The sequence below is a fragment of the Eretmochelys imbricata genome, chromosome 1, assembly GCF_965152235.1.
Source record: "Eretmochelys imbricata isolate rEreImb1 chromosome 1, rEreImb1.hap1, whole genome shotgun sequence".
NCBI classification, from domain to species: domain Eukaryota; kingdom Metazoa; phylum Chordata; order Testudines; family Cheloniidae; genus Eretmochelys; species Eretmochelys imbricata.
The window spans coordinates 320,972,886-321,261,243 of record NC_135572.1 but is presented as its reverse complement, the minus strand read 5'-3'; the positions used below and the strand labels follow the sequence as shown (position 1 = coordinate 321,261,243).

The 288,358-nt window shown below is 41.6% G+C and overlaps 1 protein-coding gene across 1 annotated transcript; it reads right to left on the bottom strand.

Moving 5' to 3' along the window:
* Window positions 1-50,054: 50,054 nt before the first annotated feature.
* Window positions 50,055-287,461, bottom strand: PLXNB2 (plexin B2). The gene is made up of 37 exons (XM_077834580.1): window positions 287,281-287,461; window positions 191,346-191,427; window positions 143,195-144,308; window positions 141,537-141,719; window positions 140,165-140,287; window positions 135,749-135,849; window positions 127,623-127,749; window positions 125,769-125,919; window positions 116,357-116,471; window positions 115,733-115,835; window positions 115,166-115,267; window positions 111,692-111,784; window positions 109,254-109,335; window positions 104,584-104,756; window positions 101,456-101,604; window positions 98,718-98,826; window positions 91,388-91,524; window positions 90,144-90,314; window positions 87,361-87,493; window positions 85,309-85,539; window positions 84,811-84,987; window positions 84,030-84,169; window positions 82,566-82,666; window positions 79,491-79,720; window positions 77,866-78,047; window positions 77,061-77,127; window positions 76,808-76,954; window positions 74,179-74,335; window positions 72,175-72,275; window positions 70,235-70,319; window positions 62,427-62,581; window positions 60,886-61,046; window positions 60,066-60,213; window positions 58,615-58,679; window positions 57,129-57,204; window positions 55,164-55,238; window positions 50,055-51,936 (listed from the first exon to the last, which is right to left on the bottom strand). Coding segments are annotated over exons 2-37 (5,571 nt in total). The 5' UTR covers window positions 191,348-191,427; window positions 287,281-287,461; the 3' UTR covers window positions 50,055-51,831.
* Between the last annotated feature and the right edge of the window lie 897 nt (window positions 287,462-288,358).

Genomic DNA, 288,358 nt, shown 5'->3' with positions numbered 1-288,358 from the left:
AAATTGGTAGAGCCAGCCCATTCCCAGGTATCCACAAGAATTGGCTTGAATCTGAATTATAATCTGGATCCACTAAAATAATTTCAGCTTCTCTAGGAGAAGTAACTGGCTTCTTGAATCTCTGCCTATGTCCTCTATATCTTATATCCTAGCAGCACATGCCAGGATGATGGCTTAATATAGATTGGAAATCAAAGTAGGTACGTCTGGGGTTTTCACTCACTGAACATCCAAGTGCAGATTTGTTCTGTTATAGTGGGCTAACTTCACGAGTGGTGTAATGCCACTTAGAACCAAAGGTATAACACAAGAGATGAATTTGTCCCAGTATATTTACTGTATTATGCTAATAATTACACCACATATTTGTCATACTTTAGCAAATATATTCTGCTATTCACTACAGACGGCTATTCAGAATTTTGCAACACTGAAAAAAAAAGATTTTAGCAAAGACTGGTGTAGGGCATAGGTATTGATGTAAAGGCTGTATTATCTCATTAAGGAAATCAACAAACACTAATCCCTTTAAGAGCTCAGTTCTGGAGGGGGATATCATTAGACATGGTATATAATCAGAAATACAGCATAAAGAATGCACCATAGGGATTAGTCCTGCACTATTAGGGAGATGGACTGGGTGAACTGATGAATCATTCTAATTTCTATGATTCCATATGAAATATGGTCTTTTCTTCTCTTCTAAGTTAAATTAATTTTGGAAAGGCAATGTAATGATATTTGTTATAGAAGTATTGTGATTATTTCAATACTAATATTTCTGTGACCTAATCATCATTTTTGAGTCAGCGTTAGGGAACCCTGACACTTCCCTGAGTTAGACAAGAAATACAGTTCTTGTATAGTTGTTTGCCATAAATGTTCAGTTCTGTTGAACAATACCCAAGGTGACAGCTTTTGAGGACATAAAAACATGTGTCTGGAAACAGTGCGACAGAGATGGTAATTTCCTGAAAAATTTTGGGGAGATCTGAGTGTGTTAAGTTTATTTATCATTGTGGGCCAGGGATTGTTTCTATTTCCAAGAGGGAAGGTAACCACAGCATCTTCAGGAACTAAGAATAGTGGGGGGTGATTAGGCAAATTCACTCAGATTACAATCTCCAGAGAGGCATCACCTCCTGGGGAAGCTTAACTGTACTAATTCAAACTGGATTCTCCAGAGGCCAGCAGACAAAGAAAGGACTTTTGGATAAACAACCTGAGTGTAAACTGACTTAGGGCCTCCTTTCTGATCCAACAAATGGACAAGACCTTCTGTCTAAGGGGGCCCCAATCCACCGTGAAAAGGGGTGGAAGGATTTGGCCCAGTCCATGTGCTTGTTCTGAGCAAAAGCTGTTTTCAACTTGTGACCACAGCAAAACCCTTAAGGGGTCTGTTCCCTGGCCAGAGCCCCTTTTGGAGTTAGGGTGGTCTCTGGTAAGGTTATTAGCATTCATGAATGTGTTGTTTTAATATGTTTTCTCTGTCATGCTTTTACCTTATGGATAAATGTGCTTGCCTAGAAAAAGCTGTGTGGTAACTTAAAACCATGGGCAGTTACAACTGCTCATAGCTTCTGCAAAGAAAGCAAAGCATGGACTGCCTTTGCTGAGGGATTCAGAGTGTAGTCAGGGAACCATACAGTCTGGAAAATCTCTGTCAGGAGAGTGAGACATGCAAGTCTCCACCCAAGAGAAGTGAGGGCTGAGGAGCTGAGATCCTAGAGTTGGTGCCCTTGCTGCACCCACGGAAGGGGAATACAGGTGCAGTTACCCTGAACTGTGACTGTTAGTACACCAGCATTGGTATAAAATGTGGTAGGCTGCCCTTCTCACAGCTGCCTAGACACAGAGATCTCAAGCAGGCAAGCCCAGCCTGTTTTAGTGAATTATTGTGTAGATTGGGAATAACAAACACACAAAACGTTTGGGAGCTTGTATTTAAAAGTTGGAGAACTTGAAAGCTCACACCTTCCAATTCACTCATCAGCGGTGATCTTTAACCTCAGAACATTTTTCCATTTCCCCTGATTGTAGTGCCCAAAGAAAAATGTTTGTCAATCCACCAAACCACAGACTTTGCATTAAAAACCTCTACATGGTCTCAGGAATTTTAAAAGCACTAACCAGAGTGCACACAATGTGTGGTGTACTTCAAGTAGTTGATGAATTGGTTTTATTTTGTTTAAAATCAGATGAAAAGAGCCCCTGAGCACACCATTTCCTGGTGCAGGACTAGTCTGCAGAGAAATGAATGTGGAGTTTTCATTGTAACACAGTTAGTCCCTGTCCAAACAATGTTAGGTAATCTGTTTCAGTACAACTTTCCAAACACCAGTACAGCCAACTATGGTTGTAATTTGGTTTTAAGCCACATTGCAGAGTTACAAACCATCTATATTACAAATAGGCCAAGAAGTTGTGCTCTAACTAATCTAGGCCAGTTCCTTAACAGAGTTGTAACATAGTTTACAGTTGTGTGTGGCTGTAAACCAGATTACAGCACTAGGTGACTGCATTCTTACAGAGCATTCTTACAGAGCCTTGGTCAGAATGGGGAATTGATCAATACTTGATCAAGTAGGATATATCATCCAGAAGAAGACAATAGTACATTTATACATTTCAGTACTTTACCCTGAAAACTCTTTCCATTTGAAATTTACATTAAAAATCAATAAGGATTATGGAATTAACCTGAAACACATAGAGTGCATTTTAAAATGGACAACCTGGCATCAAAATCTAAACGTTATAGCAACTAAGATACACTTCTGAGAAGAGTGGTTGCTAGAGTATGCCATCATTATCGACACTGAGGGCTATATGAGCTGGTTTTATGAAAAACTCAGAATAAAATCCAACAATATGCCAAATTCACCTGACTTTGGGTTCAGCACTAACTCAAAATTCAAACTAGGTTTGTCAAAGTGTTCATTAAGGTTCACAGATATTTTAACCAACTCAGGCCCAATGTTCAGTACATCAGTAGAGTTTGGGACTTTTCATGGTCTGTGTGTATATAAATCTCCTCACTGTATTTTCCGCTTTATGCATCCGATGAAGTGAGCTGTAGCTCATGAAAGCTTATGCTCAGATAAATTGGTTAGTCTCTAAGGTGCCACAAGTACTCCTTTTCTTTTTATGAATACAGACTAACACGGCTCTTACTCTGAAACCTGCTCTAGGATAGTGGCTCTCAACCTTTCCAGACTACTGTACCCCTTTGAGAAGTTTGATTTGTCTTGAGTACCTCCGAGTTTCACCTCACTTAAAAACTACTTGCTTACAAAATCAGACATAAAAATACAAACGTGTCACAGCCACACTATTACTGAAAAATTGCGTACTTTCTCACTTTTACCATATAATTATAAATCAGTTGGAATATAAATATAAATATTTCAGTGCATAGTATATAGGGCAGTATAAACAAGTCATTGTCTGTATGAAATTTTAGTTTGTACTGACTGCACTAGTGCTTTTTATGTAGCCTGTTGTAAGAGTAGGCAAATTATCTAGATGAATTGATGTACCCCCTGGAAGACCACTGTGTACGCCCAGGGGTATGCCCCTGGTTGAGAACCACTGCTCTAGGACACCCTGGTACTTTCTTTTGTGAGAGAAAACAGACATAAGATTTTTAACATGAGGTCGTGGAATATGTAAACAAATGGATTTTTTTTGTAATCTTGGTTTTTGTGAGTTATGTACTCTGCATTTCCTGATGAACTGATTAATGTTCTGCTGAATGTACAGCTATATTTTAGGCAATTCCTTTATAAGAATAGAAGAAATGAGGAACAAAAAGTCAAAGCAGCCTACTCTGTGGGCACCCAACCAATTAGAGGAACAAGATTAGCTGATCTTTAAAGTACTTCTAAAAATAAATCTTCATTGTTGTTCCCTTATCAACTGATTTAGGGCCACATAGTGCCGGTGAGGCCCAAGCTCATGTGTGGGACTGTGCTGCCCTAGGAAGAGTGCCAGGAAAAATTGTGCCTCCGGAAGCACAATCTCTACCCAAGCTCCCTGGTATGCAGAGGGAGTGTCGCTGCTTCACCATCCCTTGAGATGATACAGCCTGCTCTCTCATGTGCCTGGTGAACTCCAAGGGACAATGTGGATAGGAGGCCAGGGTCATGACACTGCCTCCTCCCTGTCTGCTGTGGAATGTCTTGTTGGCCCTTTCCCTGAGTGCAGGGACTGCTATGCTGATTGGGACGTCATGGTTAGGTGTGAGGGGGAAAGCTCCTTGCCTCCAGCATCTGCACTAGGGACAGATACAATCAGGCCCATAAGACGCAACAATGAAAGGCTCAGAAGGGATTCACATCCAACTCTCCAAAAAGACAGAGTGGGATCTTAAAAGGCGGTGGTATAATCATATGGATCTCCTGTCTCCGTCTGGGTGCGGAGCACATCACAGAAGAAAAGAAACTTTCAGCTTTATTGATTACTTTTTTCCAGACATGAGGGAACGAATGGTTGCCACTAGGTGGCCCTCAGAGCTAACACAAATCTCTGCTCCGTTCTAGTGCAGTTCAAAATGATTTGCTGCAAGTATTTACTTAAAAAGAAAATATTTCCAACCACTGGAGGCTAAGTTAATATAATTGTACTTGGGGGACCTGATGACTCAGTACAGGGGTAATAGGACATGGAGCCTTTTTCCTAGGTCACCAGTTCAAAACTGGCCCATGAGTATATATTGATTTTATTTATACAGAATCAGATTTTTAAAGATATTTAGATACCTAAAGATGCAGAGAGGCTCCTAGTGGCATTTTCAAAAGCACCTAATCCTCGGCATCTGGGCACTTTTAAAAATCTCAGTAGGCTTCTTTCTGTATCTTTGGGCACCTAAGTATCTTTACAAATCTGGCCCATAGTTACCAAAGCTGGGCAAACTGCAAACATTTTTCTGAAGATTTGTCTGCATTTTTAAACAAACTCGTTTGATCCATGGTTAGACCCTTTTTGTGCATGCTTTCTGGGAGTACTTCAGTGAAGGAGTTACTGGTGTGAATATTTACTGAAACAGTGAACATACTAATGAAACCCTTCTGCCAGCAACCAGGTTCCTTTCCATTGATACACCACAGAACTGGCTTGAGCCTCCACCCAATAACCTGGGGAAATTACACACCACCCCTGGGTGCCTCTGAGAGGCAATACTTCCCCACTCACAAGCACAGAGTCTGAGTGTAGAAAAGAAACTTTTAATAAAAGGAGGGATGGAACTCAGTGTTAATTTGGGAAAACACCCCAAACAGGGTTCATAAACCATAAACCATGAGCAAAAGACCCACCCCCAAGTAAGTTGGGTAGTGTCCTCTTCCACTCAGGTTCTTAAGTCCAGCAACCCAAACTTTAACGTGCCCGACTCTTTTCTGCACCACACTCACAGTTGCTGTCCTTGGTCAGTGCAGATTCAGAGATGCATCTGCAGAGTTTGCCTCCCACCCTTGGTGGAGGGGGGGAAGCTAAGGAGGCACCTTACTCGCTCCTCTGCTCAGGCACTCGCTCGCCGCCCCCTCTGCCAGCACCCTGCCGGCTGATCACCACGCCTCTCTGCGGGACGCTGCTCTGCCCTCTCTGCCAGCCTCCCTGCTGGCCGGTCACTGCACCACTTGGCCACCCTACCAGCCACTGCTCCTCACCACCTGGCTGCCCCACCAGCCACAGTTCCTCTCCGCCAGCCGTCCTGCCAGCCGCGGTTCCTTGCTGCCTCACCTGCACTCGTTCTGCTCACCACCTCACTAGCCACTCATTCGCCAGCTGACTGTCAGTCACCTTCTGCTGCCACCTGAGTCTCTTAGTAATTTTCAGCTCTTTGCAGGCTGGGCAAAAACATTGCCCCATCTTAAGTGATTTCAGCTGTCAGTGATTTTTAGCTCTTAGCAGGCTAGGCAGAAACACGGTCCCACCACAACTGATTTCACCTCTGATTGAGCATTTAAAATAACAAAGATGCTCCTAATGAAGCCTATTTAGCTCTTTCTTTGAACACTAGGGAGGGGGTGAGAGAGGGGAGACAGATTAAACCAGTCTGGAGAGGACCCTTAGGGAAGGTCCACATCTCCTGGCTGGGACACCTGTCCCCACTCCTCTTACTTTCACAGGTCCCTGGCATTTGAGCCCCTGGCTTAACAAGGTCCTTTCAGCTGAGGGTGACCCCCTCGTCTGGGACAGGTTAAGCACGGTTCTGCTCCCCTTTATTCATACAATAGTGACAACATTGGTAACAGCATTTCACTACCCCTGCATTCAGTACTAAAGTGATTTGTAACCCAACACCAGCCAAAGTTGATTACTGGATATCTAAGTGGAGCAGGAACAAACTGTATTTACATGAACACACCTAAAGTCTCTCCCACTCCCAGCTAGCTGTCAGGGAATAATTCATTCAGACCTTGCTTACATCAAGACACTCATCCAGTCAGGGAACAGAAATATCCCTATGATCTGTGTGCCCAGTGTCAACAACTCCCATTTTGGATGTTACAATGAGCTGCTTGTGAACAAGTTACAGACCAGGAAATATTCTAATAACTATTCAATAACAAATATTCAAATAACAAATCAGAGAAAACCAGATTTATTCACATGCAGTTCATGAATTGGAAAAGAGGCAAAGTTTGCCAAGTATATTATTTGTTACAAATTACTCACCCTCCTCTAATACTGAGCAAAAGTCCCTATCAGAGAGCCATTCAAAGGAGTATGTGAATGGAGCTGATGATTTCAGTTCCTAGTTGATGGGTGTCAACATCAATTAAAAAAAAATCTAAAAGCAAAGAACTGTAATTGATTCCTTGCCAGCAGGCTCAGCAGAATGCAAGAGTTGGATGGGCATATATACTGAACTATCCTAGCTAACCTCAAGAGAGAGTTCCTTCCAGATCAGGGCTGAGATCTATTGGTGAAGAAGTCTGTCCTGATACTGCCTGTTCTGTGAATAAACACAGGGCCCTGTTAATGTCAATTTGGCATCTTTCATAACACAAAATTTACATTTTTAATAAAGGATCCCAACAGCAGAAAGGCACTCTCCTTCTTACTCTAGATTCTATGGCACTAGTATCTTGGATAACAATATGTTTTAAAAGAATTAAACACTTTTCACATAAACATAAACAGGGTTTAAAAGAGAACTGGATAAATTAATGGAGGTTAAGTCCATTAATGGCTATTAGCCAGGATGGGTAAGGAATGGTGTTCCCTAGCCTCTGTTTGTCAGAGGGTGGAGATGGATGGCAGGAGGTCGATCACTTGATCATTACCTGTTAGGTTCACTGCCTCTGGGGCACTTGGCATTGGCCACTGTTGGTCGACAGGATACTTGGCTGGATAGACCTTTGGTCTAACCCAGTATGGCCATTCTTATGTTCTTATGTTCTAATATAACTTGTAGTTGTAACTGCATTTTATTTTGCCGAGAGAGAGACATTTCTTAGAGGTTTACAGGCTGTGCATCACAGTTACATTTTGGAGAAAATAGAAGAAAAAAAAGCAAAGCTGCTGTTAGGATGGATAGACTCAGAATGAGAGAGAAGAGTTCTGAATCTCTTTATATAACAAGGTAAAAAAAAGGGACACAAGAAAACTAATTGTGCAGGAATGTTTAAAACAATTCAGGTTTTATTTTAGGGGGTTTTGGGTTTTTTTTGTTTTTTTAAAACAGTTAAGGCCTCTGTCTTATCCAGCCTCTCTCATATAAGTGATTTAAAGTTAGAAATATGAAATAACACTGCGTTTGGGTGGGAGAGAAGTATGTTGAGGCCTAATTAAGGAACATGCTTTGTAATCTGGGACAACTGACAGAATGGAAGCAAAGACTTAGTTACCATTTTGCAGAACCATCCAGGTTCTTTTGTATGGGGAAAGCCAAACATTCTAATTAATTGGATTTATTTACAGTAACTGGTTTTGGGGAAAAATAACTGCCTTGGCATTGAAGCAAAGAAATATAATTGTCCACAGCTGAGACAGACATTCCAGATGCGACGTGGAACACACTATTAAAGGCCAGCAGGCCTTTGTTCTGATTTAAACTCACAGCTGGGCTAGATTAGACTGGCACAGGAACTGCCTTCTACAGTCAGAGGTAATATGATACAAAGATGCAGGCCAGGCTCCCCAGATGAAGACAAAATGTCGTTTTGGGGCAAATAGAGAGAGAGTTTCATTCCAGCACCCTGTTCACTGAGGTAGGAAACTGATAGCCTCATGGGGCTCCCTGCTCACAATATCTCTCTTTCATGAATTGTGCAGCTTGAAACCTTAGTATAATCTACCTAGCAATAAATTGCCACCTAGCTCCTCTGAGTGGATTAGTATGGTGAACAATTGCCAAATTAACACACAGTCATAAATGCATCAACATTTGTGAAAAACAAATAGATCAAGTATCAGCAACTTTTAGCACAATGCTTTTCATATGAGACTGCAGATATTTCCAATTATTTTTGTAATATACTTGTGGCCAGATGGAGGTGTCCAAATTGGTTTGAACTATCTGCATATCAGGCTGTTGAGAGACAAGAAGACCACTTCATCTTTAAATCCCAGTAAAAGTGCCATCTGAAGAAAAGGAGAAGGAATTTGCAGGAAAACTCAGAGTTCAGTTTTCCCATACATTGTCAGTGAGAGATTAGTGGTCCCATGAGCACTCACAAGCTTTACCAAGACTCCCCGGCTTTTCAGCAGACAGTGCTATAAATGTGGCTGTCTATACATCTAACTCCTTTTAAGGGAAAATCGCACTTACTAATGGATATATTGTCCCAGGCTTTTAAACTAACATTAAAAGGGACGTTAATTCAATTAATCAAACTAAGAAAGCATTACCTTTATATTTCTTTGTTTTTGCAGCATATCTGTTCAGAACTACAACACTTAACCTGAAACAGATCATGACAATTCCCAGCCCGTCTATCCGTCAGGAACTGGATTCTTTAAAAAGCTTGTGGCCTAAATTTGCAGATGTGTCTACTGACTTTGGGTGCCTCCATTTTTGGGTGCCCACTTGAACACATTAAAGGAGCTTGATTTTCAGAGGCTAAGGGCCCAGTGATTCAAAAAAAACCCACACCCCTTTAAGATGTCTGAAGTTGGGTGTCCAAAATTACGATTCACTTTTGACATAGGTATTGGGACTCTGTATGCTGTGCATACTGCACAACCTCTCCTACAAAAGTAAAGCTGACAGGATTAAAAGGATCTCCTGAGAAACTACATTATTAACTCAGATCCATATAATTTTATCTTTACTTGTGCTGTCAGCCATCAAACTTCCCTAGAAGAGGTAAGGGGCTGTCTGTCAGCTTATGCCTCTGTGCCACTGTGACAGAATGTACCCGTGTCCATGCTCCACACACTATTGTAATAATCTTTGTACAAAGTATGTCTTGTAAGGTATCATTTAAAAACTCATAATTTGCTGGTCAATATTGTCCTGATAAAATATGCGTGGCAACATTATACATGAAGTTATAAGATTCTGCTGTGTGGGGTTATTAAACACATGTTCTAAACTGAGGTTGGCGAACAGATCTGTCTTAAACAAAGGAATGTGTGCTCTGCAGAAGTTGCATTTAAGCAGTAAACAGAGTCATCAAGCAGGAAGGAAAACAAAGGACGGTCAAACAGGTGAGAAAAGGGGCAGTGAACGTCCTTCCACATAGACTCTTTGTCTCTGGAATCTCAGCTGGAAATATTTTTCTAAAGGAGGACTGAAACTATACAAAGGAGGGACAAACACCCCAAGACACCAACCCCGACCCAGCACATTCACAGCACCACAGCGACAAAGGAAGCATTTGTTGAATTCTGAGAGAAGGGGTCCTGACCTAAGAAGTTTGGTCAGTAAGACTGCTGAAAGCATGAGGTAGGAAAATTTTGCTTTTAATTTAACATAGTTTGTTAAATTAGGCACCGGTTGCATTTTATCTTTATTTTTCTTGTACCCATTTCTGACTTCTATGCTTTATTACTTGTCCTCACTGAAAATCTCTCTCTTTGTAGTTAATAAACTTGTTTATTGTGTTAGCTAATCCAGTGGTTTAAACTGAACTGCTTGGGAAATGCCATTTGGGGTAACAAAATATGTGCATATTATTTCTATTAAAGAAATAACAGACTTCATATAAACTTGTATTATGCAGGAGAGGGCTGGGCAGTACAGGACGTACATTTCTGGGGGAAACTCTAAGACTGGGAGTGTGTTGGGGTCACCCTGCATATAACCAAAGCTGGTAAGAGCCACAGTGTGGCTGGCTGGCTGCAGCACACACACAGACATATCTGGGAGTGACTTGCACTCTGGAGGCTGTTTGTGACCACTGTTCCCTCTAAGCTGTGCAAGTGTACATGTGCACACAGATCTTAAACTCCACGCACACGGCAAAACACTGTGCGCACTCTGGCTTTGGCGGTGGCTTTCTGGCTTTTTTTTTTTCTTCAGCGGCGGCACAGAAGAAATTTTTTGTGTACACGGCCTGTTAAAAATTAGAGGGAACATTGTTTGTGACCAGTCCAGACTGAAGGCTACAGCAGCAAAGCATTGTAAAGGGCATCCCAGGTTAGAGAGCAGGGGTGTCACAGCTACTCATTAGTCTGGATTATGCCCTGGTATGTCACAACCAGCTCTTCCTCCTGTGAAATATTCAGTGCTGCTTCCCCATCTCTGAATGGTAAGTGCTAACAGAGGCTGCTTCATTAGAGAACTCACAAGCACTGGTAAATTAGTTTTACATAGTAAAGGAAGGCATAATGAGTCCTTATGTCACTTACTAACAGGAGATCTCATGAAAAAGAAAGAATTCCTACAGGAAATAACCAAGGTCCCCACATTAGCCACCCTAACTGATGATTTCTCCATTAATGGAAATATCAAACAAGTTGGAGATTTTCCCTTAGGTATTTTTAAACATTAACTCTCTGGCAGCCCAAGTCAAAATTTAAGGTATGGCACAGCAAATTTCAGATAGACAGAGACATTATGGAAAGGGATGGCAGGGTTTATTCTTGAGTAAAACAGCCTTACCTAGTTTTCTCCCTAATGTGTCAGAAACAGCTGTTTTAGTTTATTATCCATTTATAGTGATATTAGGATTAATAAATATGTTACATCATATATATTCATTGTATGTTAATTAGAATGAATTTGTACGATTACAAAAGTATAAGATTGATCAGTATTGAGAGAAACCAAGTATTAGACATGAGTAAGACAAGCTGGAATGCAAGGCTTGTAGGCTGAGGTCTGCAAGATTCTGCTTAAGCTATTTTAGGCCTTGGAGACAAGAAATGATGACATAAGTGATTAGAAAATAACCTGATGCCCTAAGATTATGGGAAAAGAGGTACTGAGTGGTAATATTGCACAAAATTACCCAGAAGATTAATATAGAGCATAAAAATACTGTAAAGGCACATCTGTCTCCAACATGTGTCTTAGCCACAGGATATAGGCTGTGCATCAGTGCTAATGAGAATAAAGGGAACTTAAACAGCCTATAGAAAATTGGGATCCCTTAAGTTTCCAGAGGACACAGACCAATAAGAGAGAAGAGGGTTAACGCTCTGAAGAACATACGCAGAATGTAGGTATAGACAGAATCGCATTATAAATATGGGATGCCCAGAAGGGGAAAATTGAGCTCCCTATGAGAGACTCCAGCAGGAACCATCCCTCTTGTGATGATCAAGCCACGAGAGACCCCCATCAGACCTGAACACTGTTGTTAAGGATGTGAGTATAACTATGTTTGTAACTTGTGCCTAGGTCTGTATAGAATTTCTGTATGCTTGGGTAATCATAACTTTAATTGTAACTTTAATAAAACTTGCAAAGCAGACTAGATCTTGTACTTGTGAATGGATGTGTGGTCACTACCTTTGGTCTTTATGTGTTCCTAGAGACTCTAAATTTGAAGCAAGTAGTGGAAGTGACTTTCACTCTGTTAAAAGCCTGAACCTGTAGCTGCCAGAGCCGAACCCATGGTGGTGTAATATCATATTATAGACTTCACTTTAAAGCAAATAAAAGGCTACAAACTTTGTAGAATTTGCTTCCCTTGCTGATCTCCTAAAGCCCAGATTTGCTAGCCTTTGTATTTCATCACTTTTTATTCCCAGCATGTGGGGAAGGGGTGAAGGATGTGGATTTGGTTAGTGCTAGTGATGGTAAGCCAGTGATTGTTAATATTAGTAGGTGGATGAATATATATCTATGTGGTAGAAGTAATCCTTTATATAGTTTGATGGTTTCAATATTAAATTGTACACAGCATAGCATTGTTTAAAATTTGCAAAAGTACCCAGAGCAATGTGAAATTTAAAAATAACAAAAGAAACTAAATAATAAACTGGTTTAAATTGCTAATTGTGTCTAACTATCATCCAAATATTGGTAACTACCAAAGAAAAACAATAAAATATTGTGGGGGAGGAAGGGCAGGGAGGACTGGTTCCTGAGGTGGTGGGTTATCCCCAAAGACTTGGGAGTGGAAAGAAGCCATTTTGGAACAAAACAACATCATGAAAATACATAAACACTCTCGTAAATTAGAAATGCTTCTTCCCAACACACCACACACGGCATACTAGCAGAAATTCTATTTCTGTCTCTCTACATATAGGATACAACCAAAAGATGGTTTATCGTCCAGCATAACAAATTATTTGTCTACTCTATTCTCTTATACAGGAAGATCACTAGTTAGCTTAGACTGGGATTTTCTAATAAAGACTATGGTAGTTAGGTGCCTGAATAACAATTCAATGGGATTGATAACTCCCTTTATCTCCTTTAAAATTCCCTTCTGTGAGTTCTTTTTTTTTAAAAAAAAAAAAAGGATTTATGCAGTCCTGGGCTGCTAAACTAGTTGATGGTCTCTTCCTGAATCCTCTCCTATATTTCGTTACTGGAGCTCATTGCGATGCTGGCAGACCAGGTGCCAGCTCCTGCCAAGGCTGCCGGTGTCAGCTGAGCACTGACAAATTCATAACTGGAAACCAGACCAGCTCACCTGTATGTTCGTATTGTTCAAGATAGGTGTTATGTCTAGTATTTAGACTCTGTGGAATGCTTGTAAGTTGTTACATGCATTAATTTCTCTTGTGGTGCCTGAATCCCATGCTATAAGGTGACATGTAAGTTTTGGTTTATAAGTGTAAAAATGCTTGCTCTGATCCTATGAACCCAGTCAGGAGGAATGGTCCAATGCACATCAAGAAGGACTATCAAAACTAAATGGGCCATTGCGGACATCACAGTACAAAGACTTGGTTAATGGGCCTCTCATATCTGTGAAGGTGCTAACGTGCAAGAGAGTGCTCACATTAGCTTGAATGCTGGAAGAAGGGGATAAAACAGGGACACGAAAAAAATTCTCTCTCTCTCTCTCTGACGTTTGGGCTCTCATATGGCTGGCGCTAGGAATCAGAGGCAGAGATTCCCAGGCCAACCTGCGGTAGCCCTAAAGACATTCAGAGCTGACAGATTACAACTCCTCTCACCTTTTGGAACCACAGACTGAACCCATTTGTGTATATATGTTGCCTGCTTTAGCCTTTAAATAACTTTTTCATTTCTTTTTCCTGGTTAAGAAATCCTTAGTTAGTTTACTGTAGGACTGGCTACAAACTGTTGTCTTTGATGTGAGATCTGAGATACAAAATGACCTGGGGTAAATGACTGGTCTCTTGGGACTGGGAGCAACCTGAATATTTTGTGATATTTGGGATATGGCAACCAACTATCATTAAGTCCAGCTTGCCTGGGTAGCAAGATAGACTGGAGTGACCAACGGGACTGTCTGTGGCTCCATGGTAGGACTTCATGGTGATTCAGGATCTTACTTTTGTTACTGGGTTGATGAAATCTAATTATAGAACATATACCCAGTTTGGGGTTTCTGCCCTGCTCTTAGACAGTCTGCTCCAAGACTGGCACTCCTCGTAATGAACCATTCCAGACAGCACGACACTTACGATGAACACCGCCATGAGATTTCTGTCAAAGAAACAGCAGTAACAATGAAGCAGTTTCTATTGGTCCAGAGGTGGAACTATGCAAGACATTTAGAAGTGCAGTTGAGAAAGTTAAAAACCTCCACTGAGAGTAATTCGTTTTCCATTTTGTTTTGTCTGGGCAGCTACGATGACTCTTTATCTCACATTTGTTCTCAGTTTTGTCTGTCAAAAATAAAGTGCATCAGTTTTTGCAAAACCTCAGGAGATGGCAATGCATGGATAAAAGTACATCAGTGCAAGAAAAGCTCAGATTCTGTTCCTATACTCCTTTCTGTTAGTTGCTTCATGTTGTTTTATTCTTAGTAAAGGTATTTTTCCACAGCTATGATCCTAAAGATCCTGAGTGATAGACATCAACTAACTTGGACACAATATCAGAAGCAGGAGATAGACAACATTTTTCTGTCTGATGGTATTGCACCTGAGACTGAAAATCATACAGTTGAGAAATGGAGCTGGATATTACTTATATCTTGTTCCTTTCTCTACTGACACAGAAATGATACACATGGTTGGTAAAGCCCCACAGGATACTACTGTTGCAATGCTAGGTTATCAGATTAAATGTAGTTGATGCATTTCTGAAATGCCTAACAAATAAAAGCGGGTCAGTGGATATAACAAATACATAGGAAAAAAATGTATCTAAAAAGAGAAAGTAATAAGCATATTAAGCAATAACATCTGTTTTCATATATATGCCCTCTTTTTATCCCATTTCTTTGAAGATAAGACACTATCAGCCACACGTATAGGTGCTTCCTTACAACAGTAATGCATACACTGCCTTGTGGTATTAGAATAACTCCGTAGAGTTGTTTCTTTGAGATCCTGGAGTGGACTGAACTCAATTAAATTCTTGTGAAACCTAATTTTTTGGTAATAAAATCCTACTCCCATCTTCTAGTAGGTTTGGAAAACCCTGGCTAGATGCAGACTCGATATTTTTTCTTCACATTTTGTTGTATGAATTTAATGCTCATGAAAAGTGCCAGATAGACAGCCCTGGAATCTGGAGTCCTGTCTTTATCCACAGAATAGGTCCAACATAGGCAGTGGTAGGTACAATGTGGCGCCAACGTGTCTTAGTCATGACATTGGGAACGCACCCCTGACAGTTAGAAGAACCATTCAATCCCCATGACTGGGGATCTACCAAATTCTTGATCCATGAGAGCTTTCTGCAGTCGGAGGAGGTTCCTGGAGGTGGGTCTGACCCGGCCCCGGGAGCAGCCTGTGCCGGGGAAGAGAAAGTTCCGTCCCTCCCCAGCTGCACCAGGACTAGCAGCTGAAGCCTGGTGCAAGGTAGGAGCCCCTAGCTGGGACACCCGCAGCCCTATCTCTCCCTGGCTCTAGTCCCAGCTGTTGGGGGTTAAAAGGGCCTTGGGCTGGCTGTGTGTGTTTGTGGGGGTGACCATGGTGACTTGGGTGGTCATCCACATCACCCATCCATAAGACTGTCCCTGCCCCCCGTGCAAAAAGTGACAACCAAGCCCCATTCCATGCTACCCTCTCTTCTGTGCTGCTGCTGCCTTCAGAGCTGGCTGCCCAGCCAGCAGCCACTGCTCTCCACTCTCCAGCTGCCCAATTCCCAAGGCAATGCAGAAGTACAGGTGGCAATCCTGCAACTCCCCTAGAATAGCTGGATTTCACAGGGGAGACCAGATTTCACAGTCTGTGATGCATTTTTCACAGCCATAAATTTGGTAGGGTCCTACCCAGGATCACTGATTGCTGTGCTTGTCTGCTAGAAGTACCAAAGGTGCCTGTTATGGTATTGGTAAATGGACACAGGGAAGTTGATTGTGATAATCAACTCATTTCCGAGAGGGCACCTAACAGTCAGCTGGTGCCAAACTATTATCATGGACATAGGTTGGCGATAAAAATCTCTGCATTTCATAACCAACTCACTGAGTCTCCGAGACCCCCAGCTATCAGGTGTCTTAAAGAACTAAGCTAGAGGAATATATTCAGGAACATGTCTGTCTTAGCAAGAAAGTCTCCAGTGTGCAGCAACATTGAATAATAGACAATCTGGTCAGTGCCCCGCATAGAAATACAGTACTAAGACAAAGTACCCACCTGCTGATCAGCAGGCCTTTCCACATCCAGAGGTAAAGAAGTAGGATTACAATAATAATAAGAGGTATACTTCATAGGGAACTGTGTGAATGATTTGCACATGTGAAGGAGAAGAGACTGCCTCATTTGTAAGGGAGATGGGCTCTGTGTGGTGAAAAGTCCCTGTCAGTCTTGTTAACAGGACAGTTGGGGGTAGTTCATACACAGAAAGCAAACAAAAACATGGGACTAACGACAGAGAGCAGATACATATATATATTATGCCAGCCATCATCCTGTCCACTCTGCTTGTAAGTTTTCCTTTTCCCCATTCTCTGCCTGTTTTATGTCTTTCCAAACGCTTTGGGTAGAGGCAGGGTTTTTCTTGTATGTATGTATGTTTGGTGCCTAGGCCAGATTGTGTACTAGTGCAATATAATAAATACTTCACTGTTAATAATTTGGATGGCTTTCACTGACGAAGGCCAAACCGGCTTTACTTCCTTCAAGTTTTCCCCGAAAAAGGGATGGATTAATGCTATTCTTACACCATTATTTCACACCATATTTGGACTAGTTGTGAGGCCATCCCCTCCCCCCACCCCCCGACTGATTATTCCTGCTGGAGCAGGAGTAATCCAAGCAGGGGAAGTTGGCTAGTTGCTGCAGGAGAATCAGTTGTTTCCACATTTACACATGGGCTCATCTTGACCACTTAGTCTTCCCTGAACACCAGCCCCTTACTCATGCACAGGGCTCATGCATGGATGGGTTAGCTCTGCGCATTTGGGGAGGGATCAAGGCACAACAGCTATGTCCACTAATTCTCCTGACTGTCTTTTCCCACACACACAGAAGGACCAGCAGAATTTGTCATGCACATTTTTCTTTCTCTGTATGAGTAGAGCTGAAGGACCTGTAGTGTCTCATTGGGGTGGTGCTAATTCAGGTAGGCGTCCTCTCCTAGTCTCAGGAATCCCACAGCCCTCCTTGCTGGGGCTATACTGATTCAGGGAAGCTTCTCTCCTTGTTACTTAGTCCTTGACTTCCCTAGGCTGGAAGGGATCAGCAGACAGCGCCACTTCCCTGTCGCAACCAAGGAGGGAGCATATATACTGCCCCCTTCCCAGAGCTCGTTCCAGCTGACCGGGAGAGAAGGAAGCCTTGCCCCACCCTACCCTGCAAGGTTTATGGTCCTGAGCCTTTAAAGAAATGGTAGCCTGGGTCACCCCCACATCCAGCCCCCAAGCATTAACTATTTCCTCGGCACCATCTTCCTGTCTCGCAGCACCTGCCTCTGCCCTTCTCTAGGCCTTCATCCAGGAACCTTAAAGGGACACACCATGGAAAAGGGGTTGACACATCTCTAATCCCTACTTTCCTTAAAGGGGACAGTCCCTTTTACACTCACCATTTGTGCCTGCCCAGAAAATCTTGAAAATGTGGACCCTAAAAACTCAAACACTAAAAGGCAAATAAAAAGGAACCTGCATTTATTATTTTAGTAAAGACTTGTGATTTTTAAGCCAATCTCATGATTTTGGGATCCTGAGTCAAAAGAACATAAACATATGAACATAAACATAAACATATGAACATAAAACTGGCCATACTGGGTCAGACCAGAAGCCCATCTAGCCCAGTATCCTGTTTTCCAGTAGTACTGGAGTTCTCAGGTTAAAGTAAGCGAGACAAAATGATGTGTAACTAGCCTGGTCATTTAAATGTAAACTTCATAGAAAAAAAAATCTAATCTTGTTTTTCCATTTTTCTGAAAATGGTGTGTTTGTTTTTGAAATGGTCAATGGTGACAAGTCATTCATGTATCAAGTTAAAGACTGTTGCTTTATCTTCTAACTAAACATTAATCTATCATCATTTTACTGGATGAGAATGAATTCATGTACTTTTAGTTTATGATTTCAAATGTTGACTTGCTGTGTCTTGGATCCCGGTAAAAGGCCAGTTGTGCCTGTTTCAAGAGACTCTCCTAGAGTGGATACAATTTTAAAGAAACATGTAAATAAGCAAACTGTAAGCAAACAAAAGAGAGCTCTCAACAAATGAGAGCTAACATTTATCACTGCTACTACTATGCCAGCAGCCCAGAAATTTCTAAAGCTAGGTTTCCTAAATTTGACTCGGTTGCAAACAAACCAAAAATTCCTTCCCATTTTTTTAAAGTGAGCACATTCAAGTTTGTTCTTAACCTTTGATATTTTTCTTCAGTCTGAGCAGATTACTGTGGTATCAGTGGAATGCAGCAGATTGTAAAGGAGTCAAGGAGATATTTGAAAATAGATTTATTCAGTCTTGCCAGACAAACAGCACTTCTGTTATTGACAGAGTGAAAATACAGAGCCTGAAAGGATTTTGTACTAAATATAACTCAGTTTCAGTATCCTAAGGCTTGCCTAGAGTTTGTTTATTTACATATTTTGCTTATTTAAAGTTGTACTCTCTGCAGGAGAACCTCCTTAAGAAGACATAGATGGCCTGTTTTATAGGACCTAAGACACTGAAGGTAATTCTTTCCATTACTCTATCATAGCTTGTAGCCCCATAGTAATTCTTCCCGCTATGTGGCGTTTACACCCTTCAGAACACTTGTAGTAAAGCTGGCCATAATCAGTATTCTCTTTAGAGCATTTTGATCTGGAATCCAGACTATATATCTATTGGAGCATCATCAAACCTGCATTTCTATAACAAACAGTAACAAAAACCTACCTCCTGTACTGTAAAGGTAAGAGTTCAATGCTGCATTGTCTGACAATAGTGAGTGGCACCATGGTACATGGCAAACCCACTGCCTACTACCCACTCCCCCCCCATTTAAATTCTTTATTATATTAGAGATTTTATGAGGCTACAGTTTTCGCACTTAAAAACAAAATGTTGGGACAAACTCCACACCCATGAATACACTATAGGTAATGGGCTGAAATCAGAAGCCATGGGCTGGGGCTGTAAGTTGAAACTTGTTACACTAATTTAAATGCTCTTGTGCTCAGTTTAGACTCCCTTTGACTCACACCAATTCTACTGATGTGTAAGTGAGTCTAAAAGTGCAATAACTTACATGCCTAGAAGGCAAATGAAAGTGTAACGTAAAATAGGCTCTTTTACATAGGTGGAGTGAGTGTAAATAAATCTAAGGGAGTCAAAGCATAAGGGATTATAAATTATTGGAAGAGAACGTAACTAACAGAATTTAGCACATCACTTCTGATTTTGGCCCATTATCTAGAGCCTGTTCTTGTGTGTGTGGGGGAGTGGGGGGGGAGGAGGGAAGGGCGGGAAGGAGGGGTGGGTCTGTATAATTTGATACAAGAACTATGTAACTCCAATGAGGGCAGTCCCATATGTTGAATTATCTTCTTTAAAGTCAAAAATAGGCAACAGCATTTGCAAGACAAATCTGTTCATATTTCATCCTCCAAAATTGAAGATCAGTTCTGTGACAGATTGGGATCTTTCTGTCAGTTTATATGTGATAGAAAAGAAATTGGGAAATATGGGATTAATAAAATGTGATCACTGAAATTTTAAGCCTGTGACTGAAAGAAATTGACCTGTTGCCTAATCAGTGAAGCAAGGGTGTGTCAGAACACTGTGGAAGTACAGGACAATTACTGTGTACATGAGTCTTACTCTGATGAGGGAAAAACTAACTAAGGCTATTAGCAGACACCTCCATGAATTCAGATAAGTTTCTGAAATTAACCTGGGAAGGGGCACATGGTTGGTGACACCTGGTCTTCCCAGGGAATGAAGTTGCCCTGCAATAATCGATGAAACCAGGACAATAGATTTTGTACATCACAATGTCCTTTTGATGCATTTATGCAGATATTTTTGCAAGGATGTAAAAAGGATGCACATTCATACCTGGCATGATAATGAGCTAGGTGCCATTTAGATTTCAGGAGGCTTGAAGCTATGTTACAAGGGAGGAAAAATTCATGGGTTGGGTCTCTGATGCCAGAATGACAGGTACTGGGCAGTAAGGCTAACAGTTGGAGAAGTCCAACAGGGTGACTGTTAAAACAGAGAAACCAGAAACGTGAGCACTTTCCTTTGCCATATTCTTTATTATTTAATTACAATCATTGTCTGTATTCTAGATTAACTGTTTTTCCAGCTATATCTGAATACCATTAATTTTAACTTGATAAGTTAATCTTTAAGACATGGGGTTTAAACCATTGTGGGGAAACCCACAAAGTCAAATACCTCCCTCTTACACAATGCTTTTCATCAGATCTCAAAGCCCTTTTCAAGGAGGCCAGTATCAATGGCCCCATTTTACAGATTGGGAAACTGAGGCCCAGAGAGATGAAGTGGCTTGTGTAAGATCACCCAGAAGGCCATTGGCAGATCCAGGAAGAGAACCCAGGTGTCCTGAGCCCCAGGCTAGTGCTCTGTCCAATAGGTAACATTGTATCCCATGACCCTGCAGCTTCTGTGGACAGGTAATGAAGGGTGTCTAGAATCTGCCTCCTTGGGTTCTTGGTTAAGGGATTGGACCAAAGTGACCTCGTCTGTAGGGTGTGGTCGATGCCCTGAAGGCTGCAGACAAGAGCAGAGTTTGAGGCACAGGTAATCAGTAATTTTTGGAATTACAACCCTCTTCCTGCATGTTAGCACCACATCTGAATATCAAAAAGTAATGCAAAGCGTACCAGGAATGATATTGCAGTTAATAAACTGGCCCTACATTTAAATAATTAGACTGTACATTCATTACAGCTGATCTGAATTACATGTTATTTGCAGAGAAGAGATCTTAATCATCGGCATTTCAATAAAATTTGTTGAGAAATCCGCTTTAGTCATCATGTTAATTTTAAAGAACAACATGTTTAGTCTTGGATTATTCTTCTGCAGCTGAAAATAAACCAAAGCTTTGGGGAAATTATACTGAAAAAGCTCAAAATTATAAACAACATGGAGTCAATGACTTAATGCAGTCCATTTCCAAACAAACAGAGGAGGACAATTTCAACACAGGGAATTAAGGAAGCAAGTCCCACTAACAATAACAGGAACTGTAGACCAATTTCTACATATACAGCCCTAAACGTTGACTTTCTGTGACAATTAAAGACTAAGAGAAGACTTTAAAGTCTTCCAGATGGTCTATACCCAAAGAAACACTTTATATAGAATAGTAAAACCTCCTCTCAAAACTCTATAATCATATGGCTGAAACATGAGACATTGTTGACACTGCTGACAAGAGATGGCAGATATTTTTAAACTGCCTCTGTGGTATTCTGTACAATTGTAAATAATGCACCTAATCATAAAAGGGAAAAAATCTTGGATAATATTACTGCATTTTTTTTTTACCATTTCTGATGTGATATAATGTAAAATATTTTTAACTAACATATATAGATTCACAGAGCTGAAGGCCACAAGAGACCATTAGATCTAGTCCAATCACAGGCCATGGTATTTCACCCTGTTATATGACACTGAGCCCAATAACTGTTTAACTAAAGCATTTCTTCCAGAAAGGCATCCAGTCTCGATCTGAAGACATTGAAGCTGGAGAATCCATCACTTCCCTCGACAGTTTGTTCCAATGGTTAATCACTCACCCAGTAAAAAATATGTGCCATATTTCTAATTTGAATTTGTCTGGCTTTAATTTACAGCCATTTGTTCTGGATATGACTTTCTCTGCTAGATTAAAGAACCCATTAGTCCCCGGTATATTCTCCCTATGAAGGACATCACAATCAAGTCACTGCTCACTCTTCTTTTTGATAAGCTAAACAGATTGAGATCCTTAAAATTCCATATTTTTCCAGCTCTCAGATAATTTTTTGTGGCTCTATTCTGCACACTCTCAATTTTTTCAATGTCTTATTTAAAATGTGGAGACCCAAACTTGCACAGTATTCTATACTGGTGTCATCAATGCCATATACAGAGGTAAAATCCCTATACCTCCATATACCTACTTATTACTCCCCAGTTTATACATCCAAGTAATAGCCCTTATAGTATTGCCATGTATGCTCATGTTCAGTTATTTGTCCACTATGACCCTAGAGCCTTTTCAGTATCACTGAGTTGAAAGAATATCATGTCCCCAATACTGGCTGGTTCATAGTGATAAGAGCCTACTACTGCTACCAGGTAACAAAGTTTTAGCTCAATTATTTGAGGCCTGTGTCTTTTGTAGCTGAAATTCCCAGGTTCTGTGTTCGCTGATGACAAAGTGATCATGATCATCTTAAGTCCACAGGATTTCAAATTGTATAGGTCACTCTCTTGCAGTGACACCACCTTCTCCACTGAGTCATGAGGTATAGAAGCTAAAGTCTTCAACAGAGATTTTCACAAGCACACATCAGAGTTGAAAGTCAATAGGTCATGGAAGTCTAGCTCCCTTAGACCACTTGGGCTAGAGTATGGTGACAATCCCGGGGGCACACACCTTAATGGCTGAATTTAGTCTCCAATTTCACAAACTCTCTCTTCATAGGGCAATTGAATTTTCCATGGGATTTTTTTTTTTTTTGTCTAAGATTTACTCGGCTTATTTAACTATAATTCTTTTTGAAATTCCCTGGGAAAATATTTTTTCCAGACCCCCTGTGACACTTTGTGAAGTTACTTAGGTGTCTGGGGTGAGTCACTACCACCTGCTTATAGCATGAGAGAGCCTTGTCCATGCCCACCAGGGGAAAGCCTACCAAGTTGGCCGGCTGCTGGCAACACAAGCGCTCCATTCCGGTTCCACAAGCACTGCTGTTTCCCAATGCAAGCTAGCAAAGTATACACCCACTTTGTTACACTTGAATACCCAGTCTCTTATCTTCCGGACACCCACCAGGAACACCGATCTGCTGCCTCCGTGGAAACAGTGAGCCCTAGTTGACTGGTTTTACCCTAGTTCAACGCTCTCCTTAGCACAAGGCACTTAGATGTGTCTATTGTAAAACCAAATTGATGTCTATTTAACAGAGCTTAAGATAGAGATTCAAATAAAACCGAGTATAAGGGTTTGGAAACATGAGGTTACAGGTTAAAAGAACACCACAAAATGCAATAGATAGCCTATATTTATTACCAAGTTACTTTCCTGTCTGAGTATTTCTCACCCAGTGGTCAATCCTTACCGTGCTTGTCCAGGCCTGAAAGCTGGGATGCATTTTTCATGAAACATCCCCACTGAGAGTGTCTCCTTCCCCTGTAGTTAAAAAAGTACAGTCATTAAAGTGTACACTACACATGTGACGTTATTGACATGAATTGTGACCGTATAGATCATTGTTACAAGCAAGGTCCTATAGTGGCACTAAATCTTGTACAAAGGACGTCAAGTAAGGTGTCCATGGAAAGGCTGTAATTTGCTGGTTATGATTATGTGTGTGTCATTTTTGTATTTGAAGTTATGAATATGGGCTATGTACTTGTATCTCAATGTGTTTGATTCTAAGTAGCATCAGTAAAGCATTTGGTCAGCTTCTTGAGAAAGGACTATTCTGAGTAAGTGCCCAGTCAAGAAACACTTAACTAACAATGGACTCTGGGAGATGCCAATCCACATCTGAGCTTTCCTGGGAACGTTCAAACTAACATGTAAACAATGGTGTCAGCCTGCAAAAAAGCTGAATCATTCATGGACATGTGACTTGCCCAGGTGGCTACAGACTCCATCTTGTTGCTGTGATTTTGCACAGAAGAACAAAGGGGTTTCCACCCACAAGAGGGAGAATATAAAAGGCCCTAAAAGCCTCTCCATTTTGTCTTCAGCTGGCTGAAGAGATGGCCTCTCCATTCCAAAGAGGTGCCTGAAAGAAAGTGGAACAAAGGTCTGTAACTATGGGGGTGTGAGTGATTGCTGGTCCCAGGCCATAAACCACAATGCTGGGTAGAAAAGGATTGGGCCCAGACTAGGAAGGAATCTAGTCTGTGAAAGAAGCTTATTGGAACATCTCTGAGAGTGAGATTTACCTGTATTCAGTTTCCTACTGTATTAGGCTTAGACTTGCATGTTTTGTTTTATTTTGCTTGGTAACTTACTTTGTTCTGTCTGTTATTACTTGGAACCACTTAAATCCTACTTTTTATACTTAATAACATCACTTGTGCTTATTAACTAACCCAGAGTAAGCAATTAATACCTGGGGGAGCAAACAGCTGTGGATATCTCTCTATAAGTGTTATAGAGAGCAGAAAATATGAGTTTACCCTGTATAAGCTTGATACAGAGTAAAACAGATTTATTTGGGGTTTAGGCTCCCAGAAAGACTGAATACTGGGTGCTGGGAAAGTCCACGTTAACTGAGAAACCCCTGGGCTAAGTGAATCTTAGTTTCTGTGCACTGCAGGGTGGCGTGACCCAACCTCTTGATCTGTGCTGTAGCTGACTGGAGTGTCTAACTCAGCAAGATGGGAGTGGAGGGAAACCTTCTCTGGCAGAGCGGTTTACTCCCAGTGGTATCTCAGCACATCTAGTGACAGTCTTGAGGGAGTTTCTGTGACCCAACCCATCACAACACACACAGCCTTTACATCTCAGGGAAGTGTTAACACTTTAAACCTACACAGAAAAAGCGCTGTTCCACTTACTCACCATAACTTAATTTAGCTATATAAAGGCAAGTCAATGGGACTGTCAAATTCTGCTTCCACATTCTCCAGTGCTGCCCAGAAAGCCTACCCTGCTCCCAATCTCTCTCCTCACATACACCCCAGCCACCACCCCTGACCCTGGAGAGCCAGGCTGGCATCAGCAGGCATGGCAGTATGTGTTGGAGTGTGTGGAGGGATAGACAATGAAGCAGGAGTGTTTGGGACAAAGGCAGGCAGAAGATGAAGCAGGGGGGAGTGGGATATTATGAGGTCCTGGAGTGGGGTGGAGCCACCATGGACCTTATGGTAATGGTGATGGGGATCAGGGCTGTTCGGAAGGCTAGGGTGGGAAAAAGCATAGATTCTATCTTTGAAGGCATTGGTGCTTGGAAAGTTCCTCACAGCACTGATGTCTGGTGTGCAGGGCAATTAGCAGCAGAAGCTCCCATGTATTGGTGTTTCCAGTACTGCTGCCTAAGTTCCCCCAGCATACCAAGCAGTGCTGCGGAGAACGGAGGAGAGGGTGAAGGGCAACCAGGGCAGCACTGATTGCGGATAGGGGAATGGTGGTGTGAGTGGGACTAAAAAGGAGTGAATGGGGCTTTGGAGAGCCCTGGAAGGATAGAGCTACAAAGGGGATATGGGTAAATAGACTTTGTGGGAGAGGTGCCTGGGCTGCAGAGGGAGGGGGATACAAAGGGCTGGGGGCATGGGGAGAAGCAGTTGCTTCATCAATGGAGGAACTACAACAAACCTCCTGTGGGATGCCAGAAGAGCTGTGCTATAATGCACTTCCTATGGCTCAGCAGAAATAGGAGAAATTGCGGGTCTGAAGCCAGAAACCTAGGTTTTGTTGGAGTTGATTCATCACAGTCTGCTCCATAAAGAGAAGATTGGTGAAATTATAAACACCAGGAGCAGAGTTCTTGAAAAGGAGCTGAGCCACTTTGTGTTCTAGGGCAGCAGGAAATTTCTGCTCACTAAGGTGATTCATTAACAATTCCCATCAATAATGGGCTCCATGTTTCCTCACTGTTTTTATTAGCCGTGAGGTGTTTGGATTGTGGTGGTTGAGTGAAGGGAGCAGGCAGTTCTGCCCAAGGTGCATGTACCCACAGGTCAGGTGTCCTGCTGTCCAAGCACGCTTACATGTCCCACCCAAGAAGGCAGCCTATTACATTTGAAGGTGCAATCCAGACTAGTGAGGGATTATGTCAGCACTTGCCCTGCAACCTTGGGTGTCTCACAATGTTTTGCTGCTGTAGCTGCCAACCTGGGCCCCCTCACAAAGATGCAGACAGCATACAGGTAACACCCTGTGTGTCTGTGTATAGCTGCAGCCCTGGTCCAGCAACACTTCAGCCATACTGTGGCTTCCACCAGCCTTGGTTACCACTTGCAGGGTGACTCCAGTGCTGCCCAGAAAGCCTACCCTGCTCCCAATCCCTCTCCTCACGTACACCCCAGCCCCAGCCCCAAATCTTCCCCCAGAACATGTGTTCTGCACTCTCCAGGACAATTCAGATATTATAGTATCAGAGGGGTAGCCATATTAGTCTGTATCCACAAAAACAACGAGGCACCTTAAAGACTAACAGATTTATTTGGGCATAAGCTTTCGTGGGTGAAAAACTCACTTCTTCAGATGCTTATGCCCAAATAAATCTGTTAGTCTTTAACGTGCCACCAGACTCTCAGATATTATAGGTCTTTTGTCCTTATGAAGGGTCTATATTCAACAGCTTGCTTTTTAACTGGAGTTACCCAAACAGTTCAGTTTAAACACAATACTGTATTAGTTTTGATTAAAAAATAAAGCAAATTTTTTTAACTACAAAGAGGCAGATTTTAAGGGAGTACAAGTACAAGACATTAACGTCAGAAATGGTTACAAGACAAATAAAGATAAAATGCTAAAACTTAAACTAGACTTGGTTCAAGGTAAAATCCTTACCATGTGTTCCTGGCAACATTGCTAAACAAATTTTCAGGTCAGGATCCCTCCCAAAGCCAAAAGGCTGGTTCCTTTGTCTTTCTGGGTGGAAAAAAAAAAAGGAATGAATAACATTATGATGGTTATACCCCAACCATAATATCAAAATAGTGTGGTACCACTTATATTTTTAAAAAGGCATAACATTAATTTTTATTGCAACAAAATAAAAATAATAAAAAGTAACTAGGAGAGTGGGAGCATTCCAGGGCTCTGTAGCTTCTTCGACATGTGGAGCATGTCAAAAGAACGTCTTGGCAAACAAAGATTTGGATGGCATTGCACACAGGTAAAATGGATCACCATGGCAACATGGGTGGAAAAATGTGGCGGATGAACAAGTTCCTGTATTCTTCAAGGGCCCAATGGCGAGACCTTATTTGTGCCTATACCAGTATGAGGTCACTGCACAATCAACCGTGTCTGTAATCAGAACAATCTTCCCTACATGGAATTGTGAGTGTGCACTATTGACAGAGATCATAATAATGAACAAAATGAGGAAAATGATGTTGCCTACAAATGTCACCAGCACTATTACATTTCAATGATACCTGTACAAATTTATTATCAGATTTTGCTGTTTTGATGCTTTGAGGTCACAGAGAAACCCAATTTTATGTCTTGAAATAACACATAGATTCATTAAGCTAACAGATATGAATGCAAATATTTCAAAGTGGTCATTTTAACGTGTTGATCCCTGTTTCTATCGTAACAGAACCATTTGACAGCTCCGCATCATACCTCATCATAAATTAGATTAATAAGCTTTCAAATGAAGTACGATGTGCACAAGAGAAGAGAGGATACATTCAGCTGACCAAATTGGTGGGCGATATCCTCACAGAAGATATTTTGTGTACTGTTTCAATCTGCTGGCAGGGAGGAACTATATTGAAGCCTCAAAAATGGCACAGTTGATCAAAGAGAGAAATGCACAATTGTGTTTCTAAGCAGAGACAGTCAGGTTCCACCAGGATGCATCTATTCATTTTGTCATCACAGAATCGATCACGGAGGAGAACAATGAACATTCTAGTCTCCACCATAACCATGGCCATAGCCACCAGAGCCATATAAGTGATGTCCATGCCCCCAAATGACAGGATTCGGTGCATGCCTTCCACCACAGGATCTCTTACTTCTTTCCCTCTCATTTCTTTGGTCATAGGCCATCTGCATAACATGGTGACCTACAAGGAGGTGCTTAAGGGACAGCGCATTGACAGAAATAAACAAGATAGTAGTAATGCTCTACAAGGACATCAACTCAGTAGTCATGTGGCTGAACAAAGTTATCCATCGACATTCATTTGTCTCTGAGGACAGAACATTGAAAAACATACACCCAGTAGGTAGGAATGATCATCAGGAGCGCAACATGCTCTTCATGCAGATTCTTGTAATAAACACGGTGGAGTTTTGTGCTACAAAATCAGTTTTAAACATTAATTTTTACTTTTTCCTGCTACTTCCTGGTAGCTTTAGTTCTCTATTTACAAATCTTTCTTGTCCCAGGCCCTCCTGCTGTCCCCTGGAGAGCTCTTTAAATCAAAATGGTTAAATTACTCTTTCTTATCTGATGCTGTATTAAAAAACTCTCCCTGCTTTGCCAGCTGGTTTGTTTTAATGGCTTTTCTGCCTTGTCCTGCAAATTTATTTATACTGCGTCCCATCAAAGAGTGCAAATGGAATGTTCTGAAATCAAATGGTTCTTGTCAAAGCAATTAAGACAAACTTTGGTGTCAAACATGCAAGTCACAACAGGAAACCCAAGTCTAGGCATATTGAAACCATGCACTGACCTGCTCTGGGCATGTCTGAACAGGCACTTCTGAATCTTAACACTTTGGGGCAAAGCAGAGTAAATCCATAGGGCTGCACAAAGGTTTTTTCACTAGACACATGCTATGCAACTTCAGGCACTAAAGGGTGTGAATAGCATTTCTGCTGTCTCAGAGGACATAGTTATGTCTTGTAAACAATTGTTTCATTTTAGGAAATATATATACATAAAATAAACATAATGGTTCCGAACGTTGTTAGCTTTTTTGACTGCCACTGCACATTGAGCAGATATTTTCAGAGAACTATCCACAATGACTCCAAGATCTCTTTCTTGAGTGGTAACAGCTACCATCATTTTAGACCCCGTCATTTTATATATATACTTGGGATTATGTTTTCCAATGTGCATTACTTTGCATTTTCAACACTGAATTTCATCTGCCATTTTGTTGCCCAGTCACCCAGGTTTCTGAGATCCCTTTGTAACTCTTCGCAGTCTGCCTGGGACTTAACTATCTTGAGTAGTTTTGTATCATCTGCACAGGTCCCAGTACAGACCCCTGGGGAACCCTGTTATTTACTTGTCTCTATTCTGAAAACCGATCATTTATTTCCACCCTTTGTTTCCTACCCCAGTCACTGATCCCTAAGAGGACCCTCCCTCTTACCCCATGACTGCTTCTTTTGCTTAAAAGCCTTTGGTGAGGTGCCTTCTCAAAGGCTTTCTGAAAGTTTAAGTACACTTTATCTACTGGATCACCCTTTTCCACATGTTTGTTGACCCCCTCAAAGAATTCTAATAGATTGGCCATGTTGACTCTTACCCAACAAATCGTGTTCATCTATGTGTCTGATAATTCTGTTCTTTACTATAGTTTCAACCAATTTGCCTGATGCTGAAGTTAGGCTTACCGGCCTGTAATTGCCAGGATTGCCTTTGGAGCCTTTTTAAAAATTGGTGTCACATTAGCTATCCTCCAGTCCTCTCGTACAGAAGCTGATTTAAATGATAGGTTATATAAGCAGAGTCAGGATCAGCTCCACCCTGACATCTGGTAGAAGCTGTCCTGGGCACCTTGGACCCTCCAGTGTTAGAACTAGAAGTGCAGGGGCCTATACCAGTAGCCGAGGGACTCTCGAAGGAAACCTCTCCATCCGTCACTCAAGAGGATGTTCCCCCTACCACGGCAACAGAGATTCTCAATAGACGAGACAGGGTGATAAGACCAGTAAAATGTTTACCTTATGATGCACCTGGGGTGACTAGTAAGGAGCCAATACATTTGGCACACAGGCTTGTGGATGCTAAAGTGGGCTTCCTGAGGCCCTTTGGAGGAAACCAATGAGTTGGTATAAAGGGAGTATGATTTGTCGGGATGACAAATTCTCAGCTGGGGGGAGGATGTAAGCAGAGTCAGGATGAGCTTCACCCTGACATCTGGTGGTGAGGTGTGGCAAGTTGTGGAAAAGAACTTCAGGGGCTGATCTCATTTGCATAGGCACACCCACCATGCCTAGAATGAGCCCATAGCTGCCCAAATGGTCACTTTGGCTTCTGTGGGATCCCCAGTGTCTCTGTTATTGGGGCAGGAAGAATAAATTGTTATTATCCTGATTATGGGAATCAAGGACAGTGAAACTGTACTTGGCCTTTGGTTATGATGGAGGGACTCGCCATCAACTAAGTAACACTCGCTAGGCAAGGGTCATAGGTTCCAAAACTCTGTGAATTGAGAGAAGCTGGAGACAGGTATTAGTACCTGGTGGTGTGGGCCCCTTTGTGAGGGCCTGAAACATCAATTGCACCTCCATCTGTCTCCACTGTAAAACATCAGAGCTAATTTTGGGTCTACTAGGAGTCTGGCTACAGGTGCTGAGCTGAATTCACTTTGGCCTTATGGTGCACCAGCACTGAAGCTTCAGGTCATGTAAGGTGCCCCTTACCTCTTCTGTGCTGCCCCCTCCCCCCCACACACACATTTTCACCCAGACTGGGAAGTAACACTCTGCAGATGAACTTTTGAACTCTGGGGCTGGACTTTTGGGTTGTTGGACTTTGAGTGATTTTTGGGTTGCTGGACTCAAGAGACCCGAGGGGAAGGATATGGCCCAATTTGCTGGGGTGGGTCTTTGCTCATGGTTTGGTTGATGAACCCTAGTTGTGGTGTTTTCCCAATTTAATGCTGATGTCGTTTACCTCATATTATTAAAGATTCTCTGCTACACCGAGACTCTGTGCTTGCAAGAGGGGAAGTATTGCCTCTTTGAGGCACCCAGGGGTGTGTATAAGATTTTCCCAGGTCACTGGGTGGGGGCTCGAGCCAGTTTTGCATTTGCTTTGATGAGAGGGAACCCTTGTGTACTGAACCCTACCCTTGCTGCTATCAACTCGGCCTGGCAGAAGGGTTACAGTTATATACCTCATCCGATGAAGTGAGCTGTAGCTCACGAAAGCTTATGCTCAAATAAATTGGTTAGTCTCTAAGGTGCCACAAGTACTCTTTTCTTTTTGCGAATACAGACTAACACAGCTGTTATTCTGAAACCTGTCTAATACCTCATTTAGTAGTTCTGGAATTTCATATTTGAGTTCCTTCAGAACTCCTGGGTGATGCCATCTGGTCCTAGTGACTTATTACTGTTTCATTGATCAGTTTGTTCCCAAACTCCTCTAATGACACCTCAATCTGGGACAGTTTCTCAGGTTTGTCACCTAAAAAGAACAACTTAGTTTGGGAATCTCCCTCACATCCTCTACAGTGAAGACTGATGCAAAGAATTCATTTAGTTTCTCCGCAGTGAGTTCTGGAGATGTAAAATGCAGCATATTAATGTCTGCAACATTTTATGTACAGAAGTTACAACTGCATTAAGAAAAAATTATACTGTGTCAGACTCAAAAGCAATCAGGAGTGGACAGGGTTTATGTTGATCACAAATGTTCATAGATTTTTATTGTCTCTCTTGAAATAACATTAATTCTAAATTTATGTCTGAAAATTATTCTAGACAGAGGACATGAAGTTTAATTTTTAACTAAGCTCTTTAGTGATATAGCCAAAACAGACATTCCCTCTCTTGTTCATGTCTTAAAGACACATTAGTAATGGTCAAACTTGCAGTAAAATCCACAGGCGAAGTAGGTTTTATCTTGGCCTTTCAATGACCAGTTTGCATCAGGGAATATTAATATTGACAATCACTGAGTTGTTTCAAGAAACAGATTGAAACACAAAGATGTTAAAGCTTTGGGACTTACAATTTACTATTAAGGGATAAACTTTAAGGGATAGGTTAGCTGCTTGAACTAGCCATCCCTGAGAATTTTCAACAAAATTTTATTAAAGAGACACAATCAGGTTAAATATATGTAGATAATACCCATATTTATGTATCTATAAAAATCAAATTTCCTTGCTTGGGTTATCTGTTAGATAAAATTTTAGATTATTTAAATTACAAGAACTATTTAAAATCTTTTTTTTTCTTTTTTTCTTTTTTTTATCATTTATAGTGGGTGTTTACTTGTTACATTTCATTCAACTGGATCCAAAAAAAAAAAAAAAAGCAACCACTGGACTAGTCAATTTCATTAGTAAGTTACATTTTTCTGGTTCTCATGTATTAGTACATTGGTGCCATGTATGGGTTGCAAACACTGCAGGGAAACAACTACATGCAAAGGCTCCGTTTTCACTTAAATGAAAAATTTGTATTAAGAACACATTTCTAGTTCTCGAAGACCACTCTGTGCCATGTCAACAGCACAGGGCTTTGCCTGTGGCATAAGGGTCCTGGGGAACATTACAATGCTAGAATAAGCTAGGGATGCTTTGTGTAGCTATAAGTTGTGCCACGACCATGTGTTTCTGGATCAAGGACCAACAATTTCCCAGCAGCCTCTCCCTCTCCACTCAGTCCACGTATAAAATGCTTAAACAGTGCTCAGACAGAGGGGAGAATTGACTTCATTGCCTCAATTTTGGGCTACCGCTGCCTATGTGTTTCTTCAGCCTCTTGCCTGTAGCTGGATCACTGGTGGGATCAATAAACAAATGAATGAAACATACAATGCTGGGTACTATAGGAGTAAGTTTCCATCTCAGACACACACAGTTATTCTGCAGAAAGGGGTTGTTTTAAGCACTTGCACTCTATTGATGGTGCCCAACTTTGGTGTATTTTTTTTTCCATTTTGAAAAAAGTGTTCACAAATCCGTCTCAAAGATCTTACCCAACTAACTGAGTGCCATCTCCTAGCTGCAGGACAGACTGCTATCCATGTTGCTACATACTTCTGGTCCCATTGTTTACAGTTTTTGGCCAGTAGTGCCTCAGCTTGGAGCAGGTAAACTCCTTCACAAGAAATTGGTGTCCTTTTTATGTAAGCGCACACAGAATTTTTGCTTTGAATCAAGGAGCTTGAGCAGTTTAAACACAGATCATATTTGCCAAAGCAGAGTTGGGTTTTCCATCCCATTCCTGTCTCTGGATTTTTTTTTCTTTTGAAGCAAGGGAAAGAATCAACTCAGAGATAGCAATTTATCTGCTTAATTTTCATTTCTCTCTCTGTAATGTTAATGGGCTAGTGCAGGGGGCTGAGAATCTAGAATCTTCAGTTTATTCCCAGCTGTGTCAGTAATTCAGTCTGTAACTTCAAGAAAGTCATTATTGCTCAGATTCCCCATCATCAAAAACAGGATACTGCCTCACAGGCATATTCAGAAGCTTAATTACTGTTTGTAAAGCACTTTGAGCTCCTTGGATGAAGGCACTGCATTAGAATACATGATTAAACACAAAGCTCAATAACTAATGGCCAGTTCCTTAGCATACCACACTTCAGTCTGTAGAACAGTCACCAGCCAATACAACACAATGTTTCCTGACCTGGGCTATGATATATCTGGTTTTGTTGGTCTCTTCTGACCCCAGCAATCATCTCTCCTTTGGATCCTGGCATCCAGTTCAGCCAACAGCATTTATTATCACATTGATAATTCTAACAGTGCAGTTTATAGTAATTTTAGAGTAAATCATGTATGGAATGGGAGTGATCCAAAGGGCACTGAAGTCCATGGAACTTATGAATTGTGGTAGCATTTAGAGGCCAACAAGGTTGAAGTTCCATAGTGCTAAGCACCATACAATCATACAGTAATGGCAAAGAAATGCAGGAGATGTGTCTGATTTGACTCCTTCATCTCCTCCTCCACTTCTTAATAGTTCACTTACCTCATCTTCCCATTGCTACAGACATGTGTGACATGGTTCAGACAGACAGACACAGGCCAGAACACCCTTAAACTTCATATCTGTATCCAAACTCTGCAGCTTGGATTTCTCTGTGATTATGATATACTTAGAATAACAAATGTGATTAAGAATATCTGTATTGATATTCATATAAAGTACAGTGTGGGCAGTTTAACTTTACATTAAATATTCTGTTTTTCCACCTAATATGATAACCTTCCCATCCTTAATAATTTTGGTTGTCTTCTCCATTTCAAAATCTCTTTAAAACACTCATTAAATTTATGGGAAGTTTGCTGTATTGTTAATTTGATCCTTTTTCCACTTGGGGGGAGAAAAAAAAATACACACAGGCTCATGATGTGAAACCTCCTTAATTTCTTAAAACTCACCAGTCTTCAAAGTATAAAGAATTGTGACTGTGAATTTACAGTACAGTCACCTAGCTCTGTTATCAGGGAGCTGTGTGTGTAATTCTCCCTGTGACTAGATAAGAAACCATGTCAGTTACCTTCCTCTGGCATAATAGAAATGTTAGCTCCAAGTATCAGACTTTTGAGCAGGGAGACAGAACGACTCTGGTGGCTGACCCATAACCATGAAACTCACCACTTGCAGAGATTAGAATGACCATGAGCCTTGTGTATTCTCTGACACAGCCTTAAGTCAACAAAACAAAAAACATTCCAATCTATAAGTGCAGAGGGAGGGAGACCCATAAATTTCCTTGGAATGTTTAATTCTGTTGGCACACAGACACCAGGATGATGCGAGTTATAGAAGTGCAGATACACTTGTTGACTAATTTTTGGTACCACTTCTTTTTTATTCCAATTATTTTTGTGCAAACTGATGTTTACCAGCATCGGCCTATAATAGCTACACTAAGTAAGTCTGAATTGTATTATATTTCTTTCAGAGTAACAGCCGTGTTAGTCTGTATTCGCAAAAAGGAGTATTTGTGGCACCTTAGAGACTAACCAATTTATTTGAGCATAAGCTTTGTTTCTTCACTGTTTCTTCACTTCAGCAGTATGCATCTGATGAAGTGAGTTGTAGCTCACGAAAGCTTATGCTCAAATAAATTGGTTAGTCTCTAAAGTGCCACAAGTACTCCTTTTCTTTTTATTATATTTGTGTGATTCTATGATTTTTTTAAAGTTCTCTTTAGTACCTTCTGATCCCTGAATGTAGGGTACATGGTGATCTGCCTGGCCTTTGTTCCTCTTAACATTGTTCTCACTTTCTATTTTTTTAACTCCGAATTAGGATTTTACACATCCATCATCCTTACACTCTCCATTACAGTTAGGCTCCTAGGGTGTGTCTACACCGCAATTAAAAACCCACAGCTGGCCCCTTCCAGCTGACTCAGGCTGTGGGGCTGTTTCATTGCTGTGTAAACTTTTGGGCTCAGGTTGCAGCCCAGGCTCTAGGGCCCTGCGAGGTGGGAAGTCTACACTGCTATGAAACAGCCCTGCAGCCTGAGTCCCGCAGGCCCGAGTCAGTACCTTTCTAGTTATTAGGCACCTTTCTTGTCCCACCTCAAGGATTTGTGAGAGATTTGTTTCACAGACTTGGGACCAGATCATACAGATCTTGGCCCCTTGCAGGAGGTAGAGAGCTGACCTAAGAGGGCAAACTAGGAATTGCCAGTTTGTAGTTTAAAGCCAGGTATTCCAGCTTTATGTCACCTGCTCCCTCCACTTGCCTCCTTCAGGAATGGGTGGTAGGGAGGAGGCATGGTGGGGCACGGCCAGAGCATGAGGCACTAACATCAGTCCCCAGCCAGCAGAGTAGTCCCTAGGGGACCTCTCTAGCAGGCATAATTTTGAGCAGCCCTTAGACTGTCTGGCTCCATGATCACGGAATATCAGAGCACTCTCTGGGGTTTGCACTGAATGCACCATGGCCACCTCCTGGAATCCAGTCTCAGATTTTTACTTATGACTCAGACCTTGCAATAAACAGATTTGTCCTACGCTTCTCTACTTCCTGTAGATGGGCTGTAAATACAAAATTCCTTCCAAACAGGTGGCTCACAGAGATATTCCAGCCCACTAATGTGCATATTGGTGAGTGGTTCATGAGTGGCAAGACCAGTCACTTTGATGAATGTTGCAATCACTGCATGCTCACAGCAAGTTGTAGATCAAGCAGCTACGCAGACTGACAATGTGTACATAATTCAGCAAAATGAGTTTGGTGGTGCCAGTCCATTTCCCAGTGGACAGATGCTCAAATTACAAACTGACACAGACAACCAATCAACGTCAGCTGGCAAATAGAGCCAAGACTGGACTATGTTCTCACCTTTATCCATCCCCCAGGTAGCAGATGGGGCATGCGCCCAGCAGTGTTGGGAAGCTTGCATGGCTCCTGATGAGGTATATCCATTCTGGGGACAAGCACAATACATCTCGGGCTGTCAGTCCCATGCCTTCCACAAGCACTAAATTCACAGACAGACACACACAGAGTTAAATCCCTTAAAAGCTTAAAATGAATAATTCAGCATTCTTTTTATTTGTAATTTTTAACTAGTATAGAATGTGAGTCCTGAGGCATTACTTCAAAGTTGAAACAAAATCCAAGCGCATGTGATATGTAGTCTAAATATTTAAAGCCAGATTCTAATCTTAGATTCATTGTGTGTTCTGTCATCTCCAAAACCTGATAAAAAGAGACAGTGAAATTGGATTCTGGCTCTGTATTAAGTATCTGCTCAGCTATTCATATGACTGGCTAACCACATAGAAACAGAAGCTATAAACTAAAGTGATGGGATGGCTGAAATGTTCGCTATCACCACAACTTGGTTTAAGTTTATAAAGGAATAGCCTGAACAGACCTTCACCCCAAACGTAGTAAATTATATTTCCTCTCTTCTTTTTACAGAGATGCATCTGAATTATTAACATTTTCCAGATAGACAACAAATGAAACATGTCTTCCAAAGCCCTCCTTTCACCAGAGAGCTATGAATTCCCAACCATAACCCAAAACAAAGGCTATCGGAGCACTTACACAATCATAACATTATAGTACTGATAGTCCAGTCAAAGAAGGCAATGCATGAATCTTCCCAGACCTCAGAAAGAATGATTTCAGAGGCTAACCTACTTCTCTAAAATGCCATTTTAAATAAGGCAAGTATACAGACAAAGGTGTGTCACCATTAAGCACCAAAACTGTAATGAAAAGATAGATTTAAAAAGAGTGAAGGCATCAGCTACAGTTCTTAACTTGCCAAAGCCCGCATGTAGACTTTCTAGCCTCTAAAATGCAGAAAAGAGCCAAAATGAAGGACATATAAAAAAGAAAAAAAGACAACAAGGTAAACAAGCCACCACCTTCATGAAGGTAAAATAATGGAGTTTGACTTACTAAGCAATACCTGGGGGGTATATAGCTTAGAATCATAGAATATCAGGGTTGGACGGGACCTCAGGAGGTCATCTAGTCCAACGCCCTGCTCAAAGCAGGACCAATCCCCAACTAAACCACCCCAGCCAGGGCTTTGTCAACCCTGACTTTAAAAACCTCTAAGGAAGGAGATTCCACCACCTCCCTAGGTAACCCATTTCAGTACTTCACCACCCTCCTAGTGAAAAAGTTTTTTCCTGATATCCAAAACTGGACATAGTACTCCAGATGAGGCCTAACCAATGCCAAATAGAGGGGAATGATCACGTCCCTCGATCTGCTAACAATGCCCCTATTTATACAGCCCAAATGCCGTTAGCCTTCTTGGCAACAAGGGGACACTGTCATATCCAGCTTCTCATCCACCGTAACCCCTAAGTCCTTTTCTGCAGAACTGCTGCCTAGCCATTCGGTCTCTAGTCTGTAGCAGTGCATGGGATTCTTCCATCCTAAGTGCAGGACTCTGCACTTGTCCTTGTTGAACCTCATCAGATTACTTTTGGCCGAATCCTCTAATTAGTCTAGGTCCCTCTGTGTTCTATCCCTACCCTCCAGCGTATCTACCGCTCCTCCCAGTTTAGTGTGATCTCCAAACTTGCTGAGGGTGCAATCCATGCCATTCTCCAGATCATTAATGAAGATATTGAACAAAACTGGCCTCCCTGGTCATTTGTCCAATATTCCACTTCTTGTAAGCTTCTTTTTTGTGTTTAAGATCAGCAAGGATTTCACGGTTAAGCCAAGCTGGTTGCCTGCCATATTTACTATTATTTCTACACATCGGAATGGTTTGTTCCTGCAACCTCAATAAGGATTCTTTAAAATGCAGCCAGCTCTCCTTTCTTCCTTGTGTCAGGATCCTGAACTCAACCATCTCATGGTCACTGTCTCCCAGGTTCCCATCCACTTTTGCTTCCCCTACTAATTTTTCCCTGTTTGTGAGCAACAGGTCAAGAAGAGCTCTGCCCCAGTTGGTTCCTTCAGCACTTGCACCAGGAAATTGTCCCCTACACTTTCCAAAAACTTCCTGGATTGTCTGTGCACGGCTGTATTGTTCTCCCAGCAGATATCGGGGTACTTGAAGTCCCACATGAGAACCAGGGCCTGCGATCTAGTAACTTCTGTTAGTTGCCTGAAGAAAGGCTCGTCCACCTCATCCCCCTGGTCCGGTGGTCTATAGCAGACTCCCACCATGACACTACCCTTGTTGCTCACACTTCTAAACTTAATCCAGAGACTCTCAGGTTTTTCTGCAGTTTCATACTGGAGCTCTGAGCAGTCATACTGCTCTCTTACATACAATGCAACTCCCCCACCTTTTCTGCCCTGCTTGCTTCAGAGTCTACTACAGAAGTCTTTCCATGGACTTCAGTGATCTTTGGGTCAGACCCTAATGATATATTATAGTATAACCATTAGGTGTCCCTATGAGACCAATTTCAGTCCCTTCAAAGGAGAGATGAGACCACATCTAAACCTCATATCAAACAACCCTGAACTTTGGAGAAGTTCAGATCTGGATCCCAATGTTGCAGCTGAGGCCTCTCTCTACTTAAAGGCAGATTTTACAGCAGCAAGAATTTTAATTTTTTTTTTTTAAACTCAGAGTTGGAGTACTATACTAGGGCTACACAGTCAAACCAACCAGAAACTACAGCTAAGAGCCAAAAGAGACAGCCCATTTAGCAGGCAGTGTTTCACTCAACAACACATGATACCTGTGCTCCATGACTTGCACTGGCTGCTAGTTGGGTTAAGCCTGTATGCAGTGTTGTTGTAGTCATTTTGGTCCCAGGATATTAAAGAGACAAAGTGGGTGAGGTAAATCTCTTTTGGACCAACTTTTGATGGTGAGAGAGACAAGCTGTCCAGCTACACAGAGCTCGAAAGCTTGTCTCTCTCACAAACAGAACCTGGTCCAATAAAAGACTTTACCTCACCCACCTTGTCTCTCGGTTGGGTTAAGTGTTGGTTTTAGCCTCTAAAGTCATAACTGGTTTAGCTCTCATCTCCTTTACAGATTGGCTCTCTCTCAATGTGATGGCTGTGATCATCCAAGTTGTCTAAATTCAGCTAAATGTAATTGGGTGTGGGCTGGCATCAGAACATGCTCACAGAGGGGTTCTGGAACTTGCTTCAATCAGTGCCTCAGTTCACTGGAGCGTGCCATAGATGGCTTGCCAGCTTTCCCAGGCAATACGGTGGAGGGGGTAGATTATGGAGGAAGCCGTGAGGGGCACTATCCTGGATGTCAAGGGCGTTACAGAGGGTTACTAGAAGGATGTTTTTTTGTTTTTAGATATAGTTTGACTTAGACATATAAAATACCTCCCCTATTTTACAAAGGACTGTGCTCTAGTGTAATGAACTCCACATCCAGAATCCTGCAATGAACTCTGCACTGGAGGATCCTTATGCCCATATGGAGCTCATTACAGGATTAGGGCCTACATGAATAATCTGGGCACCACCCATTGTTTGCTCCTCTGGATTTTTGGAGGAATGTATTGTGTTTTAGCAAATATCAGAGAAACGTAAGGTGCAAATCAAATTTAAAAAATCACTGGAAAGACAAAGAAACCAGCCAGACCCATAACAATGAAGTTCCGAGAAACAACCTCAAGGCAGTCTTACAACTGCCAGCATCACCACAGATTCAGATGCAGCTGCAGGAAACATGCGGCTTTTTTATATCCCATGGATTGGCATCCAGGCCCTATAACTAGTGAATACAATCTTTAGCTGAATAGGACATAGCCACAGGAGAAGAAAGATTACGCGTATCAAAGGATACATTTTTCATTGTGCTCCTTTCTTGTAACAGATTAAAGAAAAATAAAATTTTGTTCAGCTTTCAATTTTGAGGAGAATTAAATAAGCCAAAAACATTGGTCAGAATTAGAGCACTAAAAAAGGGATTTCAAAAACACAGTGTGTGGTTTGTGGTGTTTTTTTTATTTCTTCTTAAGACAAACAATTGAAAACTATTGTCCTCTGCGGCACTGAAGAATTGGATTTTCTCTCTGAAGTGTTCAATGTATTAAGAGATGCAGGCGCGTTGAGATCTTAAAAAAAACCTTCTCCTCTGACAGGTTTCAGAGTAGCAGCCGTGTTAGTCTGTATTCGCAAAAAGAAAAGGAGTACTTGTGGCACCTTAGAGACAAACCAATTTATTTGAGCATAAGCTTTCGTGAGCTACAGCTCACTTAAATTGGTTAGTCTCTAAGGTGCCACAAGTACTCCTTTTCTTCTCCTCTGACTGGTTCAATGGTAAATTATTTGAAAGGCAGTAAGGATATAAGAATACATGAGCAAATTAAACGGTCCTTAGCCAGTTAGTTATGGTTGGTGCTTTGTTTTTCCCCCCTCAAGAACTACACATTAATTGTAACCAACATTGTTTACACTTTGGACATAAGATGATCCTAAATGAGTGGAATTGATGCAATGCTACAACACAGAGCAGCAGGTTGCGACAAGGCTATGCATCGAAACCCTGCATTGTCCGTGGTATGTGGAGCAGAACTCCATGTCACCAACATGGGACAAGGATGGGAAAATTACTCCGAGGTAATTCTGTTTCTTGGAGTCCTCCTCTTTTTTCTCTCCCATCCTGCAGGAAATTCCAGACTTCAAGCATTATAGCAGTATATACCAGGAACCATGGAAACAAAGAATAGCAAAAGGCAGAGGATATAAGGCAGACGCTGTCCACCAGATCCTTAGTAAATTTTAAATCTATCAACTCCCAATTGCAATAGGATCTCCCATAACATAAAGGGAGGAAGGAAGGAGGGCTATAATAGAAGGGACTCTGACAAACTGAATTACTCAGAGTAATTTTTCCTTATAATTTGCTCCCTCTGCTCCCATCCTGCGGGAAATTCCAGACTACAAGCAGAGCTAGCAAGCTGTCATGTATTTTTTCTACACGGTAAGTTGCAGGGCTGCTATTAGCCTGTCAGGCTTCTGTGCCAGATATGGACTGGCTCCAGAGCTTCCTTCCCAAAGAGATACACACCAGATGTGTTCACTCTAAGACCCGTTAATGTTCTGCCAGGAATGGCTGAGGTTAACTTAAATAAGACTCTGGCATGCTAATTGAATAAGGTGTTACACACATTGCCACCTAGTGGCTGAATGGTATAATACAGCTTAGCATTCAATTACATCTTCCTCTTTAAGTTCTACATTCCTACTATTTACAAAATGTACACTATCACGCTGTCTTTGAAGCTCACTAGGGATCAGTCTGTTAAGCATCTTTGAATCATTCTGGTTTTCCAATTACATGACCCGAACACATAGCAATTTGGTCATCTGGCTGTCCATTAGTTGCAATGACTGGCTATGGTCAGTTGGGAATCCTTGAGTCTTCTTCTTGTACTGCATCTGCCCTCTGTAGAGTTTGCTTTGTTGTTTGTTCTTTCTGAGGAACAAACTGTAGATGTTGACAGTTTCTGTTGAACTCTCTGCTATTGGTTTCCATCGCATATGATCTGGGCACTGAATTCTTTCAGTTTACAACAGCTGGAATTGTCCATCCCTTTATCCAATTTGTGACAAACAGGGTCACCTTCTTCTAGATCTGGCAGTTCTCTGAGTTACCTCAGTTGTAGGCTTTTTTTGCCTTTTTATCCAATTTGGCTACTCTCTTCATGCCTGGCCACTTTGGAGCTAGATTCTTTTCCAAAGTTGGAACAGTACGTCTGAGTTGTCTTCAGGAGCTGTGCTAGACTATATCGAATAGCTGCTACTGATGTTGATCTATAACTCAGAAGAACAAGGAATGTATCTTCCTGCTGTAGGATTTTCTTGGCTGTCTGTACAGCTCTCAGCCTCTCCATTCACTTATGGGTAATGAGGGCTACTAGTAATATGATCAAAATCATATTTTGTTCAGAATGACAAATTTTGCCACAGTGAATTGTGGTCCGTTGTCCTTCACTAGTCATTCTTGAATACCGATGTGAGCAAAAGTGCACTTCAATATCTCAATAACACTGTGATATGTTATGTCTTTCAAATACTTTTGTTTCTATACAGCTGGAAAAATATTCCAATATGATCAGGTAATGATGTCCTCTGAATTTGCATAAATCTGAAGGTAGTCTTTTCCAGGGTCTCTCTGCTGGGGGTGTTTGTACACAGTATGGTTCAGCATTGTCTCTTAAGTTGATTTGCACTGGATCGCCTTTCAAAAGTCCAATATCATCAAATCCTCCATCAAGTTCTTCCACATTTCGCACCAGGCCCGTCATGGCTGACACACTGTGGCTGAGAAGGTTGTTGGTCTTTGATCACATGCACTCTGAATGCACAGATTTTGTCTTCATAAGTTGTTTCTGTGCTGAAGTGGCCCAGGTAGTTCAGAATACCTCCAGGGCTAGTCAAAGCTATAGCAGTTCTGGGAGGAGTAGAAAGTGATTGTAAATCCCTTCTGAGGTGACTAAATCTGCTCCTGAGTCAATTTTAAAGTCAATAGTCTCTAGGCAGGCTGTGTCATCACATGTATGCATCAGACATTGCAAGAACCCTTTCATAAGCATCTTTGTGACTATCTTCAGGATTTAAATATATGCTTTGCCTGCTTCCCCATAGCATAAATTAAAGAACATACCTGTACATATTCAGTTTCCTTCTGAAGTTTTGCAGCAATTCCCAATCTTGCAAAATATGGCTTCCAATCTGTCCATTGTGAAGGTTTGTCAAAACTGAAATTCTCTGGTGCATTGAAGGGTGGCACACTTATGAGATTCTGCAACCTTTGTTGCTCCCTGTCTATTGCCCCATTCCCCCATCTGCAACCTTTCTTCTGTTTTTCTTCTGTGTCTGTTCTCCTCTGGCACTAGTTTACTTCTGACCCCATGTCATGTACACCTTGTACATGGTAGGCTGCAGGGCTGCTACTAGCAGGTCAGGTTTCCATATCAGATATGAACTGGCTACAGAGCTTCCTTCCCAGATACACTAGATGTGTTCACTTTACGATCCTTTAATGTTCTGCCAGGAATGGCTGAGGTTAGTCTAAATGAGGTATGTTTCAGTTCCATCTAGTGACTGAACAGTATAATACCATTTAGCATGCCACTACACAAGCAGTCCCATAAGAGGAGGTTGGCTTACATAAGAGGCAGCTTGGAGAACTTTAGGAGCTAAGTTTGCCTCTGCTAAGTTTGCCTGGTATATCCAGCTGGGGAAGTGAGATGAAATGGAGAGGTAAGAACTATGACTGACCCTGCAGATATCTAGTGTGGTGACCTGAGTGCAGGAAATATCCTGGCTAGATTGGCCCTTCGCTAGCAGTGTCATACCCATCTGTTCACAAATCAGATTAACACAAGACTTTGCCAATGACTGATAGGAACATGGAAGCCAGAAATCCTGAGCTTTGGAAAAAGACATTCCTGTTCTTCTAAAGGGCTATATACAAAGTACATAACACTTCTCTCTTCATACATACATACAGCGAGAGAGAACAGTTCTTTTCAAGGGTGTATAGATTTGGACGGGTGGTCACAAATCACATTGAATGCCAAAATCCTTCAAGGGCAGAACTCCTGAGACAGCTGGTATATCAGTTTGTCAGATGGAAAAAAAAAAAAAGAAAAAGAATGGGGGAGTTAAATTAGAAACCTCCAAAATGGCAAATGGAAGTGAAGTGAGCTACTTTCACAGTCAATATGTGCAGGAAACACTTCAATATCTGTCCCCAGGGATTCTGGGGCACAGCAGGTCTGACCAGTTGAGGACTAATGTGTCTGAAAATGGCCTCCTTAAGGAGGGGGCTTGTAAAACTTGGAGCTATAAGGGAGTGGTAGCAAAAGCTCATTGGCACTGTGAAGTCCAAGATAGCTGAAACCCAGACTCAGAGAGCTTTCACCCCCTATTCAGCCTGACTAAAACACACACACAGATGCTTGACAGTTTGGAAATCTGCCTATGTGAATTTATGAATTCCAGTTTAAGTTTATGAACACTGTTCATCCCCTTACTGATGCTTTCACTGTATTCTTGTATCATTCCTCCTGTGTTAAGGGGAGGGAGAAGTCTGGCACTAGAGGGCCCATCCCTGAAGGGAACAGACATTAAAGACCATCAACAATTGAATAAGCTTGCCTTGTCAGGACAATGGAGACAGTTCATAGAGGGTTGGAGAACGGGAAAAAAATCTAAAGGAAGGACAAGAAGAGTCAAGGTGTTAAAGCTGCTGTTAAAACTAAAGGGAGACACTCTCTAGCAAGAGACCCCCCAGAACAGAACACTGGACAGGAGGATCCTGGATTCCCTTAAGAACACTAAGACCCATGGAGTTCTCCAGAGGGGTGAGAAAACTGAGGCAGAATCTTGCATGCAGATATTTGTTGTTTTTACCTAGGTATGTCTCTCTCTTGTGCTTTGTCTAGGAGTATATAATACTTTCACAAGGAGAATATATTAAATGGCTCTTTAATCTATCTGAGAAAGGCATAACAAAAAACAATGGCTAGAAGGTGAGACCCGACCAATTCAGATCAGAAATTAGGCTCAAATTGTTAACAGTGAAGGGAATTAACCATGGGAACAAACTGAAAGAGAAGTGGTGGATTCTCCATCTCTTGATATCTTCAGACCTTTCTGGAAGAAATGCTTCAATCAGACTAGCTATTGGGTTCACAACAAGGGTAACTGGGTGAAATGTAATGGCCTGTGATACACAGAAGATGTTGTAATGGTTCCTTCTGGCCTTAAACTCTACAAATTTATGAAAAGTGTGTATGGTTTAAAAATTCCTTTGCAAAGCCTCTGTCACAAAGTCCTTGAAGAGTTAAACTGTAAACTGGAGTACCCACAAGGGTGGAGGGGGCATGCTTACACATATAACACCATCCTATAACTTTAAAATTAAAAAAGGTCCCACATTCAGTCAAGAATTAGCAATAGCTAAATTGTATTGCTAATTACCGTTTTGCAAACATAAAACTTTTTTTCAGTCAGGACTTTCCACAGAAGTACAAGGTGCTGGTTTCCGTTAGGTGAAAGATCTTTGCCTAAGCAGGTTTTTCCACTTACATTGAGTTCCCAGACACTTTCTCAGGTTGCAAGAGCTCTGACCCTTTGTGTCTGTCCAGGTTTCAGAGTAACAGCCGTGTTAGTCTGTATTCGCAAAAAGAAAAGGAGTACTTGTGGCACCTTAGAGACTAACCAATTTATTTGAGCATAAGCTTTTGTGAGCTACAGCTCACTTCATCGGATGCATACTGTGGAAAGTTTAGAAGATCTTATTATATATACACAAAGCATGAAAAAATACCTCTCCCACCCCACTCTCCTGCTGGTAATAGCTTATCTAAAGTGACCACTCTCCTTACAGTGTGTATGATAATCAAGGTGGGCCATTTCCATCACAAATCCAGGTTTTCTCACCCCCCCCCCCCCAAACTCTCTCTCCTGCTGGTAATAGCTTATCCTTAAGGAGAGTGGTCACTTTAGATAAGCTATTACCAGCAGGAGAGTGAGTTTGTGTGTGTGTGTGGGGGGGGGGGGGGTGAGAAAACCTGGATTTGTGCTGTAAATGGCCCACCTTGATTATCATACACACTGTAAGGAGAGTGGTCACTTTAGATAAGCTATTACCAGCAGGAGAGTGAGTTTGTGTGTGGGGGGGGGAGGGGTGAGAAAACCTGGATTTGTGCTGTAAATGGCCCAACTTGATTATCATACTTGATTATCATACACATTGATTACCCAACTTGATTATCATACACATTGTAAGGAGAGTGACCACTTTAGATAAGCTATTACCAGCAGGAGAGTGGGGTGGGAGGAGGTATGTTTTCATGCTTTGTGTGTATATAATAAGATCTTCTAAACTTTCCACAGTATGCATCCAATGAAGTGAGCTGTAGCTCATGAAAGCTTATGCTCAAATAAATTGGTTAGTCTCTAAGATGCCACAAGTACTCCTTTTCTTTTTGTGTCTGTCCAGTGATGGATGCCAAGATGGCTTCTTCTCTCCCCTTGTATCTTCCCAAACTTGCAATTTTTAAATCAAGGTTGGCTGTTTTACTAAAAGATCTGCTGTAGGAGTTATTCTGGGGAAGTTCTTTAGCCTGTGTTATACAGGAGGTCACAATAGATGGTCGCAGTGGTCCCTTCTGTCCTGGAAATCTATGAATTCTTCCAGAGAGAGCCTTCTCAATGGGGCATAGAGTTCTGTTGTATTACGTTAGATGGAATATATGGGTTAATCAAAGGTGTTATCATGACCCTGTCACTGTCCAACATTCAATGGTGCTAAACAAAGTTCAGGGTTTGGTATACAGAAACCACTGTCTGCTTAGTACCAGGGCAAACATTATTAAAAATCCTTTTAACCTTTTATTAAAGATGCAGGAAAAGAAGGAAAACCAGTTAAAGCATTTGAAATGTAAGGTATTAAATAAGGCTCATTTAAACCCTTTGTTCCCTTTCATTGGAGAAAGCTTTTAGAAGGAAGCTGCCTCCTCCAAACCCACATTTGACAGTCTTTTAGATGGTATGAAAGATGGTAATTACTGTCCTTTTTGTGGAAAAAATAAGTTTGTTGAGATGGGCTGGAGCTGTTATTACAGTCCAATCATGTTTCCTAGAAGACAAAACAAGACAAACACAAGCGGGGAGAGAAAAAACCAGCAGAGAAAATGCAGCTACTGTTTCTGGTATTGACTCTCACTTGCAACCTCACTACTGGAAAACACAGGCCTGGCATTTAGTCTTATTAGCCACTCTGAGACCTGGCAAATTCATACCAGCATCAGGTTATTTAGGGCATTGCTTTTAGCTGTCTGTTTTAGTCACAGGCTTACAGCAATGTTGTAAAAGCCAGACTGTTATTAGATAAAAGGCAAAAGAAGAGGGGTAGGAAAAAGAATAAGGTGGGGAAGGAAAGGACACACAAGAGAGGGCGAGAGACAAAGTGTCATATCCCAGATGGTGTTCAGGAGTTAGCCAAAGCTGGTGGAGGTGGTGATGTCACCTGGGTCTCTCTCCCTGGCCGAGTCTGGTCAGGACACCTCTCAGCATCAGGATGTAGAAGGTCTGATGGTAGTATGGGAAATCCCAGGGTCCCAGGAGGCAGCAGGGGTGGTAGTCCTGATAGTAAAACTCACTCCTTCCCTCTCCTTCTCTAACCAGCTAGCATCTACTAATTGTCCCCACACCCCAAAGTCTTGTTGAGAACCCCAGAAGAGAGTAATGGGCAGAATAGCCCATCCCTTCATTATTTTGTTCACCAGTTAGGCCTAGTTTCCAAATATACCTGGTCCCACATTTTTCTTGTTTCCCAGGCATGATCTTAATACAGCCCTTGAATTGTATCAGTTGGCCTTTTTGTTTGGACTAATTCAGTCTATTTCCCTTTTGCACCTTTTCTCATCAACATTTAATGTTATAGCTTACTGTGACACTTGATAAATGTTTACTCACTTTTCAGTTGTACCCACACATAGGGTACATTCGTAGGCCCAATTATCACAACAATTCCCTGAAGGTCTCCCTCCAAAAATCTTCCTGTTGGCAGGTGGCACAGCTGGTGCAGGAACCCTGGGAGGATGCTCTCAGAGATTCTTTAGGCACTGAAACCTGAACCACCAGTGGAAGGTCACCAGATGGTGCTTAGTCATGGCCTTTTCTGACAGTCTTTCCTGTTCTTTGTACCTCTTCTTGATCTTATTTCATAACCCTTTTTGGAAGTTACCAGAAGCAAAAAAGAGATCTGGATTCAAAGAGCTAGGAGAAGAGAAGAGACAAAAATAAAAGAATTAAGAGCTCGTGGGTGGAGTTTGTTTTGTACCCTGCATTGACTCACTGTTCTTTGTCTCCACATTTCTGGTAAATGGTGCTGGAATGCTTGGAAACCGGAAAATCCCTATAGGGAGGGAGGAAGAGCTGCCTGAGGAGCTCACTGAACCATTAATAGGGATTTTCAATAAGTCTTGGAACAATGGGGAAGTTTCAGAAGACTGGAAGAAAGCTAATGTTGAGACAATATTTAAAAAAGGTAAATGGGATGACCCAGGTAATTATATGCCTGTCTGTCTGACATCAATCTCAGTCAAGATAATGGAGCAGCTTATACCAGACTCAATTAATAAAGAATTAAAGGAAGGTAATAAAATTAATGTCAATCAACATGGGTTTATGAAAAATAGATCCCATCAAACGGATTCTTTTTTAAATGAGATTACAAGTTTGGTTGATAAAGGGAATAGAGTTGATATAATAGACTTCTGTAAGATGTTTGACTCAGTATGGCATGACAATTTGATTAAAAATTAGAATGATCTAAAATTAACATGGCACACATTAAGTGGATTACAAGCTGGCTAACAGATACATCTCAAAATGTAATTGTAAACAGGGAGTCATCATTGAATGAGTGAGCTTTCCAGAGGGATTCTTCAAGGATTGGGTCTTGATACTATGTTATTTAACATTTTTATCAATGACTTGAAAGAAAACAAAATCATCACTGATACAGTTTGCAGATGACAAAAATTGGGGGAGTGGTAAATAATGAAGAGGGCAGGTCACTGATGCAGTCATCTAGATCTCTTGGTAAGCTATGGGCAAACAATATGCATTTTAATATAGCTAAATGTAAACGTAGACATCTAGGAACACAAGACGTAGCCATGTTTACAGGATGGGGGTCTCTATCCTGGGAAGCAGTGACTCTGAAAAAGATTTGCTGGTTGTGCAAAGAATCAGCTGAACATCAGCTCTCAGTGCAATGCTGTGGCCAAAAGGCTAATGTGGTCCTTGGATGCATAAACAGGGGAATCTTGAGTAGGAGTAGGAAGGTTTTAACTCTTTTTTCTGATACTGGTGCAACCACTGCTGGAATACTGTGTCCAGAATTCAAAATGGATAAATTGATAAATTGGAAAGGGTTCAGAAAAAAGCCACAAAAATGATACAGTGATAGACTCATGGAGTTAAATCTATTGGTTTACCAAAGAGAAGGTTAAGGAGTGACTTGATTACAGTCTGTAAGTACATAAATGGGGAATGAATATTTGATAATATCTTCAGTCTAGCAGACAAAGGTATAACAAGATCCCGGCTGGAAGTTGAAGCTAGACAAATTCAGACTGTAAATAAGGTATAAATTTTTAACAGTGAGGGTAATCGATCAGTGGAACAATTTACCAAGGGTCATGGTAGATTCTCCATCACTTGCAATTTTTAAATCAAGGTTGGATGTTTTTCTAAAAGATCTGCTTTAAAAATTATTTTGGGGAAATTCTATGGCCTGTGATATACAGGAGGTCAGATTAGATGGTCACAGTGGTCCCCTCTGGCCTTGGAATCTATAATCTGTGAATGACAAAGATGATTTGCGGAAGTGGCCAATGGATCCACTACTATACAGATCTACATATCTAAATCCCACATGGAAGGGAGGTCATGCAACCTTGGTTACTACTACAGCCCACCATAGCTGATGGACAGCTGCTCTGCATCGTCACCTAATTGGAGGGTAAGGAGAGAGAACACTTTCAGATTCCTTGAGCACAGCCAAGTTACTTAGCAGCACTTGCCAATTTATATAAACTGGCTCAACACCGTTTTCAAGTTTACTTTCAAATCCCTAAAAATGTGTGCATCTTGTGGGATTTCACTGTGGGATTCTGCACTACACTTTTTTCAAGAGTGCTCATTTTCTGAGCAAATGACCGCCAACTGCAGAATACATTGTACCCTTCATTACCAACCATAAGAGATTGTGCTGTATGTACTATCACCCTTTAGAGGAAGCATCTACATTACTTTAAATTCCTTCCCTTCTTCCCCCAAATCCCAACCTTGATTCAGTAAAGATCCTGTGACACTTAATGGAAAAAAAACACATTGTATTTGATTTACAATGAACAGGATTTACAAATAATGACAAAAGAAACATATTAGCAATGAAAATATGATGGATGCCTTTGCTGATCAGGGAGTAGCAGGCACAATGTCTTTGATGCAGCATTCTTATGTACCTCAGTCCTAAAAAAATGGAAAATAAATTATGTCCCAGCCATGCTGAGTAATGCCTATACATGGATGCAAAGAAGTTTTTTTTTCTTTTTTTTTTAAAGAACTGGATTGGGATGGGAGAGTGACCCTGTGATGAGACCTTTGACTTTTAGAAATTTAGGGGAAGGCCATTCAATTCACACGTTGGAGGCTATTTTCAAAAAGGATAAAAATCAGCAAAAGTTAAACTCACTGTAGGACAGAAAACAGGGAAGGGAGAGATGGCAGCAGAAACTGCAGCATCTTGCCAAGAATCAGCAGAGTTCAAGTGCTCAGCAGGCAAAAAAGCAATAATGAAAGGGAATTAGTGCACATGGCAGCACTACATTCAAATGCTACTTGAACTGCCAAAAACCTGTGAGAAAAGAATGAAACAAAGTTCTCCGATGTGCAATACAGCAATTGAAAAAAACGTACCTGGCTTTTCAAATTTGTACAGAACTTATATTGTAAATACACTTTTTGACAAGTAATTTTAATTTTCACTGCTATTGGTTATGATGTATATTCGATCAAATGCAGCATTCCAAGGCTTGATTGAGTGGTATTTAGCTATATGGATATAAGATTTTTCTAGTATCACTACTAGTATTTTACATCACAAGTACAATAAAAAAAAAAACAAGTGGTAGTTTTTCTAGGACAGTTCCAAGATTCAAATAAAAAAACCCAGAACCATTCTGATACAAGATATTATACATAACAATCATGTTAAACAGCACAGTCTTGGCAAGCAATTAATTACAGGCATTCTGCTGGTCATGTTTTTCACAAAAAAAAGTCATTCAATAGCACATAAATATTTTTTCTGATCTGCTTCTCTTTACAAAACTGTTCATCAGATTCACAGAATTAATACAAGTAAGGCACATTAGCATACATTGTAAAACTCACAATAAAAATAAAAGGTTGTAAAGTTTTAAAGGCGAATTTCCTTTGTAGTGATTTCTGAATCAAATTAGAAGTTATCATCAGAACCTTTCCACAGGGGTGACATAACTAAATTACTCCCATCACAATCAAGTGTGGTGGGTATAATATCACGCATTGTCATGGCCAGGAGTAGTTAATTTACTGAGAAATAGTGTACGGTACCAAAGCCCATCCCAAGATCTTAAAGCAAAATCACAGCAGACATGTCATTTACTATGTTCATTATGAGAATAATATAGCCAGTGATTTCAGGGCTATTAGGAAATTAATTTCCAGTTATCAACATAAGAGGGGATATTGCATCTGTTTCTTCAAATATGCTACCATTTTTCCGAGTACAAATATTGCTTAAAATATAAAGGATGCTATAGTATTGAATTTACTTGCATAATGATTCTAAAAATGCTGATGTTTCAGATTGTACTATTTGATTAAATGAACTATAATTCTCCCCCCAACAATTCTCTTCCCCACAGATGATTCATTTACACACAACACAGATTTTAATTAGAAGCATAATTTACAGTAAAAATTCTTTACATTACAGCTCTGCTATCAAAAACATGGAAATCTTTCATTTAAAGTTGTAATTATACATTAAAAAATAGAACACTATTTCCTTAACAGGAAGAATGAATTTAAACATCTTCAGATCAGATTTCTTTATTGTGGCTTTCTAATCAAAGGTCAGTCACTTTATTCTCTAATGCAGCTGCTATCTGCTGTAAACGGAAGGCAAGCTGCATTTTTTGTGCAGCTGGGTCCTCTTCAAGTGCATTTATGATCTGGAAGAAACAGAAACAGAATGCTCAGAACGAGACAGTTGGCATCAAGGTTGCTACATCAAGTGTTTAACACTACTTTGGTTTTCAGAGTGTATGCACGTACTAAATAATTTTCCTTCATTGTGCCCCTCTGCTCCATTCTTCCAGTGAAGATTCTGTCTCCAGCCTTTTATCTATATAGGTTTTTATAATATCTCCCATCACTGTGGTATCGGAATGACTTTAAGAAGTAAAATTTTAGATTTTTAATATACTACCTATAAACAACGGAGCATTTGTTTAATAATTATTATTTATTCCAATAACAACTTTTACTTCTGTTGCACCTTTCATCCTAGGCTTGCAAAGTCCTTTACAAATATTAATCAACCTCCACCCCTGAGAGTTGTGCACTGCACTCCAGCTATTACTGACTACAGGATGGCTCATGGTGGCCACAGCCAGCCAGCACAGATTAGAGAAACTCCAAGGCTGTTCTGAATTTAAAAAAGAACCACTACAGAACTGGTCACCAAGTCCGGGAGCTGTATGCAGCTCTTTTATGGCTTTTTCTGGATATAGCTGAGAATCTTGTTCAATGTCTTATAGTCTAAATAGCATGGAGATGGCCAAAGAGTGGCATTCTACAACGTGGTCTATGATATGCAGAATACATGCCAAGGTACAACCCAAAGAGACTAATTATAAAAGCTTAAGATGGCAGAGGCAAATAGGTCATTTAATCTATTCCACTTGCTGTAAAAGGGCTGTTCCTAAAATACATTTCCTAGGGCTTTTAATGTCAAATTTAAAATTTTTCACCACATTCTTTTGGAAACTACCCCGCAATCTAATAGTTTAGGAGGGGTAATGACATATAGTAAAAATGTTTCTTTTCAAAAAATTACCTTCTGAACACAAGTTATAAGCTATAAACAGACAAAAACAGAAAGGACTTTACTTATGTTTAAATGCCAATTTATTAGAAGTGCAAGAACTTTAAAAATAAAGTGTCCTTGTCACTATTTATGCTTTTTATTTACATTTTGTCCTTCTTTCAGCTTAGATAATAAAAAATCAGCGAGTCAGTATCACTCTTGTTAATAGTTTCTCTTTCAGGGACTTCAGTGTTCCTTGCAATGTTTAGGTTCCAAACACTACAGCAGACTTGTTTAAAAACAATTGTTTTTTAAACATCTTAAACATTTTGTTTTAATGTGGAAACATTTCTGAGATTTAGATTTTAGAGACACTTATTACAAAATTTAAATTCAGCCAAATTTAAGTGGACATCTTTCCTTTAAATTAATAAATTTCCATCGAGTTTTAGCTCCTTTCTCCTGGCTAAATCTCCTTGGTGAACACACTCTTCATATATTTATCAACAATTATAATGTGCCCACTTAGTCAATGTCACACACCGCACAAATCAACACAGTGCACTGCATACTGGCAATGGTAGTTTCAGTGTAAAGGATGAGGGCAGCTACAAAATACTGCAATTTAAATTTTTCACACAAATTAAATTTGCTTTGTTTTATGCAAATTTGCTGTGGGCAGGTTGTCAACATGGTTCTCTGATAGGATACCCATGGTACCATAGAAGTGCTGCTTCTGTGCAGTTCTACCCAAAAGGAAATTCTCAGAGCTGCTGTTCTACAGCAAAACTGTTTAAGATGTTTAGCATTTTTGCTGGCCTTCAATTGAGGAAAGCCAGTAACACCATTAAAAACACCCTGGGCCTAATCTTCAGCTGCAGCCCATGCATAAGTGGAGACTGCAATTTAGGAGTGGAGATATGGGGCAAGAAAAAGGTTGCTTTAAGCTTCTTTTGTACTTCTTAATCCTGGGCTTTCTGTATACCAGGCCACTCAACTGGTGTAACATCAAAGGCTGCTCTAAATTACAAGGGTTACCAGTGGCGGGGCATTGCCACGAGCTGAGCCATCTTGTCCTTGACCATTCTACATACCCCAGTCACACCCCTGGGGCTGGCACAGGAAGTGCTACATTGGTTCTATACCACTGGGGGATCCCTGTATACTGAATTAACCCTTCCATGTCTGGCTATGCCAATTTTAAAGCTGCTTTAGGCTGGTTCTGCTGTGTAAAGCAGCCACAGCGCAGCTGAGGATGAGGCCTGTTGCCTTTAATGCTAAGCGTTAGTGAACCCCAAAACTGCACTTTGGTGTGGGGCAAATGGACTAGAGAGATCACATGTGCAGAGTTCCTTTCAGATTCAGCATCTGTTCTTATTGGCTTTAATTTAATTCCAAGACTTTTCAGAGACATTCATCCCCATGGAAACACTTGAATGGAAATTTCTTTCTCCTTTTTTGTTCTCACAGTAAAACTTAGAGCCCGTGGGGCCATCTACATCCTAGTGTGTTTTTTTTTCTCCTCCATAAGGCTTCTAGGATCCAAGTCAAATTTTGGATAGAATTCATGAGCCTGCTTTTTAATCAGCCCACAGTCAAGAGCTATTCTACCGAAGTTTACCTTGGTAAGGCACTTTGTTTGCAATGACATAACACAGATTGTAGCATGCATGTAAGTTGCAAGTAGAATTTAACTAATAAAAAAGGCACTCTTCCCTCTCTACAGGCAATTTAATGAACCATTCCTAATATAAATTACTGGGGTTTGACACACAGTGTATCTCCTACAATTGCTCTTTTCCTGTTGGCATTGTTAGGGTGCAAATAGGATGGGAAGAGCATTGAAGGGTAAATGATACTGTTCGTTAAAAATACATCATTGGGAAAAAATAGTATTTGATAATCCAAGAGTTCACTTACAACAATGCACTTTTGACCATTGAAACTGCCAGGTCATTAGTGCAACTGAAAAGAGAAGTAAGTTGTGGGTTCATTGTTTAGCACTGCCCTTACTTGGTTATCTGAGAGTATGTCTGCACTGCAACTAAAAACCTGCACTTGGCATGCCAGCTGATTCAGGCCTGGGCTAAGAGGCTGTCTAATTGCAGTGGAGACATTTGGGCTTGGGCTGGTGCCTGGGCTCTAGGACTCTGCGAGGTGGGAGGGTCCCACAGTTCAGGCTGCAGTCCAAGCCCAAATGTCTACACCATAGCGGAAAAGCCCCTTAGCCTGAGTCAGCTGGCACGGGCCACCTGTGAGTATCTAACTGCAGCGTAGACACACCCTGAGGGTTCTCAAATCAATTATTTGGCTTACACGACTAGTCTCTCAGCATATTAAATATTTATATTATTCAAATAAGGAACTTACCTCATCGTAGTATTTGTTAGTATACTGGTAGAGCTGGTGTAGAGCCACAAGTGTATTTAAAGAATCTGTGTGTGCCTAGTAATTTAAAAGAAAAAAAATGTCAAAATACGGTCTTGGCTGTTTAACAATCATAACCAAACACACACAAATACCAGGGACAGTATAATTCTTTTTGCGGACTCTAGCTTTGGATCTTAAAACATTAGATAGGTGACTGGATGGGGTTGGAAGAGGTAGGGAGGATTAGAAATCTTGTTTGATGACTTTCAGCATTCACATGTCAAGATTTTCCTGCTGCAGCCTTTCCAGCCAGCACACAACTCTCCCAAATAAAGGAAGTGGAAAAATATTTTGAGTTACAGTATTAGTCAAACGACAGATTTAGGCTCAGACACATCTACCAACTATATGGACACGCATTGGTGAAACACAGTTAAAATCTGCATAGTGTTCAAGGTACTTCAGATTGGTTCTGTCAGTGCCACATACATATGAAATCCTTTTCTTTCAAGCTTTTTAACTGTTTGAAACAATTCACACTTAAGCTATAGCAAAGGTGAAAGTCATCAAATCATAACAGTGGTAGGAGGGCTTCTAAATCATCATTAAGGCTAAGATTTTGTCACGGGTATTTTTATTAAAGTCAGGGACAGACTGCAGGCAATAAACAATAAATCATGGAAGCCCAGAGTCCCGCTGGCCAGGGCTGAAGTCACGGAGGTCACCTGAAGTCACGGAATCCGTGACCTCTGTGACAGACTCGTAGCCGTATTATCAGGGAGAATTTTACAGTATGTCTTTTCTTAAAAATATAAAACCTTGAACTCCATTAAAGAACAGGTCATAACCAAAAGAAACTCTGTCACCTAGACACACTGGGCTTGATTCTCCATTGCCATTGTACCCCACTATAGTCATATACACCTGTGCAAAGGAAATGCAGAGGAATGCTGCTACCAGTGTAAATGACTACCCAAGGTGCAGGAAAGTGGAGAACCATACCAGTTCTTTTTTGATTTTATACTAGTGTCCCTTATAAATTATTTCTAGGTCTAGTCAAAGTCTTTTGAATTTTGCTGTCATTCCAATTTGGAACAAAACAAAAAACAAAAAATTCAAAATTCCCCACAGAACAAAAATTCTGTAAAAATTTTGTTTGGGGACAATCTAAATAATTTGTCCTCCGCCCTCTGCTTTGGCCAGGGTCAGAGTTGGGGCTGTGCACCCCCTGCGTCTTTGGCCAGGGCTGGAACCGTGTGCCCATCCCCCTGTGCTGATCACCCATGGCTTCGGCTGGCAATGGGGCTGGGGCTGTCAGTCCCCTCCATGAGGATCCAGGTGTCATTCACCCCCAACCTCCCAGCTCTCCCCAACTCCCTGTTATTTTTAGTAAAAGTCACAGACAGGTCAGGACTCCCGTGACTTTTGTTCATTGCCCACAACCTGTCCGTGACTTTTACTAAAAGTGACCACGACAAAATCTTAACCTTAGCAATGGATTACTCCACGTCAATGTAACAAAAATTAGTAACATAAGCCTCTCTTGCCTTGCAAGAAATCCCTACACATAAAAAGGCCAGTTCATTTCTGGGATCTTTCAATTTTGCTGTGGCATTGCACAGTGAACTCACAATCACTGTGTTAGCCATCAATCTCTCCAACATGGTAAACAAAACCAATCCGTAGGAAATGCAGAATGAAAAACTGTTCAACAGCGCTAACTTTTCCCCACAATAAGCATGAAAAACCAAACACTCCTCTGGGTCAGTTAAAATGTGTTTGAGACAGTTACTATTCGTATCATATTCTTATAAATCAACATTTCAAAAGCACAATATATTATGTCTAACCAGGAGTATTTCAGTGTGGCATTATTCATCAGATGTTAGTGGACACTGTGACCCTATGCAGAGAAGACAATGAAAACTAGTATTTTCAGGACGAGAATGCTTGTTTCACACTTACCCTGGAAATCTCTGCTAAATGAGTATTCATGTCCTGGTCACTCACTTGCACCATCTGACGAATACCTTTGTAGTAACTGCAATGAATTAACATAAACTTTCAACTGGGCACAACGGGGAAGTAGAGGGAGGCAGGGGACCTAGGCCCACACTGGAGCTGGAAATTTGCCCTGTTGCCCCTCCATCATGATGAGGTGCTATAACCCTGTGCACTTGCTTGGCCTTGGCACCTTCATAGTCCTTCCAGTGCCCATGGTCACCAGGCACCCCCAGCTCCCAGTGAAAAGTGGAGCAGGGGGCATTGGGAACCCCCAGTTCCCAGGAGGGCAAAGGGATTAGATCCAGGTTTGGTGTTTGCTGGGGAGGCGACGAGACAGAAGGAAGAGGTCTGGGAGCCCCACACCCCATTTCACCCTGGTGGAGATGATGCTCTTCAGCCTGACTGCCTCTCTAGGTAAGAGCTCAGGGTTAGATTTGGGGCAGAGACAATGTGGAGGGAAGAGTGTGGGGCTGGATGTGGGGCAGAAGGAGGGGAGTGTGTGTACCCCTGGGTGCCGGGGGAAAGTGTGGGTCTGGGTATAGAGGTAGCAGCTGTGGAGGCAAGGGAGAGAGCTTGGGTGCAGGGCAGAGGAGAGAGAACTCTGGGTCCCCTCCTTAGGAAGATTCTGATTGCTCCCCGGCTTTAAACACCATGAACTGCACTAGCAGTTTAACAGTAATACTCTAGTTTGATTTTGCGATTAATTTAAACAGGTTTCCAAATAATAATATAGTAGTTGCTCTACCACGACAGACCAATGGTCCATTTAGCTATCCTGTCTCCCCCTGGTCATTTGTGCCTAATGGATTAGAGGACGGTGCACATCACAAAACACGTTGTACCCTACTGTGCAATGCCCTGCCATAGGAAGAAATTTCTGGCATCTGGTAGTTATCTTATGCCTTGAAACTTTTGAAGACCTAGGCTCAAACTCTTTACCATGGCTAATGCGACTCTTAATGCTCTTTTTATTCATATAGATCTCACCTTTTTGAAACTAAGGAAACGTATTACCTAAGATCAGAAAATAAAAGGGGGAAGATATATTTTTGTTGAAAAAGATTTTAGGGTCTAACCCTAGCCAGTTGTGGAAATCTGAACAATCAGACAGATTGTGTTGGCAAAATGGGAGCCCCTGGGAAATTACACATTTTGGCTGTCTCTTTTTCAGGTAATTTAAAATTAAGTGTTGCCAATAACTTATGAACACATACATACGGTCACAATCATGTTTCATTTCAACATTTACCACACAGCCTCGGGGACAAATACCATGATTCTAACTTTTTCAAAGGGTATTTTATTTATCTATTTTCAGTGGTTGAAATTTAGGCCTCTTCCCTCCAACATTAATATTTCCATGGGTAATACTGCTGCTATGCTAGTATCCAGAAGCGTAAACCAAGTGACCAAGAATAAACAAAAAAAAACTTCTCTATATACTTACTCTTCCACCATTTTCTTATAGTTAGAGATCTCTTTTGCATAAAGTAATTTGTTACTTGGAGAATCCTGGAAAATATATAACAGGGATATTTTGATTACCTAGGAAGACCCTATCCTCCAGGTTTAGTGTTAACGTACGTAATTAAGGCTATGTTTTAGTCGCAGGTATTTTTAGTAAAAGTCATGGACAGGTCCCGGGCAGTAAATAAAAATTCACAGCCTGTGACCTGTCCATGACTTATTAAAAATACCAGTGAATAAAACCTGTCGGGCGGGGGGCTGCCCGGGGCCCCTGCGGGTACTGGGGAAGGGTGGCCTGGCTGCTTGGGTGGGTGGGGAGGGAGGGTGGCAGTGCATGGCCCGGGACCTCTGCTGCTGCTGGGGGGGTGTGAGCGGTGGCGCTCAGCCCAAGACCCCCGCTGGTCCTCCCTACCTGGCTCCGTGCCTCCTCCACCCCCCGAGCAGCAGCAGAGTTTTGGTGTGGGAAGGGGAAGGGGACTGTGGCATGGGATGGGGTGAGGCAGGCTCTGGGTGGTGCTTACCTGGGGGGCTCCCCAGAAGTGGTGACATCCCCCTCATTCAGGGGATGTCTGCGCGCTGCCTCCGCCTGCAGGCACTGCCCCCACAGCTCCCAATCCAAAACCAGTGCTCTGGGTGGAGGCAGCATGCAGAGCTGCCTGGCCACGCCTCCGCCTAGCAGCTGAGAGAGGGGGATGTCGCTGCTTCTGGGGAGCCCCCCAGGTTAGCGCCACCCAGAGCTCGCGTCACCCTGTCCCATGCCCCAACCCCTTACCTCCTCCCACACCCAAACTCTGCTGCTGAGGGAGGGCATTGGGGGCCCGAGACTGCCCCAGCAGCGGCCGGTGCGCCTGGCGCAGGGGCTGCCTAAGCAGTGGCCGTTGCAGAAATCATGAAATACGTCACTTCCACGACCTCTGTGACAAACTTGCAGCCTTTACATAATACAATAGAATATACCTTATACAAGGCTCATCCCTTTATACACTTATAAGTATATGTTCATGCATTTTTTAACTTCTTTTGGATATTATTCATACTTAAACCATTTACCCTCATCTTATGGATGGGAATATTTATGTCATGAAAAGAATTAAGGTTTTCATAAGACATTATTGTTGAGTTTTAAAAAATATATTTATACAATTGATACAAAATCTTTTTGAATTATGGAAAACCTGAAGAAAATGGTTCCTAAATTAGATTTCTCGAAAAACTTTGGTGAACAACATTGTGATCTTATTCACACTGTAAATGTCATTGGGCAAGGTAAGCTACAAACTTTCACCAAATCTATTAAATGGCCAGATACTGACTGAATGATAAATTTAAGGGGTTAAAAATAAAAAAAAGATCTATCCAGAATCTTCCAGGAGTATGCATGTTGTCTGTCAAGCATGAACATAGCCATGGTGTAGAATGTAAATCACTTACTCTGCTTAATTTGTGCTCTGTTCTTGTGCAGGCATCCATGAAAGTCTGTGCAATGACTGACAAGGAAGCATCCACTACTTCATGAACATGAACATCAAAGATAAAATGGGGATTTTTCAATATGTTTACCCAGAATCTAAGTGGCAAACTGCAAAGCAAGCAAAGACATAAACACACCCTCTTACACAATGAACATAATGCAGGAACCAGATTCCAGAAAACTAAAATGCGTACTTTGCATTTGATCTTCTGAGTACATTTTAGCTAATTTATGCATTCAAACTCTAATATGAACAACTACTTAGTGTCTGGTTTCCCTGCTTAAAAACAAAAGCATGTACGTTTTTTAGTTTTATAGAAAGAGAGGAGGAGAATGATTACACTTCCCAGAACTCCCCAAGATGGTGTGAGAAAACAAGTGTAATTAGAGAGCATATGTATTACTTTTATGCCCTTTAATCATCTGGTTAGGGTGTGAATTTTAATAGTTTAGCACAGGTCCCTTTGCCTCTCACTGCTGGCAACTGGAAGCATTACAGGAAATCCCCAGCTCTGGGTGCACTAAGGAAAGATGACAGATAAAAGATAAGAAAACAGAAGCTTTGCAGACAGTTACACTTACAGTAGGTTCGGCTCTATTTTTGCATTTTCTAGCCTTATGGGTAACCTCTTTGATCAATGTAAATAATTGTTTCAATTAAAGCCATTCTCAGAATTACAAATTTATTTCCTTTCCACTTAGATCTGTATTTAGAGTACCAGCATTGTTAGTGATTACAGTATTGTTTCTTTTCAGTCTAATTACTATTTTGAGTCCTACCTATTTGTTTTCCAGATGTGAATGGTATCTTCATCCTTGAGCTCATGTTTTTCTGCTTGCTCATCAAGAAAGTCAAAGAAGTATTTCACAGCTGGTGGCACGACATGATTTGAGTTGAGTACACTGTGAAAAAAGTTATCTACAAATTGCTGAAGTGTACCCTGAAAGTATATTAAAAAAAGGAAAATGACATTAAAATTGAGCCTGCAGTACAAATGTTGCGTTATCCTAGATTTTTCTCTCTGCTTTACACTAATACTTTGTGTTCTGATCACAATCATTGAAGGCCTTGGCCCAGAATGCCAAGGACGCATGATGACAGGCCACAACAAAGGCAGATTTCGCCTGCAACACATAATGTTCTTTCCAATAGCTAAAATAGCAAGGAAGGTGAAGAAAATAGTGATATGTTCTGTTTTAAAAGGGGTGTGATTTCCTAACTATTGCACAGGGAACATAGAAATGCACACTCTGGACTTGGCAGGTAAGGGAGAAACGAGTTGCTAAGAGTATTAAAATATGAGTATATTTGCAAACTTAAGTTTCCTGTACATATACAATCACCTGATAAATCCTTTGGTAACAACTGCTTTGTAGGTCATCTTTATGATACAGAGAGAACTATGGTAGGTCATAGCTGTAATCTTATGACTCCAGAACACCTTATGTTAGTATTGTAATAGTGTTTTTGAAAACAGCATAATCTTACACATCAACCCAATAAACAGAGCCAAGTAACAAAGCAAATTCTTATCAGCTATGTCCAACTTGCTCTCTGATTAGAGGCAATAACTGGGCTTGCCATGTATGCAGTACTGAATCTGGCCCAGGAAGAGAGAGGGGGAAAGGCAGCTGGTGGGGGTTGCTAGTGGGTTATAGATTACCCCCAAACTGCCTTTCCCCCCATCCCTGCCTTACCTCACTATGACTGGAGGGGTGTTAACGGGCCACTTCATCTTAAATGGTCCTTTGAAATATGTGTTAACTATGTAGGCTAAACAATCTGTTCCACCTTGTATTTAGCTGAGAGACTCTGAGGTCTGGTCTATACTACAGACTTACATCAGCATAACTATGCTGCTCAGGGTTGTGAAAAATCCACACCCCTGAGCAACATAGTTAAACCAACCTAACCCTCAGTGTAGTCTGCTATGCTGGCAGGAGAGCTTCTTCCATCGACATTGCTACTGCCACTCGGGGAGATGGGTTTAACTACACTGAGGGCAGAGCTCTCTCCTGTCGGCGTAGAGCATCTTCATTAACGTGCTAAAGCGGCAGAGCTGCATTAGTGAGGCTCCAACAATGCAGTGTTTTTACAAGTGTAGCCCTCCCCGCAGGGTACCTTTCCCAGAGCTGAAGGAGAGCTCTTTGTAAACTCAGAAGCGTGTCTTTCTCACCAGCAGAAGCTGGTCCAATAAAAGATATTGCCTCACGCACCTTTGTCTCTCCAATAACTCAGCATTTTAATCATCTGAACCTCGCAAGGCAAGTTAACCAGCTTCCTTAAAAGAACTGCCTAATAATTTAATAGTAAATCCTACCTTCACAGACAGAAGCCTCGTCAGGTAGATTTCTGTAATAGCTTTGGTTCGTTCTTTTTCTTTCACACTCCCTCTTTTCGATTTGCCTTCATCAACTTCATCTGCTGGTCGAACTAGATGCCAGATCTTATTTTCATCTTCCAATAGTGCATGCCCTAGAAACAGCATAAATAAAATAATGTTAAAAAATATAGTATATGTACATTGTAAGAGACTGTGCTCATTTATCCCACAGATACCTTGTTTTCTTCCACATGTGCAATATCGTTAACTTACCTTCATTCTCATTCAGGGGATTTAGATGACTTCACTCCTGCCTAATGCACACAGTACTCCATATGAACCAAATCAAAGTGCTAAGTCTTCTATTCTACATAAAGTGAAAGAGGAACTGAAAGTCGCAAGGCACATGGCCAGCCCTTATCCTCAAGAGAGAAGAATGGAGGATTTCTGCATGCAGGGGGAACCACAAGAAAAAAGAAACTCAAGTTCAGTCATCTTTTCAAATTACAGTAGGGTTGTATCTGGAGATCCACATACTGAAAGACTGGAAATGTATATAAATTTAGTTCAATTAGTACACAACAGAATAAATGCATTATCTGTGTTCAAATGTGAGATTCTATGAGAATACTCAAATAAAAATTTCAGTGCATCTGAATATTTCTTGTGATATAAGTCAAATTGACAGTCAACGATCTAAATGTGCAATTAATTTCCTTCTTAAAAAAGAGAGTGGTAACTCAGTGCAACAAACTTTATTAATGCACCACTATGCCTGAGAATTTAAATGCATAAATGTGATTCAAAATGATCCTTCTCATAGCAGCTATAACTCAGTTACATTGCACACATTTATTTATATTAAGGCATAAAACTTAACAGTAATGAAAAATAATATGTGCAATGGGGCTGAATTGCAGGTTTTATGGGAAGCATAAGTTTGAATTTCTGAAGACTTTAGTAGTTTTAAATGCTCAGTTATGCATATAGGCCTGATTCATCACTGCATTACTCCAACCTTCCATGGATTTCAGAACATATGCATACTATTACTTTAATGGAACTGTAAGGATTCACTGTGGAAAAGAATTAGGAAATGCAAAATTAAGTTTCCCAACAGCTACTCTAACTCTGAATTTTATGGCATGTTTTATGGAACGTACGTTGAAATATCGCATAAGCAGAAAGAGTTCCATATGTGCAATCTGGCCAAGGTAATGTTTTTGTTGGACATATATACTCTTGTGTGATATTAGTTATGCAATCAATGTTCCTTTATGATCATTTTTGCCATTTAATTATATTTAATTCCCCCCCCCATCCTTAATATTTAAGTGGGTTTAATTTGACTTTGAATTTAAGAGGTTTGGGGGGTAATAAGTTCACATGTCACTGAGGTAAATGGGGTGACAAAGTATTCATTCCCACCTTTACTGCTGCAATTGTTTCGGTGGAGATACAATAATAGAACACCATTTATTTAATTATTTTTGGATGGTTTCTACATTTTCAATTATATTGATTTAAATTCAACGCAGAATACAAAGTGTACAGTGCTCACTTTATATTTATTTTTGATTACAAGTATTTGCACTGTAAAAAAAAACAAAAGAAAATAGTATTTTTCAATTCACCTAATGCAAGTATTGTAGTGCAATCTCTTTATTGTGAAAGTTGGACTTACAAATGTAGAATTATGTACAAAAAAACTGCATTAAAAAAAAATGTAAAATGTTAGCGCCTGCAAGTCCACTCAGTCCTACTTCTTGCTCAGCCAATTGCTCAAACAAACAAGTTTTTTTACATTTGCAGGAGATAATGCTTCCTGCCTCTTGTTTACAATGTCACTTGAAGGTGAGAACAGGCGTTCTCATGGCACTGTTATGGCTGGCGTCACAAGTTATTTACATGCCAGATACGCTAAAGATTCATAAGTCCCTTCATGCTTCAACCACCATTCCAGGGGACACGCGTTCATGCTAATGAAAGGTTCTGCTCGATAACAATCCAAAGCAGTGCAGACCGATGCATGTTCATTTTCATTATCTGAGTCAGATGCTACCAGCAGAAGGCTGATATTCTTTTTTTGGTGGTTCAGGTTCTGTAGTTTCTGCATCAGAGTGTTGCTCTTTTAAGACTTCTGAAAGCACGCTCTACATCTCATCCCTCTCAGATTTTGGAAGGCACTTCAGATTCTTAAACCTTGGTTTGAGTGCTGTAGCTATCTTTAGAAATCACATATTGGTACCTTCTTTACATTTTGTGAAATCTGCAGTGAAAGTGTTAAAATGAACATCATGTGTTGGGACATCATCCGAGAGTGCCATAACATGAAATATATGGCAGAATACGGGTAAAACAGAACAGGGAACGTACAATTCTCCTCCAAGGAGTTCAGTCACAAATTTAATTAACAAATTATTATTTTAATGAGCATCATCAGCATGGAAGCATGTCCTCTGGAATGGTGGCCGAAGCATGAAGGGGCATATGCTAAACATTCGTATCTAGCACATAAATACCTTGCAATGCTGGCTACAAAAAAGCCATGCAAATGCCTGTTCTCACTTTCTCGTGAGATTCTAAATAAGAAGTGGGCAGCATTATCTCCTGTAAATGTAAACAAACTTGTTTGTCTTAGCAATGGGCTGAACAAGAAGTAGGACTGAGTGGACTTGTAGGCGCTGAAGTTTTACATTGTTTTGTTTTTGAGTGCAGTTATGGAACAAAAAAAATCTACATTTGTAAGTTGCATTTTCACAATAAAGAGGTGGCACTACAGTACTTGTATGAGGTGAATTGAAAAATACGATTTCTTTTCCTTATCAGTTTTACAGTGCAAATATTTGTAATAAAAAATATACACTTTGATTTCAGTTATGACACAGAATACAATATATATGAAAATGTAGAAAAACAGCCAAAATATTTAATACATTTCAATTGGTGTTCCATTGCTTAACAGTGCAATTAAAACTGAGATTAACCACAATACATTCTTTTAACCGCGGATTAATTTTTTTGAGTTAATCACGTGAGTTAACTGTGATTAATCGACAGCCCAAATGATTTTCTACATCTTGGAATTTTCAGAATATCATAGAATGCAGCAAAAATTACTGGTGGGTCTCTGTATTGTGATATTTTTTCAGTGCCTGTTATTTACTTCTAAATAGATGACAATAGGTAGTTATAGTGAAAACAACCTTTTCTACCTTAACTAAACCAGCTGCCTGGTTAATGCACATACTTCTCTGTTTCCTCCCTATGTCCTCCTAATGGTAAAGGAGGAAAATGAGCTTTGGAGTAAACAGGCACAACCCCATTGAGTTCATTGGGGTTACCTACGCTTACACTAGGACTGAATTTGATACCTTTTCATTTAGTGAGATCATAATTGGTCGCTGATGAAATAATTAATATTTCATGGAAAATCAGGTCTTCCCAGAAATGAACAGGAGAAGCAGATGAACTTTTAAGATACAAAGTTCCCACTTCAATGCTAAGGACAGCTGCATGAAAGAGGAAGAGAAATGTAGAATATGGAGCAACAAAACATATTAGTATGGTTCGTAAATGGAGGATTTTTCAGGAGATATCAGTTGCTTTTTAAGTTCTCACCAACAATAAACTAAGAAGTGAATAAAGAAATTATAACAAGAGGCAACTCCTTGCCTTTGCAAATAAGGTGGTCAATATGTTTCAAGATGTCAATAGCGAGATGACTCTTACAAAACTGACTCTCCAGGCTCTAAAAACCCTCTTGTCCCTCTGAAATTTCTACCTTTCCCTGTTTAAAAGTGAAATTTTAAGGTCACTAAATACTCATGAGCATGAGGGACTAATTACACTAGACTCATAGACTTAAAGATTGGACGGGACCATTATGATTCTTTAGTCTGACCTCCTGCACATTGCAGACCACAGAAACTCACTGATCCACTCCATTAATCATAGAATCATAGAATATCAGGGTTGGAAGGGACCTCAGGAGGTCATCTAGTCCAACCCCCTGCTCAAAGCAGGACCAGTCCCCAACTAAATCATCCCAGCCAGGGCTTTGTCAAGCCTCACCTTAAAAATATCTAAGGAGGGAGATTCCACCACCTCCCTAGGTAACGCATTCCAGTGTTTCACCACCCTCCTAGTGAAAAAGTTTTTCCTAATATCCAACCTAAACCTCCCCCACTGCAACTTGAGACCATTATTCCTTGTTCTGTCATCAGCTAGCATTGAGAACAGGCTAGATCCATCCTCTTTGGAACCCCCTTTCAGGTAGTTGAAAGCAGCTATCAAATTCCCCCTCATTCTTTTCTTCCGCAGACTAAACAATCCCAGTTCCCTCAGCCTCTCCTCCATATGTCATGTGTTCCAGTCCCCTAATCATTTTTGTTGCCCTCCGCTGGACTCTTTCCAATTTTTACACATCCTTCTTGTAGCGTGGGGCCCAAAACTGGACACAGTACTCCAGGTGAGGCCTCACCAATGTCGAATAGAGGGGAACGATCACGTCCCTCCATCTGCTGGCAATGCCCTTACGTATGCATCCCAAAATGCCATTGGCCTTCTTGGCAACAAGGGGACACTGTTGACTCATACCCAGCTTCTCGTCCACTGTAACCCCTAGGTCCTTTTCTGCAGAACTGCTGCCTAGCTATTCGGTCCCCAGACTGTAGCAGTGCATGGGATTCTTCCATCCTAAGTGCAGGACTCTGCACTTGTCCTTGTTGAACCTCATCAGATTTCTTTTGACCCAATCCTCAAATTTGTTCCCTCTGGATCCTCTCCCTACCCTCCAGCATATCTACCTCTCCTCCCAGTTTAGTGTCATCTGCAAACTTGCTGAGGGTGCAATCCACACCATCCTCCAGATCATTTATGAAGATATTGAACAAAACCGGCCCCAGGACTGACCCTTGGGCACTCCACTTGATACCGGCTGCCAACTAGACGTGGAGCCATTGATCACTACCCGCTGAGCCCGACAATCTAGCCAACTTTCTATCCACTTTATAGGCCATTCACCCAGCCCATACTTCTTTAACTTGCTGGCAAGAATACTGTGGGAGACCGTGTCAAAAGCTTTGCTAAAATCAAGGAACAACACGTCCATCGCTTTCCCCTCATCCACAGAGCCAGTTATCTTGTCATAGAAGGCAATTAGATTAGTCAGGCATGACTTGCCTTGGGTGAATCCATGCTGACTGTTCCTGATCACTTTCCTCTCCTCTAAGTGCCTCAGAATTGATTCCTTGAGGACCTGCTCCATGATTTTTCCAGGGACTGAGGTGAGGCTGACTGACCTGTAGTTCCCAGGATCCTCCTCCTTCCCTTTTTTAAAAATGGGCACTACATTAGCCTTTTTCCTGTTGTACACCCACAACCTCTACATTTGCTTGAGCCAGACACAGTACATGCAAGTGCTGTACAAGCTGCCCTATAAAGATTGGCTGTAAACAACTCTGACCTGCAACACGCCTCATACTTCAAATTAGAGAATGTCATGAATAGAGATAGACAGTTTAGCCTAATTACCTAGTTCTGTGCAGCAGAAACAGAAGCTAGTATACAAGCAAACTCACTCTCATTTTTGATCCAAGATAGGAGCTGCAATCCTATCTCCTCAGCTGAAAGACTTCTGCACTTAATTTACCACAAAAACCAGCAACTAGTATCTCTCTTGTTTAAAGGCTGCAGAAAGCAGAAAGGAAGCAATGTCAGGTTTTAGAACATTTGGACATGATTTTATGTTTTTATTTTGGGCAAAACCTATTTCTTTGGCAGTGATTTCCAAAGCAATATTTAAGTTAACGTGAAATTCTGGTTAAAAAGAAAACTGGTCCTTTTCAAATAAAAAGGAGGAGGACATTTTGTGTGTTCAGGATGCGTAGCTCCTTGACTGTATCATCTAACAGTGAGAGAATGTGTGTGTAAGCTTCCGCATACCTTCCTCTCCTTTTTATGCAACACAGTATCTCACAAATCATTGTCCATGTAGGCTGTAGCTTTGACCTGACTTTGTTACATTTATATAGCTTTCCAAACAAATTGGCATGTGCTATTTCTAGAAGACCTATGCATTAATGAAAATGCACTGGTGAGCCATGAAATATTGCCTTCCCAGTTTCTGCTGTAAGCTATTTATTGTGTGGGAGAGGGCATGGGATGGAAAGAAGACAACAGTTGCCTCCTGTACTTTACCATTTAAAATTTCACTATAGCGTCTTCTTCACATGACTGAGCTCTCTGCAAAGACACCAGCAAGAGAAGTCGGCTTTCCTCCACCAAGCAGAGTGACATGTATGATTAAGTAGTTAAATCATGGAATATGGGCCATTTGTTTTAAGTAAGCTTCTTCATCCACAACACCGCTGGATGTAATGGCATAGCCATAAAGCAAAAAAGTGGGATCCTCCTCTGCCTAGGGCTTGCGCAATGAACATCATATACTTCTTCCTTTTGCCAAAACAAACTGCAAGGTGGGGAACGCAGGTCCAGAAAGGCTTAACATCTATTCCTCCATACTTAAGAATGAAAAATAAATGCAATAGTATACTTAATACCCTTGGAAAAGCCTTCTAGGAACCCTGAAATAACATTTCAATAGGAGTCCCAAAAGGAAGAGAGTAAAATCTAACTGCATGTAGCACCGCCTGGACTGCAGCCCCAGCCAACTCTCAACATGAATAAAACAACAGCTTGGCACACTTTTATTAAATAACAATCAATGTACATCAAAGCCACCAGCTGACAGCCCTGGAAAGATGGACATTTCTGTTATATTGTTTCCAGCAGATCTGTTAAAGAGATTGAAAACTAATAACTGAAGCCTAGGGTTTAGCATGCAATGACAGTCACAGAAGCATTTCAAATCAGTTCAAAACATGAAGGAAGAATGATCCTGGCAATTACCATGGCATAAATCTAACTTTTATCCCTCATGAAATGATGGAAGAGGAGGAAAAAGACACTGAACATTTAAAGTACAACAGACCCAGCACAATAAAGAGTGTTTACAAAGTCAATGTTGCCAGACAAACTTCAGTGAGTTTTTGGGTGGGGAGGGAAGGGGACTAAAATGACAAAATAAGTGAAATAAACAGACAACAGCTAATGTAACACAATGAACTTTGGCAAGACATTTGATACTGTCTCAAAGTCTTACTTGAAAATTCATATCAAATTGGCTTGGATAGGAATAATGTCATGTGGAATGAAAACCGTCTTTTACAGCTGTAAGCAAAGGGCCATACATTGAGTTAGGTGTTTAGTGGGTAGAAATGTTAGAACTAGTGTTATGTAATATCTGCATTAGTGATCTGGAAGAGGCAGTAAACAACAAAATAGTGAAATTTTTAAATGACATAAAATGAGGTGGAGTTGCAAACTCCAGTGAAGAGATAGGAATAATAAAATAGGACCAAAAGAAATTAGGAACGTGGGCAGAAAATAGCGAAGTGAAACTCAACTTGGAAAAAAGCAAAGCTAAACTGGTGAAAAGCTATCTGACATGTACTCAGTGTGAGGAAGAAACCAGGCAGCAGTAATTCTGAAAAGAACCCATGGTAGCAGAAGATAGGGACCTAACATGAGTTTGCAAAGCAATATAGAGGTGAAAAAAACCAGTGTAATTTTGGGTTGTATGAACAAATCATCATGTCATGGAGCATGGAAGTAAACAATCCCTTTCTGTACATCTGTAGGTACAATCTCATCAGACAAGATCAGGCGAAGATGATATTGTCTATTTGTGCATTTTGTCTTATACTCCTTTTGGGGGCATAAAGAACCCCCATTGTACTTACTTTCCCCTGGGACATCTTGCTGATTATCCTCTGGCTGCTGGGAAATTCCTATTTTTGACAAGATAAGTGTGGCACCATCTCGGACCTTCAAGAACACAAACATAGGGAAATCATTCCACAATACATTCCTGCGAAAAGTAGGCTTGAACCTCACTGTTGTGGAGTCTTTCCCCACCTAAGCAGGCATTTGAAGATACCCACCAATTTCTTATCCTCCAGTTAGGGCTTGGATCTTGAGAAGTGCTGTGCACACTTTGACTTCTAGCCATCAGGCCCTTCATCCCCAATACCCCCTCTCCTGTAGGAGGGCTCAGCTCTGATACTTGCTGGCTAAGAGGCCACAGGTAAAGCTTCCTCCATGGTTGATAATAATGTTCAAAGTGTGAGAGTTCAATGGCACACAAGCTGTTTGCATGGACCCTCTGCACAAGGGTTAAATTCCCCATACAGGAGCAGAGCTATCTGCCTTTTTAAGGAGCTGTTCTGAACCACCTAACTGGCAGGATATTTGGTGTCAGAAAAGGGTTAGGTAGTGTAAAGGGGAAAAATAAATAACAGGATCACAAGTGCTTCCATACCCATGGCGATGAGCACAGCATGAAACCTAGATAGATTACATAACGAAGAATTTCAATGCCCCTACTCCCACGATCCTGCCAAATTTTTTCCTCTATGTCATACATAACCTGAAACATTATGTTAAGACTGGTTACTTGACTGGGTGTGTCAGGGGTTTATACACAGGGTAAAATAGAGCAAGCTGTCCTTTAAAAAAAAGTGCCTTTGTTTCACCTCAGGGTTTAGAGTTCTTAAACACACCAGTGAAGCAGAGTGACAAATGAAGCAAGATCCAGGGAGACAGGGCAGAACAAAGGCAACTCTCTGATGGAGGGATTTGTAGGGATAGGGGGAAGAGAAGCAGCTTCCAAAATGGGACGCGTGGAGTGAGGAAAAGAGTAGGTAGGTAAGATATCAGACGCCCATACCTCCCAAAATCTGCAGTAGCTAAAGAGGGACGAGTCCTGTCCCCCACATTGGGGTGAGTGGGTAAGGTGCTGCACACAGGGACTGGCAGGCCTGGCAGGGAGGAGTTGTGGAGCAAGCCTCAGCTCATCTCACAGTGGTGGCTCTTGCAGCTCCGGTTCTGAGGGGCTGGCTGGGCTCAGCTCCCCGTTCTGGGCATTGAGACCTAGTCCCTGGTACCTGCACATCATTGGGTGGCCATGTCAAATTTGAGTGAGTGGCATTATGACCCAGCCATGGGGTTGCAGTGGTACTCACTCAAATTTGGCCTGGCTGCCCCCACCCATAAGGGGGGCCAGGTTGGGTCAAACCGGAGTGGTGCTATGACCCTGTGCACAGGGGGCCAGATTGCAATGCCCAGAAAGAACAGCTGAGCCTACCCAGCCCCATGGGACAGGAGTCACTTCAACTGCAATGGGGTTTTGGGAGCTAAAGCAGGACAATCCCATGAACCTGGGACTGCTGAGAGATATGGAAATATAGACCATATAGGGGCAATTTGGAATTGTATTCAGTGATGGAGAGGAAACCAGTGAGAGTACTAGAATTTCATAGAATCACAGAATCATAGAATATCAGGGTTGGAAGGGACCCCAGAAGGTCATCTAGTCCAACCCCCTGCTCGAAGCAGGACCAATTCCCAGTTAAATCATCCCAGCCAGGGCTTTGTCAAGCCTGACCTTAAAAACCTCTAAGGAAGGAGATTCTACCACCTCCCTAGGTAACGCATTCCAGTGTTTCACCACCCTCTTAGTGAAAAAGTTGATAGATACATTCTCACTTTCCAGAATTTGAAAGTAACATAGCTACATGTTCCAGCCCCCTTATCAGATAGTACAAGCCAATTTTCTCTGAAAGCTAATAAAAGTTCATTTATTACGGAAAAACAATTCACAGATGTCAGCAATCCTCCTTACATTATAATGCATCAGAGTATTCATACGTTTCCACCTGCCATCTCTTTGGGATGTTAAATCCAAATCTGAGAGGATCTGGGCAGTAGAACCTGGACGCCACTCTATGGAGTAATTAAAATGAGAAAAGAAACAGGTTTTATCCTTGTGCAACTAAGACAGTACACCACTAATGTGTTTCCATTTAAAGAGCCAATGAATCATCATAAAATATCTTTTGAAATATTCCATTTCAAAACACTTGGGCTTTTCTCCTTTCCCTTTTATTTCGTACTAGGGAACTTTGCGCAAGTTTTGTTTAAAAATCCATGTGATGTTTCTGTTTATTTTCCAATTGAAGTCAAAATCCACAGTTTAGGACACCACAATTAGTTGCTGTAGAAATTGCTGTGATATCCAAAACTAGGGTTGCCAACTTTCTAATGGCACAAAACCAAACACCCCTTCCCCGAGGCCCCACCCCTGCTTACTCCATCCCCCCTCCCACTGTTGCTCGCTCTCCTCCACCCTCACGCACTTTCACTGGGCTGGGGCAGGGGGTTGGGGTGCAAGAGGGGGGTGAGGACTCTGGCTGGAGCTGCGGGCTCTGGGTGGGGCCGGGGATGAGGGGTTTGAGGTGTGAGAGAGGCTCTGGGCTGGGGCAGGGATGTGGGGGGGTATGGGATCTGGGTTGGGGATGCGGGCTCCGGGTGGGGCCAGAAATAAGGGGTTCAGGGTGTGGGAGAGGGCTCCAGGCTGGGGGTGAAGTAGGGGGCTCCAGGCTGGGGGAGGGGGTTGGGGTGCGGGAAGGGTGTGAGCTCTGGGGTGGGACCAGGGATGAGGGGTTTGTGGTGCAGGAGGGGAGTCAAGGCTGGGGCAGGGGGTTAGGGTGTGGAATCCTGGCAGTGCTTACCATGGCTCCCAGGCAGTGACCATCAGGTCCCTGCACTGCAGCCCCTGAGCGCATGGGTGGCCAAGGAGGCTCCGCACGCTGTCCTCATACCCGCAAGCGCTGCCCCCACAGCTCCTATTGGTCATGGTTCCTGGCCAATGGGAGCTGTGGAGCCAGCACTCGGGGCGGGGGCAGCACATGGAGCCTCCCTGACTGCCCATGCGCCGAGGGGCTGCAAGGAGCTGGCAGCTGCTTCTGGGAGCTGTGCAAAACTAGGGTAGGTAAGGAGGCTGTCTTAGCCCTGGGCTCCAGCTGCACTGCCAATCAGACTTTTAACAGCCGGGTTGGCACATTCTGGTCAAAAACTGGATGCCTGGCAACCCCGTCCAAAACAGAGGATTAGGGACTTCCTGTGGAACAGATAAATACAAATCTGTTCTTAGGCAAATGCACCAAAGAAAAAAAGTAATAAACACTTTATCCCCTTAAATTATGGCATTAGTGGACATGTCACAAAACTATTTTTCATAGTTTTTGATAAGGTATCAGTTGGTGTTTAAAACATTAAAGGCAACATTTTCAGATGTGACTAGTAACTTTGGAGGTGTCAGTCTTTGGGCACCCAACTGGAGACACCTTAAAGGGGTCTTATTTTCAGAGAGTGGGTGCTCTGCACTTTCTGCAAGTCAGGTCCCTTTAAGTTGCTGCAAGGTGGGCAACCAGAAACTGACAGACCCAAAGTTACAAGTCACTTCTGAAAATTTGTGTCCTTACTTTTACATCAATTAATTGTTCATGTTATCAATGTCACATGAATTAGTAACTGAAACAATCAATATTTCATTGGTTCTGATAGGTTTTACCGAGAGTTATTAATGTGCTCCGTGCATTTTTATGAGACTGGGCAAAGAACAAGGGCTAGGCATTTTATAATAAGGACATGCTTTATTTCACAATATAGTAAGTACGAGAGCATCACGCTTAGTGGTAGATTCAGCTTAATAGTTCAAGAACTAAACCTTTGAATGATTTTTTTTCATTTCAATAATCACTTTTACTGAAAATTTCAGGAAAGATAAGAGCATCAAATTAGTGTTTTCGCTATTATTACAACAGCACCAAAAATAACTACTTACCAAGAACAACGCTGTCAGCTTTTGGCCATTGTGAACAAGGCAGATTTCGGTAGACTTGGTCTATTATCTTTTCCTTTACTTGAGAAATAGTATCACAGTTCAGCACTTTCACAGGTACAGAATCAGTGCCTCCATCTTGTACATACACATTTACTGTCTATGAAAGAAAAAAATATGCATAATTATTCAAAAATATCAATTCCAGTCTCTGGTTTTTTTTGATGATTAGAATCCAGGCAGTGCCCAAGATACACTGTGCAGTCTTACCACCACGCAGCAATGTACATTTGCAATGTGGATTATCTGCACAGTTCTTCACTAATATCCAGCCAACTAGCTACTCTAGATTCCAGCCCATTCTTTCTATTATGATAAAATAGAAAAGGCACAGATTGGATGTTCCCCTTCTTCACTGATATCTAATATGACATCTCTACTGTGTCTTGGGAACTTATTAAAGGAAAGTTTCAAATAGAGACAGGCACGTATTAAAATGCTGGACCATCCAATGTCTGTGTACCACTTAGGTTATCCAATAACGCAATACGCAAAGAAGAGTCAATTTACTATTTATTACTTGTCACATTAACCCTCAATTACAGAGGGCACACTTAAGTAGTTTATTCTGGTTCTCAAGATATCATTGGTTCCGTTGGTATTCCCCCATTTTATTTATACCGGAGAGAATCTCTTGAAAAATCTCCAAACCCAGAATGAACTTTAAATGTGCCCACAGCATACAGATGATAATCTCAGTCCAGGTAAAATAAAAAAGGAAGGATAATGTCCTGAAAGGGGAAAGCAGGGATTGTGACCTCACCCTCTATGGAGGGTACCTGATTTCCAATGGTCAAGGCGGTGCAAAATTCTTGGAATCTTCATGGACTCTGCTACACATACATACTTTGATAGCAGAAATGTCTAGATAGGGCTTCTTTCTCTTTTAATTGGCTAGTAGAACTTCCCTCTCTCTTAGTTATGGTCTTGGTGGAAGTGATCCCTGCACTTCATGTATTATTTTATGTAGTTAAACTGTGCTGCAATGCAGTGAAATTAAACACGTTTTCATTGTCCCTAGACAGAATTTGCAGGCTAATTGTATTTCTTCTTCCCTTCCCTATTTATATTATTAATTATATATGATTTTGCTGTCAGCTGAAAATGTAGTGTGTCAGTGAAACAACTGATGAACATACCCAATTTTTAAACAAAAATAATGACTGTAAAATGGATAAATACCATGCACAATATAGTTCATCTCTCAGTTTCAGGCAGAGGTGTGCAAATTAAATTTGCATTTATCTACCTAAGGCAGTAAGTGCTACATAAATGTCTATCCAAATTCAGACACTGGCATAATTAGCACATTTTTTTAAAAATCATAAAAAAGGCATATAATCCCAATATTATAAAGCAATATTAACCTACTTCTTTGTGAAGGATATGTGATTGTTTTGTTATATGTACAACTGATGAATGCAATGAAATCCGGGCCAAATCTGGTCTAATGTTTACAATAAATATCTATGAGAATTATTCTAATTTGGCTCAGAATTGATTGGATTCACACGTCTCTCTTTGATACTGCATTCATAAATCTTAATTGCAAAAGCCATTTTTTGAGTTAAAAGACACCAACTTCAAAGAATTATTGTAGTAAGTCACAAATGACGTACGATACAAAAATATCTTGTTCGTTAAACACGATACAATGTAAATCGTGTTGTCCAGTCTGTGCAGAACTATTAGGTGTACTCTTCAGCTCAGACAAACATGGAATCCTCCCGGAGTCCAAAACCGTACATTAAAAAAGTTACATTTTTCCTTTATCCATCCCCCACCCCCAAGCAGTCTGTTAACTACAGTTGCTGTAGGTTGTGTGTAAGAACAATTCATAAGGTAAGCTTCCCATGCTGCCCTCCTACTCAAATCCCTTCGGAATATATCAAAAATGTGCTTTTAACCAAACACCTAATAAAGGCTTTTATTAAGTTTCATCCGCACTACAAATTTGTCATTGCATGTCTCACAATCAGAGGCAAATGGGAAAGGCTGCTAGCTGTGTCAATAATAAAGCCAGAGTAATCATATCAGAGTGACTTTCAAGGCAAAGAAAATCCCGTGCTGCCCTTCCGAGGACAGTTCTGAGCACTATGTACGTTTATTAGATCATGCACAAAACAAACAAGCCAAGAGTCTCAAAACCAGATGACTAGATTTAGACGGTTATGTCCATTTTTAGATGCCTAAAGAAGTAGCCCAATACGCGCCATTAGAGTTAGGGACTATTCATAGGGTCTGATTCTTGTCTCACTGCTGCTGGTGTAAATCAGGAGTAACTCCACAGAAATCAATGGAATTAAACCAATATAAAATGGTTGAGAGAGGATCAGGCTATTGGGAGTCTTCCCTCAAACTTCTTCAGAGATTGGGGGTGCTCAGATCTGGGGATTTGCTTCTAAGCCCTTCTATATAGTTCTTAATTCTTCACCTATTGCCCACATTAATAGTTCATCTTGGCTCTCATTACTTGTTATAGAAAGAGTGTACGGATATAAATTTAAATTCCACAGTGTTCAAGAGGAAAAGATTTGATATAAATTAATGACTGAGCAGATGAGCTGCTTACCAGCTGTGTATACTCTACATCATCTCCCAGTAACCCTGTGTCATTCAATGTATATTTGGCTTTCATCAGCACAGCATCCACTGGGCCTTTTTCCACCTGATGTTTGATAGCCTTGAACAATTTATAAAGAGGTTCTCCAGCATTGTCCTGTTTAAGGGAAAAAAACAAAAATAAAAAAATGGAAGGTATAATCAATGCCATATGTTTTAGTACTTAACGAAGGAGAAGTATATGCATAGCTTTCATCCCTTACCTTCAGATACTGATATAAGCAAATAGCCATCCAATTAGACAACATTCTCTCCACAACAGTTTCTGATCTAAAAAATATGAATATCGAAAATGTTTGCTGACAAGAAAGCAATTTTCTTTTAAAGTGTTGCCTGAAATAAAATATTTCTACATTAACAGCACTTGCTATCCTAATGCAATAATTTTACATAGGTTCTTTAAAGCATGCGCCTGCATTAGATAATGCTTTGCACTGTTCAACATTCTTAGATACTTTCAGCTCATTACTTTTACTGGAAGGTACATATCATATATTCAAAATCAGAAGTTTGTTTCCATGTTGTAAGAATGAGTGCCTAAAATAAATCTACACTTTAGTTACTGGGGAACAAACTAATTGAAACAAAACATACACAGCAAAGATTAAATTCTGTAATGTATTTAGGAGTAAGAATCAGACCTATCTAATTGAAGGAGATGCATCAGAAAATTGTTTAAGAGCATTCATTATGGAGATGATATGGTATAAAATTAGATGATAAGCATACAAAAATTTCAATATTGCATTTTCTTCATGGATAGATGTTTGCGCAAGATGCTTCCAAGCTCTAACTTAAATTATTTGGACACGACAAATGGCTCTAGTTGCTCTTAAAAAAAGTAAATCCTATACATTTTTGTTCCCTAATGTGCTCGGGCAGGTCATCATCATGATGATTTCTAGACAGTCTATAGCACGACACACACACTCTGAAAAACACCACACGGTAAATGTAACAATGTTGCAAAAAACGAAGGACTATGGAAAACAAGACAATCATTCAAACCTTCTGAGCATCAGCTTTGGGTTTTTGGCCACAACATACTGCTCCATCAGCTCTAAGAACAATGTCCTCATGATGTCAGTATAATATTCTAGCTTTCCATGTAAAGCAACAGTCAATAGGGATGCAAAATAAACTTTTTCTCGGGCAGAGAACTCCCTCTGCTTCTCCAATGTATGAATAAACTAAAACAGAAAAAGCAGATTTAGCTTTGAGTCTAAATGATTCATGACAAGTTTTAAGAGCAGCTCAAAACATATCTGGCACGGTAGGAAGGGGGAAAACCCAAAACACCTATTGTCTTAATGTTAGTCTTCTAAGTACAGCATGAAAAAAAAACACTCGAAGTTTTGGACAAACTACATATAAATAAGCACTATCTACAACTCTCCTCTCTCTCTGTGTGCGAGAGAGTTTTAAACACACTGTCTTCAGGGCTAACTCAACTAATATTTCTATGTCTTCGATAAAGTATGAAGTAATACACAATGAAGGATAGGAGTACTTGTGGCACCTTAGAGACTAACCAATTTATTTGAGCATGAGCTTTCGTGAGCTACAGCTCACTTCATCGGATGCATACCGTGGAAACTGCAGCAGACTTTATATATACACAGAGAATATGAAACAATACCTCCTCCCACCCCACTGTCCTGCTGGTAATAGCTTATCTAAAGTGATCATCAAGTTGGGCCATTTCCAGCACAAATCCAGGTTTTCTCACCCTCCACCCCCCCCCACAAATTCACTCTCCTGCTGGTGATAGCCCATCCAAAGTGACAACTCTCTACACAATGTGCATGATAATCACCAGCAGGAGAGTGAATTTGTGTGGGGGGGTGGAGGGTGAGAAAACCTTCCATTTGTGCTGGAAATGGCCCAACTTGATGATCACTTTAGATAAGCTATTACCAGCAGGACAGTGGGGTGGGAGGAGGTATTGTTTCATATTCTCTGTGTATATATAAAGTCTGCTGCAGTTTCCACGGTATGCATCCGATGAAGTGAGCTGTAGCTCACGAAAGCTCATGCTCAAATAAATTGGTTAGTCTCTAAGGTGCCACAAGTACTCCTTTTCTTTTTGCGAATACAGACTAACACGGCTGTTACTCTGAAACAATGAAGGATGTTTTTGTTTAAGGAAACCTCTGCACTATAAGTTTAACCTCCCTTCATCCTTCCCGCAACAAACCCCCAACCAAACAAAAACCAAACTCTTCCACTTCCATTACAAGGACTGCAAGCTGAATACATACATTGTAAGTTTCAGATCTTGTTTTCCTCTGCCTCAGAATGCAACACTACTTTTAAGTAATGAGCATTAGGGCCATGCTTAAAAAAACCAGGTGCCTGCAATTAGCTTCTCACTCCATATTTAGCCACCTAAAAATCAGCCTGATTTACAAGAGTACCAAGATTTAGCACTTTGGGAGCAGGTGGGTGCTCATCAATCTTGAAATCAGGCCACTTTTTAGGCGCCTAAATATGGACTTAAGAGCTGAACTTTAGGCTCATCTGTGCTTAAAAATGTATGCGTGACTCTACATGTACATACATACATACCAGGCAAAAAGACTTTTCTGAAAAATACAGGGTGAGCTCAAAGTGACTTTTACTTCAATACTCACATTTATGAGAAATGATTTGCTATTCAGTAGATTGGAGAACTGATTTAAAGCCTGCTCCACAGTTTGCTGTCTAGCCTCTGGAATATCCAGTTTCCCAGTAATCATTACATCTTTCTCTCCATCTTTTGAGGGCAAGAAGAAGACTCTGTCTGTGTACATTTTATAGTCCAGCACAGGAATTCCTGCTTCACTGACATCATTGGTCTGATCTTCCATCTCTATCATTAGATCTAGAACATACAATATTTCTAGTTTTAGAGTTAGTTTTAGAAACCACAGTACCTTTTGTTGTCATCTGACAATGAAAGCATTTTATACCAGGGAAAACAATGATCAAACTTATTCAGAATCCTTTCCCCTTCCACTTCCATTTCACTTTTTCCATAGTATGTTCACCAATTGCCAAAGCATGTTCCCTACAACTCAGAGTTTCTTTCCAGATGATCCTGTTGAGACACTGACAGGGCTGTCTTTGAGGAATCACAGGGTATATCTCCTCACCAATTTGGAGCTTGTGACAGCAAGTCTCAGAGTCTGGGTCTATAGACTGCTCCTGGGGCTCATGCTAAGGTGCTCATAATAGTTGTGCAGACTTTAGACGTCTAAGGAAGGGGGTGTGCTTCAGAGCCCGAGCTCCAGCTAGAGACCGAATGTCTACATGGCTATTTTTAGCACCATAGCAGGAGCCTGAGTCTGTCAACCTGGGCTCTGAGCCAGGTTGCCATCACAGGCTGCAGCTTGCTGTGAAGATGTACCTATAGTTACCTAGACTGGGGAAGGGACAATCTCATTGTTTTCTGTTTGTACAGTACGCAGGCACAAACAGGGCTTGATTGATAACTGGGGCTCCTACACAGCATCATTATACATATGCTAATCATCATCATTACAATATTTTCTTATTGGATATTGTAATGTGATATGTGGAGGATCATGAATTTACTGTAGGATCAGTAATTACTGAATGCTGGGCTTTATGCAGAGAGCTCTTCTTAAAACACACACACACACACACAGAGCAGCAAAGGGAAGAAAGAAATTGTTGCCAACTACTTTTCTTGTGTTTATATACTTTCTATTCCTTTCAGTCCACATCACTGTGAAAGCTGCCCTTTAATTCTTTTCATGATAGTTGGGATGTTGAGCCACGGAGCAAGAGCAACAGGAAGTACAAAGAATAATCATTTTATTAGGAGAAGGGTAGAAAGGAAGAAGGTAAAATAATTCACTGAAAATGATGAAAACACTTCTGTGAGCTTTCAAGTTCTTGACACAAAAAGCAATTAGAGGTCACCTTTCCACAAAGTGGTCATTTCAGCTGGAGGCTTTCCAGTTGTCTGATATTGCTGACTGACTAGAATACCATGTTAATTAATATAATGGCCTGTCATCGTGGCAATTTTTATTTGACCACGTAATTTATCCTGGTTCTCTTTATTCTGTTACACTCAGCCAATTCTAAGAAAGAAAACATCTCATGGTTTCAAGCTTCGTGCTGTGTGTGTTCTTCTACCCTAATCATCACTTCCTTTACTATGACTGCTCTGATGCATGCAGGAAGACTCCTCTTCCTACATTTGCCATAATCAATATTATATGCATCTAGAAACTACTTTCATTTAAGTGCTTTACTTTACTACTAGCCAAGACAACGTGAATCTTATGTGCTAGATTACACTGTTAGAGACAATTTGTGTTTCTCCTGTGCCCAAGGAGGCAGCTGTGCTGGAGTAGGAGATTAACCCCACACTCCAGCAGGCACCAGTACTCCCTGCACTCTTCTGGGAGTCCTGGCAGGGGACAGGCAGCTTCACATTCCAGAAACAGCTTTGAGAAACCGAGGGCAGAAAAGAAGAGGGATTACGAAGGCCAGCTGGTAAGGGAGTCTAATAAGCAGAGATGGCTCCAAACGGGGACCTTGATCTTCAGCCCTTCAAATTTCAGAGTGGCCTTTGAAGCTGAATCCCTTAGTCCAAACAGTTGCTACAGAGATTTGGTATTGGGTAGGGTCCAAAATTGGAACAGGCCAATTTTCCAGATGTGACTCAAGTATAATGGGAAAAAAACTATTCTGAGACAATTTTGGCACCAATGGCAGAAATCTCAGGGTAACAGTAGATTTTATGAGTTTTCCACTATTCAAGATGGCAGAAATCTTGTCAGATTATCTACAGAGTCAATTCAAACCCATACCCTGAAATCCCAAAGCTAAATCTAAGCCAAATTCAGATTCAACCACCACTTTTTCAGCCCATCTCTGTTAATAAGAAACAAGTAATTTCTCTTTAGGAAAAAAAGATGCTTTGTTATAGAAGCAAAGATAAGTTATTTCAGTATAAACAAATAGTGTATTTTAGACAGTGATATGACAGGTCAAGGTAATCACTTAGGCCAAAGTTTTCAAACGTGGGTGCCTGAATTAGACACTAAAATAAGTAGCCTGATATTCAGAGGTGCTGTGCTCTTACAGCTCCCATTGATTTCCTTCAGGTGATGTCTCTTTACATACAGGAAAGAATGAACCAGCTCCTCAAATCAGGTTCCATTATTTCCCGTTACAAAGAGGTACATTTTCTTCTTCTCTCTGATTTTCCCAGACTTAAAAGATATTGCAGTCTATCTTCATAAACTCATAGCGCACCAATTCATATATTTTGTGGCTTTCCTAACATAATATTTTTATTAAAATAAAATGTGCCACATTTTATCAACAGCATAAATACAGACTACAGTTACTTATTGTGAAATAGGTGACTTTTCAGTACCAGTGGCAGCTTTTTAATAGTAATCATAAAAAAACATAGTTTCTATTTCCATTTGCTGATTTAATTCCTTGTGCTTATTTTATCTTTACCCTAAAAACCTGTTTCCTTTAATCACTTTCACTCTATTTAATCTTATTTATGGCCTTCATTGTCAGAAGAATATGTACTGTACATTGATGTCTGCAATCAAGAGTAGTTATATTGGCTTGTAGTTACACCCAAGAAACAGTTTAAGCAAGACAGTGCAGTAGTTTTAGCCCAATTTAGGATTTCTCATTAGGGTCCATAAGAAATCTAACATCAATCATACCTGTGAATTCCTTTTTGCACCTATCTCTGACACTTTCTTCCAATCCTTCAAGCTGTGACTTGATTTTTTCATATTCACGTTCTGCTTGTTGGCTTTTTCGTCTTTAAGGAATAAAGTACGATTTTGAAAGTTATTAACGGTAAAAGTAAAGCATTTTGCAATTGCATTGATTGGAAAGGCTGAGGGATCATAGGAAGACTGTTTCTTTTTCTCTTCACCTTTAATAACGAAAGTGGAGGAGATAGTGGGTCAGATCTTCAGCTAATGTAAATCGATGTAGCTCTACAATGGAACTGCTTACACAGATCGGCTGATGATCTGGCCCAATGATTTTAACCTTATTAGGATACATTTGTGAGCACATTTTAAACACAGCTACTTCACTTGTACAAGCTGGACAGAGAATGCAATAAGCACTCACAGCACATTCCACAACAGCTGCTGAGTCACGACTAAGGCTTGTCTACACTTAAGATAGGTCAACATAGTTACGACGCTGACAGATGTGAAAAATTCACACCCCTGAATGTCATTGTTAAGATGACCTAACCCCTGGTGTAGATGTGGCTAGATCAATAGAAGACTTCTTCTGTTGACTTAGCTACTTCCATTTGGGGAGGTGGATTAGTTACATGGCCAGAAATACCCCTTCAGTCACGGTAAGAAGTGTCTACACTACAGCAACACAGTGGCAGTGTTGTAGCTGTGCTTCTGTAACATCCAGAGCATAGACATGGCTTAAGTCAGTACATGCACAGGATCATACTGAGCAGGTTATGGGAGATCTAAGGGAGTTTCAACGTTGTACAGGGGCAAATACTATAAAGCACTGCATCTCAGTTGTACAGCTTTGCACCATTACAGTGAAATCCACCAAGCTTATACACTACTTACATCCCACTTAAGACTGCAAAATAGGCCCCAAGTAGGACTTAGGTGGTGTATAGTTCTGATACTGGCACTCCACAAAGGGGTGAATTTCACCATTAGTCATGAAATGTGTATGTGGTAATATGTGGCTCAGCTGTAAAGGCCGGAATATCCACTCAGACAGATCCAACCATCTCAGGTCTACAGAGTGTTGACATAGGAAGCTTAAACATTGACTAATACACATGCAAAGCAGCAATATTTTCACTAGCATGAAGGCACTTCAGCTGCAATTTCAAGACTGTGTGTGCGCACCTTACCCCCTCAGTGTGCAGTGTGAAAACCTGGGCCAATTTGTTTGGGCTTACAGCAGAGAAAAAAATACTGGGCTGACTGGCACCAAGGAATACCACTGAAAGGGTCTATGTGAGGGGAATTATTGGTACAAATGTTATCCAGCTACTTCCTTTAAAATGTTTAGTTTATTAAGTGATCAAGATGGTTTCTCTTTGCAGATGAGAACAGTTTGCTCTTCTGTCCCATCAGCCTTCTCCTTCAGAGCTTTGGGACAGCCATAGCATCCGACTATCTTACCTGTAACAGTAGATAGAGATGATGATAATGGCCACCATAGGAAAAATTACAGACGGCAAAATCACATCCAGGGGTACGTCACTCACACGTGTGTCATATTCCACCCTTCCTAGGATCCATTCTCTGAGGCCAAATTTCACCTGAAGAATTAAATACATACTTATACCTGCCTCAGAAATGTAACTAGAAGATTATTCAATAATTTAGCTGCCATGCTTTAGTTTCTTAGTAATCTTTATAATCTATAGAATTCCTAGTCCAGATTGCCAAACAGGTATAATATGCAGATACAATTTTTTTGCTGGCATAAATTGGCATAGCTCCAATGAAGTTAATGAATTAATGGAGCAGCACCTATTTATTCCAGCAGGTAATTTGGCCCTTATTACATAAAAGGAAAAGAAAAACCTATTACTATACAAAGGAATTTAAGGCCCAATCCTGTAAGCACTTACTACCCAGAATAGTGATGGACTGCAATAGGACTTGTCAAGATAGAAAACCCGATTTCTAGTTGTGAGTATGCATAAGACTGGACCCCTTAATAAAAGCGGCAATCAACATCTTGAGACATTCTATTTATCTGCAATCCTTTTATAGATAGCAGGCAGAATCTGGAAGTGGAGTGGAGTCACAAGATAGTTTCCTTTATATAATGTGACACTGAAAAATAAACCCATGCAAATAGGAAGCTACTGTATCAGTGTCACAAACACAGTACTCCATACCCTCCTCTCTACATACATGCTATTAAAGACAACTTGCAGGGAAGGTGACATACAATGAATTCAGGCAAGTTATTGATTGTATCCCTCTTCTGCCTTCTCTTTGGCTGAGGTTGTACTACTGGTGGTTCACAATATAGATCCTTGTCAGTCAGTGTTTTTATGTTGCAGGGTTCTGCCCCCACAAAAGCTTGAGCCTCCTCTATCGTCATGGCTTTGTTCAGATTACTGCCCTAGACAGAAAATATAAGGCTAAGTCATTTTAGCTGCAAAGCCACGGGTGAAGCAATCCACAAGTTACACAATATTTTGTACAGTTCATTTTCAACAGAGGATGTAGTTCTGACATCAATGTGAAGGGGGAGGAAAAAATACCCCCAGGCTTTTACACACAGAGGAAATCTATTAATTCTATGGGAACACAGTTAATATGGAAATTCCAGATTCCAGCAGTGGAGGGCAGCATGCAGTTTTTAAGGATGAAAGGAAAATCTCACACCTATATATTTATTATAATGATAAAACTAGAACCAGCCATGTCTTGTCAAGTTTACCTCTGCATGAATAACGTTGTTGACTTGTTTTTTGATGCCATCAGTGAAGTTTTCAAATGTTGGATCCGCAACATATTTAAAGGAATCATTGTTCTCAATGTTTAGAACCAAATTGTAACCATCCATTTTAATAAGAGTAGTAATCCTATAGTTTTCTGGATCCTCTAATATTGGTGGAGAAGAGAAGACTATTGTGCTTTCATTGATTTTTGCAATATCTTTTCCTTCAAACTAAAAAGCAAACAAAACATTTTGGGTTTTGATTAGATCACGTTATTTGCTGCTGAACATTTAGCACCTAAAAATACAACACAACCAAGTTAAATAAAAAGGTGAGGCTTCTCAGATACTTTTGGAAAAGAAAAAAATCACTGGACAAAAATAAATCATCGCTTCAGTGTGGGTTAGTATTTAGGCCCAAAGCAAAATCCGAAGGTCTGAACACTCCCGAAGTTGGCAGAAAGTTTGTGTCATTATCTGAATTTTGTGGGTTTGAACCATTTTAGGGCGATTTAATGTTGAGAACATAGGATTGGTGGGGCTGGGGTGGTAACGCCTTAGCTTTAATCCAGACTGGTTTTGACTCTTCTGCAACTTTGGGCACATCACTTGTCTTCAAGGCATTTATAAATAACAGAGACGTTATCAGCTTAATATAAATGCTCAGTACCATTTATGAATAAAATACATTAAACACCAACCAGCTAACTCACAACAAACCTTATCTTCCACCACAATGAATGTTTATTTCTAAGGCACTTCATGCTTGAAAATGTCTGGATCCTAACAGTAGAATTTTTTTTATATATAATTTCTTCCTCCCCATCCCAATCCTTTGCATTAGATGTTCCTTGACACATTAAAAAAGTACTATTATACAAATAGTCTACTCTAGGAACCCTCTTCAACCAATCATTAACATAAATAACAACACACAAACCAGCAGCTATCTTTATGTCTTCTAGTACATTTTGGATACTACCATAATATAATGAAATGAAAATAAAGTGAACTTAAAAGTAAACAAATGGTGGACAGACCGCATTTACAGCGCCTCCAAATAGAGGTTTTTTATATATTTGAATAAATATATACGGGGGGAGAAACACTTGAGAATATTAAACAAAGTTTTGCTAAGGAAAAGTTTTTCATGAGTTTAGTGTAGGCCAGATATAGTAGAACTTCATCTGTTAGCCTACGTTGTAGTAGTTGCAGTAAATAGACTAAGAAAGGTGGACAGTGTCTTAAGAAGAGCACAAAAATTGTATAGATTCTTAAAAATTAAATTATGTATTTGAAATTAGAACTGAAAATAGACAATAGGAAAACAAACGTTAGTTTTTGAACAAGTTTTGAACTATGTCCCCATCAAAGAGACATTTTTAGCTTCTTAATCAGGTGATAAACTGTAGTCTTCCTGAGAAATATTGCAGTTATTTGTAGTGAAGGGGTCTGCTTAGCATCAGATGCTGGAGGGGTAGTTTTAAAATTCCATGTATAAGGATATGCACACACTACAGGAAGAATATGCCAGGAATGGGCAAAAAAAGTAGGAACTTTTCAGTTTGCAAACCCAAATTGAATGGGTTTGCATTTTGCAAAGCCAAGAGCAGGAGCAGTTTAGATTTGAGTCCAGAATTGTCCAAACATCTACAGCTCAGTAGGGAAGACAGGGGATAGGATACATGATTCCACTTTGGACTTGCCAAAGAATTTCAGTTGCCCCGTTCAAGGCTCGGTTCTACAACCCTTATTCATGTTGAAAAGTACCTTACTGTTTGTCTCTTTGAAATCAAGGGGGCTTGCTTGCATTGTAAGGTACTAATCAACGTAAGTAAGGATGGAAGAATTGGGCCCTTAGTTTGCGGTTGAAAAAAGTACAAATATTGACAGGGTTTATGTACCTGAGGTTTTCTTTAAACCATTTAGGCCCAATCCAAACCCCACTGACATCCATGGACAGATTTCAATGGGGTTTGGGATCAGGCTCTGTTTAGACATCACACTGATGATGAAGACAGCATGTCTGACCAATAAATAAATAAAAATTACCTTTCTGGAGTCTAGACTGTGTATTTGTCTCTTCTTCCTTCTGGAAGGCCCATGAAGTTCAGCAGTTACAACTATGGAGAAACTCTGGATGATATCAAACCCAGTTCCCGTTACAGTAATATTTCTCCCTCCACTGAAAAAGCAGACGCAAATCAAACATGAGTAAAGTTCTACAACCATACACTAGCTCCATCTAGGACTTCTTCCTCTTAAAATATTTTTTGCATAGCTTTGCATGCAGGTGCTTGTACAATAGTTAGGTATCAAATGTAAGAACTTCCAGTAAACCAAATATGGATATAAAATTTTGAAGTGATACAGCTGATCCAAACCCCGTGGCCTATTTGTGATTTTTATATTGACATTTTTAAATTGTTTAAAATATTTTTCCTTGCCTTTATCACTCTTTGGCAGCACGGAAGAGGGGTGGGGAAGATGGGGAGAACACTACACAAACAAACAGGGGAACCTAACACAATGGTTGGTGGTTCCTACCAAAATGACTCAGTGCTTGGATGAGATCAGCTCATGGATGAAAAATAGCCGGCTGAAAGTGAAGCTGAGCAAGACAGAGGTTATGCTGGTGGGCAAAGGAAAGCATTTTGAAGAATTTGTAGCCATGGAGCATTCTCCTTTAGTTGAAGATACACACCCACAACTGGTCAATGCAGTCTCCAGGTTAGGACTACTCTTGGATTCCTCACTGAGGCTAAGCTCTCACAGAGCAGCATCTGTGCGTAACGCTTTCCATCATTTCCGGGTACCTAGGAGACTCTACCCTATCATGACAGACAGTGATCTGGCCTCAGTTATTCATGCCTTAATGACCTCTTGGCTGGACTACAGTAAGGCAGTATACCTGGGGATGAAGTACCTTTAGCACTTAAACTCCCACTTATTCAGAAGACTGCAGTGCATCTCTGTAGTAATGCTAGTTACCCCAAGCACATCACACCTGTCCTCTGCTCCCTACCCTGGCTTCCCATAGAATCAAGTCAAGTCTTAGACCTCATCTTCAAGGTTCTCCATTGCCTGGCATCAGGATATTTCAAAGAGCCTCTAAAGCTCTGGGACAAAGACCATACTCATCAACTTTGCTCCTCCAGCTCAGTGGAACTCCCTACAACAGAAGATAAAGCTTTCTAAGGGGCTGGTCCAAGACTGTGGAATGAACTCCATCAGGAATTAAGGATCACCACAAACCTCATCATCTTCCATTCCAAGTGCAAGATGCACTTCTTCAGCCTTACCTTCTCTGACATAAATGCATAGCAACATGCATATTAAAAGAGCCCCTACTAAAACAGGACACTTCACTGCAAGCACATCTCCCTCAAGAGAGAGGATGAGAGAATAAACATGTGCCATATTAGTCATGTTGCTTACTGCATTCCTGGAAGGTGCTCTGATAGTGTGGTGATGAGTGTTATAAGAACCTATATAGAAAGGAATAGAGGTCACAAGGTGCTAGCTCTCTTTGTTGCAGTTGATAGATGCATTAATAATTAAGAAAGACTTAGCGTAAATTTCCACCCACCAACGATCCCAATAATCATGACGGGGAGGGAAGGTGATCCATAGAATAATCTAATAAAATGAGTTCCACTTTATCAAAAGTTTTGAGAATCCCTGGAGTGACTGACTATAAAGGGGGAAAATTAGACTGATTACAAAGCGCTGTCAAATGTACCAAGTAAACAAAAGAAAGACAACTATTGTCCCACTAATCTCTTAAATGGTAATAATCTTAAACATTATTTTACATAAAAGGTCGTGTTCAAGGAGCATGGTAAGTCACAGCTGATTTAACTTTTAAGATGCTGTTCGGGTCATCATCTCATGTTGGGGTTTTTGGTAGAAAGTGACAGCATTTGAGATTGGGCTCGTTCCCTCTAATCTCTCAGGATATGAAAATACCAAGATGTCCTCTATTAGGCAGCAAGATTAAGATATTAAGACGCTGAAGCCCATGAGTAAAGATCACAGTTTTTGTCCTGAGCCCTTGAAATGAGGAGTACTCTGGGAGGACTTCTATACAGGTACACTGTCAAATAGTTCAAAGTATCATGTTGGGATTTCCTGTTTGCTTTTATGTTTAGGCTATCGGTATTTTTCTTTTCAGAAAGAACTGAATTCTCAGAGAGAAACCACCAGTTTGGCTGTAGATTAAAAACAAAAACAAAAACAAAAAACAACACACACAGACACACAAAATCTCTTAAAAACCCTGCTGAACTCCAATTGTGCTTTTTAACCAGCTACTACTTGCCCTACTGGAACAAAGCCGGCAAGTCATAATTTATTCTTTTTTATTTCCATCATATCAACTCTTATTAATAGCCGAGCAAGCCATGTTTCAGAAATGGATGGACACGGACATTTTGACAGCTTTATGTTATCAGGTGATGACTTCTGCTTTAACGGGAATAAGATTAATTTTAAAAAGCAAGGTAAAACTAGGGTAGATTGACGTTCTCCTTAAATACATCTCCATCTCTTTTCTTTTTCCTTTAAGAAATCTGTATTTTAAAAGAAGTTAATTAATTTTCCTATTTCAAGATTTAGCTTTGAAAAAGGTATTATTAAAGTTTTGAGGTAAACAGAATACATTATTAAAATGTGTTGGCAATGGTTTGGGAAAAAATGTACAGACTCATATACTTAACCTTTCTGCAGAGACACAGTATATTGGCTTTCATTTAAATAGTTCCATATGAAGAAAAACTACCACACCCCCATATCTACTAAGAATGAATGTAATTATAATAGAAACATTTCATTACCTGCTGAAGCTATTTTTTGGAAAGAATTTAGTGACGGTAGGATTTTTGCTATATGCAAACATTAAACTATCCAATTTGTTCTTTGTGTTTCCGTGATGCACCATTACATGAACTTCTTCAACTTTGTCATGTTGTCCTGTGATGCAAACTATTTGTTCACCAAAATCAGTGCTGGAAATTGGAGGGGAAAAAAAGGGGAAACAAGGCTCAAATTACCAGCATTGTTATTAATCATCATCTTTATTACGGTAGTGCCTAAGAGACGACCAAGAATGGGGCCTCACTTGTTAGGCATTGAACAAATGGTAGCACAGTCCCTGCCCCAAAGAGTTTACAATCTAAATAGACAAGGTAGACACGGGAGAAGGGGAGAGGCGTGGGGGAAACACAAGCCCCATGAACAAAGTGATCACTGCAAACGTGCTAGTTCCAAAATTTTGGTTTTTGGGGTGGTCTAGTTAGAAGGGGATCAGCTACATGGAAAGAAGAAGGGAAGGGAAGAGCGGTGAGGGGGATGGGGCAGTGGAGAAGAGACTAAGAGGGGTGGGGTTGAGTGACCTGAGGTGAAGAGATTGTGAGGAGGGGGATGGAGAGGGTTGGAGCAAACAACCAATCAGGACAGGGCAGAGAAAGTCCAGTCAAAACTCAAAGTTTTCTGTCAGAAGGTTCCTGCTCTGGCTGCTTCTGTAGCTATTCCTACCTGCTGGATTCTCTGGCTGGTTCTTGGCTGCAGTTTACCCTGGCCACATGGCTGGGAATGGTGGGGGGCTGAGGGAAGGCTTTGTACTACTCTGTATTACTGTCACAAAGTGACAAGTTTTAATAAGGGCAAAGCTTCATAAAAAAATAAAAGACAAGCGCTTCCTTCCCTCTTCCCACCCCATCCCTTAATGCCTTCTTATAGCTAATGCCCTCCTACCTTCCATCCTCCCCCACCCGTCCCCTGTGATTCACAGAATAAATAGAAACAACCAAAAACCTACCCCAAAAATTAATGAACAAACAAAATCATGGCACCAACTTAATGTTCACAAACCATCACTCTATGTTTGCACCGCTTCTGTGTTCTATCCCTTTCTCTCACTCTATGTCTGTCTTATCTGTTTAGAGATGGTAAACCATTTGGGGCAGGGATCTCCTCTCACAATAGATTTGCACAATGCCTAGCATAGATGAGCTCTGATCTCGGTTGGTGCTAGTGGAGTACAAGTCAATATTATGGAAGTTAAGTGCTGCATACGTACATGTTGCAGGGCACATCACCAAGGAAAACGCTAACATCTTTCTGGGAACCAGTTTCCAGATTGTTCCCAGTGATTGTAAGGATGGTCCCACCAGCTTGGGGGCCTTTTGTTGGACTTATTCCTGTAGGATCAGGTTGCTGTAAGGAAGAAATGGCAACAAACTAATTAAACACATGGGTTTAAGTTTTTACTTTACAATGGAATTATTTACATTTCTAGTGATTACAGACTAAGTTTTCAACAATGACTAGTATTTTTGGATGCCTAACTTGAAACACCTAAATGGAAGCCTGATTTTTAGAAAGAGTTGTTTCTCTGAAAAATCAGTCCCCATTAAGGGGTCTCAATTTGAGGCAATTTTGAAAAGGACAGTATCAATATGGATGTGAAGAATAAAAAAATCTATGAGAATAATAGGGTTATGAACTGATCTTCCACAACAGACTATCCTTCATTAGAGAATGAGGTGATTAACAGGTAATGTTGTATCCTCTCTCCAACATGCCCTGTGCGATTTTTGGCAAATATATTAGCATTTCTTCTTTTTGATCGGAGTTCGGCCTGCACAGATTCTTCTCCCCATACAGCAATTAGATCCAGTGTCTCCTGTTCGCTCCACGCTGGAGCTCGTTTGCGATTCTGGGACTGCATGGTCACCTGTGCTGCTGAGCTCCCCATGCTGACCAAACAGGAAAGTCAAAAGTTCCCGGGGCTTTTCCTGTGTACCTGGCTAGTGCATCAGAGTTCAAAGCGCTGTCCAGAGTGGTCATATTGGAGCACTCCGGGATAGCTCCCGGAAGCCAATACTGTCGATTTGCGTCTGCACTACCCCAAATTCGACCCAGCAAGGTCAATTTTAGCACTACTCCCCTCGCTGGGGAGGAGCACAGAAGTAGATTTTTAGAGCCCTTTAAGTTGACGGAACGGGGTTGGTTGTGTGGACGCATCCATTTTAAAACGGACCTAACATGGCTAAATTCGACCTAACCCCGTAGTGTAGACCAGAGCTAAGGACTGTATCTGCACCAGAGTGTAGCATCGAACTTGAAGTGTGATTATTATTAATCATCATCTTTATTACGGTAGTGCCTAAGAGATGACCAAGAATGGGGCCCCACTGTGTTAGGCACTGAACAAATGGTAGCACAGTCCCTGCCCCAAAGAGTTTACAATCTAAATAGACAAGGTAGACACGGGAGAAGGGGAGAGGCGTGGGGGAAACACAAGCCCCATGAACAAAGTGATCACTGCAAACGTGCTAGTTCCAAAATTTTGGTTTTTGGGGTGGTCTAGTTAGAAGGGGATCAGCTACATGGAAAGAAGAAGGGAAGGGAAGAGCGGTAAGGGGGATGGGGCAGTGGAGAAGAGACTAAGAGGGGTGGGGTTGAGTGACCCGATGGGTAGCAGTCAGGTATTGCAAGCTTCCACAGGGCTATCGCCACTGTTAATGGTACCTAAGAATCCCTGTTGGAGCTGCTGTAGGTGGCAGTAAAGAAGGAGACAGAACTTGGACAGAAGTTGCACTTTAATCCCTATTTTTCTAAAGCTCAAACTCATTTACTAACAGCTCCTCAAAGAACTAATTTAAAGACAGATAAAATGGAGAGGCTGAACATGAATATTCAGTACTAAACTATTAAAAATAATGTTCTAAATACTATGAAACCTACAAATATAAGTGCTTACTAGAGATGGCATAACAGCGTGTACTGAACTGCGTATCTGAGATTCTTTGAGGTGATCTCTAATAAGTGGGCATTGCTTGTCCAGGGTTCATTATGCTAAACCAGGCGGGGAAATGGGTGCCTTGATTTTTCCTGAGGTGTTTCTTAATGGACCAATAAACACGCTCCGGGGTGTCTTCATGGTTTGATGAAAAGCACTTTTCAGAAATGCAATCACGTTGGCTGGTGTAGTACAAGATCTTTTAAATCTCTTGCTGAATGTTGAGATGGTTTCAATATGTACCTGCAATATTAATTGCATTAGCCTTGTTTGATAGCAATAAGCATCAAATTATCTGAAAAGAAGGCAGCCTGATACCACAGCTGGTATCAAAATGAACTACCAACAGGAGAGAGAGGTTAGATACTTAGTAACTGCACAACACTTTTGCTTTGGGGATCTTGGCACACTTTACAACTGTTGAGAGGGCTCGCTTGCTGTAATGCTGGTTCTAGGTTCCCTATAATTCCCAATTCCCACCCCACCCCTTCCCATGGCATCCATGTCTGATCCAAAATGTTAAGACGCAAACAGATTGAAAACGGCTCACGCTACTGCATGTGTGCCAAGCATGTATTATCAATACAGCCTACAAAGGCATGTGGATGCAGAATCAGGAGTGGAACAAGCAATAGTCACAGTATACTTTCTCTCACATTAGCACGAGCATTTTCAAAGGCAGCCTAAACCTTTACAGATGGCACTGGCCCAGGAGGTAAGTCCACTGCATGGTCTACGCGATGGTATTAAGTCCAGTGATAGCCTTTATACAAGATGCTACTTGGAGGCTCAGCTTGTCTCTATAGATCCAGTATTCTTGAGAGGAAGGTGAGTCTTCTCCCCTGGTGTAGGGCCATGCTGACAGAATGACAGACATGAGCACTTGTGGTTTATTCTCGGATTCTTTCCAGTCTCTGCCTTGAAACTAGTACATAACTGGCTTGGTTGATTCTTTTTCTATCTGTCTTTGTTTTCTAGATTTCTGTCACGTTCCCATATTCTTGTTCAGTTACTATATATTCATGCTGCCAGGCTGTTCTGGATAAGGAGTCAGTTATGTACATCTAAATTGTAGCACTGCAGTTTCAGTAGCAAACACTGAAGGTGTTTTGGGGTTGCTAGCAGTGGTTTTTTAAAAATGTTTAGTGGTTTAGGGTCATTTTCTACTTCAATGGTTTGCCATCCTTGAACATGCAAATGTAAAACTTTTGAAAATGATATGAAAATGATATGAAAATGATCTCAAGACATTGCGTTTCAATTTGAGTCTTTTTCCATTGGTGACTAGACATTTTTGTCTCTTTTGTACGAGTGATACCCCAAGCCCCACCACACTGACATTGTGTAGGAGCCTCTTCACAACATAGTATTTCAGGATTGGATACTTGGTCACCAGCTTTCTGATACTTGTGATGGCTGCGTCGTGATGAGGTAACCATCACGCAACTTCGCAACTTCGTCCAGTAGTTGCCTAAAGTGTTTGCACACATGTGAGAGGCTTGGGAGAAACTATCAGCTTGCATATCCTAATAATCTCTGAACTGCTTTAATATCTGTAGGTTGGGCAGCCACTGTATTGCTTTTATGTTTTCAGGGTCAGGTCTTAGAACTTGCAAGGTCAGTAAATGTCTTGTGTATGGTAGAGCAGTCAATCTTCTTTTTTCAATTTTAGGTTTACTTCCCTGGCTCTCTGTAGCAGATAGATGAGGTTGTGGTTGTGATCTATCACAGCTACTGCCATGTCGTCTCCATTTCTGTACACTAGAATGTCTTCAGCTATGATGCTGAGCCTGCGAATCCTGTTAGTACATCTCATTGGCAGCGTCAATATTCGTTTGCTGCATGTTTGATTCTCAAAACATTCTCAGTCATCTGTATCTACCTGCTGGCGTCCAAAGTGTGGCTCCGTATCCGTTTTCCTTATGCAGTAGCACTTGCCAATAACGGTCTTTGGCATAAAGTACTGAGTATATTTTTGCTTTTTGCTAAGTCAGGCAATATTTCTTCAATTGTAGGCATGTGGTTGTGAGCTCTTGTTAGTACCTAGCTTAAATTGCTTGCATCAATGCAAATACACAGCTTGCCTGGCTTCTCGGTGACTACCATGCTGTTTATCCAGCTTGTGGGCTCTGTGACTAACAAGGATGCCTTCTTTTCCACTTGCTTTACTACTCCCATTTTTTCTTCTTTATGTAATGGGTGCTCTGCAAGGCAGATGCTCTATTGGCTTAATTGTTTTATCTATTTCTAGGTATAACATTCCTTGAACATCTGGGATGTCTTCCGATACCTCATGGTAAGTTTTTAGCGGCTTTGTTGAAGGGATGGCAGAGTCCATTGCCTACTCTGGGTATGTACGGTTGCTTGTGTGTCTATTGGTTGAATTATTTGTCCCAAGTTTAGTGTCACTATGTTAATCAATTTGCTCATTTTAGCTGAAAGTGGTAGCTTCTATGTTCTTTAACTTTCTACTCCTGGGGGAATCATGTTTGTTGTCTGTATTGTTAATGACATACTTGCTGACAGATATTATGAAATAAATTATCAAAATAACTGAAACTGGTATGATTATATTGTGTTATTTTGACAAAATATGCAGAAATTTAAAATATTGTGTGCAGAATATTTTATTTTTTGGCACAGAATTCCCCCAGAAGTAGTACTCTTAGTAGTCTGATATTGTGACTCACTGCCATAGTAACAAGCAACCAGACAGATAAAGGGAAAGAAAACTGGTTTGGCTTTTCGCTGTTCAGGTGCTGCTCTTTCATTTGTAAAGACGTGTAGAGCTGTCAGTATTCCAGATGTTTGGGATGGCTGGACATTGAGAAATTAGAAGGAGCATTTTATTTCCATTGTACCAGTAATGGCTATGTTAAAACTGACAGAAAATGTTCAAGTCATTGTTAACCTATGCCTGATTCTGCTTACACTGAAGTCAATGCCAAAAGGACTGGTGACTTCAGTGGAGCAGGGCTCTTAACAGTTAGTTTCAAGTGGAAAGGTTGGTAGTAATTTACAAGGTATGGAAGGAATTTTACTGCACCTAGTCACATATGAAAGGATGCTGTAAAAGGGAAGAGACTAGAAACATTTGACAACATGCAAGCCTTTATGTACAACAGACTGCTACAGAGGGGAACTGAATTGGTCTGTGTTGTCTTTTATTTCATTAATTTCCTATTGTAATGCTACGCTTATGTTCTTGTGTAACCATAACATTTTTTAAAATGATCACTGAATGTTTAACTTTAATCTATTTGACATGCTAGGGGTGCTCTAAGCGGATTACAGACGCACATTACCATCTTTCCCAGTAGGAGAACAGCAGGTTAATGTATCCAAGAAAGAATCAGTAAAAATACATAACTGTAGAAATACACAGCAGAAATTGTATTTATTTTAAAAGAGGAATTTTTTTCCCACGTGTAGAAATACTGAATAAGTTGGATACTTTTAAAACAAAACAAATGTCTTCTTTCTACTTAAAAAGTCTGACGAGCATTCTTGTAGAGTACCTACCCACAGACAATGAATAAATAAGATTCAAAACCATGCCAAAACAGAAGCTTTTAAGACCACATAAACAGACTAGATTGTCTGTTTTGATCTTCTGTTGCCACTCCAGAAGCCAGAAAGGACCATTCCACCCTTGTAGATGTGTGCAAGCATGTGTGACACCTACATACTAATTTTATTCCTGCTGTCAGAAGCGGTCTGTGTTTCCTCATGGAAAGAGAGGGAAGACAAGCCAAACAAGAGGTTGGCATCTCAGCTTAAGGCACACAGCATTACCCTTTCAGATTTGGTGCTACTTGGCATTGCTACACATTTTGTAAGTAGAGCCATGTTGGAGATATGAAGCCTCCCAAGTATTATTTCTTTTCCCATATTCAGAATTTTTTTTTTTTCAGCAACGGCTTGCTCATTTCTATCATACTTTAAAAAAAAAACCCTAATCTCATAACGCAAACAGACATATAGACCGGGACACCATCTGTCTTGAATTTTCAGACACACTGCTCAGCTAACGTCTATGTATAGAAGGTTCCTCAGGAGCAAAGGCAAAGCAGTTAAAGAGTCTCTCTTTCCTTTTAGTACTAAAGAGCAGAGGCTGCCCACCTCTTCCCTCAGGTCTGAAGAGGAGTTAATAAGCAGCTTGGAACCATTCTGAGGTGATGGGAAGAAAGGTCTTCTAAACATAGGAGGCTGGTTAAGACTCCTCTTTAAAAATAAACTTTTATTTTGCCCAGTGTTGTCACACAATCTAGCACAGAATGCATTACAGCTAGAAGGATGGTACAATTATGGCAAAATCCACCCAGCACAATAAGTTCTTGTGAAGCCCTCATCCCTTTTACGCTCTACTGATATAATCCATGCTCCAGAAACCTTTATATTACAACTGTGATAGATGAGATATGGCAGTCTTGGGAACTAGTGGAGATAGCCAGGTAAGGAGAGTGATGATCAATGCAGGGAAGTTTCATGGAAAAATGAGATATATGAAGCGTGGGGGGGCTTTTGGCAGTAAAAAGTGGGAGCAAAGGAGTGGACCTAGAAAGAGAGGATCTACAGCTAGCGAGAGGAGGAGCTGTGCTGGAAACAGTGAGTTGACTTGCCTTCTCTCTACAAGGACCCTACCCTGCTCCACTGGCTGCCATTTTTGACTTGGCTCACCTTCCACTGCTGGGTCCCACTTCTTACCTCACATTTGTTGTCCTGCGTTTCTGAAGAGTTAATAGCATGAAAGTTAAAACTGCCTGGGAGGAGAGGGGGAAGGACAGGAGTAAAACCCAGCCCTTACATGCTGTGTTTTACAGGCTTTACTTTTAACCTATCAAATCTGATAATGGGATTATTTAAATCTCTCCATTATAATAGATCCATATTATCTTCTAGTGCCCACACATATACAACTAAAGCCACTGGAATCTACAACACAGGCTACTAAAGCCATAGGCTGCAACAGCTGCAACTAAGCACCACACTGGGGCACAGCAATTAAGATGCAGTTGAGGACTTTCCTTCAGTATAGTGACAAATCAAAGTAAATAGCTTGTCTAATGTGCTGCACATCATGCTGTTTGTGGCACTGCTTATTTCTGAGCATGCCGTGCTTTTGAACAAAACAATTTGTTGAAAAATACTAAATTAAAATGTGCAGTGTCATTACTTATTCTTCAGTGGCTACACATTAATTGTCATGATTAAGACTACTGGCTAATCTAAACACACTGATGAAAAAAAACTAGTGCAATTACCATGTCTAAAGAATGCCTCATTTTTTCAATGTTGAGTTTTTTGTTCATCAGTGACACAGTACCTAGGTTCATTACAGATGCTTTTTCTCTACCATAGTTTTCATCATTTGAACTGTGGACAGCATTGTCCTATTTCAAGGCTTTGTATCTGCTGTTCAGAGGGATCTTCATTGCTTCTATTATACATTAAAACCTTTGAGTGTGTTTTCCAACACACATGAATGAGCAAAGACCAATATTTCTGTTTCTGAAATAAAGTCTATAAAATACAATCACTTCTGTTTGTCCCAATGGTAAATTAAAAACAAGAAACATGTAGAACACTTATAAAACATACTTACTTGGTATGTAAATTGTACTTCATTTGTTGAGCTACCTCGTTTTCCACTTATATCAACTTCAATTTCACCGTGTAAGGGTTTTGGGACGTTTCCAACTTGACACACAATCCTAATCAGAAATAGTGTACCTGTAAGTTTATAACTTTCTCCATTTTGTCTGTTGAAAAAAGTGAATCTTAACACACACGTAAGGCATCACTTTGACAGCACTAGAATCTGAAGTCTTTATTTAGCTACCATATGTAGCACAAGAAGAAGTGAAAGCTTCCTCACCATATCTCACTGTACCTCAACCTGTCATGAAGAGACCATCCCCTAAGGATGCGAGAGGATAGCTCAGTCCTCTATCCATTAGGACCAAAGCTGTGGACCGCCAACTCTACACAGTGGCTACTAAGCAGCTATTGAATGGCAGTGACTTTTGGTCACTATTGACAGATAAAATTCACACTAGTAATCAAGTAGCACACTAAAGAGCACTTCTTGGTAAGTTTCTCTCTCTTTTTTTGGTTCTTTCAGTCTTGAGATAATTGCTATTCTTCTTTAAAAAATGTACTATTGTCTATTAAGAATTAAATATCAGAATCGCTCTTCCCAGTATAATGTACTTAAATTAGGACCTAAATAAAGGGTTGTCAAGTCCTACAGCAGATTACTCCAGAATTATCTGTCAGAGTCCTGGCACATGGACAAAATTTTCCAAATTCTTGTAAGCCTTGGCTTATGTATTGCTGCTGGAGCCTGCACTCAGTTCCTCATAATTTTGACTTGAAAGCTATGTATCCTTGAAAGTTATGTCTTCTTGTCAGGCACAGAGAGGAAATGTTACCTTCAGAAGAATTTGCAAAATGTGTCACCTACTAGAAGTTGAAAGAGAGAAGTGGTCATTATAATATAAAATATGCAGTGGTGCTGTTAGTAGTGGCAGGATAACAGGGATTTTTTTTTAAATGGGTTTGTATTGATGTATAATAGTGTCTTTAATCTGAGAATCAACAATCCATTTCCAGAGGTAGATAAGTAGGAGTATCCCTCTATATTACACGGGGAAACAGAGAGAAAGAAAGTGTGTTGTCCAAGGTCACACAAAAAGTGAATAGTTGAGCTAAAAAGAGAACCCAGGGCTCCTGATACTCTCTTCTCTACTAAATAGACAATACTGTCTCCTAAAACATCTAACATTTTACTAAAGAAAAGGTGAAACAATGGGAAGGATTGGATGCTTTAGAAATCTTCAAAAAAGGAAAAATGTAAAACACAAAACAATGTGCAAAGAGAATGGAAAGTGGCACTAAAAGAAAGTTACAGGCATATGTTCTAAATTGTTTTTTGAATACCTTATTTTTTCAACCCTTATACACACCTAGATTTATAAATAAATTAAAGTATGCAAGTTGTATACATTCATTCCTTTTACCACACTGGTAGAGCTAAGCAAAGTAGAAACATTACTGCGATACAAGGATACAATCACCTAAAATCTGGCTTCCCCTCCAAGTGTTTAAATCAAAGTTTTAGAAAAGGCACAAAACCAAGGACATTGGGGGAATTCTTGTATGGCTATACTGTGCTTCTGATGCTTCTGCAAATACTTTGGGATGGGAAAGAAAGAGGTGCATCTGAGGGTGATGTTGCATGCATGGGTAAGTGTAAAAACAGCCACTGAGAAACTGGTGTATAGAGAGATTTCTGTTCTGACCAAAAATTATTCTCAAGATTCTTGGGACCTAGGGTATGTCTACATTGCCTGACATTCAGACAATGGGAGTTTGAATAGCAGTGCCCACCCCCACACTTAGAACTATGGGGCAGCGTAGAAAAGCCCGGAACATCTGAATCCATTAACTGAGTTCTCAAAAACTAGCCACTACCTAAACATCTCAAAAGTTCCTTTTAAACAGATTAAAATATGAGGAGTTACTGTAATACAGTTAAAATAACCCAAAAGAGAGTCAAGTTTCAACTGCATAATTTTAAATATAAAAAATTATCATCAGTCATCTCCGTTCAATTGTATTGCTTGCTTCTACTAATATCACCACCTATTCCTTACATAGCACTTTTCATCAGCTCATCTCAAAACTGACTTCATCTTGAAATTATTTGTTTGACAAGACTTGGGCTAAATAGCTAAGATGCCTTTAATTTAAACAACAAACAGATAGTTTTGAGACATATGTAGTAAATATTCAGGACAGCTTTTCAAACCAAAAGAATCAATTACAAGCTTGAAAATGCACTCTTAATGTGACAAATCTGTTTCTGTATATAAGTCGTTATATAACGGGTGGCCAAAATTACTGGCCCTCTGAGCTGCGTACAATCTTCAGCAGTTCGAGAGCTAAGGCACTCCTGCTGAAGCCCCAAACCCTGGAAGGTGCACCCGGGAGGGCTGAAGCCCTGAGAACCCCTGTCCCCACTGGACAGAAGCCCCTACCTCACCATCCCATCGCAAGGCAGAAGTCCTGAGCTCCCCCCCGCCCCACCACAAGTCTGGTAGGCGGAGAATGGGGGAGAGTGTGGGGCTTGCAAGCTACACTTTAATGGTAAAAGAGCCGCTCTCAAGTCACAGTTTGGCTACCCGTGTTATATAACATGGTTTTGTATAAATCTTGAGAGAGATGTCAGTTCTAACAATTTTAAGTAACACTGTATTACTGCCTCTTTGTATGAATACTTCCTGATAATTGCACAGAAATCCTTTTTCTAAAATCTCTCACAGAAAACATCACACGTACCTGGTGGAAACAGAGTAGAACTTCTCTCTGAAAAGGCATTTTGTGCCTGCCACGGTTATACTTTTGACATCCTCAGCTTTTATACCCAAATTAGATCCCATTATGGTCAGAAGGATTCCACCACTTAGTGGCCCAGTCTTTGGTTCAATCTGTGAGGGGAAAAAAGAAATTACAATGATGGCGCTGCTCTTACATATGGTTTAAATCCACAACACCTTGCAGTCTGTTAAAAATACAGGTGTTGTGTTTTTTACATAGGCCTCATAAAAAAGAGGCTAAGAAACCTCTTAAATTACATGCTCAGTTAAAAGTACAGAATCTATAGTAACCTGTTGTTGATTTGAAATCTATAATAACAATACAATTCTATGAGAGAGACAAGGTGGGTTAGGTAATATCTTTTATTCGACCAATTTCTGGTGGTAAGAGAGAAGCTTTCAAACTTACATGGAACCTCACCCAACTTGTTTCTCTAATATCCTGTGACCAACATGCTATATAACTGCAAACATAGAATTCTATAACAGTTTATTACAACAAAGACCCCCAGCAGACTATATCTATTATATACAAAATTCCTGGCTGGTGTTTTATCCTTTTTATTATTTTGTTGTGCTTATTTTTCAGAATATTACATTCTTTAAATGATGTATTGAGACTTATTAGGTTGAATCACACCACTTTGGAGAGCATTTCTAGCTAATTCAAGAGCATTTGCATTTATCCTTCCTGTTGTGTGCATGTGTATTTTTGTTTTGTTTTGTAATCATTTCTGCTTTGGAGGATTGTATCACATGCCCAGTAGACTCTGGGACACAAAGAATGGTGCACAGAGGCCTATCACAGACACTTCTGCTAACCTGCTATCCCTCCCTATTGTATCAGATGAGAGGCGGCAACATTATTGATCATATTTGTGATTGAAAATAAAGACCAAAAAGGGTAGAGGTGGATTTCCACAGCTTAGACAAGCATCTGAATTTGAACACTTATCTGAACCTTTCAACGTTTTGATAATTCACCTGTCTAGCAGTTTCTGTGTAGGAGTTCCAGAAAGCCCGTTCAGATTTTTAATCTTAGAGAACTGGAGCCTATTGTACAGCATTTCAGACAGCTGCCCTGGCAGGGGAAGGCATTTAATACCTCGTTGAAGGACCATCACTGAAGAACTAGGACTACCAACTTTGAACGACACCTACTAGCCCATCCTCATGCAACAGTGGTCTTTCTAGATGGGGAGATGCATGCCTGGTGGACATGGACCTTCACCATTGGAACCCACAGTGCAGAGACTGAGGCCCTACGTAAGAGCAGAGTTCTGCTCTGTGCAGGGACGCAACATATAGGAATTTGCTACATATATGAACTTGCAGGAAGCGGAGGGCAGGAGGGACTCAGCCAGGCCTGAAACACTGATGAACCACTGTTTCATAGAAGGGGTGAGCTTAGTCTAAGGGAGGGTGTATCTCACGGCTTTTTGTTCATTTCAAAGATCTACAACTTTTGAGTGCTCCAACAGTAAAGTCAATGTGGATAAGAAATTCCTTTGCTAAGCCTGTGTTCCTTGTTTTCATGGAGGAGTGTTCATGTTTCATGTTGTCCCTGAAGGAGTTAACTGAGAAACCGAAAGCACCCACAGCCTATGTGCAGGTTGGTGGGAGCATGTGTAAGCAACTCTGGTGGGAGAGTTCTTGGAAGGTCTCAGATGCTGATCTCAGGGTCGAGAGTGGGTGAACGGAGGAGTCCCAGATCACCAAAAAGGCATCAGACAAGAGGTCTGTGCCCAGAAGCATGCCCTGGACTCCCAGAACTAGAAAGAGTGACTAGATTTCACCCAGACCCAGACGGCTTGGAAGCACATGTGACCCAGTGATCAGATCTTCTTCAATAGTGATGACAATTATAGTGCAGGCTACAGGCTCAGTTTGAAACACACTTTTTGACAGAGATGACAATATCCTGGACAAACCTCCTGGAATTACGATAAACATTACTGAATTAAGTTTAATACCTCTGGGGTTCATTGGATTAAAAATGCAATTGTGTATGTGTTATTGTGGAATTATATGTAATTTCTCTAAGATATGAATTAATGCAATCTCTGAGATATCATGTGAACTTCAAAAAGACTGTGTTGAACAATACAATTGACAGGACTGATCTTTTGGGACAACGTGTGTGAAGTGGAATTCCTAAGAAGTACTGGTAGGAGGCGTGTTGGGTCCCTTCTGGGAGCAGCGGGGCCAGGGTAGACTGGGAGCCTGACTTGGCCTCACTGTGCCGCCGACTGGGAGCCACCGGAGGTAAGTGCTGCCCGGCAGGAGGCTGCACCCCAACCCCCAGCCCCCTTCCTGGTGCCAGCACCCTGAACCCCAACCCAGAACCCTTCCCAGTGACAGCACCCTGTAACCCTCCTGCACCCCAACCCCCTGCCCCAGCCCTGACCCCCCTCCCAGGGCCCATACCCCGCACTCCCTCCTGAACCCAACACTCTGCCCCAGCTTGGAACCCCCTCCTGCACCCAAACTCCCTCCCAGAGCTTGCACCCCAACCCCCTGCCCCAGGCTCAGCCTAGAGCCCCCTCCCACACTGCAAACACCTCGGCCCTAGCTCAGAGCCCGCACCCCCTCCCAAACTCCAACTCCCTACCCCAGCCTGGTAAAAGTGAGTGAGGGTGAGGGAGAGCGAGTGACGGAGAAGGGGGGATGGAATGAGTGGGGCGGGGCTTTGGGGAAGGGGTGGGGCCTCAGGGAAAGGGCAGGGTAGATCCTGGGTTGCCCTCAAATTCAAAAGTGATCTTGGGTGTAAAAATGTTGGAGAGCACTGGTGTAGAGTGTGCTCTACAGCATGATTGGGTAACACAGAGCTCAGATAAGAATAAATCCATACCGGTCAAGTAAACCATGCTAACTCCCTGGTACCAACCACCATGTTTAAGTAAGTATTGCTAGCATGGTACATTGTGGTAGATCTCTTGTCAGCAAGCTTTGCAGATACACCACGCCAATACCAACTCCTGGCAGCTAATTTAAAAACTTACTTAAATGCTTTGAGAAACGCTTCTTTCAGTATGCAATGTTTTCTTCATGAAAAGACAATACATTGGTAGGCAGAAAAAACAATCTTACCTGAGTAATGATGGGATGAGGGCATGTGTTCGTAGGAGAAGCTTTACACAGGTTCTCATAAATGCACTTGCTTGGCTTTCCCTCTTCTTCACACCAGACGCATTTGTAGCCAGGATCAGCCGCAAGACATAAGCTGCAGTCACTTCGGCCATAAGAGCAGTTGTATAAAGTCACTGAAATGACAATTATAAAAAGATGTACAAGTGCAGTGTCAAGCCAATTATTGTTTCAAGGATATGCTCTCTTTTAACAAGATGATGGGGAAGAAAAACCATAATGCTGTGGCCAGAGTCTTCCCATTCAATAGGCCAATCCTGCCCAGAGCACAGTGTATTTAACTACATAAAAGGTATTTACTGAGAACCAAGAAGCTCTATTTACTTATTTACTTTCTGCCAATTTAGCACAATAAAAGCTTCCATGCACAGGCTTTGAACAACCTACCAATTATTTAAAATTAGAGATCCAAATACAGCTCAATCTGTTCACCCATTGTACCAGGGAGTAGCTCTTCAAATACTACAACCCCCGTACATCAGCCTATACATCTATTCAAAGGCCAGCTGAAACAAACGGGCCTTTCAGGTGTACTGAAAGTTATTAAAAATCCAGGCTATTTCCGATAGGAGAAGAGAGGAGGGTATTCCAGAGTCCAAATTCCCAAGAAGAAGGCCCCCTCTATAGTATTGAGGGTGATCTAGCATCAGCACCTCTGCTGATCACAAATGTATCAGTGTATCACAGGGACAGAGAGTCTCTCATGTAGGGTGCTCCCAGGTCATTCAGGATTTTCTAGGCCAACACTTTAAAAATCTCCGTGGAAGCAATCTAGTCGTTTTTGAATACCAAGGCAGTTCTCCTTAATTTATTCCTGGCCTTAAAATTATTCCCTTTTAGTAAGTGAACTGTCTCATGGTTTTCAATACTTTTTCTTCTGAGTTGCCACCCTCTAAGTATGCACTGTCCCTTCTGCAAAAAATGCAGTTAAATCCCAGTGTGTAACCTAGCAACTAACACAGCCAATCATCCCATAGAGACGGTAGCACAACTGTCATGCTGGCTAGCTACTGAACAGTGCTCCTTTTATTGAACCATGCAGCAACAGTCCCAGAGAAGCAAAGTTTACCTTAGACCTTAGGGTTGTCTGTGCTGTACAGCAAAACAGATTAGGATAGAACCGCTCTAACTGCTCCGTGTAGACCCTGCTGGCACAAACTAAAATGTACCTAGTTTATGTTAAAGTGCACAGAGTGCTCTACAAATCATACCCCTTCAATGTGCTTTGCCAAGACCACGGAGATAGGCCCTTAGTCTCTGTTGTGATACATAATCAGCACACAAAATCACCCTTAGTACGTAAAGCTCAAGCCTAGCTACGCAGCCAAGCATTACAGCACCATGAGAAAAGCCCAGGTTTGGAAGACAGCTTTTGGACATGCACTTGATAGCTACTATAGTGGAAACTGGATAGGTTGAAGAGGTGCCACACCATCTCAGGACAGAAGGGGTACGTAAGCAGTGCAAGCAACCCTGTAGAGATCTTTCTTCTTGCTAGTCAGTTTACCAAGTGATATTAATGAAAGCACTGGAGGAAGGTACTTCCTTAGAGTGAAGTGCAGCAAGTAATCATTGCTGAATGGAGGCTGAGGAAGGAGGTTTGGGAGGGAGAGGAGAATGGCTGCTTTGGAATGCATAGGTTAAGTCCATCCTCAAAAGGTCTGACTGAAAAGGGCATGCACTTGCCCTTCTTTAGCTCCTAGAGGATTAGAACTCTGGGTAGAGCATCAGCTAAATTACTCTCCAACTTCTACCATTTCAGTGCACTTTTATTTACTGGAAAAGAATAACAGAAGATACTTAATTTAATAATAAGCAATTAGGCACTGAAGTAACAGCAATAGGTTTTTAATGCTAATTCCAAGAGGCTACCATATCAGATTACTTTTCTAACTCAATAGTAATGTAAAAACACATTTTCTCCATCTCTGTCCTCAGTAGTGCAGTGATGTCTTTGTTAGGCATGCACAATATAATGGTGCCCAGTAGAGCCAGTCTCTCTGCAACACGTACATTGAATGACGTCAGTATGGTTCTTCCTTGGAGAGTGCCTTTTTAAAAACAGCACCTTCTAAACAGCAGATGTGCTTGCCGCGTGTATTCAGAGCCCCAGCTGGTGACTTCAATGACAGTTTTTATTTTCATTACTGTGCAGCATTAATACAGTTGAGAGTGAAAGACCTGGATTTTACTCCTTCTTGTGCACTATCAATGATAGTTTCTATAATTCAACCAGTTGTACCAGTGTGAACCCATTCAATGTAATGGGGTTGGACTGCTGGTCGCTGGGTGCCTACGGTGGGCTGCAGGACCCTTGTTACTGCTAATGATGAAACAGTAGGAAAAGACCTAACTTGACTGAGATTTCATGTTGAGTTTGCAGTATTAAGAGTTATGGGAGGGGTGAGGAGAGTCTCTTTTTACTTGTACACCTAGCTAATTTGGTCTGAAAACCACTTAGATATGGAGCCTCTCAGTCACTGAGTCATTTTAAACAGTATTTATTTACTCATTCATTCTGCAATTAAAAAAAAAGCAAATTTAGTGCTGGGGAAAAGGTGCCAGACTGACAACCCCACTTTAACAAGAGAATTAACACTTCCCTTTATCCTTGGAACAGACAGCACAGGCTGCAGCAGGGAAAGCTTTTCCCACATCTACAAACATGAACATAATTTGCAAGATGTAACAGATTGCTTTCTTAATCCAGCACTCATAAACTGGTAATAGTTTGCACAGGAACTTTAACAAGTGGGGTTGTTAATTCCTCCCTTTGCCTCCACACACCCTACAATCTCCACCCACACCACCACATGACAACCTGACAAAGCAAAGGAACATATTTACTGAATTACTTCGTCATCCTTCATTGGCTAGAACAGGAGTCTCGCTCCCTTTCTCTGCAAACAAAGGCAGCACAGCAACATCTTGAAGTCTCTTACACCCAGAGGTGTGAAAGGGACAGGGAAAGACAGAGTCTTAAAGTATTAAACAATCCTTCACTCCCTGACCAAATCATTAAATATAGGAGCAGCAATCCACTCATTAGATTCAGACTTATCCATCACCTTTAGATCCAAGCTGTGAAGTAACTGGTAACAAGGACAAAAACATGAAAGGGATAGATACATTGGATTTCATACTGTTCAAAAACCCCCAGTGGTCTGAGATTTAAAATGCTATCATAACTTAGTATTCACTTGTGTTGTACAAAGAAGAGGTTTTTTTTTTTTTTACACTGGAGGGTTCAAAAGTGCTGGAATTGAAATAATTGAGTACCTTCTGAGCAAAGTCCATTCCTCCAAAGTCAGTTCCTTTCAAGGTGCAATGTGATGTTTAAAAACCATTATGCTATGGACTTCACACGGTAAGGACATTTTAAAGCAAGGGAGAATTTGGATAAAAACATTCATACAAAAGAGAAAAAAAAAGACATTTTGCCAGTATTTTTCAGCCTTTGTGATTATTGTAGATTTGTATTTGAACAAGAGCCTTCCTTTAATAATAACACTGCTTCCTTTTTTCTCTTTCTTTCTTTCCTTTTTTTTTTTCTTTTGCACCAGATCCTGTAAGATTCTGGATTTATAACATCATAATTCTTTGGAATGGAAATGTTGATGCTGCACTGTTACAATGTGATTTCCCCATAAGAGGACAAGAAATAGCACGAGTTAACAACAACTGCTCTCAGCCAGGCAGAGGCAACATAGGGTAATCCCTCAAACTCCACTGCTTCTGTGTTGCCTATACAAAATTAAACTGTTTAAATATTATTATATACCAGGAATAATGTATAAAGATATTTATCTGCATGGGGACATTACTCATGAGTGACATTAGTCTCATTCATATGGACTCGTAGTAACAAGCACTATATCTGGTAAAAAGTGTTTGCAGATCTTAATCTGAGAACTGTTATGGGGGAGGTGGGGTATCAGGGCACCCACATGGAGCCCATTGTTTTCACTGGAGCTCTGCCAGCACCTAGTAGCTTACAAGACCAGGACCATAGATTTAACAGACATTTTTTGTGCCATCATAAATTGGAATAAATAAATAAATTTAACTAAATGAAAAAGCCATTTATGGCAGGTCTCGTGACTTTGCATACTTTTTGTTGCCACAGAATACTTCTGTGGCTTTTCATTGTCAACCAAACTGAAGACTGCAGAATCTATCATTGATGACGATGCATGAGCCAGAACACAGTTTTAGACTTCAGATCTCTGGTGAGGTTTGTAGAGATGACAGTAAGAAAAGCCACCTTTTTACCCAGGAAGGGACTAAGTTTGCTATCATATTATTGAGATATAACAAGGGAACCTCACAATACCATTTTTAAAAGAGTTGCTTTTCAGAGCAGAATCAGATATAAAGATATTTTTTATATAAAACTTTAAATATATAAAATTTTAAAGATGTTATCAACATTGATATTTAATTTATGCAGCTGTATTAACACTTTTGCCCTGTCATTTAATTACATGCTTTACTAAAACCAGTAAAACTTGAGATGGTTACATTCTTGGAGTCATGAAGATAAAATTTATTATGGGAATAAATCTCAATTTACTGTAATTTCACTCCCCATGAGTCCCATAATTCATACTTACCCATGAGTTTACTGTCAATCTTGACCTTATCTGTTTTAATGAACAGATTAAGTGGTAGAGTTTCATTTGCGCCATAGGAAAACTGGAAAAGATGACACAGGAAGACATTTGCATCTGCTTATTTTAATTCGGAAGGTTAATTTTTGTGTCGCATAATTCTGAACATGATCTATGAGGATTCAGAAAGCATCTAAAACATTTCAAATGTATGCTCTGTTTCTGTTCTTAGTCAAATGTATTGAGCGAAACTTTTGGTAATTAACTTAATTCATAACAATCAGAACCTAGAAGGGTTAATGGAGAGCAGTACTGAGTTGCCATTGGATCATCAATTTTCATGATCTGATTTATATTTAGAGGTAAGTATCCAAGTAGCTAGCATATTGCATTTAGAGAGTTTCAGTAACTCCTTGAAATTGCCAGCTTTAGACTTGCTAAACCAGAGGTGAGCAAACTACAGCCTGCAGGACTGTCCTGTCTGGCTGGCCCTTGAGCTCACGGCCAGTGAGGCTAGCCCCTGCCCTTCCTCTCTTGTCCCCACTCCCCGCAGCCTCAGCTTGCTGGGCCGCCTGCACTCTGGCCTGCCGCTCCTGCCGGGCAGCACAGTGGTGTGACTGGCTCCAGCTCCTGCTTGCTCTGAGTGGCATGGTAAGGGGACGGGGAGCAGTTGGATAGGCATGGGAGGCCTGTCAGGGGACAGTGAGGGGTCAGATGGGGGGGGTCCTGAGGGGCAGTTAGGGGAGGGGGATCCTGGGAGGGGGTAGTCGGGGACAAGGAGCTGGGGGGTTGGATGAGTTGGGGGTTCTGGGGGTGGTGGTCAGGGGATGGTGAACGGGGGGGGGTTGGATGGGTCGGGGGTTCTGGGGGTGGTGGTCAGGGGATGGTGAACGGGGGGGGTTGGATGGGTCGGGGGATGGTGAACGGGGGGGGGTTGGACGGGTCGGGGGTTCTGGGGGTGGTGGTCAGGGGATGGTGAACGGGGGGGTTGGATGGGTCGGGGGTTCTGGGGGTGGTGGTCAGGGGATGGTGAACGGGGGGGGTTGGATGGGTCGGGGGTTCTGTGGGTGGTGGTCAGGGGATGGGGGAACGGGGGGGTTGGATGGGTCGGGGGTTCTGGGGGTGGTGAACAGGGGACATGGAACGGAGGGGGTTGGATGGGTTGGGGGTTCTGGGGGTGGTGATCAGGGGACAGGGAACGGCGGGGGGGGGGGTTGGATAGGTGTGGGAATTCCAGGGGCCTGTCAGGAGGCAAGGGGGTGGATGGGTGTTAGGGCAGTCAGGGCACAGGGAGAAGGGGAGGTCGGATAGGGGGTGGTTAGGGGCAGGGGGTCCCAGACGGGGGTGGTCGGGGACAAAGAGTGTGTGTGTGTGGGGAGGTTGGATGGGTCGGGAGTTCTGAGGGGGGCAGTCAGGGGGCAGGAAGTGGGAGAGGTGGATGGGGGTGGGGGCCAGACTGTTTGGGGAAGCACAGCCTTCCCTACCCGGCCTTCCATATAGTTTTGCAACCCTGATGTGGCTCTTGGGCCAAAAAGTTTGCCCACCCCTGTGTTAAACTCTTCCTTCCCAAGCCAGCAGGATGTATTATTCCTGACAATATAGCATAATCACTCAATGTGCTAAGGAAAGGTCTGATATTTCTTCAACAGTGTAGCACCCTCCCTCTTCCTAACTATACACACTCTGGCTAAATAAGGACTAGCATTCAGAGGCTCTGAAACAAATCATACTTCTTGTATTTAAAAGAAGATGGTCATAATATGAGGCCTCAAAAGTGGGGGAGACGAAGAAGAAAACACTTATCATATAAATCAGTGTAACAGCTGCATAGACATTAATCAATCCTCAAAAGAAAAAAAGAATCTTGTGAGGTGAGCTAGTAGGCCTTCAGCTTATTTACTCAGGCGTTTTCCTGAGCAGGATAAAGTCTATAAGTCTAATTTATAACTTGGTAAACAGAATAATAGAACTTTGCATACATTTTCTCTTTTCTGAAAAGGCACCCAGAGACTGAGTGCACTTAATTCCAGTGAACGGTGAAATTTTTACAGACCGAGAAACTAAATCACAGGAAGGTCAATGAGTCAGTGGCAGGGAAGAATTCAGGAGCCCTGTCTCTAAGTCCAATATTCGATCAGGCTGACCAAGCTGAATCAAAATCATATGGCCCAGAGTTTCCATAGGCACAGTTTAATGAATGCATGAGCTGCATACATGCTGAAATCACAGCTAACAGGAAGAAAAAAAGACTAGGGAATTCAGGAACTACAATTCCAAAAGTTGTAGGCTTTTGCCTTTGGGCGAAGGAGAAGAACCTTCATTACAGGTCTGTAATTAGGGTTTATCTCCTTTGAGGGCCAGCCACGTGCACATACTCTGTATTACAACAGGACAAAACATTTTATATCTTTTTTAAACAAACAATTTTTTTTAATATTTACCTCTTTGGTTTTGAATGAGAAATTTCCATCATTTGATTTGTCAACAGGAGCCTCAAATTCAAACTGGTCATTTCCAATCTTAAAAGATCTTCCCTATACAAGAGAAATGGTCAGCTTAGAATTTTTACAGTACCACTGAGCTTAATAAAAAGTAAATAAGCAATATGCTGCTCAGCACTGACAGGGACAAGATCAGATGTAGAAAGCTAACCAATTAAATCATCATGTGAAAACAAAAGCTAAAGATAGTGTCAACATCATCTGTTACTTGCTCCATTTAAAGGCCAAGCTTTAGAGAGGCACAACTAAAAGCTACGAGAGTGTCTAGCACTCATTTTCAGCAAGTAAGAACAAAATTCAAAGTTATCCAGCGTATGCCTTCCCACATCAGCTGTGTTGTCAACAGAGCTGTGTGAATCCCATTCTCTAGGCTCATGGGAGTTTTATTAACCAAAGCAGGCAGGTTCTGTCTGCACAGTGACCATGGGACTACATGAACCCGACCCGAGAATTCCAAGTGAAGCTGGAGCCAGCCTTTGCTAGCTTTGTGTGAAACCAGAAAGTTTCACTACTCCCTTTGCCTCAGCAGGGAGCGGTCCTCCCTCACTTCTGATGCTTTTGGAGGACTTTGAGACCTTATTCAATGGCCTGCTCCTCCTTTAAATCAGGATCTTCATGATGCACTGGGAGGTTCTGCTCCCAGTGGTACATAGAATATCAGGGTTGGAAGGGACCTCAGGAGGTCATCTAGTCCAACCCCCTGCTCAAAAGCATGACAAGATGGATGCTTTCCAATGTTTTTATACAATTTTTTGGTTACTCAACTCTCCAGTCCTGTTGCAAGGGTAGGTAAATCACCTTCTCCGGCTGCTGCCATCCAAATAATTTGAGGCCTAAGAGATGCCCAAATTTGTTTTATATGTAGCTGTGGCTCAAAAGCAGTAGTCATAGCTAGCATTGGGGGTCACAAGGCTTATGTAACTAATAGCAGTAGCAAGAAGCAGCAATGGTTTTCTCTTCCTGTTGTCCTTTATCCATGACAAAAATGGGGAGAGCCGGAGAGGACAGTCTTTCATCCACCAGAAGATTCATGGAAGGGCTGGGTGTGAGGACAGACACAGGAGGCAATGCCCTCCACTGCAAATCCCAAGAGCATTGTAATATTATTAGGGGAGAAGGACCTTTTCCTACACATAACAAGATCTTATGGGCTACCAAGGGGGGAAAATGGGCTACCAAGCTCCAAAAAGGCTTCTCCTGAAGCTTTAAATAAATAAATAAAGGCAGTGGCAGGAGAATGTCCCAGGACTTCACTGCTGAATAGATCAAAATGTCTTCAATATAGCGAACAAGATTTATTTACAGAAACTAAAAACAAGGCTCCCTGACCAATGCATTTAAACATCAAAGCCATGAAGACAAGGCCTCTAGGGTGGTCTAAAGTTTTCTGTTAAAATTGTTTTTTTTTTTTTAATGGAAAATTGGATTTTTGACAAAATGAATTTTCATTGAAGTGTCTGCTTTCCACTGACTGTATTTTTTAACAAAAAACAAAAACAAACCCCACCAGAAGCTGCTAAAGAATATTCTACCTTAAAATATTTCCTCAAATATTTCACTACAGGAAATTTTGAGGAAAGCAAAAATAACTTCCTGACTAGCTCTAAAAACCACCCTTTCACCTCAGACACCATTCACCCAACCCCAAGACACACAAAGGATTGCCTTACTCCAAGTTGTACAAGGTTTTTATACTCATCCAATTGCTAAATTTCATCAGAGATCTTCTTTCTAAAGGAATATTGCCTGACACTTTCCTTACTCATCTCCACTTTATACTACAATAACACAATAATTTTTTTCAATAATCTTCAAATTATGTTGCTGAAGCTGTATTTCAGCCTCTCACATTCCTGACAGAACAACCCAGGAAATGGTGTATGTTTACATATACGTGATGACTGCTATCTTGGTTGACACCAACGACTGAACTAGGCACCTCCAGAACTAAAATGCATCTCTACAGTTTGAGGTAAACAACCAAGCTGCCTAACTGAGGACTATCAGAGACTTGAATCCTCTGTGAGTTGAGCATATAGGACAACACACACTGACCAGTGGTTTACATATGAATGTTTACAGAAGAGGATGGCACATCCAGACAGGAGAATCTTGTATCCAAGATTCCATGGTGGAAAAACAAACTGAACTGTATATGAGGGCTATCTAGCACACCTTTAATGTGGAGCCTTCAGTTCTTCACATTGTGAAAACCTGCCTGGCTTTTGAGTACTCAGATTAAATTTTCTCTTAGAATTTAAAAGTAAAACAACTGACCAGCATCCAATTCCCAATTCAGCACCTGTCTCAACTGCTTGTTCTGGTAGCAGTTTTCCCCTGAGGTACTGTAATAGCTTGGATTTACTTTAACATCCTACTGAATTTTTTCAAAGGGAGAGACAGAAAAACAGCAGTTTCCCCTATTTAAAGCAACCTAAAGATCCATTGTTTGCTCTTCAACAAATGCTTCCACCAGGAGCTCCATTTAGTGAGGAGCATTTGTCCCCAGGTCAAGAACTTGTTTGGTACAGATAAGAATCCAAAATAAAAATCTTATGGTGTGTGATTCATCCATCCCCAGCCTATTACAAGAATTATGAACAGCATTTTCAAAAGTATCCTCTCTCCTCATTCACTGGGAGATAAACAGGCATCAGCCATAAGAACTAGAGATCCCAAATCTTCATCTCTCTTCTGAATGCACCTCTCTTCCATTCTTATTTTTGATGGAGATATTAAAGCTCACTATAATGGTTGGCACCTCAAAATACCACAAACAAAGGAAAACTTCCTTCACCCTTGAGGGACCTGTCATTTGTCATTGCAAAGACACCTCAAATAGGCAATCCAGGAGAAACATAATGGATATCCACTGGGGGACTAACCAACAAGAAAAACGTTAAAAAAATTCTGGTAGCTGCCAGGTCCCCAGCTCTGAAATTTTCATCATTCCAGGTACCCCCATCAAACTCATTTGGCAGGGGTATCAAACTCATTCTGCACAAGTGGCCAAATTATGATCTATGGGTCACATCTACAAAACTAGGACCAACACTACCCTTGATCCATCCTGACGTCAATGGGAGGTTTACGCCAAGATCACTGTAGAATATGGTCCCTATTTAGCAACTGAACTTTTAGTAAATAAAGTTTCTCCTTCATTCAGCTTCATTTCTATTTCACCTTTGATTTCTGAAAGCCAGTACAGAGAAAAAAAATGTATCCTGGCAGTGCATGGGTTACTCATTTATGGGCAGCCTACAATAATTAATAGTTACACATACATTTTAAATGGGAGGGGTTTGAAAGCAGTAACATTACCCAGAGGAAACATATACTAACGTCTTAGGAATTTAGGATGAGCGCTGAAATTAAACTATAGGTCAAATGACTACTTGGAATTAATTCATTTACCTGATAATTCTCTAGATTCTTTCCTTCAAAATGAACTATTGTTGGGAACTCCATTGGTATTATTGGAGGGTTGGGATTTAGAAACTGTGGGCATTTTTCCTCCTAGGGAGATAAACATTTAAAATAAAAATCTTCCATCACAACAAATTTCAACAGCCTTTTGACAAAGGCATTCTTGTTCTGAAGAACTCCATGCTTAAAATAAAGTGACAGATTTGATTACACCCTTTCAAATTAGACACACTAAAAATGACTACAGCATATGCCAAAGCTGTAGATGATTATCTTTCCAAGCCCTGAAATCTTATTCTTCCCATTAAAGCAAAACAGTAAAATGAACAAAAATATCCCCTAAGAAATTATTCTATCTTGCTTCCCCTCCCTAATCACACCTCTACATTCCCAACCCCACTTAAAGTCACAAAAAAATTGTATTTCTGAAGTTAACTTTAGAATCATGATTTTTATTTAATACCCAAGTCCAACCAACTGATCTGGTAGCAATGCTAAAGAAAATATGAAAAAGTGTTCAAATAAAACCTGTTTATTCTAATTTTAAATTTTTACCATATTTTGTTTGATCACATCCTTTTCCAAAGATGAGTCTTCACAGATATGATTCTTCCAGTCCCACCGGCAATTCCATCTACTGCTTGCACAGGAATAACATCTACAAATATAACGTGATGGGTCATAACAAGACCCATGTTTTTTTGTTTTTTTTTGGTCCTAAACATTCAAATTTCATTGTAAAAAAAACCAAAACCCAACAAACTCCATTTTTAGTCATAGAAAGTAGAGCAATTTGCTACAAAATCCTTACTATGCTGAGTTCACAATTTCATAGTGAGAATAATTAAAGAACCTAGTCTGGTAACTTGCCTCTCCTGAACAGCAGCATGCATGAAAAAGCCACAACATGGATCACAGGAACTTTGGGCCTGAATCTGTGAGGTCTGAAAGCCCTGGACTCCCAGGTAGGTCAAGTTTGTGCTTGCAAATCAGATAATTTAGATGTCTGATTCTACAGTTTGAGTCTGCAAGTTGGATGCCAACAGGACTTATCAGGGAATGCTGACTGTGCCAGAGGATCTGCTATAGAAGGATTCAGCTGTCTTAACTAAACAGTTCAGTTACCTGAACACATACAGCATGATGCAACAACTTAAGTTAAGAAGATAAAATACTCACGGCAAATTTGCAGAAAGATTCATTGCTTCTTCACAGTCATAGAAAGGATATGTAGCTGATGCAAAAAACATCTTTTCCTCTCCGAAGGTTAATGTTAGTGAAACTGAAACGTGATCTGTCAAAAAAAAGTAAATAAGTTGTTGAATACTTTAGCTCTTGTGTAGAACGGTGCAATGACCGTGTGCTTGACTGGTTGTTTGAAAAGTGTGAATTGGGAGTGCTTTGTTCCAGGTGAGCCTTGAGTGGGCCTGACTGTTATAAAAAGCCAGTCAGCTGCGAACCAGCTGAGTGGTGAACAGCAGAGAGGCTAACAGAGGGAGTTCGCCTGGGAATTCGCCTGGGGAGACCCCACTGAGGCTTACATCTTGCTGGCTTCTCTGAATTGTCACTACAACTCCTGAGGAAGCTCGTAGAAGGAAGGTAATATGGATGGGGAGTGTTCAGCTGTTGTGACCTGAACAGGATGTGCCATGTTTGTCTTTCTTCCACAGGACAGAAGCCACTTTGTCTGTACAAAGTGCAAGCTGGTCTCCATATTGGAAGAGAAGGTTCACGGTCTGGAGAAACAAGTATCGAACCTGCACCGCATAAGAGAAACTGAAGATTTCCTGGATAGACGTCAGGATATGCTTCTACAGACACAATGTTCTGAAAATTCAGAGCAGGCGGTGCAGTGGGGACAGGAGGATGGTGAAGAAATTTGGCAGCATGTGACCTCCAGAAGAAGAAAGGGGAGCGTCCATGTACCAGCAACGCAGATATAGGTAAGCAACTGTTTTCATGTTCTCTCCACAGGTACTAATACGGAGAGTGGACCAGATGATACATCTGAGGGAAGGGAACAGAAGGAGACTCCACCAACTGGAAGGCATGAGATGCACTGTCCCAGGGATGGGGGTTCCATGACCACTGCTCCCAAGAGAAGGAGGCGGGTGGTGGTGGTCGGGGACTTTCTCCTCAGGGGGACTGAGTCATCTATCTGCCGCCCTGACCGGGAAAACCGAGAAGTCTGCTGCTTGCCAGGAGCTAGGAGTCACGATGTGACGGAGAGACTGCTGAGACTCATCAAACCCTCGGATCGCTACCCCTTCCTGCTTCTCCACATGGACACCAATGATACTGCCAAGAATGACCTTGAGCGGATCACTGCAGACTACGTGGCTCTGGGAAGAAGGATAAAGGAGTTTGAGGCGCAAGTGGTGTTCTCATCCATCTTCCCCGTGGAAGGAAAAGGCCTGGGGAGAGACTGTCGAATCGTGGAAGTCAACGAATGACTATGCAGGTGGTGTCGGAGAGAAGGCTTTGGATTCTTTGACCATGGGATGATGTTCCAAGAAGGAGGAGTGCTAGGCAGAGACGGGCTCCACCTAACGAAGAGAGGGAAGCGCATCTTCACAAGCAGGCTGGCTAACCTAGTGAGGAGGGCTCTAAACTAGGTTCACCGGGGGAAGGAGACCAAAGCCCTGAGGTAAGTGGGGAAGTGGGATATCGGGAGGTAGCACGAGCAGGAGAGCGCGAGAGGGAAGGGCTCCTGCCTCATACTAAGAAAGCAGGACAAACAGCAAGTTATCTCAAGTGCCTATACACAAATGCAAGAAGCCTGGGAAACAAGCAGAGAGAACTGGAAGTCCTGGCACAGTCAAGGAATTATGATGTGATTGGAATAACAGAGACTTGGTGGGATAACTCACATGACTGGAGTACTGTCATGGATGGATATAAACTATTCAGGAAGGACAGGCAGAGTAGAAAAGGTGGGGGAGTTGCATTGTATGTAAGAGAGCAGTATGGCTGCTCACAGCTCTGGTATGACACTGCAGAAAAACCTGAGAGTCTCTGGATTAAGTTTAGAAGTGTGAGCAACAAGGGTGATGTCGTGGTGGGAGTCTGCTATAGACCACCGGACCAGGGGGATGAGGTGGACGAGGCTTTCTTCCGGCAACTAATGGAAGTTACTAGATCACAGGCCCTGGTTCTCATGGGAGACTTCAATCACCCTGATATCTGCTGGGAGAGCAATACAGCGGTACACAGACAATCCAGGAAGTTTTTGGAAAATGTAGGGGACAATTTCCTGGTGCACGTGATGGAGGAACCAACGAGGGGCAGAGCTTTTCTTGACCTGCTGCTCACAAACCGGGAAGAATTAGTAGGGGAAGCAAAAGTGGATGGGAATCTGGGAGGTAGTGACCATGAGATGGTCGAGTTCAGGATCCTGACACAAGGAAGAAAGGAGAGCAGCAGAATATGGACCCTGGACTTCAGAAAAGCAGACTTTGACTCCCTCAGGGAACTGATGGACAGGATCCCCTGGGAGAATAACATGAGGGGGAGAAGAGTCCAGGAGAGCTGGCTGTATTTTAAAGAATCCTTATTGAGGGTACAGGGACAAACCATCCCGATGTGTAGAAAGAATAGTAAATATGGCAGGCAACCAGCTTGGCTTAACAGTGAAATCCTTGTTGATCTTAAACACAAAAAAGAAGCTTACAAGAAGTGGAAGATTGGACAAATGACCAGGGAAGAGTATAAAAATATTGCTCAGGCATTCAGGAGTGAAATCAGGAAGGCCAAATCACACCTGGAGTTGCAACTAGCAAGAGATGTTAAGAGTAACAAGAAGGGTTTCTTCAGGTATATTAGCAACAAGAAGAAAGTCAAGGAAAGTGTGGGCCCCTGACTGAATGAGGGAGGCAACCTAGTGACAGAGGATGTGGAAAAAGCTAATGTACTCAATGCATTTTTTTGCCTCTGTCTTCACGAACAAGTTCAGCTCCCAGACTACTGCACTGGGCAGCACAGCATGGGGAGGAGGTGACCAGCCCTCTGTGGAGAAAGAAGTGGTTTGGGACTATTTAGAAAAGCTGGACAAGCACAAGTCCATGGGGCTGGATGCGCTGCAACCGAGAGTGCTAAAGGAGTTGGCGGATGTGATTGCAGAGCCATTGGCCATTATCTTTGAAAACTCATGGCGATCGGGGGAGGTCCCGGATGGCTGGAAAAAGTCTAATGTAGTGCCCATCTTTAAAAAAGGGAAGGAGGAGGATCCTGGGAACTATAGGCCAGTCAGCCTCACCTCAGTCCCTGGAAAAATCATGGAGCAAGTCCTCAAGAAATCAATTCTGAAGCACTTAGAGGAGAGGAAAGTGATCAGGAACAGTCAGCATGGATTCACCAAGGGCAAGTCATGCCTGACTAATCTAATTGCCTTCTATGACAAGATAACTGGCTCTGTGGATGAGGGGAAAGCATTGTACGTGTTGTTCCTTGACTTTAGCAAAGCTTTTGACACGGTCTCCCACAGTATTCTTGTCAGCAAGTTAAAGAAGTATGGGCTGGATGAATGGACTACAAGGTAGATAGAAAGCTGGCTAGATTGTCGGGCTCAACGGGTAGTGATCAATGGCTCCACGTCTAGTTGGCAGCTGGTATCAAGTGGAGTGCCCCAAGCGTCAGTCCTCGGGCCGGTTTTGTTCCATATCTTCATTAATGATCTAGAGGATGGTGTGGATTGCACCCTCAGCAAGTTTGCAGGTGACACTATACTGGGAGGAGAGGTAGATACGCTGGAGGGTAGGGATAGGATACAGAGGGTCCTTGACAAATTAGAGGATTGGGCCAAAAGAAATCTGATGAGGTTCAATAAGGACAAGTGCAGAGTCCTGCACTTAGAACGGAAGAATCCCATGCACTGCTACAGACTAGGGACCGAATGGCTAGGCAGCAGTTCTGCAGAAAAGGAGACCTGTAACCTAGGGGTTACAGTGGACGAGAAGCTGGACATGAGTCAACAGTGTGCCGTTGTTGCCAAGAAGGCCAGTGGCATTTTGGGCTGTATAAGTAGGGGCATTGCCAGCAGATCGAGGGACGTGATCGTTCCCCTCTATTCGACATTGGTGAGGCCTCACCTGGAGTACTGTGTCCAGTTTTGGGCCCCACACTACAAGAAGGATGTGGAAAAATTGGAAAGAGTCCAGCGGAGGGCAACAAAAATGATTAACCAATTTATTTGAGCATAAGCTTTTGTGAGCTACAGCTCACTTCATCGGATGCATTCAGTGGAAAATACAGTGAGGACATTTATATACACACAGAACATGAAAAAATGGGTGTTATCATACACATTGTAAGGAGAGTGATCACTTAAGATGAGCTATTACCAGCAGGAGAGCGGTGGGGGGGGGGGCGGAAGAAAACCTTTTGTAATGATAATCAAGGTGGGCCGTTGCCAGCAGTTAACAGGAACATCTCGGCGTGGGGGGGAGGGAATAGTTTTACTTTGTGTAATGACACATCCACTCCCAGTCTCTATTCAAGCCTAAGTTAATTGTATCCAGTTTGCAAATTAATTCCAATTCAGCAGTCTCTTGTTGGAGTCTGTTTTTGAAGTCTTTTTGTTGTAATATTGCGACCTTTCGGTCTGTAATCGAGTGACCAGAGAGATTGAAGTGTTCTCCAACTGGTTTATGAATGTTATAATTCTTGACGTCTGATTTGTGTCCATTTATTCTTTTACGTACAGACTGTCCAGTTTGACCAATGTACATGGCAGAGGGGCATTGCTGGCACATGATGGCATATATCACATTGGTAGATGTGCAGGTGAATGAGCCTCTGATAGTGTGGCTGATGTGATTAGGCCCTGTGATGCTGTCCCCTGAATAGATACGTGGACACTTTCTACAAGCCATTACCCTCTGATCCCACTGAGGGTTACCAAAAGAAACTACACCATTTGCTCAAGAAACTCCCTGAAAAAGCACAAGAACAAATCTGCACAGACACACCCCTGGAACTCCTACCTGGGGCATTCTATCTGCTACCCAAGATCCATAAACCTGGAAATCCTGGACGCCCATCATCTCAGGCATTGGCACCCTGACAGCAGGATTGTCTGGCTATGTAGACTCCCTCCTCAGGCCCTACGCTACCAGCACTCCCAGCTATCTTCGAGACACCACTGACTTCCTGAGGAAACTACAATCCATCAGTGATCTTCCGGAAAACACCATCCTAGACACTATGGATGTAGAAGCCCTCTACACCAACATTCCACACAAAGATGGACTACAAGCCGTCAGGAACAGTATCCCCGATAATGTCACGGCAAACCTGGTGGCTGGACTTTGTCCTCACCCATAACTATTTCACATTTGGGGACAATGTATACCTTCAAGTCAGCAGCACTGCTATGGGTACCCGCATGATCCCACAGTATGCCAACATTTTTATGGCTGACTTAGAACAACGCTTCCTCAGCTCTCGTCCCCTAGTGCCCCTCCTCTACTTGCGCTACATTGATGACATCTTCATCATCTGGACCCATGGAAAAGAAGCCCTTGAGGAATTCCACCACGATTTCAACAATTCCCATCCCACCATCAACCTCAGCCTGGACCAGTCCACACAAGAGATCCACTTCCTGGACACTACGGTGCTAATAAGCGATGGTCACATAAACACCACCCTATACCGGAAACCTACTGACCACTATTCCTACCTACATGCCTCCAGCTTTCACCCAGACGACACCACACGATCTATCGTCTACAGTCAAGCTCTACGATACAACCACATTTCTCCAACCCCTCAGACAGAGACAAACACCTACAAGATCTCTATCAAGCGTTCTTACAACTACAATACCCACCTGCTGAAGTGAAGAAACAAATTGACAGAGCCAGAAGAGTACCCAGAAGTCACCTACTACAGGACAGGCCCAACAAAGAAAATAACAGAACGCCACTAGCCATTACCTTCAGCCCCCAACTAAAACTCTCCAATGCATCATCAAGGATCTACAACCTATCCTGAAGGACGACCCATCACTCTCACAAATCTTGTAGTCCTTGCCTACAGACAGCCCCCCATCCTGATGCAAATACTCACCAGCAACCACACAACAGAACCACTAACCCAGGAACCTCTCCTTGCAACAAAGCCCGTTGCCAACTGTGTCCACATATCTATTCAGGGGACACCAATATAGGGCCTAATCACGTCAGCCACACTATCAGAGGCTCGCTCACCTGCACATCTACCAACGTGATATATGCCATCATGTGCCAGCAATGCCCCTCTGCCATGTGCATTGGTCAAACTGGATAGTATCTACGTAAAAGAATAAATGGACACAAATCAGTTGTCAAGAATTATAAAATTCATAAACCAGTTGGAGAACACTTCAATCTCTCTGGTCACTTGATTTCAGACCTAAAGGTCGCAATATTACAACAAAAAGACTTCAAAAACAGACTCCAACGAGAGACTGCTGAATTGGAATTAATTTGCAAACTGGATACAATTAACTTAGGCTTGAATAGAGACTGGGAGTGGATGTGCCATTACACAAAGTAAAACTATTTCCCCATGTTTATTCCTCCCCCGCCCCCCCACCGCTCCTCATACGTTCCTGTTAACTGCTGGTAATGGCCCACCTTGATTATCACTACAAAAGGTTTTCTCCTCCCCTCCCCCCCCCCCCCCCCCCCGCTGCTCTCCTGCTGGTAAAAGCTTATCTTAAGTGATCACTCTTCTTACAATGTGTATGATAACCCCCATTTTTTCATGTTGTGTGTGTATATAAATCTCCTCACTGTATTTTCCACTGAATGCATCCGATGAAGTGAGCTGTAGCTCACGAATGCTTACGTTCAAATAAACTGGTTAGTCTCTAAGGTGCCACTAGTACTCCTTTTCTTTTTGCAAATATAGACTAACACGGCTGCTACTCTGAAAAATGATTAGGGGACTGGAACACATGACTTATGGAGGAGAGGCTGAGGGAACTGGGATTGTTTATTCTGTGGAAGAGAAGAATGAGGGGGGATTTGATAGCTGCTTTCAACTACCTGAAAGGAGGTTCCAAAGAGGATGGATCTAGACTGTTCTCAGTGGTAGCAGATGACAGAACAAGGAGTAATGGTCTCAAGTTGCAGTGGGGGCAGTTTAGCTTGGATATTAGGAAAAACTTTTTCACTAGGAGGGTGGTGAAACACTGGAATGCGTTACCTAGGGAGGTGGTGGAATCTCCTTCCTTAGAAGTTTTTAAGGTCAGGCTTCACAAAGCCCTGGCTGGGATGATTTAGTTGGGGATTGGTCCTGCGTTGAGCAGAGGGTTGGACTAGATGAGCTCCTGAGGTCTCTTCCAACCCTGATATTCTATGATTCTATGACGTTTTTATTATTTGTTCAAGATGTAAAACAAACACCTCACTGGAATCACAAGGTTAAAACTTTCACACTCATGATATAACTAATTTTATTTGTTCTTAATGTTTACTAAATTTTCAGTAACTGATGGTACAAAGATAGGATGGGATACATAAAGAGAAACAGCAAGTAGGCAACATTACAGAATAGTATTATAGTATGGAAATGCCTTAAGAATGTACTAGAATGATGAAAACTGAGGTAATAAGGAAAATGAGAATTGAATACAAAAGAAAAAAATGATAGAAGAGTTATTTCTAAGAAAATATTTTCATAAAGTATGGATATTTCTTCCTGTAAAATTGCTTGTACGACTTGTACATCAAACTCTATAAACTCATATGAATTAGAACAAGTCAACCTTGTACAAGTTATTCAGTAACTACAGTAATGCCTGAAATATTAAACTAGCACTTTGAACCTTTGGCTCATTGTACATAACTTCCCCATGAATGTATTTCTAATCTGGATCATTACTGAAGAAAGAATAGAAAAAGTATCTTTAGAAATTGGGGCTTTCTACAATGAGGATCTTTACAATTCCTCTTGCAGAAATCATTAAACTCCTGTGACAAGCTATTTCATAAGCTATTGAGCAACTGCAAACTGTGCTTTCCTCAAATAATTTCTTGAAAGAGTGATGGCAGCTTGGCTGTAAGATCACTTTACCTACCATTGGTTTTGTGGAAAATTTCAGTTAGGTTTGTATCCAACTCCTACTGCAGAGAACTTAAAATGAGATCTGCAAATCAGTGTCCTTCCAATTAGAATGCATCCTAGTCCTTTTGGAATTTTTCACAACTAAAGCAGTGTGGATGATTTCAACTTGGCGGAGCTTCTCAAGACTAAATGGTTGTGTCTGGATTTTTGTCACGTTCTACTAGCAATCATTCCATTGCCATTGGTGGTTACAGATTGCCTTCTGTTGTGGTGCCTGTGAGGCTTTTGAACATCGTCATATTGGTTCTGAAGGCTCTCTCAGATGGATTTGTTCGTGAGAAATTCAGAGGCCTCTATTATTTCTAGATGCCTTGATTACTCCAATGCTCCTCCTGATAGGCTTCCCATAACACTTTATGTGCTGACTGGAGTCAAACTACATCAACTTTATCAACATGGACAAGGACAAACCTGGGAGACAGGGGCATGCGCCGCCTGGGGCAAAGTCCTGGCTGGGACCCTAACTACTAACAAGCACACACTTAACAACCACTTAACACTACTATATGCAAACTATGTACAAAGGCCCTAAGGCAAAAAGTTCAAAAGGAGAAACGGCTAGCTCTTGCTAAGCAAGAAAGACACTCCAACTGACCACCACGGGAGGTAAGAAGGAACTGAGAGGGCGTAGGGACGGCAGTGCCTGATATACCGCGGCTTGAGTGCAGCACTCCAGAGGGTGCCACAGCCAGCCCTACGGGTACTGCTAAGGCAAAAACGTGCAACGGCCGCACACGTGGCCGCATGAACACCCAGAATGGAATCGACATGAGCAAGCACTCGAAGAAGAATATATGTTAGGGGAACATTGCTATGATGTCAAGCACTCAATAGCTAGAAAACCCCAGAAGAACTATGATTGCTCACGGAAACCAACTGCATACAAACAGGGATGCAGAATTATGATAGCATCTTTAATTACATGGCATGCTATTTTTTCCTGCAGGACCCCTATCTAGTTTGTTACAGAATTTGAACGGTGTGTAGTGAATAAGACAGGGAACTGCCAAATGAGAAAGGATGGTCTGTGGTGCAAGGAAACAGGCAGGCACACTTTGGAAATTCATAAAATTTAGGAGCAAGTGCTGAACAAGCCCTACTGCACATGTGCAAATGTCAATTGAGGGGGGACTGATAAGTCAGTCAAATCTAGACAGATTTTCATGAGTACAGGAAAAGGCACATCTCTGATCCCGTCTGCCTCATTTCAAGTTCCTGCTGCAAACACTGGAAGTGCTAGAACTGTTCAAAAAATAGTTGGAAAAACTTAACTTTGACCAAACTATTTTTCCACTAACCTCATGCATGGAAGTGACTGCACTGGTTTTTGCTGAAACTAGGAAGAGATCAAGAAAAGAAAAAAATTCAGCCCAATGGGTTGACCTTGGAAAAACTTATAAGCAAATGATAGATAATGGAGGATTACAATAGTAGTGATCATCCCACATAAAATAAATGGGAGGCAGCACAGTGTCCTTACCTTGACCTTTTGGAGTGGGAGGAATTGCAGTGGGAGGATCACAGATAATAGTCCCATTTCTCAGCTTTGCAATATTGGTTGTTTCACCAAACTGACAACAAAGCATGTCACTTTCAGTTAACTCTGGCAACGGACTTACAGTCAGTTCTACCTGGAAACACAAAGGCATAATTCTACTTTAGAAAAAATGTCACAAAAAACAACCACCACTCAAACAAAAATGAGCAAGGTCAGAGACAGATTAAGATGGAGACTGATTAAGATGGAGACCGGGTGCTTTTATGGATTTTGATGCTCCAGGAAATTGGTGTGTTAGTTACTGGTTCTGTTTTTATAGTTTCTCATTGTCCCCCTTTTCCACAGCCACTGGTACTACAGTCAGTAATTAGATAGCCTCTTTTTCCCCTCTGAGACATCTTACTGCAGGAATTACAGCATTTTCTGTGGTGAATAGATGGACTACAATAAAAGCTTGGATGTATCACAGGAAAGAGTAAATTAAATGGAGGATGGTGATTTCCATGTTCTTTTCACGGTTTTGATTGTGACTTTTTCCCAGACAGATGATTTTCTTTTAGATTATTCTCCAGCAATGGATTTATTAAAATGGTCAGCTCCCTATCGACACTCACACCTTGCTTACCTCCTGATTGGGTTATCACAAAGCATTCTAGAATAGAGCTAGAGTCAAAGACCACTTGGGAAGTCTCAGCTCAAGCAGAATGTATCTGCCTGCTTGCTTTAGTGTATTACCCACAGAGAATACATAAAACCTGTTGTCCAGAGGGAGACCTGGCTTTCTGTTCACTTTCAGGTACAATTCAAGTTGTAGATTTTTATCTAATGGAGCTCAATATGGTTTGAGTGTCTTCTCTCACTCTCTCTGCTCTCCACCATATCAATCCTGATCAAATAGGACACTTTCACTAATAGTTTTCACTATCTGGGGATAGTGACAGGGTATTATCAGTGATCCCAACTCAGCAGCTTGCTTCCACTGGTCCATCAGAGCCTGACTTTCAAGACTTCAGCCGGATTCAAAAAGGGATTAGATATTTATATGAATAATGAGGAATACCCAGAGTTGTAACAGTAAATACTAAAACAAAATGCAAGGGTTTTGGAACAGATATGAACTCTCATGCTTCAGGGCTTAAAAGCTAACCTCTAACTAACTGGGGTCATACTGATTTAGTGCAGAGATTTTTGTACCTTCCTCTGAGGCATCTGGTATCTGCCACTCCCAGAGACAGGACACTGAACTAGACGGACCACTAGTCTGACCCAATATGACAATTCCTGTGTTCCTATTACTAGTTGACTTTCAAAGCATGGTTTAAGGCTCAACTGTTGACTCAAATTTCTGCCTCAGTGAGCTGCAAGTGGGTACTGAGAGGGCATGGAACCCTCTTGGAGATGGCCCATTTAATTAACATTAATGAGTTGTGTATTATTTTAACGTTTCAAACATGTGCTTATAGAACATCCTGGATACGTGCATTTTATAAACTGAAAAATAAACAAAAGCTACACAAGTTTAATCAATTAACTTCAACTTAAAAAATCTATTCCCCATAATACAGACAAATGTAGCCTAGACTCAGACAGAGGCATTTTGACAACCATAACAGCATGTGCCACTTTTGTATACAGCTAAAGTTAAAAACTACACTTCTTTGTAATTGCAGCCTGCAAAAATGGCAGCTAAAAGAGTAGATGTAGGCTTCTTTCAATACAATTTCAAATTACCACTGCGAACAAATATGTATCGATATGTATTTTTCTGATATGCTGCTTATAGCAACTGTATGTGTGCTTTAAGCATACAATAGGCAAAAAGTCTATTTTTCATACCTTGCCAGTGGCTTTGTGGCTCATATTTTGAGGATGCGCACTAGTAATAGTAATGCATACACCATCTGGACTCCACAGCCAATGGTTTGGCTGATTAGCCCTTTTACAGTCTATCTTCCTTGTGCACCTGATTAAAAAAAACACAACAATATAAATATCTAATACAAAGCTGATTAAGATCAGTGTTCTCTGTTTTAAAAGACTTCTTCAAAAAAAATTAGGTATTGACAATTTTGCTTTCAGTTAGAAGAGGTTTTTAATTATAACACAATAGCTGCTTGTAAGACATCTGGGTGATAAAGCAAAACACAAATATTTACTGATAAGCCATTTTATATTCCATAAAACTAGACAATCCAATCCCACAGAGAGATATTTAATACAAAGAACTCAGAGAATGGACCAGTTACCTGCAGTTCATCCAAATAAGACCCATTCCATCTATGCCTTAACATACTACTTTAAATTCCTTGACCAGTCTTCTATTTCTACAGCTCAAGTGGAAAATTTAGGTCTTTACTGGTGTAACAGCAGCAGACACACAACTGACCCATAAAACTCAGAGAGCATCAGAGCTGTGGCTGTAGGCTTGTCTGATTCCAGCGTTAGAGGGCTATTAACGTAAGTGAATTTATTAGCTATGACTCTTGCGTCAAAGATTCCACTCCAGGCCCACCTTCTCGCTTTCTTAGCTACTACTGGAGGCAGGGGTAACAGGGGCTGTGGTGTCTCACTAACAGGTCAGGGGGATTGTCACAGATGGAAGACAGGAGGCAGACAGGGAAGGTGTCATTGGTTCTAAGAGGTGACAGACCTGGTTATAGGAGGGGAGTTAGCTGAATAGGCCCCACAAAACTTTGGGTCAGCCTTGTACACCATTTACACCTATTGTATGGTGCCTAGCACAATGGAGCCCAATCCTGATTAATGCCTCTGGACAGTTACTGAAATATTAATATTAAAATTACAGCATTCAAGTAACAATACAATCATTGTACTGTTGGTTAGTGTACAGTTCTAATAGCCACACTACCTTCTGAATATTGTACATATACAAACTGCGTGTGTGTAGGTAAACACACATATATACCTACACACACAATTGGTGAAGTACTGTGTCTGATCATGGGTTATAACGTGGTGTAACTAAGTAAAAAACTTTAAAAATGAGTTCTAGATTTTCCTTGTAAATTAATAAAATACTAGAAAATGTACAAAAATGCATGTTTGCCCATGTGTCACAGAGACCATTAATACTTTGCAATATTGAGGTCAGAGGTTATATCAGAAACCTGAAGGGAAATCTAGGGAAAACTGCCATTTGTATGATATATGACACAGCCTTCAGCTCCCAGAAGCCTAAGAGGAGTTCAAGTTGAACTTGCTCATATATTCTGAATCCCCAGGTTTATATATATGCTAACCGACGTACAGACTGAAAAGCAACAGTGTATTACACAAACCTGCATGGAATGCATAACCTTTGCTGGGGTACTCCGTGTTCTGCTTCACATCAAGCTTGTAACTTAATGTGATCGTTCTAATTTTTAGACAGGAAGCAAGAGGCCTGAAATTTATCTGCATACCACAATTAAATAACCCCTTTGTGCGGACAGCAAGCACTTCATATCATGAAACCCCAACAGCTCATGCCAAGGGACTAATTAACCTAGCAGTCAGAAGCAGAGTTATAAGGCTGTAGCCCCCTATTCGAACCCCATCAATGCAGCGTAAAAACAAGAGACATTCCAAGATTGCTCAGCACATTCATAGAAAAGGAAGTTACTTACCTGTAACTGGAGGTTCTTCGAGATGGGTGGTCCCTATCTGTATTCCACTGAGGATTGTGCAATGCACCATGTGCCTGGAGCCAGAGCTTTTGCAAGTAGTACTGTTCAGCGGTCTGCACATGCGACCTGCAGGACCTTATGGTTTCGCCTGAGGCGACGAAGGGCACAGCGAGCCACCGGCATCTCCAGTTCCTGCTCTATCGCAGAGCTGTTGGAGGATGGATAGGGACCACACATCTTGAAGAACCTCCAGTTACAGGGAAGTAACTTCATTTTCATCTTCGAGTGATGGTCCCTACTGTATTCCACTGAAGGTGAGTGCCTAGGTGGGAGGATGGCATGAGGAGACTGTGGAACGGAGGACTGCTGCTCTGAAAAAAAGTGTCCATTGAGGAATCATGCACTAGAGCAGGGATTCTCAACCTTTTTCTTTCTGAGGCCCCCCATCATGCTATAAAAACTCCACAGCCCACCTGTGCCACAATAATTGTTTTTCTCCATAAAAAAAGACAGGGCTAGCTTTCAGGGGTAGCAAGCAGGACAGTTGCCTGGGGTACCACGCCACAGGGGGCACCACGAAGTTAAGTTGCTCAGGCTTCAGCTTCAGTCCCAGGTGTTAGGGCTCAGGGCCCCAGACTACAGTCCTGTGTAGTGGGGCTTCGGCTTTCTGCCCTAGGCCCTAGTGAGTTTAGTGCTGGCCATGCTTAGCGGCCCCCCGAAACCTGCTCGCGGCCCCCCACGGTGCCCTGGACCCCAGTTGAGAACCACTACTAGAACATAATGTGTGGAAAAGGTGTGTACAGAACTCCACGTGGTCTTCTTGCATATGTCTGCAAGGGGCATGTTGTGGAGTGTGGCTGATGCTTGCACTCCCATGGAATGGGCCTGAATCCCTTCAGGTAGGGATCGTCCTGATAATTGATAGTGTGTAATGCACCCTGAGACTCACTTGGAAATTCTCTGGGTGGAAATGGCTTGCCCTTTCATTCTCTCTGCTATGGCTACAAAAAGCCTAGGAGATTTCCAAAATGGCTTTATCTGCTCAAGATAAAAATCCAAGACCCTGTGAACATCTATTGAGTCAAGTCTCCTTTCCTCATTAGAGGCGTGAGGGTTGGGGAAGAAGGAAGGAAAGCGTATGGGTTGACTGAGGTCAAATTGGGAAACCATCTTGGGTAGGTACTTGGGGTGAAGGCATAAAGAGACCTTGTCTTTATGGAAAATGGTGAAAGGGGGGTTAGCCATCATGGCTCCCAGTTTGCCAATCCTCCTAGACAATGTAATAGCAACAAGGAAAGTGACTTTCATGGACAGGAGTGACAGCAAGCATGAGGCCATAGGTTTGAAGGGAGTGGTCGTCAATGAGGAGAGAACTAGGTTAATGTCCCATTGGAGGGCAATAGGCTGAGTGGGAGGGTATTTTCGCAGAAGGCCCTTCCAGAATCGTAGTTAAGAGGTGGGTAAAAATGGAATGCCCATCCACCAGTGGGTGTAAAGCGCTGATGGCAGCTGCATGCACCTTAATGGAACTGAGGGCAAGTCCCGAGTTCTTCAGATAGATGAAATATTCCAAGAATAGCAGGATGCCCACAGTTTCAGGGACAAGGCCCCGTCGTGCAGCCCAGGAAGTGAAATGCGTCTATTTGGCTTGATACAAGTGTCTTGTGGAGTCTTTCCTGCTGCTTGAAAGGATATCTTGAACTGCCAGAGAGCATTCCTGTGCTAGTAGAGGCGTCCATCCAAAAACCAAGCAGTCAATGGAAGTGTGTGTGGGTTGGGGTGTCTGAGTCTGCTGTTGTGTTGTTGAGTCAGTAGCTTTGTGAACATCCGAGGTGTGAGTGGAGGGTGCTTCGACATGCAGAGGAGAAGCAGGAGCCAGAATTGGCAAGGCCAGAAGGGGGTGATCAAGATAGTTGTTGCTTTCTCTCGTCTGATCTTGTGGATTACTTGTGGTAGGAGAGGTAAGGCAGGGAAGGCGTAGTGCATCCGGTCCGACCAATTGATGAATAGGACATCTCCCTTTGAGTGAGTTCAATTCCTCTCCTTGAACAATACTGGGTGAATTTGATGTTGTTGTGGGATGCCAAAAGATCCCTTACTAAGGTTCCCCACCGACCAAAGATGTCCGTGATTAGAGTCGTGCAACTCCCATTCATGGTCGGTTGCAAAGTTTCTGCTGAGACCATCGGCAATCATGTTCTGGGTAACCGGTAGGTAGGCTACCGTCAGAAGGATATGATGTGTGATGGACCATTCCCAGAGGTGTACAGCTTCCACACACAGGGCTCAGGGTCTTGTTCCCCCGTGCTTGTTTATGTAGAAGACCTTGGTGGTGTTGTCTGATATTATAAGAACATGTCAGCCCTGAATGGTGGGCAGGAATGTTTGGCCAGCTTTGTGTACTACCCAGGGTTCCAATACATTTATGTGCATCCTGGCCTCCTATGGCATCCAGGTGCCTTGTATCATGCGGTCGCCCATGTGGGCGCCTCAGCCCACGAGGGATGCATCCACTATGACTGTCACTATGATTGGATGAGGGTGGGAGGAAGGTCATCCCCAAGCAGACTCATCGTGGGTCCCTCCACCATTGTAGTGAGGAGATGACTTCTGGTGGTATGCTGAGAAGAGTGCATAAATTGATGCATGGGGGAGTAGACTTTTTGTAGCCAGAGCTGGAGGGAGCACAGGTGCAGGAAAGCAAAGGGTATGACGTATGTGCAGGCCACCGCGTGTCCCAAATGAGAAAGACAGATTTTGGCCAGAACTGAAGGGTTGGATGTGACCAGAGGGATTAGTTCTTGCATTTTCTGGAATCCGTTCTGTGGCAGATAAGCTTGGCTGGAAGTCGCATCTGTGCAAGCTCCTATGAACTCCAGGGATTGTGTAGGGCATAAAATCGATTTTTCAATGTTGAAGCTGACCCTGAGGGAGTTGAGGAGTAGAAGCAGCTGTGATGTCAATTCCTAGGCCTCTTCCTTGGACTGTGCTGCTATCAGCCAGTCATCTAGATAGGGAAAAATGCGGATTCTCTAATGTCTGAGATGAGCTGCTGCCACCACCAAGAAAACTTTTGTGAACAGTCGTGGGGCAGTGGTAAGTCCAAATGGGAGAACGCTCTATTAAAGATATCGAGGTCTCACCTTGAACCTCAGGAACCTTCTGTGTGTCGGGTGTATATTGATGTGGAAGTAGGCGTCCTGCATATCAAGAGTCGTAAACCACATACCCTTCTCCAGTGAGGGAATGATTGTTGCAAATGTGACCAGGTGGAATCTTGGTTTAGAAGTTGAATGGTTGAGGTGTCATGATTAAATACTAGTCTCCATCCTCCATTCTCTTAGGTTCTAAGACATAACTCAGGTAGAATCCTGTTCCCTGAAAGGGAACTGAGATTAGCTCCACAGCTCCCCTTAGCAAAAGGGTGTTCCATGCATGTGGCCTGAGGTGGAGGGCAAGATGCGGGCATTGCTGTAAACTCTAGGATGCAGCTGCTCCGAATAATATCTAGGACCCACTTGTCCATTGTTATTGCTTTCCATGCTGGTAGAAAGAGTCTGAGGCACCCCCGAAGGAGATAGGCAGGGTGTACAGAGAGTGGTGGACAGCTCTCTAAGGACACTCAGAAATACCACTTACGCGACAAATGGGTGCGTTGCATGGATGACTGGGCAGTCGATATAGACAGACGGGGTCTGTGTATCCTAGGGCGTTTTTGAGGAAGCTTGTAGGTGGTGGAGCCCTGACGTGATGTGATTGTGGTTGAGTGGTAGCATTTCCTCTTGGGTGCTGGTGTGTAGATACCCAAAGATCTTAAAGTGGCTCTAGTGTCCATTAGGGAGTGCAGGGTCTCATCTGTCTTCTGATTGAAGAGATGTGATTCATTGAATGAAAGGTTCTCTACAATGTTCTGCACTTCCCTAGGGAAGCCAGAGGAGTGTAACCAGGATTCCCCATTGCCCAGACATGGAAAGCTGTGTCTGCAGAGTCCACTGCGGCCAGCAGCATGGACGTGGTGAATAACGTGTCTTCTTGCAAAACTGCCTGGAATTGATTGCGATCTTGTGAGGTAGCTTGTCTGTGAACTCAGCCAATTGCCCACAGTTGTTAAAATCATATTTGTTCATTGGGGCTAAGTAATTTGAAATACGAAATTGGAGCCCTGCCGAAGAGAAGACCTTTCTGCCCATCAGGTCTAGCCTCTTATCCTCTCTATTGGATGGGGTGGAGCGGGGGTGTTTTTGCTGGAATTTTCTGATGCTGCCTGGATGACCCATGAGTTCAATGGAGGATAAGAAAATAGGAAAGCTGACCCTTTGGGGGAGAACATAATACCTCTTCTTAGCCTCTTTCAGGGTGGGTGTACACATAGCTGGGGTGTGTGCTGGCTGGAGGATGGTGTCATTGACTGGTAGGGCCACCCTCGCTGGTATTGAAATGTGCAACATGTCATGCAGCTGGTGTTGACTGTCCTGTACTTTGTCGAGTGGATCCCTAGCACTTTGGCTATTCTCCACAGAAGAACTGTCAATAGTCATCCAGTGGGGAGGAGGGGATTGAAGAGGCGGCCACATCTGGAGAAGATGAGGGATGCCTCTCCGGATCCTCTGGTACCATTGGAGTTGGACTAATCAGTGCATCGTCCAATGCTATATCGGAGTGCCTCCCGACTACGGTTGTGGACGATGGGAAGCGGGCCTGTTCGAAGGGTGAATTTTGGGGCCACAAGCTCCAGTTTGGTCAAGCTGGTTGAACCTGCTGTTGGCTGACCCATAGCCTGTAACCACGGAGCCGGATACCAGCTCTGTGAGTAAGGCAAGATGGAGAACTGCCACGATACCATCAAAACCTTCTGGTAGTCGTGCTTCCAAAACAGAACCAGTGGACTGTGTTGGACATCCATATCATCTGAATCAGAGGAGTTGGAAATGTCTCCAAATGATGGTGCCTTCAGAACCACCAGAAAGGGGGGTGGTGGGAACAAGTGGGGAACAAATCACTGCAAGCTGATAATCGGATTAGGGCACGTGGAGCCCACAGCCCTTCTGGTGCAAACAACTCGTGCGGACCCAGAACACTTACGAGTCTCCCAGGGGTCAGTGGTCTGTTCTGCAGGAGGACCTGGCACCAGTAACTGCATCTGTCTGGAGACGGATGGCTCCCTTAGCACTGATGGAGCTGGAGCAGGCAGAGTTGCAGGATCCGTAATCGGTACTGATGGATCCGGTGATCGGCATGGTCATTTTTTGGTCTTGTGAGTCTTGGAAAGCCTGATTCCTCTGTGGCCAGAACTCACGGATAAGAAGTCCTTCTTAGACTTGGAGGACGATACACTGCCATGCCCATGTGCATGCTTCCTTGGATCACGGCTAGGCCTGGCACGGGGTCCTTCGCACTTGTACCGGTGAAGCCCAATGAAGGTTCCACAATAGGGGAAGCACTCTCCACTTGTTCAGGCCGATGTACCGGGGGGTTCCACGGCCAGGATCCAATGCCGGTCCTAAGGCAAACCCCATGATGTGTTTCCTGAGGTGGAGAGCCCAGTTTTCTTGAGTATGGGCAGAGAAAGAAATGGATGCTATGTGGGATTTCCCCAAGCAGTACAAACAGCGTTGGTGCTCATTGCAGATGGAAAACAAGCAGGGAGCACAGATTTTGAACCCATAAATCTTCTTCGGCATAATCTAGTACCTAAGCCTGGGTACTGGATGGGGTTGGGTGGGAGGGAAGTTTGGCTGGAAACCCCGCCAAATCGGCTTCCCAAGTCCTAAATCTACTACGAAGAAGGAAAAATCTAACAAAAAATACAGAACAAAATAATAAATCTAAACTATGAACAGTACTAAGAGTCTTCTCGTAAAGTTTTGGAAAGTGCATCACAAGGAGATAGAATAGAAGCTCTGACTGGGACCATGCAGCAATGACAAGGAACTGGAGATGCCGCCAGCCCACCGTGACCTTTATTGCCTTGCGCGAATCCATGAGGCAGTACAGGCGCATAACCCTCAGTGGAATACAGTAGAGACCATCACTCAAAGAAGAATACATATTTCTGAATATTAATTTAGTTACCTACATAGATAAGTCAGTCAAGTGTCAGTTCCTATACTCCTGTGATTAGCTGTGAGCTCAGCATACGATGCCTTGCACTATAGAGCAATTCAAAATAAAATTGTGTTTGACTGATTTATATTTTATGGGTATTAGTAGTTCTCTTCCTTGCTGTCTTATTTGCTTGCCTGCTACACCCATGCATATAAGGACTTTGTCTGTGAACAGTGTCAACCCACCCCACACTACACTACACACCACCTGCAAAATATCAACAATACTTACTTCCCCTCCATTACACACCAGCCGCAGTAAGGATCCTGTGCTTGAGTACACAGAGTACAATTTGAGTAACTAGCACATTCCTGGACAGGAAGGCGAAACACCTGGAGAATGAAGATGAAAAAAAACGTAACACAATATGAACAAAGAAAATAAGGACCAATTTAGCTCAACTTCATTTCTGAAGAAAGTATTCCACTTAGTTTCACTATGGCCACATAGAGACGTATCAATCACTTCCCTAATCCTTGACTTGTTGACTCTGTGACTGGAGTCCAATTTCACATTTTTTTCTGCTCTATTATATTGCAAGTCTCATCTATTTTCTGTCCAATATAATGTGATATTTTGGACAGTCAACATGTAATCTGCCTTTTGCTGGAAATGAATGCGTCCATCATTTTCCCCAGATTAGGCAGGTGCCTTCTGGAAATCCCCATTACAATGACTACTGCAGGACACAAACATTAGACACTGCACAAATGGCTTTCCACTTCTTCAAAGAATAGCTGCTCTAGGACAGGCATTTCCACATGTCTAACTTTGAACTGATTGGCGCAAACAGCCATTCCAGTTCCCTTTATGACTAGATACCCTCCCATTTTAGTTGGTACTACCGCCCAGTGCTTGGAAATACATCCAGAAGTGTTATTTCTATCCAGCAGCAGTTCAGCATGTTCAAAAGCAAGAGAATTTTGGAATGCCCAGAGGTATCTCAGTTCTCTATTCATATCCCTTGTTGCCATACAACAAATTAAAGTGGAAAAATTGAAATAAGCAATGTAAAACTATGAAACGAAGCAGTAGTGGAGAAAATAGCAGCCATGCTACTCATACCCCCAGCAAACACACTGCCTCTGCTTTTGATTTCCTGTAGTGATGGGTGTAAATAACTTTGTTTTCCTTTGGTTTATGACAAAGTGAGCCAAGGCACAGTCTTGTGTTTTAAATTATGCTTGTGTTTTAAATTATGCTGCTGAAATTGCACAAAAGCTCTTGAAGGAAATAGGACATACTCTTTCTGCTGACCATTGAGATTTACTTCTGAAGACGACAAAAACTTTGGAAATCATAACTCAGTCTTTTTTTCTTTTAGCAACTGGCAGGTAGCTGAAAAATTACTCTAAAAATCCAAAAATATAGTTTTTATTTTGCACATTAGCAGAGACCAAGATATGGGTCAATTAAAAAAAAAAAAAGCCAGTATCTGATAGTTCCCATCTATTAAGATGTGTCCTTGTTCCCATTTTTTCTTTTTCATACTGTTTTTTCATTTAGATTTTTACTTAAATGGAGTTCAGATCTTGGAACACCCTCTTGCTAATTGGTACTATGGTCATGAGTAACATAATATTAAAAGGGATGACACTCTCGCTCTCCCTTATGACAAAGTATTTGTTTCATAATCCTGGCAGGCAGGAACAAGCCCTAAGAGATATTATAGTGTCTCTACAAGTCTGATGTAAACGTATTGGATTAAAAAAAAAGCTGCTCCGTTTAGGTTGTGAGATTCAGCTTTAAAAGGCAAACAAGCTCATTTTACAGATTTTCTGACACTTAAAATCAAAGAGATTGGTAAAAGCTAAACAGTGAACAAGGCAAGAATAATGGTATGTAACTGCCACAGGCTGCTGTTTTATTCCCAATATGGGAGCTAGCTACCATGCCAAATTTGGAAGCCTACCACTTCTGTACACTTTGAATAAACCAAAATAGGTATGGCAGGGGTGATGCAGTCTTTTCCAATTTCTCAGTGAAGCTGCAGGGGACTTCTCCTGATCTCTTTATGAGCTCTGGGAATCAGGTGGGAGGGGGCTAGACTTTAAAAAACATATGCACCAAACCACCCACTGCTTATTTACACAACAGAAGAAAACACTGAACAGATGTGAGGAAGAATTGAATCAGGAAAGCAGGAAACTCTTTCACTCTCTGACTTTAATCTCTTTTTGCTTCTTTACCATCTTTCCGCCAGTTCTAAAGTTTTACATTTGATACACCAAAATATCTCCCAGCACAACACTACCTCGTATGTCTGCCTTCACTCTGCTATAATGTCCCTGCTGTGGTAACCACATAGGACCCAGCACTTGGTCTCTGAGTGACAAGGTTCATTGCATCTGACAGTTACCGTTTATCACTGAATACCTGTATCAGCACAGGGATAGAGTCCTTAAGTTGTTTACTGTAGTTTAAATTGGTCTTAAATTTTCAACTCTGCACTAGATTCTCTGACATATCAACAACCCCATATTCACATGGTACACTAGAACAGAAGTACAATTTTCAACATTTGTTTCCCCTCCCTTCAATTATGCTGTTTTATTTCTTCGCGCTATTAAGACTTTTAGTCTCCGTCAAGTTATGTAGTTACTAAAAGTAGGTGAAAGGATTTGACTGTTCATTGCAATTAATGGAGTTACATTGCTTCCATCTTCCACATTTATACAGCACCCACGGTTAAATAATAATAGTATCTAAGCAGAATACATATTTTATAGAAGAAAACTAAGGTAGGTCTATCCTGCGACAACCAGTGTGCAATTTGCAGCTGTGTAGATGTACCCACACTAGCTGTAATCTAGTTAGTTTATTAAAAATAGCAGTGAGGCAATATGGGCTGTGAATGGTGATGGGGGCTGTACAAGCCTGCTTGGCTCCCTGGCTATGTTATCGTCTTGCTAGACTACACTGAAGCTGGTACCACCGCACGCTCACTATTTTTAGTGAGATAGTTAGAAAAAAGCTAAAATGAGCTCCGAATTACAGCGTCCGTTGGAGTATAGACAGACAGCATTCAGAATTTGTAGTCTATACTACAATGGAATCTTCTGATCTGTTGAAATTGAAATGTCCTGCAGAGACAGTGTAATAGAGTTTTTGACAGAGTTTCTCCAGAAACCAGGCAGGGACCTGACAGAACCTAGCCTACCATGCAGCGTTTGAAACCTGGTTGTTTTCCTGCTTCCTTGCCTGCCTGGCTACTCCACAGCCCTCCTGGACGACTGCTAGGGATGCCAGGGCTTTCCAGTTTCATGGTTCTGGGCGGCCTGCCCCAGAGCCTGGGCACCTTTCCCTTTCACAAAGAAGTTTGAAATTTTACGGGTGTGTTTTGAATCAGAATGGAACCAGATTTTGAAATATTGCAATCTTCTGAAAAACAACTACCTTTGTAGTATCTAGTCTACACAATATGTACTTTATCATTCACTGAACTGATTCATTTCCCCCTCTGGCATCTCATGTTAAAGCCCTTATCTTGAGAATAATATCTCCACAGACACTCCCCCTTGCCCCTCCTCACCACTGTAGTCCTTTTGTCACCCATCCAGTGTCCATCCTTCCCCGTAGCATTGGTGGCACTCCACTCCACCTCAGCCTTCTGCCCATCATTAGTACCTCTGGCACATTCCTCACCTCCCACTCTCCCAGTGATTCTGTTGATGTTAGTGACTGGCAAAAGTGGCTTCCCCTGCCTATACAGGTGGGCTTGGTAAACCAACATCTGTTGCTCCCAGGCTGGCTGCTCCAGCAACCACCAAGAGAAGTGGGGGGGAAAGGGGACGCAGGTAGTAGCCAGGTGCTATGAAGGAACTGCCAGAGATTTGGCATCCCTTCCTGCCCCCTACTGGTTCTCCGTTCTCTCTTATGGAGCGCCACCAGCCAGACAAGAGGGGGGGAATCCCTTAGCTTAGAACTGACTATTCCTACTATAATAGAGGCAGGTCCTCCATTGCTGACTGGATTCCTTGTGCCCCAAGCAGTACAGGGACTCCTGGAACACAGTATTTGCCACCCTCAACTGTTCGAAAAACATGCATCTGGCCCCTAAAAATAATTTAAAAAAAAATAATAATCTGGGTGTTTTTAATTTACTGTTTTGTTTTTCAGCCTTTAGGGTGCCCTTGCTTCACATTTTCAAGCTTTTCTCTGTACCTTGAGGACCAGAAACTTTTTTTTTTTTAAACGAAAGCTAATATTCTCACACTCTCTTTTGACGCCAGCAGTTGGGACTTTTAGACCAAATATCCCGAGACTCGCCATTGAAATCATGAGAACTGTCAACACCAGGAATTTGATTTACACCCACTGTCCTTGGTTTTACAGTCACCCACTTTCCACTTGCCCAGCTGGCATGAATGCACAGTAAAGAGGAGCTGAAGCAGGCAAAGGAAGGAGCAGACAGTAGCCACCTTCTCTCTGCTCTGCCTTATGCCCTGAAACACATTTTTCATTTGTTGACTACTAACTGAGCTCTCATTAGCTGTAAAGGCATGTATATAGACATAAATGGAGAGGTAGCTGAAATCATACCAAATGTGAAGGCTCATGAGAATAATTGTGAATTATAAGAATCTTTTCAGATATAGTTGCACACCTCAAGTTTTATAGACCTTTCCAAAAAGCAAGATACTGTACCTTGGTTGTAGTCATCACGTACAGGTTCTCTTGGCTAGCATCAAGGACAAGGTCATTCTTTACAGGTTTGTCCATTTCAATGGGAACAGAGCTGTATTCATTTGCAGGAATCATCAGGAACACCTATTCAATAAAAGACAGGTGCTTTATGCTGCTACTTTATTATTTCAATTTACTTTGAATGAAAATCCTGTGTTTACTTGAGTCTCTCAAATTTTTGTGTTTGGGGAAAACATTCTAATTTAACGAAACCTACTTCAAAAGCAGTAAACAGATCACGAGGCATGAAAAGAAACCTCCCTTCATTCTATGTATTTCATGTTTGTATTGATTTTTTAACCAACTTATCTTACTTAGACCAGTCAACAGAGTCTCTACTTCATGCCTTCGTGCCTGAAACACGTCCATGTTGGTTATTTACTATTATCCAATGAGGTTTGCTCCAAATTTCAAACTATATGAGATATGTGGTTATTGTTAACATACAAGCAAAACCATTTTGGGTGGCTTCCTAAGTTAAGATGATCCATAACACTATATGAATGAAGGGTCACCCCTCCCCCAAAACCCAACAACCTATAGTCACAATTTACAAGAGCCTTGTCTATAGCCCTCATATTGCCTTTCAGGTTTCTATAGTCACTGGAGGGCCAGATTATTATAGGATGAGAATGGAGAATTACAACCATAAGAACTGTTCTTAAAGTAACTGGCCTTGAATGGAGAGAAGACTAAAGATCTTTTCTGTGCTCACCATACAAAGTGCTAATTAAATATATATGGTAGGCACACTATTTATTGCTCTTACTAATGCCTTATGAATGAATGCAGTCTGAAATAGCCAAAACTTGATGACCTTCCTGGGCATGCTGCAAAAGCCATGTATTTGGCAGGACTTTGGGGGAAAGCTGAAGGTGTATATATACGGGATGGTAGGAAGAATTAAAAGGGATATTTTCCTGCTTTGATTTATTGGCAGGACTAGTTCATTCATTGTTTGTATATGTTTGTGTGTGTGTGTGTGTGAATGTGCGCTGCAGGGAGATTATAATTTGCAATTGTTTAATTGTTAGAGTGCCTATTACTGTTTGTGTTTTCTAAGAGTTATTTTTTCTTCTTTTTTCCACTACTTTAAATGATGTCATGTGTGTGGTACTAAATAAAACAGCACATTGGAGGAGCTGGAGAACTAATTCAGAAATAGCCTATGTACTCCTCTTTAAAATTAAGAATGGGAAGAGCAGAAAGAATCTACACCTGAAATTCTGCTTTACCTTTTAAAAAGCTAATTGTCTTTAATAGGAACCATGCTACTGCCACAACTTGAAAGATTTTAAACATGTTCCAGGTTTTTAAAAGTCGGAAACATTACCTTAAGAATTCTACCATCCGAGGTTCCTAAAAATGCCACCATATGCCCATTTTCCACTGTCACAGTAACTGCTGTTAGATTCATCCCCTTTTTCTGTAACAGCGGCTCCACAAAAATGCCATTTTTGCTTCCCAAAGGGTATGGTAAGTGTTCAGAACCACAAGGGAAACTTTTGCTTGCACCCTAAGAATGAATTGAGATTTAGAATGATGTTAAATATTCAAATCAGTAACTCCTAACTCAGAGCACAATGCAACACTATTATCACAATATAACCGTATACAAGGATGATTAGTTGAGAATTGTAGCTGTTTCTGTATCTTTTTTAAAGGACATGGAAGGACAGGAAGAAAAGCAGAAGCATGGCTCTTCTCCTTAGGATAACAGCAAAGTAGATCATTAATTACAACTGCTCCAATACATCCCACTTTGTAGGAGCTGTTTCAGATTGAAAAAACAAAAATACCCACCATTTAAAAATGTGACTGACCTGCTCACACTATAAAATGGTATATTTAAACAGATTTTGGTTTGTCAAGTTAGTGCTGTTGGCAGAAGAGGTATAGCATAGGCAGCTGCTGTGCAAGCTTCCCCACATCATCCTGCCAATGCACTTTAACCCTGACCTGGAGAGACTGCCCTCTAGAAGAGGGATTTTTTTTCTCTATGACCGTTCAAACATTAGCCTTCCTACTGAATCTGGTACCACAAGGTTGCCAGCTAATGACCTTTTTATCTTTAATCCACACCTTCCCCTCCTTACGTGATGCCAAGACCTGGTCACCATGCAGAATTCCTAAATTTCATTGTCATTCTCACAAGTCCAGACACCACAGTAATCAATACCTCACTCAGTAGATCTTTTTGGCTTCCTAGGCAAACAAAGCCGGGAGTGTTGCAGAGGCAACACCCTAAACCTCGGAGCAGGGGGAGGGGAGGAAAGGAATATTTTGGCTAGCAAGGCTGAAGGCTCTCCAGACAGTGAAGCAGTATTATTGACAGGCTCTGAAAGTAAAGGGTGACCACCATTATATGGAAGTATTTTAGGCCGAAACATGGTGGTCATGGCCTGGGGAGAAAAAAATATGCAGACCTCCTTATGCTCAAAAATTAGAGTCCAGTTGAAAAACAACAGTAAAAATGCTAGAGCACCCACCCCCCCAAAAAAACAGTCTCAAGGTTTTTAAATAGCATTTGAAAATTCATAGATTCATGGATTTTAAGGCCAGATAGCATCACTATGATCATCTATAGCCTGATCTCATGCATTACACCGGCTATGGAATTTCACCCAATAATTTCTACATCGGAGGGAATACTTTCCTACTACATAAAATAACTTTGTTGAGTGCAATAGCTTGTGACTGAATTAGAATGGACCTTTCAGGAAAACATCCAACATCAGTTTAAAGGCTCCAAGTGATAATGGCTTTACCACTTCTCTTTGGTGAGAACGTCTAATTAATCTCTTTAAAAATTGCATCTCATTTCCAATCTGATTTTAATCAAACTTCAACTTCCAGTCCCGTGATCCGATTATGCCGTTGCCCGATATAGCAAACAGCTACCTAATACCAGATGCTTTATTAGATTTACTAGTATTTTATTTCCCATCACAGAAAGTCTTAAACAGAGCCTACAGTTGAGGTTCACCTTACCTCTGGAATTAATCCACATGCAGCTTCTGATAAAAAAGGTTTATAAAACATGTTTATTTTAGGTTTATTAGTGTAGCATTCCTCCCGATATTCTTCCATCTTTTCATTGAGCTGTCTCAAGGAAAACATACACATGGCTGATTTGAGAGAGCCATTGTCTTTGTTGAATTTGCTAAAGAGTGCAAGAAGCACTTTGTCACCTGATGGGACACTACTGTTCTCCTGTCCCGGTTGGGCCATGCTCTCAGCCAACTTTTCTCCTGGGGTTGTGACATAGACAGAATGACAGTGATCATAAGTGCCATCATCATCTCGACAGCCTAAGTCCATTTCAAAATAAGAATAGTAGTGAGCATCACCTTTGCACAGACGTGCAATTAGTGTTCGGTTATTAAGGGGCTGTTTCTCCTGCTGATTAAAGATAAAATAAACATATTTATCATCTTCAAAGACTGCCACAAACTGCTGTGTGTTTGAGGAGTGATATACTGACTTAATAGCTGTAGAGTCTGTATAGGTTTCAAAAATGTCTTTCCCATCCTCAGTGTAAAGCTGCCTAGTACTAATTATTATCCCATTATCATTTGGTCCATTCCCTTTTCCAACAAACAGCAGTCGTTTTTTGTCCAGGGAGGTGATTAGTCCCACAGTTGACACAGTCTCATCGTTGCTTGCCACAAAGGACTTTTCCCCACTGCTATCAACATAATAGGTTATATTTTCAATGTTCTCCAGCTCCCTGATAGCACAGATTCCCTTAAAAAGGCTCCCACATACAATAATTTTTCTCTCTAGTTTATCCAGCAAAAGTAACTTGTTGAAATTGTCAGTCATTGTTGCTGAACTGCACTGAGATTCAATGGGAGGGGTGCACTTTTTGTTATCCATTTTTGGACCAGTTTCTACAGACATCTGTTTCTTCAGGTCTTTTGTAAGTTGATGCAGGTAATTTACTGCTCCTAAATAGACAGTCCCCGTATCATCATTCACTGTAAGGTGGTTTAACTCTGTGGGACTTTCAAAATGCAGTTTCTTAACCTTGAATCCACAGCTGACACAAAAACAGCTCAAAATGCTTAATGTCCAGATCCATAAAGCCATTTCTATGTAATACCTAAAAGGGAAAGAGAGAAAATGTAAAACAAGAGGAAAATAAAGTTTAACCTAACTTTAGTAACCTTATCTTTAAAAATATTGATGTATAACCAAATAAACTCTGGGGTTTTCTGAAGTGTCTGAAATGAGGTCAATTGTCTTGTGGGAAAGTGTAATGGTGAGTTTGAATACGGCCACATGACTGGTTATCCAAAGACTATCAATGAAGCCAGGATATGTGGTTGGGTGGGAGGAAGGAGAAGTGACACTGCTTTGGAAGGTTTTATGTTCTCTAAGTCCTTTTACTGGGCTTGTGAACATAAGACAGGAGCTTCAGATGGATGCTGTCTGGTGTGGAATTTAATTTAGATCAAAATCTAAAATACAAAACTTAAGAATTCAGTGTTATTAAACAGCAGAATTATGGGAGCTTTCTGAAAGTTTAAGTGCCAGCTAAAAATCATATGGCAACTTCTCTGAAAGTATAAAAAAGGATCAAACTTTTTACATATCCAGTAACTCTAAATGCAGTATAACACAAAGGATTTAATGTTTTCCATTACATATTAGCAATGATTCTTCTAGCTGAAATGTTAACACTGAAAGCTACTAGATTTTATTGTTTCTGTGAGGCCCTTCCAGACATTTGTTAGTTGAGGAGCAGGTGAGTTGGAGAAGGAAAGGAAAGAGAACTGGAATACCTACATTAATCCAAAGAGCAACAATCTCTGTCATGCCAGGAAATCCTTCTAATGGATTAAAAGTTATAGCAATCATGCTAAATTGCTTGGGAAAAAAACTAATCCATTAGCTTCATTACTTTTCAGTAAAGTAGATTGGTGTTTCAGCATACAGAAATTAGATCCGATGCATCCGATGAAGTGAGCTGTAGCTCACGAAAGCTTATGCTCAAATAAATTTGTTAGTCTCTGAAGTGCCACAAGTACTCCTTTTCTTTTTGCGAATACAGACTAACACGGCTGCTACTCTAAAACCAGAAATTAGATAGCTTCCTGTTAAGTAGTTTGTGAGCCCTCTAGTGGTGTGCACTGTGTTCTAGGTTCTAGAAACCATCCAGACTTCTGGTATCTAAATAGTTAAGCTTTGCTTGTTTGTAAACAGTAAACACAGTTATTTGGGACCCAATTCTGCCCATGTGATATTTTCATATTATTACCGTTGTCAAAGAGCCAAAGATGCAACAAGTATGTATCTCTTTTCAGAACTAGGCTTTCAAGAGCTAGTTTTATTCATTCCTAACTGCATGAAAAGCAAATGTCCTGTAGATACATCCAGCTTATCTTCCAATCACTTTGAGAACTAGATATTTGTTACAGCAGTTCCTAGGGTGCAGTGCTCCTGGAAGCCAAAAGCCAAGCCACCTTTCTTACAATGGCCTGCCGGGGGAGGGAACGTCTGAGGGTTGTGTGTGTCTTTTTTTTAGCCCCTCTTACTCTCTCTCTCCCCCTTTCCCCAGTCCACCTGCTTGCAACCCTGCTCTTGCAACCCACTCCTGCCGTAACAATGACTTTGGAACCAGCTGTTTGTATGCGCACTGGAACCTAACCATCAGCCTGTCTGTCTGCTCAATGAATTCAAGCACACTACAGCTACAATGGAGCCTGAGGTGTTTCAGGGCCAGCCTATACTTCATTGCTTATCACAGCACACAAATTCAGCAGGAGAGCAGAATGACAGATCACACTAAGGCAGTGTTGAAGCTCAGCACAGAGGCAGAAGGGGATATGGATATGTTACAGCAGGTAGGGAGGGACGGGGAAGTATTTTGGGACCCACAGAAGGTTAATCATGGAGAATCGCTCTGGGTGACTTTGGCGCCAATCTACATACAAGATGCCATTAACCCAAAAAAACCTGGTTTTAATTCACACCTCTATTTATTAAAGTGCCAGTCTGTATGTCATTTTTATTTTGATTTAGCTTAAATGGCTTTAAAAAGGGTGAAAAAAAGTAATTTAAGGAATTCTTAATCCAAAATGAGAGATTGTCCAGACACAGTCTTGTACCAAAACAACAAAGCATGAATTAAAAACCGATGTAGGTAGTTGGTGACAGTTTGCATAGACAAGTCCTTAGTGCTCATATGTCAGCCCCTGCCCCCACCCCCCTCTTGTTTAGCAGAGAGAGCAGAAAGCCAAACACAAGGAGGATATGTAAATCTGGAAGGGATGTATGGGGGACAGTGGCAGAGCAAATGGAAGCGTGAGGGCAGTATTGTGAACCTCAAGTACTCCGAAATCAAGAATCAGGCCCCAGAAAGTCATAAGTGTCTTTAAAATCATGAGATTTTAAAAAATATATATCTGAATTCTTATATTTGCCTGCTTCTTTGCAAGCCCTTAGTGCTTACATTTTCAATCTTTTCTTCACAATCATGAGGGCAAAACACTAAAAATGAGATCTGACATTTCTCACATAAATTAATGTCTCCAGAATGACAGGTTTCAGAGTAGCAGCCGTGTTAGTCTGTATTCGCAAAAAGAAAAGGAGTACTAGTGGCACCTTAGAGACTAACCAATTTATTTGAGCATAAGCTTTCGTGAGCTACAGCATCCGATGAAGTGAGCTGTAGCTCTCGAAAGCTTATACTCAAATTAATCGGTTAGTCTCTAAGGTGCCACTAGTACTCCTTTTCTTTTTGTGTCTCCAGAATAGAGCTTTAAGGAAAACTACAAAATATTGTGATACTAACAAAAAATAGTAAGAGTTGGCAACTTTGTGTGGGTTGCATGGGTGAAGAGAAAAAGGGCATGATGAAACCATGAAGTGGAATCTAACTTCAGATCTTGCTTGTTGGCCAATAACAAATCATTACCCCTATACTCATTAAGGGACTGATCCAAAACCCTTTGACTTCACTGAGCTTTCGATCAGGACTTTCATGTGTTTAATGGAAGCCACTGTACTTGTAGGAGTGTCAGCTGGTGTGCAGAACAGGCCTTAACTTTTAAATTTTCCTGTGATTACTGATATGTGTCACAGTCTTAACACTCAACTTTGTTTCTTTAAATAAAATATCAAATTTGAATAGTATATAATTTGTCTTACCTACGTAAATTGCTTTTAGAATTCTCTTGAAACTTCTACTATTTGTGTTTTCAGAAGCTAATTGCATTTGAACTTTTAAATAGAGCAGCTGATTGATTGAAATTATATTAATGCCCTAAACTAGTGTGTGCTTTTACCTATGACACTCAGGCTGGCTTCCCAAACATGGAACATTTTGCAGACTTCCAAAAGTTAAGTTATGGTGGTGGGGAAAGAAAAGCATGCATGCCCAGATATGTAGCTATAAGGGGGGGAAAAATCACATGGAGACAGAAATCTGGCAGACAAATATGCATCCGATGAAGTGAGCCGTAGCTCACGAAAGCTTATGCTCAAATAAATTGGTTAGTCTCTAAGATGCCACAAGTCCTCCTTTTCTTTTTGCAAATACAGACTAACACGGCTGTTACTCTGAAATATGAAACAGTAACTCTTCCTTTGAAAGTTAATTGGGTGCCTGTCTGATGGGGAAAGGACTTGGAAAACTATAAGGGATCTCAAGTCAAATCTGAAACATCTAGACTGTGATAAGAAATCGGTCACCAGAAAAAGAGAAATAATTTAAAACAAAAAGTAATCTAACAGTGGAATGTCTTGTAGGAGGGTGCAAGCCACATAAAGTGCGAAAGCAGAGTAAGGAACTGAAAAAAAGAACCAGATCCCTGTGCCAAAACAGAAGTTAAAGTTGGCAGCAATAGCAAACTCTATGGTGGGAGGTGAAAGGAAATTGCCTGAATCGTTATTTGCACTGAAGAGCAGAACCTAAAAGTCAACATCCAGGCTGCAGAAACCTTTCAAGCTGGGAGGGAAGAACTCTCCCCGAGACAGTAAACTGTTTACTGTGCCCAAGACTCACATTGGCATTTTGAATAATCCACTAATTCTAATCTCTCTTTATATTCTCTGTATTTTCATGGCTCTAGGCATCGACAAGGATGTAGTGGGGAGGACTGCTTTCCTTATGTAGAATGATTGTCTTCTTTAGACCTAGTTTAGTTCAAAATAATAAAAAAGGCCAGAACGAAAGAGACTAACCCCAGTCCTATTTTCCAAAGTTCCCGTCATGGGCCAAACCAAGGAGCTAACTAAACAAGACAGCAGGAGAGGCAGTGTCAGCTTGCCTCTTGATAACAGGGTGACCTCATATCCCAGAACCATCAGGAAAGGGCCCAGAATTATACCGCATTCCTGAGGAATGCAGACTTTGATGCATGCCACAAAGTGTAATGAAACCCTGTGCTCCTCTACAGCTCTATTACCCTCTCTCCAGACGTCGGAACAGCTCTGTTCTATCTTATTTGGAGAAGACTCCTCTCCCCTCATGTCCCCTCTCCCCTCATGTCCCCACCATTCCCCAGAAATTTAGTGTTCCGATACAAACAAGCCGTCTTCCCTCCCACATTTTAGTGATGGAACAGCACAAGCCATAGCATGTCATCCACTTTAAAATATGGTGACCTTGTTTGTGCCATCTTCTTATCTGCAATGAGCTAGAGAACCAGGCTTACTCTGCTATAAATTATAGCTAAAATAATAATCATATCTAATTCTATATCTAGCATGTAAGGACAAATCTTAGGACACAGTGAATACAGATAAACTCAGACTCATTTGTTCATTCCTCTCCCACTGGAAAGACAATGTATATAAAATGATATTGCCCCTCAAGCTTAGCAACAGGAGCCAAGATGTGACTTTATTTACTGGATATCCCTTAAGGAAAACTGCAGCAATTTCTTATGCCAGTCTAGGGTAAATTCTGCCCTCAGTTAACACCCACATAAATCCAAAGTTACTTAGGTTCCACACAAAATTTGGCATTCTTGCCCTTCTAATTGTTGAAAATTATTTACAATCCGAAATGAAGAAGCATGAAGCTGAAGTTATCATCAGATCATTAAGATTAAATGAATGAGTCGCACAGCAAGTTTTCTACATGAATAATTTCTGTGGTATCCATGTTCTGGCCTTTGTACAAAGCCATCTAGAAAGTTTTTATGGATTGGGGGAGAGAAGGTGCTAACCTACAAGGTGCTATAGGCTCAAACTGTGTATAGATTTCCCACAAGTTCAGAAGAAGGGTAATTCGGACACTGTAGCTAGTCACGCTTCCTTAGAAAACTAAACAGTTATGTTTTTGGACTTTCACAAAACATTTTTCACAATAACTTCCAAGAAAAACAAAACAAAACACAACATAAAAACAACAACAGGGAATTTCATCCAGTTTCCCACAGCTCTGGCAACTACTCCAAGCAGTACTCTCATACACAACGGCACCAGTAAGATACAAGACAGTGTTAATTACCAGTCACAATGAATCCCCTGCTTAAAAAGTATTTGGCTGTCTGAACATAAAGAGATTAAAGTGTCCTTAAGACTTTGTCATCCAGGCTTTACAGCAGCGAGGGGATTGGTGCACATGACTTATGAGAAAAGGCTGAGGGAACCGGGCTTATTTAGTCTGCAGAAGAGAAGAGTGAGGGGGGATTTGATAGCAGCCTTCAACTACCTGAAGGGGGGTTCCAAAGAGGATGGAGCTCTGCTGTTCTCAGTGGTGGCAGATGACAGAACAAGGCATAATGGTCTCAAGTTGCAGTGGTGGAGGTCTAGGTTGGATATTAGGAAACATTATTTCACTAGGGTGGTGAAGCACTGGAATGCATTACCTAGGAAGGTGGTAGAATCTCCATCCTTAGAGGTTTTTAAGGCCTGGCTTGACAAAGCCCTGGCTGGGATGATTTAGGTGGGGTTGGTCCTGCTTTTAGCAGGTGGTTGGACTAGATGACCTCCTGAGGTCTCTTCCAACCCTAATTGTCTATGATTCTATGACACACTTGCATTTGAGACTCCACAGATTGCAGCTGATAGGAGCAGAAGCAGCCAAAGCAGGGACTGCTACACTGGTGGGAGAGAGGGAGGAGGCAAAACAGGGCTCAGCTGGGGCCCCCATTCCCCCCAGCAACTCCACGGACCCAGAATGGTGCTGGGGACAACTCCTCGCCCCCTCTTGGAGCACTATGACCCAGATAGCATTCAGGGAAACTTTAACAGAGGAACCAGCCAGAGACTTCAACTGGTAAGGGCACAAGCAGCCAAAGCAAGGACCTTTGGACATTCAGAGAACTTTCTACAGTTTTGACTGGACTATCTCTGCCCTGTACTGATTGGCTGCTTGCACCGAGCCCTCTCGTTCAGTCTCCTCACCTCAGTTTCACTCCACACCTTCCCCTCCCCACTCTTCATTTAGCTTATCCCAATCTCCAGAGTAACCCCTCCCCACCAAAAGGCAACAAGCATGCTGTCTGCTGCCATCACATTGTTCACTCTGCTTGTGTGTTGTATATCCTTTCCCCAGACTGTGTCAGTCTCATCTATTTAGATTGCAAGCTCTTTGAGGCAGGAACTACCTCATATCCTGGCTGGCCATGAGGCATTATTGTAATAAACAGGATAAATTAATTTATTATTTATTATTATTAAGCAGTAATTACATGATCCTGCAAGAAGTTCTGTAGGGGCTTGTAAAGCACAACTGAAGTCAACAAGAGTTACGTGTGAGCTAAAAGGTGTGAGTAGAGCAGTTTGCAGGATCAGAGCCCACATGAATAATCATATCATTACCTTAAAGCTGATGAATGTATTTTTACATTAGACTGGCCCAAATCAAAATCCTGCATCTAAACACACCGGAGCTCCAGAGTATTTAAAATTCTAATCCAGATCCAAATTCTGACTTGGGCCAATAAAGGGGCAGAGGGAACTCTTATAGCAATCAGCTAATTAGACACAGGCAACATACCCATGGTTAAATATTTTGTACTCTGATTAAAGAATTTCCACTGGCACGTTTTCTTTGCAACTGTGATGCTGGAAGACCAGGTGCCAGCACGTGCCAAACACCCGGGACCTCAATGAACACTGACAAATGCATAACTGTAAACCAGCCTGGCTTATCTGTGGGTTAGTATAATTAAAATACATATCAGTGCTATAACAATGTTTAGATTTTTGTCTTTATGGAATGCCTGCAGGACGCTACATGTACTAACCCTACTTACATCTGTATCCCATGTATATTGAGTGTTTGCATTGTAATCCTCTGTAATTGTGTAATTCAAAAAGAAAAAAGAAAAGGAGTACTTGTGGCACCTTAGGGACTAACCAATTTAATGGAGCATAAGCTTTTGTGAGCTACAGCTCACTTCATCGATGCATCCGATGAAGTGAGCTGTAGCTCACGAAAGCTTATGCTCAAATAAATTGGTTAGTCTCTAAGGTGCCACAAGTACTCCTTTTCTTTTTGCAAATACAGACTAACACAGCTGTTACTCTGAAACCTGTCAAAAAGAAAAGAAGTACTAGGGGCACCTTAGAGACTAACCAATTTATTTGAGCATAAGCTTTCGTGAGCTACAGCTCCCTTCATCGGATGCATTCAGTGGAAAATACATGAGGAGATTTATATACACACAGAACATGAAAAAAATGGGAGTTATCATACACACTGTAAGGAGAGTGATCACTTAAGATGAGCTATTACCAGCAGGAGAGCCGGGGGGGGATGGGGAGAAAACCTTTTGTAGTGATAATCAAGGTGGGCCATTTCCAGCAGTTAACAGGAACCTCTGAGGAGCAGTGGGGGGTGGGGGAAATAAACATGGGGAAATAGTTTTACTTTGTGTAATTACCCATCCACTCCCAGTTTCTATTCAAGCCTAAGTTAATTGTATCCAGTTTGCAAATTACTTCCAATTCAGCAGTCTCTCCTTGGAGTGTTTTTGAAGTCTTTTTGTTCTAACATTGCGACCTTTAGGTCTGAAATCGAGTGACCAGAGAGATGGAAGTGTTCTCTGACTGGTTTATGAATGTTATAATTCTTGACATCTGATTTGTGTCCATTTATTCTTTTACGTACAGACTGTCCAGTTTGACCAATGTACATGGCAGAGAGGCACTGCTGGCACATGATGGCATATATCACATTGGTAGATGTGCAGGTGAATGAGCCTCTGATAGTGTGGCTGATGTGATTAGCCCTATGATGGTGTCCTCTGAATAGCTATGTGGACACAGTTGGCAACGGGCTTTGTTGCAAGGAAAGGTTCCTGGGTTAGTGGTTCTGTTGTGTGGTGTGTGGTTGCTGGTGAGTATTTGCATCAGGATGGGGGGCTGTCTGTAGGCAAGGACTAGCCTGTCTCCCAAGATTTGTGAGAGTGATGGGTCGTCATTTAGGATAGGTTGTAGATCCTTGGGGATGCGTTGGAGAGGTTTTAGTTGGGGGATGAAGGTGACGGCTAGTGGTGTTCTGTTATTATCTTTGTTGGGCCTGTCCTGTAGTAGGTGACTTCTGGGTACTCTTCTGGCTCTGTCAATTTGTTTCTTCACTTCAGCAGGTGGGTACTGTAGTTGTAAGAACGCTTGATAGAGATCTTGTAGGTGTTTGTCTCTGTCTGAGGGGTTGGAGCAAATGCGGTTTTATTGTAGAGTTTTGCTGTAGCCGATGGATCGTGTGGTGTGGTCTGGGTGAAAGCTGGAGGCATATAAGTAGGAATAGCAGTCAGTAGGTTTCCGGTATAGGGTGGTGTTTATGTGACCATCACTTATTAGCACCGTAGTGTCCAGGAAGTGGATCTCTTGTGTGGACTGGAGAATACCAGAAGAGTACCCAGAAGTCACCTACTACAGGACAGGCCCAACAAAGATAATAACAGAACGCCACTAGCCATCACCTTCAGCCCCCAACTAAAACCCCAACTAAAAACAGACGTTCCTGTTAACTGCTGGAAATGGCCCACCTTGATTATCACTACAAAAGGTTTTCTCCCCCTCCCCCTGGCTCTCCTGCTGGTAATAGCTCATCTTAAATGATCACTCTCCTTACAGTGTGTATGATAACACCCATTTTTTTCATGTTCTGTGTGTATATAAATGTCCTCACTGTATTTTCCACTGAATGCATCCGATGAAGTGAGCTGTAGCTCACGAAAGCTTATGCTCAAATAAATTGGTTAGTCTCTAAGGTGCCACTAGTACTCCTTTTCTTTTTGCAAATACAGACTAACACGGCTGCTACTCTGAAACCTGTGTAACTCAGTAGTTCTCAACATTTCCAAATGACTGTACCCCTTTCAGGAGTGATTTGTCTTGCGTACCCCAAATGTCACCCCACTTTAAAACTATTTGCTTACAAGATCAGACATAAAAATACAAATATGTCACAGCACGCTATTACTGAAAAATTGCTTACTTTCTAATTTTTACCATATCCCTATAAAATAAATTGATTGGAATATAAATATTGTACTTACATTTCAGTGTACAGTATATAGAGCAGTATAAATGTCATTGTCTGTATGAAATTTTCGTTTGTACTGACTTCTTTGTAGTGCTTTTTATGTAGCTTGCTGTAAAACTAGGCAAATATCTTGATGAGTTGATGTACTCCCTGGAAGACCTCTGTGTACTCCCAGGGGTATGCATACCCCTGGTTGAGAACCACTGGTGTAACTCACCAGCCAGGAAAAGAACCATTAATTGAGGCAAAGTACTCATCCTGCACACAAGGTGGCCCATGGAAGGCAAATGAGTCATTGTATAGCATCAAAGGACAGAGACCTTGTTGACTGCATTCCTCACTCCCTCCAGGAAGGGGAGGCCTGTGGATGAACTCATCCCATCAGCTTGGATTCTGGGATGAAGGGGATAAAATCCCTGACATGAAGAAACTGAGCTCCGTAAGCTGTCTGGACTCTGAGGGGCAAAGATGCCTAACAATAAGCAAGAGATTCCTGTGCTGCTTGGCATGAGTCAGCCCGAAAGGACATCTAGAGCTGCTTATTAAAGAAACTTATATTACCTTTTTAAACCTAAGAGTGAAACCCATTTGTGTGTACGCTTCCTGTTTTAAATTTATGAATGGCTCTCTTGTTTATTTTCTTAGCTAATAAATCTTTAATTTGTTAATTACAGGATTGGCTACAGGCGTTGTCTTTGGTTTGAGAGCTGAGTACAACTGATCTGAGGTAAGTGACTGGTCCTTTGGAACTGGGAGTCACCTGACTATTGTGATTTTTCATGTAAAGTGACCATCTATTACATAGGTCAGCTTGCCTCTGTGGCAAGATAGGCTGGAATGACCCAAGGGGATTGTCTGTGACTGTGGGCTAGTCTACACTGGCCATGCTAAAGCGCTGCCACAGCAGTGCTTTAACGTGCCTTGTGTGGTCGGGGCCAGGGCCAGCTGTAGCTTTTTTGCTGCCCCAAGCGGCAAAGAAAAGAAAAAAAAAAAAAAAAAAAGAGAGAAAAACCTGACTGAGCTGCCGCCGAATTGCCACTGAAGAGAGGGAATGAAGGACTCGCCGCCAAATTGCCGAAGACCCAGATGTGCCGCCCCAATGACGCAGGGAGTGCTGCCCCAGGCACCTGCTTCCTTCGCTGGTGCCTGGAGCCGGCCCTGGTCACGGTGCAGCGTGGGAGAGAGATGCTTATGGGGCCAGATCTTAAGGTCTGGGCAAGCTGTGCTGAGTGGAGGACCTGAGAATCCTTAAGAGGTGGCCCAGAAAGGGCTGACAGACACTCCAATCCTGCTTCCCAATCCCAGGAGCAGCCAAGGGCTGGTTTGGCCCCAGGGGGTAAATAATGGCAGTTTCAAGGCTACTTTGTCTTACATTGACTGACTAGTGATTGGTCCCCAGGATCTTTTACAAAGCAGGACATCACACAAGTGCAAGGGGCTCTGGCCATGCCACCCCCACTCCCAACATCCCCCCAAATACAGGGGGAAAGGGTCAAGAGCAAGTGGTGTACTGCCAGGTTATCCAGTTGTTTGGAAGCCAGGGACTACCTTATGCTGGGGAAAATCCCCTGCTGCACCATCAGGACAGCTTTCCGGCCCCCTTAAGGTAAGGAATTAGAGAAGAAGCCAAGGATCTAGCCCATGGGGAGTAGCACTATAGATTTAGAATGACTTTAGTTTCTTTGTAAGAAGGATATCTTTGTTCAAGAGAAAAAATACACTTACACTGACGGTAAAAAGGTCTCTGTTGCTAGTTCCATACTGTAACAACGAAATGCTTGTTTTCAATGCTAAGGTCATCTTCACAGACAGATTTTGGACTTCCCCTGGAGGAAATGAGTAGGAAAGCAGAACTCTTCATAATGCAAGTGAATCTGAGCATAGCCATGTGAAAAGGAATGCAAGTAAACTATTTCAAACCCTTTCTTCTTAGAACTGTCATTGCATGACACTGCAGTCATGCAAATCAGGCTCAAAGGGTCACACATGGGCCGTCCATTTTTTATGTAGCCCTCTTTCTAAGAACAGTAACAGCACATGGCTCTCTGGATTTCAATGGTGGAGAGCTACAGCTCTCTATAGTACCCATCCTACTTGGGTGACAGTTATGACATAAATACCCTGGGCTGAGTTAGGCCTGACAAGAAAGGATATGTAAACAGTCAGGAATTTTCCCACTCTTACAGCGGTGCAGAATGGCAAATAGACTTTCTAAGTTAAATGGCACTTTGGCACCAGACAGACCCATAATTTTCCCCTCCCCACTAAAATATGATTATGGGGCTTAATAGAACTATTGTATATAAGCTTAAATGCTAAGGCTGCATACATTTATTAACTCATATATCAACAACATTTATGCAGTGAGCAGTTTATTAAGCCCCATATCACAAAAACATTTTCTTTAAGAATTCTGCCCCTTGTTTGATGGTGCTTCCTCTATGAATTTCTGTCTCCTCATATTTCAGTGTTCTTCTGTTTCTCATTTTATTTTCCCATTTGGGTTTAACGGGTTCTTTCATTTTTCACTTTAATGTCGTTCTCTGGCTGTGTCCACCATTTATCTGGGAAATTCCTAGTTGGTGGGACAGAAACCATGCAAAGGAGGCAAAGCTGTAAACCAAGCTAAATAGAGTTCCAGAATATGCTGTTGATAATGCAAACCACAAGAGAGAGAAGAGAGGCAAACATTCTCTGGCTGGAAAGTTATTGAATGTTTAGAGCCAAGAAACACAGTTGAGGAATGGAGAATTTTCCAGGCTTCTGCCTCTAGAGATAAATTGCAGGGTTTTGTCTGGTCTATCCCTCATTAAATTTTTTTTGTGGCTTTTGTAAGTCTTCAGTTATGTTGATAGTTTTCATTCCTCTGGAGGTTCATTGTTTGCTTTTCAAACTGGTGCTTCCTTTACACTTTTGAAATGGTCACTTGAATCCTCTCCCACCCCACAAAAAATCATAATTTTCTAATCTTGAGACATGGCCTCGTTAAGATTTTCTCCTCTACTGCTGCTAGTTCAGTCTGGCTACTTCAGAAAAGACACTCGGGTAGTAAAGGAGGAGGTGGAGGAGAAAGAGCAAGAACCTTGGGTGATTTTCAGTCCCGCCCCCGCCTCTGGCCCCCCAACACACACACAGAGCGCCTCACTGACTTTCCATATATTTTCAAATCTTGCCTGAAAAACATTTTCCCCTTACCTACATTCTGCAGTTTCTCTCTCTGTAATTTTTTATTTTTAGCTTGGTAACCTATTTAACCCATGACAGCTGATTTTTGTTTTAAATGCCCAAGGTGGGAAGCCAGATTGTTCCAACTGGGAGGTGCACAGGGTGCAGGTAAAGGGCAAAGAGTGGGTAGTGGCAGGTGGGTGCAGGAAGAGATTGAACAGTGAAAGTATGTGGATGGAAGCTGGTGCAGCAGGGGAGAATGGTGTGGGATGCTGGTCTGGGGGATGTAGTTGGTGCAGCAGGGAAATGTGAGTTGCTGGGAGGGAGGTCTATAGCAATAGGACAAAGCAGAGTGGGGTAGCTGGAGCAGCAGATGGATGAAAAGGATCAATGGATGAATAGCTGGAGAGGCTCAGAGCATGTTGTGAATATGAGTGGGGGAGGATTCACAAGTCAAAAGGTTTCCCGCAAATCAGAGACACTAAAATGGCACATGGAGGATAAAGGGTTAATGTAAGTATTTTCGGGATACAACTTGCATGAAAGATGCTGTGCAAAACAAAGTGGCATTTAATTGTATTTACTTATCTGTTAACATTTATCCATCAGGACTTTCTATCTCCACTGCAGAGAAAAGAGAAAAAACAGAGCTGCAGCATTTTGACTTGTATTTACCCCTCAGTTTTTAAACAGACTGAGAGCAAGGAAATGAGAGGAATGTTCTTAGCCCTAATGGACTGGCCGCCGCTTGTGTTGATCAAATGTGCCTGTGCCGGAACTGGGTGCACTTGCTCCATGTTTCTATTCATTACATTTCACTCCAAATGAACACGCCAGTTAACCAGTAACTTGCATCTATCTGACAGCAGCACCTACTCGTGCCCATCTATTTAATGGTCTGTCAGCACTGCCATTATAAAATCCATTTTTTATGGATGTATAACATGGCCATGAAATGTGCTTCCCTAGCTTCAGAGTTGTCCAACAAGATTTCAGCCCCAAGGAGCATTTTTCTTTTAAAAGGCAGTGAGGCCTCGGAGTACAAAATATTTCATCCATTTAGGATGCTCCCCATCCAATCAATGAATGCAGCGCTCTGCAGTATTACAGGAGGGTTCAACACCATTGCACCAAGTTGCCCTCTGCCTCCAACCTAGTTCTGTTGGCATGTGGGTGAAAATGTCAGATTACTGAAGTACAACACTGTACAGTAGGTAAAATTCATCCCCCATACAGAAAGTTCATATGATGCCTATGCACCACTTAAGCCATAGACTTTGTGTGGGCTTTCTGCACAAACTTTCGCTCTTTGAGGAGGTTGCCCGAGGAGCATGTACATGCATCTCCCCTCCGTGCTCTTCATTCCCTACAAGAGTTTGTAGGATCCAGCTCAAGTATCTGTTAATTTTATCTGGCCCCCAATTTACCGTTTCCTTACTTTATCACAGTACTGCCAACTCTAAGCATTCAACAACCATGAGTCAGACCCCAAAGATCATGTGTTTGGCTTAAAACCCATATGAGATTAAGTACACAGACATTTGGGGCATTTTTATTTGCCTCTGGTTTTTGAACCTTTAGGCCACACTTGAGCTGTGTTTTCAAGCTTTTCTCCATGACCGCTAGAAACCTTCTTTTTTTCTTTTTTAAAAGACAGCTGAGATTCTCATGTATTGCTCTTTAAGGAAAATCCCCTTGTGTATCGTAAGACACAACATAAAATGATGAGAGTGGACAATGCTCCATCTGATTGCATAGGGGCTTATAGTTGTGCTAAGAAAGGAGTCAAGTCAGTTTTTCAAACTGTAGGAATGTGTATTTAAGCAATAGATTGTGAAGGCATTACAGTGCCTCACATGATCCTGAAGCATTTCAGCATAAACCCACACTACAAGATACAAGCTCCGAAATTAAGCTGTGCAAACCAGTGGTAGTTTCTGCCTCAGAGGAGTGCATGCTAAGATTTTCTCAGTTTGATACTGAGAGTTCCCTGCTTTCAAACCCTGAGTTCTGCTTTGATTTACAGGTTTGAACAAAATGCAGACTGCAATGTAAAATTCAGCTAATGCCATCTTGTTGCACCATGTCTTCTGGTGAAGCCACGGACTCCCTGTGGTTTTGACAAAAAACTCAAGTACTCTTGTTCACAAAGCTCTCTGCAAAGCTGAGGCCTTGTCTTCATGGGAATTTCTGCTACTGGCATAGCAGAGAGATTTTGAACTGGTGCAGCGTATTCCAGTTTGGAACAGCGTTGATAAGTCCAGAGTATGTGATGAAACATGAAATTAAGCAAGTTTCTCATGTGAACACACTTTTGGATACGGAGGCCTTTGCAGCTGGATGTTCAACAGCTGGTGGCAGTGTCGTTTTGTTCAACTTGTCTATCCTCTGGAAGCACAATTTAGCATGGCCAACAAAAACTATCTCTATTATCACAGGCGAACAGAGAGCAATGAAAATCCTGCTATTTGTGCGACTAGTTCCATCCTGCATGACGAATGACTCAGGCAATCTCCAGAGATTTCTGGTGGGCAGCCTTAGTCACATCCTCTTAGCTATTATGTTACACGTTTCTTTTATGGAGCTCATTGCAATGGTGAAGAAATCATTTTCACTGTCTCTTACATTGTATGCTCTCTATATTGGGTACTTTGGCATATAAATCTCCAAATTGAATTTACAATTTCTGTTCAATATATTTGGTATTGTGTATAGTGGATAAACCCCCATCTGAAACAAGCAATCAGCATGTATTATAATGCCAGAGACATATTCAAGAGCTATTCTAAACATGATCAACTTTCTCTGAAACCAAATCAGGTGAAAACTGATGGGACAAAAGGTTTATTGTGGGTAGTATATATGTTTTAGGAACAGCAATAAACCTAAAGCATGACATCATTTGAAATAGCACCTGCATTTCTCTCCTATGGAATAGAAGGATTATCATAGCTAAGATGTTTAATATTCAGTCTGAGCCAGTAATTTGGATCAGGGTGGATAAAAATCAACATTTTTTAAAAATAAAAATAAAAAAAATCCAATTTTTTTTAATTTAAATTGGATTTTTTTGATAAAATGCTTTTTGAGGGGAAAAATCTACCTAAAGATAGGTTTAATTAAGATATATTATAGCTCAAAGATATCTCATCATGGAATAGGAATTATAAATTCTAATTCTATAGTATGAGACCATATATGCATGTAATGTTTAAGAAAAGTTTTGTAAATGAGTTCCAATAGTTCATGGATTAGGGACCCAATCTTATGGGGTTCCAGGAGCTTCAGTATAGATTATTTCGGTTAATCTTTCTATCTATTGAATGGGACTCAGTGCTCAGTCTAGAAGATACCATCAGAGATGCTTAGTTTTGCAGTTCTCAAACTGTGAATTTGTGTCTACAAAGACAACATGCTTGTTAACAGCAAACATGTTTTTAAAGAATAAATAATATATAGAGGTGAGAAATAACAGACCTCAACCCTATTGTCCCTCTGCACATTTGTGTACACAGAGTCAATCCCTTACCTCTCTCTAAAAGTGCAAAGTTTCAAAAAGTTAAATGAATGGAAGATTGTTGGGGGCGGAATAGATCTGGACAAGGAGATAAAGCCTGGAGAAAACTGTGAGAAGGGAGGGACAGGCAGTAGAAACAAAAGTGAAACTGTTTGAGCAACGTAGTCCAGAAATCTTGAGATCTTTCTGAGTGTAGCCTTCACTGATTTTAGATCTACCATACCATTCTTTCACTAGCAGCAGGCCGTAAAAGAGACCCAGTTTGGGAATATTTTAATGAAGTTCCTCTACCTGTGGGTAAGACAGGCATGCATGCAAAATGCAAACAGTGCAACAGAGAAATGCAAGGCCTGGTTGCTCAAATGAAACAACATCACGAGTAGTGTTCCTTCTCAGGAGGAAGCTGCGTTGAAGATGATGGAAGGAACATGTCTGAACATGCAGGATCTTCAAGTTGGTAAACTTTTTTATTTCAAAAAGAACGAGGAGTACTTGTGGCACCTTAGAGACTAACAAATTTATTTGGGCATAAGCTTTCGTGGGCTAAAATCCACTGCCGGTCTTTCTTCTGGACTATTCTTGAATTCTCATGTTTGAGCAAAAAATATAGTTGTTACTCTACAGTACTATCATTTTACATGCGGTTTTGATAAAAAAATAAATAGCTGAAATAGGCAGATCTTCCGTTTACAATTTCACCTTTAAAGCAGTTCTGAGCGTCAGTGAATGCAATGAGTAATACTAAATGAAGAGTACGGTAATAAAAATTAAATGATTGCATGGACTTATTTTGTTTAGGAGAATCCATCCTCAACATACAGGATTCTGAAGACTATCCACCTTCAAGATCACCATCATTTTCTATAGTTTCAGAGTTATCTGCCAATGATTGTGTTTCAATGAAATCATGTATGTCACATAGCCACAGTATATCTCCTGTAGCAAAAAGAAAAAAAACTCCATCAACAAGAAACAGCCATAGATAAGCTTGTGATAAGAACCAGCAGATTACAAAAAGAGGCAATTGATGAAAAAATTGTCCCAGTTTGTTTATGCAACAAACTCTCCTTTCCGTATGACTGAGAACCTACACTTCATTAGCATAGTTCAGTCATTAAGACCAGGATACAGTCCACCCAACAGAGCAGATGTCGCAGGCAAATTGCTGGATAAAGTGTATGAAAGAGAAATTGAACAGCGTGCAAAAGGTCTAGAGGGTAAAATTGTTAACCTGAGTCTTGATGGGTGGAGCAGTGTTCACAATGATCCTGTTGTATGTGCTTGTGTGACAACAGAAGAAGGGAATGTCCTCCTTACAGAAACACCTGATACATCAGGGAATGCACACACAGCAGAATACTTACAAGAAGCAGCAAACAGTGAAAAAAACTCAAATGTCTAGTATGCAGCTGGGTCACAGACAATGCTGCAAATGTATCCAAGATGAGAAGAAATTATTTAGAAGAGAGTCCCAAGCTAACAACATACGGTTGCAGTGCTCATTTGATGCACCTCCTAGCCAAAGACTTCAGTGTTCTGGACATAAAGGCTAATGTTGTTGAAATTGCAAAATACTCCCATAACAACCACTTTGCCGTAGCTGCTCTGAAAAAAGTGGGAGGAACCAACCTAACTCTCCCACAAGACGTGCCATGGAACTCAGTAGTGGACTGTTTTGAGCACTGAACTGGCCTAATCTGATGACAGTTTATGAACAAAATTGTGAAAAACTAGATGGCACTGTCACCGCCAAAGTTCTCAACTTTGGGCTTAAGAGAAATGCTGAACACATGCTGAGTACCCTGAAGCCTATTTCTGTAGCCTTGAACAAAAATGCAGGGAAATAGCTGTTTTATTGCTGATGCTGTTGAAATTTGGAAGGAAGAGTGAGATCTTAAAAAGAGAAATATGCAATGACAGAGTTAAATTACAAGCATTAAAAAAACAAATGGAACAAGCACTATCTCCAGCTCATTTTCTTGCAAATATTCTCAATCCTTGGTACCAGGGTCAAACCTTAACTGCTGTAGAAGAGGAGTTGGCTACGACATGGACATTCAGCAATCACCACTCCATAATGCCAACTATGATAAACTTCAGAGCGAAGGGTGAACCATTCAAGAAATATATGTCTGCTGATGATGTTTTAAAGAAAGTCACACCAGTGAACTGGTGGAAGTCACTTAAGCACTTGGATTCAGTGACTGTTGAAGTGATAATCTCACTTTTAACAGCAGTAGCTTCTTCTGCCAGCGTAGAAAGGATATTTTCTTCCTTTGGACTAATTCATTCCAAACTGAGAAATCATTTGGGACCTGAAAAAGCAGGAAATCTTGTTTTTCTTTTTCAGATTATGAACAAACAGCAAAATGGAGGTGAATACGACTGAGTTAGCTGTAGAAGCCAATATTTAAAGTTTCTCATGTTGACCTGGCTGACACAGTCTATTTAGTTTTTGGTTTGTTTTTTTTAAAATATATTTCATTTAAGTATTTTAGTTAAAAACAATTTGAACAAAAACAAACCTGATTTTAAAAAAACTTGAATTTTTAACTAAATTCAAAAATTCATGCGCTTGTTTTGTTAAAATATTATATGTTTGGTGTTGAAGAAAAAAATCCAGAATACATAACGTTGTTGTTTAAATTAAATAAAGCAATTTAACGTCTGTCTGGTGATGTTCTCCTCCGAATACAGCATGGCAAGAAAATCCTCCAAATATTAATGATTAACTTGTTGAATTGGAGATAGTTCACCTCCCAATGACTTCATAAATATCTGCTTCAGTTACCTTTGGTAAATGAAATAACCAAACAATCATTCATTTTCTGATATAGCTGTAAAACTAATCTGAAAAGTTTTCAAAATAAATCACTTTAAAAATGTATAGTGTGTACCTTCTAAAAATGAAACCTACATCTATCTCTGAGTTGTGAAGAATATGTATTAAATTTATAACAACCAACAAGAATACACTTTTATGTAGAAATCCATGATTAAATCGAGTCTTCCTGGCTAGTGATTTAAATTGTGATTTAAATCAATTTGATTTAAATCAAATCCACCTGATTTGGAGAGACTTACACTAGAAGAACTAAAATGTATAGCATAACGTATGCTAATGGCACAAGTAACCACAAAAGATTTAACTATGGTAGAGGTAAAGCGTAAAGGACAACAAATACTGGGAACCAGGGACTATAAACTTTTGTTCTTATTGTATATTCTCTGTATTTGTTATTTTGTAGGATCAAATACGGACAAAGCTAATTTGCTCTGTGGGATATTGCTCCTTAAGCCTTGCAAAATATGCTTTTTATTAATCCTCCCCTCTGCAGGCATTTTTACAATTTAATCAGATGACTCTGAACATTTCTGTTATGCATTATTAGTTGTAAGATGATCTAATTTTTATCAGTTTCATTAGAATTGTTTGCCCAGAATCAAATTGGCCCACTTAGATGGTAGCCACACACCCCCTCTCAGATAGGGTAAAGCTCTGATAAGTGAACTCCATAAACTTTCGCTCAGGCCTTATTAGTCAGATACAGTAAGCGCTGAAATAGATGCCTAACTATGGTACGTGCCTTGATTTGCATACACATGAATGTCATGCACTATAAATTAGCCATTTTTTGGCAAGGATTTGTAAGACATTGGGCGTTCGTAATACCCTAATAATTCCTAACCCCTGACATTGGCTTCTTCAGAAGCACATGAATTTCTAAATACGTTTTGTTAAGATGTCAGTATTTTGTATGTTTTGAGCATTCACAATTTAATAAGCAATGTAGTTTCTCCAAGCATAGTTATGCTGATTCATCCAGCTCACAGTATTGTATGTGTCTATATACTGTATATGGCTATAAAGACCATGTGGATTGTTAACTATCAAGGAGGGTGGCCCTATTAAAAAACATACTGTGGGACTTGCAGAGCAGGTGACAGGTTTCCACATGCAGGAAATACCTTGCATGAAGAGGTTTCCCTTCCAAAACTAAACTGTAGGCCAGTCAAGAGGTCAGAGTCTCATTTCAACTATGCACTGTTTCTCAGTGTGGCCAGTATCTTGACACAAGACAGATTGATGCTGTCCGCTTGCAGCCCCCAGGGAGATATGTCAGAGGAAGCGATATTCAAAGCCATAAAGTGACATGTGCACCTATGGTGCTACATAAAAGTTTTGTTATGCTTTTAAATCCATCATCAAATACCTACCACTTGCCGCTGGAGTCAATGGGCATAGCATATATTATTTCTGAGGGCAGTTTCGGCCCCATAGCTGTAATCAGGTGACTTTGAGAATGATATAAGGAAGAGTGGGAGCAGTAGATTGAGCCTCTATGAGGTGAACTGCACAAACTTATAATTCAAAGGGCATTTGGTGGAAGAAGAGTAACTGTGAGCCAGAGGAGGTACAACAGAAATGGCCACAGAGCAGCTTCTGAAGTACTGAATGAGAGCATAAAAATTATTGTGTGTGTAAGAGTTTGAAATGTTTGCTAGTTTGCTCTGGGAATTCTATGACTAGAAGTTTCAATTGCTTCTGACTTGGTCTCTAGACTAGTGCTGTATCAGCATCTGTAATCAACTGAAGTTTATTCAGACTGAATAATCTGTCATTTGATATTGCTCATGTGATCAGAAAATGGATTTCTGCTATTAACACAAAGCTCAGGAACTGGGCCAGGGAAAAGGTTCGTACAGCAATGGAACTGTACTAGGTAACATGGTCTGATGGATAGGGTACAGGACTGCAAGTCAGGACACAAGGGTCTTATTTCTGGCTCTGCAGCTTTGAGCAAGGTTCTGCCCTCAGTTTCCTCATCTGCAAAATGGGGTTAATGGTGCTCATCTATCTTTGCAAAGCGTTTTATGCTAGTGATAAAAGCACTACATAAAAGTAGTAATGTTATTTCATTGCAATTTTTTAAAGAATCTAGTATGATGTTGAAGATTTAATTGCACTAAAAAACTATCCCCAAGGCACACATCTCTCTTTATGCTGTACATAAGTAGACACATGCCTTTTAATTAAATTACTGTATTTAATGAGGTACTAGATTGTGCCTTACAGACTTTCTGCCATGGTGGTGGTGGGCTAGAGAGGAGAATACAGGAAAACATGGAGTACACATTACAGTGTTCCCAGCTGTTAGCTGGTATGAAGGATAGTGAGGCTATAGCTCTGTCATCATCCAAGTCAGGTGTAGTCAATTATTTTTGTCTAGGTACACATTTCTTGGTCAAGGAATAGTTAAGGTCCAGACTCCAGAGAAAACAACAAAAAAACCAATAATAATATTGATAAGTAAATAGAAAGCTTTTGGGGTCCATTCAAAAGCATCTGGTGGTCCAAGTTTGGCCCATGGTCTGCCTATTGACGATCCCAATCCAATCCCTCTTCCTTTGCACTAGCATAGAGCAGTGGCTTTGCTTAACATCTACATTGTGGCTAGTTCCTGCACATGGGCAAAAGCAAGAGGGTGAAGACTTGTTGAACCCTTCCTTGAATCCTGCTTGTATGTCCAGACAGGCCAACCACAATATGTCCCTTAACGCTTGTTAGAAAATGTTAATCAAGATCACATCAAATATACCTGCAGAACGAACTGCAATTCTGCAACAGAGTCGGATATAATGCACAAACATACATATCTCACAGGACACATCCTAACAAATAAAAGTGTATGTGGGTCCCCATTGGTATTCCACTTAATGAATGGAAAGCATCGCATAGTGTGTGCAATAGCAGAAACACCAGACTAACACGTATATTGTCTGATCCTGCATCAAAGTCAGTGGGAGCTTGCCAGTGACTTCAGTGGGAGCAGGCATAGGGCCATACTGAATAAAGACGATACATTATTAAACCTGGCCTACACACGAAGTTGCACTAATTTAATTGCTGGTGATATTAAACTGATTGCAAACTAGTGCAACTTTGTTTGATTACTCTCATATTGTGAGGCAAACCCACAGCCAAACCAGGGCTATTCACTCCGCTGCCATGACTCACTCCTCCAACAGAGCCTGCAGTGACTCATCACTTAGGCATGCTGCAGCAGCCTATCCCTGAGCAGGGCCTGGATCAGATTCCTTCCCTCCCCACCCCCACAGAGGTATTTCATTGACCCCAGCAGCTGAAGTTAGTCCGTTCAATAGCACTACCTGGCCAGGAACCCTCCTCCTGCTCCTTCACAGTGCATTAGACTCCCAAGGCTTCCAGCCTGCACTTAAACAGGTTCCTTTTCCTATCCCAACCTTGCTCCAGCTCACTCCTGTCTCGTCCACACCCTACTCTGACCTTGCTCCAGTCCTGTCACTGACCCGCTCCAGTCTGCTTTCTGAACCCAGACTCTCAGATTGATGACAACACAGCTTCAACCCTTGGCCTGCATCTGGATTCTGACTGGGCTACAATACCGATTCAGCTTGTCTACAGACTCTGACCTTGGTTCTGACCCATGGACTGACCTTGGGCCCTGGTTTCAGTGCTGCCCTCAGCTTGGTCCCAACCCTATGTCCAGCTTCAACCACTGCACCAATCAGCCTGACTGCCTAGAACCAGAGACTGACACACATTTAAACCGGTCTTACATTGGTCTAGTTTGCACCTGTAATTTACAAAGTTGCCTTAACATCAGATCTTTAGCTAAACCAGTGCAAGTTCTGTGTTTATAGACAAGCCTTTAGGCAGACAGTTTAGCAAGGAAAAAACACCACAAATATATGTATTGTGCACACAGATTTACATAGGATGATGTGACAAGAGGAACTAATTCACTGTTCAACTATCTTGAGAGGCTGACCATAGTCTGGAATGGAAAACAGAAAAATTATATCTATCCAGGAATTACCTATGAAATGGATGGTTTCAGAGTAGCAGTCGTGTTAGTCTGTATTCGCAAAAAGAAAAGGAGTACTTGTGGCACCCTAGAGACTAACCAATTTATTTGAGCATAAGCTTTCGTGAGCTACAGCTCACTTCATCAGATGCATAAAGTGGAAAATGCAGTGAGGATGTTTTATACACACAGACCATGCATTTTCCACTTTATGCATCTGATGAAGTGAGCTGTAGCTCACGAAAGCTTATGCTCAAATAAACTGGTTAGTCTCTAAGGTGCCACAAGTACTCCTTTTCTTTCTATGAAATAGAATAGGCATAAAAATTGCCTGTCTTGTGCATATATTAATTCACTGAAATAATTGATCCCATATGATATAAAGAGCAACACTGGTGGGACTTGACTAGTCCAGACTTTAACGAAGTGTGTCTCTGGCAGTGGATTTAAAGTATGTGCACTCCCACTGCACTGTGCTTTGAGCCAAAATACAGGTCTAGTGGTTTAAGATTAAACACCGTTAGGGTTTTGATTAATGAGGTTAGCATTCAAAGACCAAACCTAGGTCACCTTGCTCAATCTTTTCATTTTGTAACGTATGATTACTTAATACTGGGGAAGAGGATTTAGAAGAAAAGGTCAGATTCCTGTTTCCGTACTTTAAAAAAAACCCAAAAAACAGGGAAAATCCAAAGCTGAAAAGCTCAGTCACCTATTTCAACACAGGTCATTGTTAGGCCTGAGCACATCAGGAAAAAATGCAACAGGATCAATTAAGTGATTAAACAAACTCCTCCCCTGACCTTAAAAATAGCTCTGTTCAACAGGAAATTCATGTTGTTTGCTTATTTCAAATGGTTCCTTAGCTAGCAAGCCTGTGTGTTGTCTTTTTATATTCTTCCAGCAAAGTACAAATCCAGTGAATAAATTCTAATTCCTAAAAATGCAAGTCAACAGGTCTTCTTGTGTGAGATGGCGTTAAGTTTCATTTGTGCCATGTACTTGAGAAACTTCACGTTATAAACATGACAGGACATGCTGGAGCACTGGGGTGTGCTAAAGGACTTTATTGAAGATACTGAATTTAATATTTTATGAGGATTTGTTTATATTAGCCTTCAAGGGACAGTGAGAGAGAGAGACAAAACAAAGGTTTGGAAAGAGCAACATATATTTTCCTTGTACCAACCAAAACCCATAGTTCTTGTCCCATCCGACCATGCCTCCCAGAATCAGTACATAATCACAGATGCCTGTGGCAGGCAGCTGGTCTTGAAGTTAGACAGACTGCTCTGAATTTTCACTGCAAGCCAATCACCTCTCTTTTATACATTTCAGTGTATTATAATAATAACCACAATGACTTCCATAGTGGTCTTGTTAGTTTGATAATGATCAGCACTTTATTAATCACCCTTTGTTTAAGTCTGTTACTACTGCCATTTGATTTAGGACATCTTTTGCAAGCCTCAGAGTGATTTACACAGAATTACAAACTATGATCTGCATAGACTGGGAATTACTTCACTCTTTACCGAAATCAGTGAGGGTGAAACACAGCAGCCATTGTACTGGCACCAGGAACCTCCACAACATCTTTTGGGACAGGACTCTCTCCAATTAAATAAACAGAGCAATTTAGATCAGCAGAAGGCAATTACCAGAGTTGGAATTTGGCCAAATCACTGAAGCAAAATACTATTCTTAGAAAAAGCTATATGGGATCTTTAATGACTAGAAGCACTTTGTTTCATTTCATGCAAATGATGGCACCTCCAACAGTACAGTGCTCCTTCAGCAACACCCTGGGTGTGACTGGTGCATATTATTATGCACAATGCCTCGCTTCAAAAGGACTCTTGGAAATAAGTGGGGTTTTCTTCTTCTCCTCTCTTGCCCTCGTTTCCTATATACTATACACACACTAATATTATATATATTATTTAATATTGAGAGTGGGCACTCAGTAAGTCAGGACAGAGGGCTCTCACTTTGGCATGTGCCATATCTTCCCCCACTCATCTGACTGCCAGCAGGAAAGCAAACCCTACATTAAAATACCTTATTTCTGGAGAAAGGAGCTGATTTTGCTTCTCTGCCCCATGGCTTCTCTGTCAGGGCCTGCATTTATTTTAGGCTAAGAATGCAAGATGGATAGCTTATAAAATTAAACACTTCCACAGGCACATTACTCCTATACACCAATTAGATGCAGCACTGGGGTCCTATCTTGTACATATACATAATTGTTACCATGATGTTGTTGAGTCTGGGTTGGTTCTGGGGAAAAAGAGGAGCTGGAGAGTCCCAGGCTGCTAATTGGAATTAGTTTGATATTTATTCTTTTTACATAGGTCATTAATATATAAATCTACTCCTGGGGGAATTCTGTACCAAAAAATTAAAATTTCTGCGCACAATATTTTAAAACTCTGCATATTTTGTCAAAATAACACAATTTTATCATTCCAGTTTCAATTATTTTGGTAATTTATGTCAAAATACCTATCAGCAAGTATGCCTGTAACAATACAGACAACAAAAAATATTTCCCTAGGAGTAGAAAGTTAAAGAAACCCCTGTGCCCACATGGATACTCACTGCAGGACTGAGGTATAAGTTACCCTAAAATAGGAGAGATGGGGAGGAAGGCAGAGAGCAGATTAGTCAGTTCAGAGAATGCATTAGCTTAGTGGGATCTGTTCTCAATCTCTTCCCTGGGAGAGGTGAGGGTGCTCCCGGCTTCTCTGATGGCAAACAGACCCCAAGACCTACTTAGCTGTGCCTAGTCCCTCACCTTTCTTCAGCTCCCCCTCTCTCACAATCCTTGCCCCAGGGACTGTTCCCTCTCAGCTGCTTCTCCCACACTCACTGCTCCCTCCCTCAGGGCACAGCTCTCTGCCCTCACCTCTCCCTTCCCCTGGAAATGGACTCCCCTTTCTCACCTCACTGCCCCCCTCCAGGCTCCAATTCCCCATCTGCAACCGGGGGCCCTGTGCTCCCTCTGCTCCCCCCCGCCAACTGGGGACCCTCTGTGTCTTTCTCACCCCCAACACTTGGGCCCCTGCTCCCGCCCCTACCAAGGGGTACTCTATGCTCCAACCACCACCACTAGGGACCCTGTGCTCCCCTGCACACACTCTGACTGACCCCTATCTGGGCTGCCTCACCCCGAGAGGCCCTAGCGCAGCGGAGAAAACTGACCGACGGAGCCACAGCCAGAGAACCCTGGCTACTGGAGGAGGGACCCGCCTGCCTGATCAGACCTCCGGTGTGAAACTCGGGGTAAGGCAGGTGCCCCCCACCCAACCCTCCCTAAATGGCACCCCGGGCCAAGCCTCCCCTCATCTTCCCCACAGCTGCTTGTGTCAACCCCACACCTCTGCAGGGTGAGCGCAGTGACAGGGGCAAGGGGCGCACATTGGGGCTGCCTCCCCAACGGGGAGCGCAGGCCACTGGCAGCACGGAGATGGGGGGGGAGGGGGAATCACCCTGCAGGACTTGGAGGCAAGCCTGCACCTGACTGACACAGCACAAGGACCGGGTCGGGCTTGCCCCAGAAACACCCAGGGGCTCTTGCCCCAGGCACACCATAGTAGTGAATGACAAGGACAGAGTCTCACATACACACCCAACCCTGCTTTCTCTTCTCTGCCCCTACCCCCTCCCTACGAGGTGGTGATTTACATCTCTCCCAAAGCTCAGTCCTGCTTGGGACCGCTGCAGAGGAGGGGCACATGACCCCCTCTCATGGCTTCCCTTTGCTTCCCTGTCAGAATCTATTATTCTGCAGGGAAACAAACAAACAAAAAAAATCTGCAGGGGACAAGAATTCTCTGTGCGTGCAGTAGCACAAAACTCCTCCAGGTGTAATAATCTGTGTGCTCCATTGTTTATTAGTTTTGTTTGTATATTCACTAATTTGCACTCAGCGTCCATGTTTTACAATAAGATACACACTATTGCATTGCACGACAAAAATCTGCATGCTGGATTTTCACTGACCTTGCACTGTCTATCAGACTGAACAATGAGACATTGCAATTGGGTTAATTTTTAACTGAAAGAAGAAAACCACCTGTTGATTACCAACACTTCTTACAACACCTTGTTTTCCCTTGGAAGCCTCATATCAGAATACAGTCTCCACCCTGTCTACCAGGCAAAATCTAAGAGGTGGTGACATGGTTTTAGACAACAACTGTGGGAGTGACCAGAGGTCCCAACAGAGATCAGAGGCCCACCATGTCAGGCACGATAAACAGCTGGTAGATACAGTCCTGGCTGAAGATACAATCTAATCTAACTTGTTCTTAATTCTTTCTTGTTGAACTATTCATTGGTATTTGCCTTCTTCAAACAAAGGTGAAGCATCCTGTCAAATAAAATGATTAAAACTTCCTATTCTAAAATGATTTAAACTTTTTTCCCATTAAATGTGTATGAAGATGGGATTTTATTAAAATGAAGGCTCCCTTCTCAAACTAGCAAACAGTTCTTCCCTTGACTTTTAACCTGGAAAAATATGCAGGTTTTTTTAAAAATAATTTTTGACCTTTATACTGGTATCCAATCACAGACCTCTAATCCTAATTAAACCCTGATACAGAAAGAATCTTATCTTTTAAGGGTTTACTAACAGTACACTGGTTTCCACATGGGAGCCTGGAAATTGACTGGCTTCATGGAGTTTGACATTTTATATCGTTGCTGTGTGGAAATGAAGCAGAATTACTGAATAATTATTTTAAGTATATGATTGTGGTACCCTAAAAGCCCCATGAATAAGACCAATTTGAGGAGGGGAGAAAAAGCTTTCACGTAATTTTTCCCCTCCACAGCTGGATATTCATTCCCCGCTGTTTCCATATTTTTCATTAGGTTTAAAAGGGTTGCCTTCTGCATTATTCTTTTCAAGGCTTGGATTTTAGAAACTACAGGAGGAAAAACTGAAAAATTCCACAACTATGCAAAAAACAAACAAAAAAATAAAAAGCAGTTTTTCTGAATAGAATTTTATAGAATAGAAATTGGTTTTCTATAGCACTGTTCAAATTCATGTTATCCCTAAATAGTGAGTTAGTGCAGTGACTGCATACTATAGGCTGTTGGATCATATTAAAGAAGTTCTGTATTAAAATCACAAATGAGTTTGATTCCCCATAGTTTAAATTCCAGGGTATTACTAATTAAGAGGTCTCTTGGTTTTTGGTACTGTTTCTCTCCCTCTATGTGTGAAACTTGCAAGCTGCTAATTGTGTTAGTTCATTCTAAGACAGAGTCTGTTCTCAAAGCAATTCTTTGTAACAACAACTACTCACACAGAGAGAGACTCAAAGCAATACTTTGTAACAATAGAAACAGCACCCAGAAACTCCCCGCCCTTCTGTTGTATTCATTTTGTTGTATTAACAATTGTGATTAAAATAGAGATAGAGGATGTATGTGGATGGATGCTTGGTGTGGATAATAACTGAATGATCAGGGAGGTGCCAGCCTAAGAATCCAGTGTCCATCAGCTGAAGAAGGTGGCAAGTGGATATAACCAGAGGACCCCCGGAGGGCAGACTGGAATCCACCCCACAGCCTCAAGAATGGGAGAACCAAAGAACAAGATAACATCTAGCAGCACGGAGCCGTCAGGAATGTGCTATCTGCTGATTGATTCAGCAACAGCATGATGAAGCAATTCCCATAGACTGGCATAGGAAGAAATTCCTATAAAAATGGACTCTAGAAAGTGAGAACTTTGGGGTCTGATTCTGCAAACCAACTTCCAGGAGCATCAGATGAGCATCTGACAAGGCCGTGCTCCCTCCTCACGTCCAGGCCACCTGGCCAGTGGCTTGGTATGAGCAACTCTAAGGCTGGTAACTATGATAACAACCTTGCAGAACCTGTGTGTGTGTGTGTGTGTGTGAGAATGAATGTGTGAATAAATATGAGATTGAATGGAATGTTATAGCTATAACTAACTGCTTACTATGATTCTTTCTGTATTCACAATAAATGTGGTATTTTGCCTTTTTCCCTTTAATAAGATCCTGCTGGTTTTTATTTTATTGGTATAACAAGGCAAGTTTATAGTAATCAGACAGAATAAAATAGGTATTTAAAACTGTCAGGAGACCAAGGCTATCATCTACTCTTCTCATAAAGCTTCATAGGATCTTTAACCCTTTCCTCTGCGTAGACATGGACAGATAAGACAGCCATTTATATTTCAACAGAGCTAGAGTTTTGTATGTCTTGGCAGTGGGAATGAGCCAGAGTCCTAAAAATTGTGAGCTGAACCTCTTATCCTCTGGTCCAGAAGAAAGAATATCCACTACCTCTATCATACCTCTTATTCCAGCAATGATATTTCACAGGTACAGTCAACACGTTGAATTCCTACTGTGACTTGTTTGGCTCTGAGCAGAGCCTTTCTGAGCAGATGTACATTAGTAGCCATGACCTTGTTCTAAATTTTAAACAGTTTAGATATTCTTAACGTAGTAAAGGAAGATACATGTACTGGGTTACATAAAGTGAATGGTTGATTAATGCTGAAGCTTGGAGTTGCTGTAGAAAGGCAGCACTCCTTAAGGACATTTCTCCTTGAGATTCCATGAACTCCCATTCATTTTGTATGTTGTTTACATTGGATCTTCTGGTACAACAGTGACACACATGACCGTGACATTTTCTTTTTGATTTATGTAAAATTCTCTTATTCTTTACCTGTGACCACAATTTAAAAGTGTGTTCAAGTGACAATTTTTGACATATAGGTTCCTATTGTAATGACATTTGGAGTCCAGTGGTTGCCTGGAACAGCAATGCTATCAATAAATATTCACCACCATCCATTACCATCCCCGAAGCCCTTGTATGAAAGTTTATGATTAATCAGTGTCCTTTTTTTTAAATTTAATTTTAATTAAAAAAGACCAACAAAAGTTAAAGCAATATATTTTCCCCGTCTTCAATCAGGGTCTCGGTCAAGCCATTTTTTATTTTTTTTACTGAGGAGAACATTTAACATTAAATTATTATTTTAACTATTTATCTGCTCAAGTGTCACTATTTAAGATGAGTTCAGTTCCTCACTTTCAGTGGTGCATTTTCATAGATTCCAAGGCCGGAAGAGACCATTATGGTCATCTAGTCTGATCTGTATAACACATCACAACCCTTGGTAAATGATTCCAACTATTAATTCCCCTCACTGTTAAAAATTTACACCTTATATCCATTCTGATGTCCACAGATTTTCAAACATCAGTTGTTTTATTTCAATTTTTTTTAATGAAATATCCTTTTATGGAAAAATGCCCTTTTATTTATTTACATCTTAGGATGCACTGTTTCCACATGCAGACATGAAGTCTACTGCACTGAAATTATAAAACAATCTCCCTATACCAGAATATTTTGTACACCTCATATCAACAGAATAAAGCAGAACTCCAAGTTCTCTTTGACACTGACAAAATACAACCAAGAGTTCTTAATTCTTGTCCCAGATGGCAAAGTACTAATATTCCACTTTAATCACTTCTCATAGCTGGATGGAACTCACTCTTTCCCTCCATCCCATCTGGCTTCTTTAAGGTTCCCCTGGTTCTTCTTTAAAGAAGACTGGGAAATAGCAGTGATGTGAGCACTCACTCTTAAACGTGATATCATAACCTGTGAGGTCAAATTTTATTGTCAACAAATTCTTAGGCTTTACTACCATAGCAATCTTTTCCTTGTCAATGGCTTTCACAGTAGCCTTGAGTGAAAATGAGGAGAGCTCAGAGACAACAAAGACACTAATGTTAAAATGACGTGGAATAAGAACAGAGGGATTATTTCATACAGAAGACAGTCGCAGCAGCATACCATGAAAATGCTAGATGCTGCTGCTGTACATCACTGAGCAATATCAGCTGAGTGCCTCAAAAATTACATACAAAAGATTTTTAATGTGCAAGTTCCATACATCTCTCTTGTTTACCTTCCCCCTCCCCACTCCACCTCCATTAGTCTGGGAAGTCCACAGATCATCAGAGCTCACAGGGATAACAGAAATGAAGCTTCAAGTCTGTAGCGAGCATTTTTCTAAATGTTGCCATGGTGATCTCCAGACTGTTGATCCCCAGGGAGATCAGTGCAATATTCTGAGGGAACCAGAGCAGGACAAAGAAATGACACCCATTGCAAAAGGCAACAGGAAATATATATTTCTGAAAGCATATGTATAAAGGAATTAGTCAGAACTGAGTGCTAAGGGTGTTTGTATGAAAGAGATGCAGCCTTCATATTTTAAACTTCAGAGCAGTACGGTCTAGTGGATTAGGCACAGAGCTGGGGCCCAAGAATTCCTGAGTTATAACCCCTGATTCACCTACTGCTTGGCCTTGGGTAAATCACATAGCCTCTCTGTGCTTCAGTCTCACCCTCTGTGAAATACCTACAGGGTATAGTGAGGATTAATTAATATGTGTACATTTCTGTAGACATTTAATACTGTAACATAATAATAATCACTAAATGTAGTTAGGCCCAATATTTGACATATTTACTTAATTTAACAGGATTGTTTAAAAAGAATAAGGAAAAATAAACAGAGAAGTCAATGTATTTGTGCCCATTTGAAATTCTCACCATGTACCCAACAGAATCCTTTGGCCCCTTAAGCAGTTACATTCTCTTAATGCATTTCTCAGGAAATCAAGGGAATTAAATATCTGTCCCAATGTAAAAGCAACAAAGTTCCAAGCAAGATACAGTCTCAATATACTTTCTAGAAAAACGATAGGATGCCTTTATTTAACATGCTACTTTTCTACAATGACCACGTACACAGAAATAAATCATCAGTCTTATTCGACACCAATACTTCTGTTTCCAGGCCTGGACCATGTCAAATATGCCACAGCCCACAAACACTAAATAAGATTCAATCAATATTTTTTTCCATCAGGCAGCACATTTGAGCAGGAACTTATTATCAGCCACTGGCAGACACTTTTGCACTCAAAGGGGCTCTAAAATCAGTTAATCCTACATAGCTTTATGTTCCTCCACTCAAACATCCACTTGCACACTGCAGTTTCTTTGCCCAGAATATGTAGAATGTGACTATGTATTCCATACCTATTTAGATTACCACTACTAAGTGTTATGATAATCCCTAAGGCATTCTATAACTCCTACACTCTCTCTGCCACCAGCTACCAGTCTGCCTCATACAAATCCAATCTGTTACTGCAGATGGTTTCCTTAATCCTAAATCTAATAAAGTCAGGTAAAAATCTGTCTCCCACTAAATCTTTTCAGGTTGATAAGGTACTAAAAAAGTTGACAGACTTATTCCTTCCTCATTTACCAAGAGAGCTTTACCCTTTCATGTAAACAGTCACTGCATGACTACAGGCAACACTTTGTTTAATGTCACCTTTGTACTTTGCCCTGAGACTAATGAATAGCCACCTGTAGAGATGATGTTCAAAAGTAAAGCCCCATTCTTATTCAATATACAAATTCTTACTGCTTCATTAATAACAATGAAAAATGAAGAGGCAGGGAAGGAGAAGCTACCTTAGTGTAAATTTTACTTCATTTATAGCCTCTACAATGGCCTTTAGCAACTTGTGAACAATGGGTTTCATCAGTCCACCATCACTGCTGTACCACAAACGTGTTGCTTACCAAGAAAGTATTTGTTAAATATATATCTACATATTGCTTAACAGTATAGCTAGTATTCGGTGCTGAGGTGCTTGTAACAGTGTAAACTGGTCTCCCAGGGTTTTCAGACACATTTGAGACTCAGATTCATAGACCTTTGAGAAGCTTCCTTTATGTTCTCTGGGTGACCTGTTCTTTAGAATACCATTGTTCCAAACCTATGAAAACTTTGTAATAGACTCTGTCAACTTTACCTGCTAAGCTGCTCTCTCTCAGTAGGGGTGTCTTTGAAAATCATACTCTTGGATGCATAAGCTACTGAATCTAGAGAAGACATGAGTCCTCCCTTTGTTCATTTCAGATCTCTGTTAATCTCTCATTTTCCCTCTCCAAGATCAACGAAAGATTACCCTGTACCTCCAGGTATTGACTGCTCCTAATCACCATTATATTTTCATAGATAGCAGGTTCTTTAACTTAAATAATATATATTTTAAAATTGATCACTAGTTCTCTTTCCCAATGCTCTGAAAGATGCTATTGTCAGTCTTGAGCCAGTTTTAACCATGGTTTGAATTTGGTCTATCTCCTAGACAGCCACCTGACCAAAGAGCTGGACTGGGGCAATTGTACTTCCCATCCGTTGCTGATAGATTTCCTTATTCCTATTACATCCTGTAAGCAATGGCACACAGTAATATCTTCTTTCATTATGCTAAAAGGCAGCTTTCCCTGCCAGATCAATCTCTTTCTGCTACCGCTATCCATAAGGCCCATTAATGCCACTGAGTGAGTTAGCAGGCCAGGTTGGCTTAGCTGGTTACTCTATATGGGCCATAGCATTCCATTGCTCTTTAAACAGAGCTCCCCAGAGATATGGGCAACCTCTCCACGTGTTGTGCATGTGCACCACAAGATTTTTACAAGCTGTTTGCTCCAGAACAAGAGTGCTTCAGTTCTATGGCACCACCAGTCTTGACTCCATTTTAATCCTTTCTGGTCTGGCACCTGTATGTATTGCCATTTTGGTCTCTATAGGTCTTTAATGAGAGCCCTATAAAAATAATTGATTGTGATAGGAATAATAATATGGCATTTACCCTCTTGCATCTTGATCTTATTTTATTTATGAAGAATAAAAAGGAAGGATAACAGGCAGATTTTATTTATGAAGAATAAAAAGGAAGGATAACAGGCAGCTCTCCAACTAAGAAGCACAAGCCAGAAAATTTCTGATCATTCCTGGCAACTACATATGATAGCTCACTTTACTCTTTATTCAGATATGTAAAATAATCTTTCACTCATAATGTAAACAGGATTGTCTGGTACAAAATTATTTGGTAATCCAATTTACAGAGAACCCTCATACACTGACAGAGAAACAATTTTAATAAAATTTGCATTTATGACTACAATTTGGATGGATTTACACCTCTCAAAAGCTTAGGCATTTCCCAGTGCAGGAGAATGATATCAAGCAAAATTGAAGATCTTAGAGAAGTCTAACAACTGCTGTCTAACAGCTCCGTGATCTTGTATGGAGGATGGTTCTAGACTATTCTCAGTGGTAGAAGAGGACAGGACAAGAAGTAATGGTCTCAAGTTGCAGTGGAGGAGGTTTAGGTTGGATATTAGGAAAAACTTTTTCACTAGGAGGGTGGTGAAACACTGGAATGCGTTACCTAGGGAGGTGGTAGAATCTCCTTCCTTAGAAGTTTTTAAGGTCAGGCTTGACAAAGCCCTGGCTGGGGTGATTTAATTGGGGATTGGTCCTGCTTTGAGCAGGGGGTTGGACTAGATGACCTCCTGAGGTCCCTTCCAACCCTGATATTCTATGATTCTATGTGTACCCCAAGGACACAGCCTTAAGCAAAGATTCTACTCTCCATATTCTTCCCGGTTCCACGATCACAACACAGCACACTGCTCATATGCAATAGTATTATAAATATAAACTGCAAACTTCAGTGCTGGGAAGTGTGAGCACTAACCACACAGGCTATCAGACTACCTTCTTTGGCAAAGAAGTTAATACACAGCGAAATTTTAAAAAAACAAAACAAAACAGGAAAAAAACTTGGCGGAATAAGGTTACAAACGTCTTTTCAACAAACCATTCATCAAAGCTAAAAAAAGAAATGTATAATAAGATATTGTAACAATCACTTGTGCCCCTGTAGTTCCTGAGCCCTCTCTATGACCAGTTGTTTTTCCCAGCTGTTTTGTAGTATCCAGAGGAATGCCACAACCTGCCACATACCTAGGCTGAATTACCTTCCCACAATGTCAGAGTTTTGTTTCTTCAAGTGAGTCAGGCAGCAACTTGCCCAGCCAGCACAGGTACACATTTTAATTCTTCTTAAAACAAACTGGTTTTATATGTGATTTTACCAAAATGAGAGCAAATGATAAAATAAATATACTTAAACACCTCCATTCAACATAGCTAGAATGATGCTACAACTAAAGTTATAGAATATGAGGTTATCTGAACTTAGAGCAGAAGTGCGGTCTCTCACACTTGTCAGAGAAAACACCTTCATGCCCCATGTCCATCCATTATATGTTCTCCTCCTTTTCATGGGGAGATGGCTACCTCTGCATAGGATGGTTATTTTCTTGCTTCCATATTCACTTACAACAGTGAGACATTTGGTTTAGGACATTTGTTTCAGGACATTTGTTTCTTTTTAATCATGTCACATACATACATGGACATTAGGAAATACTCTACAAAGTGTTAGTCTTTAACTCCCAGTTTATGCCAGCTACTTGTTTTCTCCTTCTTGGTACTTGGCACCCTTTCAAGTATAGATTTCCATTAGTGTATCTAGGGGGGCTTTTAGGGTCCCCATGGCTGGTCCATTTCTCCTTATACATGTATCCTTTAACTTCTCCTTTGTAGGGTTAACTACTTCATATGGAACTTCTTTGGTAATACTTTATCATGCAAACAGAGGTGGGCCATCTGTCACAATTATACCAGCTAATATTTTGTCAGTTCAAGGGTCAGTTTAAATACACTGGGCCTGATTGGAATCAGCTGGGACAAGGACTGCGAACTGCCCACAAAGGCATGAATCAGCACACCCCTTGGTTGCTCTGACCCCACACCTTTACTAGTTAGCTTTGGCCTGCTGTAGGTCCCTGAGGCATAGTTTGAATTGCTTTGTTCCAGTGCAGATTCCCACTGGCTGTCTTTCTACCTTCAGAGGCTCTGTGACAAAGTGGAAGCCAGTGCAGAGCAGAGAATCAATCAAGCCCAGACAGTTTCTAGTGTAAATGGTGGATTCTCCGTAACTTGAAGTCTTTAAATCACTATTTGAGGACTTTTGTAACTCAGCCAGAGGTTAGGGGTCTATTACAGGAATGGGTGGGTGAGGTTCTGTGGCCTGCAATGTGTAGGAGGTCAGACTAGATGATCATGATGGTCCCATCTGACCTTAAGGGCTATGAGTTTCTCCCAATCTTTGTATTAAGCATCCTAGCTAATGCTTTCTAGAAAGGATTTTTATGATTTCTTCTTGACATTAACTATATTAAACAGTGCTGTTTACTACAATAAAAATATTTAAATTTAAGGGCATATGACCTACTCATTAAGATAAGATAGCTAGACAGAACTGCATCAGTGGTGAGGAACAACGTTTACCAACTTTGTTTAATCAAGGTACTCCAATTCTTCCTCTAATATTAGGCATTTGCCATTATGAATCATCAGGGTATGAATACAAATGCAACTATAAAACTGCAATTGATGCAGCATGCAGCTGCAGCACAAGGGGTGGACAAAAATCAAAGTTTTTTAAAAATTTAAATTAAATACAGGTTCTTTTAAAAACAAACATTTAAAATTAAATTCTAAATTGACAACCTTTGTTAAGCCCTATATTTATTATAATATATTAAAATCATTTTAATTAAAAACCAGAAATAATATTAAAGCAGTACATATTTCCTGGAAAACTTTACGGAAAGTCAAACCAATAAACTAAGGGAAGTCACTTGCTAATCACTTGGAACCAAGCTAATTGTTTTTAAAGTGCTAAACCAGCTTTTGAGAGCAGAAGCCTATTCTGCAGGTGAAGAGAGAATTTTTTCTTTATTTCAGTTTATTCATCTAGTTGAGCTCAATGACTACTTCATTCAAAGTTAAAAACCAATCAGAAGTTGAAAGCAGGAAAGCTTGGTCTCTTCCAATCTATGAATAAAAACTAGATGTAAGAGATGAGACCTACTAGTTCTAAAATCCTGAAGCACATGATTAGCAGAAACAATCACTTCAATTCACTAACTGCAGTAATACTTGCATTGTTTAATAAAAGAGTTTAAATGAAAAACATGTGTATATGAGAAAAAAAGTTTGTATACAGCACAAGGTAGTTTTTTTTTTATTAAATAAAAAAAAGCTATTTTTGTGCATTCTTAATTGAATTTAAATTTCCATTCAAACAGAGCCTGACACCAATCACAAGTAAAAAATTAATCTAACAAGACATGCATTATTCACCATTTTCTAACATAATAAAAATGTAAAAATTAAATTGGAATAAGTGTTAGTTAAGCTACATAACTGCTTTAATAAATATGTATAGATACAATGTACTCTCTTGGCTAGCAAAAAAGCACCACAGTTAGTTATGTTTCGTTGCAAATCAACATGCTTTAATGGTTACCGACCAACAAAAATCAATCTTCAGGAAAATATCGAAAAAGTAGAAGTACAAATGGAAAACTCCATTAAAGTTGCTCATTTAAATCAAGGTCTCCTGCTTGCTGATTTAAATCATGATTAAAATTGTTGATTTAAATCAATGCACCCTGGTAGCACACTTAATGTCCAACAAAAGCAGATGAGAACACATGACATTAGTGCTCTACAAACTTCACTGGCTCTCTATTTACAGACTGAATTTCATACTCAGTCCTAATCTACAATGCCCTTAATGGGACAGAGCAAGGCGCTTGGGGTATGTTTAAACTGCAGCTGGCAGCAGGCCTCCCACGCCAGGTAGACAGACTCGGGGTAACTGGGCTCACGTTAGCACATTAAAAATAGCAATGTAGATGTTTCAGAGTAACAGCCGTGTTAGTCTGTATTCGCAAAAAGAAAAGGAGTACTTGTGGCACCTTAGAGACTAACCAATTTATTTGAGCATGAGCTTTCGTGAGCCACAGCTCACTTCATCAGATGCAATGCAGATGTTGCAGCTCTAGTTGTGAGAGAAGAGTAGTCTACTTCTATTTTAGTGCACAAGCTTGAGCTCTGCTAGAATGCAACTGTCTCTCCAGGCTGGAAGGCTGACTTCCAGATGCAGTGTAGACATACCCTCAGAGACTACCTGTCCTAGACAAGATTTAAGGCACATAGGACACAGCTTTCTTAGTAGTGGGCCCCAAACATGAAGACTACGTTCAAGTCTACCTCTAGACATTTTAAAAAATACTGTTTATTTCATAAACATTGTGTAACATCGTAAAGCCCAACTCAAAAGTTCCTGCAGACTGAGATTCTGCTCTTTGTTCATTTGAGCTAGCCACAAATGGAACTCATGTCATTCTGCATAAAGCAACCAAATGTAAACCAGCCTATATACTATGTATCATTTTAAAATAACTTAACCAAAAAAGCCTTTTTAGAGGTTGACCTCTAATAAAAAGGTTGGTATTTAAATCTAGATCTTACTTCCTCTTTTGGGGTCATTAATTTATCATACATTGCAAAGTCAAATTAAAGGTTATAGTAACAGAAAAGTCAAATATAAAAAACATTAATGAACAAAGTAGTATCTAAATTCAAACAGGATCTTTTTTATGAACACACTTAAGATCAACATTAAATGATTTACTTGACTAGTACTTATATTGAGTTTGGCATAAAATTACGAAGGAGACAAATATTATTTAATCCCTATTTCTGCCCTAATAAGTGAGGATTTTCATTATTAAATATAAACACAGTTCATAAATACTAATTTACAGTCTGCAAGTGGAGAAAAGAAAATCATTGGCTTTTACAAATATATTCATACGAACAGCATAAAAATCCCGAGAGCCCAGGGCATTTTTTCACGTTCGTTAGCACAAAACTAGTGGTGGTAAAGGTGGAGAGCGGTGGAGGAAGTATATTGAAAACAGATTGACATGTTAATGTAAGCTGTTTTGATTTATAATTACAATGTTTCAGTTCACATCTGTTCATATCAAACAATTGCTTAAATCACGGTTGTAAAACAAAATTATGAAATACTCTGATGTTCCAGAAGGCCCACACAAGACCCTCTATAGCACTTTAAATGCTTGCCATAACTCCTTCGTAGCAGAAGCAGTTTCTCCACCAAACCAAAATAGACTGGGGTATGAGGATTTGGAATTTTGTCTATGTGATTATATAGACGCAGTGTCTGAAAGCCCCATATAGGGGGTTGCAGAGTAGCAGTGGTCATTATTTCAGTCTATGGGCTGGAACAGAAAGTCATGGGGTGGGCAGAAAGGGAGGCAGGGTGCAGAGAAAAGGGTCTACACATTGCCACATCAGGGACTACCGAGATCCCCGCACAAAATTAAATGTGTGGGGTTCTGTGGGCAGGGGGGGAAGGGTGAATTACACCCAACAACAATGGGATGCCTTTAAATCATCCATAAATAATTCTACAATCACAGCAGGCACTGCATGCTCACAAACTTCCTCTACACCAGTCAGATGAATGTTGTAGGCAGCAGTTTCCTTAAGCAAGAAAAGAAGATTGGTGCCCATATCAGTGCTTGCTCACACCAGTGGTGTTTACTTATCTGAAGCAAAAAGATTTGGTTTCACTCTGACCCAAGCACCAATGGTCATGAGGGAGTGTTATCTTTGTCCAATAGTTAAAAATAGGTGGAGAAAAGAAAAAACTGTGGAACATCTTAGAAGGAAGCTGCATGGAGATGTAATCAGAATACTAAGTAGCTTAGGTATGTGAGACACATCTAAACAGGTATCAGTTATTAAATAGGAGTGTGGTCTGTCAATCCAGAAGAAAAACACCAGACAAATGCAGTGAGACTTGACTCAGGGAGCCTAGATTTCCCAAATTTGCATTGTAACCTGAAAATCCCAACCTTTCAAAGACATCTATAAATTAGGGTTTTTTTGAAGATATATTTTGAGGATCTAGAATCAATGTCATCAATTATTTTTCACAGATGGACTCTTTAAAGGCTGCTTAGCTATATACTGCACTGGTTTTTAAATTCTCTCTCTCTCTCTCTCTTTTTCTTTTTTTTTAATATTCAGTAGACATCAGTAGCCAATAGGAAACGTGGTGTTAGTACGATCTCTTTCATGTTGTCTACAGATTACTTTGTGGCTGATAAAGATAGCAGATTTTTATTCCCTCACATTTAAGGGGAAAAGGAAGTATGTGGTGCATTAAACAGAAATTGTTCAGTGAAGCCACAACAAAATGAGAACCAGAAAAGCTGTGGTTCAGCTTTAAAATAGTAACCTACGTGACTGAGCTTAAATTCCATTCTGGTGTGACCACAGGTTTCTAGCTGGTTCCTTGAATGCTAAGGAGGCTTAGTTTTGCTTTGTTCCTCTCCAAATATCCTGATAGGATGACACAATCCAGTCCAAAAATAAACTAGAGTTTAATTTTGCTTTAGCATTTCTCTGTAGATGCCTGCATTCTTCTAATACGGTATCAATGCATACCCAGCCTACGCTGAACATTTCAAATGCTTAGTTATTTATAAAAACAGAACACATGGCCATTGGTGGGGGAGAGCTGAGTGCTCTTAATGGGGATTGAGATGGGGGTGTGAGTCATCACTTTCTCCTTTTTAATCCTTTTCTCCCCCTCTGTTCTGGGCTTTGTTCCTGGCAGTAGCATTTATTCACTCCAAGTAGGGCCAAAGCAGCAATGAAGTTCTCTGAATTTGAAATCCAGACAATGCCGAGTATTAATTCCGCTGTATGTGCCTGCTCTGTGCTGTTCAATCAGTTGAGACCCTTTCTTTGTACTCTAGGTTTTTCCCTCCCCTATGTAACAATCCCTATCAGCCACAAGCCTTTTGCTGCAGTTTTGTTTAGTTTCCCACCTGCTCTGCAATAGTGAGAAGGGAATGGTGTAGCACTGTAAGCTCAGTGTGTCACTCACAAGTACAAAGGTGCTGTATAATACGCAGAATTTCAGAACGCAAACAGGTATCTAATAACCGTTTACATAACATAACAATGCACTTGAAAATAAATTCCACATTTTAACTAAAATTGTGCTTAGCAATACATTAAATGGCATGCTGAATGGGACACATTGCTCATTTAATATCCCAGTGCTCTTTTTTTTGTTATGGCCAAACAGCATGGGAAATTTGTTCTCCAGCCCAATTATGCCACTGTGCTAACTGTGTAACAGATCGGGGAAAGAGGAGCAGAAAGTACGTCAGAAATAACAAGGTAACTTTTTGGATCATATTAAACAAGTTCTGTATTAAAATCACAAATGAGTTTGATTCCCCATAATTAGTAAAACCCTGGAATTTAAACTAAGAGGTCTCTTGGTTTTTGGTACTGTTTCTCTCCCTCTATGTGTGAAACTTGCAAGCTGCTAATTGTGTTAGTACATTCTAAGACAGAATCTGTTCTCAAAGCAATTCTTTGTAACAACAACTACTCACACAGAAAGAGACTCAAAGCAATACTCTGTAACAGAAACAGCACCCAGAGACTCCCCGCCCTTTTGTTGTATTCATCTGGCTTTGTTAACAATTGTGATTAAAATAGAGATAGAGGATGTATGTGAATGGATGCTTGGTGTGGATAATAACTGAATGATCAGGGAGGTGCCAGCCTAAGAATGCAGTGTCCATCGGCTGAAGAAGGCATCAAGTGGAAATAACCAGAAGTCCCCCAGAGGGCAGACTGGAATCCACCCAACAGCCTCAAGAATAGGAGAACCAAAGAACAAGATAACATCTGGCAGCACGGAGCGGTCAGGAATGTGCCATCTGCTGATTGATTCAGCAACAGCATGATGAAGCAATTCCCATAGACTGGCATAGGAAGAAATTCCCATAAAAATGGACTCTAGAAAGTGAGAACTTTGGGGTCTGATTCTGCAAACCAACTTCCAGGAGCGTCAGATGAGCACCTGACAAGGCCCTGCTCCCTCCTCGTGTCCAGGCCACCTGGCCAGTGGCTTGGCATGAGCAACTCTTGCAGAACCTGTGTGTGTGTATGAATGAATATGTGAATAAATATGAAATTGAATGGAATGTTATAGCAATTAACTAACTGCTTACTATGATTCTTTCTGTATTCACAATAAATGTGGCATTTTGTCTTTTCCCCTTTAATAAGATCCTGCTGGTTTTTATTTTATTGGCATTACAAACTCACATTTTTAATGAAATTAACAGTGGAAGGTGGATAAATTAACTGTCATTATATTTGCTTTCCAAATTCAAGCACCTTTCCCTCTTTACACAGCCCTCACACAACCCCTGCTCAATAAAATCTTCAAAGGAAGACCCTCCCAGACTTGCCTATATTGTGCACATTCCTCATTACTTTTGCTGCTCCAACAAGAATTCTTTGCCTGATGCTATGAAAAGGGGTGCAGGCCCAAGGTCTTGAGCTCCTGGGAACCAAGAACTCCTGACTTGCAGTCTTGGATCTAACAGGTCCTCTCTTTGGCCAGGCCACTCACTTTGGTCAACACTCCCAAACCTTGGGGCCTCAGATTTAGAGCCTAAATTCATGTTGAGGCATCAAAATAACCAGCCTGAATTTCAGGAGTGCAAACACTTGAAGCGCCAATTGAAGTCTACGACAGCTAAGTGTGTCCATCCCCTCTGACAATCAGGCTAGTTAGTTAGGAGTCTAAATCTTCAGCACCCAACTTTGAAAATGCTGGCTTTAAACACTGCTTCAGTTTCCACATCTATAAATAATACTTACCTGACAGGTGTTCTGTGAGGATTAGCTAATATTGTGAGACCACTCTTGAAGATCAAAATGTTATTAAGCATTCTGGCAGGCTGATATTTTGAAGTTGAACTTGATGCCACAGCTCTCCTATAATGCTAAGAATTTACATTACTGTCTCCTTGATATTAGATATTAAATTGTACAAATTAAGCACTGTGGTAGGTTATTTGGCAGGAATACCAGAAAGTAAAAGATTAATGTGCAGATCTTCAACATCTCAAGAAAGACAAATGTATTCCTTAAAATATAAAAAAGGAAAAAGTGTTCTGGAATCTGAGTGCATAAGCATTATGATACAGTTGTTAATTACATGATCCTCTTACTATTTTTTCCACTGGATCCCTGTCTCATTTAATGCACAGACGCCCTAAGCTTATGGGCCGCCCAACTCACAACATCCACATTAGCATGCGAACTCGAGCCCCACTAGTGGAAGTCTGTCTACCCAGACAGGGAGCCTCACTCCCAGCTGCAATACAGACATACAGCAGAACCTCAGAGTTACGAACATCTTGGGAATGGAGGTTGTTCATAACTCTGAAATGTTGTAATTCTGAACAAAACATTATGGTTCTTTCAAAAGTTTACAATTGAACATTGATTTAGTACAGCTTTGAAACTTTACTGTGAAGAAAAATGGTGCTTTTAACCATCTTAATTTAAATGAAACAAGCACAGAAACAGTTCTTACCTTTTCAATTTTTTTTATTAAACTTTTCCCCCTTTTTAGTAGTTTACGTTTAAAACAGTATAGTACTGCGCAGTATTTGCCTTTTGAGGGGGAGGGGGGCTCTCTGCTGCCTGACTGCATACTTCCAGTTCCAAATGAGGTGTGTGGTTGACTGGTCAGTTCATAACTCTGGTGTTCGTAAAGCTAAGGTTCTACTGTATTCTTATGGTCTAATTATTATAGTACTGCCCATAGCTCCCAATAAGGGTCTGGCCCCTAGCGAGTTGGGCATTGTGCAAACACTTGAGAAAAAAAGGACCGTCGAAATACTGGTGTTCTAGCCAGGCTCTTTATGGGTGTGTTTATTTAATAATGATCTGTTTGGGAGCAATTAGGAAAAAGGAATACATTAAGTATTTGTCCTGCCAACCTCAGATTATGATAAATATACAAGAAGAATCCAATTCAACTGTCTCATTTTGCGTGTCCTCCCCCCCAAACACAAGGTTTAAACCTAGTCAGTCTGTGATCTTTTGGCTCCTTGCATGCTTTCTGCTTCTGCAGCCCCATGGGCACTGTCCCATTCCATCCTCCCACATTGACAACCCCCTTCACTCTGCATAATTAGCATGTCCCAGTGCAATTACCACCTTCTTGTCCCCTTCTGTCTTTCCATCTCTCCCTAAACAACCTAGTTTTACTACTGTTGCCCTTCCTCCCCTCTCTTCCTTCCACCATTTAACTCAGCTGTGAGGGGAAAGCAGTAAAGCAAAATGTCACCCACCTTTTGGTTCCAGTTTGACTAATAAGCATTTGGAAGCACAAGCTGAAAGTGCTTACAAGTATTTTTGGAGGTTTATTCTAATCTATCAGTTTTAAAAGTGACTGAGTAACAAAACCATTCAACTGCAATGACAAATTAATATAACATGCTTCGATCTTAACGTGCTTCATATCATTTTCCCACATTTCTTTGTCAAAACAAAAAAATAATTTTTATTGCACAAATCTATTCTGGGTGTTCTGGGCATTAGAAAAGGTGACAAGCGGCAGAGTGGCCTAGTGGAAGGGGAACCTGACAGGTTCTTAGGATCCTATTCCTGGTTCTGCATGTGACCTCTCTGTGTGATTGTTTCTCCTCCCACTCTGTTTTGTCCATACAGATTGCAAGCTCTCCAGTTTCTCTGTGTATGGACAGTACCTAGCACAATAAAACACTGATTTTGCTTGGGGCCCCTAGGTGCTATGGTAATACAAAATAATTAAGTCTTTTAAAAATAGCGGCTATAAAGAGGCATTGTCCCACTCCATATATCTGCTAATCCAGTGCTATCCCAATCTCTTAGACACTGCGGGATTAGTATCTGACAAAGAATTCAAAATTTAGGAATATATGCTTCTAATTGTAATGCATTACTGGTACAAAGGCACGTATATAAATTAGAAATGATGTTTCCACTCAGAGCTTTAATCTGTATGTTCATACAGTTAAAACAGATGAAAAACAACATGTATTGGAGATCACATTAATTCTGCCACAATGGATAAAAACGTTGACACTAATTTAACTAACTAGCATGTTTTTCTATTGAAATTGACAGAGGAACATATACAGCAAGAGATTTGGCCAACATGGTAACCATCAATTTAAAGCGGCTTGCTGTATACTCTGAGTTTCGATGTGTGAATAAAATGACTCATTTCCTAAACATGAGGTTTTATATATTTTGAAGGGCAATTTTTAACTTTTAAGCAATTTGAAATTAAAACCCTACACTAAATGGCTCTGTACCCTGCTGCATATTTATTTCTTTAAAAGATTGTGCTTACTGCATAAGCATGAGAAAACAGAAGGAAATAAACAATGTGAAATGGGGCACTAAGTGATGAGACTGACATGAAAAACAGCTCAGTCAACCATAACGCAAACATGATGGTTCAACTGCTATACAAGTGTGCTCCCCCCTTCCCCATGCCCCCCGCCCAGAGACTTCAGGAAGTTTGAATGTATAGTTATTGCCACATGTTCATTAAATATGTCTTGCTTTGGTGTTTCTAAAGCATGTATCACTGTGGGATTTAGACGGTGAGTCGTGAGAGCAGAGTACTACACGCAACTCAAACATCCTTAGATTCTCAAAAAGTATCACTGGCTGAATCAGGGTCATTGTAATGCCTTAGGGACATCAGCCCCAGACCTTCAGGACTTGAACAACCGGTGATAGCTCCTCGGAAATCCTTCCAGATTTAACTCCACTGCATGCTAGGAGGTTTTTAAGCTCTGATTCTGCAACCATCAACTTCTCTAGTGAAGCTTACACTGACGATGTGCAGAGCAGGCACCAGTTAGCGCTGTATGGACATTCATTCAGTGCAGACATGATCAATGAACCTTTGGCTTATATACGTTGCTGATGAATCTCAATTTAAGTAGATCCCAATAACTTCTAGACAAAACAATCCTATAAGTTTGCCAAGGTTGCCCTCTTATAGATCGTTGATGGTTTTTCGACTACTGACTGGCTAGTAATTTTACAAGTTCACAGAAACTTGCAGCAATGGGAAACAGGAGGTGAGATTGTTGGGAAAATGTAGCAAATTAAAAAGACTGGAAGAAATCTGTGGCAGCATGGTTGTCACTATCATTATAGCCACGCAGAACCTCCCATGGTGACAGCAAGGATACAACTCACTCAGATCTTTCTGTTCCAAAAAATCTTTCTGTTCCAAAAACACACATGAGCTAAAGGAGACTTCCGTTAGCATCAGAGAGTCTATGACACACAGATAACGCGTTCTAATTCTACCTATTAAAAGGTATCATAGCTACTATATAGGTAAGGTATGTAACAATATTATCAAACACTCCTAGACCAAGGAGAAGTAAAATATGGTATATGCTTTCAATAGAGGTTGCAATAAAACTGTAACAGTTATGAAATATGATAATGGGTTATACACTGATGGTGATGTAATAACATTTTTTAAAAGGATTTAACTGGAGTTCTTAGCTTACTGTTAGAAAACAATTGCCTCTAGATTTGAAAAAGCTACTTCCAGAGGGCAGTAATGCTCTCAGACTGAAACTTCAGGAATTGAAAACACTACTTACAGTGAAAAAGAAAAACATTGCACTGAAGTTTGTATTATAAATCCAAATCTTCAGTGCAAAAATACATGCTATAGATACTACATATGGGACTGTATTATACAAAGTAAACCTAAATCCCATTTGAAATGGAAAATATGTCTACAGTACAGGACTCAGGGATCCCAACTGGTGTTTAAACAGATTGTTTAAAAATTGGCATTTACAGACAGCCCAATGTTGCCTCTTCGTTTCAAGCAGACATATAGATAGCTAACAACACTGACAAGACCATGGTAACAGTTTAAGTCAAGTACTGGCTACAAATGTACAGATATATTTTTTTAAAGTTTGTCTTTTTACAATTAATAAAAAACACAAGTCCTGACTGAGCATTCTTGGTGTGCTCAAAATTAGTCCCAAGTTCCATAGGAATATTAAAAATACTTGGATTTCAAAATTAGGTCTTCGTTTTGGCATCATCTGCTGGTTTACTGAATCATTTATAAAAAGAAAAGGAGTACTTGTGGCACCTTAGAGACTAACCAATTTATTTGAGCATAAGCTTTCAGTGAGCTGTAGCTCACAAAAGCTTATGCTCAAATAAATTGGTTAGTCTCTAAGGTGCCACAAGTACTCCTTTTCTTTTTGCGAATACAGACTAACACGGCTGTTACTCTGAAACCTGAATCATTTATATGGTTACTGATCATACAGCAATAGCAGTTATAAACTGCTTTATTTGTGAAAAACTGAAATACTTACATTCACTTTTTCACTAACTCTTCTTTACTGCACTTAGTTATTTTCCAGGACAGTTTTCAATCTTCTTCTTTTTCACCTTTACCTATGAAAAACAAGGAAAGGGATTACAAAAATATCCATTATTTTTATTCTTTTTACACTTCGGACTACTTATGTAAAGTGATCTGTAATGGTTCAGAACCTTGTATTTAAAAAAATGTATATAGAGTCAAGTTTATTTCTTTTTAAACAAATTTTTGCCATAGCATAAGTTTGAATCCCAAGACTAAACGGAGTACTGCTCTGGGTTCACTTTCAATAGTGGCTCAGGCAAGTCAGACATACAATCAGTTGCAGACATATGACTAATCACTAAAGAATTGAGAACTCATATGGTAGAGTACCTGAAAGAATGTATGTTTTATATTAAGGATTGGATTTTGTATGTTCTGACTCTACTCTAGCAGAACCTGAGCACTCTCACCTTCCATTGTCTGAAGTGCTCAGTGCCTTGGCTGTATCAGACAGCTTCAGAATACTTTATAGAGGGGAAATAGCACCTAGGCATCTAAGGGCAGATAAAATACTGTCTCATTAGCACTCAAGACCACTGCTCTATTATAAAAATGATGTCAAAAGGAAGTAAAACTAGGCTGTTCCACTTGAATATGAAGAGAATGACTGTTTTGGAAGAAATCTTCAGCAATGGATGTCCATCGGTAGGCAATACTGTTTTTTCTTACAGATAGTTTCTGTAAGCGTATACAGATTAGTGTATGTCCCTTTAAGCAGTGTACTGTGTATGCCAATATATGCAATAAAGGATTGTGAAACTACAGTCCCTAGCAAACCTGGACATAGTCCTTAACCAGACTACTAGATTCAAACCATTCCCCACTCCAGTTCACCTCTGGATTTCAGTTTGTAACCAAGGCTTGCTGGCCTCTAGCTCCCTCAAGGATCATGGAAGGAGTGTCAGCTGAAGGCCTTCACTTTTGGAAGTCATGCTTCACGGTGGTTTGTCAGCACCAGAGTCCAGTGTGCTTCATGCCACCTAAGGCTTATTTATTTTGTACAAAATCTGACTGGGTTTAATGTTTTTTGCATTCCATGTGTCTAGTTGCCATGGTAATAAGCACTACTTAAGAGTACACACAAATCATCTCTTTCAACCCCACTTCCATTCTCAGATAATACTTTATTATTCTTTATGATGTACCAATAATTTGCTCAGAGCTATACAAGACACAAAGGAAAATTGGATCCCTTTTTGAAGGAACTTGCAATCAAAATAGACAAAGATCAGACACAAAGATGCTTTGGAAAACTCAGGGGCGCTGAATCAGGGCACCTTTCTGCAGCTTCAGTGTTTGAATCTGAAGAAAGAAGGATGCTTGATGCACTGGGCTAGAGAGGTCATTCCAAGCAAGAAGGGGGCATGAAACAGAGTGGTGAGGGGTCCTTCATTACAGCAAGAGGGCAAAGGAGAGGAGTAGCAAGAATTGAGAAGAGAGATGTTGGCATGGGCAGAATGATGCAATCCCTTCAAGAAGGGGATGAGAATTTTGACGTTCACATAGAGACTTGAGGAGGAGAGTGATGTGGCAGAAGGGACCGGCAAAAAAGAAGATTTTAGATGTTCTGGATAGACTGGAGTTGAGTACCACAGGAATCAGGATGGGCATAAAAGAGGAAGTTGTAAGCAAAGGCAGAAGCTAAGCAAGACATTGGCAAGTGTTTTAGCGTCAAGGACAGACAAAGGGATTATTTTAATATATTGTGGAGAAAAGACCAACATCTTGAATGTGTGAAGGAAGGGGAGGCCCCACAACTTCAGTGTCAGAATCATGAAGAGAATTGTGGTGTTAACAGAAATCAAGAAAAAAGGAAGATGATAGTGTTTGTGAGCAATCAGGTGGGTCTCAGTTTTCATCATGTTGAAATAGAGATCATACTTTGCAATTACAGGTTGTCTTCCATTCAAAAATCTCTTTACCAACATTCATGAATTTAGCTTTACAACTACCCATGAAGTCGGTAACAGATGGAGGAAACTGTGGTAATACAGAGATTAAGCAACCTGCTGAAGATTACACGGAAGTCTTTAATACAGCCTATAAATAAAACCCAAGTCTGCAAACTCCCAGTTCTCCTGTGCTTTAAATACAAGGCTCTCTTTCCTCAATGATAATTTACACACACTGTCAGCAGTACCACGAACTCCATTTCTTAAGAAAATCCCTCCCAGTGCACCCAAAGAAATTAGCATACAGTAAGTAGACTGCAAATGCCTCAACTACTCTGAAACCTGTCAACTACCACAGGAATGTAACAGCATATATCAGGCACCCAAGTGTTTTAGTTTGTACTTGCTAGCTAGCAGTTCCAGAGAACGTCTCCTCCAAACTAGTAGGTAATTTAGTGATCTATAAAATAAATAAGAAGCCTCTTTCCTGATAGGCTCAAGGTTTGTGGCAGATTGCTACTCTTCACTCCCTCCTTCCTCAGACTGAGTTATCAGGTTTCCAGCCTTCTCCACTCTCAGTAGCAGATTGTTTTGGCTGAATTAAGTTGGGTACAGGTGATACCATCTGCTGCAAGATTTTATTTTAAGCTCTTGTTCATGCCACAACAGCTCTTTTTCAACACCTTAAGAGCAAGTGACATGGGGGGCTTGGACGTTCATATTAGGATTGCAGCCTACAGCAAAGTATGTGAAAGGTGCTCAGCTGTAGATATGGTAACATAAGAGCCCATAGCCAGCAGGGAACCTATTACCTTGCCCCTCATAAATACATCAAGTACCACAAGACATAGGGTCTTTGCAACCAGCTTCCAGAAATCAAAATCTATGCGCCAGTAGCATAAGTGATCGATCTACCCAGGCTATATTCACTCTGACATACCTAATTGCTTCCAGATTTGTCCTCCAGAATGCAACCATTGCACTTTCTATCAAACACAAGTTTTCTCCAGGACATCAAAAGATGAACACCACCATACATGGTAGTGTAGTTAGCACTGTCAAAATATATAAGCAGTCCAAGAGCAATTGCTGTACTATAAAATACCTGGCAAAGTAACTTATTCTAGTGCTGCAAAATAAGATGCTCTTTGAGTTGAAGCAGGGGCTGATAGATCATGTCAGAGCACAAGCAACTTTTACTGAGGCAAGGCTGAATCTTCAGAGAACAGCCTCCTAAAAACTGTTGCTGGATGTTTGAAAAATGGTTTCAGATGCCACAAGGAGCAAATGTGAAACTCTGCCTACTAAATCTTCTGCTAATGTAATAATGAGTAAGAAGAACAAGAAAACCTGTGGCACCTTAGAGGCTAACAAATTTATTAGAGCATAAGCTTTCGTGGGCTGCAGCCCACTTCATCGGATGCATAGAATGGAACATATAGTAAGAAGATCTATGTATACATACATATAAGTGGGAAAAAAGGAGTATTTGTGCTTCCTTAGAGACTAACAAATTTATTTGAGCATAAGCTTTCGTGAGCTACAGCTCACTTCATCGGATGCATTCAGTGGAAAATACAGTGGGGAGATTTATATAGACAGAGAACATGGAACAATGGGTGTTATCATACACACTGTAAGGAGAGTGATCACTTAAGATGAGCTATTACCAGCAGGAGAACAGGGGAGGGGTGTCCGCGGGGGGCGGGGGGGGGGAACCTTTTGTAGTGATAATCAAGGTGGGCCATTTCCAGCAGTTGACAAGAACGTCTGAGGAATGGGGGGGGGGGGATAAACATGGGGAAATAGTTTTACTTTGTGTAATGACACATCCACTCCCAGTCTCTATTTAAGCCTAAGTTAATTGTATCCAGTTTGCAAATTAATTCCGATTCAGCAGTCTCTCATTGGAGTCTGTTTTTGAAGTCTTTTTGTTGTAATATTGCGACTTTTAGGTCTGTAATCAAGTGACCAGAGAGATCGAAGTGTTCTCCGACTGGCTTATGAATGTTATAATTCTTGACGTCTGATTTGTGTCCATTTATTCTTTTACGTAGAGACTATCCAGTTTGACCAATGCACATGGCAGAGGGGCATTGCTGGCACATGAAGGCATATATCACATTGGTAGATGTGCAGGTGAACGAGCCTCTGATAGTGTGGCTGATGTGATTAGGCCCTATGATGGTGTCCCCTGAATAGATATGTGGACACAGTTGGCAACGGGATTTGTTGCAAGGAGAGGTTCCTGGGTTAGTGGCTCTGTTGTGTGGTTGCTGGTGAGTATTTGCTTCATTTTGGGGGGCTGTCTGTGAGCAAGGACTGGCCTGTCTCCCAAGATCTGTGAGAGTGATGGGTCGTCCTTCAGGATAGGTTGTAGATCCTTGATGATGCGTTGGAGAGGTTTTAGTTGGGGGCTGAAGGTAATGGCTAGTGGCATTCTGTTATGTTCTTTGTTGGGCCTGTCCTGTAGTACGTGACTTCTGGGTACTCTTCTGGCTCTGTCAATTTGTTTCTTCACTTCAGCAGGTGGGTACTGTAGTTGTAAGAATGCTTGATAGAGATCTTGTAGATGTTTGTCTGAGGGGTTAGAGCAAATACGGTTTATCGTAGAGCTGGCAGTAGACAATCGATCATGTGGTGTGGTCTGGATGAAAGCTGGAGGCACATAGGTAAGTATAGTGGTCAGCAGGTTTCCGGTATAGGATGGTGCTTATGTGACCATCACTTATTAGCACAGTAGTGTCCAGGAAATGGACCGCTTATGTGGATTGGTCTAGGCTGAGGTTGATGGTGGGATGGAAATTGTTGAAATCATGGTGGAATTCCTCAAGGGCTTCTTTTCCATGAGTCCAGATGATGAAGATGTCATCAATGTAGCACAAGTAGAGGAGGGGCACTAGGGGACGAGAGCTAAGGACGTTGTTCTAAGTCAGCCATAAAACTGTTGGCATACTGTGGGGCCATGCGGGTACCCATAGCAGTGCTGCTGACTTGAAGGTATATATTGTCCCCAAATGTGAAATAGTCGTGGGTGAGGACAAAGTCACAAAGGTCAACCACCAGGTTTGCCGTGACATTATCGGGGATACTGTTCCTGATAGCTTGTAGTCCATCTTTGTGTAGAATGTTGGTGTAGAGGGCTTCTACATCCACAGTAGCCAGGAGGGTGTTTTCTGGAAGATCACCGATGGATTGTAGTTTCCTCAGAAGTCAGTGGTGTCTCGAAGACAGCTGGGAGTGCCAGTAGCGTAGGGCTTGAGGAGAGAGTCCACATAGCCAGACAATCCTGCTGTCAGGGCGCCAATGCCTGAGATGATGGAGCGTCCAGGATTTCCAGGTTTATGGATCTTGGGTAGCAAATAGAATACCCCTGGTCAGGGTCCCAAATGTGATAGTGAGATCCATGTTAGAAACGGTATTTATTGTGCCTCTTAGACTGGCTCTCCTGCCTAGCCCCTGAAGGTAACTTTACATTCAAAACCACTTGGAAGCTTTCAGACAGGTAAATTTTGAGAATTAAAAATAATCTGCCATGGAACATTTGCCTTCTTTCTTCCCCCAACCCCTTAAGAAATTCCTACCTACTCCCCCCCAAAATTACACTGCTCTAAGAGGGAGGTCAAGCAATGTTCTGCTCTGGACCAGCAACAGGTTTACCATCCAACATCTTATGCATTATATCAGGGCTAAGAATCAGGGTTTTACACCAACAGAAAATAACTGGGAATCACTCCTTTGCAATGGGACATTGCACTTCTTTCTAGCCTTGACCGATCACAAGTTATCAAACCTTAGAACTGACACTGGTCCAGATTCTGTACTACCATGTCCCTCATATAATCATTCAGACCTGTGCAAAGTGAGTGCAAGGTGAGTATAAAATGCTACCACATCATATTTTTCACTCATTTAGCCAGTGGAGTATCTACTTTGCACAGGTGTAAATGACAGAGCAAAGCAAAGCAGAATCAGACCCAGTATGATTTACAGACAACCTATTTTAGAAACTCCTAAAACCAATTTCCCTCTTCCTCCAACAATACAGTTGAACAAGGGCAGATTTATTTTACAGAAGGAAAACTACAATTATATCATATCATGGTATATGAGTGGAGCATTATAAAAAATATGAGAGATGCAAGTTTTCAATGCAACTAGTTTGTATGTGTACTTTGTCTGATGTTAGAATCTACTTTTCATGAATGGTTCTGTAATGCACTATTGAATGTGTTACAGGTCCCTCCTTTGTGCCTGATTAAAATAGGAGATTCTATTGCAGCCTGAGGGATGGTCTACACTACCACGAAAAATGGATCTCAGTTACGCTACTTCAGTTACGTGAATAATAGAACTGAAGTCAATGTAGCTAGATTTACTTGCCGCGGTATCTACACTACGCTGTGACTTCCCTTATGCTTCTTGGGGAGGTGGAGTAGACAAATCAATGGGAGAGTGCTCTCCCATTGATTTAGCGGGTCTTCACTAGACCTGCTAAATTGACACTGCTGCTTGTATCGTAGCAGTGCCAATTTAGCTGGTAGTATAGACACTACCTTAGCTAGGGAGCTTTAGTGCTCTAGGTTATGCTGTATAGACTCATGCTTTTAGCGCCAAAGGCCCCAATTCAATCCCCAATGTGTCAGCTAAGATGTTGGCCACCACAGTTACATAGAATACATTGGCTGTTGCTGGTCCCATTACTGTGGTGGCACACACAAGGGAGATTTCTGCTTCCAGGTTGTTGCTGTAGAGCTGGGAAACTGGCTACATGATTACCCCGAATGGAATTTTACACCTTAGTACAATTAGTTACTATGTGGCAGAACGTATCCCTCTTGATAACTTTGTGAACTCTGGGTGGTTTAAAAATTACAAACATACTTCATTAGAAATTAGCTATTAACTCGTTACCCTGCGCTACTGTTTATAAATATAATGATCAAAATGATTATAACAAAGGCTATCCCGTTATAGTAAGGCAGATGAGTCGTGATGTCAGCTGCTTGGGAAAAGCTCCCAGTTAGAATGAGGACACAGAAGAAAGAAATAGTAAGAGGAGAATGTACAGCTCTCTGCCTTCTCCTTCCATCAAAAGGAATTGGGTAGACAACTGGGATATCCAAAGGCACAGGAGAACTGGATAACCCTCTCATTTATGACTCCTAGTATAGTGATTAATAAAGGCAATATGCCTGGAAAGAGGCATACATGGCACAACCTTGGCACAACCTTCTATTCCAGCAGCTGAAGGTTAGATATCAGAGTTTATTGTACATAGTCGGAACCTCTAGGAACAGACTAAAAATCCAATATTGTTCCAATTAATGTTCTAGCTTGTATCTGTGTTTATTAGTATGGCTGTGTCTGCTAAAGAGACTTGTTTCCCTAAACTGATATAATCAGTGCTTTTGATCTCAGCCTCTGGTCTCTTTATAGCAACTGAGAGCATAACATTTTAAGGGGTCCACGTGAGTACCTTATGATCTTCTAATATACAACCATAACGTGTCAAGCTGTTATTAATGGCCCTGTATAAAATCCTGAGATAAATTCTAGCCACCTGCACAATTCAAAACACAGCCTCCAGAAGCAGTGACGCCTCAAGAAAGGAAAATTTTAAAAAACAGCACTCTTCAAGAGCAAATATTATTTTCCATTTTTTACAGATGGGGAATGCAGCACAGAAGTTAATTCACTTGCCCAAGGTTCATGGATTCCAAGGCCAGAAGGGCCCACTATGACCATCTAGTTTGCCCGCCGGTATAACACAGGGTATTGAACTTCCCCAAAATAATTCCTAGAGCAGATCTTTCAGAAAAAGATCCAAGGTCACACAGTGAATGGCAGATGTGGTAATAGAATACAGGACTCCTGGTTTTCCAGTTCAATACGTTAACCATTATACTATGGTGACCCTATGGAGGAGACTCATCTAACACTTCTCCTTGCCAGTACAAGTTTCTCCCTATTAGACATTCACTAGGATTTTGCCCTGACGGGGTTTAAATGTGCTAAGTGACAGGACTTCCCCTAAGGTCATAATTCCACAGTAGAACCAAGTTCACCATATGAAAATTTCCCCTGGTATTCAGCATAATATTGACAGACATCCAAAGATCCATACATTCAGAGCTACCTGAAGTTCTCCCAACTGGTTTAGATTCTCTCTCATCCCTTGCCCCCTCCCTGATCTGAAACAATATTGCAGTTTTCCTCTGATCCAACTATTATACAATCATCTCTCTCTTTTGTGTTCAGGGAGAGAAAAAGACAAAGGGTGAGCGGGGGGGGAGCACACGCAACAACCTTGGATAATATGATTCTAATTCAAAGGCATTTTTGAACGTTGAAGAAGCTGTGTTGCCAAATAAAGTTGCTGAAGATCATAGGAGCTGATGTAATCTTGAATCAAATTATAGACTAGATTAGATTCACCCTAAATTTTTCAAACTAATAAATATATACTTGATCTGACAGTGAAGTAGCTTCGGGCACTTTTAGATCACAAGCATCAGTAGGCATATTTCATCATGTTAGCTGTGTTCAACCTTACAAGTACCTCCGTTTTTTCTATGAAATATCCTACCATTGCTGTGTGGCTAGTTTGAAAAAACAGTCATTATCTGCTACCCAAGGACACAAAATACACCAAAATTGTGCTATGATCAATGCTCAGTCAAGGTAGATTGTGCAACACCCAAGGATAGCATTTCAGAGTTTTTCACCTCAAAAAGAAAATCAGTATTTGCTTTATTATACTCGTCCTCTTCCCACAGGTGAAGGAATTTCACAGACACAGTTTTATTTCAGAGTGTGCTGATTTTCTATTGATCTGGCCTGACCTGGATTTGAAATAGGATCCTACAATGAAATAGGATCTTTGGATGCTCAAACATGCCCAGCCTGCAGAGGTGGTTAAACAAAAGGGAAACAAAAAAAAAGACGTAAAAGTTTTTAAACACACAGGGCTTGTAAAAACTAATTTTGAAGTGCCCTACATTTCTCTAGACTGGAAGTAATATATTATTTCTGTAGAGCCTTTTCTATCAAGCCCTCAAAGTGCTTTATTTATACAGTGCCATTGGTGTGCATGGTGCTTTAGAAAGGTGAATTTTAATGGCCAAAGTCATCCAAAGCACAAATGTAATTAAGGCAGTTTAAAACTGGCCCCCCAAAAGGACTTTTACCCTACCTCAGAGATTTTACAAACTACGTGCCCAGTCCTGCAACTCCTTAATCACATAGCCAATGGGAGTACTTGCATAACAGGTTCAAGGATTATTCCCGAAGAACACAGGCTGCCTTGTGTGAGTAAGAGGCAGGCAGTCTGGTGGAGAAGCAGAGAAACCTTACAGATCCAGAGGCACAGGCAGTCTTAGAAGATGGAGCAAAAGGAGGGAAGTGTGGTTAGATTAACATAACAAGGAGGGGAGAAAGTGATGAAAGATAGTGGGACATAAGGACTCAGCAACAGTAAAATTGAGGGGAGAGGAGGGTGTAGATATGGAGAGTTCCTCCTGGATATTGCAAATGTTTGCCTTTCAGAGAAAGAGAAAGGAGAAGGAGAAAGGGGTTAGAGAAGATAACGTTGAGCAGAGAGTTCAGAGCTTTACACAAACTATTTCAGTTTCATGATGCTGAGATAAGGGATCACTTTCCCCCATTGAAATTCATGAAATGCAGCCTCCTCTGGAGTGGAGCACAAAATTTTATGACACTTTCTGGCATGACAAGCCATACAAGTGTAGACATTTTTTTTTTTTTTTTTTTAAAAGAGAGAGACGGACCCTTTGGGTATCTAAGGTAGGTAAAATGTGCCCCAGACAGGGCTTACACACTATGTTTGGAGTTTTATTCCCTGTGCACAGCTAATTAAATGCTACAAAAACAAAGCTGTCACAACTAAAGCTAGTTAGAAAATTCACTGAAATGTAAACATTCCATGGGAATCAGTAAATTTCAACCAAGTTCCATTGGAAACCAGGCAGGTTCCCAATGGAATCTTTCCTGCCAGGCAATTTTCAAAAGATGCCGTGAGTCCTGCCAGCTCGCCTGGCTCATTCCTCAGCAGCTCAGACTCTCTGCTTCTCGGCAAACTGCTTGGGGGACTTTTGGGGAGTCAGGAGCCTGGAATCCCTAGCTCCCAAGCTCTCAGGTACACCTGGGCTCCCAGGCTCCTCTGGAGCTGGGGTTCCCCAGACCTTTATTTCCCTACTTGGCTGGCTAACTGGAGAGCTGGGCATCTGTTCCCCACCTGGTTGGCTCCCAGGGTAGCCCAAATGGAGGACAGGCAGGTGGCTTGCCTGCCATGCAGCTATTCCACGGGAAAAAAATTTCATACTGCTAGAGAACACTCTCTTTCCCTCCCGCATGACCAAAATCTCAGTTTTCCAGCTCAGGTGTAATACCGCACAACAGTTGAGGGCATGGGAAGAATATCATTCCCAACTGAAAGTGATGGGGCTAATTTTAGGTAGGAAAAATAATTACTCAATTTGGAATTTGACCTGGTTATCAAGTTAAAACCCCATTTCTTATGAAACATACCATGGTAGCTTTAATAATCAAACGATAAGGACCATGATTTTATGAGCTCTGCAAAGAGCCTCCAGCAACACAATGCCCTTTAATGGAATTCTGACTCAAAGGGGAGAATACCACCTATTGAATTGCTGAAACCACGTCCTGCAGCACCTAGTGTTACTAGAAGGACTGCCATCTAATACTGATCCAGCCCAGTAATGACTGGCATCTGAGATGGAAATGTGATCACAAAGCAGAAATAGGATGTTCCCTGTATTCCCTTTTCAGTTTGTTGTGAACTAAACTTCAACTGCTCCTAACTGTATCATTTCCTAATTAACCTTTTCTGGCTACATTTAATGTTTTTATACCCATGTTTTTATAGTGCCCGAGTCAGAAAAACGTGTGCGTGGGAACAGAGGAAACTGCTTTGGTTTCACATGAACGGAAAAGTAATATTTATAAAGGAAGTGCCCAGATTTTCTGTTCAAACAACTCACACCTTGCTGTTTTCGTAATTAAAGCTCTCCCATGGGGAGGACAAAGACGACGAAGAAGGCGGAAAACCACCACTGATCACCGCATTTCTTTTTAAAGCAGATTACAATGGAAGAGCAAGCTCCAGTAAGAAAAGGGTTAATCACTTGGGCCATACTTTCAAGTTCTTGTTAACTAATTTACTCTTCCTACAGGCATGGAGGAAATCCACTGTGGCCACAAACATTCCTTTTTCGTTTCAATGCTACTCTATATTAAATGAATTTTAATGGCCAACCAAAGCAATCCAAACCACAAATATAATTAAGGCTGTTTAAAACTGGCTCCACAAAATGCTGAGAACTTCTCTGAACTCCTTGCAAGTCTTAGTTTATGCTTTCCATCAGCAGTCTCATTAACCATACTCCCTTCATTTCCACTTTCAGCTGGTGAGCATTTCATCAAGAACAACTGTGGGAGCGGGCTTCCATGCAGATTTGTACCAAGTTGAAGAGGGGTGGATTGGTCAGCAGTTTGCTGCCTCAGCAATCAATAGGAGCTTCATTATTTATCATCTATGGAGTAAAGTGTTATGTTCTCATGTTAGAAGATGATGGAGGAGAAATCTCACTCAGCAGTGTCTGTGATGCTGTCAGTAATGTAGCTCATGTCTATCCATCTGAGTTCTTCGGTGCCCATAACAAACATCCCAGTGCCTGAGGGAAGGGGTCAGCAGGGATGAGGACCTAGCCTCTGAAACATGCATGGTCAAAAATCTGCGGAAATAGAGGCCCTACAGACCTCTTCCCCATTGTGGAGATTCTGACCAGCCTCCGCACTTCCCTTCCTGGCTGGCAGCACATCCCACGCGTTACTTGTGCTTCTGTTGGCTTATCTGCTGCAGCTGGTGTATGTAGGAGACAGTAATGCTGCTCTGAGCAACATTAATTTCCACACTTTTTACCTCCATCTTACACCCTGCCGGTCAGTATGGTACAGGTATCTAAACTAGCTGCTGTATCATGGAGACTTCCAACAAGTCTGAATCATGCTAGAAACAATTCTGTCCCATCTACACTAGTAGTTGAGGTGCAGGAGGTAGGGACGTTGCTGACAATAGCTGCCAGCAATGGATCAGCTTTTTACCACAGGGCTTTTGAACTCTGTCATCTCAATTTTTTGCCAGAGTGAGACCCAATATGTTAGACAAATCACTGGTCTATTGAAAGAGTCAAAGCCTATTTGGCAAGGGAAATTTTTTAATCACTTGATAGTGTTTGTCCAAATTTCCTAGCCAAGGTAATTGAAATTATCCATCTAATTCTCAGTATAATCTGCTGAAAATATATCATTTACACTTCCCACAGTTTTGTGGTTTATTTGCATTTGAATTGCAAGGAGATTTGATTACTTTAGTACTCAATTTTATTTCAATGAGAAATTTATGCTTACTGTGAGATTTTTAAATGTTTAGGAAATAGGTTTTTTGTCAATTTTCACATTTTTAATTTTAGAATAGGACACACCTTTGGATTTGAACTTTATTCAACCTTGAGTTTCCAGAAAAATCTACAGCTTTGATTTATTTATTAAATTTGATTTGATACTAACTACAGAAAAAAATCTTGTATTTTCAAAATTAAACTTTCCCTGAATTTCCTTCTTTAGAGAAGGACAAGAGAAGACAAGAGACATTTGTAAAAAAATCTTGAAATACCACGGAGGAGAAGCAAATAGTTCACGCAAAGAGGTCGACAAAACCTAAATTGAGTTTGTGAGGATGAGAAATTCATTGGCTGCTGAATAATTAATGTATCCCTCCATTTGTTTCAACTCTTGTATCATTTGCCAAGCAGTAAAAAAGGAAAAATATCATTAATATAAATAGGCTGCCATGCCATCATAACTGCAAAAGGGAATTACTAACCAAAACTTGCTTACATCATTAAATAGCCTTCAGTGGGAAGTTTGGGCAAAGGATACAGATAAGTATTAAAGCGGGTTGAGATGCACAAGATCATAGACCTGTATGAAAGAGCTCGGAGGTGTTTCTGAGGCACATCTCTTGCTGGTAAGGGGCAAACTATACTATTTTCAGTCATTTCTTGGACACCACTTTCATCAGGCTCTTAGCCAAGCGCCATGCAAGGAAAAGGCATTGACCTCCTGAAAAAAACCCCAAACAAGCAGTATTTATCCCGTTATCCCTATCTGCTTTCATAAACAAGCATGACAATTCTCCACGCCCCCCCCCCCCTTTACCCCCTGTTCCCCCCACCACACACACACTTTGCTCTTAGACAGGAAACAGTGAGATACAGGCAATCTTCATTTTGATGTTTCACAGAAAGACAGACATCTGCGAAGTTGAAGTAGATTTATTTTTGTTAATAACTTGCTGATGCTGCTGTCCACTGTAATGACTCTCTGGGGATTTCCTGCCATGATCACTTGCCTGGAAGGGCAATGCAAGGAAGTGATAAGATTGGAATGGGAAAGGCACCATGAGTGATTCACTGCTGCACAACTAAAACTTCCAGCAACTAAAACTTCCAGCTAATTGTAACTCGGTTCATCACGGAGGTGTTCTTTGGGTTGTAGCAACTAGAAATCACTCAACCACTTGGAACAAACTAACAGTTGTTATAAGCTATAAAGCTTATAAACAAGCTATAAAGTAACTAGCATGTCACTTAACCTGCCCCTCTGTTTGTTCCATATTTCCTTCCCAACTGTGAAATCACCAATTCTGTTACAAAGAACAGTTGAACCTTGTGATGTTTGGGGTTTTGAGAATCCCTACTAGTACTTCAGGGGGTTGCAAAGTTAATGAGAGTCTGCAACATTCCCCCCTCCATCAGTCTCAGAGTGATTCAATATCTATAAAGGGTGATAAAAATGACTTTTTGGGAAAAGGCAGAGGTGCTTTACCTGAAGTTTCCGCAGAGGGAGCTGCCTGCATGCAGTTTACCACCATTCCTGCTCAAGAGAACAGAACCTGTGCAGACACTGGTCCTGACACACTAAGAAAATATCTGATTGCACATTTCTGCTCCAAATAGGAATCTGACCTGCAAGACTCCACAAATATGCTTTGACTCAGCACAGGGGCAACAGTAAATGTAAACTGCATTTTGCTCATTAGGATATGTGATGGACAGAAAAACCTTCTCTGCCTGTTCTTCCACTCTCTGCACAGTCTGTCCTAAACATAAGTCTCACCCAATTACATTAAAGCTGAACTTTCTACCTCATGATTTTTGACTGGGCTCAAAATCAGACAAAAGTTGTCCCATTCCTACTTATCACCTGTACTCATGTCTCCAAAAGGTGATCCAGTACTGGATCGTAACTATAATAATGGAACCTTCTTTAAATGGCACTAGGCCAACTGTATCACACAAAGCTTTCTTCATTGTTTCCTTACACGGCGCATACTAGTACAAGTAGAAAATAAATCCACAAAACTTTCACTTGCAAATAATGAATGCTGTGTTTTCTGCATGAAGAGTTCAACGGTTATCAATACAGCAACCCATGCCATTTGTATTTCTGCTCATCTCTGTTAGAGCCTCCATGAATGTTTAAAGAGACAGTTAACACCTGAAAACACTTCTCTGACCTCATGAAAAAGTCAATTAATGTGAAAACAAATACCAAAAGCCTATACTTAGTCTTTCCAGTCTTCCTACACCTTATCTAACTAAATACAGATATTGCATATTCTTTACCTAGAATGAAAGAAACCGTATTAATATTTTGTCTGAAACAGTTGGACCCAATCCTGTAAGAACCTTTATTGAATTCAGTGGGAATGGAAGGTGGTTGACTCCTAAGAAGATCAAATTCATTAGATGCTGAAAACTGGAGTCTCTTTTTCTTATTTGAAATAACCAGGTAAGTTTAAAGGTTTACTCCTGGGGGAATTCTGCACCACTGCACATGTGCAGAATTTATGTCCCCTGAAGATTTCTTTGGTTCCCTGCAGAAAAATTACTTTCTGACAGGGAAGCAAAGGGAAGCCAAAAAAGCGGTCATGCAACTCTCCCCAGCAATATATTTCAGGGGCCCAGGGCAGCTGGCAGAGAGGGAAATCACTGTAGGGCAGGAGGAGGGACTGGGGAAGACCCGGCTGGTGGCTCCTACCCTGTGCCGGGCTCAGTTGCTAGTCCCGGCTGGGCTCGGGAGGATGAGACTTCCTCTTCCCTTGCATGGCATCTGGGGCCAGGTCAGACCCACCCCCAGATTTCTCCCCCCACTGAAGGAAGCTCTGTAGCTGTTGGAGGGAATTATCAGTTGGATTTTGTAAAAACGCTAAAAAGAAAAAATATTTTTTGGTTTCTTTGCAGCCATTCTGAAGGAAAAATGGGCCCTTTTCCAAAGAAACGTCTGTAAATAAATCCAGGCAAAGAAACTATTTGATTGAAATCATTTGGCTATGAATATTTTAGTCAGATTAGCTAAAAGAACATAAGGGGTGTCTATTGGAATTTAACCGCCCAAAATTGTATAAAGGGGATATTAAGAAAAAGAAAAAGTGCAGTGTATATTGTAGAAGGGGTAAAAAGAATGTAAATATACAATGCTATTTAATTAAAATCCTATTAGGTTCCAAGGGGCTACAATAGGTGGTGTTTTCCTTTTCAGATCACTGTGTGTTTTAAAAGCAGGAGTTACAAGTAAAAGGCCATCAGAACTCTGGTAAAAGTTAATTGTGTCCCTTTTAAGTAAGGGTTTTAACCTGTGAATGGCTCTGGATCCAAAAGCAAGCCAGAAAACATCTGTGTTAATGCAAAGTACCTAACTGATAAAGGTAAAAGCCACTGAAACCTGGCCTGCCTATGAAACAAATACAGAAAAATATGGGGGTAATTCCTCTGTTTTGCCTGCAATAAACAAGAATATTTGTATAAGAAGGTAATATTTTAAGCAATGACTGATTGCCCCACAAGAGGCTGAAATATGTTCTTTCATCTTTCAGAAAATCAGAGAAAGCTGATGCCAGCTAAAGAGCAACCCGACATACCATGCATTTACTGGCACAATAGAAACTGTGTTTTGTGTTCTATGTCCTTGTGTTTTTTTGTCTTGTGGCTAGAACTGTTGTGTTTAATTTTTCTACAGGACTGCCTAGTTCAAAACCAAATGGAAGGGTTAAACCAAAGTGCAGATACTTGTTTTTACTTGGAATACAAAGTGTTTTAGATACTGTCAGGAAATACTAAGGTTTGAATATACGTGACAGAGGCTGTGCCAAAAGCTGAAAAATGATTTTGGAATGTTGCTGGGAGCACTTTACACTCTGATCACCTATGGCGCTCTCCGGACGGCTGCATGGTTGCACCTAGGGTGCTCTTCCCTATTTTGCCAGGCTAGTTCAGTCGGTAGAGCATGGGACACTTAATTCCAGGGTCATGAGCAAAAGGGGGGATAATTGCTGCAGTTAAACGAGACTGGTATGCACCTGATCTTTTCTTCTGTAGCCCAACACTACTGCCAACAGTGTGCAATCTGCCTGCAACATAATATTGGAAAAGCAATTAAAACTAGAAAAGCAGCACGTCCCCCTCCTTGGGGACCTTTTGTAAATATCCAGATTGCTTTTATTCAAATGTTTGAATGTTGTATTTATGAGTTTGTGTTAGTTTTAGCTGATGTATTTTTAAAGTGGGTTGAGTCCTTCCCTTGCAGAAGGGCAGATGCCAAGACTGTTGTGAAACTTTTGCTTAAGGATTTTGTACCACGATTTGGCATACCTGTGAGTATCAACAGTGATCGTGGAACTCATTTTACTGGACAGTTTGTAAAAGCGTTATGTGCAGCGTTGCAGATCCAACACAACCTCCACTGCCCCCATCACCCGCAGTCTGCTGGAACACTGGAATGTCAAAATGGGATTTTGAAAAATAAACTAGCCAAGATCTGTGCTGAGACTAACTTAAAGTGGCCACATGCCCTCCCATTAGCACTAATGAGCAAGAAGGCCCCTCCAATCGAAAGACTGGACTCAGCCCTCATAAGATCCTGACAGGGCATGTATTGCTCTCCCTAATTGGCTTTCAGATGACGAATACCAAAGATGCCTTTCTGCCACAACCACTGCCCTGCCATTTCCTCTACTACAACTACTACCCCTGTAACACACCCAAATACAGACAATCCCATCTACTCTGATGAAACCCATTGGCCAAGGCCTTCGCATCTTAGTGATTTGTTTGAATATTGTTTGGAAAAAATTATTCTTTAAGATTCAGGATATTTTACAAAAAGAATAGGAGTACCTGTGACATCTTAGAGACTAACAAATTTATTAGAGCATAAGCTTTCGTGGGCTATAGCCCACTTAACTGGATGCACAGAATGGAACATATAGTAAGATATATACACACACACACACACACACAAACACACAGAAGTTAGAAGTTGCCATACAAACTGTGAGAGGCTAATTAGTTAAGATGAGCTATTATCAGCAGGAGAAAAAAAACTTTTGTAGTGATAATCAAGATGGCCCATTTAGACAGTTGACACGAAGGTGTGAGGATACTTAATTTAAGGAAATAGATTCAATATGTGTAATGACCCAGCCACTCCCAGTCTCTATTCAAACCCAAGTTAATGGTATCTAGTTTGCATATTAATTCAAGCTCAGCATTTTCTCCTTGGAGTCTGGTTTCAGAGTAACAGCCGTGTTAGTCTGTATTCGCAAAAAGAAAAGGAGTACTTGTGGCACCTTAGAGACTAACCAATTTATTTGAGCATGAGCTTTCGTGAGCTACAGCTCACTTCATCAGATACATACCGTGGAAACTGCAGCAGACTTTATATATACACAGAGAATATGAAACAATACCTCCTCCCACCCCACTGTCCTGCTGGTAATAGCTTATCTAAAGTAATCGTCAGGTTAGGCCATTTCCAGCACAAATCCAGGTTTTCTCACCCTCCACCCCCCCACACAAATTCACTCTCCTGCTGGTGATAGCCCATCCAAAGTGACAACTCTTTACACAATGTGTATGATAATGAAGTTAGGCCATTTCCTGCACAAATCCAGGTTCTCTCACTCCCTCACCCCCCTCCAAAAACCCACCCCCATACACACACAGACTCACTCTCCTGCTGGTAATAGCTCGTCCAAACTGACCACTCTCCAAGTTTAAATCCAAGTTAAACCAGAACATCTGGGGGGGGGGGAGGAAAAAACAAGAGGAAATAGGCTACCTTGCATAATGACTTAGCCACTCCCAGTCTCTATTTAAGCCTAAATTAATAGTATCCAATTTGCAAATGAATTCCAATTCAGCAGTTTCTCGCTGGAGTCTGGATTTGAAGTTTTTTTGTTTTAAGATAGCAACCTTCATGTCTGTGATTGCGTGACCAGAGAGATTGAAGTGTTCTCCGACTGGTTTATGAATGTTATAATTCTTGACATCTGATTTGTGTCCATTTATTCTTTTACGTAGAGACTGTCCAGTTTGACCAATGTACATGGCAGAGGGGCATTGCTGGCACATGATGGCATAAATCACATTGGTGGATGTGCAGGTGAACGAGCCTCTGATAGTGTGGCTGATGTTTCTGTTGCAAAATTGCCACCCTTAAATCTTTTACTGAGTGGTCAGAGAGGTTGAAGTGTTCTCCTACCAGTTTTTGAATGTTACGATTCCTGACGTCAGATTTGTGTCCATTTATTCTTTTGTGTAGAGACTGTCAGGTTTGGCCAATGTACATGACAGAGGGGCATTGCTGGCACATGATGGCATATATCACATTGGTAGATGTGCAGGTGAACGAGCCCCTGATGGCGTGGCTAATGTGATTAGGTCCTATGATGGTGTCACTTGAATAAATATGTGGACAGAGTTGGCATCGGGCTTTGTTGCAAGAATAGGTTCCTGGGTTAGTGTTTTTGTTGTGTGGTGTGTGGTTGCTAGAGTATTTGCTTCAGGTTGGAGGGCTGTCTGTAAGCGAGGACTAGTCTGTCTCCCAAGATCTGTGAGAGTGAGGGATCATTTTTCAGGATAGGCTGTAAATCTTTGAGAATACGCTGGAGAGGTTTTAGTTGGGGGCTGAAGATGATAGCTTCTGGTGCTCTGTTATTTTCTTTGTTAGGCCTGTCCTGTCGTAGGTAACTTCTGGGTACTCTTCTGGCTCTGTCAGTCTGTTTCTTCACTTCAGGAGCTGGGTATTGTAGTTCTAAGAATGCTTGATAGAGATCTTGTAGGTGTTTGTCTCTGTCTGAGGGATTGGAGCAAATGCGGTTGTATCTTAGAGCTTGGCTGTAGACAATGGATCGTGTGGTGTGTCCTGGATGGAAGCTGGAGGCACATAAGTAGGTATAGCAGGCAGTAGGTTTCCAGTATAGGGTGGTGTTTATGTGACCGTCGCTTATTAGCACAGTAGTGTCCAGGAAATGGACACTTGTGTGGATTGGTCTAGGCTGAGGTTGATGGTGGGATGGAAATTGTTGAAATCATGGTAAAATTCCTCAAGGGCTTCTTTTCCATGAGTCCAGATGATGAAGATGTCATCAATGTAGCTAACTCCAACTCTGATAACACGAGACTTTAAGGCAGGGCCTGGGCGAGTGGGAAAAACTGTAAGAGCTGCTGTTTTGACCTTGTGTTAGATAAGAATGGAACGCAGACTGTAGCAGGAACTACTGAGAAAAGTAAGGTATCAGGAAGGAATATGTATAAACAAGGTGCAGCTGTTGATCAGTATTGTATGCAACAAAAGGTATGAATGCTTGCCCTAATTGTTTATCTGGCGGAGATCTGCCTAAGGACAGGGGACCGCCCTGTCCAAACGCAGTCTTCCCTTGCAATTGCTCATAATAAAGTGTCTCTGATTTCAGAGTAACAGCCGTGTTAGTCTGTATTCGCAAAAAGAAAAGGAGTACTTGTGGCACCTTAGAGACTAACCAATTTATTTGAGCATGAGCTTTCGTGAGCTACAGCTCACTTCATCAGATACATACCGTGGAAACTGCAGCAGACTTTATATATACACAGAGAATATGAAACAATACCTCCTCCCACCCCACTGTCCTGCTGGTAATAGCTTATCTAAAGTAATCGTCAGGTTAGGCCATTTCCAGCACAAATCCAGGTTTTCTCACCCTAACTTCATTATCATGCACATTGTGTAAAGAGTTGTCACTTTGGATGGGCTATCACCAGCAGGAGAGTGAATTTGTGTGGGGGGGGTGGAGGGTGAGAAAACCTGGATTTGTGCTGGAAATGGCCTAACCTGAAGATTACTTTAGATAAGCTATTACCAGCAGGACAGTGGGGTGGGAGGAGGTATTGTTTCATATTCTCTGTGTATATATAAAGTCTGCTGCAGTTTCCACGGTATGTATCTGATGAAGTGAGCTGTAGCTCACGAAAGCTCATGCTCAAATAAATTGGTTAGTCTCTAAGGTGCCACAAGTACTCCTTTTCTTTTTGTCTCTGATTTGTTACTGACAAACGCAGAGTGAGGACTTGTTTTCTTCCACATTTGTAAGGTAGAAGGGAGACCAAAAATCTGTTTTGCATGCCCTCACAGAAGTTCTACTGCTGGTTCTGATTTTCCAGTGGTGCATGTTAGTGCACAACACTGTTTCAGTATTCAAATGATATGACAAACTTCTCAAAATACAGTGCTAGTTCTCTCCTCTTCATCAGGAAAAAATGTTCTTAGCTAAGAAATCCCCTCCACTTCTGCACCAAGGCCTAATTCACTCTGTAAAACTCTTGTAGGTATCATGAAAATATGAATTCCTAAATGACAGGTGTAAGTAGAGTAAGGGAAAATGTTTTGGCTGAAACATTTCTGGTGAAAGATACAGATTTGGTAATACCAAAAAGTTTTGCAAATGTGTGTGGGTTTTGTGGAATTGTTCATGTAAAAAAAAATTCTGGAAAAGTCAAAATGCTTCATTTTGGCATTTGCTAAATGAAATTATTTAGATTTTTGGGAAGTTGAAATTATTTGTCACTTGGAAATTATTTCAGTCTTATTTTAAGAATTCAAAAACATTCAAAGACACTCAAAATTGAAATGTAATATTGACCTGAAACAATTTTTTAAAATGTTTTCATTCATTAAAAATTTCATTTCAGTTAAACCAAAATTCTCCCCACTTCCCCGCCCCCAATTTTTTTGAATAGCCAGCTCTAGGTGTAAGCAAATCTTGTTTTTGCCTCCAAAACAGAGGGCTGTATTGCAGTAGTAACCTCAGTGAGTTCTGACATTATGTTTGCTCTAAGATAAAGCTGTACGGTGTGTTAATAGTTCATTTACATATCGACGGTAGATTATAATTCAGTTCAGAACACAGTCCACTTTCCTGTGCTGCATGAGGCAGGCTGTCACCCTCCAAGGCATTAAAAAAAAAAAAAAATCCCCCCAAAAGCCTACTTCATCTGTAATTGCTTAACATATCCAGTTACTTCACCTTTGAATTAACAGGACAAATGAATGCATTAACACACATTTTAAGATGTCGATAAGCACAAGGTCAGGTACCAAATGTGCTGTCAATTTCAAGCAGTCTATCTGCTCTTCTTGCCGGTTTACAAAATTCACAGATTTTGATTGGCATTCAACAGTTGCAGCTTATTTTGTTTTCCAGTCAAAATATTACCAGGGTCTGAGCTGCAGTGATTGCATTGCAAATGAAGCCATGGTGACACATTCTGGCTTCACTTCTTGCAGAAAAGTGACCACAAATACAGTATGGCCGAGTTAGAAGCACACTAAAGATGTGGTCTGTTCTAGTAGCAGTTGTACTTTATAATCTCAAAATTTCCTTTCAAGAGGCTTCACTACAGTTCTTATATGAACCCTACCACCACTACATAAGTTTCAGGATACCTCCTAGCAAAGCCTATTCTGTTAAAAGGCTGTGACACACAAATATCAGTAAAAAGAAAAGGAGTACTTGTGGCACCTTAGAGACTAACCAATTTATTTGAGCATAAGCTTTCGTGAGCTACAGCTCACTTCATCGGATGCATACTGTGGAAACTGCAGAAGACATTATATACGCAGAGACCATGAAACAATAGCTCCTCCCACCCCACTGTCCTGCTGGTAATAGCTTATCTAAAGTGATCACTCTCCTTACAATGTGTATGATAATCAATTTGGGTCATTTCCAGCACAAATCCAGGTTTTCTCACCCTCCGCCCCCCACACACAAACTCACTCTCCTGCTGGTAATACCCCATCCAAAGTGACCACTCTCTTTACAATGTGTATAATAATCAAGGTGGGCCATTTCCAGCACAAATCCAGGTTTTCTCAACCCCCCCTTTTTTTTTTCCAAAATCCACACACACAAACTCACTCTCCTGCTGGTAATAGCTCATCCAAACTGACCACTCTCCTTACAATGTGTATGATAATCAAGGTGGGCCATTTCCAGCATAAATCCAAGTTTAACCAGAACGTCTGGGGGGGGGGGGCGGGGGGGGGTAGGAAAAAAGGGGAAATAGGCTACCTTGCATAATGACTTAGCCACTCCCAGTCTCTATTTAAGCCTAAATTAATAGTATCCAATTTGCAAATGAATTCCAATTCAGCAGTTTCTCGCTGGAGTCTGGATTTGAAGTTTTTTTGTTTTAAGATAGCGACCTTCATGTCTGTAATTGCGTGACCAGAGAGATTGAAGTGTTCTCCGACTGGTTTATGAATGTTATAATTCTTGACATCTGATTTGTGTCCATTTATTCTTTTACGTAGAGACTGTCCAGTTTGACCAATGTACATGGCAGAGGGGCATTGCTGGCACATGATGGCATATATCACATTGGTGGATGTGCAGGTGAACGAGCAAATTGGTTAGTCTCTAAGGTGCCACAAGTACTCCTTTTCTTTTTGCGAATACAGACTAACACGGCTGTTACTCTGAAACCTGACAAATATCAGTAGTATGCAAAATATACCCCTTCTCACAACCCTGTTTTCATGCCACACATCAGGGAATGAGTCCAAAATTATATGCTGGTGTGCAAGGAAAACTTTGAAAGTTCACAAAAGTCTGCAGCAAGCATATGAACAGGGAAAAAGAACATTTCATATCCATTAAGATACAGCCTGCTGTGCATAGTTTCTTCTGAACAATCTCATAAAACTGAAGCATTTTTTCCAAACAGATCACAGGTCACGTATGTTTCCCAAAGGATATGTTAGCTACAGAGGTTTTTATATAATAAAATATTCCATTCAACTGCAGCATTTCTGGCTGGAAATGCTAAAGCTAAATAACCCTTATCTAATGGTTATGTCCATAAGATATTAAATTGTAACTGCTCATTCCTGTAGTAAATATTGGGTCATTCATTACCATTTAGCCAACATAATACTTAATTTCTTAAAAGCAGAAACATTGCACAAGAACAATATACTTTTAATTTTAATTCTCATTGTGAATTTCAGGTTTAAATTCTCATTGCAAGTTTCAGGTTTAATGTTCCTAACAAACATTTCAAAAGTAACTTTCCGCTCACCTTTAGAATTGGTGATACTTACTTATCAGCACTACCACTGACATTTGCATTTAATAGCTGCCTTGCTTTCTTACAAGTGTAATTTAAGAATCAGCTAAACAGAATTAAGTTTTTTTTTCAATTACCCATTGAGTGACTGAATGGCTCAGGGACTGATAATGAAATATTGAGTTTGACTCCAGCCTAAGTGAAGTAGTGATAGGTTACTGCAGTGCTATAAATGAAAAAAAATCATCATAATAATCAGTCCAATTTTCAGCAACAGAAAGTCTACATTGTAAAAAAACCAACCAAACAAAAAAAACCCAACAACACTGATTGTTGTAAGATTAACAAGGATGCCAAAGAGGTCATGGGCTGAATAAGCAGGAGACTGAACTAGCCCCTCCTATCCCAAGAAGAGATCCTTTCTAAGGGCTTGTCTACACTTAGCGGGAGATCCACGAGTGGTGACTGATGCATCGGTGATTGATTTAGCTGGGTTAGTGAAGACCCACTAAATAGACCACAGACTGCTCTCCCATCAACTCCTGTACTCCTCCACTAGATCAAGAAGAGTATGGGGAGTCTATGGGAGATTGCATAGTGTGGACCCTGTGGTAAGTAGATCTAAGCTATGTCGATTTGAGTTATGCTATTCACATAACTCAAATTCTGTAGCTTAGATTGATTTTCCCCTGTAGTGTAGACAGGGCCGTAGTCAGGATTCTGGAATATTGCTGAAGTATTATGGGGAAGCATGTACTGTCACTGTACATGCTACACTGAGTCTGTAGGGAAACAAAACTCAAGCTCTACTATTCGCAACTGTACTTTTACGAGCATTATATTTATAGACACATTTATCCCAACATGGTTAAATTAAACTTTTGCTCCCTATATTTGACAAACCACAGTCCTCTCCCCAATCAAAAAGAAGCTTAGATATGGTCCTGGAAATATTAGTCTAAAATAACCTTGACACGACTGATGTCATCGGTGACACTAAGGTATGAATTTGGCCCATTTTGATTGATTTTTTTTTAAGTGGAAATTTAGTGGAAACCAATCAATTCTCTCTATGAAAGGGAGGGTGTAAATTTAACATACTCCAGCTGTATAGTGTCCACAGTAGGACTCAACTAGAGTTCACTGGGAATTTTTCAACCAATATTTATTTTCCCCAGAAATGTCTGTTTAGACAAAAATTTCCTCGGATCCAGAATGGAATTTTTGGTCAAAACAAGAACGCCTGATTTGGTTACACACGCTGAGTAGGGACTTGACCCTGGGTCTCTCACATCACCAGGTTATTGGTTATTCCGAGTGGAGGTATCTTGCAATTTTCAAAAAGTCTTGTTTTCATTCTGATGTGTAATGAAAACCAGAATTGAAACCACAAATCTTTTTGCAAAATGGAATTCTTGTTTTCTGTCCAGCTTTAGACCAAAACCACTCAGAGGGGTTAGCAAAAATGGCTGTAATTTCCAGGTCTCAAGCTCTACTATTCGCAACTGTATTTTTACGAGCATTATATTTATAGGACATTAAGAAGAGCTCAAAGAAAGTACTTCCAGAAAACTTTACAATAATGGGATCCAAGTATATTGTAGAAAGAGTTACTGAAATTAAGCAGGGTATGCAATAAAAAAACCCATCACCACGACTTGTTCTCTTAGAAGTTGACAGTTAAAATGGGTACATTACATATGTACTTTCTTTAAACAACCACTTAAAATGTTTAATGTCAGTAAAATACCTTTTACTGTCAGATCCAGTCTGAATTGTTAATTGTCATAAATTAGTTTTTCAGTTGTCAAAAGTAAAATTTGTGTGTGTCTTGTTATGTAAGAATGTAACACTATTTCCCACTCCTGCAACTTAAAACATCTGTAGTAAGCTTTGGAGTTTCGTTCCCAGGAAAAAAATATGGGAGAAAAAACAAACATGACATTTTGGAACAGTTCACTGCTGGAAAATGCCATTCAAATCAATAGGTGCCTCCTAAATTTTCTGGAAGTGAATTTGTCCCAGTGTCTATACAAAAGGAAAAGTTTGCCAAAATTCTCTGTTTATCTAGCTATTGCTAAAGTGTCTGTCAGGTGCATACATAGTTCTTGGAGTGATGCAGTAGTTAAGATTTTTCCATGTGTTAGGGATGCAACTAATATCTTTCTCAAATAATTCTGACACACGGGTGAAGTCGTGCAGCACATGAAACATTAAGCAACAGCATCAGAACAACTATTAGGGCTAAAGATAATTTTTGGCAAGGAATGAAACCTGGGATTATGATTACTTACCAATTTCTAACCCCAGTTTTCCCAAGCATATGGAAACAAAAACAGAAGCACATTTTACTAACATTTGATTTCTGATCCTATTTTATGGCATTATAAAAGTGTTAGGCTCCTAAGTCATAATGAAAGCAACGGTTGCTGTTCATGTGATACTAGATTTTGAAGTTAATCTGCAAAACTGGTCTGGAATCTATCCTGCATTTTGCCCAATTACTGAACGGCCCCAATATTTTAAATGTCAACAGTATGGAGATATAGCAGCTCATTTAGGATTTTCCGCATGGAAAAAACACCAGATTTCTGGAATTCATTAAAATTGTTTGAATGAGTTTTGGAAGCAGTAAAAACAAACCAAAAAAAATCGGTCTGAGCTATGTATCAGTTATACTTATTTTCTTGGACTAGGCTCATAAATTATGTCACTGGCCAATCAACTTAATTACAGTTGTTTGCAGCAGTCAGCTGCTACTAACTACTCTTTTTTTCTACATGGAGATGCACTATCTGTACAAAACAGCAGGGCAAACTCTCCTTCCAGTTCCTGGATGGCATTACTCCCTACGCAGTGTGTTTCCAATGTACTTCAGGGCACACTACAGGTAGTGTAATTAATGCAAATACCATAGCCTTGAAGTTTAGCTATGGGGAGCCTAAGCAAAGGAAAAAAGTGTCACGCTGCACGTTCCATTACAGATTCATTAACTTGAAATATTGGAGCTTACAAAACTATTCTTTTGGATCGGTTTTCAATTTGTTTTGTTTTGGTATTAACTATGGCGGTCTTGCCCTATTAGGGTGTCAGCAAATAGAAGGGATTAACTGAATTATTTAAAATGTTAGGTAGTTTGTTTAATTCGCTTATTACTTCCTCTTTCTCTCCCCCTCTTCCTCTCAGTTATTCAAATTCAGCATTGCATCAGAGAATCTAAAATATTCAAGTAAAGACTGCATACTTTGAAAAATGCTATCCAGCCACCCTCCACTCTTTGTTTTAAATTGTAGTATGCAGCAAAGACTACAAATTAAAGAGGGATTATCAGGTAATTTAAGATAAGTGTTTCTATTAAAAACAAGTTTTACAAAACCTAAAAATAGAAATGTTGATTCTTTTTCTTCATTTTAATTGCTTTTTGCTTCAGTTTCAACATTCCACATAGTATTTACAACCCAATTGTAGTATTATACCACAAAGTTAAAGTTACTGATTTTTCACCCCACTGTCACAATATCAAATTTCATTAAATGTGAAACTTGAGTGTTTTTATTTCTACAGTCTAAATGGTGTTAGTAACAAAAGTAGATAGTAAAAAACTGTTGTGGAGAAACAGACCCAGATCTATATGTGGCACATGGGAAGATTTCTTGTGAGGTCCCACAGGGACCCATTCTTAGCCCAATAATATAAAATAATTTTATCAATTATCTACAAGAAAACAGAATGATTGCTGGTAAAGTTTGCAGGTGACAACTGGTAGAGTGGTGAATAATGATAAGGATGTATCAGTTCTACAGAGTGAACTGGATAGCACGGTAAACTGAGCTCACTTGAACATTGTTAGTTTTAATCCAGCTAAATGCAAGGTCATACATCTAGGGAACAAGAATAAAGGTCATACTTATAGAATGGGGGACAATAGATTGGAAAGCAGTGATTCAAAGAATGACTTGGGAGTCATGGTGGATAACCAACTGACCATAAGCAGTGGGAGTGTTGCGGTGGCTATGAGATCAAATGGGATCTCAGATATATAAACAAGAAATATTGAGAAGTAGGTAGTGGTTACTAGCGCTGTACATGGCATTAGTGAAACCATTACTGGAACACTGTGTACCAGTCTAGTGCCCACACTTCTAAAAGGATGGTGACCAATTGGAAAGAATTCAGAAAAGAACTACAAGAATGATTCACGGTATGGAAAACACGCCTTACAGTATGAGACCAAAGAAGCTCATGCTATTTAACTTAAAGAGAAAGTTAAGAATGACTTACCAGTAATTACTGACTATAAGTACCTCTGTTAAAGAGTAGAGAGCTGTTTAATTTAACAGAAAAATGCATAACAGGATCAAACAGATGAAAACTGAACCTAGACAAAAATCAGACTAGAAATAAGGAGCAAATTTTAATAGTGATAGTGATTGTTGCAATCACTTACCTAGGAATGTGGTGAATTTTCCACCCCATGAACTCTGTTAATCAAGATTACAGGTCTTTCTAAAAGATATGCTCTAGCTTAGTCAGATGTTATAAAATTGATACAGGAATTACAGCGTGAAATTTTTTTGCCTGCATCATCCAAGTGCTTAGTCTCTAGATGACCATAATGGTCCCTTTTGTCTTTAAAGTCTATGAATGTGTGTTTGGTTGTGGGGGTGCAGTTCAATTTTTCAGGAGGTTGTTTTAATGCAGCTTGTGATATACTAGGACGGCTGAAGCCAAATGCTAACCCTGAGAAGAGAACTGGATGCTGTAAGCTTGATATGGATCCAGACCCATCCTTCTTGGGCACTCTTAAATAATAATTCAGATAGAGATTAGAGTTCTACCTATCTAAGGCTGCACGTGAAGAGCCATATGGCACAACTCAGGACGGGAGAGGAAGGTGGACTTTAAATCACGTTAGTGATCCCCCAACCCCAAAGCTGGTGATCTTGCAGCCACATACTTTTCCTTGGCTCTCTTCCCTACTGAAAATAACTAAGAGCAAGGCAGCGTAGGAGTTGCTACAGTGCCCTGTACCACCCATTGATCTACTTATACAAATGGCCATATCTTTACATCTGCTTTGCATTAGATGAAAATGGAGCATATCACTGAACAATTGGGGACATAAGCTAGAACCTGAGCCACTGAAATCAATTGCAAAGCTACGAGGTCCTTACGTCTTAATGGTCTGAACTCAAGCGATGCTAAGATATGACAGCATTTCCTAGCATTCTATGAGCTTGTGAAATAATTTCTCTAAATGGATGAGAAATAGTCAGGAAAAAATCACCCGTTCCCACAGTTCAGTTAGGTTCCTTTGTTAAATTGTAAGAGTTTCACTTTCTTCTCTCTACCAGCAAGAGGCATTTATTGTTCTTATGATCTTAGAATGGGGAGCATTAAACGCGAGTATTAACAATTTCTGTTTTCTCAAACTCTATGTGGCATTAAAAATAATTACTGTATATACTCGTTCATTAGCCCGTTCGTTTATAAGCCAACCCCCCAAGATGGATAGGTAAAAATAGTAAAAACTGTATGACTCTTTCATAAGCCAACCCTATATTTCAGGGGTTGGCAAACTTTGGCTTCCAGCCCGTCAGGGTAAGCTGCTGGCAGGTCGAGATGTTTTGTTTACCTGGAGCATCTGCAAAGCATGGAGCCCCGGGGCTCCATGCCTGCAGATGCTCCAGGTAAACAAAACGATAATGTATTAGATATTCAATTCAATGATTTCATAGAGTTTAAAATCATCAAATTTTGATGTAGACCCATTTATAAGCCGACCCCTGCTCTTTGGTGCATCACTTTTTTACCAAAAATATTTGGCTTATGAACAAGTATATATGGTACATCAATAATCAGAATGGCAGAAACAAACAATCGCTTGCTTTCTATAGGTATTCAAAGAAATTACACTACTTTTATCATGTCCTTCACATAAAGGTGCCTCCCAAGTCTAGTATTGAGAAGACTGCTTGTTCCTTTAATACTGGTGAGAAAATAATCTTGAAGAATATAGTAAGCATTTCGATAGAGGGTCTTTCAACAGTTTCTGTCAGACAAGATTACTATAATACACCATTTAACCTGCTATTGACCTAAAACCCAGTTACATAAATGTTTTAGAATTACTCATCCATCTTCAGCAAACAGAAGTAATCTTCAAAAGTAAACGTCAAGGATAATATAGACAGTCCCTTAATAATGGCTGATTCCTCACAACCTACATTAGTGGGGATATTTTTCTGCTGGCAGAACAGATACAAATTAATTGCAGAAGTAATGGCATGTTGTAATTCTTGCTCTTTAGAAAGTATTGGGAATATACCATGAATATAAAGAAAACATGAAGACAGGCTAAACCGTTAAAAAGTGAGCTAGTGTTTGTTTTTAATTCTTCACAGCTTGTATTAGCTGTTCATTTAGCCGTTCTTCCATCCTCCATTTGTTTTTTTTTTGTTTTTTGTATTTTAAACAGTATTAAAATTAACAAGGCCATTTTTAACTTGATGGTGGAGAGCGATTTATGACAAAAACATCAAAGGTGATATCATCTGAAAGTCGAGAAAAATATTTGTCCATAAAACTGCTGTCACACAATCAAGCAGAAAGCTCTAAGTAGCATGAGTCAAATTATATCCGATCCAGTGCAGATATGCTAAAGGAAGCAGACAGTGCAAGAAGCATTGTCGCCATCTCACCCCAGAATATCCATTAAGTGGGCAGCTTCAGTTAGGCTACAAGAAGCTTGGACAGTATAGCTGAAGTGTAGGGTAGCTTCTCTCAAATGGCTCCAGCTCTTCAATTGTCTTGAGTTGACTGCTGCAGGGGAAGTACTGGCTCCTGATATTTAACAGGAGGAACTTGTTGCCAGGATGTTCGACCCCAGATGCCTAAGCCCAGTAGGTACCAGTGTCTGATGATGCACTTCCTCCCTGCTGCAGCAAAGACTAGCACTGGGAGCAGCATGGACTCAGCCTTGTGTGCGTAGCTTAGGATAGCCCCACCATGACCAGCATGTAATATCATCAGATGGCTGCATTCTAGTAGGGTGTGGAGGGGATCTATTGGTTGCCTGGTAAGACAGGGCCACATATGGTATTGTGGCAGAGCTTAAGGGCTATCAGAGGAAATAAGAAAAGAAAAAAGAAAAAAAAAGAAAAAGAAAAGGAGACTTTGGCCTGATCCTAGAGCCAAGTACATATGAACTGCTCCTGCAGCACTATAATCAGGGAAGGAATGCTTTCAACAAGCCAACAGTGGCTTTTTGACCTACAGCCATAGGAGCAAATTTTCAGTTGTTGATCGAGCAGCTGTTTTTTCTCAGCCTGTGCTCCCTGTTTCCTCACCCTCCCTGGTCTGGTGTCTAATTATAAAGGGGCGCGGGGAGAAGAACACCAAAGGGGGCCAGAAGGAGATGATTTTGCTGTATGTTGCATGCTGGGGCATGGGAAGATGATGGATGTTTAACCTTCCTCGTCACAGGGTAAATGCTTCTTATGCAGATTAATGTGCTGATGGGAGAACTAAATTGAAGGAAAAGAATGATAAAGAAGAGTAAGGATAGTCTCAGTCCCAGAAAAAAGTCAGTCAAGCTTTGAGATCTTTGGTGGGTGTACTTCGTTCCATTCCTGACAATTCTTCTGGATGTAAGTTCAGTACTACTTTGGAACTTCATCTGCAGCCACCACACTTATTAGAGAAGCAGCAAAATCTCTAGACACAGGATGAAGCTATTAATTAATGAACACAGGAATGACCTAAACTCATAAGCTGTAGTGGTACAAGTCATGGGGCACACCTCGACAGCTTCTTTACACTGCTATAATGCTGCCATGGCTACAGCAGTGTGATTAAACCTTCATGTAGGCAATGTTATCACCAAGACCCTATTTCCTTCTGCCATACTTATCTTCTTTTGTTAGCTTTGAGGAGCATGAAAAATATATATGCTTACCTTGGTGGCCCCAGTCCTCCAATGCCCAAGCTTGCTGTTCAGTCATGGCATTTTAAAATTGTTTATGGGACATTCATGGCCTGCAGCTGTACCAAATACAGTTGCAAGAACAGAGACCTTTTCTAGCTATACAGATGCTCAGATAATATGATGATGATGACCATAGATAAAGTACCTAGATATACACCATTATTTTTCCCTTCTATGTCCTTTGGGAGGGTGTATGTTTTAAGAAAACCCTCATCAATACATATGCTAATTGAAAGAATCTATTTCCTCCTCTTGAAGGGTGAAAAATAAATATGCTTTTTGATATTTCTGTCAATAAAGAACACACTTAAGATCAAAGGAATAAAAATATTAATTATGTTGCACACTGTTTGTAACACCTCTCTCTGGAGTCAAGAGTTCTGATTAAGCTAACAATCCTGCTAATTATAATGCTATTCAGTGCAGCTGGGGCCAAAGTAAAGCTGCCTTATATGAGAGTATGATAACATCACCATATAAACAATTGTGGTGTATTTAAACAACAAGAGAAGCTTGTTCTGTATGTTGCAAGCAAGTCATTGATCATTTTACTTAATGCCTAAAACATGAAATCTATGACAGGTTATGTTTTAATGTCCTTTTTCACTGACTAAAATAGGGGTGGCTTATAAAGCAATTGCTTAGCATACCATTTAACCATGAAAGAAAACAAAGTCAGAATTTTAATACACAAATTAATTATACATTTCTAGTAGAATGCAAGCCATTCTTTACATTTCCATCTGGTTTAAAAGGATGCTCACTACACTGCAGTTTCTCAGTAAAATAGCAGTGATTAAAAGTATTTTGGTGAAAAAGGGGAAGGATTTTAGGTCCTCTGCATTTGCATTTAAAATGGAAGGAAACAGCATGCAATTTTCGGCAAAGTAACCTACTACATATTTCAGTAGTTCTCCTTCACTGTTTGGGTGAAGAATGGAGGGATAGAAGTGTGACTGACAGAGGAGCCTAAGTGAAAGATAATCCTCCATACCAATTTCATGCAGAAGGGGAATATATATATCAATAGCAATCAATGAACCCCTGGAGCTTAGAAAAATTGTATCTTCAGAGGAATCTTAAAATTCCTGTTGTGCAATCCATAATAAAGGGGGAGGGGAGATTTTTAACTGGTTGTGCTGTTATAACCAGGCTTTTCATACTTCATCTTCCCCACTGTAGAACTCATCTACATTTACTGGCAATGCTTTCCAGTACACCTGATTAAAATGTAAATAATGCTAAGATTTGCAGTGAAAACAGGGGGACTGAATGGGTATGCAAATCACTTGATAGCATTCACTTTAATCAATGTAATGTTCAACAGAATGATTATTGTTTAGTGTTACTCATATTCCTGTGATCTTGAGTAGCAGCAAATGAAGAGGTATATTTTTCAGCACGATCATGAATATTGAAACATTATAATTAACTGTGCTTTAAACAAGTCATCTAAAACCAATCATATAGCTATTGCTAAATCCAGGGGGGTACCTGCACATTTCAAAACACTAGTTATTTAGAGTTACCATTTTAAGGGCCAAATTCTGCCCTCACTGGTTCCCTTGAGATGCAACCCCACTGGACTTTGAGGGTATAAATTAGCACAGAATTTGACTCACTGGTTAGAAATAAAGGCAACTATGAGTCATTGTAAGGACCAGACAATTATTTCTAATGTATGCCAAAAGCATAATGGATTTTTCAAAAACTTTCAGATAAACATTTCCTGCAACGTATTGGCTCATTTAATTGGCAAAAGTATGGAACAGTTTTATCAACGTCAAAGACAACTAGGATAACTAACAAACAGATTGACAGTGTTTGCTTAAATGTCTTACCCTTAACAGGTTTGATTTTTCTGGGAAAGGGCTAAGTGGTTTCTGCTGTCTCACTAAGCCCAGGAGGTAGAAGTGCTGAGCAACATAGAGAAAGGAATGCTTGGAGAAGCCTCACCTAGGGAGAAGATCTCAACTTCATTATTTTATTGTTCATTATTTGTATTCCTTCCAACATTACATTTCTCTCCTGCGGGCATTTTCCACCAGGGTACTATTCAGGGGCAGCTCCTCAGCCCAGGCAAGCAGGGCACTGCCTTACCAAGAGTTCCCCAAAGCTACAAAATACGTCTTGCATATTCTTTTTTATTTAATTGATAAATACATACGGATGTAAGGACAAATTGTGATTTGATTTAGAGGTCACAACTCACTCTCTCAAGGAGCTAAATGAATGCTAGAAAGTTAGAAGAATGTAGTGCTGCATGAGGCTCAATGCCTGGAATAGCGAGTAGTGCCTCAAGAAGCTGCCCTGTCACCAAGGCAGCTCACCACACCCCAGGAGACTTTTCATAAGGGAGTTGCTGTGGTAACCACCAGTTGGTGAGGCCACAGCAGAATTGTAACCATTAAGTCCAGGCTGCAGGGTGCAGGGATGGAAGCTGTGCCTCTCCCCCCACCCTCCGGGTGGGCTCCTGTATGTGCATGAGGAGCCACAGCCAAACCCCAGGCCTGCCTTGTGCTCTCCCTCCCCACAGTTGCCTAATCCCTGCACCTCCCTCCTGTGCCCCTGGCCCCTGCACTGTGTTCCCCCTTCACTCCAACCCCTGCACTCCCCTCTTGCGCCCCTAACCCCTGCACTGTGTCCCCTTTATCCCAAGCACTGCCCCTCCTGTGCCCCTAACCCCGGCACTGTGTGCCCCCTTCACCCCAACCCCTGCACTCCCCTCCTGTGCCCCTGACCCCTGCACTGAGTCCCCTTTATCCCAACCACTGCCCCTCCTGTGCCCCTAACCCCGGCACTGTGTGCCCCCTTCACCCCAACCCCTGCACTCCCCTCCTGTGCCCCTGACCCCTGCACTGAGTCCCCTTTATCCCAACCACTGCCCCTCCTGTGCCCCTAACCCCGGCACTGTGTGCCCCCTTCACCCCAACCCCTGCACTCCCCTCCTGTGCCCCTGACCCCAGCACTGTGTCCCCTTTATCCCAACCACTGCCCCTCCTGTGCCCCTAACCCCGGCACTGTGTGCCCCCTTCACCCCAACCCCTGCACTCCCCTCCTGTGCCCCTGATCCCTGCACTGTGTCCCCTTTATCCCAACCACTGCCCCTCCTGTGCCCCTAACCCCGGCACTGTGTGCCCCCTTCACCCCAACCCCTGCACTCCCCTCCTGTGCCCCTGACCCCAGCACTGTGTCCCCTTTATCCCAACCACTGCCCCTCCTGTGCCCCTAACCCCGGCACTGTGTGCCCCCTTCACCCCAACCCCTGCACTCCCCTCTTGAGCCCCTAACCCCTGCACTGAGTCCCCTTTATCCCAACCACTGCCTCTCCTGTGCCCCTAACCCCGGCACTGTGTGCCCCCTTCACCCCAACCCCTGCACTCCCCTCCTGTGCCCCTGATCCCTGCACTGTGTCCCCTTTATCCCAACCACTGCCCCTCCTGTGCCCCTAACCCCGGCACTGTGTCCCCTTTATCCCAACCACTGCCCCTCCTGAGCCCCTAACCCCTGTACTGTGTCCCCTTTGCTGCTAACCCCTGCCTCCACCTCCTGCACCCAGGTGGGGAAACTGACCTGGATGCACAAAGCAGCTGGCATTGCTGCTCTCCCCCACTGGACGACTGCTGCACAGCGCTAGGGGGATGGAGGGAGATGGGGGGAGCAAGGAGCGATGTCAGGGCTCCCTGCATCCAGGTCACTTTCTTTGCAGACTGTGTAAGGGGAGGGCAGAAGAGCAGCAGCTCCTGATGCCTCAGCACAGCGCAGTTGGGAAGTGACCTGGATGCAGGGAGCCCTGGTGTGGGATCAGGAGCCTGAAGGCAAGACACAAGCAGCCACCAGCAGCTCGGATTCCAGAGAGGCAGCACACACAGACTCCCCCTGTCCCGTCACCCCAGCTCAGTGGAAATCAAGTACAGGGGTGGGGAGAAGGGAGACATCCCAACATTAACCTGCCCCCCCCCCCAATAGAGCAGAAAGGAGGACGCTCCCAGTTTGGAGCAGTCAGGAGCAGCTCCGGGGAGGAAGTGGGGATCGGGGGTGGGACAGGAACAGCAACGGCTGCACACATGGAGTAGGGTGGAGGAGGGGTACCCCTGCTCCGGAGAAGTCACCTGGCTCAGACGGCTGGTCGTCCAATAGCCCCCTGCAGCTCGGGTCTCTCCCCACCACCCCACCCCTCGCTGATTGCCTGCCTGCCTCCTTCGTCAGCCCAGCTGGCTCTCCGGAGGTCAACTAGGACTCCAAACCCTGTGCATGGCACCCCTTTGGGCGGGTCACCCTGGGCGGGGGCCCCTACAGCCAATTCCAAAGGCTGGCCCTGTCTGCAACAAATTAATTTGAAAAGCAGTTAAAGCACTAGCAGCAAGGTTTGGGTTTGACTAAGTTTTAGGTGATTAGTTACATAAAGTTTAACTCTTAACAGAATGTCATTAAACGATAGCAGTTCCACATGGGAGTTCAACTCTGAAAGTAAAAGTGGATGTCTGACAAATGGAAAGTAATTTCACATTTGAAGCAAATTAAATGAATTTTCCAGATGTTGCTACAGGAGAGCGAGACAGATTCAGGAAGGTGAAATGAAAGTCACCATTGATGGTTCTTGGGAACTTTGTGTTAGGTGTCTCCAAGTGACATTTTAATAAGAAACTAGGAAAAGGACAAACCTGAGCTAGCAGTTTTGGAATTCTTTTCCCTTGACAATGTTCATCTGAAGCACAAAGAAACAGGTATATTTTTGAATTTGGTTGACTAAGTTTAGATATATAAATCTACATTTAGGCACCTAAATAAAAGTTACCTGATTTTCAAAAGTATTGAGCACCTGTAAAGCCTACTGAACAGCTTCTGGGAGCTGCTGGGCTTAACACCTCTGAAAAATATCACCCAGTTTTATTTATGCACCAAATAAGGATTTACAAGTCTAACTTTAGGAATTGTAAGTTTGAAAATTCTGGCTTCTCTCTTTAAAACAAAAGGATTTTCAATATGTCCATCACACACGTTTTGTAAGTAAGTGAATATTATGGGATAGCAATATCTTTTTGGACAAAATCCCAAGAGTATCACACATCATGATTCGTGTTTCCAGTCCATGCTGGGGAATAAATGAGAAGTGGAGAAGTAGCAGTGGTCAAGCAGAGGATCTATGGTCATTCTATGGGGTGGAGACAGGATGGATGGCATAAGAAAAGACTGGGGGAAATCATCTCCATAGTCCCTCTATTACTGCACTATAGAGAAGCCACACATGCACTGTGGAGCTGGCTATGTCTCCAGGCCAGCAAATCACATCGCACTGGGGCCTTGGAACACTTTCTAAACCCCAGGCACTCATACTGCCCAAGAAGAAGTGCACTAGGTTTTCTAGTCTATACAGGTTCTTCATCCACACTCAACACTGTGGCATCAGAGTCTGGATTCCTGTCCAAATGCTGCACTTAGGAAGACACCCTCTACTCCATTCCCGCAGCTTATGACTGGGCAGGATTTTAACCTAAATGTGGCTTCACAAGACTGTGAACCTTCCTTAATTATCATTACAGAAAATCCAAAAGATGAGAAAGTTTACCTGCTTAATCAACATTTTCATTACTTTAAATTTCCTCTTTACCTTTTAGCATACTCTACTAAATTGTTTCCAAATACACTGGAAAAATACTTCATTAAAAAGTAGTGATTTTAAAAAGTAGAGATTATTTCAAGTTCGCCCTTTTAGGATTACAGATTTCCTACAGTTTACCCGGATTCACTTGGAAATCTGCTTTAAAGTGCAACAGATGTCGACTCTTCACGCAAGACTAAGAAAAGCCTTTATCCCATTCCCATCTGGAGATGGCAGGCAATAAATAAATAAAATGGGGGAGGGGGAAGAAAAGGAAGACCCAACTGCAACATAACATCGTTGAGGTGGTAGGTGTGTATCGCCAGAAGTGTCATACAGGGAAGGGAAAAATAAAGGAATCTAAATAAGTTCCAAAGTTAATAAATGTTTTATAGCCATGTTCATGCACTCAGTATTTTGGTTAAAATGCCATATCACTACCACAGCAATTCTGAGAAAACAGTGACTTCAGATTCTTAGAACACATTGTTTTTACTTTCTTGGCAGTTGGAAGAAAGGCAACTTCCTTGATTTGGTTTCTGCAAGGAAAGCATAACATGACATTGACTCACATTAAGCTCAAGGTATGTAAATTCCAAACATTTTAGTTTGGTATGAAGGTGACAAAGTCCCTCAAACATTTTTACTATCTTATCATAGAATGATAGAATCATAGAATATCAGGGTTGGAAGGGACCTCAGGAGGTCATCTAGTCCAACCCACTGCTCAAAGCAGGACCAATCCCCAACTGAATCATCCCAGCCAGGGCCTTGTCAAGCCTGATCTTAAAAAGACCTTAAAAAAACAAAACAAACAAAAAAAAAAAACAGACGCTACACTTATTTTCCATGTCCAATTAAGTGTACAACAGCAACTGCAAAACTATAATTGTGCAACATTATACATTGATTTTCCTTATCTCAAAGAGAAAGTATTTCTAGTAAGAAAATATTTTTGTTCTTACACGAATGCACTAATAGGAAGTCTCTCCAAATTGAATACTCATCAACAACTGAAAGTCCCATGAATATTATTATTTGTATTGCAGTATTGTCTACAAGCCCTAATCATGAACCAGAGCCCCTCAGGCACTGCACAACCACAAAAAGAAATTACTGCTATTTGCAACAAAATTTACTCCACATAAACAGGCAATTTTATAATCTCATAAGAGGTTGGTAGAGCTGTGCATTCCAACGTCCAATGTTAACCCTTGTGTTTATACTTCAGTCACATTCCTCATGTTAGCCTGGGAGTGGATTCCAAATTTATTTAACAGGAAAGCAATCATTCCAGCCTACTTTGCAAGAAACAAGACCCTGCCGTATAATATTCTATAAACCACCTCTGTCTCTGCGGCTTTCTGCATATTAACATGCTTCTGGAGTGAGCTAAGCTAGATGCTTTCCAAATATTTCATGCCTATAGATAACTCAGGATGAAAAACATATAAACCATTTTTCCTAACACAATGTTGGACTCAAAAAGAATAATTTAAGACTTGGAAAACAAGACAGGAAAAGACTAGTTCCACTAAATATAGTGTGATTTTTTATTTTATTTTAACTCACACTGTTCACCACATCCACAAAATATGGAATCATCTATAGACTCAGCTATCTTGATGATATTTTAAAGCACCATTGCTCAACAAATTTTGGGCATTATCAATCATGCATCCATGCCACTTTAAAGTGCATTTAAAAAACCAAAAAACTCCTATGCTGATGTGAATGACATCCTCTTCTCAATCTTCATGATCTCACAGGAAAAATAATCCCTGAGGAACAAAGATACAGAGCGAAATATAAATGTGAATGTAAGCTTTTTGTAGTATTTTTGTTTTGTTTAAGTTTTCATCTCTGTAGTGAGGCGGGGTGGCCTCCTGAGGACCAGCAGTAGAAGGGCCCCGCACTGAGCCCTGGTGGGCGGAACCAGGGCCTAGTTGCCCCTTCCCCAGGAAGTGGGCGGGAAGGGCAGGAAGTATAAAAGCTGGCCCAGAAAGCTCAGTAGGGAGGCAACCACCAGAGACCAGAAGCCTCCTGTGGCCTCCCAAACTAGAAAGCGGCGGAGGGTGCCGAGGGAGCAGAGGACTGGCCTGGGCGACCGGGGCCGTTAGCTGATTCAGACCTGGAGGAAGCAGACAACTGGCCCAGACCGTCATTGGACCTGACCCCAGAGGGAGAGGACGACTGGCCCGGATCACCTACGGACCAGACCCGCAAAGACTTGCTCGCAGTCCCGGAAGCAACTGTCAACCCCGACCCCTCCTCACGGCAACAGATACACCAAGAAGGGGAATGTGGAAGTGGCCCAGGGGTAGCAGACCCCTGTTTGGCCGCAACACTGACAAAGGGTGAGTCAGCGTGTTACGGTGTGGATCCCCACTGACCCAGTGACAAAACGCTTTGTCACTGCTAGGGCCCTGGGCTGGGACGCAGTGGAGTGGGTGGGCCTGCGTCCCCCCTGCCACCCCAGCCCGGGGGTGGCAGTCTCCCCTTCCCCAGGCAAGAAGCCTGAGCATCAGACTCTTTGCTGCCCGCCTTGATCCACGGCCTGGGCTAATTGACTGTTCATTTGCTGCTCAGCCTGCACACAGGCCTGGATCCCAGCTGCAATCGGAGACCGCTTCATTCCCCACAGTGGCCGATGTATCAGTGACATAGTGAGGCGGGATAGCCCCCCGAGGACCCGGAGTGGGAGGGCCCCCACACTGAGCCACTACCCTCTCATATTCAGATTCCTCTCTAAGCCGATATGAATGGTGCACTGTGCTGGATGACAAGGTGACCTTTGCTTCAGCGAAAATGGAGGAAACAAGAGTACTTTGGTCTTCAGTACTGAGGCCTGTAACATATTTGCTCACTTACAGGAAGAGATACGAACATTTTCAGACACACAAAAAAGGGTGACATTCCTTATTAGCTGATAACTGTAAAAAACAGGCAGAAGCAAAACAAATTGAATCTTTCAGTTTGCAAAAATAAGAGTTTTTTTGGTTGGGTTTTTTTTTTTTTTTTAACCTCCAAAGGTTTAAAGTCACCAGACTAGTGCAGTGGGCACAATTTGTTACCATATGAACAAAAGAATGTACCACAAAGTAAGTAGTGCATGCATCACAACTGGCAGCTAGTCTGAATAATGCTTGAGTTAAATTGAGTATGAAGAATGAATTACCTGTATGTATTAACAAAAAACAACCTGTTCTCACCTGGCTAGAAGTACCACTACATTCCAGGAATAATGTGACTTTTTCCACATTTGTGAAGTCATTCTATTCTGTACATTTACATGGAGATTTGATCATAATGTACCTAGTAAGAACTATGAGGCACATGCCACAAAGAGATATCTAATGTTATCCAGCAAAATTCTTCCACAGTCAAGACAAACAGAGGGGAACACAGAGTGGAGGACAGGGGAAGGAGAATGTAATTACTATATTGATTACTTGAGAGATTAGGGGAGGTCCACCATTGAAAGGTTTCATATTGGAACCCCCCTTTTTTTTGTGCTTAGATCATGAGCCTGAAATATCGATCTCGCTAGGATGCCACCATATTCTAGAAGTTGCTGATTAAATGTGGAGGTGTATATTGTGTGGGTGTGTTTTTATATACTATATAATTAAGGAGGTGAGCTCTGAAAGGCAGGAAGGATCTAAAAAGAAAAAATATAAAATCAAAAGCAGCAAAAGTACATACATAATAGGAGTAAAAAAGTACATTCTTATCAATTGCAGGTGTTTTTGAAGGAAAATTAATTTAAGTGTAATGCACATTATATAAGAAGTGTTTCTGGTCAATTCATAATTAAAAGGGAAACTGCATGTTTTCTATTTGGTTATAAATTATGTAGATACAGTTCAGACAGACTATTTTTATAATTTAACTAATTAAAACCTAGAGATTGTATTGCTTTATGCACATTTGTATGAGTCACTTAAAGAAAAACCTTGTGTAAGTATATAGACGTTTTTGTTTTCTCATCTTTTCCCTCCAGCAAGTTTAGTTCAAACACTATTACTGGGTTTCTGCTGACACATCATCTAGAAGTGGGATAGAATAGAATGAGAAAAAAAAAACATTTGGCAAGAAGAATAATTAGCCCGGTTAAAATTGGCAGTTACCAAGTAAATGCATTTCTAAATATTGAAGTGAACATTTACTTAGTAACAGATTGCAAGAGGAAGTATTTCAGCATCTGGAGCCTGGAACAAAATAATTATTAGGACAAAAATCCTAACTAAAATGACACCGATTCGCATTGGAACTATTTTAGTTACATTTTTGTACGATGGAGAACCCTAACTAAACCTATTTTTTCTGAAGTACATTTGTATGATGCAACTACATTTCTGAAACTAGAGTGTTAACCAATGCGAAAAAGAGTTTTTTATTTAGAAAAATTGTTCTGACATAAACGAGTGAGTTTCAGGGTTCTATCACTTACCATACCCAAAAGCAGAGACTGAGGTCAGCCCACCCATCATTAATTTTTTAGAAAACATTTCTTGAAATCAAAATACTCATGTGTCCACAAAGATGCACTACACACCTCTTCAAAAAGTGATTTTTGAACTCTGTCCTCCAATAGTTAGCCCACTGCAACCAGTAAGATCCAGAAACAAACAAATATAAGAAGAAAAGGAGTACTTGTGGCACCCTGGAGAGATTGCATCCGATGGAGTGAGCTGTAGCTCACGAAAGCTTATGCTCAAATAAATTGGTTAGTCTCTAAGGTGTCACAAGTCCTCCTTTTCTTTTTGCGAATACAGACTAACACAGCTGCTACTCTGAAATATAAGAAGATAGAGAAGCCAACAAGAACTATTTGGGAAGTGAAGGGAAACAGATTTCATACTGATGAAGTCATTCCTTCCTGCAAGTTTATAATGGGCTTCATCTTCTGACTTTTTTTTAATTGTTTGTTTGTTTTTTTTACAATGTTCCCCTTCAAGTGTGCTCCTTAGAAAAGGCACTTGCATTCCAAAAGGTACTAAGTTCTTTATAAAGGAGAGGGAGCACTACTTTCTGTTTTCCGGGCAAATACCTCTGATCTGGAATGCAGAATAAACGATTCAGAGAGGGACTCCTTTGTGCCTGAGGATTTAGCAGAAAATAAGCATTCACAATATAAAACAGATGCGTCACAACACGTTTTGGGTGGAGAAATCTGTTCACTCATTGTATTAAAATGCTCAGGAGGGACTGCCTTATGATACAAGACACAGTTAAAAATTAGAAGAGGCGGAAGCAGGAGCAGCTAAATCATTCAACACTCGAGGCTTGATGCTGACATCCCTGGAAGCATTATCTCACACTGGCACATTCTGTGATAAGATGGCCATAAGAAAATACAAGGTTCTTGTTTAAACTGTATCTATGTTTTGCTGTTAATAGTCACATGGGTCCCAGCGACCTTTCAGCTTTTATAAGAGGGGGATGAAGAAAAGTAATGATTACAAAAAATGGGGATAAATCCACAAAAACTTCAAGTGTAATTGTTCCCCTCAAAATGGCACAAGTTGAAGCTAATTGTAATAGAGCCCTCAGTGGTCAGGCTGCCTAGTAGCTAGATCATTGGTTAGGGGAGCTGTAGAGGCACCTGACCCCTCCTTCTCCCTTTCTGGCACAGGGTCTTGTGTTGCTCAATCCCTAAACAGGGGAGATGGATCTTTCTCCCAGCCATGAGGGGGCGGTTCAGGGCCTGTTTTCCTGGCCTGCTCCCTATGTAAGTCCTTTTGGTTTCAGGCGTGGCCCCGCTAGTCCAGTTGCCCCACAGTTGGGGCTTCTCTGTAGGTTCCCCGTGGCCGGGGAAGACTTACTTGCCTCCAGTGGCTGCGCTGGCAGGCAGGTTGCTGGTTTGTGCTTTCAGGCAGGCACATAGGCACCAACTCCGTGGGTGCTCCGGGGCTGGAGCACTGATGGGGAAAAATTGGTGGGTGCTCTGCACCCACCGGCAGTGCACCCCCCCACCCCCGCTCGTCTCCACCTCCTCCCCTGAGCACGCCTTCCCCGTTTCTCCTCCCAGCGCTTGCCGCTGCAAAACAGCTGTTTCACGGCGTAACAAGCTGTGGGAGGAGCAGGGATGCGGCGCACTCAGAGGAGGGGGTGGGGAAGAGGTGGGCCAGGGCGGGGGCAGAGCTGGAGTGGGGACTTTGGGGAAGGGGCTGGAATAGGGGCAGGGCAGAGGCTGGGAGGGCACGAGCACTCACTGGTGCCAGGAGAAGTTGGTGCCTATGGGCAAGCACACAGAGAGCTGCTGCCTCTTCACCAGTCAGCCCCTGACTGAACCAGGCTCCCTTTTCTTCCTCCCCCATCCAGGCCTGGCATTGGCTGCAGGTATAATGGGGCAGGGCTAGCTGAACCCACAGGTTTCTTTAACCCCTGCTGTTCCCTGCTGCAATCTCTCTGCTCCTTCACACTAATCCTGGGCAGATTTTTGTCATTTGCTAAACTGACTTTGCTAAAATAATTCCATTTATATTGTGCCAGAGAGAGAAAATGACTAGCATAGGGCACTCGCCTGGAAGGGGGATACCTGGGTTCCAGTCCCTGCTCCAATTAATAGAGTTAATTATTTATACACAATTGAACATCTTCAACAGGAGAGACAGAGAATCCTGCTCCGGAATAGCATGGTGGTTCAGACACTCACCTAGGACAGGGGAGACCTGGGTTCAAATCTCTGCTCCAGAGCTGAGATTCAAACCTGGATCTCCTTCCTCTGACATGAGTGCCCTCACCATTGGGTATGAGGGAGAAATCTCCTCCTGCTTGTCACTTTTGTGAATGGTACCTAAGTCCTCCTGTGTATCTAACCCAACAAATCAAAACATTTCATTAGAGAAACATCGAAATAAAATGTTTCAATACTTCCAAAAAATATATATTTTTCTGACTGAAACAACTAACCAAAAATCAACACAAATTTACACAGCACTTCAATTGGTCTGAGTCTGCATTTTTCAGCAAAAGAGGTTTTGGCCAAAAAAAAGTCACCCAAATATATTCATTAATAGTTTTGCAAGTCAGCCACTTTGCACCTTTTTTTGTTCTCTTGTACAGATGATTTTGTGCTGAGGGAGCTCTGATGTGGAGAATTATTAATGTTTACGAGTACACACATTCACCGTGGATGAGTTGGTTGGGTCATCCCCTATTCACTGGCTTTGTGGGTAAGAATATAGGAGGAAATGAAAAAAATGACTGAGAAAACAAATAATCTTAAAACAGAACACAAACAAATTAAAAGAGATGGGGAAGATGCTCAAAACCTGAGTGGATAGTAAAACAGGGGAAAATCCACAAGATTTTAATTTATTCTGGTTTTTGAATTCCAAAACATTGAAAATTCTAAATTCAGAAAAGTTCCGTACAGCTTTACTGAAGACATAGCATCGGCAACATTAAGTTTTCACTCAAGAAACTCTTTGCACATGTTCCAGGCCTAGAATACAAGCATTATGGCCAGAGAAGTTGGCCTGTGGGCATACAGGGGTGGGGAGAGAATCTGGCATTTGAGGACAAACACCTTAAGGAATCACCTATGTGGTGCAGAGATATGGGCTACGGTAATGACTGCATGGATATTAAGTGATCACAGATAGGAGGGAGGCTGGTTTGCAAAACAGACACACTCTCTCTCTCTATTGAGACGCAGGCCAAACTAGGAAAGTGTCTGAACGCCCATGATGTACAGGACATTTATCCTCCTGCTGCACCATTACCGAGTCTAGCTTTTATTTACATAAATAAGGAAACCAATAAACCAGTTCATAAGGAGGAAGCTGCAAGAGGATATGGCTGCTGGATGTTTACTGGGAAGCTTATCACTTCCAAGGGAATACGAGGAAATTCTAGCAATGGTTTGCTGCTGATTGGGATTGTTTGGTTCAGCCTGTTCATTGCAGCTCTCAGAGTAACAGCCGTGTTAGTCTGTATTTTCAAAAAGAAAAGGAGTACTTGTGGCACCTTAGAGACTGTCTCTAAGGTGCCACAAGTACTCCTTTTCTCATTGCAGTTCTGTAAATTTAACTGAGCTCATATGGTGACAGACAGGTTTTAAAAATCCAGAAGCCAGAGGTGTCTGTGTAGGGTGAACAGTGAGAAGCAGTTTGAAAACCCTTGCCAAGAGGAGGAACGATGTACATGTTCACATTCCTTGCTTATTACTTCACTGGGAAGCATTGAGTAGGAGTAGTGTGTGCTCAGTGCTAGAAAGAGACCAGGGATAGAACAATACATGGGTAAAGAGGGTTTAGAAGGAAGTACTGCGCTTGGGATAATTACAGACAGATCTGTGTCACTGAGCTCATTGTGGTTCCTTTGCTCTCTGTACAGCAAACCAGAACCTTTGGAGGTCAGCCAAATACATGCAGGTAGCTGTTGGCACTTTGCAGCTCCAGCTGGTGCCACACTGAAAGCTGGGTCTGCCTTAACCCCAAACAAGGGCTTACGGCAACTTCTTTGTTGGTTCTGTCAATTGAGCCACATATTGGCTGGAGATTAAACCAACAGACTCCATGTTGCCAACTCCTATCATTTGATCATGAGTCTGGCAATATTTTATACGTTTCTTAAAGCCCCAACCCCAAGGCTTGTGATCAGGTGAGAATCTCAGCTTTCGTTTACAAAAAGAGGAAGTTTCTAGCCCTTGTAATTGCAGAGAAAAGCTTGAAAACAAGATTGGAGTGCAAACTAAAGGCTCAGAAACCAGAAGGTATATAAAAAGAACTCCAAATTTATTATCTTTAAAATCTCAGGACTTTTAAGCCAAATTCATAATTTTGTGAGACCTAAGGAATGAGATGTAGAGGCTTGGATCTGGCAATACTGCAAACGGTTCTCAGTTACTTGCAAGTACAAGTGTCATAGTTGGAGTGGGGAGAGGCAGAAGAGGGGCAGGGAAGTGGCCCTTTAACATTAAGTTTAAATGGAGGGGGAAAAAAAAAAGCCAACTTGCTCCCAAAAGCCTGCCAGACCAGACTATGTCATGTATCCTGGATCAGATACATGTATTTCTAAACGAGGTTCTCATCTCTCTGCACCATATGCCTCTAACTCAGGAGTTCTCAAACTTCATTGCATCGCGACCCCCTTCTGACAACAGTTACTACATGACCTGGGGGGGAGGGGAGGGAAGGGGAGCCTGAGTCCCACTACCCTAAGCGTGGGGAGCGGTAGCCACAGCCTGAGCCCTGCCACCCTGAGTGGAGGTGGAACTTGGGCTTCAGCCCCGAGTCCCAGCAAGTCTAATGCCAGCCCTGGTGACCCCATTAAAATGGGGTCATGATCCACTTGGGGTTCCGACCCACAGTCTAAGAACCTCTGCTCTAACTGAAGCAACTCAGTGATTCCCTGGCAAGTAGGATGCAGAAAACAAAGATAGGATATTTGCTTTGGTGCATCCAAATCAGCTTCAAATGCTGACTTAAATGGTGATGGTAAGGATAGTAAGGATGAGGAACCATGGTTGGTCCTTGCAACATTTGGTACCAGATTCCTACTGAGAACAAGCAGTACAGAGACAGAAGGGGAGGAGGGAAGCCTCTTGCCTTCATACTACCACGATGCACACAGCATAATGACAGGTTTCAGAGAAGCAGCCGTGTGTTAGTCTGTATTCACAAAAAGAAAAGGAGGACTTGTGGCACCCTAGAGACTAACCAATTTATTTGAGCATAAGCTTTCGTGAGCTACAGCTCACTAATGGTTTCCCTTAAAAAACATGCTAATTTCCTTTGTGAAGGGACGTCATCCCATTATTTGAAGTATTCCATACAGCAAGGAATACCAGAGAGTCTAAGGTACATTCTTCTTTCGTTAAGGAGCAGAATCTCTTGGGTGACTGAAATCTTACATACACTATTGCATGCGCTTGAAAGAAGTAGATCAGACTCCTTGTTCGTGGCAATCCTACAGGGAAGGTAGAAGATTATTAAGGAACAGAGCCCCTTTGGGGATCAAGCGAATTCTGTTTATTAAGGATGAGCTTCAGCTGAGCCAGACAGTCTTGGCTCCTTGCTATTTGGGAAGATTACACATCTCCTGCAACTATAGCTGGCACAGGCAGAGTTAGAAGATCGTCCTTTTCCACATTCAGTATTTCTCATCAACCAGGTTTGAGGTTAAAAAAGCAAGGCTCAAACATAGAATCATAGAACTGGAACTGGAAGGGACCTCAAGTCTAGTCCAGTCCCCTGCACCCAAGGCAAGACTCAGCCCTGGTCTACACTATGGGGTTAGGTCGAATTTAGCCGTGTGAGGTAGATTTTAAAATGAATGCGTCTACGCAACCAACCCCGTTCTGTCTACTTAAATGTTTCTTAAAATCTACTTCTGTACTCCTCCCCGGTAAGGGGAGTAGCGCTAAAATCAACCTTGCTGGGTCGAATTTGGGATAATGCAGATGTAATTCTATGGTACTGGCCTCCGGGAGCTATGCTAGAGTGCTCCAATGTGACCGCTTTGAACTCTGATCCACTAGCCAGGTACACAGTAAAAGCCCTGGGAAATTTTGAATTTCATTTCCTGTTTGGTAAATCCCCTCTTGCAACTGCTCAAACAGCCCTGTTAATGTGTCTGGGGATGGAGCGGGAATCCTCCAGGGACATCTCCATGATGCTCTCCTGGAGGTACTCTGAAAGCCTTTGCAGAAGGTTTCTGAGGAGGGATGCCTTATTTCATCCTCCACGGTAGGACACTTTACCACGCCAAGCCAGTAGCAAGTAGTCTGGAATGACTGCAGCACAAAGCATGGTAGCGAATGGTCCTGGGTTTTTGTCGCATTCAAGCAACATTCAGTCTTTATCTTTCTGTGTTAGCCTCAGGAGAGTGATATCATTCATGGTCAGGGGTTGAAATAGGGGAATTTTTGTAAGGGAACAGTAAAAGGACTCTGTTCATACCGGGTTGTTTGCGCTTGGCTAAAAGGAATCATCCCAGAGAATAGCCATGCGGTGGGGGGAGGGGTGAAGGGATCATCCCAGAGAATAGCCATGTGGTAGGGTGGGGGGAGTTGTGTGCTGCACATCCACCTGAAAACCACAGCCCCTCCTTTTAAATGTGAAACCCAACTGGCATTGCTTGCTATGGGAAAGGATGGCGCTGCAGTTTGAAACCATTCCCACATGTTATGAAGGCGGAAGAAGCCAACTCCATGTACCAAAAGGCTTACCATGGCTGCTGGAAAACGAATTCTGCAGCCCAGCTGTGTGCGATGTGTCACCATATGGGCAGGTGCTCAATATAACAGGCAAAATGCGACCTTGTACCTAAAGCACATGTGTTGTCTGCTGTGAACTGCTTAATTCACTGTGAAAGAGTCTCCCTTTTGTCCTCCGAAATGTATCATCTTAAATTTTACTCTCCTTTTTTATCTCCCCCTAGGTGCAAATGTTTCTATGCTCCCCCATCATCTCTGTCCCTGAGGTTATCGCAGATTAGAAGCCGAAAAAAAGGCACTCACAATGACTTGTTTTCTGAGCTCATGCAGTCCTCCCTTAATGCATGGAGGCATTCAGTGGCAGAGGCCAGGAAAGCATTAAGTAAACATGAAGAGCGGAGGCAGGTGGGGATGGTGAGGCTTATGGGGGAGCAAACGGACATGATGTAGCGTCTGTTGGAGCTGCAGGAAAGCCAACAAGAGCAGAGACCCCCGCTGCATCCATTGTACAACCGCCTGCCCTCCTCCCCAAGACTCATATTCTCCTCACCCAGACGCCCAAGAATGCCGGGGGAGGGGGGAGGAAGAAGGCTCTGGGAACCCAGCTACTCCACTCCAGAGGATGGCCCAAGCAACAGAAGGCTGTCATTCAAACAGTTTTGATTTGTAGTGTGGCTACAATAACCAGCGTGGCCTTGTCCTTCCCTCCTCCCGCACCCCACCCAACCTGGGCTACCTTGTTAGTTATCTCACTTTTTTTAATTAATAAAGAAAGAATGCATGGTTTCAAAACAATAGTTACTTTATTTCTTTTGCCAGCTGTGATCGAAGGGGGGAGGGTGGTTAGCTTACAGAGAATTAAAATCAACAAAGGGGGCGGGTTTGCAGCAAGGAGAAACACACGCAGCTGTCACACTGTAGCCTGGCCAGTCATGAAACTGGTTTTCAAAGCCTCTCCGATGCGCAGCGCACCTAGCTGTGCTCTTCTAATCGCTCTGGTGTCTGGCTGCTCAAAATTGGACGCCAGGCGATTTGCCTTAACCTCCCATCCCACCATAAATGTCTCCCCCTTACTCTCACAGATATTATGGAGCACACAGCAAGCAGCAATAACAATGGGAACGTTGGCTGCGCTGAGGTCTGACCTAGTCAGCAAACAGTGTCAGCGAGATTTTGAACATCCAAAGGCACGTTCTACCACCATTCTGCACTTGCTGAGGCTATAGTTGAACTGCTGCTTACTATTGTCCAGGCTGCCTGTGTATGGCTTCATGAGCCATGGGAGCAAGTGGTAGGCTGGGTCCCCAAGGATAACATCTCCAATGGTAATTTTCTGATATGGGAAGTAAATCCCCTCTTGCAACTGCTCGAACAGCCTTGAGTTCCTAAAGATATGAGCGTCATGCACCTTTCCCGGCCATCCCACACTGATGTCGGTTGGCAAGGTGGTACAGTGCCAAGATAGGGATGTGTGTTCCATCTATCACCCCACCACAATTAGGGAACCCCATTGCAGTAAAGCCATCCACTATGACCTGCACATTTCCCAGAGTCACTACCCTTGATAGCAGAATGTTAATGATTGCATTAGCTACTTGGATCACAGCAGTCTCCACAGTAGACCTGTCCACTCTAAATTGATTCCCAACTGACTGGTAGCAGTCAGGCATTGCAAGCTTCCACAGGGCTATCGCCACTCGCTTCTTAACTGTCAGGCAGGCCTCATCTTGGTATTCCTGTGCTTCAGGGCGAGGGAAAGCAACTCACAAAGTTCAAGGAAAGCGGCCTTACGCATGCAGAAGTTTTGCAGCCACTGTGAATCATCCCGTACCTGCAACACTATGCGGTCCTACCAGTCTGTGCTTTTTGGCCGGGCTCAGAATCGGCGTTCCACTGTATCAACTAGCCCCACTGCCATCATGACGTCCCAATTGCCCCAGCCCGTGCTTTGAGGAACATCTGTGTCCATGTCCTCTCCACAATCGTCCTCGTGCTAGCGTCTCTTAGCCCGGTTCTGCACATATTCCAGGATAATGCGCGAGGTGTTTACAATGCTCACAACAGCAGAGGTGAGCTAAGTGGGCTCCATGCTTGCCGTGGTATGGCGTCTGCATGGGTAACCCAGGAAAAAAGGCGTGAAATGATTGTCTGCCGTTGCTTTCATGGAGGGAAGGAGGAAGGACTGACGACATGTACCCAAAACCACCCTCAACAATGTTTTTGCCCCCATCAGGCATTGGGAGCTTAACCCAGAATTCCAATGGGCAGCGGAGACTGCGGGAACTGTGGGATAACTACCCACAGTGCACCGCTCCGTAAGTCAATGCTAGCCACGGTATTGAGGACGCACTCCGCCGACTTAATGCGCTTAGTGGGGACATGCACAATTGACTGTATAAAATCTATTTCTAAAAATCGACTTCTATAAAAATCGACCTAATTTCATCGTGTAGACATACCCTAAGTATTATCTAGACCATCCCTGACAGGTGTTTGTCCTACCTGTTCTTAAAAATCCCCAATGATGGAAATTCCACAACCTCCCTAGGTAATTTATTCCAGTGCTTAACCACTCTGACAGTTGGAAGTTTTTCGTAATGTCCAACCTAAACTGTCCTTGCTGCAATTTAAGCCCATTGCTTCTTATCCTATCCTCAGAGGTTAAGAAGAACAATTTTTCTCCCTCCTCCTTGTAACAACCTTTTATGTACTTGAAAACTGTTATCATGTCCCCTCTCAGTTTTCGCCTCTCCAGACTAAACAAACCCAATTTTTTTTTTCAATCTTCCCTCATAGGTCATGTTTTCTAGACCTTTAATCATTTTTGTTGCTCTTCTCTGGACTTTTTCCAATTTGTCCACATCTTTCCTGAAATGTGGTGCCCAGTACTGGACACAATACTAAAGTTGAGGCCTAATCAGCACAGAGTAGAGCAGAAAAATTACTTCTTGTGTCTTGCTTACAATACTCCTGCTAATACATTCCAGAATTATGTTTGCTTTTTTTGCAACAGCGTTACACTGTTCACTCATCTTTAGCTTGTGATCCACTATGACCCACAGATCCCTTTCTGCAGTACTCCTTCCTAGGCAGTCATTTCCCATTTTGTATATGTGCAACTGATTGTTCCTTCCTCAGTGGAATACTTTGCATTTGTCCTTATTGAATTTCATCCTATTTACTTCAGACCATTTCTCCAGTTTGTCCAGATCATTTTGAATTTTAATCCTATCCTCCAAATCACTTGCAACCACTCCCAGCTTGGTATCGTCCACAAACTTTTTAAGCATACTCTCTATGCCATTATCTAAATCATTGATGAAAATATTGAACAGAACCGATCCTTGCAGGACCCCCACTCGTTATACCCTTCCAGCATGACTGCGAACCACTGATAACTAGTCTCTGGGAATGATTTTCCAACCAGTTATGCACCCACCTTATAGTAGCTCCATCTAAGTTGTATTTCCCTGGTTTGTTTATGAGAAGGTCATGCAAGACAGTATCAAAAGCCTTGCTAAAGTCAAGTTATACCACATCTACCGTTTCCCCCCTATCCACAAGGCTTGTTACCCTGTCAAGGAAAGCTAGTAGGTTGGTTTGACACAATTTGTTCTTGACAAATCCATGCAGACTGTTACTTTACATAATAAATCAATGATCACACTGGCTTGTTCTTGTACCCTCAGCAGAATCCATAGTCTGGAGCAAGCGAAGTTCTTCCTGCACTGAGACTCTTCTGTTTCAAAGATTGCACTCCTATTTTTCCTCCGCATTCATTCGGAGCAGTTCAGATCACACATCTGGGACACGCTGAAGAACAAAATCTTACCTTTTTTTGCAATTCTATACAGAGCACCCTGAACCTCTTCACAAAGTTTGAAATTGTCACTTATATAACCCTGCCCACCATGAACACTGCCAACAACCTAAAGAAATATTAAAAATCATGCTGTGACATTGTGTCAGCAACAAAAAACCTGAAAGAAAAAAATAAAGAGCTAGTCATATCTGCACTACAGGGAAAGTAGCTACGATGCTGTAGCTATGAATGCACAACCCCATAGCATAGGCCAGTGGCTCTCAACCTTTCCAGGCTACTGTACCCCTTTCAGGAGTCTGATTTGTGCTGTGTACCCCAAGTTTCACCTCATTTTAAAACTACTTGCTTACAAAATCAGATATAAAAATACAAAAAAGTGTCACAGCCACACTATTACTGAAAAATTGCTTACTTTCCCATTTTAACATATAGTTATAAAATAAAATGATTGGAATATAAATATTGTACTTACATTGCAGTGTATAATATATAGAGCAGTATAAATGTCATTGTCTGTATGAAATTTTAGTTTGTACTGACTTCGCTAGTGCTTTTTATGTAGCCTGTTGTAAAACCAGGCAAATATCTAGATGAGTTGATGTACCCCCTGGAAGACCTCTGTGTACCCCCAACGTGTAGCCCTGGTTGAAGACCACCGGCGTAGACAGCTTACACCAACAGAAGGGTGCAACAGAAAGTGGGTCTCCACAGACAGGAGCTAGGCTTACCTAGCTGCATCTACACTGGCGGTTAGGCTGGCATAGCTCCACTGCTCTGGAGTGTGGATTTTCCACACCAGAAGGCTCACACTTTTGTGAGGAGTTCTGGGAGAGGGTGTGTTGAAGCTTGGTGGGTTATCTTGGGCGTCTGCGCTGTGAGCAGACAGACAGAATTGGTGCTCAGAAAGTGAGCCAGAGACGCCAAGGGAGGGAACACTACTGCAGCCTGCTTAGAGTCAACCCAGGCAAGCTTAAACCTTATGGGAGCCCCAGTGGCTGGGTTCCCTCCCAACAATGTGGAGAGCTGCCGACAGAGCTCATGACCAGATCCGTGATAACCCCAGAAACAGTCAGCCTCTCAGTTCATCTTTAATTGCTGTTATGGGGTATAAAATGAAACAGCACATGAAGCAAAATTTTGCATTTACATAGTACTGTACATCTGAAAACAGCTAGAGCTATGTTGGACTGCAAGAGGAGAAGGGGCTATCACGCACTAGAGATACTGGACACTAACAAGTAAGAAATAACAATGCAAATCCAATATTCCTCTTTTGTGCACAAGAGACTTATTGGCAGATTCCCCACAAACAAGTTCTGAACAATGGTCGAATGTGTATGAAAAGACAGTAAGCACAAAGGGAAATATATAGGAAGTGGTACAACAAGTAAAATTGCATCCCTGAATGGTTTTGTTTAATCAAACAACAAGTAGATGGAATATAAACATTGGTTGTTGAACAGAACATATCCTTTTGCTAAGGACTGTATTGCTCAAGGAATGAATATGCTGACTTTTCACTCTGCCATATGGGTGCTCAATAGTTTCTCAGGCAGATAACTGTTTTCTGGGGGTTTCGAAAGCTGTCAGATTTGTCTTTCTTCCTCATTAGTACGATGAAATGACTACTGTAATAATCCAGAACATGGATCAAACTTCCAAATCAGTATTTTGATTTACTTGGCATACGCGTCTAAAGGGAAAGGCATCACCCTATAATATTTAGGTTCATGTGAAGACAGATACATATATTCAAAGTGCACCTTTTGTCCCGTTTCCTCCCCCCCACACACACACGCGATACCACAATAGTGAGAAATGCATAAGAACACAGAAGTATTAGGAGGAAGGAAGGAAGGAAGAGAAAGGACACCCCACCTCCAACCATATGGTTCAAAGAGATCAAATGATATGTTCTATCCACAGAGAATCTCAAAATTTGTTTTTAATATCCATTTACCTCAAATAAATGGTTAAAAACACAAATATTTTTGAGGTTTAAATTGTATTTCGTGTTGCAACTGTTTATTCCTTACTCTTATGAACACTAATCTACATTAGCTCTGGCCAATATTTACCTTGAAAAGAAGCGTTATAGATGGAGTGACTTCAAAAACTGCCTTTTTAGAAACCGTTCTAATCTCTGGTATATAACAGAAAGCTATTCATAGCCTTAGCTGTGGAGTTTCTAGTGTTGCTCTATAATCCGGCTTCCTGTAAAGGCTAGGATGTGTTTAATCAACCAAGTTCTTTAATTTGAAGTCAAACCATAAAACAAATGAAAAGTAGTTCCGGTGCTAGTCTCCCTGGCCTGCTTCTCAGCTGCACCTCTCCTTACAAACAAATCTGAGCTTTGGCCCACACAAAGCAGGTAATTCACACTTCAGCAAGTAAGGACATCAGAAAGGCTAAATTTCAGTATAATGTATAAAGTTTTCTGCAGCTTCTGGTTTAATCACATTGAATCTTTTTCAGGATTGCTCCTGTTGCTGCCCCTCAGCGTGGACTGGTTTGTTCAAATCTTACTCCTGCTGGCGATGGCTTCCTCAGGATCTGGCTATACTACACATCCTACAGTGGTGCCACTAGTGCAGTGGCTGTAAGCCAATGGGAGAGAGCCCTCCCATCGACTTAATGCCTCCAGCCCCCACACGCAGCAGTAGCTATCTCGGCGGGAGCATAGAACCATCCATACCAGCACTTAAGTAGGTGTAATTTATGTCATTCGGGGGCTTATTCATACTCAACATAACTTACACTGACGTAAGCTGTAGTGTGTACATACCCTCAGGGTCTGTCTACATTACCCTGCAGTGCAGGCTATGTGGGTGTGAATAGCAGTGCACACCAAAGCGTTGTGCTGTAAGCCCCTATGTGGATGCCGTGGGATGAAATAAATGGCTCCTAGTTCACATTAAAGTAGTCTGCTTCAAACAGTATTATATTAATACAAACTAGGAACCTTTTAGTTCACACCCACGGCATCCACACAGGAGAATTTCAGTGCAGCACTTTGGTGTGCATGGCTATTCACACCCCCATCGTCCAAACTGCAGGACAGTGTAATATGCCTTTAGTCTCTCTTGAGTGAGTGCTCATTGGTATGAATAATGGTTGCACAGTTCAGCTCTGAGAGTCTATCATCTAGATTTTAGTATTGGGAGGCTGATATGTGCTTATTTAAGAAGGCAGTTATGAGCCCCTCAAAATAAGTTATATTGGACAGGCATTGTGTGGTTAGACTAAATCAGATTTACTTCACTCCATCCTGCCTGATAGCTATAACAAAGCATTTCAAAGCCTAGCCTGAAACACCCATATGCTAAGTCTGGGCCTCTCCTAACCAGAAACTGTTGCAGTGAAGTGTTTCTTTTATTTACATTTTCATCCACTATGTGAATAATAAACAATCCCCTTTTCTGAGTCAACTAGGATTTAAACATAGGCCCCCTGAATTGAAAGGCTGGTGCACTATATCACAGTACCAAGTATAGCAACGCCAGAGAACAGTTTTAAAACAAATGCATACAGTCATCTTGGTATAAAATTGATAGTTCCATCTTTGTATTCACATGAATGATGAAGATCAACCATGTACTCAACAACTTAAGTGGAAAAGGGTATTCAAAAGAAGCTTTCCATTATTATTACTAGGTACAGTATTTCTAGGAAAAAACATGTTTGGTCAAACTGTCAGTAAGTAACTGCTGGACCCAGGTACCTTTCATAATGCAACTGTTGATAAAGAGGCTTAGAAGGACTAGATTTTTAACTGGTAAATGTTGGTAAACATGGATTTCATGATACATACACAAACCAATGACAAAAATATTTCCATCGATAATTACAGAAATGTACAGATAGACAATGCAAGAAAAATGCCTCTTGAGAATTTATTGGAATTTGATTTGAAGATATTTACTTGGTATATTTTGACATGTGATATTGACAATTTGTGTTTTAATGGTTATAATGCTTCAACTTTTTGAATCTCAATGTCTACTATCATTGAGCAATTATTTTCTGACCCCCTCATAGAAAAAATTCTTAAACACTGTCAAAATTATACAAAAAATAGAAACAAAATTCTGTGGTCTATCTAGATTTATTCAAACAATGCGCTGATGCCTTTTTTTGGGGGGGGGGGGTGGGCGGGGGCAAGGAAGTTAAGAACTGTATATTAAAGCATATCAGTACTGCTCTATCTCTCTCATTCTTATGTCTCCTATTCAGTAATGGAGTAAAAAAAACATTGAATTAACTAGTTCCAAATAAACCTACCCAGGAAATTACCTCGTAGCCCTACACAAACTTATTACACACCAACAGTTGAAAGAAGATAAAAGCTTTCTTCAGAAACTGGAAGTTACCAAACACACATCCATGTATTTTATGTATTGTATTTTATGTATTGTAATAAAATGTATTTTATAGATTGTTTAAACAAAGCAATGTTGCTTGTTCATTATAAAATGCAGTTTCCAGGATCATCAATTGACACACACACACACACACACACACACTCTCTCTCTGTCTCTCTCTCTCTCTCAATGTTTGGAAGCGAATAAATTATGATATGGAACTGCAAGTGAAGTCACTATTTGAGCAAGAAATTATTAATCAGGTATGTAGCAGCTGTGACCCACCAATAAGGTCACACTGCTTGCTTGAAACAAGCTTTGCTTTCTAGCCACTATATACAGACATTAAACGAAATGACTCTAGATTGTATTAGACCATCAGTGATGCTGATACACAAAGTAGTAAGTGAAAGATATGTGAAAGAAAGTACAGGTAGGAGAGGGAAATAAAATGCTGCTAAGATGGAAAGAAGATATGTAGGAAATGGAAAACTACACAGAACACTTGACAGTGGTAAAACATGCAATGCAAGACAGTATTAAACTATTTTCTCTTCCATTTTCATGTCAAATCTGACACGGAGAATTAGGAGAGTATGCTACTGCTGATGTTTATGTACATACGGGATGTATACATTTAAAAGTGAAGTGTGTCCCCCCCCCCCCCCCCCCATGCAGACTAACCACTTTAGTTCTGATACTCACAGGAATAGTGGATTGAAAGAGTGACACTGCAGCTGGTAGGCAAGGCACAGCTGTGCTGTGTGATAGCTCTGGGAAGCAGGTAAGAGAAATGCAGGGAGTAGCCAGAGAGCGGTTCTGCAATTAAATAGATTAAATGGACTCAAATTCTCATCTTGAGCTGTAGTCTTTACTCCACCCCCGTAGCAGTCATGGAAGTGCTGCACAGCTCCATGCCCTACCCATAAGCTCAAGTATGGAATCTGTTGCCATGTCCTTAATCTCCACATAGTTCTGCACAAAGTATGTTTATTCAGGCATTATGGATAAACTTTGAGAGCCCCCAAAGACAGAACAAGTTGTTCTTCACAAATCTTCTTGCCACAAAATGAACAAAGAACACTAATTTGCCCAGTGTCTTAATATATGGTTTGGTGGTATCAACTTAATAGGAGAAACACTTGCTCATTTCTGCTATAAAAGCAGGCAAATCTGAGCTGTTAGGCAGAACTATCCCTTCATGTGATAGTATGCACTGCATAAAATGCTCTCTCTCCTGTCAAAGTGTCTAGGAAGATAATTTTCAGTATCTATTGGCAGCTCTTAACAAGACATGGGTCAGTTTACATTCTGAAAGCAGTGAACGATTAAAGTCATTTGAAATTTATCATAAAACCACAGGCCATTTAAACATTATAACAGAACTGATATAGTAGGTCAAATACTTTGGTTCAGCTTAAAAAACCTGCAATTTAATGGGCCACCACTTCCCTACAAAAAAGCTAAGAGTAGAAACAAAGAAGCTAGAAAACAGTGTGAAAGAGGTTGGAGAGAAAGGGGAAAGGTCCATCTCAGAAACGTAACTGCAGCATTCATTGCACTTCAATACAATTCCTAAGTGTGTTCTATGCACTTGACCAAAATGCAGTTTATTTCAAATACAAGGAAATATTTGCCTTTATGTACATAGGTGGGGTCAGCATGGTTTGTTACACTAGACTAGAGCTTCTCACCCACTTCCTCCCTTTGGAAATGGTGTCTCCTTTCAAAAACTATTACAACAGGGTGGTGGTGATTGGAGGTACATGAATTTGCTGCTTCTGCCTCTAAAGAACAGACAAAATAACGATAGTGACTTTATGTATGTCTACTGCCAGGAAGCCTGAAAGATTCCCAAATTGCTTTCTGAACAACATTCTGTGTGTTCACGCACCTCTGAGGTGAAAAGTGAGAGTTACTCAACATTACACAGCAACAGCACAGTTAAAGGCAAGTAGTGAAGAATATGGTTCTACAGAGGCAGACATTTCTAGTTCAGAATGTAGAATCAGGAAACAGTTATTGATAACTGCATAATACCAAACAAGGGAATGAATGGACTAAGTACTTTGAAGTCTATCTACATAGAAGCAGCAAAGAGTCCTGTGGCACCTTATAGACTAACAGAAGTATTGGAGCATAAGCTTTTGTGGGTGAATACCCACTTCATCAGATGCATGTAGTGGAAATTTCCAGAGGCAGGTATAAATATGCAAGCATATCTACATACAGTTTGTTTGGATTCTTTAAGACAGAGGTGTTTGAAAATGTGATTTTATGACAGGCAGCAGTGTCTAGCAGACTCAGCACAGACTGGGACTCCTGTGTGTGCGTGGGAGTGTGTATTTTTTTTTAACAGGCCTAGAGGACCCAGTCAAAAATTGGGACTCTTGTGCTAGACACACTGTCCTGCTATTACATCCCTGCCCCCAAAGCATTTTCAATCTAAGAAAGAAATCAGAGTTCTAATCCACACTATCATGGTCTTGAGAAAGCCACTTAATGTCTGTCCATTTTATCATCAAATTTTTATTATATTATTTCAGTGATGAGTGTAGCTTGGCACTGTATAGGAGAATAGTTCTGGCCTACCTCAAGGGAGCTATTTGAAGGTTAATGGCAAGTTAATGTTCTTAAGCCACTTTGAAGATGTAAAGTGCTAAGCATTATTATTAATAGCGCCAATTTGGATAACTGTGTCCACCTCAAATTCAGTCAACATAACACAATCGCTGAGAGAAGATTAGGGTCACACTCCACCAAAGAGCATTTCCTAATATGGCAAACGTAAAAGCTATAAGCTAATATGATGGGAGAGTCGGATATTCACCATGTTATCCCAAGTACCTATATATTCAATAGCAACAGGCATAACACTTGAGAGGGCAGAAACATGTAGAATGGGGGCTGGCATTTTTGAACTGCTAGTTCTACAGGTTTGCACATTATAAGTCATTCTGCATTTGGGTAAATTGACTTTGTTTTGCTTTAAGAATAAAATTATGAAGGACAATTACCTGACTGAGGCACTACTATACTGGTATCCTGAAAGGAATGTGGACTGTTTGGCTGGCTCATGACAATATCCTATTCAAGAGAAAATGCTTCTCAATGACACAGGAGAGCATAAAAACAGAAAATAGAAGAGAGGGGGGAAATAGAGATCTAGAATGACAGACACTCAGATAACTACAATGACAAGAGTTATATGAGCATCGAATAAAGAGAATGATTTAGATTTGGAAGTAGAGAAAGAAATGGAAGGAGGAAATAAACTAGAGAAGACACTCAAAATAAACTAGAAAATAAGGGAACCTTTCAGCTGAGTTAATTAAATGAGTTTCTGCTCCATTATTTTTACTATGTTACCTTGTCAGACATACTTCGATACTTCTAGTTTAGAAGTCAAAGGAACGAAGTAATTATTTTGTGCATTTGCTGTATATTAATATTTCTGGCTGCTCTGGATTCTGTATTTAAGTGATTTAGGGTACAGGAGGAGGAGGAGGAGGAGGAGAGGGGGAGACAAAATAACCTGGTATTCCTGTAATTCACTTAAACTATTACAGTGGCCCCCTGGATACCATCTTATTTGGGAGCTGTCCCTTGAAAGAATTTTGTAACTATGTTAGCTAGACATTAAACAACATCACAAGTAACTGGGCGCCACTTCTACAGGCAAAAATTCCATCCCTTCCTCAACTGTACACCACATATTTTAACTTATTTTGTATAACAGATTATGAAAATCAGCACCTCCTCACTGACTGTCCTGTAAGATTACAGAGGTTGAAGCAGTTAAATCTGGGGTTATGTTAGGAGGCGGCATGTTTTCTAGGTCCACCTCAAAATGCTACAGTCAGCTCCGATCTTATAGATTCATAGATTCCAAGGCCAGAAGGGACAACTGTGATCATCTAGCCTGACCCCTATATAACACAAGCCATAGAACCTCCCCAAAATAATTCCTGGAGAATATTTTTTAGAAAAAACATCTAATCTTGAATTAAAAATGGTGAGTGATGAAGAATCAACATGATCTTGTTCCAGTGGTTAATTAATCTCACAGTTAAAAATGTATGCCTTATTTCAGTCTGAATTTCTCTAGCTTCAACTTCCAACCATTAGATTGTGTTAGACCTTTCTCTGCTAGACTGAAGACTTGTTTCCGGTATAGATACTAGCAGATTGTAATGAAGTCACCCCTTAACCTTCTCTTTGTTAAGATAAATAGATTGAGCTTTCTGAGTCTATCCCTATAAAACATGTTTTCTAATCCAATTTATCAACATCCTTCTTGAACTGTAGGCACCAGACCTGGATATAGTATTTCAGCAGCAGTCACACCTATGCCAAATACAGAGGTAAAATAACCTCTCTAGTCTTACTAGAGATTCCTGTTTATGCATCCCCGGATTGTATTAACTCTTTTGGCCACAGTGATACTTTGGGAGCTTATGTTCAGCTGATCATTCACCACAACCCCCAAGTCTCTTACAGAGTCACTGCTTCCTAGGATAGAGTCCCCCATTCTGTAAGTATGGCCTACATTCTTTGTTCCTAGACACATACATTTACATTTAGTCATATTAAAAAGCATATTGTTTGCTTATGCCCAGTTGAAGAGAATGAGTCACTGATTCAGAGCACTCTGGATCTCTTAATTATTTATCACTCGTCCAACTTTTGTGTCATCTACAAACTTTATCAGCAATGATTTTATGTTTTTGTCTTCTTGATGAAACAATTCACACCATTCCAACACAGGTTAATTCTAAAGGCCTCCAGGCATGAAATAAATAGTTACAATTTCATTACACTAAAAAGTACTTAACTAGAAAGCACTAAAGTATTTACTCTGAGTAATTTCAATCCCTTACAGCTGGCTACAACTTTTTGTTCCCCCTTTCAGCAGAACATGGATTTTTAATCTGATGGAGGGGAAAAATTTAAATTAGACAAGGTTCCTTCAATATTGCATCCTCACAAACAGCATCTAAGTACTTCTAGATTTCCCCACCTATCACAGTAGACTCCTCTTATCCTGTAGAGAGAGGTGAATGCAGCAGATCAATAATATTTTTTTCCTGCTTAATATAATGAATGTCAATAAATAATAAAGGTGGCATACTTGTATATGCTCCTGGGGGATTATGCTCTCTCAAGCCAATTACGTCTGGTCAAGCAATTATAAAATCATTCAATTAGATTATCTTTAGAAGAGATGTGTCAGCTTTTGTCTATTCCCTCCCTTAAGAAACACAGCATCTCCCCCACTGATCATCAAATCACTTGACAAACTTTCCTCCCAACTGTTCAGTATTCTTGTTAGTAGGACAGCAGAGAAGGGAAGTATAGTTGTGCATAGGCAAAACACACAATGGTAGCTATGTGATGTGAAAGACAAGACTGGTATTGAGAGCCTATGCAGTTAGTGAGTTTTACGAAAAAAGCCTGTCCTCCAGCAGGTGCTAATGAGAGATCAAGATGGAATAAAGAACTCATGTTAGATGCTGTCCAGGATCATTCTATTTTCAAAAAGCAAAAGGTGTCCCCACAAAAGGTATCTTAATGAAGATGTAAATTTTATTTAATTAATAAGCATGTTAAAAGAAGGTACTCATTTTGCATGTTCCCTAGATTATTAGCGTAAAATCTGTTTTCCGAACCCAAGTAGACAAAAATCATTTGCCTTTTTGCCTCTAAAATCTCCACCTTACCACGGCACAATTTAGCAAAAAGAACATCAGACTTCCACAGTTTATGTTTTGTCTAATGAAACAGCAAACTGTTTTTTCTTTCCACGTCAACCACTTAAGAACTAGAAGTTTAATTTTAGAGGAAACTGTACTTCAATCACAATACACACATAAGAGCTGAACGTATCAAAGAGACTGATAATTATGCTGGAATATTTATAAAAAAATCAATAATTTGCTGCACTTACTTATAAAACCAAATGGTTGCACTGATGTTTCAATAGTAGACATTAAACAGAACATAGTTTTCCAATTACTATTGTGTGACTAACACTAAATGCATAAATATTTTATACAGAACCACTTAAGCAGTATGTGGTTTTCAGCTCATTTCAAGGAAGAGAATGGTATGTTTATAGTTGACCTGTAATGATCAAAAACGTGTAAATTAATGCTGGCAGGCATTGTATTTAATAGCATTTTTAGTCTTCTCCTCTGGAATAGTTGCTAATACAAGTTTCTAATGTGAAATAAAAAAGACTCAGTTTGTACCCACTTATTCATAGACCTGTGGTCAGGAGGCCAGATCCTACTTTGAAGTCTGTTATTTTTCCACTTTCATTTCGGTCTTTCAAGCACTACCAAAAATAATCTGTTCTTAGTTTTTGCATCAGTATTTGTATTGGGCCTTTACCAGCCCACTGAGAACAGATTATAAACCTAGAAATAGCACATTTGGGAATAGATTTAGAATATTGAATTCTGATGTGCTTATTATTAAAAGTATCAGAGGGGTAGCCGTGTTAGTCTGGATCTGTAAAATCAGCAGAGTCCTGTAAAAAGAAAAGGAGTACTTGTGGCACCTTAGAGAAATTTATTTGACCATAAGCTTTCGTGAGCTACAGCTCACTTCATTAGATGCATTCAGTGGAAAATACAGTGGGAAGATTTATATACATAGAGAACATGAAAAAATGGGTGTTACCACACACACTGTAACGAGAGTGATCACTTAAGGTGAGATATTACCAGCGAGGAACGGTGGGGGGTGGAATAAATATGGGGAAATAGTTTTAGTTTGTGTAATGACACATCCACTCCCAGTCTCTATTCAAGCCTAAGTTAATTGTATCCAGTTTGCAAATTAATTCCAATTCAGCAGTCTCTCATTGGAGTCTGTTTTTGAAGTTTTTTTTGTTGAAGAATTGCAACTTTTTGGTCTGTAATCGAGTGACCAAAGAGATTGAAGTGTTCTCCGACTGGTTTTCGGATGTTATAATTCTTGACGTCTGATTTGTGTCCATTTATTCTTTTAAGTAGAGACTATCCAGTTTGACCAACATACATGGCAGAGGGGCATTGCTGGCACATGATGGCATAGATCACATTGGTAGATGTGCAGGTGAACGAGCCTCTGATAGTGTGGCTGATGTGATTAGACCCTATGATGGTGTCCCCTGAATAGATATGTGGACACAGTTGGCAACGGGCTTTGTTGCAAGGATAGGTTCCTGAGTTAGTGGTTCTGTTGTGCCGTGTGTGGTTGCTGGTGAGTATTTGCTTCAGGTTGGGGGGCTGTCTGTAAGCAAGGACTGGCCTGTCTCCCAAGATCTGTGAGAGTGATGGGTCGTCCTTCAGGATAGGTTGTAGATCCTTGATGATGCGTTGGAGAGTTTTAGTTGGGGGCTGAAGGTGATGGCTAGTGGCATTCTGTTATGTTCTTTGTTGGGCCTGTCCTGTAGTAGGTGACTTCTGGGTACTCTTCTGGCTCTGTCAATCTGTTTCTTCACTTCAGCAGGTGGGTATTGTAGTTGTAAGAACGCTTGATAGAGATCTTCCAGGTGTTTGTCTCTGTCTGAGGGGTTGGAGCAAATGCGGTTATATCATAGAGCTTGGCGGTAGATGATGGATCATGCGGTGTGGTTTGGATGAAAGCTGGAGGCATGTAGGTAGGAATAGCGGTCAGTAGGTTTCCAGTATAGGGTGGTGTTTATGTGACCATCGCTTATTAGCACAGTAGTGTCCAGGAAGTGGATCTCTTGTGTGGACTGGACCAGGCTGAGGTTGATGGTGGGATGGAAATTGTTGAAATCATGGTGGAATTCCTCAAGGGCTTCTTTTCCATGGGTCCAGATGATGAAGATGTCATCAATATAGCGCAAGTAGAGGAGGGGCATTAGGGGACAAGAGCTGAGGAAGTGTTGTTCTAAGTCAGCCATAACAATGTTGGCATACTGTGGGGCCATGCGGGTACCCATAGCAGTGCCGCTGATCTGAAGGTATACATTGTCCCCAAATGTGAAATAGTTATGGGTGAGGACAAAGTCACAAAGTTCAGCCACCAGGTTTGCTGTGACATTATCGGGGATAGTGTTCCTGACGGCTTGTAGTCCATCTTTGTGTGGAATGTTGGTGTAGAGGGCTTCTACATCCATAGGGGCCAGGAGGGTGTTTTCAGGAAGATGGATTGTAGTCAGGAAGATGGATTCACCGATGGATTGTAGTCTCCTCAGGAAGTCAGTGGTGTCTCGAAGATAGCTGAAAGTGCTGGTAGCGTAGGGCCTGAGGAGGGAGTCTACATAGCCTGACAAGATGTATTGGAGCATACCCACTTCATCTTATACTCCAACACATCTGTTAGTCTATAAGTTGCCACAGGACTCTTTGCCGCTCATTATTAAAAGTATCACATTCTATTAATAAGAGAAAAATAATCATACTAAAATAGTGCTAAATCTAGGATTATGGACCCTCCAGGTTTTACCAGGACAGTCCTGTTTTTAGCTTCTGTGTCTGGGTGCCATTTAGGGTTGCCGGCTGCCCATTTTTCAACCAGAAAGTCCAGTCAAAAAGAGGACTGGGTAATGTCCAGAAACAGGTACTGACCGGACACCAAAAGTTCAGTTACTGCAGGGCACAGGGAGCTGCAGGGTCATTAACCTGCGCCAGCCCCTACTCAGCCAGGGCCGCATCCTACCCGCAGGCAGGCTTCCTTGTCAGGCTGCAGCAGCTTCTATACTAGCCTCGGAGCAGAGGGAGCCCAGCTGGTTGGGGAAGGAGGTGGAGATGATCCAGTGACAGGAGATGGCAGGGGAGGAAGAAGAGCAAGATACGGGGGCGGGGCCCTAAGGGATGAGATAAACAAGGGGCAGGGCCTCGGTAGTCCGGTTACCAGCAATTAGAAAGGTGGCAACCCTAGAACCTTTACCAGACACATTTGGTTTCATTTGTACAGTGCATATAGACCACAAATAGATTTCAATCTGATTTAGCCTCCAAATAAAAACAAGAATTGCAAATATTTTAAAAACTCCACTATATGTAATATATGCTTCCCTCAGCCAACAATCCTAGTTTAACTGGGATTATCTCAAATTTTGGAAGTCAGCCCCAGCTAATGTTTTATGGATTGGTCTAGCAGGGCAGCTATACAGCACTGGCTCTGTGTTGCCAATTCACAAGTTTGAGTCTCCCCAGCTCCTGCAGTCAGATGATAAATTAAAAGCTGATACTCTCGCGTTAACAAAAGTTTCTAGCCCTCATAGTTCTGGAGGAAAATTTGCAAACATTAACTCTAAAAGGCTCAAAAACATTGTCAAAATAACCTCATTTATTACATTTTTAAAAATCTCGTGATGTTTAAAGCCAAATTCATGATTTGGGGCCTGAATCATTATTATTGACTGCTCACGTTGGAAATAGTACTTGAACTTTTTTATACGACAGTATTTTGAAAAAAAATCTCTCACACAGACGCTCATAAAAGGTAATACATTTAGTTTTGCCTAAATAATTCATTTTAAAATATTCCTTTTGCCTTTGAAGATCTGTACATCTTCTTCAACAATTAGTACTTTTCTAGAGGATGTGGAAGAGGCAAATCATGGCAGATATTCAGGATTGCTTACAGTATTTAACCAAAACACAAGTCTGCTTTAACTATAAAGTTTACCTCTTAATTTGTGGAAAATTTCTAATTGTGTGGTGAGGTCTAGACCTTGAAAATAGCCTGAATTAGGTCTCTCATAAGGAATCTGGCAATTGTTCAGAATTCTTGTCTCTATCAAGTTTCAGAGTAACAGCCGTGTTAGTCTGTATTCGCAAAAAGAAAAGGAGTACTTGTGGCACCTTAGAGACTAACCAGTTTATTTGAGCATGAGCTTTCGTGAGCTACAGCTCACTTCATCAGATACATACCGTGGAAACTGCAGCAGACTTTATACATACACAGAGAATATGAAACAATACCTCCTCCCACCCCACTGTCCTGCTGGTAATAGCTTATCTAAAGTAATCGTCAGGTTAGGCCATTTCCAGCACAAATCCAGGTTTTCTCACCCTCCACCCCCCCACACAAATTCATTCTCCTGCTGGTGATAGCCCATCCAAAGTGACAACTCTTTACACAATGTGCATCATAATGAAGTTAGGCCATTTCCTGCACAAATCCAGGTTCTCTCACTCCCTCACCCCCCTCCAAAAACCCACCCCCATACACACACAGACTCACTCTCCTGCTGGTAATAGCTCGTCCAAACTGACCACTCTCCAAGTTTAAATCCAAGTTAAACCAGAACATCTGGGGGGGGGGGGGGGGAGGAAAAAACAAGAGGAAATAGGCTACCTTGCATAGTGACTTAGCCACTCCCAGTCTCTATTTAAGCCTAAATTAATAGTATCCAATTTGCAAATGAATTCCAATTCAGCAGTTTCTCGCTGGAGTCTGGATTTGAAGTTTTTTTGTTTTAAGATAGCGACCTTCATGTCTGTGATTGCGTGACCAGAGAGATTGAAGTGTTCTCCGACTGGTTTATGAATGTTATAATTCTTGACATCTGATTTGTGTCCATTTATTCTTTTACGTAGAGACTGTCCAGTTTGACCAATGTACATGGCAGAGGGGCATTGCTGGCACATGATGGCATAAATCACATTGGTGGATGTGCAGGTGAATGAGCCTCTGATAGTGTGGCTGATGTTATTAGACCCTGTGATGGTGTCCCCTGAATAGATATGTGGGCACAATTGGCAACGGGCTTTGTTGCAAGGATAAGTTCCTGGGTTAGTGGTTCTGTTGTGTGGTATGTGGTTGTTGGTGAGTATTTGCTTCAGGTTGCGGGGCTGTCTGTAGGCAAGGACTGGCCTGTCTCCCAAGATTTGTGAGAGTGTTGGGTCATCCTTTAGGATAGGTTGTAGATCCTTAATAATGCGTTGGAGGGGTTTTAGTTGGGGGCTGAAGGTGACGGCTAGTGGCGTTCTGTTATTTTCTTTGTTAGGCCTGTCCTGTAGTAGGTAACTTCTGGGAACTCTTCTGGCTCTATCAATCTGTTTCTTTACTTCCGCAGGTGGGTATTGTAGTTGTAAGAAAGCTTGACAGAGATCTTGTAGGTGTTTGTCTCTGTCTGAGGGGTTGGAGCAAATGCGGTTGTATCGCAGAGCTTGGCTGTAGACGATGGATCGTGTGGTGTGGTCAGGGTGAAAGCTGGAGGCATGCAGGTAGGAATAGCGGTCAGTAGGTTTCCGGTATAGGGTGGTGTTTATGTGACCATTGTTTATTAGCACTGTAGTGTCCAGGAAGTGGATCTCTTGTGTGGACTGGACCAGGCTGAGGTTGATGGTGGGATGGAAATTGTTGAAATCATGGTGGAATTCCTCAAGGGCTTCTTTTCCATGGGTCCAGATGATGAAGATGTCATCAATATAGCGCAAGTAGAGTAGGGGCTTTAGGGGACGAGAGCTGAGGAAGCGTTGTTCTAAATCAGCCATAAAAATGTTGGCATACTGTGGGGCCATGCGGGTACCCATAGCAGTGCCGCTGATCTGAAGGTATACATTGTCCCCAAATGTGAAATAGTTATGGGTAAGGACAAAGTCACAAAGTTCAGCCACCAGGTTAGCCGTGACATTATCGGGGATAGTGTTCCTGACGGCTTGTAGTCCATCTTTGTGTGGAATGTTGGTGTAGAGGGCTTCTACATCCATAGTGGCCAGGATGGTGTTATCAGGAAGATCACCGATGGATTGAAGTTTCCTCAGGAAGTCAGTGGTGTCTCGAAGGTAGCTGGGAGTGCTGGTAGCGTAGGGCCTGAGGAGGGAGTCTACATAGCCAGACAATCCTGCTGTCAGGGTGCCAATGCCTGAAATGATGGGGCGCCCAGGAGTTCCAGGTTTATGGATCTTGGGTAGTAGATAGAATATCCCAGGTCGGGGTTCCAGGGGTGTGTCTGTGCGGATTTGATCTTGTGCTTTTTCAGGAAGTTTCTTGAGCATATGCTGTAGTTGCTTTTGGTAACTCTCAGTGGGATCATAGGGTAATGGCTTGTAGAAACTTGTGTTGGAGAGCTGCCGAGCAGCCTCTTGTTCATATTCCGACCTATTCATGATGACAACAGCACCTCCTTTGTCAGCCTTTTTGATTATGATGTCAGAGTTGTTTCTGAGGCTGTGGATGGCATTGCGTTCCGCATGGCTGAGGTTATGGGGCAAGTGATGCTGCTTTTCCACAATTTCAGCCCGTGCACGTCGGCGGAAGCACTCTATGTAGAAGTCCAGTCTGCTGTTTCGACCTTCAGGAGGAGTCCACCTAGAATCCTTCTTTCTGTAGTGTTGGTAGGGAGACCTCTGTGGATTAGTATGTTGTTCAGAGGTATTTTGGAAATATTCCTTGAGTCGGAGACGTCGAAAATAGGATTCTAGGTCACCACAGAACTGTATCATGTTCATGGGGGTGGAGGGGCAGAAGGAGAGGCCCCGAGATAGAACAGCTGCTTCTGCTGGGCTGAGAGTATAGTTGGATAGGTTAACAATATTGCTAGGTGGGTTGAGGGAACCATTGCTGTGGCCCCTTGTAGCATGTAGTAGTTTAGAAAGTTTAGTGTCCTTTTTCTTTTGTAGAGAAGCAAAGTGTGCGTTGTAAATGGCTTGTCTAGTTTTAGTAAAATCCAGCCACGAGGAAGTTTGTGTGGAAGGTTGGTTTTTTATGAGAGTATCCAGTTCTGAGAGCTCATTCTTAATCTTTCCCTGTTTGCTGTAGAGGATGTTGATCAGGTGATTCCGCAATTTCTTTGAGAGCGTGTGGCACAAGCTGTCAGCATAGTCTGTGTGGTATGTAGATTGTAATGGATTTTTTACCTTCAGTCCTTTTGGTACGATGTCCATCTGTTTGCATTTGGAAAGGAAGATGATGTCTGTCTGTATCTGTGCAAGTTTTTTCATGCAGTTGATAGATTTCCACTCCATACGGCTAAATGCAGTGCCTTGCATAATGACAGGTTTCAGAGTAACAGCCGTGTTAGTCTGTATTCGCAAAAAGAAAAGGAGTACTTGTGGCACCTTAGAGACTAACCAGTTTATTTGAGCATGAGCTTTCGTGAGCTACAGCTCACTTCATCAGATACATACCGTGGAAACTGCAGCAGACTTTATATATACACAGAGAATATGAAACAATACCTCCTCCCACCCCACTGTCCTGCTGGTAATAGCTTATCTAAAGTAATCGTCAGGTTAGGCCATTTCCAGCACAAATCCAGGTTTTCTCACCCTCCACCCCCCCACACAAATTCATTCTCCTGCTGGTGATAGCCCATCCAAAGTGACAACTCTTTACACAATGTGCATCATAATGAAGTTAGGCCATTTCCTGCACAAATCCAGGTTCTCTCACTCCCTCACCCCCCTCCAAAAACCCACCCCCATACACACACAGACTCACTCTCCTGCTGGTAATAGCTCGTCCAAACTGACCACTCTCCAAGTTTAAATCCAAGTTAAACCAGAACATCTGGGGGGGGGAGGGGGGAGGAAAAAACAAGAGGAAATAGGCTACCTTGCATAGTGACTTAGCCACTCCCAGTCTCTATTTAAGCCTAAATTAATAGTATCCAATTTGCAAATGAATTCCAATTCAGCAGTTTCTCGCTGGAGTCTGGATTTGAAGTTTTTTTGTTTTAAGATAGCGACCTTCATGTCTGTGATTGCGTGACCAGAGAGATTGAAGTGTTCTCCGACTGGTTTATGAATGTTATAATTCTTGACATCTGATTTGTGTCCATTTATTCTTTTACGTAGAGACTGTCCAGTTTGACCAATGTACATGGCAGAGGGGCATTGCTGGCACATGATGGCATAAATCACATTGGTGGATGTGCAGGTGAACGAGCCTCTGATAGTGTGGCTGATGTTATTAGGCCCTGTGATGGTGTCCCCTGAATAGATATGTGGGCACAATTGGCAACGGGCTTTGTTGCAAGGATAAGTTCCTGGGTTAGTGGTTCTGTTGTGTGGTATGTGGTTGTTGGTGAGTATTTGCTTCAGGTTGCGGGGCTGTCTGTAGGCAAGGACTGGCCTGTCTCCCAAGATTTGTGAGAGTGTTGGGTCATCCTTTAGGATAGGTTGTAGATCCTTAATAATGCGTTGGAGGGGTTTTAGTTGGGGGCTGAAGGTGACGGCTAGTGGCGTTCTGTTATTTTCTTTGTTAGGCCTGTCCTGTAGTAGGTAACTTCTGGGAACTCTTCTGGCTCTATCAATCTGTTTCTTTACTTCCGCAGGTGGGTATTGTAGTTGTAAGAAAGCTTGACAGAGATCTTGTAGGTGTTTGTCTCTGTCTGAGGGGTTGGAGCAAATGCGGTTGTATCGCAGAGCTTGGCTGTAGACGATGGATCGTGTGGTGTGGTCAGGGTGAAAGCTGGAGGCATGCAGGTAGGAATAGCGGTCAGTAGGTTTCCGGTATAGGGTGGTGTTTATGTGACCATTGTTTATTAGCACTGTAGTGTCCAGGAAGTGGATCTCTTGTGTGGACTGGACCAGGCTGAGGTTGATGGTGGGATGGAAATTGTTGAAATCATGGTGGAATTCCTCAAGGGCTTCTTTTCCATGGGTCCAGATGATGAAGATGTCATCAATATAGCGCAAGTAGAGTAGGGGCTTTAGGGGACGAGAGCTGAGGAAGCGTTGTTCTAAATCAGCCATAAAAATGTTGGCATACTGTGGGGCCATGCGGGTACCCATAGCAGTGCCGCTGATCTGAAGGTATACATTGTCCCCAAATGTGAAATAGTTATGGGTAAGGACAAAGTCACAAAGTTCAGCCACAAGGTTAGCCGTGACATTATCGGGGATAGTGTTCCTGACGGCTTGTAGTCCAACTTTGTGTGGAATGTTGGTGTAGAGGGCTTCTACATCCATAGTGGCCAGGATGGTGTTATCAGGAAGATCACCGATGGATTGAAGTTTCCTCAGGAAGTCAGTGGTGTCTCGAAGGTAGCTGGGAGTGCTGGTAGCGTAGGGCCTGAGGAGGGAGTCTACAAAATGTCATTTTATAATAAGAATTCTGAAGACTCACCATAAAAGTTTTAACAAACCAGAAAGGTAGGTTTTTTAGCATTGGCTGCCTCAGCTAACAAACCAACTTTCTCTTTCAATTAATTCTTTAATTTTCCCAGATAGACACATGCTTCTTCATGTCACCTGGAGATCACTTTCAAATCCCTCCTGTATGTTTATGCTCTTTAAATCTTAACGCGCCAGTTAGCTGAAGTCATATTTAACCATTTGTTTTCATTTTTCCAGCTATCTAAACTCATATTTTGCAAACTGAAATCAACTGAGAAATAGTTCATTTCAGACAACCAGAAAACCTACTGGTTTTTACTGCAATTTACTGAAATCTACAAGTGTTGATCTATATTTCAATAGAAATATTTGAGAACAGTATCTACCTATCTGTAAATGGTCATTTATTCCCTTTACATATATTCATTCAACCAAAATATATTAATTTACTTCAACACCAAATTTCATTGTTTACTCCTCCCCAACATGGTATCATGCAGAGCAAGCTTGAAACAAACTCAGTCATCCCTGAAAAACTAGGTGATTGATGTGGATTAATAATCTTGGAAGTATACTTGTAAAATGGAGATGTTAAGTAGAGTGCCCTATATACATAAAAAGAAAAGGAGTATTTGTGGCACCCTAGAGACTAACAAATTTATTTGAGCATAAGCTTTCGTGAGCTACAGCTCACTTCATTGGATAAAGTGAGCTGTAGCTCACGAAAGCTTATGCTCAAATAAATTCGTTAGTCTCTAAGGTGCCACAAATACTCCTTTTCTTTGTGCGAATACAGACTAACACGGCTGCTACTCTGAAACCTATATACATAAAGGTTATTGTGAGGCAAAGGAGCTCCACCTTTAGTTATGAAGCAAGCCTTCAAGGTCAGTCAGTAGATCATAAGATGTTTAACCCATTCACCATCAAATGACACACAAATAAATTAAAGAAAATACAGACTAACACAGCTGCTACTCTGAAACAAATAAATGAGACATACTTCACTATGACAAGACCTAGAAACCTTTTTCGCCTCCCAGATGGCTTGCTATCACCAATATTTGGAGCAGCTTCTCCTCTCAGTTCATATGGGTTAGCTCCTGGGTGGTTGTTTTTTTCCACCCTTTGTACTTTGGTGCCTCCACATTGTGCCGGACAGGCAGGAGTGCTGTCCCTTCAGAAAAATCAATGACAACACGACTACATAGCCAGGAGTGTAAACGTCAAGGACACAGGGGACAAAGTAAAACAAACACCACCAAAGGAATGCCACCTGCTACATCAAAAACAACAGTGTAACAGAGGGAGTGACTTTGCTGGGAACAGGCAGATGTGAAAGTAAGCCTGCATGCCCCCGGCACCGGCAAGCAGCAGAGACAAGTTATATGGGCTCGTGGCTCCAGCAATATTGAGGGCCCAGGCCCAGCTCCACCAATGTACGGGGCCGGGTCTCCCCCCTGGTCCCACCTGCTGCCCCCCCACGCCTCCCCCGAGTGTCCCCTGGTCCCCCATTGCTGCCCCTGCGTGCCTCCCTGGGGCCTGAAGCAGAGCATCCCTGTCTCTCCCCTGCAGCTCCATGCTCCCTCCCTGCATCAATTGCCGCTGCACGGTCTTAGTGCCCCCCTATCCACTACTGCCAGGGAAGGATGCCCTTCCCCTTCAGACCCTTTCATTTTCTGAGGGGACCCTCCACCAGTACAGCCGCGCCCCCCCCCCCCCCCCCCCCGCAGTCACTGCTCCTGCCCCACGCTGGGCAAGGGGCAGCCCCATCCCCCACCCCCAGTGAGGCTACAGTGAGGGGCAGCAACAGGGGATGAAGTGCGCATGTGATGGCAGCCCTCCCACTGCAGGGCACCCACCACAGGGGAGGTGAAGGAGATTCCTGGACCTGAAAGGGGCCCTAGGAGCACATGCAGTGACAGTGGTAGGGGTGAGTGTGCTGCTGGGGCGGGGCGGGGCGGGGGGGGGAGGGGGAGAGGGGGCCCCTACCCCAGAGCTCGCTGCTGCCAGCAGGGAGAGGGCTGGGGGGCGGGGGGGGGAGTCCTCCTCTCTGGCTCCAGTCCTGGGGCAGCCTGCCTGCACCCAAACTCATCCCCAGCCCTGCCCCACCCCAGAGCCCATAACCCCAGCCAGAGCCCTCATCCCCCCACGCCCCAACCCTCTGCCCTAGCTCTGAGCCTCTCCAATGCCCCAAACCCCTCATCTCCAGCCCCAGCTAAAGCCCTCATCCCCCGCACACTCTAACCCTCTGCCTCATCCCTGAGCCTCCCCCACACCCCAAACCCATCCCCAGCCTCACCCCACAGTTCTCACCCCTAGACCCCCTCCCACCCCCAAACACGCTCCCAGAGACTGCACCCCTCACCCCTCATGCACCCCAATCCCCTGCCCCAACCCAGGGCCTGCACCCCAGACCTCCTCCCCCACCCAAACTCCCTCCCAGAGCCTTGGGCAGGTGGGGGGTGGAGTTTGGGGGGGGCAGAGTTTGGGCAGGGGCATGTTCTGGGCCACACCAAAATTTCTACAAACCTGCCACCCTGCCGGCAAGAGCCCGTGAGCCGTACCAGGGTGTACCGGCTTCCCCAGGGGGCAATGTAAAGGGCCTGCGGCTCCCAGCAGTGGCAGGAGCCCTGGGGCCTTTACATTGCTACCAGAGCCCCGCTGCCGGAGCTCTGGGGTAGCGGTGGCAGGGCTCGGGTGGCGATTTAAAGGGCCCAGGGCTCCTGCCGCCGCTACAGCCCTGGGCCCTTTAAATTGCCGCTGTAGCCCTGCTGCCACTACCCCAGGGCTCCGGGGATGATTTAAAGGGTCCGGGGTGGTGGAGGCATCGGGAGCCCTGGGCCCTTTAAATAGCCACTGGAGTCCCACTGCCACCACCCCAGGGCTCCGGCAGCAGGGCTCCGGGGACAGTTTAAAGGGCCCTGGAGGGTAGCAGCAGCCGGAGCCCCAAACCCTGCTGCTGGACCCCCGGGGCTCCGTCGGCAATTTAAAGGGCATGGGGCTCTGCTGTGGTAGCGTCCGCTAGAGCTCCAGGCCCTGTAAATCGCCCCCGAGCCCCAGGGCTCCCAGCCACCTCTGCAGCGATTTAAAGGGCCCGGGGATTTAAAGTCCTCTTCCGGCAGAGGCCACGCCCCTCCTCAGGACTCCGGAGTACCGGCAAGTCCTTTAAGTTACTTTCACCCCTGGGAACAGGACACTAGGCATGTGGGGAAGGAAGGAAGTCAATTTCCCCACCTCCAAACACTCACAAACTTCTCCAAACCCTCCCTGGCACCATGCCAAGGCAGATGGAAGCCAGAGGCTGCATGCCCTCAGATGGAGTGTTGCACTGCTGTGGTGTTGGATGGCTCAAACAAGCGACTTTACTTTTTCTTCACCCCTGAGAGGGGGAGGGTCCTCTCCTGACTCCAACCAGGCTTGCTGTTCCCTGGTCTGGAATCCTCCTAGGGCCTTGGGTGGCTCTTAATAGCCAGTACCAGATCGTCTCTCTTCCTCTCTCTCTGGAACCTGGTCACTACAGCGCTGGAGCTGCCTGATCTCTGCAACCAGAGCCTCAGAGTAGTGCAACTCCCTTTGGGGAAATGAGGATTTAGCAGGGACTCCTCCTCTCTTTCCCAGCTTCCAAACTAAAAAAACACTCTCTGTCCGGCTGCTGTCCTGTTAACTTACCGAGTCTGCACAGCCCTGGCTTGTTACTGGTCCAGTGGACTTCTCATTCTGATCACCCAGGCAAAAGCCTCCCTAATTCGCTCCAGCAGGGGTTTCTAGTTTCTTTTGTCCTGACTCCAAGGATGCTCGGAATTGGGTCAGGGGGTTTTGGTGGCCACTTTATTTGTAGTCCTTTTGGTAGGGGCCCCTAAAGGCTCAGACCAGAGCTCCAAGAGCTGGAAACCACTAGTGGGGTTACCTGGACAAAGTAGCGTTTAGCTGTTGAACACAATTTTCTTTAAAAAAAGCCTTTCATGATGCTTTTGATTAATAGCACTTATCCTTCCACCTAAGGTGCTATATATCAGCATGTGGTGCAGCCACCACCTAATTCAGCCTCTCACCATTCTGTGGTAGGTAGGTTTTAATCCCTATTAAAATTCAGCCTCATAAAGGTTACACAGTTCAACTTGGTACAGGCAGAAATAAAACCAAGATCTACTGGGTCCCACCCTCCCTAAGCTTTCCACAGGTATTCTGCCCCCTTAAGACCAGGGTCCTCTCCTCACTTTGATTTTAATTGAGGTGACCTCCCACTCTCATCTTCTGTATCTGAAGCACAGAGATTTGCCCAGGATCATACACAAAGTCCACAGCAGAGCAGGGAACCGAACCTGGGTCTCCCAAATCCTGGGCCATTGTCCTAACCACTGAACCATTCTTCCTTCCTGGTGTTAGCCCCAGTCTATGGCATGGTAAAACAGGATTCACAGCCCCATACAGTTTTTCTCAGCTCTTGCTTCACTATCTCAGCTTCTAGTAGAGTGGTCATAGGTTTCCATGTACAGGCAGACAGCCCATAATCTCTACCCTAATGTGCAGTTGCTAGGGGCTATGGGACATTTATTTCTGAGCAAAGTCTGTGTGCTTTGCAACAATAATGTCCTAAACAAGCTTTCTTACCCCTTACCTTAAATTTACCCTTTGCCATACAAGTAATTTACAAACAGGTTGATAATCATATCTACAAATTAACTAAACAGCTATTGTAGATTTAAGGGTTGGTGCACAGATAGTTAACCAGGACAGAGTTATCCCCTGGGGTTTTTCAGATACACATACCAAATTGATAAATACCCACTGATACACCAGTAGGGAGAGAAATGTTTACAGAATAAAAGCTATAGCAGTAGAACTATCCATGGCTTGATATACTGAGAAAATATAAACAACCTAACTTGTTCCTCCCTAAGGAATTCTCTTCCTCATCCTCCTGAATTTGTATATTTTCCTCCACTGATCTCCCAATTCATAAACAAAAAAGGGCAGCTGGATTAGATTAGCCAGCATCCAAAACTATCTAATTCATCCTCAACTTTTTTCCTGTACATACAGGAATGCCTCTGCTTTGCCAAAAGAGAAGCAATAATTTTAACATTACTAATTCAAAACAAAGTATCAAATTTTATCTTTATCCTAGGATGCAAAAACAGACAAAAAGGCAATTGTATTGTAAAACACAGACAGCATAGCAATCACATGGTTGCCATCTTCCATACATCATCCCATGTCCCAAAGTCCTTATATTTTTACTCAGTCCTTATTCAAGAAAACATCCAGTGCAGTTAGTGGAAATTTGCCTGAGTACAATAACCTTACGAATTAGCCCATAGTTTATACAAATGGGTCTTTTAGATTTAGCAGGTTTCAATATTTTCAATTTCTAAAAGATCCCATTGAAGTTGCTCTGGAATATTACCAGCAGGGAAGAAAGCAGTGAAAATTTGGTATCAATAGTGAAAGTGTCTTGAGAAAGCTATTCAGCTGACAGCTTGAAGTGACATCCTGTTTATGGGAATGATAAAATATACTTTTATTAGTATTCATTACAGATGTAACAAACTTGGTGGAGAAAAGCTATGGTAGGCTGTATGTTGTGGAATGTAGACTGCCTAACAAGAAAAAAACCCACAACAATCTGTAGGGAGTAATGAGATGTAAGGGAAACTAGACCTTAATGTCAGAGGAAGCCAATCTAGCACGATATCAGGGGACGAGAACCCATATTTGGAATGCCCAATGTGGCCCTGGACAGCTCACTAAAGCTATAATGTAGTGATAAAATGCTGAAAAGTTTCAGGGACCCTTGAAACTCAGAGCAGTTGGCAACCCCACATCTATACTCATCAGAAGAGGGCAGACTTGGGGCTATACACCAGACTCATTCCAGAGCAAAAATCATTTTAATTGACTTGAAAGTGAGCTAGACAATCCATATTTAAGCCTACCAATAAAGGAAGGCTCATAAGAACAGGCGAGAACTTTCACAGGAATGGGCCATAGACTATGGAACTCTCCTCTTGCAAGGGACAAGAATGGCTATAGAACTATCCACTGAAGTGTAAGTGTTACTAAGGGCATGGCTACACTTGCAGATGTAGAGCGCTTTGAGTTAAACCAGCCTTCGTAGAGCACAGTAGGGAAAGCGCTGCAGTCTGTCCACACTGACAGCTTCAAGGGCACTGGCGTGGCCACATTTGCGGCACTTGCAGCAGCATTGGGCGCTGTGCATTATGGGCAGCTATCCCAGCATGAAAGTGACTGCAACGTGCTTTTCAAAAGTGTGACAGGGAGTGTGTTGTGTGTATGTGGGGGGAGAGAGAGTGGGTTTTGGGGAGGGAGCGCTGAGAGCATGTCAGCATGCTGTCTTGTAAGTTCAGACAGCAGCAGACACCCCTCCCCTCCCCCCCAGCCTCTCTCTCTCTTTCACACACAGCATTCCACTCTAATGGTTGCTTTGTCTCGGAGCAGATAAGCCGGCTGTCGGAAGCGGAGCTTTCAAAGGGCATATCCGCATTCCTACAGTGATTCAAAAACAATGACAAGAGTGGCCACTTGACTTAAAGGGATTATGGGACATTTCCGGAGGTTGATCAGAGCGCAGTAATGCAACCCCTCATCCACACTGGCACCGCGGCGCTCCAGCGGGGGCGCAGCAAATGTTATTCCACTCACCGAGGTGGAGTACCAGCAGCGCTGTAGCTGTGGAGTCAGAGTGCTCTATGTGCCTTGCCAGTGTGGATGGATAGTGAGCTAGTGCGCCCAGGGCTCCTTTATTGCGCCGTAACTCACAAGTGTAGCCGAGCCCAAAGTGTAATACTCATTTCTTCAGAGGAGACTTCCCTCAATTTCTTCATACACACAATGAAACCTATAAGAACTCAGGAACTAAGAATCCTATGAAATCATGCTATTCCTCATACTGATGGGGAAAGGAGCTGGAATCGTCGTTTCTTTTTTTACATACTTTGGAGATGTTTAGACACAATGGTGATGAGGTCATAAGTACCTATACAAAGACAGACTATAGACTTTGACTGAGGAAGGACAGGGTGTTTAAGCACTGTGAATTCTTTTTGTATAAAACAGTAGTAACTAGCAATAATAATAAAACTATTAAGAGAAAGATAACCTCAACTGGCAGATTTAAAAAAACCTAGAGGAAAACAAATCAAACTAGTTCAATACTCTTAACAAAAAGTGAAAGGCCCTCAATAGGCTTTTCCGTCCATATTTTTAAAAATGGGCTTATAGTTCCTTATTTAAGTTGTGTCAATTCTATATTGTTTTATTCTCTATAGGTTCTTATACTGCCCTCATCACTGTAGCATTGTGCACCTTACAGTGGTGTAATAAGTGGCCTCACTAACATCTACCATTTTTGGTTTGTTCTCGCTCCCTCTTCTCCCAACCCCCATCTCATTTTCCCCAGGGGAAAAATTGCGTGTGGAGTGCAATTTTGTGTGTGTGCACGCGTGTGAAGACACGCATGCACTCCTGGCTAAGAGACCGTATCACCTCTCATTCAAGTACTGCCCAAATTCTTACTCGTATCACAGAAGAAACTGAAACAGACAAACCATGCAGAATTCATGGCTGTACTCATAGTGCTCTTGTCTGGTTGCACACTTTTTAAGAACTCCTGACAGCATCCAAAGTTGCCTTAAGGCTAAAGGTTTAACCATTACTCATTTTTGTCACCAGACAAACATTTAGATTGTAGTTCTGGAAAAGCTGCTTTCCAGTTCTAAATGAATAATGATATGGGCTCTGCAAATTGTTATTTATAATTAATTATTAATCAAACAGAAACAATGCTTCTATGGAAAGCTTCCATATGAAGAAATTGAAAAGAATGGGACTGTTTACAGAGGGCTGAATAAAAGGGATGATGATAAAGGAGCATTCAATAATAAACTATATTGATTGAGAACTTCTCACTGTCTCTCAGAATACAAGAGCATACATACACTGAAACAGGAAGTCAGCATACATAAACTCATAGAAGGAAATACATTCTATACAGTGCACAATTAGCCAACTCATTGCCACAAGATATAATCAAAGCCAACAGCTCAGCAGGTCTGAGAAAAGGATTGGATATTCATATAGACAACAAGCACATACAGAGTTATAATAGCAAGGATTAAAAATCAAATTAAAAAAAAGAGTTTAACCTTTTTTTTTTAAAAAGAGGCTACAACCTCTCATGCTTCAGGGATAAGCCAACTTCCAACAGGCACTAATAAATGCCGACTGCGGGCACCTTCTGTTAAAAATCTGATCCCAGCTGCTATCAATGACAGGACACAAGAGCAGACTGACCATTAATCTGATGTGGGATGGCAGTTTTTACATAGCATATTATTGATTTTACACACACACAAATTTTTCAACTTTTAGAAAAGCCTAAAAACTTCTATCAATAGGTATGCCACTTTTGCTGAAGAAACATCTCAGAAAGCTAACTTACTTAGAACCTCCGTGCCTCGTGGCACGTGAGGGAACCCCTTTCTCCCCACTGCTCTCTTGCCACAGCAAGATGTTTGATTCTATCGTAAGCGGTCTTCATGATGACAGCATGCTTTTTGATCATCCTGCAGTATGTCATGGTTTGCCCTCCATGCCTTTTCTCTTCTCTTCAGGTGGAAGCCTTAGATGGACTTTGGGCTTCTGCCATGGGGTTGCCTGGTGACGTGGCCAAATCACTGTAGCTGTTTCTGTCTAATTATTAAGTTTGCAGTCTACTGATCCATGTGGCACAATGCTTCCACACTAATTACATGACCCCTCCAATAAATTCTCAAGATTCTTCTTAAACAATGCTGGTGGGATGCATTCACCTTACTGTTTTGTATTTCCACAATCTGACACATTTCTGAGGCATTTAATACTGTTGGAAGGACAATAGCATTGCACAATCTCATTACAGTGTTTAGATGTATCATCTTATTTTTCCAGATATTCCACAAATGGAAAAATGATCCACTGGTTTCACCAATTCTTTCCTTTGCTTCTTTAGTAAGCCGGCCATTACCAGATATTATACTTCCAAGACAGACAAAGTAATCAACTCTTCTGTACTCTTTGCCACCAATCACACATCTGTCAACTTTGACAGTATTCTCTCCTGCCTCCATGGTCTTGGTCTTCTGCATGCTGATACAAAGTCCCATTTTAGCAGCTTCTGCTTTTATACTCAAAGAGTCTTTTCATTCCACCCAAGCTGGTATCCAGTATGACTTTGTGTAAAATCTAAATGTCTCCGCTTCTCTCTTGCCCAAACAATACAAGTGTCCTCAGCAACAGTTCTTTTCATCACAAAATCTATGACAATGCAGGAGAGAAATGGAGATTGTACACAACTTGACCTTACACCAGGGATTATTTTAAACCATTCTGTGTCTCTGCTCTCTGTCCTGATGCAGAAAGCAGATTCATCGTACAAAGCTTTTATCAACTTAACCATCTTTCTTAGAATGCCATAGTACCACAGGATCTTCCAGAGGACTTCTCTGTGGACGCTGTCAAATATTTTCATAAAAACAAGGAAGATAAAAGTCATCTTTTGCTGGTATTCTGAGTTTTGAATAGCAGAAGGCTAAACACAGGTCTAAATAAAGATTCCCAGTGGCTGGAAATCTAATCTATCTTGGTCTTTTTTGTTCTCCTGTTCTCCATTTTATTTAATTAAGAATGAAAAATAAAATTGTTCCAACAGATTGATTTGCACAAAATTCTCCAGTCCTGCGGGGGAAAAGTAATGTTAGAAAAGCATTTGTGCATTTGGCAAAACATCGTGTGTAGTGAGTTTCACCAGTTCCCCTTCTGTTTGCGTGCATGTTTCACACAGCAACAGGAAAGAGAACACTTTAAAAAAAAATAATATAGGAAACCATGATTACATAAGCACAAAAAATGTCCGGGGAACAGCAGGACAGGTGTAGAACGTGTAACTACTTTGAACCCATGAGCTGTTTTCCAAGTTGAAAGTCTTACATTTTGGAATGATGAAATTTTATAAATATGTTGAGTTTCAGGAACACCAAGATATACATGGGACAGGAAGTGGTGGTGGGACATGAACATCTAATATTTGAAGTGGTGCACTCCACCAGGGTCAGCTGCTGCAGAAGGTGGAATATAAGGTTAAAGGTTAGAAGGTTAAAAGGAGACTTTTGTCGCCAAATTCACATGAGAGCAGGGATCCAAGGTTGGTGGAAGAAAGGTCCTCACAGACCAATTTTGCAAACTGAAATAGGGACCTCTATATGAGAAGGTAGTCAAGTTTTAATATGGACTATTTATTTAAAGGACAGGTAGAACTATCACCACCTTTAATCAACCACCACCTTTAAATACCTTCAGATCTCTGAAAGGCTCCATTGTGCTATGCACTGAGGAAACTAAAACAAGCATGTGAGTTTGTGTACCAAAAAAATCACCCACTAGTTTCATGATTTAGAGTTTACATCTCAGGAGGGTAAATGACTACAAATATATCCTGTAATAGCAATAAAAGTATGGTGAGAATTTTTAGTTTATTAAACATGTGTTTGGAAATTTACCCATACCTAATTATGCGTTACTGAGAATTATTTTTGGTTTGGGATCCAAAGAACTTCCGATTTAGCAAGCATCGAGACAATAGGTAAGTGAATGTATCCAACAAAACAAACATACACCAGGGCCTAAATATTCCAAAGTACCTAGTGATTTTGGGACCTCCATTTTGGGAGACCTTAAAGAGGCCTGATTTTCAGGGGGTGGATACTTTAAAAAGTGTTAAATCAGGGCACCCCAAAATTGAAGCATCCAAAATCAAGAGACTTTTTTTTTAAAATGTACTGGTTTTGCAAGCATGTAAATGTTACACAATTGTGAGCCACTCCAGACTCTTCACAGTAACCATCATCAGTTTACTGGCGTCTGTTACTAGTCTGCTTCAAATTCTTTTGACTTAAAGTTTACCTATAAGCACCAACTCACTTTTAAAAAAAAAAAAAAAAATGGTATCTCCACTGGTTGCAGAAGAAAGCATGATACCTAATGTGCATGTCCCCCCACCTAAGCCACAGAGCTGTCATGATGAGGTCCCTCTAGGCTCCTAAAGAAGGTGGAGCACACCACAGAGTCACTGGCACTCCCCATCCTTCCCCTTCCTCTCTTTCTGGAGCTTTTCTGAACCATTTTATTTTTATTCACTCCTAGTGCCCTAAGGTAGGTCACATTTGGGATCTCAGAGAGCGCAATGGTAAATTACATGTTGCACGTACAACCCACTAATCAGTGTGTAGCATCTCCCTCTGTGCCCCATCTAAAGAGCATGTAGGTCTTTTACAGCCCAAGTTACAGAGCCTGGTTCTTTAGCTCAAGCTGTAGATACTCATGCGGTATGTCTACACAGCCCTTTGGAACCAGCATCCCAGCCGGGTCAACAGACTTGGGCTAGCGGGGCTCTTGCTAGTGCTAAAAGAATAGCAGTATAGACAAAGTTGTGACTCGGGCTCTGAAACACTGGGGTGGGAGAAGAGAGGCGAAGGGCTTTAGAGCCCGAGTTCCAACCCAAGCTACAACTACAAGTGCTGTCTATACAGCTACTGTTACAGCACCAGCACGAGCCCTGCTAGCCCAAGTCTGTCGGCCCAGGCAGGGAGGCTTACTCCAAAATGCTGTGTAGACATACCTGTAATTTTAGACATGGAGGCTCCACTTCAACTCCAACATTGGGTAAGATGGTGGCTGTCACACATGAATAACTTGTGATAAGTTTATTTTGCATAAGGGAAACATGTGTCGTACTGGTATTCTCTCTGAGTTGCTCAGTAGAAATAACAGACTTTAGCAGTCAATCTGAAAAAGCTCTGCTTCTTCGTGGCTTAACAGCCCCAGATAACAGCCTCCTGCCTCCTTCAGTTATTACTTTTCCTTTCACCTCCCCTCCTGCCATCACTCAAGTCAGTGCAGCCTTTCCACATACATGAATGTACGTGGTTGGGTAGGTGGCGGGAGCAGGATAAAAGGTTTCTGCATAACTAAGGTCTAATGTGCCACATAGTTCAAGGCTATAGTCCTTGTCTATATTTCAATTATAACCCTAGAGTCACAACTTGAGAAAATATAGGATGTATAATATTAAAGGTACAGTGACACTGAACTAAAGGCAAATAATTATTCAGAAGCAACAACGGAAATGGTTACAGGTGGACAGCAGAGTCAGGAAAAGCAAAATAAACTTCTAACACAAAACTGGTCTATCAGGTATAAGCAGGCAGACAAAAGTTACACGAACAAAGCAACTTTTTCAATGGTCATTGAGGAGACTTAGTATTAAGTATCAGAAGGGTAGCCACGTTAGTCTGGATCTGTAAAAGCGGCAAAGAGTCCGGTGGCACCTTATAGACCAACAGACGTACTGGAGCATAAGCTTTCGTGGGTGAATACCCACTTTGTCTACATGCATCCGACGAAGTGGGTATTCACCCACGAAAGCTTATGCTCCAGTACGTCTGTTGGTCTATAAGGTGCCACAGGACTTTTTGAGACTTAGTATTGTATTTCTGCCACTGCTGTGTAGGTTCTGACTAATACCATCAATAGAAATATTATGCAATTGTCTGGACATCACACTGACTAATGTTTAGCCATTAGAATGGTAACAGTTTCTTGAATTTTTTTATATTCAGGATAGGAACATTAACTGAATATTCCTGCACTGAAACGGTGGTCTCATTACCTCCTATGTCAGTGATCTTTAAGACATGGATCACTGATGAGAGCGTTCAGGTGTTTTGTCAATACGTTGTGTTATGGGAATCAGTACATGCCTCTGAGAGGTTGTATCAGCTCTGCATGTAAACAAGCTTTTTCCACCGAGTTTTTATCAAGTCCCCATTTCCTTGAAATCACTAAGAATCGGCACAAAAAAATTAACTTTTCATAATGTTATCAAGAGGTGTCTGATGAAATACATGAGTATGTGATTGCTGTGCACACAGCTACTCCATTTGGGATGGTAGTATCAGAAGTCAGGGTGATAGTATCAGAAGTCATTGGTGGTCCATGCTAGAGACTAACTGGCTTATTTTAACTTTAAACACAAGCTATTTTTACTCCATTATCCAAGTGAGTGAAGATCTGTAGGCAAAATCTCTATTAAAAATACGGTAGTTATGAAAAATGTAGTAGTTATGAAAAAAGCGTGGCCTCTAGAAGAGTCTCTACAAGTCTATTACCACTTCAGGAACCAAACAATGGGAAGCGTTACAAATCACAGATGCATCACTCCAGGGTATTAGCAAAACATTCATGCAATTGATGTGTAAGAGGAGGTAGAAAGAAACAGAAAACACCCAGTGTCCCATGGGGATTAGGTTGTCAAGAAACAAAAAGTGTGCAAACCTTCACTCTGGCTGTTCTACAACATATACTGAAGTTTGACTGGCTGGGTAGCACATCCACTAACCAATTTTTTATAAAGAGGAGGAAACTGAACCCTGTAATCTCGTTATCACCCTGTCAGTGAGTTAATGGTCATTACCATGAACAGATTCTTATGTTATCAAGGAAGTCAGGGCATCACTGGTGCTTTTCACAAGATAATAATGAGGTTTTACACTGCAATTAAATCAGTACAAATGTGCAGTTCTACTATAGACTCAGCTGCAACCTTTCACTCATAAATACCACATTTTCCTATTGGAAAAAAAAACTACACTAGTGTAGGACCATCCTTTGTACAGTCAACTCTCCTTTCCCCACCCATTCCCCTCAAAATAGAGTACAAAGGGTTTTGAGTTGGAAACGATACAGAACGTGCTAGCACAAACCCCCTTCCTAAGCACAATATTACACTACCAGCCATAGCTCTGCAGGATAGCTCAACAAAGGGCTTAACATGTGTTTTCACTCAAGATTACCAAAATTCCAGTCAAGGCCACTTTATGCTATCAGGCACTTGAAATATTTTAACAACCATGTTCGTGTCAGCAGTAAAGCCATAAATATTTTTCAAAATAATCTCCCACAGGACTTCATGCCCATTATCAGCAAGAAACGTTTTGGAACACTTGGCTTCTGAAACCTCAGAGAAGAAGAATTTCTTAAATTTCCAGAAACATTTCACCTCTCAACGCATTGAAAACAAACTTCATTAAAAACTATTTCATGAATTAAGAACTGTACTTCGGTGTTTCAATTCTTGAGAAATGTTAAATAAAAATCAAGTCATCATAAGTAACTTCATACTTTTATAGAGTTTAAGGCCAGAAGGAACCATTAGATCTAGTCTGACCTCATGTAAATGACAGGCTATTAATTTACACCCAGATACTCCTACATTAATCCCAAAGATTTTAGCTACACCAAAATATTTCAGTCCTCAGGAAACTAAACTGTGCATCACAGGAAGAGAAGAGAGAGACCAAGGTGCCACTAACGCCGGAGGCCCCTGCAATGGCAGGGAATGGACTAGGTGATACATACACAGCACCCCATGCTTCAGAGGACGTTAAAAAACTTCCAAGGTCACAGCCAATTTGACCTGGGGGAAAATTCCTTCCCAACCCCAAATCTGGTGAACAGCATAACCCCGAGTGTGTGAGCAAGACACATTAGCCAGGCATTTGGAAAAGAGGCTTCTCTGTTCCACCTTAGAACCAGTCCTCCACTGCCCCTGCCCCCACCTTCATCTGGTGTCTTGTCTCTTGCTAGTTACGCATCACGGGGGGGGAAAAAGCTTCTCCCCGTCCCCTACAGATGACTGGCTGAAGCATGAGATTTCTTTATAATCATTATATTAATGCAGAGCTGCAAAAGTTCTGAGCATATTCAGGCCAATACAGGTGATCCCAGGTTGCTTTTAATTTGGTCACTAACCAAAAATAAAACTAAAGCTTAGCATACACATGCCTGCAAACACAGTTCAGATTGTGCAGCTCAGTGTTGATCTGACCCCAGAAAGGAGAGTTGTCACATGTACTATCTTCAAGGATTCCTCCCCCTTCCCTCACTTGTCAATCAATGTGTTACCTTGGGCAACCTCCTGCACAGCAGAATGCGTCATTCAGGCTCAGGTCACCTAACACGTTACTCCAACAGCAGGTTTGCCTATCACCCAAGGAGGTGAGAGGGAAATGAAGTGGGGAAACATGAGGGAGGAATGTGACTAATCCTGTAGAACTAGTGGAAGCTCATGTTTGCTACTTTGTATTGTTGCTGTTCTTCCCAAGTTATGAGACTCCAACCAACGTGCATAATGTACACTTACTAAGTAAATATGGGGATTGTGAAAGATGCTGAGAGCACTGGAAGATAAACTGAAGTGATGTTTTTCTCCACAGAACAGGTAGCAACTCCACAAGCATCCTCTGGAGAGGCTATTACAGGTGAGGACAAGGCTGATGATTTCCTAACACAAAACAATCCTCGGCCTCTGAAACAGCCTATAGTAGTTTCCATCTATGCCAAGAATTCCTGTGCTAAATAAAGACACCCAGAACAGGATGGAGACTAATAATTCACACGCTGTGGGCTAGCAAACATCCATATACATGAACATCTGTGTCACATCTCACCTGGGCCAAATGTAAGTCTATGATCAATGAAGAAAGGCTCTCTACTGCAGTGGCATTCTTCAGAGCCTCCCCACTTTACAAAACCATATTTAATTGGTATGAAATAAGGTATTGCCAGCCAGCAAGACAACACATTAACATCCCATATGGTAACTGCCTGCATTTAAAAATAGAAATTGAAGCCAAGATTCTGAAGTGTGATTAATGATACCTGTGTGCCCAACTTCAGACACTTTGAAGAAAGTGCTGAGCTCAGCCTCTGAAAGCCAGGCTCTTTTAAAAGGAGTATAAAGCTGAGCATCCAAAAATTCAGGTACCCAAAATCACCAGTCACTTTGAAAATCTTGGCTTGAGGCCTTAAGTGCAGTGCACTGGGAAATGAGTTAATGCACACTAAACCATGTTTAAAACCCACAGTCCCTGCTTCAATGGGTTTCTAAACTCATTTTAACTTTAGCCAGCCAGCTAGAATAGAGCAAAACTGTATTTTAAAAACCCAAAGCTCTTGCTTATGTATAGAAACATGAGCTTAGACTCAGGGCTGCAACAATACTGTTCTAACTTGGTTCTGCCCATCCTGTATTCGGAGGCTAAAATGTGTTACAACAATATTTAGTCTGGAGCTGTTCAGTTAGAGTTTAAAACACAGATTGGCACCATCTTTGCTTAATTTCAGTTTTAAATTATAGTGGTAGCTCAGGCTCCAGCACAAGGGACTGAGAAATGGGGGGGAAGAGAGAAGGCTGTGAAAGTAGAGTTCTGTACTACAGCCTAGGAGGCCTGGTTAGATCCTTTCTTGCTACTTTTGCCAACAGTCACTGAAGAAAAAAAATGAAATGAAGAGTGCTCAGTTCCAGGGGGCAAAGACCAGCAATAAACACCAACAGATTCATGTTGCTAAGTCATGAATTCATTCAGGAGTGGTTTAGACCTCCTTTCCCAGTTCTTCTTTGTTGGAATGATGGCAGCTGTAATAAGGTTTTGGGGTGCAGGAGAGGCTCCATGGAGCCGACTGAAGATTTTCAATTAAACCACCACATCACTAATGCAACAGCAATCAGAGTCTGGTTCTGACAGCAGCCTTCCACTCTGCAGGCTAGAACCCCAGCTTCCAAAATGGAGGACGTCCTTTTGTCTCTGCAGCTACATCCACATCATTATAAAAACAACAGCAGCTACTCTGCATGGCTCTTTATTGGCATGTTGTCAGTTGTGGCATCCTGTCCCCTAACTTGACTCTTCACAAGCGTGTTTCAGCAGGATACAATTGTGACCTACAGACCAGCCCAAAGAATTTTCCCTCTTTCAACCAGCAGAACTTTGGTCTTACCTGGGTTCAGTTTTAAGCAGCTGATGTAATCCAGGCCTCAATATATCTGGTCCCTGCGTAAATTCCCTCTAAGCTGTGCGGCCGCGCAGCAGCCTATTATGCACTGCGCAGGTGCTCAGGCTGCGGCAGGGAGAGGTGTCTCTCCCCACCAGTCCCGGCCCAGACCTGCTGCGGCCAGGAGAGAGGCTCCCCTCCCCCAGCCACATCCCAGCCCTGGTGTGGACCTGCCACAGCCAGGGGAAAGGCACCCATCCTCCCCCCAGTCCAGGTGCTGCTGCGGGGGGGAGAGCGCGCTGCACGGAATCCTCTCTCCCCACCGTAGCCCCAGGGCAGCCTGCATTCCAAACCCCTCATCCCCAGCCCCACCCCAGAACCCGCACCTCCAGCTGAAGCCCGCATTTCCCCGCCCGTATGCCAACCCTCTGCCCCAGCCCTGAGCCCCCTCCTACATGGCAAACCCCTCAGCCCCACCCCCGCCATGTGAATTTTGCTACGTGCACCAGTATGGAGGTGATGTGTCACACGTCACACACAACAAAATTTATTCCACACACGCATGGGGAAAAATTAGAGGGAACACTGGTCTCTGCCCACAATTTCACTACAGTCCTAATTGCCGGCTCTGTATAACTATAATTTTGGGGGCTACAGCAGAGATGTCCAACCAAACAATGCACTGAATTAAGCCTTATGAAAGAAGAATTGTTGTATTTGTACATGAATTCGAAGTGTTTTCATTGAGCTACACCTTGTGGTTCTTAAATTGACATGTCTGAATTAGCCCCACTTCTATGTGTAGCTGAACAGGTATCCCAACTTCCTCCCCTCGCTTTCCAAGCAGTTTAAGGAACAGCTCTGGAATGAGCCAGGAGTACTCCGAGAAATTGTTTAGCAGCATCCATATTGGTGACCAGGCATATCACAGGTGACAGAGAAGATCTGGCTGTACTGCTTCACTGATGGCCTGTGGGGCCCGCAAGGAGAGCAGGACAGGAACTTGACTGGTTTTGCCTGAACCAGGAGAAGTGTCTAGCAAAGGCTATTTCCTCTTCCCTACACAGCTACCCCTAGGGCAGCTGTGGCAGAGGAAAAAGAAATGCTGAGACCCCACAACTACTGACAGCTACTTGATTTTCTGCCCAAAGGCTGCCTTAATGTGCACCTACGGACAATGGATCACAAGGGGGCATGAGCCAGCTGGGAACAGTGTGAGCACAGTGCACACCAGCCACTTCCTCGCCTGCCATTTAACATGCCCCTGAACCACAGACTGGATTGGGAGATATAAAAGAGGGCTACACGGGCTCTATGACTGCTGGGTACATCCCCATGCCAAGGATATCTGCAGCAGAGGGCTTAGAAGTCCCTTCCACTCTGCTGCCAGAGTGACAGAAAGGGAGTGGAACAAGGAAGAGAAGTCTACCCCCAAAGTATTGATTGAAGCTCCTTGATCTTTTTGAAATAAGATGTCTAGCCCTCATGCTAAAATGACTGGACACCACTGAACTAAAAGGCACAGGCTCATAGATTACCACACACACATTCACCATTATTCTGCAGAAGCAGAATCCAATTTTACAAAATCACACCAAGTCCCCTGTGCTCATACAATGGACATGTTCAGAATTAAACAGCAGTACTTCATAGTTTTTGCTAATAAAGATGCAAATCAAGTGGAATTGGCAGACTCATCATTTCTACAGAGAGTTTCCATCTAGAAAATGTTTTGTTTGCCTGTTGAATTTTTCCTCTGTCATTATCTGCTATCTAACTATTGCCCTTTGGACTATCTTCTAACTATCTTCTAATTAACAAAAATAGCATTCTGCTAGGTGGATCTACATATAAGGAACAAAAACCTATACGTGTACGGTACACAAGGTAAAAATCTAAACTCTTTAGAACTACAACACATTCTGAAAGTGAATAGATTTGTGTATGGACTAGACAAGACTTAACTGCATAAGAAAGCTCAGAAGAAGAATAAATTCACCTTTTTTTTCTTTTTTTTTGGTGGCGGGGGGGAACAGTCTTTGTCAGAGTGGCTTCTCTCCCACTAAAAGTCCATCCAAAATTCTCAGATATGATATTTTATCAGTGACTTTGGGATTTCAATGCATCTTTAAAGCCTGTCATGACAGTGGTAAAAGCCTGCATGCTATCTTATGCCAACGGACACTATATCAACAATAGCCCATGCCTATCAACAGTATGGCTGTAACTGGTAAAAGTATTTTGTTCATTACAGATTCTGTTCCATACTTCAGTAAGACACTCTTGAAAAGGTAGCTGGCTTTTAAAAAGTTGATCTGTGATTAAGTTTTCCAAAGTCCATCTGAGGGACTCCAGTTTCTGAAAAGTGTCATTGGCAGAGTGTTGAGGTCTGGCAGCTCTGGTCTTGGGGCTGTGTCCTGGAGTCGAGTGGATAGTGTGTGGGAGCAAAATACCAATGAGAGTAGCTGCCAGGGCTTTCAATACTGGCGCAGTTCTAATGCTTATTGATTTCTACAAACCTTTTAATTTAGGTGGTTGTGTTTCATTTGCTCAAACTCCCATAAGAATGAGTTGTGACTGACGTAGCATTCCATGGAACTTTCTCCCTGTAGGTGGGCAGCCTTTAATGCAGAGCGCACTAGGTATTTATGGATTCTTTAACGATGTCAAATGCTTCTGATGATTGCTGTCACCTGGCTGAAATACTTCTCAGGCTCAGAATGAAATAATTTCCTGCTGTGACACTTCTTTAGAGACCTAAGATACCAGTGAGCTGTTTTTCTCAATTCAGTCAAGCTGCTGTGAATTATCTTGTAGGCAGTCCTATGAGCTGCAGGAGATCAGGTACCCTAACAGCTTGTTCTCAATGCATTTAGTATTATTTTGCACAAAAGGGTGAAAATGATGCCATTTAAACTAGAGACGACATACTCCTTTGCAGATGTGCAGCTTGGACTTTTGCACATATAGAACTTTGTAGCAGAACTGTTAAGTGGGCAATGCCAACTGAAGTCAATCAAAAGACTGCCATTGACTTTAATGGGCTTTGAAGCAGGCCTTGGCAAACAAGACCGATAAAACACGTACATTAATGTAGGTTAATACTGTTGCTTCTTGGTCCGAGAGGTTAGTCAATATTTGGGCCTTGCCAGGTTGTTTCCATTAGGAGAAGTTGATTACAGGAGCAAGGTATTTCTTTGGGGGCAATCCTGTTTATTTACAAGTAACGTACACCAGTAGTGGGTAACCTGCGGCCCGCGACGGTAATCTGCTGGCGGACCGCAAGACAGTGTTTACATTGACCGGCCGCATGCACTCCCACCCGCAGCTCTCAGGGGCCGTGGTTCACCTTTCCCAGCCAATGGGAGCTGTGGGCAGCCGTGCCTGTGGCTGGTCAATGTAAACACTGTCTCGCGGCCCACCAGCGGATTACCCTGACGGGCCGCAGGTTGCCCACCACTAATGTATACAAAGCCCTGTTTCTCTGAACACAGCAGAAACTGACAAAAGGAGGCAGTTTTCTTGTTCAGAAATCCAGGTCTGCCTTCTCAGCGAGTATTCTACCCAAAAGCAGTTCATGCTCTCGCTCTCTGCTTTTTCCCAGGGCCATGAACCACTGCTCATTTTCTCATTCCTTTCACGCACAGTTGCAAAGGAATCAAGGTCTCAGGGCTTGTCTACACTTACATTTTATAGCGCTCTAACTTGCTGGCTCAGGGGTGTGAAAAATCATGGAGGTGGATGACCAGGAGCGCTTGGAGCGCTCTTCCCAGTGCTCACGCGTGACCACACTCGCACTTCAAAGCGCTGCCCCGGGAGCGCTCCTGCAGCAGCGCTTTGAAGTTTCCAATGTAGCCATGCCCTCAGTCAGTTTGCTATCAGTCGCCAGGGAAACTCCCCAGACCACATGGCTTAGCTTTTACTCACTCCTTGTTAAGCCGATCTGTACCTTGGGCAGTGGCTTCTATTGTTTCAGCTATCACTGAACAAAGGGGCATTTAATTTCTCCTTCCTATAGTCAGAACAAAGGGTGGTTAGTATACCCATTGACTTTTACCAGGTCTGGATTGATGGCTACCATTAACACCTTCCAGCATATCATCTTTGTGTGTAAGAAGCTTGATGTGCTTTGAGAACACTTGACACATCACTGTAATGATGACACACCTAGACATATTTTGGAATTTTAAAGAAAGGATCAATTACATCCAGGTGAGATGAATCTGTTAGAAATGTTTATGCTAGCCACTGGAAAGGGAAACATGTTAGAGTATCAAATTTTGAGAATGCTTATAAATGTCAAGGAAAGAAAATGTAATAAACTGGAAACAAACAGAGGTCGCTTCTACGGTCTGATAGTGTTGTGTATATATCAGGGAAGTTTTCATTATATATTAATTTTCCAGCATTTCAAAGCTGTTTCTTCTTCTTCTTCTTTTTTTTTTAAAAATGAAGAGGTGTATACATAACACCAGACTGTACAACCTAAAAGCCTTAAAAAAAAATAAAAAAATTACACAATTCATAAAACTGCTACAAAATTAGACCAAAAATAATACACAAGTCCTAATTCAGTACTGAATTGCACTTTGTGTTGTAATTTACACAAGTGCAATGTGGATGCAGCTTGATACCATTCTGATTTGGTGACATTTTATACGCACTTTGCACAGGTGAAAACAACAACAACATGCAAGGCAGTGGAGAATCAGTCCCCTAAACTCATTTCTTGCTCCTTTGAGCATTTTCTACTGTTAAGAATGAGAACAGTTAATATTCACGTTTACTATCCTACAGATCCCTTAGAGTAATGAGACAGATATTCTGAACCTCTATCCAGGCTACTGACTACGGATTTTTATTACTTAACACATTTTATTATAAAAGCACAGGGATGCTCATCTCTTTCAAGGAAGAGATCTCAACAAAACAGCTACCAGCTCAGTTAAGGATTCTGAAAAATTAAAAAAATTAACCTCTTCAGTCCAGCTATTATCTGGAACTTGCATACTAATTCTGGTAATGGTCTAATTTTTTAAAATGTGAGCCTTTACAATGGCTAACCTTCAATCAGATGGAATGTTTTCTATGCTTAAAATATTCTTCTGTAATCAGAGAAACCAGGGGCCACCCAATGAAATTAACAGGCAGCAGGTTTAAAACAAACAAAAGGAAGTACTTTTCAACAGAATACACAGTCAGCCTATGCAACTCATTGTGAGGGGATGTTGTGAAGGCCAAAACTATAACTGGATTAAAAAAAACAACAACAAAAAAAGAATTAGATAAGTTCAGAGAGGATGGGTCCACCAATGGCTATTAGCCAAGGTGATCAGGAATGCAACCCTACGACCGAGTGTCCATAAGCCTCTGATTCCCGGATGTTGGGACTGGACAACAGGGGATGGATCACTTGATTACCCTGGTCTGTTCATTCCCTTTGAAACCTCTGGCATGGGCCACTGCTGGAAGACAGGATACCAGGCTACATGGACCACTGATCTGACCCAGTATGACCATTCTTATCAGATGTTTCAACAAATCCAGAAAGGTGTCAGATTTAGTTCTCAACTATCATTCCCAGACATACAAGATCAAAATTAAGGGTCCATGAAAGTCAGAAAATGTGGAGCCATAGCTGAACTATTACTCTGTAGTACCCAGGTATCATGGCTCAGAAAAAAGGCAGATCCCTTGCTTTGGGCAAATATAGGATTAGGACTGGAAGTGAGGAAGAATCTCTTACCTGACTGAAAACTACAAGGAAAATCTTAGTTTCAGAGAATGCAATTACCCTAGCTGGAATATAACCATGACATGAAGGTCAATACTCCCCACTCTGACAGTAGAGAACAGAATCGTTAATGGCCATGAAATAGATTTTATATTCCATTATTTGACTTAATACTGTGACAAGGAGTGACTTAACTCCAAGCACTTTAGTTTACTAGTCTCTGACTTTAAAATAGAGCATTAACGTTTTTCAGCAATTAGTAAAACTTCACTTTTTTTAAGCTAAAAAAAGTTGGGCGAGATGCCAACTACATTAAACTGGTTTAAACTGCAGCATAGTTTAAAAATATCACAAGAAAATTAACCATGTACTAACATTCACCTTATTCTGGACACCCTTGCCAACACACACATACACACACTTTAGACAAATTAAAACAGTGGCTGCTCAAACTCATTCCTACACTTGGGGGGGGGGGGGGATGGAGGGGGGAATCACACACATCTGATGATTTTTTATAATCAGTCTATCCATTTTCAATTCACTCTGCTGAACAGGTATCTATAAAATTATATACAGATGATTTCTTCTAGTTCCCAGGGAAAAGTCTAAAATTATATTGCACCATCTATAACAAAAGAAAAGACAGCTGACATGCAGCCAGTTATCAGCTTAGTGAGAGATGCAAAATTAGGAAAATTGGCCTAATTGATCTTAAATTAGCAAGTGTATCTATCTATTTTACTCTTGTTTTTTTCTCCATTTTGTTGGGTTATAGTATCTTTCAAGTTAATGCAGGAGATATTTAAGAGTCTCTCTTTTTTAAGACAAGCTAAATCTGTTATCTTTGGGAAAGTATCACTTATGGACAACTCTTACTGGTAAGGAAAGATCAACCTCTGAACTACACAACTGATAGGAAAATAGTTACAAACCTCATATTTATCTCACATTGATGCAAAACCTGAAGTACCTCTCCAGAAGTCAGAACTTGCAGGAATGGTCAAAATGTCTGGCAGGCTCTCTTTATATGGTTTCAAGTCAGTTTGCAAGTAAGATTCACCCAAAGCCATGTGTGTGCAATCTATTAATCTCAACAGTAATCTTATGTCTCTTAAGACAACGTTCCGCAATGACCGGTCCGTGGCCTGGTGCCAGTCCCCGAGATCTCCCTGACACAGTTTCGGAAGGCAGCAAGCCAGTCCATGGTATCAAAAAGATTGATAAACACTGTCTTAAGACACTTCACAATGAAGCAAACTCATAGTGGGAAGAAGAGATTTTGACTGCAGTCTCTGCTACGATTCCTGTCAAACCAGTGTTCACTAATCAATGTGAGCAAGCTTGATAGCAGAACAATCCTAAATCTATTTGTTCACCCCCAGGGACACAGTTTTAATGCCACACTTTCAAGTCTCACTGGAGTCACATTGTCTGTTTAAGTCCCTTACAGGAGACTCCGAATGAAAGGAAAGAAAAATAGGGTTAACTCACTAACACTTTAGTAGGTTGTAGCATGTTGCTGATGTTGGCACAAACCTGTTCTAATAAAACATTCTCTCCTTACATAGATTTATGGATACTGGAATCACCACCACTTGTTTGTTTTTTAAACACTACCCTTCCAGAAATCAACTCTTACCCGGTGTTCTCCATTAATAGCAATAAAAATCTAGCGTGGGCTCCAATAGCATTTGGTGACTAGGAACATACATCAACTGTATTAGTCTTTGATCACTAGATGAGCATTTGAGGGGGACAGAACAGATGGGGGAAATGTGATTTGTAGTTTGCTTAGAAAAAAAGTATGAGACCTTATTTTATTTAAATTGACAAGGAACATAACTGTATTTTCCTTTTAAAGTGTATATTTAATTTACTAAAAATGTTGGCTTACCTGAAAATAAAATTCATCCGAAAATATGTGCAGACACCACTGCAGCACTGCGTGGAATATGATAATACGCTCCAGCTGGGAATGAGGAAGGAGATGGGATGGTATAAGTATTTGGCGTTTTAGAAAGGTTTTTCAGATGAACTCCGATGAGCCAAAACAAACCCTGGAACCAAGCCTTGGCCTGGCCTTGTGTCAGCCTACCTGTAAGGGGAAAAAAGGAATACTTAGTCTCTCACGACATAGATGTGATGAGACATTTTGGAGTCAGACATCTGAACACACTAAAAACAGAAAATGTAACTATGATAAATGTTTATTTTTGTTTTCTGTTTACATAACCCAACCTACCATAGATTCAAAGCAACCATTATTAAGATTGATACCAGTAAGTCGTTCAGTTGACTTCCCCCCCCCCCCCTTTTTTTTTTTTTTTAAAAGCTGGGTACTTTTCCCTTTCAGTAGATTTCTGTTTTTATGATGGACAGAACTTTTACAACACAAAAGAACTGAAGTTTTCTATTTCAGACGGTGATGACTCTTGGGTCATAACAAATCAGGGTTGCTTTTGAATCATGACCTAACAGTAGAGGCTCTATATACTATCTCCTTGAGCCATCCCATAAACCGACCTCTTTTCTAATCTGTTTCCCAACATAAGTGTACTATTTAGGAGAGCCAAATTCAGGCTTAAAATATATATAAATTTAGATGAGCCAAGATTTTCAAGAATGGATACCTAGAGAAGGCACCTTACTAAGTGGCCTAATTTTAAAAATCAACAAACACCTAAGCACCTCCAACTGACTTCAGGAACTAACTTATAGGTACCAATTTTTGAAGATCCATGACCTTGACCTCAACTCCCATTTGTAGAACCATAGAGATGTAGGGCTACAAGGGACCTTGAGAAGTCATTAATTCCTGCCCTATGTGCTTTGGAAGGACCAAGTAAACCTAGACCATCCCTGACAGGTCCAATCTGTTCTTAAAAACCTCCAACAAAACAGGGATTCCAACCTCTCTTGGAAGCCTATTCCAGAACTTAATTACCCACACAGTTTAAAAGTTATAAAGTTTT

Excerpts from the sequence above, each read along its gene's own strand:
- PLXNB2 (XM_077834580.1), bottom strand. Across the intron at positions 140,288-141,536 it reads CGGATGGTAGAATTCTTAAG|GTGTTCCTGATGATTCCTGC; the intron begins GTAATGTTTCCG and ends TTTATTGAATAG. Across the intron at positions 58,680-60,065 it reads CAGAGCACAAATTAAGCAGA|GATTCTCCAAGTAACAAATT; the intron begins GTAAGTGATTTA and ends TATATTTTCCAG.